Source organism: Phodopus roborovskii, unplaced genomic scaffold (genome assembly GCF_943737965.1).
Source record: "Phodopus roborovskii unplaced genomic scaffold, PHOROB, whole genome shotgun sequence".
Classification (NCBI taxonomy): Eukaryota; Metazoa; Chordata; class Mammalia; order Rodentia; family Cricetidae; genus Phodopus; species Phodopus roborovskii.
The window spans coordinates 11,891,971-12,180,328 of record NW_026126416.1 but is presented as its reverse complement, the minus strand read 5'-3'; the positions used below and the strand labels follow the sequence as shown (position 1 = coordinate 12,180,328).

At 41.3% G+C, this 288,358-nt stretch overlaps 2 protein-coding genes across 2 annotated transcripts; both read right to left on the bottom strand.

The window, feature by feature from the left end:
- Positions 1-21,810: 21,810 nt before the first annotated feature.
- On the bottom strand, positions 21,811-93,122 carry LOC127221253 (kinesin-like protein KIF16B). The gene is made up of 4 exons (XM_051183147.1): positions 93,003-93,122; positions 63,223-63,357; positions 55,361-55,444; positions 21,811-22,552 (listed from the first exon to the last, which is right to left on the bottom strand). Exons 1-4 carry the CDS (start codon positions 93,120-93,122, stop codon positions 22,394-22,396), a joined length of 498 nt encoding a protein of 165 aa, XP_051039104.1. The 3' UTR covers positions 21,811-22,393.
- Positions 93,123-100,915: 7,793 nt separating this feature from the next.
- On the bottom strand, positions 100,916-283,420 carry Kif16b (kinesin family member 16B). The gene is made up of 23 exons (XM_051183275.1): positions 283,230-283,420; positions 248,998-249,067; positions 245,916-246,029; positions 237,790-237,906; positions 235,162-235,259; positions 234,389-234,498; positions 230,713-230,855; positions 229,163-229,331; positions 228,861-228,992; positions 227,572-227,747; positions 221,604-221,669; positions 217,717-217,776; positions 153,043-153,162; positions 152,155-152,206; positions 150,595-150,732; positions 137,312-137,394; positions 135,231-135,319; positions 117,486-117,539; positions 114,052-115,395; positions 109,740-109,892; positions 105,820-105,916; positions 104,546-104,596; positions 100,916-103,279 (listed from the first exon to the last, which is right to left on the bottom strand). The coding sequence occupies exons 1-23, from the start codon at positions 283,274-283,276 to the stop codon at positions 101,210-101,212; spliced, it is 5,553 nt and encodes a 1,850-aa protein (XP_051039232.1). The 5' UTR covers positions 283,277-283,420; the 3' UTR covers positions 100,916-101,209.
- Positions 283,421-288,358: the final 4,938 nt, after the last annotated feature.

The window sequence follows — 288,358 nt, the reverse complement described above, 5'->3', positions numbered from 1 at the left end:
AGGCGGTCACAAGGAGAGTGAGTGCCTGCCGTAAAGGGCAGACTGGAGGATGACCACCCAGTGAAAGCCACCACTGCTATCCACAGGGCAGAGAGGTGCACAGACAGGCCTTTGTCCTTTACAATAAGGAGCAGGGGACTCTTTGCTGGACCACCTTAAAGCAGAGTGAACTTTCATCTTGCTGAACCCAGGGCAGTAGGGATTGGCATCTTTTATTCCAGTGTAGATATTCATAGACTTTCATTTCATTCTCACAATTACACAGGCTCCATAGAGTGAGCAGTCACCTATTACATAAACTTCTCTTTCATCTCATTCCCCCCACCCCCATAGGTCCAGCCTGGCTTTCCCTGATGATCCAGAACATTTTGACATGTTAACATCTACAAATGAATCTACTTTCCATGGGCCAATCCTGGAAACATACCAGAAGGTCTAAACCCAGCTTTTCCTGCTATCTCTAATTTCTAACTCCCTGGAGAGCCAGAGACTGGACTCGGGCCACTATCTACCTATCTACTTAAAAATCACCACCGACACTAGCGAGATGTTTCTATGGTTAAGAGGACTTGCAGTTCTTACAAAGGACCAGCGTTCACTTCCCTCCACCCATGTCAGCTCCAGGGAATCAAGCACCCTCTGCAGGCACATGCAGGTGCCTTCACATACTACACACATGCACACACACAGAGAGGGGAAGAGAGAGAGAGAGAGAGGGAGAAAGGGAGGGAGGGAGATGGAGGGAGAGAGGGAGGGAGGAAGAGAGATCATGGTTTTTGTTGTTGTTTGTTTAATTTTAGAATCAAGGGCCTCTGGCTTCACCCCTGAGCCCTGCCTTCCTAAAGCCTGTAGTTGACAGTGTAAATGCAATTTAGTGTAGCAAATGAAGTGTAGATACAATCAGTGAGTATACAACTATACTACCCAGTGCTAATCAGTCAAAACTAGTTAGTTAATGACATCTCTTTTTTCACATAGCAGGAAACACTCATTAGATGTTTCCTCTATGCACACAGTAGAACAGAAGATGTGGAGAAAATCCACACCTTTCCCCTGAGTCCTCGGTCTAATACACTATTGCATGTACAACCTTGACTTGATATAGAAAGCAAAGCAACTAAACCAGCTCTAGCAGAGCAGAGAGCAATCAAAGGGTATGAATTTTCATGTGCTTTAAGCCTTGCATTGATTATCCAGTCCACACACATCTTCTGCTGGCCACATAATGTAACTCATTTCATGTAATTTTCATGGCCACATTCTAAGTCCATATTATCCCACTTCACAACATAAACTCGAGCCCCAGAGGAATTAGGGGACTTTTCTAAGGTCACAGATTCATAGGGTAGGAGTTGGAGCCTACTTGCACACCTTTCTAGGTGCTGCCTCCATGTGAGGCATGGATGCCTTTTGAAAATCTCAACTCTGTCAAGTGTGGGTCACTCCCTTAGGAGCACAGGACACACATAGATTGTGATGTAATGTTTAAAAAAATCAAATTATAAGCACGTACCCTCTACCCAACATTCCTCATTTCCTCTAGCCACAATCAGCCTGCAGGTACAGGATGAATACATTCTGGAGATCTAGAGTACAGAACAGTCTCTCTACATAGGAGTAATGTAGACTGGAAACTGTCTAAAAGAATGATGTTATGTATCTTCCCCCACCACTTCATCCTTACAACCCCCAACCTCCCACATCCACACATGTTAGCTGTGTGCTGATGGTGATGAAAATGTTGATTATCAAGATTGTGTCATTTCCAATGCATATGTAATACATTTATTTTTAGTTATACCCCCATACAGATGAAAAAATAGAATAAATAAGTTGGCAAGCTACAGTGGACCAGGTGCCTGTGTTCATAACCGTGGCTTCATTACATATCGTGAATGAGAACAGGCCACAGGCACTGGCCCCAGGTACTTTGTATAGTGGCAGAAAAGAAACCTTTGCCTTATTTGCCCGGGAGACAGAGTACTTATTTGTAAATAAGGGCTACAATGCAAATTAAAGTTTTGGTCCATCACCAAGATTGACACCAGGAGGCCCATTGCTCTTGAATTCCTCTTCTGATGTGAGTTTTAAATTTGCATAGGAAACAGCTCAGCACAGGGGACCTGGAAAGGGAGCAGGAGGCAGGACAGTGCAGGTGGCTTCACTTTTGCTTCCTCAGAGGAATGGTCCTACTGACCATGCAGTAAGAAGAGAGGGAGTCAATGTCATGTCTCCACCGGTAAATGTGATAGGAGTTGGAGCTATTTTTAACACACACCTCCATTAGCAGCCTGTGTCCCACCACACATAGCTACTGACTCAGTGCTGGTGCTGAGCAATTATTAATGGAAAAAGAGAGTGCTGGGACCCCCGACAGCCATTTTTAACTGTGGACATTATTGCTCAATTTTGAGCTGCGCCCAGGGACTCATAAGAGGGAGACATAATGCTTGTTTGTGGAACTTTTATAGCTAATTGACATTTTTTCAGTGCTCCCCCGACAGATGTAGTTACTCCTGATTGGAAGGGCCATGAAACGCATCAAGTTGTGTGCTGTCTCCAGATGGGGCCATATTTCTGATATACCACCAGAAAAAAAAAAAAGAATAAATAAAAACTGTCAAAATAAGCACACTCAATAGTGATAAAGAGGCACTGAAGTGACTGGCAAAGCAGCTCCCTTTGTGTAAAAATAATGGATGCTATTTTCACACTAATTGACGATGCCTGATTAGGTGGCTGGCATCCTCAGGGTTCCTCCTTCTTGACAACGTTTTCCTCCTCCTACACCTGTTCTTTGCTCTGCACAGAAAAGGGAAGGAAGAGGCAAAGCTGTCCTTTCCCACCACTGTACTTGTTCTCACTTTCAGCTTCTTAGACTCTGCCGTTGGTGCTAGACATAGAATTCAGTCCTTCCAATATCCAATTTAGAAGTCACATCAGTGCTAGATACCCCTTTCATCTCTGGACATATTCACCTACAGATTATCCAAAGTTATTAAATAACCCTGCCTAACATAGGCTTTGTATGAGAGTCGGGGAATTCTTGGCATAACGGTCAGACGGGAGTGTAGAAAATAGTGAGTGTATACAAAGATCTGCTTGCTGTCACTGGCTTCAGTCTGGCTCTCTTGAATCTAAAGAGCTACCTTCTTTGTGTACCGAGCCCATTTGAAAATATTATATTTTAAGATAAAACAGCATTGCCTGTGTCAGGCCATCTTACAAGAATGACCTTTTATGGTTGTGTGGTTGAATATCATATCATACCTCCATGAAAGTCTTTTAGTCCACATGTGCCTTGATTTAAAGCATGCCTCGTGACATGTACAAACAACAGCAATAACAAGAACCCCACAAAATGGCCAGGTTTGAATGGCCACATTCATATCTAATGTGTGCATACCAAAAATGTATGCACTTAAGGGCATAAGAAAATCCGTGGTCTTAGTTACAGTTCTGTTGCTGTGATGCTACTCCGATTAAAGGCACTGTAGGGAGGAAAGGGCATGTGTGGCTTATGTCTGCTGAGGGATTCAGTCTATCATGTTGAGGAAAACCTGGCAGCATGCAGAGAAGGCATGACACCAGGGGCAGGCATCTGACTAGACATCAAAACAAAACAACAACAACAACAAAACACAGAGCAACAGCAACAACAACAAACTCACAAAACTATCCTTTGATTTCCTACTCTGTCCAGGGAATAGATTTTCCCCTCATTACTTTTAGCAGCACACTTAACTCCCCCCCCCCGCCCCCGACTCACACCTACAGGCTTCATCATTTTCTTGTCTTCACACTGACTTAGTATCTCTACTTTATGTCTCTCTTTCCTTTGCTCACAATTCCTCTAACCCAAAGAGAGCTCTGATAGGTTCCTGAATGCCAAATGGACCTGCCTCAAAACCAGTTTCTGGTTACCTTACGGCTGGTTGCTTTATTGTCTACCTGTGCTGCGGGACTCAATTGCTATGAACATTATTTCAATTACTAAATAATTTATTTACATACAAATGTTTAGTAATGTCTTCTATCACATTAAAGTCCGCATTAAAGAACTGTTTAGAAAGAGGACCAATGTCTCAGCTATAGTAATGGCTGGCTATCAGGGGTAAAAGTTTGCTCAGAAGGGGAAGAAAGTTTTAACAATTCTCATTTTTATGGTTCAAAAGCTGAAAGGTTTTATTAAGTCTCAGTAAAGTTGCCTGCCCTCCCTTCTTCATGTCCTCATTACTCTCCCCCACCCCACTAAACTGTCACAATATTTCTGCAACTCCCCAAAAGCATTCTCTTCCTATATACATATATGTCCATAACAGTGCAATGAGCATGTGCATTGTATAGGCAACTATATATATCATATAGAGACCTATGAGTATTTGTAATATGTATGTTAAATTAAATGTATGTATATATTTATTCAGTGATGAGACTGAAGAGTTGGTGGCAAGATATGTTACCTACGAGTATAGCATTTAGGCATAAAGATTGTTTTGAGTTAAAAGCACCTGAGAAACAGTAGCTGTAAGAGGGGCATTCTCCCTCTCTGTGCTCACCTCCCCAGAAGCATGAGCTGAAAATCCTTCCATGAGAGATGCCCTCCATAATGAGAGATGCCCTCCATATGCCAGGAAAAAGAGGAGGCATGTTTGGGAAGTAGGGTTCTGTACAAACTGAGCTGGGCGAAATACCGCTTATCGCCATTAGCTTCCCTTTGTGCCTCTCTCATCCAATTTCATGTTTCCCAGTGGCATCTCAGTTTTCCACTGTTTGGGTTTTAGTTTATAATAGGGTTTCCATGTCATGCAAATTTTATGTAAATGTGTAGCTTTCTCTCCTGTTAATCTGTTTCATCCTAGCTTTAGTCGTAGAGAAGAAGAGGGGTCATTTATCTGATGTAAAATGTAAAGATATTCCTCATTAATATTGAGGTTTTTAATATTTTCCTTCGTGGATATACCATTTTAGTTAACCAGCCATTCAATGATAAATGCCTTGGCTATTTAAAATTATTTCACTCTGTGGCATCTACAATAAATAAAGTTAATCATGCATAAATGGGCATACCTAAACACATCTGTAAGAAAAGAAACACACTGGAGGTGTGTTTCTAACTTTGAGAGATTATACTGGATTCATGTGTGCATTTAATCTAATTGAAACCCTACATCAATATATAGGGGCTGCCGATTGCTCACAATTTTGCCAATGGGAAGTATTCATGAACTCTTTCTCCTGGCTATGATAATAAGAACAGTAACTCAATGAGTATTAGTCACTTCTCTCTTACTTTGAGAAAATAGCACCTTTCATAATAAGGATTATTTGTAATTTCTTTTATCATTAACCAGGTATTTTGTGTTGGTTTCACATTTTCTGTGAACTTGTGGGTCTGGATATGCGGGGTATTATTTCTTTGAGATGTCCATTACAGAGGGTTTAAGATGCTCCTGAACTGTCTGAAGAGGAGGTGGCTGTAAGTATCTTCCAAGGGGACTGGAAACATAGCAGAGAGAATGGCAGAAAGAGAATGGATTGGAATGACTCAGCTAACAGGGAAGGCCCTGAGAGTTAAAAATTGAAACATGGAAAAGAGTGGTTGTCCTAACTTATAAAACTGTGAAGAGATCCATACATTGTTGAGATGAGGTAAACAGGGACAGAATAGATGTCTCAGCACTTAGGAATGCCTGCTGCCCTTACAGAGGACTCCAGTTCATTCTTAGTTCTCACATCACGCTGTTCACCGCCACCTGTAACTACAGCTCCAGAGCATCCAATGTATTCTTCTGGAAACTTGTATGGACCTATACCTGTCTCACTTGCACATACCTCCATGTACGTACACATAATTAAAAACAGACCTTCATTTAAAAGGCCAAATGGCAGTAGTTACTATGCATAAAAAAATGCAACCAATCAAATAGAGTAACAATATCCTTCTTGGCCAGGAATTGTCTAGGGAGTTCAAGGGCACAGAGCTTTCCCTGGGGTTGTCTTGTGGTCTGCATCCTTTTGTAGGAAGAAAAGAATGGAATGGTGTTAAAGTTTGCATCTCTAATGTGCCCCCCAAAGGCACAAGTGCTGCTGGTCTTAGCTTCAGCCCATAGGCTGTTGAGAAGAGATGGGAATGTCAGGAGTGACATCTAGCTGACTAACCCAGGCCACTGAGGAAGTGGCTCTGAGGGCTTATTTTATCCCCCAACCTACCCCCATCTCTCCCTCTCCTTCCCTTTATCTCTCTGCCCTTCCCTCTTGCTCACCACAAAGTAAGTCATTTTACTCTACCACAGCGCCTGGTGACCATGGACTAAAATCCCTAAATGACATCAAAATACACTCCTCCTTTTAAGTTGTTTATCCTAGGTATTTTGTCACAGCAACAAAAAGCTAACCCAAGTAAGTATATTATTCACTTCTTAAAAGCATTAGCTTTGAAATGGCCCACATCACCACTACTTACACTCCATTAGTAAGAGGTAGTTGGCAGTACATAGCTAGCTACATGGGGATTTAAGATGTGAAAAGCCCGGCTGGGCAGCCACTCTCCAGCTACAACTCTATTTATTAAGGAAGCAGGAAACAAACTTTTATGAACAACCGGCCATCTAGAATATGATTAGTAAGAGACACAAAGGAATAGATTTGGTGGCCAAGACTTAAAGTAACGGGACAAGTGGGATATAGATAGCAAAAGCCTAGCTTATCATCCCAAAATTTTAGAGGCCACATTCTTTGAATTGATGCTGCTGCTATGAAATTCCTGTTAACTGAGTCTAGAAGAATACTACAGAGTAGCTGAACAGTGGCTATCAACTGAATACCCAGGTCTGCACCACAGAGAAGCAGTTTGAGGTCAGAGGTGGGAATGGACATTGCATGAGTGAGTTATCCTTGCAGTTAGGGTCAGAAGAAATGTCAAGCTCCATCTTTACTCTTGGAACTAGGGTCCTGTTGTTCAACTTCTCCGCATCTGAACACCAGCTTCTCTGTGGCTCCAGGGAAGCCCAAAGCAGCTTGCTACCTAAGAATTTCTCTTTAGAAGCTCTGATTTTTAATACGAGCAAGAACTAGTGATTCTTGGAAGACAGCTATGTTCACCATTATACCAGTAACACAAATAATTCCTCTTGTGATTACATTGTGTGCCTCCATAATTCCTCTTGTGTTCCTCTATTTCTTCTATCCATAACCCTCAAAAGAATGCAATGCAAGATTCAAACAGACCATGTGACTGAGGGTTTGTTTTTGCCATTCTTTTCCCCCAAATAGTTTGGTGTCATTACACAACCCTATGAGCCAGATTGAGTTCCTAAGCAGCAGTCAAGCTATACTTGGCCTATTCATATGATTTCCAACTCTGTGACCTATAATTAGAGACTGAGATTCATAACATTTGTATGGCCTCCACCAGTTGTAGGTAATAAATAGTTCTTGATGTGACAGTTTATGTCAAATATAGTGGCTGACAACTGAGGGTGCTCTCACACTGTGGGAAGATCTTCTTCTGAATTTTTAATCCTTTAATTTAAAATGCTATGTTTTACATGGGGGACGTCATCAAATCTGTATGGAGCAAACCCAAACAAGCACAGGTAGCATGTCATGGCAGAACTGACTTATGTGCTGACTGTGCCAGGCTTTCTGCAGGGGAGAAACAAAAATACTCACTTGTAGCTTCTTCCTTACCTCACAGCTGTCTACACCTGGGGTCACAGAGAGAACAGGAACTGCTAAGCATAGATGTTGACCAACTGAACCCATAGGCAAGGCAGCATAAGGTGGGAAGGGAACAGAAGAGGCATGGTGTGCATGCATTATGTCCAAAGTGTCTGGGTTTCTCCTGTGCATTATAATTAACCACCGAGAAAGCCTGAGAGCCACTACCCTTTTATTCCTGCCCAGATTATGACCTTATGTGAAGAATGTGAACAGCAATTCCTGATGGGAGATGTCATTCTGTAAATATGTTTCTCTTATTGGTTAATGAATAAAGCACTGTTGGCAAAAAGGAAGGCAAGATAGGCAGGACAAGGAGACAAGGAGGATTCTGGGAGATGTAGTAGAGATTCACAATGTACAAACTTGAGAGAACAGAGGCATGGACCCTCTCTCCAGTAAGATAAGACCACGTGGAAACATTTATATTAATAGAACCGGTTTAATAAGACAGAGCTAACCAATAAGAAACACTAGTAACAGGCCAACAGCATTATATCTGTGTTATTTGGGGGCTGGCATGGCTCTGGAACCAGGCTGGCCAGAAAACTGCTCATAACAAATTCCAGATCCCGAAGTAATGCAAATCTCTGGTTCTATCCAAGTACTACTTTGACCCAGGTCACTTCAGAATGATTTTGATTTTGAAATTGGACCATGATGCAATGGGCTAGATTATGTGACAGCTAACCAGGGACTAGAGAGAAAGACCTTACAATCTTCTAACAGAATATTTCTACAATGAAATACAGGGTTTTTGCAAGGATAGAGAGAGATGAAAAGTATGGATGAGTTATGTCAGTTCTAGTCCAGCTTCCCCTCTGAGAAGACAGCATCAATTTTTAAAATGGTGAAGAGTATGGGTTTGATTTCAGAGCATCCTTGGGAGTGGAACCATGAGATATAATTTATTGAATGTATTATTTTGTTTTCCATCATCATTTCTTCTTTTATTACTTCCCTGCTTTCTTTCTCCCTTCCATAGAATTCCTAAGAACTGTGTTATAGTAGGTCTTATTTCTACCAACAATCATGTCCATTCTCCTCTCTAATGGGAACTTAGATAAACAAAAGAGTATATAATCCCATGATTTGGGAAATATTTTAGACCAAAAATATGCTTCATTACTACAAATACCACAAAGATCTCATGGGGTTGGAGAGATGTCTTGGTAGTTAAAAGTACTGACTGCTCTTCCAGAGGGCCTGAGTTCGATTCCCAGCACCCATGAGCAGCAAACAATTCTACACCTCCAGAGTGAGGAAATCATATGGCCTCTACAGCACTTCACAAACGTGGTACACAGACATACATCCAGGAAAAACATACATACACATACAACAAAAATTAAATCTCAACAATAACAACATAAAAATATCAATATCATAAGATACTATGTAAATTTTAAATAAGATATGGTTTATGTACTTGACCATGGTAAACCTAGCAGGATTCTGAAGGCAGTGTCTCTCCCTAAACCATCCATGGAGTGAGTCCCTTGCCTCCCAGCCAGAACCTTTCCCATCCATCTCTATGTCCATGACTTTTGTTTTGCTTCTTGTTAGCTTGGGGAAATTATCAACGTTGAAAGTGGACCCTTAAATTTGCCCAAAGATCTCTCATATTTTAGGAATCTCTTACTTCTAACCCATTCAATTTCATAGAAACTTAGTATAAAATAGAAGTTCTATATAAAAGTAAAAAATGGCTTTTATCCACTTATGTTTTACATTACGCGTATCACAGATGACTCGATTATTTTAAAAATTGGCATATGGCATTTTGATAAGCAATTTTCACCAGACTTAAGGGAAAGGAGGAATTCTAATGTGTACTCTAGTTGGAAATAGAGATTTATTCAGTATTTTTAGGTAATATATACCAACGCATTGATCTTATCATCAATTGCAGACTCCATATTTTTCACTATCTGTGAAGATCACAAACACCCATTATGTAGAGAAATGTCTAAGGAACACAACTCTGTCATTAGCACCTCCTCAGATCAGCAACCTTAAGAGACAGTTCCCTGGTCTGCAGAGAAAACATGTTACTTGTTGTCTCTTGAATGTAGGCATGGCTACTAAAATAGCATACCTAGTCTTCATGAAAAACCGGGGAATAGAATTTTCACCATGGCCAGAATTGTGGTTCAGGTTTCTAAAATGGCAAAATGGGAACCAACAGTCATCCCATGGCTGAACTCAAATACAACACATCTCACGTTTGCTGTGGGAATCTAAACTTCAATTCAGAGGTTTGCTCCAGAGAGCATGCTGGGTGACTCAGACCACCAGGGCCTATGTTCTTCCAACAACATTAGCTTTTTTTATGGTTCAGACAGAAAGATGTTCAGGAAGGAGCAAGCTTGGGATGTCTCTGCAGGATTAACATCTTCAGAGATTTTATCATCTGGTAGGGATCAAGAGTTGGTCTGTATCTTAGTCCCTAGAATCACAAGCTGCCACTTCTGTCCACACTCATGGAACTGAACTTAAACAATCTTTCCTCTGCAGAGTCCAAGGCCAGCCTAGCAACTTAGGAGACAGTTCCCTGGCCTTTGGAGATACAGACCCGTCAGCATGTTTACTGCATAAGAGGCCTGGAACTCAGAATTGATGCTGAGGCTTCAATGACTGGAGATTTGGATGTTGCAAACCAGTCCTCAGCAATTCAATTCAATGTTAACTTAGCCGAGGTTGGTGCTGTGAGAACATTTCAAATGGTTCCAAGTGAAGGGCATTATCTTGGAGAATCTGAACAGGCTTGAAGAAAGCTATCGAAATACTTTAATAGGAGAGAAAGAGTACAAATTTGGTAGAGGAGGGCGTTTCACCTCTGGGTGACAGCATCGATCACCCAGCTGAAGTTATTCTTTGATGTTATCTGGTGGAGTTAAGGTTCTCTTAGCCACAGTACCTGTGTCAATTCCTTGTAAGGTGTCGGTGTCCATGTCCATGTATGTGTGTCCATCCGTCCAGTACTTCTCTGATGCAAGAACATAAACTCTGACAATAAAACTTTAGGATTCCAACTCTGACCCCCTGGGCACGGTATTAGTCCCTGAAATCTGTCCAGTGACCAGTATGTCTTAGTGAATTCTATACTCCAGAGACTCCATAGATCTGGATTCTAATTTTGGCTCTGGGTAGAATAGCAGAGAGAATGAATAGGAGGAAGAGAGCAACATTGGGGTAGGAAATTAACTGTAAGCCTCCTGAGGAGAAGAGGGGGCAGGGGAAGGCCTGACAATGGTCAGAAGTTGAGTGCATTCAGTGAGAAACTATACTCAAGCATCCTGTGATTGCTTTACCCTGAATCGGTCTCACTCTTAGCAAACCTAGGCCATTCCATAAATGTCTGGCTGAGAATCCCTGCTTGATTCTCTGCCAAGACATCCCCTCATCTCCCTCCAAAGTCTGATTTCACGCTCCAATGTGCCATGACCGTCCCCCAGGCTGGGCCCATCTGGCTGTGGTTTCCAGTTTCCAGATTTCCTAGAAACCCAACTGGCTCTCTTCTTCCATGTCCTGCACATGCATGCACGCATGCACACACACACACACACACACACACACACACACACACACACACACACACCAGCATCTGGAATGTCTGGGGGCCTCAGGTCTGGTCTTTTGCTGTAGCAAGACACAGCAAATGCATTTAGGAGCCTGGCACCATCTCTTCTTGGGGAGTGGTCTCTTCAGCTGCTCAGGCTACAACTGGAAAGGTAGGCCACAGTCTATGACTTTCCCTTTCCTCTTCAGCACCCCTTAGGCTAGGCTTTTAGCCACTCACTGTTGGAAGGCAGCACACTTTCCTCCCACTTTGCCTCTGAATCTCCTCAGACTCTTACCATGGAATGTTACCTGTGTCCCCTGTGGATGCCTATTCTTGCCACTGAACTGCACACCTGAGAATCCTGTCACCTTCTCTACCCTAGCTTTCCATGCTTCTTCCTTTCTGCCTCTTCTGGTCTGTTTCTGAGAAGCAACTTGAAGGATCATTCTAGAATATGAAACCCAATAACACTGCACTTCCCCTGCCACCCCGAAATACCCCCAACGATTCCACAAAATAGTCAGTGACCCTGCTGGCCTTGCCCCAGCAGAGCCAAAGTAGCCAAGAAAAATGGAGCGTTGTTGTCTAAGAACTCGCATGTTGGAAGGAGTCAGTCAAGGGAAAGGAGATGACTAGACAATTGTTACCTGTCACGATATTTGCCGGAGGCCAGGGTTGGGTCTAACCTCTACCTAGGCCTGTGGGCTTACCTAACTTGGCCATTGCAGCTTCTGGTTTCCCCTCTCCACCATGCAGCCCCTGCACATTGCTTCTCATCTCCCTGCCTCACTCCTAGTGCATAGAACACACAGTGATCACCTGCCTCCCTGACACATTTCTGGTGGATTTTCCCTGTGACTCCAAATGAATTAAAATATCCTAAATCCTTTCTAGGCAGATGAAAAGGCTAAAAGAAACCCTTGTGCATCCCCTCAGTCTCTGAGAGTCATGTGATGAAACGTGTTAGATACGGGGTTGGGATAATGGAGAAAGCAGGAAGGGAGTGGGCAGTAGAGATAAAGATAAGAATGAGGTGTGGGGAAGAAAGCTCCAGAGATGATGTGGCTGGGTGAGCTGCCATTCTGACCATCTATCCTGCTACATTTGCTGAGCACCTACTAGATGCTGAATGACCAAGGGATGCTCCTCACAATTGGTAGGCTTTCTAGCCTGAGGGAGGAGACACAGGTGAGAAGTAGTTCCTATCCTCATCCTAGGTCTAAGCTCATAACCTGGGTTGTGGAGACTAGAGTTTTATCTAGCTTTCCTCTCAAAGACTATCTGTATTAAGTGTCTGATACAAAGGAAAGAGGCAAGAATCAAAGTAGTCAACAACACATGATTAAATAATCATATGTGTGTTCATATGTAAAATGAATTTGCAGTACAATTTTCTTTTCCAAATGTACTGTTCTATGCATTTGGACAAACACCTATGGTTGTGTGTAAAGACAGTCTCCATCCTGCCACCACCTTGATTAAGAAATCAAGTAGTCACCGCTCTCACCAATTTCCCCCGCTACTGCTTCTTTAGGGACACCCACTTCCCAACCTCACTCCAAACCTCTGGAAACCTTTGAACTATTTTCTGTCCATAGAGGCTTGCCTTTTTAAGACTGTCATATTAGCTGGATTTTATAATAATTAGATTAACTCATCATCATTAATTTATTGTTTGACCAGGTTCTGTAATGCATTTTTCAATTTATTTTCTACATTTAAAAAAAAATCATATCTGCATCAGATTATGACACGTTTCCTTTGTAGACCAGAGGCAGGTAAAGTAGGCTTTCTTTGGACTCTTACTGGAAATGTCATACCCTGTAGGCAATATTTCTTACAGCAGACATGTTCTTAGGATGTCACAGGTCTGGAATCAGCTATTGCTTCAAGCTTGGACAGATGCATTCTGTTGTTCACTACTGTTCAACACTAGGATGGAAAAGTGGTTCATCAGGCCATTCTCTGTGTGCCCTCGGAGAAGCAATGGAGACTTGGCCCAAAGCACAAGACTTTGCCTGGAGATCACTGTCTCCAACAGGGTTGGGGGAGCATGATTGAATCTTCAGAATACCCTGACTTTTGTCCTTATCCACTGAGATGTTTTGACCTTTCCCTAGACTAGTTGAATGCAGCACCATGTTCCATCTTGAGTAGCTCCCAGCTACCTAGGAACTGGGAAAACAGGTTTGAGACTGCACTCCAGGCTCATGCATGGGAGTGTACAACTACAATCAATTTACTTGGCAAAAAAGAGAAAAAGGGTCAACAAAAGTTTCAGATCAGCCTAGTCTACAGAATAAGTTATAGGTCAGCCAGGGCAACATGGTAAAGAGAGATCCTGTCTCAAACAGTCAACAAGTTGAGCAACTACAATAGCAAAAAGGCTGCACCTCTTGTTCTCCTGTGCATGTTCATGAGGCCTTAATGGCTTTGGGGAAATAGCTTGTCTTGGGTTCTGAGGCTCAAAACAGCCCTTTGGGGACCCTTAAGGTCAGTGTCAGAGATGTTATCCTCTCATGAGGATAAGCAGAAAAGTAATTTCTCAAGTACATAGTTCTTCAAGTCACTTGGGCAGAAGAGAGGAAGCTGTCCACCTTCAGTGAACAGTCCATGGGAATTAGCAATGATCCAGTACAGGGTGCTAGGGTTACTCTGCTAGCCTCAAAAGAACACGCAAAAAGAACTGCATCAATCAACAGCATAGTAATACTTGTATTCAAACCTCAGTCCATAAAACTCACTCCCCTGACAGATGTTCTAGAAATGTCCTCATCTCATGACCCTGGGGCATATCTGGCCCACATGGTTGAAGAATTGGATCACATTCCTCCCGAACCATTTCCTGAGTCATCAAGCAACTTTTTTTGGTCATTGGAGGAATATGGAGGAAAACAGAGACAAATCCAACTATCATTTTGCTTTGGAAATTCTGGTTCCTTTCTTTTCCTTCCTTAAAAAAGGTAGGGGTGTGTGTGTGTGTGTGTGTGTGTGTGTGTGTAAGAGAGAGAGAGAGAGAGAGAGAGAGAGAGAGAGAGAGAGAGAAAGTGGGAGAGAGACAGAGACAGAGAGGGAGCAGGGAGCACGATGAAGTCTGGTGAGGCAGAAGATGCTTATGGCATTTCCCACAAGGATGTACATTGTGCTGCTTCTTCTTCTGAAGAAGAAGACTCTTGACAGATGGTTGAGACACATATTACCTCTGTAAGTTAAGGGTTCAGAAGCCAGAGGCATGTGGATTAATTTCCCCACCCCAAGGCCATAATATTGTGGCTCAGTAGTTATACAGACAGTAACTATGGACACATAGCGCTGGTTTATACTGTATGACTTCTGAACACTTGACTGACAGCTGGTGAAAGTTAGGTCCTGGTGAAGTAGAAGCTCATCACACCTGTTAGTAAAACTTCCTTCCAGATACTAATCCCACCCATCTCCGCTCTGCTCTGGGATTGTGGGGCTGGCATACGCAAACCTTAATTCTGCTTTGCCAGCTGCTCCCTGTGAAGCTTTGCCAAGTCAGGATACCAGAGGGAGACCCAGAGGGCACAGAGAAGAGAGAATTTGCTCCTCTTTCTTGTCTATCTCTAGTGTCCCGGAAACACTTCCTGTCTACTTCCCTTCCCAGAAACTTTCGGTTCATGTCAGCATCACCTCTGCCTCACTTCCTTCCCCTGGTGGTGATAGCAGTCCTTGCAAGGGGCAGCATTTGAATCCAGTGTGCTAGTTTCAACCTCAGCCTTAGAGATGCAGGGGTCCAGAAGGCAGCTCTACAGTAAGTACCCTTTTCCAGTTCAGAAGCTAGCACCACTGCTCCACCTTGTCCCTTGGGCCCCATTCCCTTGTTGCTAAAATTCCTTCCCAGAAGGAGGGCTTAGCAACATCTACCCTTCCTTAAAAAGTCTCAATGACAAACCGAGGCTCATAACACCACAGTTCCTTCTAGGGAACCAATGAGTTATTGATAAGGCTTCCTTATGGAGCTTAGGTAAGGGGTTACCTACAGGGGCATGGTCACGCTTTACCCAATTTGGAAAGCCTTACCCAGCAGAAACAGCAAGGACGGCTTCCCTATAGCTGCACAGATAAACGAACACACGCATGCGCGTGCATCGATTTCCTATTGGTTGGTAGGGAGCGGTGAATAACCTGGGAGTGGGAAGGAGGCTGATTGTAAACTGTAAACAAGCCTATCTGGGATGATCTTATATAAGGGCGAGCAAAGCTGGATGCTCCAAGAAGGCAGGTGCTTGGTCTGGCGGACTGTTGTCCACATGCCCCTCCTCTGTGGTGGTTGGATCCCGCAGTGTGGCTTTCTCTCCATGATTATAAGTCTTTTCATTCCAGCCTTTTCCACACATTTCTCTGAATCCAGGGAAGGCAGCTGCTCACCTAGTTGCTGTCTCAGTGACACAGTTGAAGTCTTCATTTTCTTTCTTTTGAGCTAACTATAATCATTTTAAATTCCTTTTATGAAAATAACTGGTGTGAGTTCTATATCCTGCCTTCCCGGGAACTGATGTACTAAGAGTTTTCCTCTAATGTAGACAGTAGCAGGGAGCCTGGAGTTAACACAAGACTCAGGTCCTAATTAGCTCTGTCACTTGAGTGAGTCCCCTTCAAGCTGTTTAACCTTTAGCAAAATACAGCATCAGAGTACAGTCTAGTGATGTGATAGGTATAGCCTGGGCCTGTGTATGAGCGTTCACAGCACCATGTGAGTCTCCTCTGCTGGAGCCAGTTTCCCAGTCATATCTGTACTCCGCTGAGCCCATGATTGGATCCAGGATCTAGACTGTACCCAAGGTTCGTTGTCACCCTCTCATTACCAGCCAGGTACAAGGCTACAATGCTATGACCTGTGGTTGTCACAGGAGCCTGGAGAACATCCCACCACATATCCACGTGACATAATCTCAATCACTAGTGCAGCCATTGCCAGTGATGTCTGTCACCTAATGACAAGGCTTTCATTGGTGGGGACCAATAATGCCTTCTTGCTTGCACCAAGCACAATAATTTAAGTGCAATGGGATAGCACAGCTAGCAAAAGCTTTTGCCAGATAAGCCTGATGACCCAAGTTTATCCCTGGAACCTGCAACAGAAGTGGAGAATCAATTCCCATTGACCAGAGTTTGGCTCTGGGACCAGAATGGAAGAGGAAATAGTTGTCTCTCTCTCCTCCTCTGTCCCATGTCCCAGTTTGGTCCTTGACACTGAGCATGTGGCTAGTGGAATGGCATTAGTAGTCTAATTTGTTCTGACCCGCCAATTCTGCCACCATTCCAGGAGAGTACTGAGGAGGTGGCCATCACTTGGATTTACACAGAAGGCTTCAAATAGGAAACATGTTAGAAACTATTAACCAAAGTGCAATGTAAACAATAGAACAAAGCTCTCTCAACTGCTGCAATCCAGCATGACTGTTTGTTATGTTTCTTTCCTGTGAAAGACTTTCCCCTACTCCAGTGGGTAAGGAATAATAGGTAGGTTCATGGGGCATAGGAGGCCGAAGGAGGAGGTCATCACACTGAGGACCTGGCTTGAGTATACACTAGGGAAATGCTTTAGTGTCATCTGTGTTTCTGGTCAGAGATGCGCTCATGGGCAATACTTGTAATAGCAAGCTTTTCAGGCAAGGTGTCCCTCAGGTACAGTCATGTCCCCTACTCTCAAGGGAGCCCTGTGCTCTTTAACCAAGAGTTCTTTTATAGAACAAAGCCACTAAGGATAGGTTCCACACTAGAGGAAGAAGGCAAGGGAAACACTCTAAATCTAAATGTGATCTTCCCTATCTACCTGAAAAGGATACGTGGACAGGATGTGAGTTACCTTGCCACATAAGCTTGCATCCTATGTTGGCTTTTTTTTTTTTTATAGCCAATGAAAACAAGTTTAAAACACACACCAAAGAAGTTGCATAAGATAGCACTCCCCACTTTTCAACAGCTCCAGCTTATGTGTTTAGGAGAAGAGCTTGTAAGAGTTTAGACATCAACCCAAGTGCAAATTAACCAACAACAAACTTAATTTCACAAACTGTTATTATTCACTGTGATTATTTCCTCTGAAGCCAGTCCTGGCAGTTTTGAAGGAACAGCTGCAGCCTTGCCTCCTCGCTTTCCCTCCTCCTTCTTTTCCTTCCTCCCTCCCTCCCTTCCTCCCTTCCAGCAACAAGACTGGGAAGGAAGGAAGGAAGGAAGGAAGGAAGGAAGGAAGGAAGAAAGGCGGGCAGGGTTCTCAGGCATAGAGAAGCCTTAGGCCTCTCTTTCCTGAGCTGTTCTCAGGCACAACTGTGAGCTCAGCTGCAAGACACACATGTCTACAATCGTCAGCTGCACACAGATGTGTGACACTTTTGGCAAAGTTACTGCTTTCAAGCAGTCGGGGTGGCTTAAGTTCAGGGTTCCTATATATGCTTTCTTCTGGGTTTCCCTTCTGGAGACAGGCTTCTTTCTTCCTGGTGACCTGCCTGGTGACATAGCATCACATAGAAGTTCAGAAGTTCTGTGGGGCCATCTGCATTTTCTTCTCTGTGTTTCCCATTTTTTAAAAATCTGGGACAGAGAGAGGGGGGGGGGAGGGGGAGAGGACGAGAGGACGAGAGGGGGTATTTCTCTGTAAACACATCCTCCCATATGAATGAGAAAGAACTTTCCTTTCTAGCAGTGGAGAAAGTGTGCGTTATGGTCAGGCTCTGTTTTATCAGAAGTTACTCCATACTGGAGAAAACAGTGGAGTTTTGGGGGAGTGCTTTGCTCTAGGAGACTTCTTAATTTTATTCTTAAGACAAGTTCTTCCTATGTAGACTTGGCTGGCTTGAAATGATATGTAGAAAAGTGGCTTTGAATTCATAGAAATCCACCTGCCTTTGCCTCCTGAGTACTGGGATTACTCCGAATGCTACAATCAAACATCAGTTTTACAACCATTGTTTGACTCTGTTTTTGAGGAAGAAGGATGATGGCAGCCATTGAGTAGACCCAGAAACTACATCATCTATCCGGCACACCCACAGCACAAACTGATAAATGACTTATTCCTGGGAGCAGAAAGGGAGCCACCATCCTAGTTTATTGGGAGAACGGAGACTATAGGGGCACATGGGTGGACCACAGAAACCAGGTTCAGCAGCTTATTAGGGACCCAGGACAGACCAAGAAAATAGTGAACCCCAGAATGTGTTGACCAGCTAACACTGCGAAGGCATGGCCTTAGCATGGCCCACAACAAGGTATAATCTGACACCCACTGAATGTCCCTCCAAGATTGACAGGCAGAGGACTTTCCCACAGGTATTGGAGCTTTAGTTGTCTCCTGCTGTTGATGTGGCCCCTTCACTGCCTGCCAATCTACCTGTTATTCCATCTGAAGCCACTTCTGACCCATTTCTGGCTGCAGACCATCTGGTCAGCCTTCTCAAAGCCAAATTCTGCAGCTTCATTCTCAAATTCTAACTCCAGTAGCAGCTCCCTCTGGACCCTGGTCTGGTTCTATATCAACACAAGACTCAGCCCACTTCTGAAACGTCCTGAACTCTGCTATAGCCTCTTTAACTTGCATTCATTCTGTAAGCCATATACAAATGCACAGAAGTATAGATATATTTACTGTGTGCTGTTTGAATTAATATTATCAATTATGATTGGAACAAAAGAATTTGCATTTTCCTCAGCTAGGCAACCAAAGCAGGGAAGGATTATATGATAAATTGCAATCTTTGAGCCTGTTGTTAACCCTGTGAAGCCATTGTTATCCAATAGAAGAATGTAAATGTCTATTATTGGCATATTGTGTTCATGCAATGCAAAACCCACATTACATCCCATAAAATTAAACACAGAATTATCAACTAACATGCCTCAAGCAAAGGCTGGGAGTTACAGCTCCACAGCAGCTCCATGGAGTAGACATCCTCCAGGTTCATCCATGTAAGCTTTCCACCCAGATGGTGAAAGTCCTGTCTGGAGTCTGTGCAGGCTGATCAGAAGCCAGACTGAGCATGCCTAGCACTTATTTACAATGTGCAAATTTCTACTGAAGCCATAGATCTGCACAGAAATTTAAATTTGAAAGGACCTTGGAACCTTGACAATCCTGTTCATGTATCTCTACATCATGAGCAGAGAGTCTTGTAGGGTGTCACTTACTGTTGAGTTATCCTGATTCATATTCTCCCAGTCATCTGCCTAAAGAACCACAAGGTTGAATTTGAACCTAATTCAGGGACAGCAAGGTCTGTGTGGGAACTGGACAGAAGATTATTATAATGTGGCTTTAGACAAGATTGATAAACATTAATTTTATAAACAATATCTAGGAAGGCATGCCGACTGTTTTAAAAAAGAATTCTACTTAAGTTCTTCAGATTTGCTCAAGTGACAACAAAGTGTAAGAGGATGACTTCTCAGTCTAAATTGGTAAAGTGTCCAGTTGGTATTTGGGATGCCTGAAAATACAGTAATACAATACATACTTGTTAATTTTCTTTTTCTTCTTTAATTAGTTCAAATGATTGAGGCTTCCATTTTGTCAGCCTAGACCTGCCATCTGTCTTATCTTTATCTCAGAAAAGAACTCCACTGTTGGGATAAGCTTTTTGTACATAGTGTGAAGATGTCTCTGTCCTTCCTCATCTGCCTAAGGCACCTTCTTGTTGGTCTAACAAAGAGCTGAATGGCCAATAGCTATGCAGGAGAGGATAGTGGGGACTTCCAGGGAGAGACTCGAACCTGGGAAGGAATCTGAGGCATGAGATATTTGCTAGTCAGACATAGAGGAAGTAGCACATATGGTAGGTACTGAAGCTAGGTAACAAGTCATGTGGCAGAATGTAGATTAATATAAAATGGTTAGTTTGTTTTAAGAGCTAGTTAAGAGCAAGCATAAGCTAAGGCCAAGCTTTCGTACTTAATAATGAGTCTCCATGTCACTATTAGAGAGCTACTGATATAAAGAAAGACCCATTATACTCCATGATTTGTTTAGATATAATTCGTCACTTGCTTTCCAACATCCCCTCATGTTTAGTTCATAGGCAGCAGCCTCTAAATCAGATGGTTAACAAGTAGTTCATGCACACACAAACAACTATAGCTGGACCAATTAGAACAATTCATCCCCTGATAGCCATAGGTCCATATGGAAGCTAGAATAGCTTTCTTTTCAGATGGAGAACAAGGTCTGGGGAGATGGAGTGACTCCTCTATGCCTTTGCTGGCTTTAGCCAGAGCCACTTAGTAGTAGGCTTCCAACCACTTCCATGCAGATTATAAGAGGTGGATCATCTCATGAATACACTGTTTATTCTTGCCAAATACAATGTATAATTTTAACAAAATACTTGCCATCAGACCTTTTAATAAAGGTCCCAAAGGGCAAGAGATTATCTGGTCAATTGAAAAAAAACAAAATTTATTCAAGTAAATGAGGGTTAATCTTCAGCATGTGGACTTCTTTTAGATAAATTACCTGTGGCTAATTATCACCTCCCAGTTTTTATCCTTTACTCTTTAGTTTTAAATTCAACTACTGTGAAACCTAGGCCTTTAATCATGACTGGAGAGAGAAGCAGATCCTTCTGTGGCAATTAAATAGATTTTAATTTTTCATGCTAAGCTTTGATATTTCATTAAGAGAACATTATTTTCTTCCTTATAAGAATACCTGCATCTTCAAACATACTTTTAAAGTTTACGAGTTCTGCTAGACAGGTACGTTCTAGAAGACTGAATGCAAACATGTTCAATTAATCACTCATGGTACTTTAGTCATTACCATGACTTGCATTTCCTGCAACACAAATGCTAAATTATACATTATGCATCTTTCTAAGCACATCAGATCCACTGTTAACAGACCAGTAGGAATGATCATATTACAAACTTAAAATAAAGTGAGCTACAGGGTAGAATTCATGACTTCATTTAATATTGATAGCAGCTTAATTTAACAGTTGAAAAAGCAAACACCTTTAATAAATTTGGTGTGAATAATTATACAGCCTGATATTTAACTATTGTACAGGAATGTATACATATAAATCTATAGGTAGAATTATATACATTCAATATATACCACATTTTTTTCCTATTCACAATTTTCTTTTGATAAATGAAGCAGTTTGACTGTACACAGATGTGCAATGCTACATTATGTCCTGAGTAATTGAGGGATTATTAATAAACTACTGCAAATTCTCTCTCCTTTTTTAGCTAATGATCCTGAAGACTCTGTACTAAAACACAAACAAAAGGATATTTAAAAGATTGCATCCAGCTTCGCACGCGTTTTATGCAAAAAAAAAAAAAAAAAAAAAAAAAAAAAGCGCAAGAATGGACATCAGCCATTGAGGTTTGGGAAAATGCCCTCAAATACTGAAAGTTTAAGCAATGTCTTATTTGTAGGGATTTCTATGAGTTTTAGGTGATGTTGGCTACATCCAATTTGTCAGGCATGGAAGACTCTTTTCATGATTGGCCCACAGAAAAAATATATATATATATATATACATATATATATATATATATATATTTTTTTTTTTTTTTGCAGAACAGGACATTTGGTGTAAACTTCAGTGTTTATGTATATTAAGTCCCAATCCAATCGAGCAAAACAGTACAATATAACTTAAAACATCTTTGAAATATAGCCAGCCACGTGGAAGGAGTATAAAAAAACAAGCATATTTTGGTGAAAGAGGAAACCAGATGAAAGCCATTTAAGGGTGGTCTGGTAAGCCACCCACTCTGGGAGGTCCCAAGTTGGCTTGGCTCTGGGAGCCCCAAGAGACTAGCAAGCCGCACATCCGTTTGCCAGAGGGGACTGACTTGCTGCACAATGAGAAGGAAGCACTATGGGAAAGGCCACGTTCAAGTGCAGAGGTACAGTAACAACTGCCGGTCAGGGTCGCCCTTGGCAGGCAAAGCAGCCCACTCCCAAACTCAGGCACTAGATATGGTGTGTGAGGTGGTCTGGGCTGGCTGCTGCATGTTACCCCAACAGGAGGAGGCAGGCTGGGATCCTGGAGCGGGAGGGAGTCCGCCTGCATCGGAGACACTTTGATGAGAAGGCACTGTGCTGGTGGTTCCTCTGTCACCTCACATCTATCCCGTGCCATGGCTGCTGTAGTCAAAGACACCTTTCTTGAAGAAGGGCGAGAACTCACAAATGGTGTGCTTGGACAGGGTCAGCCCCACTTTGTTGATGTGAAGGGGAGATGTCGCAGACTGGAGCATCACACTGAAAAACTCCCTGAGGTATTTCTGGGAAGAGACAAGAGCGAAGAATATGGTTAAGATGGTGCTAGAGTCAAGGAGGGGAGAGGAACGGTCCTCTGTACCACTGATCAGCACATACCTTTATTTCATAAACGAAACTAAGGACAGAATGTCCCAAAGTCCTTGGCCACCTTGGCCCTTGACAGCCTATGCAGAGTAGACAGAGCTGTGACATCCAGGCCTACAGTAGAAATTTCTTTGGCTCAGGGCTCTAATCCACAGAAATGTCACCTGAGGTCTCCCTGTAGACAGTGCCATGTGGAATGCCAGTGGTGCCAGCACAGGGCATGTTCCCAATGGCAACTTTACTCTACTTAAAATGTCATTTTCCTCTCAAGTTTCACACTGGCGGGTGTGCCTATCTGAGCATTAGCATTTGTGTCTTCTCTGAATCCTATATATAAAACAGGATTAGTTCCAAGTACTAATATTTACAACCTTTATTTGTTTAAAAACTACTATTGTCATCATCAAGAACAGAATATTCTTTCTAAGGTGAAAGGTGAACTGCTCTGGCCCTTGTACCTTTCTCTCCCCCATGGCAGATGCTCATCACAACATCACTTGCCATTTATGGCACTGTGAGAAAGAACGCCTGGGACAAGGCTCTGAGATGCAGGGGAGTGAACTCAGGTGTGGGTGCCTGAAGCAAGTATCAGTGGAAAAGAGGATGAAGAACAATAGCATCTGCATTTCAGGCCAGGCAAATCTTGTCATCATAGAAAATGAGCTGCCTCCATTTTTTAAAAATGCACATAATCATAGTACAAATTCAGAAATTAAATATTATTATTCTTGGCTGTAACAAAACAAAACAGAACCCTTATCCTAGAGCAGTGGCTTTCACATAGGAGTGGTAGCTCCACAGGCCATCAGGAAATGTGTGGAGACCAGTAAATGTCATGTGTGTGTTGAGGGATGCTATAGGGGGTGGAAGCCAGGGGTGTCCTAGGGCCCTACAAAAAGGAATGATTTGTCCCCAGATGAAATTTGTCCTAATGGAAAGTTCAGCTGCCTTTATGAATGGAGAACTTTAGCTGTCCTTTAAAGGGGTCATTTAGTCCCAATAAGTTTCTTAGCTATTAGCTTAAAATGAATGACAAGGGCTAAGGCAACTTTTATATACTGTTACTACTGCCCTCTGACTTTGTGCACTTTATAGAAGTAAAGCTGAGTATGCAGAGATAAACTGTATATTCCTTTTTAACGTTTCCTGTAGTGCAAAGGATAGGATCTCCAGCGTTGTGCATGCCAGGCAGTCACTCTCCCTTAAAACACACCTTAAAACACACATTTTCTAAAGATGTCATTTGACCAGTGTTACATGCATGAAACTGACACCAAAGAAATAACACTCACATCACCATAGAAGTTTCTTACGTCACCTAGTTTGGCTGGATGTTCACTCTCACTGGAATGATACCTTTCTCTTGAAACAGACATTTTCTATTGGGGAAGCTGCTGATGAGACACAAAAGAGGCTAGCCATAAAGCACAATGATTTAAAAACAAGACATTTCCATTAAAATTTTGTTTTCTGACTCAGTAGTCATAACTAACTGGTCTCAGTAAACCCTCTCCACAGAGGGTTCTGAAGCTGAAATGGGGAGAAGGCAAGACACTGCCTAAACCAAATGAGAAGAACAAAGATCACAGTCCTGGCTCTTTTTTTTTTTTTTTTTTTCCCCATCAGAAGCCAGAAGGAAACTTGACTAGTTTTCCTAGTTGAAGAGACTGAGAATACCAATTTGCTGGATGGACAGGAGGTACTGTCTTCATAGATAACACCTGAGTTGCCAAGGCTCCAGCCATGTAGTGGTTCATCTGGCTTTCTGTGGATTTTAATCACCTGAACCCATATAGTGTGCGTTATTCACTGAGTCATTTCCCCAGCCCTGGTTTCTGACAAACATGCCAAGAATCTGCCACAAAGCAAACATAGCTTCTTAACAGACTGTCCTGTGAAAGCTGGGAATCCTTATGTACAAAAACGAAATGAAATCCCCCTTATTCTCCAGATGGGTCAAATCTCTTCATTTCAGAACTGAAACCCTGAAACTGTTAGAGAAAAAAGTGGGGGGAAACACATCCAGGTAGAGTTCTGGGCAGGGCTTTTCTCAAGAGGAATCTAATTGTTCAGTAAAGAACAATTGGCCAATGGGAGGGATGCCATGAGATTAAAATGTTTTTGTAAAAAACAATTCAGTGAAGAGATAGCCTACAGAATGGAAGGAAATCCTTGGAAGTTATATGCCTGATGTTTAATGTCAAAAAAACTAAACAGAATGTAGAAAACAAACCAAAAAGAACCCAACTCAATCATAAATCAGCTAATGAGATGAGCACACAATGTCAAAAGAGGGCCACCAAAGGTCAATTAATAGAAAACAAGTTCTGCTTTGCTGTCAGAGAAATCCGAATCAAAACTCCATCAAGATTATATCTTAGCCTGGTTGGAACAGTAGCCCTTAAGAAAGCAAATAACAAATGCTGGCAAGGAGGTGAGTCAAAGGGTAGACCTCTGTGACCCAGCCATTTCATCTCTGGGTATTAACCTAAGGGGCTCCATGTCCACATGTCATAAGACATTTACATACCAATGTTTACAACAGCACCAATCACATACTCAGTGTCCCACACAGAGGGATGGATTAAGAAACCGAGGAATATACACGCAGTTGAATGCTTTTAGCTGTAACAAAGAATGGAATGATGACATTCCCCATTAAAAAATGGGTACAAGTAAGTAGAGATAATCATGTTAAGCTAATAAAGTCAAACAGAAAAAGACTGTGGTGGTTTGAATGTAACTGGCTCCCATGTGCTCAAAGTGAATGGCCCTATTAGGAGGTATGGCCTTGTCGATGGAAATGTGTCACTGTGGGGGCATGAGAGTTTCTTCTTTCTTTGTGGTCCATTGGCCATTAGGCCACAAAGAGAGGACAGAAGCAACCTTGTCTGGCCTGTGATATGATGGGAAAAGCCTTCCTAGAAACTGCTTCGGTGTAGCTTAAGTTTATTCCAGAGAAAGGGGAAATATTAATTAAGCCTGGGGCCAATGGCTGGGGCATCACCTAATTTGCAATAAACAGCACACAGCTATCACAAGGTTCCACATGTGGCAGCAGGGACCCACAGCAAAGCTTGTGACATGATATCTCTTTATCATATGGGCAGTAGGGGGAAAGCTCTTGCAGGGAACTGTGTCAAGGGCCATGCTAGAGAGTAAGTCAGGTACCCAAGCCTAGAGACATTCTCCAAATAAGGTCAGACAGAAGGCAGGAAGCCTCCACTGGGAAGGAGGAGCCTCCATGTTGCACTGAGCTCAGAGAGAGTGGCCAGGCCATGAGAGACTATAACCTCTGACCAGCTAGCTGGGCCTTCCAACAGGGGCAGCCTTTGTGGTCGCCTATGCTCAAATAACTTTATCTTTATCCACCAATTCGGGATACCTCTGTTCACAGTCCTAATTTTTTTTTTTTTTTTGGCACTTTTTACATGTATGTAATTTTTAGTATATTTACACTACTCCCCACCCATGATCACATTTGCCTCTTACACAACTTTATTAGAACTTCCAAGTCTCTCTCCTGCACATGTATGATTTAATGTACTATATAAAACCTCAGAACCAAAAGTGAGAGAAACCGTCATGTTTTTCTTTGTCTTAGTTAGAATTTCTGTTGCTTGGAAGAAACAACATGACCCCATCAACTCTTACAAAGGAAAACATTTCATTGTGGCTTACAGCTCAGAGGTCTAATGCATTATCATCATGGCAGGACATGGTGGCATGCAGGCAGACATGGTGCTGGAGAAGGAGATGAGAGTTCTACATCTTGAACTTCAGGCAACAGGAAGTGAACTGTCTGTGCCTCAAAGCTGGCTAGCTCATACAGAGCTAGAAGGTGCAATGCAGGACACTCAAGAAAAATCATCAACAATGATACTTAGCTCTGGACCCAGTCCAGTATGACACTGACCAGCCAGGCAAGATGTACCAATTGGTAAAACAGTGCCATGAGTGTTAATGGACCACTTCCTTCTTCGAGGCCTGCTCCCCAGGAGGAAATTTATATTTGGTACTGTAGGTAAAAGGCCCTATTCAGGAAATTACTGCAGCTCTTTTGCTAAATGGACGTGATACATCTATCAAATTGACTTCTAAACATTTATATTTGTGCCCATAGATCCCAGGCCCAGATGCTCAGAGATGGTACCACCTACACCTGGCTGGGGTCTCCTATATCAATTAACAATCAAGATGTCCCATAGATATGCTCACAGGGCAATGATTAGGTCATGCCTTCATTTAAGATTTCCTCACATACCTATGGGCTATGTCAAGTTGACAGTTGAAGTTAACTAGGAGAGCCAGAGAGGCTTCTCTTAGCAGTAGGTGCAAAAACTCATAACTGGTCAAAACACTGAGAATGAGCAATTGGTGAACCTGAATGAGTTATCTATACTATCCTTTCCCAAGCTCGGGGAACACTCTGTGTGTGTGTGGGGGGGTATGGGGGTGTGGGGGTGTGGGTTAAGAAAGGAAAAGCTTAGAGGAAGAAGCAGAGTATATAGAACTATCTTATGGGTATGACATGGTCATGACATTCTTGTTTCAGCAGCTGTGACTCTGTTTAAGACCTGCAATAAGATTGAGCCCAGAAACATTCCATCATGGGATGGGGAGGGGCTCAGGAGGCCTCACACCTCTCTGAGGAGCTACAGACAGTTCATGGTGGCTGGAGACAAAGAGTGACTTCCTTCAGTGACACTGGTAAGCTACCCATACCCTGGTAAATAATCTCTCAACCATATTTTTTATAAGCAAGCCTAACTGAAGTAGTTGGTCCATAGACACATGTCTTTAATCCTAGCACTCGGGAGGCAGAAGCAGGCAGATCTCTGAGTTTGAGGTCAGTCTGGTCTACAGAGTGAGTTCCAGGACAGCAAGAGCTACACAGAGAAAAACCAAATAAATAAATAAATAAATAGGTAAAAAGAGGATTATAGAAGATGAATGCGATCATAAGAAAGCTATTGTCATGTGTTGCTAATATTTGCTAATACAAAACTTGAAGAAAAACAGAGAAATTACCTTAAATGGGAAAGATGAGGGCTGGCCCAGCTGTTCAGTTTCCTGCAGGGACAGAGGGGAATTCTGTGCAGAGGCACAGTCTCAGGAGCACCTGGGCAGCCCTCTCCTCATAAGCCTCGCAGAGCGCATCAATAGCAGCCTGTTTACATCAAGCTTGCCTTCCAGATGAACTCTGACAGACTACAAGACAATTGGAATCCAAGAACAGATGTTGCATCAACATTTGTCATAATTAGTTCACAAAGTAGGGTCCTTTTAAAGGGTCAATAAAGCATGAAGTTGTGCATAATTGGAAGCAAAGTTAAAAAGACAAATAAAAGAAAAAGAGTGCTCGATACACCTTCCCTGTCACAGCATGGTCATTACTAGAGAGCTATAAATCTGCTGAAGGTAATGGCTTTTTCTTCAAAAATAAACTCATTACCATGGCTTCCTGAAACTCTCCAGACAGAAAGATCTGATCTGGCCACCTCTTCACATTGCAGAGCTTTCTCTTTGCAAAATGGTTCCCTGCGCAGTAGGAGTATGTGGCCATTGGCGTCTCTGACACAGATAGGTCCTGTGGTGAGACAGCATGTGGCTAGGAAATGTTCTTTGCAGTGACCACAAGGTGCTCCCAGGGCTGTACAACAAGGCATGGCCCTTCTTGGTTATGTGTGAAGTGGGCTGATGAAATTCCAGTGAAGGACAAAACTAGGGGCTGTGGGTGGGGCTAGAAGCAGACAGAATGAACATCCCAAGAGTTTCTCAAGGTGTGGTGGTGTCATTCTTCTGTGCAGGCCCCAGTTTACCATGGCACACTGTGGAGTTTAGGAAAAGTGCTCAGATATAACATTGACAATCATTTTTCATGAGTTAATTTTAAGTTTTACCATAATGCATGGAAGACATCACATAATATGAGTATAGAGCCTAATGAATTTCCCCCAAATGAACATATCTATGTGATCAGCACCTGGTTATAAATCATGGAACCCTTTCTGCCCAGCTGACCCTCCTTGTGCCCCTGTCATCTGCACGTCCTCTCCCTGAGGGTCACAACAGTTCGCTGCCTGGACCTCTACTGGTTCACAGTACTGTTGTCTGTGTTAAGCTTCATGTTAATCACACACTTTCTGTGACTGATTCTCACTGTTCAATGCACCCCTATTCGAGTCCCACTGTTTGATGTATGCCATGAGTCTGCTCTGAGTGTGTAGCTCTGAGTGACAATCAAGACACTTCCTTCATTGTTTTATTTCACAGGTGCCCAATACGAGGAACTGACAATGATGACTTATTTGGCCTTTCTGAGTTCTGCTTCGATAGTGAAATCCATTTTCATTGGATCCTATATAGATTATATAATTAGGATTTTAAATATGTACTTAACACATATTTACATTAACGATTTTTGTTGTTTGGACTCAAAATGTTTTCTCCCACATCTGCTGCTGAGGGAAGAAATAAAAAGCTCTTCTGCCAAAGGTAACCCCGTTCTGTAGACCCACAGGCATGCTAGCACTCCTCAGCATGTGAGAAGCAAGCTCAGGAAGCAGGCAGCATCCCCAGGGTAGCACACTCTCTAAAGAGAATTGAAAAATCTGAAATACATTGGGAGTTTAAGTGACTTATCAGGGTCAGAAGTGCAAAGCAGGAAAAGAATTTGTAAGATCCAATGTCCAACTGCCGTGTCTGCCTTTTTTCACTGTGAAATAAAACAGAAGAGGGGATATTTAAAACATGTGTCCTGTCAGGATCCACAGAGGACCAGCAACTTCTGCCTAGGGTGGTGTCACAATGAGTCTTTGCCTGTTTTATGCCTTGGCTCAGCAATAGCACCTGTGGGGATGGAGAACATTACAGCCCTGCCATGGAGACAAGATGGAAAATTAGGTCAATCTAAATCCTCCCAGGAAGACTGCAATGTAGGAAATAAGGAAGGGTTACCAGAGCAAATGTGGATCTATGTGAGTGACCACGGAGTGGGTAGGGAGTGAGGGAGTGTCTGGAGAGACAGAGGAAGAAGGGCTACTGTGAAGGTGAGAGGTAGAAGAATCAGGGAGTGCGGGAAGAAATCATGGCAACAGAGGACAAATGTCCATGATTTACTTGTTTACAAGTTGGCCGACACGATTTAAGACTAATAATAAAAATATCAGACATATTTGTCTAGGCTATGCACTTTTTACCACTTGAACCAACATTGAGGCATAAATAAGAGCTTTCTTATCAATGCTTTCAGAGAATCAAATTTAGATGGCTAATCTTCACATTGTATTTCAACACTGACGCATAGCACCTTGATGTCATAAAGTGGCTTTCTTCAAAGGTTTCCAGTGCAGTTTGGAGTCTGGGAAAGCTGTCAGTTTGGGGACAGCAAGCTGGTGGAGGTGACTGGGAGTGCAGACCCTTGTGTGTCTTCCATGTGGTTTAAGAAATCCCCACAGACAAATGGAGACAACGTCCTGTAAGGACCTGTGGGGCTCTATTTTTGTTATTTATGAAATTAAAATGTTTATTTTATTTCCTCATTTCTTTTCTTTCCACCAACCTTTCCCATGAACCCACAAACCTCCTACCTTGCTTTCACTTAAATTCATGGCCTCTATTTCACTGTTGTTCTACAGTACGTGTGTGTGTGTGGTATATAATATATAATCTCTCTATATATGTCTATATTATTTATATGATTTCAGGGTTATTATTTACTTTTTTAAGTCAAAGACTTACTATGTAGCTCAGGTTGGCTTCAAATTTACTTTGAAGTCCATGTTAGTCTTACACTCAAATAGTTCTGTATGAGTCTTCCTAATACATGTCTGGCTTGGATATGAATGACTGTCACAGACATGAAGCAATGAGGTTTCTGAACACATTCTTGTTTAGCAAACCCCACTCTCCAACAAAACAAGACTTTCCAGCCAAGCTCCACTTATCAAAGATTTGCAAAATCCAAAGCACTGTGAAAATTCTTAAAGGTGTTTATTAAATTCCTATAGTAACTTAATGAGATGGGGACTGTTGTCAAGTGTGCATTATCAATGGAGAAGCAGACCCAGGAAGTCTAAGTAATACCACAGAAGTCCCTGGGCACATAAGCTAGACAGCCAAGACTCAAAACCAGGGCTCAGACTAGAGGCTGATCCCACATGCTAGGATCACCCACAGAGCTCCCTCTGCTGAGCCCATCTTGTCTTTAACAAATGAAGCTATCTACATAGGGTGTTGGGGTATTCAGCTGTTTCAGCCTCATAATCTGCCTTTCCTAGGCTCAGTGGTACTCCAGTGGGGACTGCAACACCCTAGAGTCTTACCCCTCATACTTTTCTGCAGAAGTGACACTCAGTGACTTTGAAGACCCTGGCCATTTTCCTGATTGCCCTGCTTCTGTTTCTCTTTTTAGAGAGCACCCAGGTCCCCACAGAAGAGATACACATTCTTCGAAGATAGGTCATCTGGCTTACTAAAGAAAGAAGGCTGAAGAATTTTTTCCTATGGACACTCTGGGACTGACATATCACAGTCAAAAAGCTACTGAAGTCAGCATTTGAAATGTGCTAGAACCAAAGGTTTTTTGGGGACTTGACAAGGCATTCCCAGATTGCATAGCAGTAGCAATGGAGACTTTTCAAGAGTCTCTGTCCCTTGGCAAGGGACAGAGAATTGGGTAGTCTATTTTCTTAAATGGCCATAGTCAGCTACTATGATTCATAATAAAGTTTACTGTAAACAGTACCCAAGACACAGACAGGTGGTAGATACCATGAAATCAAGAGAAGTGTTCATGTGGATCGTGACTGAGTTCCTCATGGTTGGCTAGCTATCCAATCAAGGCATCTGTCCATGACACTCTTCTCCTAAGAAGACAGTGAATCTAGGAGGCTTTTGAGAACAACAGTGCAGACAAAGCAGTGCAGATTGGGGCATATCCCTAGCAATGTGTCAGGCTGGCAGGAGGCCTATCTTCAAAACTCCCCTGCCACTTCAAAACGTAACTAAACACTACCAGTCTTCTGTACCAAACGGGCTAGTATAGCCTACTGGCTAGGCTAGTAATTCTGAAAGACAAAACACATTTTATAGCATTACTGTAGTAAGAAAGCATGCAGCCTATTAAATTTCCATCTGCCCCAGGATGGTTTGCAAGCCATGGCTTTGAAACAATATGTTGCTACATGCACAGACCTGCCTGAGGAAGGTCAGTATATTGACCTAATTCATGCAGACATATGCCCCTTTACCTGCTAGAAGAACTAGGTAAAATCTAGCCTTCAGGCAGTCTCTGCTGGGTTTACCACTGGACTCCAGCCCTTTGAATGACTCTTGAGGGTGGCCTCAGATACATCTCAGGGCCTCAGCTGTCTACCTGAGCAAAATCTTCTAGAGCCAATAGGGCATTTCCACATGCAGGCCCTTCTTATTTTAGAGCTGGTCCTGTTTAGGCTTGGAACCTTGTAGGAAGGGAAGTTTTGGGATAGCGAAGGAGGAATGAGGTCTAAATAGAGTAAACAATGTTAGTGAAGGAGTTAAGATGGCACATGTAGTAGAGCTGTGTGGAGAACCCAGACTCTAGAGTCAGATCAACAGAGCTTGCAGAAAACATTTCCCAATTTCTGAGAATAGGGCAACTAAGACATCCTTTGCTTACAGATCAGGACACTGCTATTAAGAGGCTTTGATTTAACCAAGGTCAACAGTCACAAGGGAGGCAGATGACTGGCTCTTCAATCTGGGAGAAAATCAGAATATTCTCTCATGACCCTCAAAGGTCACATCCGAAGCCAGAGACGAAACATGACCTGTCTTCAGGACTTTAAATATCATGATACCATGTTAAAGTAATACCCCTTGACTTTCAATCAGTGTGTGTGTGTGTGTGTGTGTGTGTGTGTGTGTGTGTACGTGTACATACCCACCGTGCAAATGCAGGTGGGGATAATTAGGACCTTCAGAAGTGTTCAGAGGTCTCAGACATCCTATCTGTTGGCTGGCTCCTTCCCCTGTATTTTAATTAGCAGGAGATGAAGTCATGACTATTTTGTGCTATTAAGAAGTTTCTGTTTTAATAAGAGTCACAACTGTAGCTGTGGTCTGCTTCTTATATCATGTGCAATACATCACTGAGCTGTGTCATTCTAATGATTTTCTCAAGTATCTCATTGTTGTGGTACTTTCTTCCTTTTAGAAAATTTTAACATAAATCTGTAATGTAAAGTTATTGAAACCATTAATGGTGAAATGAAATGTCCTTTAGAAATAAATGTAATAGGGCCTCATCTGCCCTTCTACTGTGACATTTAGCAGGGAAGAGAGTTCAAGGGTATTCCTCATCCCCAGAAGTCATTAGGTAGGAACATAAGACAAACATCTGTCTAATAAGACTTACAGGATCTGTTTACCTGGCACAGAAACTTGGAGAATTTGTCATTGACTGATGAGCTAAGAAGACATTCTACATCCAGATGGAGATACCCTGGGATATCTCCAGATCTAAGAAAGGTCTGGTTCTCACTGTGTTATAAATCAATCCAGTAGGCTCTATGAGATTCACCTGCCCAAGTCTTGCCAGTTCCAAACTCCCATAAATGTTAGTCTGACCATTTCTCCCTGGCATTTTAAAACTGGATGCACCTCCTAACCTAATGACTGGCACATTCTGATGAAATGAGGAAAATTTGGTTCAGGAGACATATGCAAGCATGCAGCAGTTACTGCACATCCGCTTTCCATGAAGTACTGTGCCAGGCCCTGACACCATGTGTTGAGTAGGACAGGCACACAGTCTCCGTCTCAGTGCTCAGAATGACACCTCTCTTGAGTGCTTTGCCCTGTCATCCAAATCCTACCTATCTTCTTCATTTTTTTTAGCGTAAGTTTATGTTCCCTCTTTGTTAGCTCCTTTGACCTGACTTTGTGCTGGACAGAGTTTTCTACCTGCTTGGGCTGGGCTAGTTAGGAACTTAGCAGTGGACAGGAATCAGTGTCCTGAGTCACTTACAGTCTTATCAGGGATGGACAATGAAACTGTTAAAAAAAAAATGTATGTATGTATGCATGCATGTATGTATAGCCAAAAGGGAACGGGAAGGGGGCTTTTGGAGCACTTACAAAAAGGCATCTACCTAGACCTAGGAGGTGGTAAATGAATGTTAAGCCTGAAAGGTGAGAATTTAACAGCTGGAGGAAGTGGAGGAAGAGACAGGAGGAAACTGGCAGGTTCTAGGCAGGGTAAGAATACCAATGAAGCCTAGAGACAGGAGGCAGAATTCTGGGCACAGTCTATAGCCCAGTTTGATTGGACTGTGCAGAGCATAAGGTTCTTTCTACACACTCTGAGCATGGAGCTGCTCCCTGAGTAGGTGCTCCCCCAGTCTTTGTGCTAGGATCCTAGTACTATGAGCCACAGTCTCTTCTTCAACCCAGGTACTCTGTCAGACCTTCAGCATGTCTTGGCTACTCATTGGTTTAGTAACTCTGAAGAGGCCTGAGGATGTTTATAGGATATAGCCTTCCAAACACCTGCTAACTACCAGCTTTTTCTTTCTTTACCATAAGGTAGCCTGAGAGGCTGAATATGTTCACTGGCAATTCCAGTTGAGACTCTTCTTGGGTTCCCTATAGCACGTCCAGTCCTGACACTTAAACTTCCCCTAGCCTACACATGTCTCCATTAAGGCTGGGCTTTGCAGGCCAAGAGTTAGTATTAATGTTATGGTGTAGGTCCTTATACTATGAGAGATAGCCTTCCTGCTCTACACTGACACTTTTCTCCTGGATAGATCACATAGACATGGTGGGAATACTCTGTACCCTGCACAGAGCAGGTAATAGTAAAGCAGCCTGCTTCCATCTTAGATGTGAAATCCATCTTATAGTAAAGGCAAACTATACTCATTCCTGTTTATGATTAAATCTGTTTCTTAAGGATTGGACTATGCCCCACCTTTAACCTTAACTACAAATGCTTCTCCGCTGCCTGCTCTAGGAAATGGCGACCATGCCTTTGTTTCAAGAGCCTATTATGACCACCTGTTGTTATGACCACCTTGTTATGAACACCCGTTGTGGAATCCATTTTCTTCACTGTAAGTTTCCAAATTTCAAGAGGAGATAAAGTTATTCAGACTTGAAGTTGATTGAGAAACAGATTATCTGATAGCTTGCTATACCATTGACCCAATAAGCCATGCTTTTGAAGTTTCCTGCCTCCCTTTGAATTTAGATCAAGCTTGTGACTTGAAATACTGTATACACTGGAAGGAATGCTTGCATGCAGCTGCTCACACATTCCAGGGCTTTGTCTGAGCTCAGTTCCTAAGAAGCCAGGATGCAATGGCAGACATATGAGTGGCCTGACCTCTCCTGGTCTGGGGCAGTGAAACATCCAGGCTTGCCCTATCCAGACTCCAGATGGCCATGGGATCAGCGATAGCATAAGGAAAGGGGAAATAAATGAAATTAATCAAGGTAGACTAAAGGTATCTATAATTTATGATTAGGTATACTTCATGCCAGTGACTTCCAATCCTTTTAGCAGTCCTCGTGAGTAACTCTATCCTTCTAAGTACTTCTGTTCAACCAGCCACCTTTAGTACTCTAGGTTTTGAAGTAAATACTTGAAATAAGTAGTCACCACTTGAAACATTGCATTTATTTCTTGATGTTACACAGAAGTTTGAGAGCTCCCAGTTAAAATTCATCAGGGTGAAAATGTTAGTCTGTGATTACAGAATCAGAACTATTCATTATAGCTATTCAGAGAATCTGTTTTATGAGTTTAATGACATAAGCATATTGTATTGAATTATTATGGTACTGCATCAATTGGATTCATAAATTTAATATACTCAGTCTGGTTCACACATTCTAATAAAATCTAGCAAGCTTTAAAAATTTTATAAGAGTTGTGTGTTAAAAGTCCATGTGATATTCAATTTTTACCGGCTGACAGCCCTGCTCGGGATATTAAACAGCTCCAGTGGTCATGATGACCCTACCTGACAGAGGAACAAGCAAGTTTGGTGAAACCTCCCAAGCTATGTTACAAAGATCAGAGCCTGTGTGCACAGAGAAGCTGGCGGAAGCAGAGAGCTCTGGTAGGTGTGGACTCTCCTCTAGCCCTGTGGGCATGTCCTCAGGCACTCAGGCCTCTACAACCACCACATGGGAGCAGGGGAACTTTCTAGGCCTGGGGATGTGTAGCACTGGACTAAGTGCCCCACTGCTATGCACCCCAGTTTCCTCATCTGATTGCAACACCTTCTTAGGAAGAGAAGATTCTATGAACTTCTATCTGTAAAGTGCTTGGGGCAGAATCCAATTCATAGCATTCTCATAGGAAAAGTCAATGTTAGCTATACTACACTGTCCTCAGGGAGCTAGTAGACAAATATGCTAATGTTCTCTTCATTTAGATGTTCAAGACATATGAGCTTAAAATGTGTGTGTGTGGGGGGGGGGATAAGTGTTTTCTCTTGTAAAGAAAAGCAGAAGACAGCATGCATGGGAATGTATTTCCCATACTGCCTCTCATCAGGCATTGGCAGATCTTCATTTCAAGAACTGCTCTCAAGCCAGAAAGAGGGAACATTTCAAAGTGGGGAATGACAATTAAATATGAGCTCAAAACTGACCCTTACCGAGTAAGAGCTTATTTCAGGCACATTTCAGATCCTGATATTCTGACAAATGCATTTGGGGGAAAGGCAACTGTTAACTATTATTTCTATTTCCAAGCTTAGGGTTCCTTCCAGCACTATAGAAACTCACAGAGATTCTTGACAATCTGAGATAAAACAGCAGATCCAAATTGCTACGTTGACTGGTAGAACTTTTAGCGACTATCTTCCTGTATGGTGTCTCTTGGCTATGATGCACTGAGGCACGAATTCGATTAATCAGATGCTAAACAATTAGACGAATGGGAAGCCACTGCATATGCGTTCTAGCAGCCTAAAGCCCACCCTTGTGGTGGACCTCAGCATAGAGGCAGCTCCTGGACAGGGACACTGAAGACTTCATGCTGCTCTCTCCTCCTGCTGGGGCTGTGGGTAACTAGAATATGCCTTTCCTGTAATATGGGGTTACGATAGGTTGTATGTGGATGGCTAAACTCCAGCTGCCCATGGCCATCTGAACAACATCAAGTTCCTGAACTCAGGGCAAGGGAGTAAGTTTCTCAGATTCAGGGGGAGAAGATCTGCTGCCCCTTGTTTTGCTTCCTGAACAAGGGGCTCCTAACAATAGTCCCTGTGGGACTATTAGCCTTTCAGATTACCCTCCTGTGTTGGGTCTTATCTTTCCATGTTCACTATAGATCTCTGTTCCTGGGGGAAGCCATGACTAAACCCCAGGTGCAAGGAGACTCCATAGCATTCAGTAGCAGGCCTATGACCCAACCCAACAGAGAGGATTAACCAGGGATTTGGATTATGGGCATCAATGGTCCTCTTCGCTGGGGACAATGACTGAGGCATGACTGTCAGGGGAGACAGAGGCAGAGAAAGCAACAGATAAAAATATCTTAAACACAACATCTCTAACTGAAAAGAATGGGATTGTGTGTGTATTTCATACAGGAAAATGCAGATTAAAAATTGCTTTTCTATACAGTTATTTATTGATGCATATATGTGCCATGTGGATGTCTATGCACACATGTGTGCAAACAGTATGTTCACAAAAGACACTGAAGCCGGAGTGACTGATACGCTGGGTGGCTGACAGAAAGCCCTAATATGACACATATTGAAGCACAGAGGTCCCCAAGGTCTTTATCAAAATCCACAAGTGTACCCTAACCTAACCCTAACCTGACACAAAAAATTAAATTTTTTCATACAAGTTTACTGAATCTGAATTTGTGTTTCAAATCCAAACTTCAAGAACTCAACCATCCTGGCCACCAAATAAAGTCTGAGAAATGAGCATATGGACAGTGAAGATTACTACGGCTTAGGTAGTTGACAAATACCATTCCTGAGGCACATATGTCTGGCTACGTTAAACTGCCACATGAGTGTCATTCTTTCTGCCATCACAGCCTTCAGCTTGCAGTCTTCTGCTGAGATGTGGAGGGGAGTGTAATGCTGGAGAGAGAGGAGACTGCAAATGGGATGATGATGCTCCCAGTCAGAGGAAGTCCCTTAGCTTGGGCAGCAGAGGAAAAGCTGTGAGGCCTTTCACCAGAGACTGAGCACCCTGGGGCTCGGCTGAGAGCCACTCAAAAAAACAAAATTTATTTTATTTTGTTCATGTGTCTGTGTTCTCTCTCTGTGTTTTGAGCACATTTATGAGGGTACCTTCAGAGGCCAGAAGAGGGTGTCAAATCCCCTGGCACTAGGGGTACAAGTGGTACAAGCCAATCAAAGTGGATGTTGGCAAGGGAACTCTGGGGCACATTCTTAAAAACTGCTGAGCCCTCCCTCTAGTTCTAGCTGCACTTAGTAATTTTAATTTCTGCCCCAGGGAAACTTGCATTCAGGCTAGAAATGCCAGTGTACAGCGTTACTTGAAATGCCCAGATTCTTTCAAAGAAACGGCATATAAATACAGTCTGGGGAACTGCAAGACAAATGTTATTATATTAATGGAGGAGAGGTGAACAGACACCAAGAAGCAGGGACCCAGACTCTGGGGCTATTTCCGGAAGAAGTAGTCATCTTCCTGCTCGCAGTGTTTAATCAGAGCTCTGCAACACAAGTCCCGGAGCCCGCAGGGGTTGCTTTCTAGCTGCCTAGAAAGTCTGTTGAGAAAATGAGGGTGATTTCAATTTCTACCATGTTCACCATTGATTAGCAAGTGCTTTCTTGATTCCAACATCAGTTTCTTAATTTTATAAATAATATGAAACAGGTGATCTCAATTTAAAAAAGAGATTAGGCAAAGCCTTAATTAAAAAAAAAGTTTGGGTTACCTAGAATAAAAATTAAATATGTAAATGTAAACGCATTACAGAGAACTGCTGGGAACAGAAATAAATCTATTTGGAAATAGAAGGGAGCTTTACATAGACCAAAAGTAGGTAAAGAGTAGTTTGGAATCAGAACAAACTGATGCTTTATCTATTTGTTTCTCTCTCAATATTATTCCAAAGGGTTGTAGCTCTGATCTATTAACATTATGAAGTGTAAGTGTAAGTGACATGGATGGAGTCAGATAGGACTATCAGGGCAGATGAGCCAGCTGGATTCTAAAATAAAGAGGCAATGTAGGAAAACTGCAAAGGACAGGATAGGGTTTAGCAGTAGAGGCCAGAGTAGATGCTGTTTTTCAAAGGACAGCACCAGTTATTTGGGAAACAAATCTAAATAAATGGAGTTAAGGGAACAGTGGCACTGGCAAGAAGGCCTAATGCAAATTGGACAGGGCTTCATAAAAGAGAAAGGATGACTCCCCAAAGTTGCTATAAATAGTAAGCAGAGGGCCTGGTGGCAATAGCACAGAGGCTGTGGCTATTAAAATTTATGAATGCATGAAAATCCCAAATGTGTTTTTTGAGCTATTCCAACAAAAGAGATGTATGAGGAGGAACTGTGCTGACATCGGTGAAAATAAACAAAGCCAACTCTTTCAGGAGGCATGAAGTTAGGCGTTGGGGTTTATACAGAGCTAGCGGCTGCAAAGTTAGCGAGTGGCATGCTAAGCCATGCAAGGAAAGAATGAGGACTACTCTTTGCATGGTTTCGTGAAGGATATGCAGAGAAGGACCAGCTTGAGGGTAGGAGTGGAGACAATAGACAAAGATAGTGTGATAGAGAGACAGAGGTGGTAAACAGAGTGGGTGGAGAAGTGAAGACTAGACCTGGAGGCCCAGCACTGACAAACAGAATATTCCAGAAAGGAACCACAGAGGCAGCTATAACAGGGGATCTGTAGGACAAAGTCGTAGAGATGAAGGCAACCTGAGAGATGGACAAAACCCAGAGTCCAATGGAATGGGTGGACTGCTGACCAAAACAAAATCCTCACCACTTAGTACACTGAACCCTACAAGGCTATTCCCTAAGCTTCTATAAAGAGGGGGAAGGAACATGCCATACAGAAAGATCAAGACTCCAAATGGTCTGAGCTTGTTAGTAGCAGAAATGAAAACAGAAAATCATAGGGTCATCTTTGAGAAATTTGCAAAAATAACTTCCCACTAGACATTCAAAATCTAGGGAGTGTCTCAATAGATGAAGACAAACATGTGTGTAGCAATCTGCCTTTGCACATCCTTTTTGAAGAAGCTACTAAAGGTGTGCACCATCAAAAAAAAAAAAAAAAAAAAAAAAAAAGAAAAAGAAAAAGAAAAAAAAAGCAGGAAATCAACAAACAAAGGCATGGGGTACAGGAAGCAGGGAAACCAGTCAAGAAAAGAACAGGAGATAGAGAGGAGAGGTCGGCAGATAGAGCTCTGCTGGGAAGCTACGCTCAGAATATATATTAATGGTGTGAATTTCACATAGCTGAGATCTGAAGTCGGTTGGTGAAGATTATGCATTTACTAAGTAAACTGATGAGCTAAGTTCCCTGCAGGCCTGGCACACCACACAGGGAAAAAAAGAGCAGGACAATGGATGGTGGGCACAAGGTTTCATTTGCCATTTCCTTTCTGGTACTACTACTTTGTCTTAAAGCATCGGATTTTCTTTTTTAATGTTTTACTTGTTGTGTTGGTATCTGTGCACATGCATGATTATGGACACATGTGTACTATAGAAAACATGTGGATATCAGAGGGCAACTTTTCAGTTCTCTACTTCTACCTTGTATCTAGTGTTAAGAACTCAGGTCATCAGGCTTGGCAGCCAGTGCCTTTACCAGTTGAGCTATCTTGCTGAACTAGAGCTACACTCTGGGATGCAGACTTTTTGATTCACAGTAAGCTTACTCACTTTCAAAAAATGAACAAGCACTTTAAAGGACTTGAAGTATCCATCAGCCTGTGGACTGGCTAAGTGGCTACAACCAGTTTGATTGCCAGGACCCATAAGTTGTCTTCTAACCACCACATGTGCATGTGAACACACACATGCACACATATACACACCCCAAATATAATAAAAATGCTAAGCTTTCCTGAGACCCCAGGCAATAAGAATGTGGAATGTGGCTCATGCATCAAACCTAAGCACTTCATCAAAATGGTCTAAACGTACTCAGAGAGGATAAAGGGAAGCCTATGAGCTCTGCATTGTCTGTACTAGGCAGGCCAGCCATGGCATCTCCATCCACACAGTCATAATGGTGGCCAATGCCAAGGTCTTTAGGGTCTGTATTCTTTGTTTCTATGGACTTATTTTATGTTTTTCAACAACAGTAGATTCAACTCTTATTATATAATTAGCCTATCTAAATATACATTTGACTTTAAAACTGGCATCTCCACTCACATCTACAATCTATAATAGCTATACCCTACATTATTGTAACTACATAAGTATTCCTAGAATTTAATCTATGTAATAATCTATGTAATTATATTTATATGTGTATATACTTATGCTTTACCTCATTTCACAATAATGTATTGTTTTGTCTCCCTTCCTATTGACTATATTTAAAAGAGCTCAATGTGGGCCTCTAGTTCATAATCTTATCACTTGACCTTGCAGGGAGGGACTAAAACCTTCATTGCTGAGCCATCCATGTATCTGCACGTGGAATGGAAAGTGTCCAGGGAGAGTGAGAGATGCATTGCTCATGTGTGATACATGCATGATGTTATATACACAGGATGCACAAGAACCAGCCTACAGTCTGGTGGTTATTATTTTAAAGCCTTAATGCTTGTTTGTTCTTGAAAGATAAGTAAGCTTGCTCAAGTGAAAAAAAAAAAAAAAAAAAAAGAAGCATGCAAGTATAACCACCTCATCTCTGTCTGCAGTGAACAGACATGGTTTCTGTGACGGTTAATTTGGTACAGTCAGAATACTTGTGTTCGGCTAAACACAATTCTTAGCACGATGAAAAGGGTGGGTCCAGATCAGAATGACATCTGAGTAAGTAGATGCAGCAAAAAAGAGTCTCCTCCAAAAGTGATGGCCCTCACTCAATCAGGTGAAGACCTCAAGAGGACAAAAGGATTTAGCCTGCCAGGAATATGAAGGAACTCTTCTTGTCTGGCTGTGCTGGGCTTGGAAACCAGCCCTTTTGCCTTTGGACTTAAACGACTTACTTGGTACTTGGAACAGAACTTGACCTAATGTGCTCAGAGCCTTGGGTATCCACATCAATTCCACAACCATGCCCCAGATTCTGTTCATTTGAGTGATAAGCCATCTTTCTTATCTGCTGACTTTTCTCATTACCACACCTGGAGGACAGGAAGAGCTCAGCTACTGTTCTTCTGCTCCCACAACACCCTTCAGGAAATCTGGTCCTTCCTCTCCTTCTGCTTTTCACTTGTCTCTGGATCAAGTCCAAAGCAGGGAAACAGCTGTAGGGGTTGGTTTTTCTGTCTCTGATGACCAATGTACCAGTGTCCTCTCACAGTAGACCCATATTTCTGGGTTCTACCCTGGGCTGGTAAAATCTGAATTGATTTGAGAAAGGCCCAGGAATCTGTATTTTTAAAAAGTTACTCAACAGAATTTCAAAGATTGGCCTGGCAGTTGGGGGGGGGGGGGAGCTTGCTTTCATATCCCCTGATCTCAGAGGCATGTATATGTATGTGTGTGTGTGTGTGTGTGTGTGTGTGTGTGTGTGTGTATTAGATATGCTTGTACTTAGGATAGTGTCCCATAATTGGTTGTTGGGCTGTCCCTGGCATATCAGAATATACATATGACAGGCAACAGTAAAAGCATGGGAAAGTCCCAAGCACCCAAGCATGAATGGCACAGGTAGTTGCTAGATTGGTTAATAAATGCAGGAGAGACTCCCATTAAATACAGTACCAGGCATCAGTGCTTGTTGTGAAATGCAGAGGCATGGATCTCACACTGTGTAAAACATTCCTGACAAGAAGCCACATTAACCGCTAACCAAAGTTTTTTAGAACAGATAGTGTGAAAGGTAGCCACACACTCAACAAAGCTCAGGACATGCAAAGGTCAGCAGGTAAGTTATGTGGCGCCACCCATAAAGCATGGCGAAAAACACAGAGGGCAGCGGAACTCACAGACATTAAGAGACTCATACCTGATGCTGTGTGAATATATTTAGGCATTGGTCAAAACTATCCACTAGGTAAAATGGGAAATATTGGTGTGGTCTGAATACTAACTAGATATTTGTTCAAAATAAAACAACTCCCTCTCTTTCTCTCTCTCATGAGTGTGTGTATGCATGATACACACACACACACACACACACACACACACACACACACACACACACATACAGATAGACTATGGGCATCCTAAACTATTTATAAATGAAACTACATGATGTCCAGTGTTTACTTAAGCACCTCTCTCTCTCTCTGTGTGTGTGTGTGTCTGTCTGTCTGTCTGGTGTGTCTATGACACATACACACTCAATGTCAAAGAGGGTATACTGGGGTTCAGAACATTGTACTTTCTGGATTCATATATTTTATATATTATTTTAAAACAAAGATGAAAAAAAGGTAGGATATTGCTTCTTTGTCAGGATATTGTGTGAGTCCTGTCAGTTCAGGGAGGTTTGAAGAATATTTAAGCTGCCACAGCAGAAACATACTAACAAGGTGGGCTCCTTCCCTAGAAGAACTCTATCAGCATCTGGTCTCAACAAACAGAATCTTCTTTTTCTTTGTTTGAATTGTTCTGAATCTGAATGGGTTGCAAAGATCTGTAAAAGAAGGTTACTGTACACCATAAGAAAACAGCCCATGACCTCAGATAGACATATTTGAATATAAAAAATGGATGTCCCTGACAGCTACTAGCTCTGAACCCCAACTCAACAGGATTCTTAGAGGGATCAAGTTTTAATGCCACAGAGGCAGGGCACCCTACACTGAGACTTCTTAAGTGACCTGTGAGAAACTTTCTTTTTCTTTTTCTTTTTTAAAGTAGACAGTGCAATTAACTATAACACTGGGTCTCTTAGAATACCCTAGCTGATGTTACAAGACAGAGGGCTTGAAGGCCTTCTGAATCAAACCACATAGTGATAAGGTATCGCGGTAAATAAGGATCAGGATAAACAAATAGGCTGAATAGATGTTTATTCAGGGAGAAATAACTTACAACCTAGACAGATGAACACCAGGAAATTCAACCCGATTCTCTCCTGTCCAAGTCACGCCAGAAAGCATGCTGTTTGTCTCTAGCAAAGCAGAGTTCAACTGAGAAAAAAGTGGTACCAAGAAACCTTGCTTGTCTCTGTTTTTTTGTTTTTAAAACCTTTTTTTTAAGCTTTTGTTAAATTTTAAGTGGAAGTTCTTATTAACCACGTTGGGCGCCATTTGTAAGATGTATGGGTTTTTCCGCCTGCCGCCGCCAGGTCTTGTCCCGCCGCCGCGCCAGCCCCAAATAACACACAGAGACTCTGTATTAGATATTATACTGTTGGCCAGTTACTACTTTCTTATCGGCTAGCTCTATCTTAATTATTAACCCATTTCTGCTGATCTATGTATTTCTCTTAACGGGGAGCCGGCGGCATACTGCTTTCTTCAGATTCTCCATCTTGACTCCTCCCTACTTCCTATTTCCTCCTTGTCTCCTAGTCCCTCCTATCTTCCTTTCCTATTGGCCAACAGTGCTTTATTATTAACCAGTATGAGAAACATACATACATACATAATGGCATCTCCCATCAATAAGGATTGCTTTTTTTTTTTATTTTCTGGAGGTTATCTTTTTATTAAACATTTTCATATATTTTATCATGTTTTCTCTCTCCCCCAATTCATTCCAGACTCTCCCAACCCAACTTTATTTCTCTCTTTCAAAAAGAAAAACCAAGAAGCAAACAAAAAATAAGAATACCCCTCTTTCCCAGCCAACTCATAAAGATAAAAGTCAAACCTCTTCCTTCAGGTTTGGAGATTCATGTAAAAGAGGAAGAAAAGGACTGTAGAGCAGAGGAGGATGGATGACTCCCAGGAAACTGTCTTCCATATACAACAGGAACGTTGATGTACACAGGGACTCACAGAGACTGTATTAGACCTGCACAAGTTCAAGCCCGATGGGGTCCCAGCACATACAAGATCTGCACAAGTTCAAGCCCAGTGGGGTCTCAGCACTGAGAGGAAGTGGATATGAGGTCCCACCCCAACAAAGAATCTATCTGCACCTGGTACCCAAGAACAAAGAAAAATTCAGGGTATGTCAGCCATACTATTGGGCAGGCCTCATGCCCCATAGTTGGCCAAGACAAAACAAAATTCAATGGTATTTCTGTGGAATTCTTGTTTAGATAAATGCTTATTACCATGAAGACAACTGGGAGAAAAGAATCTTTCCAATTGTTTGACAGGTACAGTACTCCACCTGGCCTTTGGTCACCCTAAATGTGATGCAGACCTGTTCCTTTTGGCTTCTAGGGTCTGTGTGTTTCAGTAGGAAACACGGTCTATAGGGTGGGCACTTAAATATTCCACACTCTTAAGGCATGGACTATCCTAGACATTAAACTTAAGTTAGAAATAATGAGTGAATAAAGACAATGCTTAGTAAAAGAGGTTCAAAGTGACTTTAACTTTTAAATAATGGGGGAGTCAATTGCAATGATTATCAGGATTTTGGCAGTGTGTTACATACATTTCCAGTATAGCTTGTTTTCCTTTCCACAGTAGCTTACCACTATAGTTTCAAGGCAAGTTCACACCCACCTAACCATTCATCTATTTTCCTTCCCTTCTGCTTTTCAGGGGTGTTGAAAAAAAAAAAATAACAAGATAGGAGTGAAATGAAAATTAAGAGAGAGAAAAAAAGGAGGAAAACCATAAAAACACACACTCAGTGATCATATAAGGAACAGAAGATCATGAACACAGAAAGATCATATGAGATTCAAGTGTCTATCTTTAAAAAGTCTATTTTTTGAGTAGTTTTAGTTCCACAGAAAGAGTTATTTTCCTTCCTCCCTTCTTTCCTTCCTCACTCCCTTTCTTCCTTCCTTCCTTCCTTCCTTCCTTCCTTCCTTCCTAAGTCTTTACGATTTTTCCACATATGAAATATTACCATAGTTCAAGGCTTCCTTTCAATCATGTCTTACTGCATTATTTAGAAGATTTTATATGTTTACTTCAAAATTATATGATGGCTGTAATGTAACAATATAGTGAAAAATTGTCACTGTTGACATCTGGGAGGGTCAGTGAGGAACAGCTTCTTATGGATATGACTGGATGTGGGCCTCACAAACTCACAGCAGTTGTGGCAGCCTGCACAACACCAGCACCAGATCAAGACAGTCAACATTCTAGCATGGAGTGTGAAAGTGTTCATGAGCTCCCACTCCTAACTGAGGGGTTAAGAATAGTTGATGGCTTCTTGGGGAGGGAGTGTCAGTTTTCTTTAAAAAGCATTTCTCTGGTAGCTTGGCTATGCTCCAGTGGATAGCTCTATATTCAGAATTATATGGAGAGCACAAATCAGAGTCAATGGCTTATTAAAAAAAAAAAATCAAAAACCCACCTCAGTGTTTCCTATACATTAGATACTAATATAAGTATTTTACATGAATTATTCATTATCTGCCACTATTATATGGGTGGACACAATTTTATCCATTTTTATGAATAAAATAATTTACAGAAAGGCTAAGTAATTTGTCTAAAATCACTGAGTCAATAATACAACAGAAGAATAAAAGCAGGAAAGATAGTTTCTAAAGGGTACATTCTTAACTTTTATTCTCTATCAGCTGAAGATATATTATAGTCTATATAGGCTATGTCATTAGGTGATTTTTATATATTATTCTCATTTGATCCCAACAATCCTGGAAAATGGCTGTTTTTAACCCGTGCTTTGCAGTGAAGCTGAGGGGTGTGAAGTACCTTGCCCAAAGGCATGCTATCATGTGGCAGACCGTATATTAAAAATGCAAGTTCAGGTATGTGCTCTCAGGCTAAAACTTTAATGGAACAAAAATGCACCATTTGCTATTATGAGCAGCTTTTTAACTGGCCATTAAGAGCTAGATACTGGTCCAGGCAATGGAGAAGTAGTGGTTAACAGGTCCTTATTGTAGCCAAGAACATTTGAAAACCTGGATGTGATGGCAGGGATGCTTACTGGCACTTGGTGGCTAAAACTCTTGTCTGAGGAGACATCTGAGCTGGGCGTACTTCAAATTTTGAGGTATTTTAGCTGACTTAAATCACATCTAATATATCTCTCTACCACACCTCTCCCTCAAGGCTCAGGGGTCGATAGGGAAGTGGAAGCAGAAATATACTAAGAGCCAGAGGCAGTGGACAACTTCAAGGGAACAGCATTTTCTAGACACAGCATGCCAGATGTCTATATGAATTCACAGAGACTGCCACAGCTGCAGCAGAACACACAAGACTCATACAAGTGCAAGCCAGAGAAAAGCCCAGCATGGAAGTGCAGTGAGCACAGAGTTCCACCCCTAGCCAAGTAGCTATATGCAAATGATAGCTGTTGGGAGAAGGGGGAATTCAGTGTTTTTCAATGGAGTGACTCTGGGATATATCAACCACACTCCAGGACAGTCTCCATGCTCCAGAGTAGTTGGCCAACATAAACTGACTCAGTGTTTTGTGTGGTGTAATTGGTGTGTGCCTGTATGGGTGTTTATGTGGTTTTTACTGGGGAGGGGCTTGTTTTGCTTTTACAAAAGAGAAAGAACATGAAGTTGGGTGGGGATGGGAAAGAATATGATAAAAATGTATTGTATAAAATCATCAAGAAATAAAAATGTAAAATGAATTTATCAGATATACTAAATTGTAGTTACTTCCTTATTGTCTGTACCCACTTTAGTGTGGCCCTTTCTAGTTTCCTTACTTCAATCACCGTGTAACTGAGTAGCACTGTAAAATTAGCCTGACATTGTCTTCTAGTAAATGATTTAGGAGGAGGGCCAAGGACATTTGGAGAGATCTGTGTATAGTTTTAGTGAGTGCCATGGATTAATGCCTCTGAAGACTAAAAGAAGGCAAGCTGGGCAAGAGCAAAATGAATTTCAGGTCATAATAAAGGGTCAGTCAGCTGGAATAAAGTTCTCAAGCCGAGATGGCCTTTTGGAACTGTCCTTAAGAAAAGATAGCCAATTTTTATCCTCCAAATCATCCAGTCACTAGTAAGTCACTTGCTCTAAGAATATGGGTAGATAAAGTTGCACTCCTCAACCACAGCAGCTCTGAAGAGATGAGAGTTGAGAGTGTTCATCAGTTACCAGCCCTAGCAGCTGGGGATAGGAGCATTTCTAATCTGACAGGCTTGGATTTGGTATGGGTGGGCTTCTATTATAGTTTTAGGTCATAAAATAGAAGCCCCTTGAAACTAAGAAGGATGCTATATCTCACTGCTCAAGGGCCACTCAAATGCTTGCTTTTGAACTCCCATGGGGACAGAAAGTTGTGAAAAATCTCCATCTGAACTTAAATTGTGAAGACCACAGGCAAAGACAAAACAGACTCCAAGACAGGAAAGAACTGATAAATAACTGGCATTGGGCTTGAGACCTGGGGCCAGGCTGTACTTGCCCCTGAGAATAATATACATTTGCAGATGTTGAAAATAAAAACATCAGAGCTAAGAGCTGATATCCTTATTGCTAGTTTACATTGGGAGGTAAAGAGTGGAGAGCAACTTTTCATACTCCAAGCAGGGCATCCAAGTCCCCTACTTGTCACACTCACCAAAGACAGCATGCAACTTGGCAAAGGAGAGAAAAAGCACAGCAGAGCATGGCAGAGAGCCACCATTTGCAAATGGCATGGAAGGCACTCCCCTCATCTTGGAGGCCTCTCCATGAAGACTTTCCTTAGAAATGTTTAAATCTCTTTACTCTGACTCCTCATGGAAACCAGTGGGATTTTCCCCTCTATTGAACAATAGTGAAGGTCAAAGATGTTCCACTCAAACTGATGGGGATTTTATTGCAGAAAGGGATTCCCTGACATTGGTTAGCCCCTTGGCATACACACCCCTTTGTCTCGTGGCACCAGTGTCTGACAACTTCCAAACTCTGATCAGATTCTTCTCACACTCCAATAGCCACTTAACCCTACTTGAATGCTTTGCTATGGAAAGTGGTGCTAATGGCCTAATAACAGAAAATAGCCCCTGCTAATGCCAGTGAGCAAATAACCAGAAGAAAAAACACAAAACCCTGATGAAGAAGAAATGGCTCTTTGTAGGAGGTATCTCTTTAATCTCTGGCTATGTTTTATAATAGTTCTATCATTAGGCATTGTGTAAGATCAGCAGAAAATAGATGAAAAGAATGTTAAATTAAGCATAGATTCTTAAGAGCTTTTTGATAGCTGAAGAAACAGAAAATGTGAGCATTTTTCCTTCTTGAAATTTACTCTCAAATTGAAAGGACTCAGACTATATATATATATATATATATATATATATATATATATATATATATATATCTCCAAGTAATTTTTTTGAGATTAAAAAGAAACTGAAGCAGAATGAGTCACTATTGGCAGAAAAAATTAGGTGTAGTAATATGATCATAGTTCAGAATGTGACTTAGGACAGTGAGGTGTATCAATACTGACTGTCATTATTAAGATATATGTTCAGAAGGAAAGGTGTTTGGAAAATAACTCTTCATTCAGTTTACTGCTCCAATCAGGCAGACCTATACCCATAGACTCTGGGCATCCAGTACGGTGAGAATATTTTAAAGATCCCTAGAACTGGTCTGCTGTTCACAAATAACCCCAGACTTCTCCTGTGGTCTGTAAGCAAGTTCAGAAAACTCTAACATCAGAAAAGGCTACCTGTGACTACAGAAGGGCAAAATGCAGAGAACACTCCATAATCACATCTGAACAGAGACAAAAACAAAACAAAACAAAACAAAAAAGCTCCCTTATTAAGACAAAGTGACTATTCCCTTTTAAAGTTTAAACAGCACTGTTTAGTACACCTAATTATAGAACAGACTTTAATAACTAGTCCAAAGCAAATGTTCATGTTTTCTGTACATTCTCCAAATAATATAAATCATAAAGTGATTTTGTACCATTTTTTTTTCCTGAGGGGCCCTCATGGCCCATTTACATACATACATACGTACATACATACATACACTCATATTAATTCTCCTGTTGATTTGAGCCAATTCATCTTTAAATCTTGTTTTAAAAAAATGGATGTATTCCTGGGGAATCTGACTGAAAACCACTGAGTCTGAGCAATTTTCTCTATGTAAAATCCAGGGTACTCATCAGGTCAGTTGGTGGCTCCATAGTGGGCAGGCTTGTAGTAAATGGCATGGTAGATGTGCAGAAAGAACTAACAAGCTATAAAAATGGTATGCAATCATGGGGAATGGTGCTACTTCCACAATGAGCCAACACTACTGGTCATTCTTGCCAGTGGACATGGTTCCATCATGATCCAAAACTTTAGCCAGTCACTTCTCAACTTCTCAGATTGTAAATTAGTTGACTAAAGAGGGCTTTATCACATCAAGATAGTTCTAGTGCATCTAACTTATCAGCATAAGCAAGCGTACTCATATAATTTCAATGCCCACCACTGTCACTGTCATCCTTGTTGTCTCATCTCATCACCACCATCATCATCACTATCACTGTCAACATCATCATCGTGACCACCACCACACCACCCTTATCATCATCTCCAACACACTATTTACAACCATTGTACCAACCAGCATGTTTGGGTGTTCGGCACACGCGCTCCTTTTCTGCAGGAAGACTGTGCTGACATCACTTTGCAAACAAAAGAACTAAAACAGTGACTATCCACTGCAAGGAGCACTTGCAGGACCGAGGGCTGGATGCTGCGCTTTAGACCTACTGTCTCAGCTGCTCCTGGCCTACCTTGTTAGTGCATTAACTACGGGCATGAAAAATGTCTGCCACTGTACTTTGAAGAAAATGTTCCAGAAATTTATCAGGTTCTTACTTCTGAAGGTGGCTCTATTGCTCTTGAAGGCTTTATAGTTATAGAGAATTTCAGATATTTTCTTTCATCACAGTTATTCCCTGAAGTAACAGACTATTAGAATGATTAACAGAAATGTTTTCAAGTAGAAAATACTGCTTTCTGAAATTAGTAACCTAAAATGTACTGCTCATCAATTAATAAAAATAAAACAAAAAATCTGATTAATTTAGAAGATAATTTGGACAGGTTTTCTGGTAAGTCAGCAGAGGTAAGGCATGTGCGGAGGTTCAGGGAAGACAAATAATTTAATCTGCAGGATTCTGCTGCCTGCATGCAGCTTAAGAGTCTACTGAGAGGAAAGTGCGGATGGGAATAGGAGGTGGTAAAGAGGTAGGGGTAGTAGGAGGGGGTTCACTGGGTGTAGGAACAGAGAGGTGGTAAGTGGGGGTGATAGGAGAGGATTCATGTGGGCATGGGGATAGGGAGGTGTGAAGGTGGGTGGCGGAAAGGCAACTAAAACAAAGTGTGTGTGAAAATGCAAAGCAATTAAAAATAAGTCTACTCGGGAATAATGTGCCATTCCACATCTTTAAAAATTAATAAATCTGTAAGCAATTATGACTTGGCAACTTCATTTGCCACAGAGCAAGTCAGCAATCACAATACATACCTTCCCTTTGACAGAATTATATGTGAGATCATAACCAAAGGCCATCTCACTGCCATGGTCATTGACTTAGTTTCTTTTCCTACTGCTGTGATAAAAAAAAAAAAAACGGTGACAAAAGAAACTCAGGGAAGAAAGGGTTTATTATGGCACACATTCCATGGCAAAGAAGTCAAGATGGCTGGGGCCTGAAGCAGCTGGTACCATCACATTCACAATAAGAGCGCAGAGAAGGCTGAATGCATGCTGCTCTTTTCCTCCATTTTGACAGAGCAGGATCCCAGCCAGGCAAAGAGGGTGACCTACCGTGGGCGGGCCTTTCCGCCTCAAATAATGTAATTAAAGGCATGCTTAGAGGGTCTCCGAGGAGGCTTTGGCTGTGTCATGAGGACAACACTAACCACCCTAGTCACATAGCAAGAATGATAATCAACTTCTTCACCCTTAGAACATTATATGGCATGGAGGAATATCATCCTAATTTTGATGAATGGAATGGCATTTCAGAGAAAAACACAGTCAGCAGTGCTTGGCTAACCTTGTAATAAGCTTGAATTTATCCAAAAGAAACACTTCTTTATAGGAAAACAAGAAAAGCAGAATGCTATTTGAGACTGAGCTGAGGCTTTGCCACTTCCTCACTAGCTGTGGGACATTTACCATCCCATAACATGGTTCTTCATCTGTGAATAATGAAAGAACTCTTCCCCAAGCTTGCTGTGAGAAGTAGCTCACTACAATTGTTTTCCACTCATGTTTAGTGCTTCGTAGATAGCACTGTGAGAAAGCAAACAATGTGGACGGGCAGTCAATTGCCCATCTTGAGCGGCAACAGTGGCACTTTGATACAGTTCAGCATGACAGTCACAGTGTCTAGCTTCAAAACCATCATCCATTCATCCATCCATCCTCCCTCCCTTCCTCACCTCATCGGTTGGATGAGCTCTTTCCTCTTTACCTATACTGCCTTCTCTGTCAGTTTCGCTCCTTGCTGTTTTTAGGGTTGATGAAGGAATGTTCAGAGCCTGCAAAGGCATCACACCCTCAATTGCTCAAAGACAGGGTCTACCTTTATATGTACCAAACTGGTTTAGCTGGGACAGGAAGGCAGCAATAGGAAGATACACCCAAGTTATATTTTAAGATTCTATGTTTCTATATGCAAAAAATGGCAGGAAGCATGTGAATGTGATTTGGGAGTCATCTGCAGGACAGATTATGAAAAACAGGCTCTAATTATGAACAAGTGATGGCCATAGAAAGCTGTTTGGGTGGAGTCATTACAAGTTTTATCAGAAAGGGTGCTTACCATCTCATCCCTACTCTTGTATTTTATGATGCAGAAGGTTACACACTGTGATCAATCTTAGTCTGCTACCATCACCACAAAGCATACAACTAACCTTCTTTCCAAGGCAAGAAATTCACCTTTGAAACATCTCTTCCCATCACAAAACTTTTCATATCCCTACCCAGCTTTTTAGGAAATAATTATTTTAACAGATTAACTTGAAAAAGTGCTACACACAATAAAACTCACTAAAAATTTCTGTTTTATACAGTTCTATCAAGGTGATTGTGTTCATATAATTGTATTTCTGTATTTTAATAATTTTCATTCCTTTTAAGCAACATCATGGATACTAGCTAGTACACATCTTACTGGAATTCACTTTTTCCTTATGTGTTTATGTATTTATGACATCTTCAGATAAACATTAAAAGAGAAACTTAGCGTATGTTCTTAGAGGGAAAGAAATGTGTCATTAATCTTTGTATGCTATATAGCACTTAGCATTGGCTCCAGCATGGGAGAAAAATTAAACAAATGTTTGTTGAGTTAAATCATAAGCACTTAACAGAAAGTTGACTGTTATTTTTCACATAAAAATACACTAACTCAAGTGGTGGCCTCTGATGCTAGAAGATCAAATGAAAAGTCTCAATAGCCACAGGAAATTAATTCAAGAATCTCAGATTAATTTTCCATTAAACTGAAGGTGAATTATACTTGCTTCTTGAAAAGATGATAACTGTAAGATTTAATACTCAGTATTAGGTGAAACACATTTATCTTCAAACACAAGTGCCTATCTCCCCAAGGTATGAAACACATTTAAAAGCAGCAGTTCTGAACAGTCATAGGCAACCACAGGGATACTTGCATAAATACAGAGCTGTGGTTGGGGTAAGTGTCCCAAAGGCATATGTGTTAAAGGCTTACTCTATAATTTGGTGTTACTGCTAGGTATAGGAATCTGTGAGAAGTGGAGCCTAGTGGGAGGAAGTTGGGTCACTGAGGATATAATCTTCACCACTTCCTGTCTCTTTCTTTCTGTGTCTTGGCAACTGGAAATCAAGCAGCTTTCTCTTCCTTGTGTTCCCATCATGATGTGCTGCCTTGGTACAGACCAAAAGGGAGCCATGTGATCATAACCATGTACTGAAACAGTGAACCAAAATAATCTATTGTTTTAAGCTGCCACAGTTATATAAAGCTCAACAGTGGATGATTTAAGAGGGCTAAATGATGACATAGTGTCCATCCAGCAGTTCATGGGTTGCATGCAGCTACATGTAGCTGACAAATGCCCAAAACTGCAAGCTTCCTTGAAACATTGAGGTCCCCCCACCCAAAAAGTTTTTGATTGTAACTCAACTGTGTATTTCTTGAGCATGAACTTTCTAGCTAGCAGAGTCACGGCAGAATGTCAAAAGTCTGTGCACCCCTAAACAGGAGCCATTGAAGAAACAAGTGTAGGCTCTAGCTAAAAATACCATGCATGAGAGACTATTCTGCATTTGGAATGGAAAGCCAGAGGCCACCAAGCTTTGCTCTTGAAATGTGTCACCAACAATCACAATCTGTTGTAGTAGACTTAGTTTCATGAGAATGGAATCAGAGCTCTGGGAAGCCAGGGGCAACAACAGCCAACAATGGCCAATAATCTGATTTTAAAATAGGATTATGGCCCACCATTCTTCATGTTTTCATTAAAGATGAGGCTATACAGTAAAGGCAGGTAAAGTGCAGAGAAAGAAAACTGTCACTACTTTAAGTGTTAAGGGATTGTTTGTTTGTTTTACATAGCACGTTGGAGCTCTAAGACAGCTTGATCAGGCAGACTTGCCAAAATTAGCTTGAACTTGAAGGCTGATTCTTCCACTGAATTTTTAGGATCATGCAAAATAGGATACATTTTAGAGCCCATCACAGTCCTTCTAGAACCCAGTCTTTCTGGACTCAGGACCTCTTCAAATTTTCAGCTTCAGTGTGGCTGCAGAGTCTGGAAGCACATTCCACTTGGCATCCCAGAAGAGCAAGGTTATTACCCAGCTTTATATTGCACTTTACACTTTAGAAAGGCCTATTCGGACAGAATTTTATTTCTAATAAAACTTATAACCACCCCTGACAAAGACACAACAAAGAAAGCTTCGAGAGCTCCCCTGAATTGCCCTGGCAAAAGAACTCAGATTTCAACTAAATAAGCAACTGGATACTCCTCAAACCACAAACTAGTGACAGCAGTCAGCTATGGGTACTGGCAGCAAGGTAGTCACAAAAACAGGTTGTGTTAAACTGAGTTCTGTATGTAGCTAGCTTGGCAGATTAAGTTAAAATAAATCCAAAGATGCTGAACTGGGACTAAAATAGGTCTGAATCTTCTCCCTCCCAAGGTTCTTGAAAAAGCAACAATGATGACATACTGTAAGTTTGCTTAATTAATTCCAAGTTTTCTTCAGTGAGCTTTGTGCTCTCATCCTGTATCACATGCCATCTGGCTACGGGGGATATGTAGTGCTCACTCGCATCCTGCCTCCTAACCCTCAGAACAGGGGTGTCTTCTTCAAAATCAGAAAAATGCTAGTCAGATCAGAGGGGGCTAAGGACCTGATTTGAAATCAAATGATACCACCATGCTGCAGTCTACTTGCCATCGCCTGTGTTAATGAAGCAGCTCTTCACAGTCTTCAATAAAAACAAAGGTTCCAATGACTCAGTGGTGGATGCTCTACACAGAGAGGTGAAAGGCTTCATCCCTTACCTCTAGGTGTGTCCGCCGCTCAGCAACCACTCGCTCGTCTTTGTTTCCAAACAGCTTCTTTGGGGGGAATTCAAGAGCAGCAAGCTGAAACACAGATTTGAAGAGCTACATTAAGGTCATACCTATGATCTTTTATTTGTCTATTATTAATTAAACTTTTTTTTTTTAAAGTATCCCTATTATGGAGCAGAGAGATGCTTAAAGTTTAAAGGTGGTAAAGTTTAAAGATGGTAGGTTCTGCCTCCGGTTGCCATCAACATTGACGATGTCAGGTAACCATGGATCAGATTCCTCAGTGTCAAATGAGAAAACAGGAAAGTATGAATTTGAACAACAGACTTTAAAGATTGTATTTCATGCTATATAGTATCTTCTATAAAGCAAACAAAGAAACCCTATGATAAGACTAGAGTGGTGCCTGTGCATCAGGCAACAACTCCAACACTGAGATCCTGTCCACCAGCTGAGTTTGTTTCTGTTACTTTTGTGTTTTGAAATAGGATCTCACTCTGCAGCCCAAGCTGGCCTAGAATTATGTACATATACCAGGCTGGTCTAGAATGTAGATGGCCCTCCTGACTTACACTCCTGTGTGTGGAAATTACTGTCAGGACCATCACACAGAGTTTTCTTTATTTTTATCTTATCTTGATGCATGATCTTATTATTTTACCTAAGCATTGAACTTTACAGTAGCTCGGGCAATTATTACTTTTCTATGGAAATGAGAATTTGAAAATTCCACCTACAAAAATCCCTGGTCATTTTGTAAAATATTTCTTGGACAATTACTAAGGTCGCTAAACAGTCCACATTGCTTTCTTTTAGGTTAGTGCAGGTGAGGATTACCTGGGGGGAAAGGGGCTTCTCATTAAATGCATTACCTCATTTCCTAGAAAAATGAAGGTTTGGAATTAGTTCTCTGTCTTAAAAGCCCACAGTCATCTTCCTTAATGCTCTTCCTCTTGAAGGCATATAGATCATAATAAGAAGGTAAGTTTTATTACATACCCAGGCTAGAAAAAAACCACATAATCTGGTGAGACCCTGACTATAGAGGCTTGCATTGGCAGAATGGATGCTAAGCTGCAATAATTGATGCTGTGGGTAGAAGTCATTGTTTCTTTATTTCTCACCTTTGGTGAACAAATTGAAGTCTATGAAGCATTATTAAGAAAAAAATAAATATTTCTTCAACAAAGTAGGGCACAATAGGCCACAAAATTCCAATTTATACTTATGCAAATAACTAAGGTAATTTAAATTTATATTGCCACAGCTGAAGGTTAAAAAAAATTAGAATTGGCTTTTGTATATTTAAGACTTTAAAAACACAATAAAATATGCTAGAAATACCAAAAAGTATAATGTATGAGGGAAAAACTTGACTGGTGTTCAAACTATGGGCAGCTTGCAGCCAGCAGCTGAGTTAAGACATGAACATGGCCGCCCCAGGAAGTGCTCTCCCTCCAGTTCCTTCTTCCCACTCTAGGAGAACTAACAGTAGGCCAAATAACTTCTAATAGCAATCTTTGGTTCTGCTTTTCACTTTGTATGGGTAGTACTATCTTTAAATCTCATGTAGCTAGACAAGGCTCTACCACTGAGCTGTATCCTCAATCCTGCTTTTACTTTTAAAATTTTGTGACATAAACTCATTAAGTTTTGGAAGCTAGTCTTGAACTTGTAATTCTACTGTTTCATCCCTCTGAATAGCTGAAACTATATAGGTGTGCAACATTATAAATGTAATGCAAATGGCACCATACAGGTTGTGTTTCAGTTTTTGAGTTTACATTTGCTGAACACCATGTTCAGAGGATCCATCTGGAGTTGCATGTAGTGATAATTTGCAAATCCTCATTGTTGGACAGTATTTCGTTATATTAATTTTCTACAACTTGCTTGCTTAATTTACCCCCCATGGTGCAGTTATTGAGCTCTTAGTTTCCAGTTTGGAGATTTTGGTATGAATAATTTTCCTTAGGTCTACTGATGGACAAATTCATGTACTTTTTTTTTTTGGTCATACTGTTAGTAGTGGAAATGCTGGGTCACATGGTATGCTATGTATTCAACGATATTAAAGAACTACTGGACAGAATTATGCAGTTTCAGTAACTGACCCTCTTACAGAAGAAGTTCAGGTGTGTCAGGTCTCCAGGTGTCTGCCAACACTTGGATCTGTGGGCATTTCTAAATCAGCAGTTTCGGTAAGTAAGTAGTCATTTCTGGTATGCATCATTTTAGCATTTCTCTGACATCTAATAATTTTGAACATCTTTTCATTGACCCTCTTGGTTATTTTAAGAAGTGGCTATTCAACTATTTTACCTCTTAAGAATTTTGAAATTAAAATATAATTATACTTTCTCCCTTTCTTCTCCCCCCCATCCCTTGCTATGTACCACCCTGATGTGGGATAATGCTTGTTCACTATAAAGACATGTCACTCACATTAGTTTAATAAAATGCTGATTGGCCAGCAGCCAGGCAGAAAAAAGAGGCAGGGCTACCAGACTAGGGAAATTCTTGGAAGAGGAAAGGCAGAGACACAGTCACCAGACAGATGAAGAGGAAGCAAATAAGAAGCCTCTGTGAGTTTATTTGGGACTGACTGTCCACAGGAATGGGGTGGGATGGAAATTTCTACACCTCTCCTTTGCACTCTAAGATTCATGGCCACTATTTCTTTCATTATTGTTACATACTTACCTATTTGTGTACATTTGCATCATATACATGTGTGAATGCGCATCTAAACATAGCTCCTGTACCTAAGGCTTGGGGACCATACCAGAAACGTGACTGGAAAGATTGTAACACCCAGAGGAATGGCAAATATGTTATAAGATTTCATCTTCTAGATGTCAAAGATGCTTTGCCCACAAAGTCTCATCAACATGGCTGCCTATGCAAGGCTGGAACAAGGGTACCACCAAGAGAGCTGGTAACATGAAGGGGAAAAAAGCTCATGAGATCTCAACCCTCAACTAATAACTAGGAAATGCTGGGAGAAATAGTCTTGCCCAAAGGAGAGTCCCCAAATTGGTTATCCAACACCAATCATACACACATTTTGCCCTTTTGGAGTGAAGATTCTTTAGATATCTTTCCTTCACTTTAATAAAGGTGCCACTGATAACTTTATAGTCCTTTTCAAAGTTAACTATCAGGAGGGTAGAGAGTTCCACATAGCAGCTCTGTGTGTTAGGGTTGAGAATCCTTGGGGTAGGAGGATAAGGGAGCTCCTCTTTTCCCTTTCCCCCAAATGCTCCAATTTTGCTTCAGCTGTGAAACTGCTCAAGGCAGAGTAAAAGACTAGAGGCACCAAGATGAGAGAAATTCAATGTGAATCTGGTTTGCCTTTTAACTAGTTAACTAGCTGTAGCTCTCTAGACCCAAACAAATATCCTCTGTTGGAAAACACTGCAGATAATAATATTGAAATTGACAGGCTTCTATGCAGATTTAGCAAAGAATGTTGAATGGAATGTCGCCACATAAATTATTACTTGTTTGAGGTCTGGTAATTCACTAAAAGAGCAAACATTGTACCTGCATGCCTTCAGGCCCTTTAGCTGCTAGACTTGTGGCTTCATGGAGCAAAGCTCATCATTTATTTATTTGTTTGTTTGTTTGTAAGCTGGCTTTGTTGGCACAAACATATCTCCCTTGTGTTGCAGCAGGGAAGAAACAGGCCACCAGAGTCCGTCTTCTGAGACCTATCTAACCACAACTTCATCTTACACAAATGTGTTCCCCTGACAGTGATGCTGAGAGCTTGGCATGCATGCTTTCACAGTTGGTTGTTTTGTCATTTTCTTACGAGATGATGTGGCTTCTGTCTGGGAATACTATTTATAGTCACCTCACATCCTTAGTCAGAAGTAACACACTGAGAGGGCTGCAGGCAGCTGGACCGAGCCAACAGTAACACTCAATGTTCCTCCGTGGACCACCATCCTCAGATGGACACCAGTATTTTGTGTTGCTCATATCCAGCCTCTGAAACAACTATGTATAAATTATAGGCAAAATTCTCATTCAGATTTTAGAAAGAATACAAAATACTAACTTTCAATAATTTACTCATAGGGCAGAGACCTATGAGAAAAGTAAAAGGCTCATCTCCTATAGTGAAAAAGTCAAAACAGACATCTGACTCCAGATTTCTCAACACAATTCTGTGAATAAGTCTGTGAGGTGTGGAAGAGGCTGTTGTGAAGCCATTGCTGAACTAGGATAAGGATGAAAGTGAGGAGCTCTTCCTCAAGTGTAATAAACCAGAAGCAGTGCGTGGGGCTGCGGGCAACCACCCAGTTCCAGTGTGAGCTACCAACAGAACCTTGATGGAGTCACATATCCCAACAAAGGAACAGAACAATAGTAGGCAAGGCGGGGCAATGACTGGGTTGGGGGAGTCTGATGAGCTTTCTATAGTGAGGCCCCAGTACACATACACTCATCATGCTCCTATCAACACACTGTCTACCTAAAGATTCTGACACACAGTTAAGGAGAATGTCTTGGTTAATTTCAGCTGTGAGCGTGACACAAGCTAGAATCATCCAAGGAGGGGGGCTCAATGGATGGATTGCTGCAGCCATGTCTGTGAAGTGCTGTCTTGACTATGGTTGATACAGAATGGCCCAGGATCACTGTGGGCAATGCCAGCTCTAGGCAGGCGCACTTGGGCTGTATAAGAAAGCAACTGAGCATAAGCCAGGGATTGAGCAGGTAAATGGCTTTCTTCCCCAGTTTCTGCTTCAGTTTCTGTCTTCATTTCCTCCGATGCTAAAATGTGACTCAGAAGTGTAATCCAAAATAAACCTTTCTCTCACCCAAGCTGCTCTTGGTAAGAGTGTTTCATCACAGCAACAGAAACACAAACTAGGACACAGAAGGAAGGCACAGGGGAAGTTTACATTACGAACTCTAATTGTTGGTTCTACATCTTAGGATCAGGGCAAGACCCAAACAAACCAACACGGAAAGTCAAAGAGACAATGTCAAATACCTAGGAAATCCCTCCATTTGGAAATTAAGTTAATTTCTGCAATACTTCTCTGGCCATAGCATGAAAGAACCTCTTCCTTCTGGTAGAAAGGAGACCTCCACAGCTGAGCTCTCCCTGCTAGAGACTGAACAGGGACATCTAGGTCTGGCTGTATTTTAGTTATGTAGATGAAATTGCCCTTTGTTAGTTAAACTGAGTACACTTATGATGCTTTAATGTGACTGTTGAGGTCACCTAGTTTGCAACAGCTGGGTTATCTTCTCGGTGAAAGTATTCTCAATTGCTGAATTATTAATTCGCTCTATTGCAACCAATAAATTTCAAAAGAATATACTTTTCTTCCAGCATTGAAAAAACAAACAAAGTAACAACACAAAAACTTTAAGCATCTTTTTTTTTTTTTTAATCTAACATTAAAATAGATGAGGAGGGGTCAGAATTGCTAGCCCAGGAAACAAGCTGAGGAGCAATGACTATTGTGGCATGACTTCATAGCTTCACTTACCCTTCCCAAACTTCTCACTGTGTCCTAACCTCCTAGGGACGTATTCCTTTGTCTAGTCTATCCATGCAGGATAAGCTACCTTCCCGCGAGGAACACATCGGCTATCTGAAGTCCAACTGTATTTATTTACATTCAAGGAAACATGAAAAAGTAGTGAACGGTCTTGTATAATACAGAAAGGGAAAAGTAAAACTGTATGAAGAGGGTGTAAAGGTCCACAGAGCAACATCTGGAATTGTGAGATCAAGGCCAGGTAGCAGATGAGGGTGTGGGGAGTATAGTGTGTGAGTATATTAATATAACATTTATTACAGAATAAACTAAGCTTTACCATAGGTATGCTTGCATAGGAAAAAACAGAGCATACACAGTTTGTACTTTGGGGAGGAAGGGGATTAAGACACCCACTAGGGGGTTTAGATCATGTCCTCTAGGAGGAATAGGGGACTACTGTGGTTGATGACAAAACATCTGTGTGCGCATGGTTACATGTTCACATGTGTACCCGTGTGTGGAGGCTAAAGGCTGACATTGGGTGTTTTCCTCAACCATTCTCTACTTTAATTTTTGAGACAGAGCATCTAAACAACTGGAGCTCTTTGTGATTCAGCCAGACTGGCTGTCATGGCCCCAGGGATCCTCTTAGCCCCGCCTCCTCAGGGATAGGATTACAGCCACATGCTCCAAGCCTGGGTTTTTTATGTGGGGATGAGATCTGAACTCAGGTCCTCATACTTGTTCAGTAAGTACTTTATGGATGAAACCAGCCCCCAAGTCCACAAGTCCACATCATTTTATAATCACACCCCTACACCCACTTTCTATACCTATCAGTTCTACTTGAATTAGCTCCTCTGACTCGAATAAATGACCCCCACCAAAAAAAAAAAAAAAAAAAAAAAAAAAAAATCAGGAGAGGGCTGTGGTGTTGAGCTGATGTCAAACTAGGAATATATGGGAGTGTTGAGAGAGGAGCACTTACTGTGGAATAGTAGTTGAAGATGTGTTACATTTGTTTATGATGTGGAATATTTGTTTCACGGTTCAAAGACGTGTTGCATTCTTTTATGCTGCATTTGTTTAAATCTATAAAGCTGTTTTACTTTGCTAGTCTAAAACACGTGATTGCTCAAATAAAGAGATGAATGACCAATAGATAGACAGGAGAGAGAAATAAGAGGGGCTGGCTGGCAGAGAGGAGAAATCTAGGAAAGAGGGCAGGGATCAGAAAAAGGAGGGGGGCACCAGGGACCAGCCACCCAGTCACACAGCCAGTCATGGAGTAAGAAGGAAAGAAAGATATATAGAATAAACAAAGAAAAAAAGAACAGAGGCAAAACGTAGTTAAAGAGAAATGGGATAATTAAAGTTAAAAAGGCTGTCTTGAAACAAGTCAAGCTAAGGCCGGGCATTATTAAGTAAGAATAAATCTCCATGTATTTATTTGGGAGCTGGGTGGCAGGTCTCCAAAGAGTAAATAAATTAAAAAATAGCAAAAACAAAACAACAACAAAAACAATTACAGGCACTGGTAATCCTTCCAGACTCCACTCATGACCCAGAAACACTAAATGTTTTTCCTTATTCTGACTTCTCAAGTTAAAAAGAAAATTTCAAATCCAATCAGTCTTACCAGCTGTACCTTCCCATTGCCTCTCAAGTTCTTTGTATTTTCTCACTACAGTTGTTAGTGCCTCATTGTTCTAATGTAGCAGACTGTCTACGTGTGATCTTCATAAGACATCCTGTCAGAAACAAACTGCAGGTGGACAAGCTCCACTTTGTTTCCCTTTGTAACCTCTGACAAAGAAAGCTCAGTGCCCTATATTTCAAGAAAGATTAAAGTCCCCGAATCTATGGTCCCCATAACAACTGAATTTCAGGGGGACTTGGGTAATTCTTTCTGATTCATATAAAATGTTGGATACATTCGGCATTTAGTGCCAAGGGGGAAAGACCTCTTTCTTCCTGTATGGTTTTGTGAAGAATAAGCATGGCCTTTCCCCTGTACCATATGGAGAATCTTGTGCTGAAAACATTATGTCTACAAGAACAGTTCCTACAAACCACAAGAGTGAACAGAATTCTTCTGGCTAAAGATGAAGACAAACATCTTTATGCCTCCCTTTATAGCCTACAAAGGCACTCCAAAAGACAAAGAAGGAGAAGTGGCAAAACAACCAACCAACCAAACAAACAAAACACAACAGTCTGTAATTCTGGGGACTGCCACAGCTCAAGCCACTAACAGGCAGCACTCTGGGTCAGCATTATGAGGAGGGGACAGGGTGTAGAAGAGGTCACTCAGAATCTTTTTCATTATACCTTAGCACCTACCTTACAACATGGCAGACCACCCATGAAAGCAATCATCCACACCCTTAGACATTCCAGCCACACTGAGATAAAGATTATGAGTTTGGGCACATGGGAAAGGTAGGGAATGCCCTCAGGGAGGCAAAGCAGGAAAGGCTGCAGGAAGAAGAGTCCAGGGAAGACCAGGCCTTAGGTACTAGACAGCGATAGGGCCAGAGGGCAGGCATGAAGCTTCATCACCCACAGCCAGTGATCCTACTGTCCTTAATGTCTGAGGGAGGGAGGGAGGGAGAGAGGGAAGGAGGGAAGGAAGAAGGGAGGGAAGGAGAGAAAAGATGGAAACATTTTCAGAAGAATTCTAAGCTACTTTGGGCAAACCTTCACATCCTGCTTTCCTCCTCTCTGGTACCTCTGTACAATGGCACTTTCTCACAAAAATAAGGTCATGGCTTTGCACTATGTTAGATACAAGGTAAGTAAATGTCAGATGATTAACACATATCACAGGATGAATGGCCAATGACTGGGAGAACTCAGACAATTGATTATTCAGTTACATATGAGTCACACAAACCATGTTTTAAACAACAACAACAAACAAAACCCAAGAAGCATATGGTATGCAGACTGAGAAATACAAGGGGAGGGGGAAGCAAGCCAGCCCTGGAGGAATGGGTTGTACTAGGTCAAGGACAGAGAAGTTACAAGATGAGGCTGAAGAACTCAAAACCACAGCATGGCCATTTTAAGGCAAACTGCCACCACCATGAAAGTCTCTTAGTGGCCTCTGATGGAAGTAGTTGAAGTGCTGAACTAGGAAAATAATAGCACTGGTCTACAACCAAGAATATCACAATCCAGTAACTGATTAAGTAAGTCAAAAGGGAAGACCAGGTAGGTAAGTTCTCTTGCAGAATTCTGCATGATTTGTGAAGATGCAGGAAGCTCAGGTGGGTGCAGCCTCTCCAACCCTAAGATATAATACACTGGCTGCAAGGTGACATGATCTGAAGAGCCATGAAGAAAAGTGTGTGGGCAGGCCTGCAGGGCAAGAAACTCTACAGTAGAAAAACCACAGCCATGTGATCAGGTCAGTGTCAACAGTGACAGCTCACACTGACAGGAAGTGATGCCGTGAGACTTCACTCCTGTCACCACTCCCCAACCTGTAATCCTCACCCAATCACAGAAAACATGACAGAAATCCCAACTGAGAACATTGTGTAAAATTCCTGACCAGTGTTGAAGTCATTAAATGAAAAGACAAGTACTTGAAACTGTCACAGCGGGAGATGTCTAGGGAAACAAGGAGCAAATGGAGTCTAGATTCTAAGATGGGATCCTAGGAGGGAAAAGTTCTGAGCAGCATGTGGTCAACAACAGTGTACCCATGTTGGCTAAGGGTGCTAACTGTGCTATCCTAATAGGAAGAGGTTACAGAGGGCAAACCAGAAAGGTATTTGAGGACCCTCTATACTATCTTAACCACTGTGCCCTATGTGCTACACCTTCCACAGTAAGCCTTATGGTTTCTGATCCTATATGTAAGACATTTGGAAAGCAACACTTCTACACCCACATAGGAAGAATGCTAAATTAGGAACTCAACAAACCTTCTTAGATCCAGCAGAGACGTGAGGTCATATGCTATATTACTGACCCCAAACTGGAGAAATGGATGTTGGAGCCTTAAACTCTATGACAGAAGAGCCTGTAGGCTCAGCACAGCCTTGTATGATTGCTAGATGGTCTAAGCAGGGCTAGTCAGTCTTAGGGTTCGGGTCTCAATAGTTTAAATTCTACTGTAGTGAGATAGTCCTTCTGTGGCACTGACCACGCCCATTGGGGGGTGGAGACATGGGCGGAAGTGACCTGTGGAAGGAGGTCAGAGGAAGAGCCGGGAAAAGCTCTCTTGCTGGCGGGACTCGAACAGGAGAGCATCGGGTGGAATTTCCTGGTGTTCATCTGTCTAAGTTGTAAGTTATTTCTCCCTGAATAAACATCTATTCGGCCTATTTGTTTATCCTGATCCTTATTTAACCACAATATCTGGTGTCAGAAGTGGGATGATAGGAGATGGCATTCTGTATATGTTTCTCATACTGGTTAATGAATAAAGCACTATTGGCCAATAGGAAAGGAAGATAGGAGGGATTAGGAGACAAGGAGGAAATAGGAAGTAGGAAGGAGGGTCAAGATGGAGAGACTGGGGAGACCAGACGCCAGCCCCACTCCCAGGTAAGGAGACCATGTAAAAATACATAAAAATGGGTTAATACTTAAGACAAAACTAGCCAATAAAAAACAAGTAACTGGCCAACAAAATTATATCAAATACAGAGTCTCGGTATGTTAATTGGGGCTGGTGCAGTGGCGGGACAAGACCAGCGGCGGTGGGCAGAAAAACCTTGCTCCCTACATTCTACGGTCTCAACTAGCATTTCACTGTCAAGGAAAAAGAAAAAAAGTCCCCCCCCCCCAGCATGTGGCAGGGGACAGAAAACTATCAAACATCTTCAAACAGGCAAGGAGGAAGGTGAAAGCCATGAAGGTGGAACTTCACAAACACATCTGATGATAATTCCCAGACAAGCAGCAGCCTAAGGAACATTTCAGAAGGAGGAGACTAGGATAAAGGACATTCATCTCTAATAAAGCTCACACATGATTTATCAAAGGTTCATTACAAAAAGGATGTGAATATTATACAACCTGACAATCTAGAAATAACAACTTTTAAAACTGGGAGATGGGCATAAATAAATTATATTTTAGGACAGTTAATTGATAATTTACAGATACAAACACAAAACTTAAAAACTGGAGACTTAACACTAATTTTGTAATTTTTTTTTTCTTGAAGTCACATCAGTTTTAGAGGCCATATCTCATAGTAGAGAACCTTTGAAATTCAGCAACTTCTCCAGTTTTGCAAGTCAAATTCAATTGAATGTTTGTACTTAAAACAGCATATCTACAATGAACACAATGTTTAAAAGCAACTTCATTCTTTTGCTCTATTCTGTTGAACTCCTTTTTGTCAGTCTATGTATCTATCCTTTATCTGTGCCTATACATTTTGACAATAAAACTGCATTTATAAGGCAGGAACATTCATTATGCTTAGAGAAAGACTGAGTAACCCAATTTTCTCTTTCTTATATCATCTATAGTATTTAAAAATGAGCACACATCATATTTATAGAAAAAATAAAAATGATTATTCTTTTTATAAGTTTAATGGAATGGTTTAAATGAATACCACATGTCTTTTTGTTTTAATGACCTATGATCTGGGGTGACTGGATTTCAAATCTCAGTTCAGAGAATCCCATGTTATATAATGGAGAGTAACTTGTAGAACACTCTACTTCCTGGTTTCATCATCTGTCCAGTGAAGGACCTGAGCAGCGATGTTTACATTTCCTCTCAGCTGAAACCCTGGAACTCAGGTTCTAGTGATTAAAATTTCTCTACACTAAGCTACAAGCGGCACTTGAGACATGTGGAGAGGGTTCACCTATTATCTTGGCTAGACTATATTGCTCTCCAGGAGTGCTTCTGACTTCCTTCACAGCACCCTCATTTGAAGTGAGACTCACATGTGAGGGAGAAAAAAGCCCAGTGTAATAACAGAACGTGGTGGGTTTCTTGTTTTTTGTTTTGCAACATTATAGAAAGAAAAAGGACATGCACAAAAGGGGACTCAGTATTCTTAAGAAACCCCTCAAAATGGAAACTTTTCCTGCTATACCTATTACCCTCCAAGCAGGAGTGGGAAATTATGTGAAGACATTTGAGCTCTTCTGGGAAAATTGTATATTAAAGTTAAAAATGATGACTGAGGTCAAATAAATTGGGTGTTTGTGGGAGATATGATGGCCTAGAGAGTGCTGGAAGAAATTTTAACAACAGCTCTATGGCCTACTTTGCATAATTATGAAATTTGACTATGCAGAGCAAAACACTGGAAACAAACAGATGAGGATTAAAATAGCACTTTTTTTTTGGTCTAAGAGAAACATTAACGACAAACTTGCTCTGCAATTCAGTAAATAAAACATTCTAGAGACAAAAGAACAAAAATTAGAAAAATGAAATCAATATATTGAGGTCTACTGATTTCCCATGGCATTTGTCATTTTCTCAGTATGTGCAGAATCCCCAAACCAAGTAATTAGCATTATTCTGGATGGGCAACCAACATGACTGTAATCATCAGGTTAAAAACAGAGCTGTATGAAGAATGGTCACAAGGGTAGAATGATTAACCGACACCCAGGACTAGCACAGACATTTTATGTAGTTATGTAACTACAGCTTGGGAGAGCAGAAACATTAAGTATCTACTTATCCATCTATCAAGTACTTATATGCATTTGTGTGCATATAAGAAATAAAGCCCGTATTCTGTCTACAATACTGGTGTTTCTTACTGATCAGAGGAAAAATTGCATTTTTATGCTGTTTTTAACTTTTTCTAATTTCCAGTGAACAAACCAAGCCCAATTTTCTTCAGAGTCTGGCATGATAAGGTCGGCCAGCCTGCTGCCATCAGAAAGGCAAGCTAAATGTAATAGAAAAGTCTGCTCACATTAAAAGCTTTTCCCTTTTGGCCAAGTCCACTGTGTAGGTTGGGAAGTTAAGACAGTCTTGGAGGCAACAAGACAGTGAAGGGTTTGATAAGCAGCATTATTATACTTCAGATAGAAGTACAAAAATAAGTACTGGAAAGCCCTGATTATTATGTTTTATGATTTTTAACAGTAGATAAAACTAAATCACTAAAGGAAAACTGAGCACTAAGAAAGTTGTGGCACCTTTACTAATACAAGGAAATCATGCAAATTCTTTGAATATGTGTATTGCCATTCCTCATTTACTACTCAATGATACTTAGCTACCTATCCACCATTCAAGTTTTAAAAATGGAATGTGGATCTGGCAGGGGTGGCACATGCCTTTAATCCTAGCACTCACGAGGCAAAGGCAGGCAGGCCTCTGTGAGTTCGAGGCCAGCCTGGTCTATAAGAACTAGTTCCAGGATAGCTTCCAAAGCCACAGAGAAACCCTGTCTCAAAAAACTAAAAAAAGCAAAACAAAACAAAACAAAACAAAAGAAGGAACAAGGCACTCACATTGGTGAAGTCAACTCCAGCCTGCTCTTTGCAAGAAGGCATACCTACACATAACTAGCAGTGTTTGAAACAGCCATATCCTGCAGGCTTATGGCTGTAAATTTCAGCCACCCCAGCTTTTGAGAAATGCAAATAAAGAAAACTCATCAAAAGGTTGCCATAATTCTCACAGCTGACTAGACGGAAGCATTTTTGACTACTCAAAATTAATAGCAGCTCCCAAGGCTTATAAGAACAGCTGTCACTGAGAAATACACTCACAAACAAATAAGCAATTCTATCCCTGGTTTGATTTGTTAGTAGCATGAGGCATCAGCCCTTCAGGAGCATGGAGCCATCTGCAAACCTTTGATGGGGTGGCTTGTACCCACTACATAAAAGTTTTATGAGCAACTGACCTGTGCCCTTTCAGTCTCTGCCACATACTTGACTCCTGTGAAACACCCACTGAAGGGAGAGCAAGGCAAGACTCTGTGGGTGGGCCAGTCAACAAACAATTCCAAAGAGGATAGATCACTAACAAAAGCTGCCATTGTCTTCTGATCAAAATGCTACAACACTGAGACATTTTGGGTATAAAATCGGGCTTGGAAATGTAGATAGGGCTGCATGACTTCTAGCTATATTTGGTATAGAGATTAATTTTCCCACACATGGTCTCACTCTTCCCAACGCTAGTGTCAATTTCATTTAAGCGTGAACCAGTGAAGACAGATCTGATAACATTCATGTATGTCGCAATAATTTTTGAAGTAAGAAATACAGTCAGATCTATGAATATTAAATGCTGAGTTTTCCAGAATAAATAAGAAGTTGAATTAACTTTGATACTTGTATTTCCTGGCTCTTTCTATGATGTTAGCTGTCTCTTTCTAAGACTGAAACAGGCTATAACTTGTCACTGTAATGACATTCAAAACAAGGGCACAATTACTGAATATCTAAGTTAGTAACCATGGGGACTCAATATGAGCAAATTTCTAAGGACAGTAGCTTTTGTAACATTTGGATTCATCTACAGCATTCTGCAAATGTCCTCTTCTGCTGTAAACACAGTCTTGGAGAGGGAGGCTCACAAAGAACATGGGACCAGCAGTCAGCAGACATGAACCATGTTCATTTCAAGTACTTCATAAGACTTTTAATGAATTTAGGTCTTTGGCTTATTGTTTCTAAAGCAAAAAGCTGGACTGCTTCATCATGAGGGCTCCTTCAAATGTGGGTTTAATATCTGCAAATAGTTTCTAACTGCTATCTAACTATACTTCCTTACTACAGAAGATCAGAAAATACAACCCCATATCTCTGGTGACTCAAGACTTCTTTATTGTTCATGCCTTGGCCCTTGGCCCGACTATGTGGTTGAGACTATTCAGGACTATTCCTCAGTGACTATCAGTGTTTAGCTTTAGAGACCTATGCCATCAATCAATCAATCAATCAATCAATCAATCAATCAATCAATCAACTTTGTTGCCAAGGTGGATACAAAGGGAAAGCAGGCAGTATCTTAATTAGTGGTTCAGAAAGCACCATCCGGGGAAAGCTGTTCCATCACTGCACACTCCTGGAGCTGACATGAAATTTATAAGATGGACATTTCCTAGTCTACAGTCTCTTTGCACACATTTTGGGAAAACTTTCCAAGTAATTCAGTTGGTCTTTGTTTCTCTACTGACTCCTGAAAGAAGTGGATTTAACACCATCTATCCAGCAAATGGAGAAAACGGTGTGACGTAAACCATTCAGTGAGTTATAGGGGCTTGGGTACATGCTAGGTCAGAAAACTAGCTGCCTCCCATTTTTGTCTACTTAGCTATTTACTATTTAAAAATTCAAGGAGGCCCAGAGCTCTGTAAAACTGAATTTATCGAAAGCTTACTGGATGTTCCCGTGGCTACAGTTAGTAGCACTATAATTTGGGAACTGAGTACATCTGCAATTTTTTATATTAAATTTGGAATGCTGGAGATAAACCTATTTAGAATGCATTGCAGTGATGGATGGTAAATAGTTCACCAACAAATATGAGGCCAATATCTAGTTTCTTTTCTCATCTTTATTTGGTGCTGCTTTGGGAAAATTACTTGGAGAATAAAGGTGAGAAATGGTTCTATAAGCATAAACTGAAAGTCCACATACAAATGAAATAGTCTCTTGTCTAACTGTTTTCTTCTCTCCCACTGGTACTCACTGGGTACTCAGAGACGAGCAGATGGGACACAAAACAATTTCTCTAACACAGTAACCTACTAGTTTTACTTAAGATTCTAAAAATATTTTTTCTTACTCAGCTTTGTAAGAAGAAAGGGAGTTTCTTTAGGGATGTATGAGATAGAGGAGGACTGTGTTTGACACTCCAGAATTTCTGTGACTCACTGATCTTCAAGAGATGAGTTAGGTATGGTACAGGCAGGCAGTCTGACCTACTCCATGTAACTTGTGTTCATCAGGAACAGACAACAGAAGTTCCCTTAGTTCTTGGTATGTGTGTGCGTGCGTGTGTGTGTGTGTATTTATTTACTGTTTGTGTGTGGGTATTTTGCCTGCACATGTCTGTGCAACAACTGTGTGCCTGATAACTGTGGAGGCCATTAGAGGACATCAGCATCAGATACTCTGGGACTGGAGTTACAGATGGTTATGAGCCACCATGTGGGTCCTAGGAATTGCATCTGGTCCTCTAGAGGATCAGCCAGTGCTCTTAACTGCTGAGCCATCTTTCCAGCTCCTTGACTTTATATTTTAAGACAAAAAAATATCTAATATTCATTGTTCATTCTTTCGCCTGTGGGCAGCACAACACAAACTGGCTTTAGAACTATTCCATCCAAGAACATAACAAAATAGTAATCAATTATAATACTTAAATGCTTTCATTGTAAGGTCCCCCTGAATTGTGGCACATGCCTTAGTCTCTGCCTGCTGTTGTATGAAACTACCTTAGCCAGGATGATTTTTGCAGAAATCTGTTTTTGGAGAGGGAGAAACTCAAGACTAAAGTGAAACAAATCTGGTGTATGGTGAGGGCCTGGTCATCACAAACACCATCTTTGTTTGCCCTCCTTTGTAGCAGAGAGAGCCAACATTTATTGGGGCACTAGTTACTTTCAAATGAATCTCACCTTCATGATTTAATCACCTCCCATAGGTCCTACTATAATATTAGCAAATTTGGGATAAATTTCACACATGAATGTTGAAGGGCACAGACATTCAGTCTGAGGCAGTTCCCAGAAGGCCTGAGCACTCTGAATGGAGAGCTGTTTAGTAAGTGGACGAAAACGAAGACTATTAGAATGCTGGCCAGTGGCCATCACCTGCAGACCTGCTACATGCAGCAGTTCTCCATGGCTCTTGTGATTATAAATTTCTGATCTATGAAAAACAGTTCAAACATAATCAGGAGCCTAGGACAGTTATGAACAAAGCAAAGATGGGATCATGCGCAGCCTTTGCTACTCATTTTACTTGCTGAAAAGTGGTGTGTCTTTAAATGTTTGTCTTTTTCCTTTTAGCTTCTTACTGAACATGGTTCTCAGACTCAAACTGCAACAGGCCCCATCAGTATACACCAGACTCTGACTGTGGCAGGACCTATCAGTGCACATCAGATCCGGCTTTCATCAGGACCCATCAGTGCACATCCTGGGCTCTAGGCATAAAGAGAAATTCTACCTCCTTTTCAGAGGAGTGAGAGAACACACACAGGGAGCTTTGTTCTTGAGGACACAACATTGGATGATATTTAAAAGACACACTGATTTTAGTAAAGTAAAAGAACATGACTATCAGATATACACAAAAAGAGCACTGTGGAAATAATTTGTGTGGTGGAACCTGAAAGACATGCAATCTGGCAGATGCTGCCGTGTCCTTCGGAGCTGCCTGCAGTCTATGGGAGGCTGCCACCACCTCTTATAGACTAGCTATGCATTATCATTTTGCAGATGTGGAATCTAAAAACATGGGGTTTAATTTGATTAAGATTATGTACAAGGTCAACCGGAGAAGCAGGGAATGAAAACCAGAAGGGACTTATGGCCTGTATAATACACATCATTATCCCATGTGCACAAATTAATTCAAAACAAAAGGGCCGGCCTGTGTGGAATCTGGAAGAACCTGGTAATATTAAAGAAAATGCATAAATAAAAACAGAATGACAATTTTACAATCTCCGAATAATGCAACATCTTCAGTGGGAAGAAAGCCCACTTGTTCTGAAGGGAATAGGAACCACCTCGTGTCTGTTCTATGACCACGTGCTGCTCTCGGTAATTAAGAGGGGAAAGAAGCAGAAGGTGGTGGCACACACCTTTAATCCCAGAACTTGGCTGGCAGAGGCAGATGGATCTCTGTGAGGCCAAGACTAAACCTGGTCTACACAGTGAATTCCAGGACAGCCAGGGCAGTTACACAGAGAAACCCTGTCTCAAAAACTCAAAATAAACAAATAAATAACTGGGGAAACAGCTCCCAGTTTTATTTTTCCTCCTTTGGAAAGTTTGTGTTGTCACTGTCCTGAAAAAAAAAAGGCCTGGAGACCCCCTCTGTCTCTTGGCTTAATTGGGTAGGTTATTTTGCTTGTAAAAATCGCTGATTCCTTCTGATTTGTTGGAGACATGTCAGACTTCTAGTGATCAATAGCTCTACACTGTTGTCATTGGCTTACTAGCCACACATGTATGAAAGACCCCTGTGGGGTCTCAGGTGATCAGGATGTAGCTCTCCTTAAAGAAACATTACAGTAAATAATACAGGGGATGAGATGAATAATGAAGGTTAAGGAGATCTAAACTGTTCTCTCAGGGGCAATGTTCTTAAGGACTCCCATCCTACTTGAGTTCGGTATAGTCTCCCTTGACTTTATTTTGTGTAAGTTAACTGTTTAAGGACAACTGAGCAATTACAAAATTTAGAAGTGGAACAGAAAACATACAGCTATTTTCATGAATTTCCAGAGAAGACCCACAGCAGGAAAAAAAAAATCTGGAAACAGGCCTGACGCCCTATAGAATTCTTGAAATCTGAAAATCTGATAAGCCACTTAGTTACTAGGCAATAATCCCATGTTAAAAATGATATTTCGTCCACCCACCCAAATTAAGGTATTTCTGGACAGCATGAATGATAGCTATCCAAGTAGGAAGCCACAGCTTTCTTCTTTGTGTTCATGAGTTCATCCCCATGTCTTGTGTAGGGGCCATAGAAGTTCTCCTTGAGGAGGCAATGACTCCACTGTAGCATGGGATCCCAGATCAGAGATATTTACTTCTGTCCATGGTGGCCTCATTTCCTAAGTATGTAGGTTGTTACCTGTAAGATATGAAGCAAAGGAAACAGCCACCAGACAGACAGCCTCATGGACTTAGTGCTGCAGAGTGCTGGAGGCTCTCACCTAGCTTCTGCCTTGATGGTCTTTGAGAGTTGGGGAGGCAGGGGCCTTAATACTGGATATAGCACCCTGGGAGACTATTGTGCCTAAAGCTATAGACAGATACTGCAAAAAAGATGCCTCTCAGGCTTAGACTGAGACAAACTTCATAGGAGATTGGGTATATTTACCAGATACAATGGTGTACATCTTTAATTCTAGCACTAGGGAGACAGAGGAAGATAGATCTCTGTGAGTTTAGGCCAGCCTTGTGTACATAATAAATTCCATGCCAGCCATAGCAGGGAAACCCTATATCCCCCACCTCCACCAAAGGAAGACAAACTTCCATATACCTTCCTCAACCTTTAATCATGGGCTTAGGATCTATTTGAAGTCTGAAAAGCATCACTGAAACAACATCACACAAATCTCCTTTTAAGGAACTGTCAAATCCAACTATTTTAGAGTCTGTCCCCAAGAGAACATACTCCAGAAGGGAATGTGAAAGAACAGGATGTAATTTTAGACAAAGTTCCAAAAGATTACAGGCTGTAACTAAAACTGAAGTTTTAAGGTGTCAAAAGATTATCTTAGCGAGCATATTATAGATTCTGTATATTTTGAATTCCACTGTGCTTTTCAACTTTCTTCCAACTTCATCAAAAAGTTGGACCCTCATAATGAGTAAACTTAGTGCATGTTTATCATTCCAAACCCTTATCATTGAGCATTGTTACTCATGCAATGAAGACAAGAAGAATTTCCTAACTCCACAGAAAGAATGAGCCCAATGTGGTGACAGAATGGGATAAAGAAAGTGCATCCCCACAATGTCTAAGAAACAGGTGTCCAGGAGAGAGAATTCCAGGGTCCCAGCATAGCTCTGGTGGCTTACCAGAAGAGGCCATGCTAGAGTCATGTGCCTGATAGGGTGTTTTCAGGCCAGAGGATTTGGAGGTAAAAGAGGAAGATTAATGTTACACACAGAGATGAAACAATATGAAGTCTAGTGACAGAAATCATACTTGACAAGAACCCAGAAAATAGTACCAATCTTGAGATGCAACAGACACTTAAGGAGTTAGAAGATGTGAATCTGAGCCACACAAAAGAAATGCAAATTTACTGGGTTTTACAGAGCAGAACTCAACACAATCCTAAGCTCCCCACCTTGAAATGTTGAGTGGAAGCTAAGGCTCAACTCTGACAATCAATATAGAATTACAATAAGAGGCTATAAGGATTTTAAATGTAGTGTGATTCCTTTAAATTCCAGATTTTAATAGTGTTAGTGTAGAAACAGGAAAAGAAGATGAGTATAGTGATGCATGGTCAACCAGGGCCATGATAGCAAGACCTTCTCTCCTCTCTCCCCCCATTTCTCTCTCCTTCTCTCTCTCCCCCCCATTCCTCTCTCCCCCCATTTTTCTCTCTCTCTTTCTCTTTCACACACACACACACACAAACACACACACACACACACACACACACACACACACAAAAGAAAGCAAAAGGAAAACTAGAAAATGAAATCAAAGTACCTGGCTAACATAACCGGAAGCAACTGATTTCTGTCACTCATGAAAAGCACTGGGTAGACGGTGCAGTCACACAGAAAGTGACAGGAGGTGAAAAGCACTAAACCAGGCCCACAGTAGGTGAGCACTTACATGTCTAGTTGTGGCATCTGAAAGGCACAGTGGCTCCAGATGCTTGGTTTGCCGGTCTCAGCCCACTGCTCCTTGTGTGGGATTTCCATTTGTGTGGTCAATGACTTTTGGGGCAGGAGGCTCTAGGGCGTGGTCTTGTCTGTTACTTGAGAACTAATAAGCTGGGGGGGGGGGGGAAGGATCTCTTGCTATTATGCTTACTTGGGTGGTCAGAGCAGAGCAGGTAGCTTGCTGGTATTTTTCTCTCTGCCTGGGCAGAACAACTGTGGTGGCATCTTGTATCAGTGACTGTATATCCCTATTTTATACTTAAATAAATTCTTGAGAACCTCTACCAGATTTTTGTGGATTCACTCTACAGCTCCTGTTATCTGTTCTCTTTGAAATGCATTCACACACGTGTCTCATGGTCCTCCTTCATAACTAATGTATTCTATCCTTTGGATAAAGTAATTATAAGCCACAAAATTGACCTTAACATGGAAAAGCAATTTCTGTCCATGGTTAGCATCTCAGTCCAGAGGCTGCGTTCAGGAAGGGTCCCCGGCGAGCACAAGTCAGAAATATAATGGTCTGAATGCTGAATCATGGTTAACAAACAAAAGTGAAGGGGATGTTTTCTCTATTGCTGATCTAAGCATCGACTTTGACTTTAGAAGTTCATATAGTATCCTGTACAAACTTCAGACTTTCCCTTCATCTTTCTTGACACTTCCACTGGGTGTTTAAGACCATCTTCAAATTTAATCTATAAAATATAATTCTGGATTTCAGTGCTGCCATCCCGGAATCCATTCTACATATGAATGTTAACATGACCTTTAGAACAGTGACACTGGGCCATCCTGTCTTGTTTCTCTGACCCATGACTTCCCACACTAAAGAATACAGCTCAGTACCTTAAGTGGCCATGGTGATATCTGCCTCTGCCCCCATCCTGACCACATGTGCCATTTATCACACATCTTTTGTTCTTAGATTGTATCCAACTTGGTCCCACCCCAGGACCTCTGAATCTGAGCTTTTCCTTTACTTAAGATGTGTTCAGCTCTGGACATCCATGCTTGTCTTCTTCACAGTATTCAGGCCTTAGCTGCTATCTCTTTGAGTCTTGCCTGGTCTGCCTGGTTACAAACTAGCCAAATCCTAGTCTTATGCCACATACAACACAGTACTGCTGTCCTATTTTATTTACTTTGATAATTTACATTATCAGAAAGTACCTAAGGGATCTGTTTATTGTTAATCCTTTCTAACTCATGAGATGCCAGAATGCCACTATGTTATTCTTAGCTATTCACAATGGATGGCTAAATACAGATCTGTGAATGAAGAGGCTAATGAACAAGTAAAGAAAGCTTGATTTTCTTCATTTGAAGATTATATGTCAACTTGTTTATATACACATCCTCCTCCACAGATAAATTGTTTACATAAACAGTCCCTGTTCAAATCTCCTTCCTGGGACCAAGCAACCCCTGATCTAAGAGTCTATCATGTCAAGCCCAGGTAAGCCTTCTTTTGTTGTATATTTACAGATGGCTTCTCTTGTGGAGTTTTCTTTAAAATAAAAGCACACCAACAGAGATGTGTTCTGGTCCCTTTTAAAAATTCTTCTGAATCTCTCTCCACTCACGGAAGCTTGAATTCCATCTGGCCAGAGATCCCAAACCTGAGATGGCTTTTTATCGAAATGCCAAGTACCTTCTGTCCCCACCACTCTCCACTGGTTTCTTCATAAGAGGCAGAAGACTTAATTAAAATGATACCTACATCAAGCTTTCCTCAGGACAATCAGTTATTATTTTTCTTTGTTCACAGTCTGTCTCTCTCCATAAAAATTTAAGATATGTAAGAGAAAAGACTTCTGCTCTTGCCCACTACAGTGCTATAGGAAGCTAGAGGATTGAATATACAGAATAAGTTCAACCAATTAAAAAACTGGAATAAAATGATCCTGCAATAAAGCGCACATGCATACATGTGCATGCAGTTTACATCTTTTATTTCAAATGCAGCACTTGTTCTATTTACTACTCTGGTCCTTTAATGACATTAATAATATATGAAAAAGTCTACTCACTATTACAGAATTGATGCAGTAACTCATAACCAGGAAACTAATGAGCTGCAAGGTTCACTTTAAAATCAAGCTGCTCTGTGTATTCAGTCTGTGTACAACAATGTTTGTTTCTATTGTCAATAATAGTTTGGGACATGAAGGTAAACTTTATGACTTCAATTAATATGGTTATTTCTCCAATGAAACCTTTTGAGAATGCTTAACTATGTAATGCATACTAGAAGCTTCTCCAGTCTCTTAAAGATGACTAGCATGGCAGCTGAATAACAGAACTTCAAAGATGGCTTGATTTTACTTGGTTACCTTGAGTCTTCAAATCAAGTTGTAATTCTATTTTAAAATGTGTCCTTCCATTTTACATTGCTAAGAGAAGGTAAAAGCCATGGTACAAGGTATTGGCTTATTCATGTGATTCTGACTGGAGAGTGGTTCTAACATGCACTTGGAGTTTATAGACAGTGCTGGAGAATTACTAGTGAAAGTACACAAGGCAGACAGTGACTGTTGACTGCTTGGCAGTCAGTCACACCCTAAATTCCTACAGAGCTGACCTCCCACACAGCAAAACCACTGTCAAAACCTAGGAAAACAGTTCAGACTAGCGGCATTTTACTTTACTTAAACTTATTTTAAAATCCAGTATTTGTCTCAAAAGAGATTGATTATTAATGTATCAATACACTCTGGGTATCCAATCTATGCAACACTTTCTTGCATCTAGATAGTTTCATGTTAGGATTTCTCCTTTTCTTCATTGTATGATGGCAAGCTAAATCTCATGACTTGATTTCTCATTAAGTAGAGGTCTAAGCAGGTATGGAATCTTGATGAGAAAAAGCAGTAAATCCATTCTAACACATGTATCACTATTTCATTTCAGCAATTTATTTTGTTTTGATTTTTGTTTTTGGAGACAATGGTTTCTCTGGGTAACAGCCCTGGTTAGCCTGGAACTCACTTTGTACACCAGGCTAGCCTCAGACTCAAGAGATCTTCCTGCCTCTGCTTCCTAAGTGCTGGGATTAATGGCGTGTGCCACCATGCCTGGCTCATTTTAGTAGATCTTATTGTTTAAAAATTACAAATTGATTAAAACATCTCAAATTAACTACAGGTTTATGTAAAAATGGACTTTGGTTACTATCTACTATTTTCAAACCCTGTGTTCGGAAAATCTTTCAGTTTTGTCCAACAGAAATGGAAGGAACAAGGACAGAATGAAGACAGTAAGTTTGACAGATGAGTAAAAGTTGGTGACAGGATCCAGTGTTGGGAGAGTGAGAGAGGGAGGTGCTGCTAATGCAGTCAGCTCATTCACGTTATAAAATGAGTGATCTTAATTGGAAAGACTGATTCCATAACTCACCTCTGCATACTTTAGCTTCAATGTTTTATGCATTTCTCGAAAACGACTGTAACGCCTGAATACAGTCCATGTCTCATCTAGGACAGAAATCTATTAGCAAGGAAGAAAAAACAAGTCAGCATTAATTACAAGAAAAAAAGTAACTAAAAATTTAAAAACATAATTTAAAAATTAAATTAAAAGTGATTAGCATGTAAAATATCTCCACAATTGAAAACATTAATCTAGCTGCATAAATACAAGTTATAAATAGTAACTGTGTCCTACTAAACATGCATGTTCTGCTCCCATGTCTTATTATTAGTGGCACCTATGTAAAGCTAGGAGCATAACACCACCTCTTAAAGGGTCACAAGAGTGTTCCTTAATGTGCTGATAAGATGGCTCAGAGGTAAAGGAACATGTCCCCAAGCCTGAAAAACTGAGTTCCATCCTCAGAATCCACACATTGGAAGAAGAGAGCAGACTCCTGAAAGTTGTTCTTTGACCTCTTAAATGCATGCCATGAAACACATGTCTCACACCCTTCCCCCTCCATCATGCATGCACACACAGACACAGACACAGACACAGACACACACACACACACACACACACACACACACACACACACAGCGTCTAAAATAAATTCTAAATAAAAAAATATTACCAGGAAAAAAAGTGTCTCTTAACTCCCATCTGGCTGGTAGAATTCCAGAGGGATCCCCTTTAGGGTACAGTAATGTGTTCCATGTAAAACATCTAGTGTTGCTGTGGGTCACATCAGTGCATATTTTTTATTATGATTATTTTCTATTTGTTTTTCATTAACATTCTAATAATGGCAGGCCTCTTGTCATGAGTTTCTTTGAAAACAGGTAGTTCCATAAAAAACAAGGAGTTACTAAGGAGTGGCAATATAGGTGGCCTGCAGCCGCAGCATGACTTAGAGGCCAGTGTGCTAGGCAAGCAAGCTGAGGAGCACTGCTCCTGGCAGCCAGGCTGGGGTGTGTGTGTGTGTGTGTCCCTCTTCTTATTCCTCCTCACCAGACCTTACAGAGTCAGGCTGAGGCACAGGGGACAGGGCTGGCACAAGCGGTACAGCAGAACAGGGTTATATATGGCCTTAGGTAGACAGGAACCAGGCATGCAACAGAGAACTAGAGCAGGGAGGAGGCCTTTCATCTTCCCACATGGCTGCTGGTGCATGATGCTGTGAAAGCCAGAGCATTACAGGAACTACATCCACACTGTGGGAGCAGGGACACAGAGGAGGTCTCAGAGGCAAGGTCTCAGAGGCGAGCTCGAGAAAGACACTGAAGGAAGTTCAAGTTTTGCTCATAACTCAAGAGTCCAATGCCTCCCTCGGGGAAAACATTCCTACTGGACTTCTAGGACCCACGATGGAGCTCCTGTAAGATCTCTTCAGACTTCAGAATACAGCAGGAACATCTGTCACCTCTGTTCTGCCTGAAAGTGACTCCTGCAGAACCACAGCCCTAACACTCTGCGTAAGTGGAAGCCACAGGAGGAACACACTACTAACACTTCGGTGGGCTCTGCTCCTCTGCAACACGTGTTGTGAACTTCATGTGTCCCCGCCCTACGCAGAAAGTACACCAGGGCTCCAGGTCAAACCAACTCTCTAGAGCACATGTATAAAGATCTTTGGAATGGGGTCATGAGCCACACATGCCTCTCCCTACCAGGGGTGGAGTTTTCAGTAAAATTGTTCTCTCCATGGCATTCTCTCACTCTATTGTCCCCAGAGGAATCACTTAATCTCCACTCTCATTCTTTAACATTTAGTTCACATTGTGGTCAAAGCACACATCATCACAGACATTAATTACTAATTATGTCACACTAATTGATTCATGCAATTAATTATGTAACTCTCTAACCTACAAAGTTTTAAGTCTTCTAAAGAAGTTAAAATGTCTGCCTTTGGAAGTATTTGGGGTGAAACAGAATCTCATTTTAAGAAACATACACTGGCACCTACAATTTACATGACATTACTTTGCTTTTCAAACCAGGAGAGAACCCAGGCCTTGCAGACCCATCAGAAGGCAGAGCAGGACTGATGCAGCACTGGCTGTGGTGGCCCTGTTCTGGTGACTTGAGAGGTATCTCACGCAAAGATTTCTCAGGAGTAATCAATAACAGGTCTTCTTATTTTTAACTGCACTGAGAATATGGCACATCCTCTGGAGATTTCAAACACCAATTGATAGGGAGCCATACAGAGATTTTCAAATTCTTTGCCCTGAGATTTTTATCTGAGCAGAGGTTACAGGCAAGAACGGGAAAGGGTAAAACTTCCCATCTCATATATTTAAGACTTGCATTGTCTAGCAAAATGTAAACAAGGTGCAAACAACGATGATGTGGAATGACACTCATTAGCAACTATCTCAGAAAGGAGGAAGGCCCTGTATGATATCTCTGCATGAATATGGTCCAAGCCCTTCTTGCTGACCATGGAAAGACACTATGCTGAAAGCTGGAGGCTAGCTCATGTAAAGTTTGGAAACACAGAGAAATGCAAAACACAAATTGAAGTCCCAGCTTGCTCTAAATTAAAACTGGGCATAGGATAGGATTTTGATCATGAGGAGGGGGGACAGCAGATCAGCAAAACAGATGAGTCAGACTTAAGCAGTCAGTCAATTATTTCCTTTAGCGCTGAGAAGGCAAGGCATCATTGCTGCACACTTCTGAGGAGCAAATTGATTACTTCTCTCTCGCTGAATGGTTCTGCTGATACAAATCCATCTTTCCTGGGCTTTAAAATGATCAAGTGCATCTTAAACACCATAAACATGTCCACGAGATGGACTACATTTACTTATAAACAATCCTCAACTGAGTGCTTCCCATAAGTTTATCTTATATACATATTTTGCTGGGTTAGGGATTGCCGATTTTTAAATATGTCATCAGCAACATTTGCTGGTGTACAACTGCCTGCATGAGGAGAACATCAATAGTTTGTCTTCTGAAGAAAAAGTCTAGCTAGCCCCCATTTAAATGAATTACTTGAAGGGATCTTTAGTATACACATTAAACATAACTCTTAAACACACTTGTGGAGACCTTACCTACATTCCCAATGTGTGTATGTGTACAGTAGGAAAACACTAATGCATGGGGCTTCATCAACATGTCACACCACAGAACATAGAAAGGGCAATTGCACTTTCTAAGCTTCTGGTCAAGTTGACCTATGCAGTACGGAAAGAAGTCACTGACTCTTATTTATAGTTATTTTTATATCATTCTTTTTATAGCACTGCTTCTGTTGGTGTTATTTAATAGATAATAAATATAATTAATGAATTTTATATATACTTTATGAAAAATAAAAAGTCATATGGGCTATGCCTGCGTAGTAATTTTCCCCCTGTCAGATACTTGTGATTACAAATATTTACATATCTGGGGATGCAGTTCAGTGGTTGATCACACATATAGCACGTGCAAGGCCCTGGGTTCCATTCCGAGAACAGGAAAAAAAAAATTAGGTGCTATTAACGATTTTAAGCAGAAGCCAGAAAATAATAAATTCATGAAGGTCTCACTATTCCCAAGATGACAGAATCTAATTCACTAATTAGACTCAATGTCTTATGTAAAACATGAAATATATTCTGAAAGTATGGATCTGTGGAGAAATACACATCAGCACATTAGCTTTAATTAAAATCTCTTCAGACAACTGCTGCAAAAAGAACTAGCCAAGAGTGTTAACTGAAGCCAACATCCCATTAAGCACAGAAATATCCAGTATTGAACACAGTTGCCTTCCCATTTCTCTTCTTCATTCATATCTACTCCCGGCATCATCAAATCTGTCAGCAAGGAAGAAAAGACCAATGTGTACTGATTTCCAGTGGGGACAAATGGCCCAAAGATGCCGAGTCTGCTGGCCATGTCTACTGTAGACTCCTGCTTGTCTCTTCTTTACATACCACTCAGCCAGGAGGCCAGGGACAGACTTGGGTCAGTTTTTCCTGATCCTAGAGACCAACATCTCAACATTTGTGGATCCTTCAGCCCAATAGTGGGACCCATCAGAATATCTCCCCACATCAAGAAGTCCACAGCATATGTTTTCTTTGCTTATAGCTTGGATGAACTACAGGCTTGGCACCACCACTCCCCTTCAGAAATACTTTGCAATTACATTTTCTGTGGTGAGCATTTCACATATTCTGGCTTTTTGGTTCCCACAATCACATTTTTTTTTTTTTTTTATGATCTAGAATGAATGGAGTCACTCAAGAACAATTCCCAAATCATCCTTCCAGTGTTGGTGAAAAGGATACTGCTGGTACTCAGACCTGAGCCTTTCAAAAGCCTTTCTGCCTTCTGCATTTGCCTTCTCACTTTTGAGTTCCTCTCTAAGGTGAACCTCAAGCTCTACTATATTCTATTAGTAATATATTACTTGTGTGTTCCTGCTGCTTAGAAGCCCTTTTCCCTCCCTCCATCCGTCACCTCCACTCATCTGGGACAACACTGAAGGACCCCTGGCCATCTCCCTGACTACCTTCCATGTGCCTCCTTTATCTGTTGGTCTATGCATGTTTCATTCCCACCACCAAGGTGCTTCTCATCTTTTCTGTACATCTGTTGCTCAATGTATCCAGGAGGTGTGTGTGTGGTTGTATATTACAAAACCACAGACATGTGTTAAGTAATTAGAAAATAACCAGGACAATTGTTTCTCCACTCAGTGCACAGAGGTTCTTTCCAATAAATTACATTTTGACTACATTTCCTAGTTCCTTCCCTCTCTGAAGGCAGTAGAGTTACCTGTATCTTTCTCCTTTTCTGACTTATCGACAAATCAGCTCTGTAGAGTATTTGGTAAGTAGGCATTGGGGGAGATAAGGAAGAGGCCAAAGAATTATAAAGTAAAGCAAAGCAAAAAGAAAAGCCATTTATCACATTTCATTTGGAGAGAAAGCTGTACTGATTTAGAAAGGACACATAAATAAATGGCTTATAGACTGGGATAAGAGCAGGTTGGGATGAGGCTCGTAAATGAAACAGGAAGAATCCAAAGGCAATCTCTAAATGTCCTTTAAAGGGTGAATTTAGCTAATTTCAGAGTCCTTGCCCCTGACTGTCAAAGGCAACCCAATGGGCAGGGTTTGCATTAGTGGCTTGGTGAAGGGCAGCAGTTATTGCAGAAAGGGAGAAGTAGAAAGCAGTGGAAAGGCTGTGCTGTGCTGAATACATACTGTGTGGTCAAGTTTTACTGTTCTATCCTTGGCATGCAATGTCGCTCTTCTCTGCATTCCCACAGACACTCAGGGTTGTTCATTTATTTCTCTTGCTAGTCAGCCTAAAGAAGGGATGGTCTCTACAGCCTGGTAGATATATAATCAGGCAGAGAGACAGTGTCAGCTAGCTTCTAGGACCTCTGAAGGCAAGCAACAAGCTGCCATGTGTCTCATTTCAGACTGTTTAAGGAAGTTCTGAACTGAGCAGGAATACATTCCCCATAGCAATGTGGCCTATCAGTGGGCAGTTGCTAAAATCCTATCTCAAGATATTTGAATGAAGAGGCTGGCCTCAGCAGAAGGGGCCTGATCCCCAGTCAGTGTACTGGGCAACCAGAAGGTGTCTAATTCCAGTCCTAGTGCTGGTAACACAGGTGGGAGCACATGGAGTACAGAGACAGAGGATTCCTGGATCAGAGTCCCAGGCAAAGTTTAGCCTTTCCGGTTCTCTAGGAAAATGCAGGAGGCCTGGGACTCTGAACAAGTAGAAAACTTGCCTCAAAGACTTGAGTTTGGTCCAAATCTGGTAACATGAAAATGACTCAGGGCTGTGTGCTGAATTAACATCACTTTGAGAGAGCTATGAAGTAGTCTAAAGTAAATGGGACTTTCTAGCTGGCACAAACCCAGCCATCTTGAATAACCATAGAAATAATGGCTTCATGGTTCACTTTTAGCATCTTCAATATAGGAGATAACACTGCTTATCTTAGTATATTTACTTTATATGGCGGGTTGAAAGTGATTTGATAGAATGTATGAAGGTCCTGGGTTTCAAACCTGGTAATTTCATGTAGGTGCTGAATGGAGAAATTACATCAAAGGTGACAGGTTATGTATTATTTCCTTTAAGTTAACTAGACACTGAGGGGCAAGTGAGGAACAAGGTATCAGCCATCACTGGAGGACGGAAAATGAAGGGCTATGGATGAGCACAGACACAGTCCCAACTTCAGCCTAATACCGTAACTAGTTGAATAACATCATTGGAATTCTTTCAGGCCTCAACTTTTTTAGCTGATAGCAGGGACTCATGAGAAATCCATGAATGGAGGAGAAAAATGTCAGGTTAAAGCCATGATGATGCTTGGACCTCAGACACTCTCTCCTCACTGCTCCTCATTCAGTCCTGAATGAGATGTCTTCATGGAGCCCCTCCTCCCAAGGCTTAGGGATATATTGAAGAGGAAAACAGATTTTAAGAGCCAGAGGGGATGGATGACTACAAGAAAGCAGTATTTTCCAGACACAACAGGGTTGATTCAAGTATGAACTCTGAGCAATTGTGGCAGCATACACGGACTCAAGCTAGATGGGGTTTCAGCACTGTGAGGAGAAAGTGGACATGGGATCCCACCCTAACCAAGAAGCTATTTGCCACTGATACCTGCTGCTCATGGGAAAAGCTGTTTTCAATGGAGTATCACTGAGTAAATCAACAGCACTGCAGGGCAGGCCCCATAACCAAGAATAGTTTTTTTGTTTTTTCTCCCCCCTGTGGATTTTCTGTTTCATTTTGCTTTGCTTTCAAATTTTTCCCCTCTCATTAGCACTTTGTTTTGATTTTTTTTTTAAACTTTTGCTTTGAAAGAGAGAAAGAACATAAAATTGGGTGGGAATGGAAGTGGGGAGGGCTGGGGTGAAGGAAGCATAAAAAGGGATGGCATGAAACAAATTTTTAATTAAAATTAAAAAAAAAAAAAGTCTGCTCCTAAAGAAATCTTTCTCTGACGACCGCTGGAAGGTGAGGGTTTCCATGAGCAACAACTGCAAACCATGGACTCATGTAACCAACATTCTAGGAAGAGAGGGAAAATCCTTAAAGCTGTGACATTAAGAAACATGGAAACAAACATATTCTTAAAAAAAAAAAAAAAAAAAAAAAAAAAACTTGGGTGAGGTTGAAATTCAGGACAGGTCCCTGAGGGTGTGGTCACTTCTCTCCTAATCCTGAGACTCAGTCTCATTCCCCTCTACTCATTCCTGGAATATTTATTTTGTGGGAACAAACACAGGGGTCCTCCTGGGAAGGGAAAACAATGTTTTTGTTTGTTTGCTTGCTTGCTTCCTCCCTCCCCCACTCCCTCTCTCTTTCAGTATAAGACAAATAAAATTCTTAAAGAGTAGAGACAGAATTTAAGAAGACAAAATCATGGGGTGAAGGTGACTCTTCAAGATCCGTTGTAATTTCTCTAGCTGTTATCTACACTGTAGAACAGTGCACACACACTGGGTCTTGGCTCTAGATGGCCAGAGCAAGTGCAGCCTCCATTTGTCTCAGCTCTGCTAATCCACACACAGGGAGATAATCTATCACATAACTAATAAGCACAGGCCCAGATGCCAACACACCACCCTTTCTGAACATTTATATTCTATCAAGTTGGGAGCAAGTACTTCTAAAAGATGTATGTGTGTGTGGTTTTTCTAATAGACTGCAATGGCTCTCATTTTTGTTCTGCCAAGTAGAGAGAGAGGTTTCTCTGGCTGTAAATATAATTACTCCAAAACTGTACCAGCAAACCCTCCAGCTTTGTCAGAGCTTTAACAGGAACTCCACTTTACAAAGTATACAAAACTTGGTCAGAATTCAAGACAAAAAGTGTAAGTGTGTGTGTGTGTGTGTGTGTGTGTGTGTGTGCATCTGTGTGCTCTCACACACACAGAACAGTAAATTCTATAAGGAGGCAAGGAATGGGAAATGGTTTATTATGGCTAAAACAATACTAAAATGTGTCCTCAACTTTTCAAAAGTACAAGAATTATTGACACATAGAAAGTGCATTAAAACAAGAAAGGGAATGAATCCAGTTTCCTAGATTTAGATATCATGAGGCATGTGGGATCTGGGCCTGCTTACCAGCTGTATGGCCTTAGGCAAGTCACTCATGATTTCTTACTTTATGTAACACAACAAATACCCTCATTTTGGAACATTCTCTGTATTTGTACGAATGTCTGGCAAAATGCTTGGAGGCAAAGAAGGTTCTGGGGTAGATGTTAGCTTTCTTTTTTACACGAGGCACTGCAAAGTCAATGGCATACAGAGCAGCAAGTTGGGGAAGGCCCAGTGAAGTAAAGGGCAATAGGGAACATGGAGTCAACCTCATTAATTGAGAACATTTGGTCATGTGGATGGATGAAACTCACAAGAAAGGTTAAGCACATTGATGGATGGAACAAGCTGGAAGCTCGGGGGTAGGTGGGAAGAGGTTTAGGCATCTTAAGGCACATGACTCAAGAACAGTTACTCTCACTGATGATTACACAGTTGTGTTGGGCAACTTTCTAGTAGTCATGTTTTCTTCCTGTCATAGCTTTCTATTGCTACTTTCTCATCTCCTTCCAAGCCATCAACTAGAACACAGAACAAAGTAAGGCAGGATTTTAGGAAAACAGAAAGAGACTGCTTCCCTGAGTTAAAAACAAAACAAAAACAAAAACAGCTAACTGGAAAGATTTGAACATTCTGTGTTTGAGGTGCTTGTGTGGCTATGGTGTGGAAGCAAAGGAACAAACTAGTCCAAAGGGCTAATCTGCATCTATGTGAGAATGGGCGGGACCTCTGTGCTGCTGAACAGAACAGTGTGACGTTGACCAACTCAGTAAGTTCCCCAGAGGGGATAAGAGAATAAGGAAAATCAGTAGAGGGCTGGAGACTGCCTAGGTCCTGGGATCACATGGGAAGGGTGAGCAATGAGCCCAGACATGTATTTCTATGTGAACAAGTGCCTAAATAAAATGAAGCTAGCCTAGGAACTGCAGACTGCCCAGTGCCAGGGTCCTTGTGTGCCCATGTACCGGAAGGTAGACATGCTGAAGTGTGAGATACTGCATCCATGGACTTAACACAAGAGGTTCCATTCTTGCACACTCTCCTGAATGACTAGGAGCAAGGCAGCAGCACTGTTACTTCTGTGTGTGAATGGGGTTCAAGGAAACTATGGGGTGCTCTTCACAAAGGGCATTCAAGATTCTAAATTGAAAACTACAACAGCGCAAAGGGTTTTTAAATCACGACTGTAGTTCTGAGCTTCACAATGTGTCACTTGCTGAGTTATTCTTACTTGATGATTCCTATTACCAGCCAGGCACCACATGAGGCCTAGAGACTCAGGTCTGTCTAACATCAGCAAAGCCCAGTCAGCAGAAACCTCCAGGAGACCTGCAATAGATGGGACAATGACATCTGGGAAAAAACTGACCAAGTTAGAGCACTGCAGTGGAGTAGACCCGGGGTTATGGATGGAGCCTGGGAGAACAGACCATTCCAGAAAAGTAGGGTAGTGACTTATAGGGTTAACAGAAATTCAAGAAACAAAATGACAAAACATATACTAGCATTGGCCCATTTCTTTATACTACTGTGTTGACATGTACATTCAAATACGAGAACTTTAAAATGTCATTATTTCTAAGAGTGTGACATCCTCTGTTAGTTTTAACTATAGATTTCCCTGGCTGGTGTTTTGTATCATGCTGAAATGTAATTTTAAAATTAAATTCCATCCACCCTGATCCCAGCTAACTGAAAATGGCAAGCATGAGTCAAGTTAATTGATTTTCTGCATCAATCACTAAAAAGCTTTGAAAGAGTTTGGGGTGACAGTTATAGGCTAAAGAGTGACATTACTGAGGCAACTGATTGGGGCAAGCTGGGACCTTACAGTTTGAACAGAAGATGACAATACTCAGAGAGGAGACAACCTCCTGCTTCTCTGTGCTACTTGTCAGCCAGAGATTCTTCATTATGTATCTGAGGATCCAGCCACTCCTTGAGTGGGTAACTCCAATGAAACAGAACTAACACTGTGACTCAGGGTTCCCAGGCAGGTGCCCTCCAAAGATTACTAAGAGTATGGTGTACACCACAGAGAGGAAATCTTCATGCATTCTCAGGAAAGAATAGAATAGCAAGCAGTACTAAAAGAAAGGAATACACAAATTGAGTATGTCCACATAGAGAGCTGCTATTCACCAAAATAGTCAATGACTGACAACCACCTCTTGGGATGAAGCTCCAAAAGGAGGCCCTGTCAAAACAGTCAGACGCAGAAGGCAATGAGGCTCATGGAGTCCCTCCCACAGTATGCACATCCTGCTTCGTGTACATGAAGCCTTCACAAAATGGTTAGAAAATTAAATGAGACAAAAACTAAACATATCTACCTCCCGATTCTCAGCTCTCCCACAAACCTAGCCTGGTTTGGTGTTCCCAAATAAAGCAGATATAAAATATTCGTTTGAATTAAATCAATTCTAGGTTAATGAAAAGCCCTATTCTCATTTTAAAGACCAATAATGGAAACTTCCTTGGGACACATAGGTGTTGAGGCTACGAGCATCTGGCCATCCTTCTCTGGATCCCAGCACTCTCTTCACTAATTCACTTTGCAGTGCACTCCAGCGGGAGCTACTGGATTCTAAAAGACTATCAAATCTTCCCATGAAGGGTGGGCTGAACTGGCTGCAGGTAGAAGGATAAAGGAGGGTAAGAGGAGGATGCTAGGAGCCAAGGCTTGCATGGCTCAAACACTTACACACCTAAACTCATATGCTGCTCTCACCAACTGCACAGGAGGTGTTTATTTCTCACTTGATGGATGTAGTAGCATAAGGATTCTTTTTTTGTTTGTTTGTTTGTTTTCAAATTGCCCTCTTCTCAAGCATTCAAGACTTATCTTTGCAACGATATGTGAAAGGGCCTACATGAAATGGCTAGCGAACAGCAAGTATAGCTTTAAACTGGACCCCACAACAATAGGATCAAGCCCCTGAGAGCTTGCCATGCACACACAGACGTAGAGGGCTTTGAATAACATTGAGGGACAGAGGTGGAAATAAAAACAAACTTTTAAAAAGAAGCAGCAACGATTGTTCTAATGCATAAACCATAATAATTTATTCATGCATACAAACACCAATTGTTTTATAAAAGCCTTAAACTTAAGAGAATTGTCTTTTATCATAAATCAAATCAATAGCCCTTGCTTTCTTGAAGCTACTTCGCTCACCAAGATAATTTAATAGTAGCACAGTATCATCAGATGTGAGACCAGACTAGATAATATGGCATGTGCAAGACATATTCAAACAAGTGACAGAAAAAGTTGGGAACTTTGAAAAAGTTCTAAAGAGTATCTTGCCTTAACATAAGATCTTCAATGTAAAGTTTTATAAGGTAAGACTCAAAATTATTTTTAAACTTTTAATGGTATTTACATCATTTTTCTTTCATAAATACCCACAGAATTAATATATGTTCCCAATAAAGAAAATCTACAAAGATTTTCCCAACAAGTGGCAACAGGTAGACTTCCTTTCTCTGCGTTTTCTTTATGCATCAGGATACTGCAAGGAATACCCATCACAAAGAAAGCAACCAAAACCCCAAGTCTCATAAAGACAGTTGCACATGGACAACCACCGAGGGGCTCTAATGGCAGCATCCCATGCATTCCCTAAGCTTGTCTGTTTTTATTTAATTTTAATAACAAATACACACAGCACTTAGGAAGCACTAGGCACTGTATGAGGTAAGTTAGAAATGCAAGGTCACCTGCTCATTGCAACATCCCATCCAATTGGATTTCATTGTCTACATTATACAGATGATAGGGCCTGAGGTTAGAAAAGTTTTGTAGGATACTGACACACCCAGGGCTACTCCAATAGCTGTGCCTTTGTCAGCAGCTTGTCTGTTTTTGCTTTGTCTGGAAAGGGACAGTGGAATCATAAGATGCTTCTTTCTAGTACTAGGTCATAAGTGTCAGGATGGCCAAGTGGTCTAAGGTGCCAGACTCTAGTATTAGGCCCTAATGTCTTTTCAACAGTGTCCTCATCAGAGTGCAGGCCCTGACGTGGTTGCCTGTGAAGGTATCAGGAGACCTTCCTAATAGAGAAAGAGGGATCACCCAGTAGGCCAGCGTGAACAGCCCAGTCCTGATGAGCCTGCAAGTACTGAAGGAGGCAGAACTACTACCTGCTTTTAGCACAGCCTTGTCAGGAGATTTGGATTTCACATAGGGAAACTTTACTTCCCTGCTTTTGTTTTCCCTTTCTCCAGAAGTTGCCTCTTCACAGTCTGGGCCAGGTATATATATTAACTGACTACTCTTTACTTAATTGGTTTAATTTATATTAACCCAGTTATTTAAAAAGTAGTCTTCTTTACTCAAGTTTTACACATGGTGTCAATAAGTAGTTAAGCTTTATTAATATGTTCATAAGTCAAGTGTAGACATCCGACCAATTAAAAAGCAGTGCATATTTTTAACTCAGAGCGAGGGAAAGCCAGATCAGAATTCAAAACGTGGAAACATTAAAAATAGCCTCGAAGTTATTTTTGTATATGTGTATGACATCACACATTAAAAAAGAGAACACTATATGTCTCACAAACATATACAATATGGAATGGAGAGAAAAGTGAAGAGGATTTGAGCATGAATTGGACATTATTGCTTCAGGGTAAGCAATAACATGAGGTAATATAGAATTTAGGAATTTAATATAACACCACAAGAACCAATCAAGAAACTTAAAAACAACTACCATGCTGGCACCATGCTTTTCCAACCTAAAAATCATGGCCTATTGTATGTTTTAGTAACAAAGTCTCAGCTCATATAGAAACAGGCATTTAAAACCTTGATTGATAAGAATTTACTTATATTGCTTCTCTGGGAGGACTGGAAACTGTGTGCCTGATAGGAGCAACCTCCCAGAGCATAAGTGTTCCCTTAGGGCACCTCAGGGGCAAGGGCAGTGGCAGGCCAGCCCTACCCCCTCTGCCCCACCTGTTTCCTCCCTCAGGAGGTCCAGATTTGCAGGCTCTGTGTGAACTCTCTTCTTACCTGATGTTCTCAGGACAGACAAGCTTCTCTGATTTACTGACCTTTGGAGACCACTTAGTGCTGTTTGCCCTCACTTTGCCAAGGAGGAAACCGAGGCTCCGAGAAGATCAAAAGCTGTCTAGGTTATCAACAACCACAACAGAATCAAAGTCTATAGAACTCACTGTCCAGATTCCCAGGCCAGTGTTTATCCTAACCAACTACTTTCAAGGCCACCCTTATGCATCTATACACCAATACTGGAGAGGGCTTCATTACATGAATATCCTTGCCCATCCTTGAATGAAGAAATGTGATTGTTAATTCACTGAGGAGGAGGAGGAGGGGATGGCAGCCAGCAACATTTAAGTGTTATGAGTCAATAGAAATAAATTTAAAAATAAGATGAAGTCATTATTTTAAAAAGTTCATCTCTTCTCTAAAAGTCAAATGAATAAAATACCTAAAACAGGTTAAGGAAGCTTCTAATTAATAGAAGATACACATGTGCACACATGCACATGCACGCACACCCACACCCACACCCACCACAGCAATATTGATAACACAAATAGTTATGAGACTTTATTATTTATTACATCCTAGCACTTGACACAAGCCTTCACATGAAATAATATCCCTACAACATAGATATTACTGTTTTTATACATGAGAAAAATTGAGCCAAAGCCTATGCCATCAGTGGTGTTATCAACTGTTATGTTTTGTCCTGATTATGTGTGCTTGTGTGAACACATGTGTAATGAGTGAATGCTGGTTTTCTGGAGCTAAAATCAGGGAAACGCTGGGCCCTGGGATACCTCGGATGACACGTTGTACCCTACCTTCAGGGTTGTGAATTTCTGTCTCGGGACATGATCCTCTCTTTACAGGTCATTCCCCCAATATGTGCCACAGTCTAGTATTTCACAGACTGGATGAAAGATGTGTATGACCAAAGTCACAAAATATTATTTACAAGTAATTTTATACACAGAGGAAGCACCACAACGTCCAACCTCTGTTCTTCTAGAAGGGTGAAGAAGGCACACTTACCTTGACTTCAAACTCGAAGTGTTCATCCTTTCCTTGACCACACAGGACGTAGCGGGGAATACTAATCTTAATGGGGTCCTTGAGGTCGTCTGGATTTGCTCCCAAAGAACGAGAATACATCCGCTATCAAAGGCACATCAGACAAGGAAAACAAAGAGAATGGAGCATCACTGTGCCGTGGCCAATAGCCTGCTTCCGCAGGAGAGACCAAATGTCTCGAGTAGAGAAAGGAGCATGAAATCAGTAGAGTTTATTTAGAGAATTGATAGCTTTCTTTTGAAAAAGACATGCTAAGCCTCTCTCCTAACAAAACACCATTTCTGTAGAAAGTTAGGGCAAAGACACTCCAAAATGTTGTTTGGCTTTGAAATTCCTTCCAATTTATAAGATCAAGTAAAAATAGGGACAGATTAGATTACACTTTCTACCTTAAAAAAAAAAAATCGGTTTCTTTTTTTTTAAAACTCTTTATCAATTAAATATTTTTTTTCCTTCACATATCTGACTGGTTCATAAAGCTGTACAACCTGGGCATTTTGTTCAAATTCAATTCATCTTTAACATTTGGATGTTTTTATAATGAAGTCACTGTGGTGTGGAAATCTATGTAAACCACAATTAAGACAAAGCGCAAGTATTTTCTTTAGGCTCTATTTGATTGATAATTGACTTGACTGACAAGTATTTATGTTCTGGGTGGCAGGAAGCCAGAGGGGTCAGTGGAAGATGCAGTATAAAAAATTAATTTTCAAAATGAGTTCTTGAGTACAAACAGGAAGAAATCTCCAAATATTCATAATTTATACTAACCCGGGGCTTTAGAGAACATCAAACAATGTGTTTTTAAAGCAGTTGCAGGAAAAAAAATAATTAGAATCACACTTATATTTGCTGAATACTTACCATATACTGCGGGTATGCTAACCAGTTTTCATACATTAATTCTATCGATCTTCATGATGTCCCCAGGAGGGGCTAACCATTATGAACTCTATCAAATGAGAAGGGGGGCAAGTTTGCTCTAGGAGGCAAGTGGGCTGAAGTATGAACATCACACTAGTACATTAGTCTGATATTCAATTTTAAAGTGAGGCCATCCATCTAAGATAAACGGAGCTAATGAGTACATCACATGTGCACAAAGTGTTGGAAACTCCATCAATATGCAATAATATTGAAGTTTCTGACCAAAAAGAAACCAGTAGGCAATATATGACCTGTTTACCAGGGATAAAGGGGCTCTGGGGTCTAGGTAGGTACTCAAAAATTTGGTGCTACCTGGCTGGCTGCCTCTGTGACAACTCAGACCACTGAGTGTCACAGAGATGGACAATTTCTGAATGGAACTAGCTGACAGAGTCAATATGTTGGCACTGCTGGAAGTCACCAAAGCCTTTTTAGAGTATCATGATTCCCCCCCCCCCCCCCCCGGTGATTGGTCACCCACAACAAGAGCCACTGTTTGACACACGCATATCTAATTATCTGTCACTGATGTCAAAAACCAAACTGGAAATGCTTAGAGGTGTTTTTCAATATGAGCTCTGCTGATCACTTTGACTCACTGACAGCCCATGCCCAAATGACTTTAAATATAGACCTTCCCTGACAAGCGACATGTTTATACATTTAAAGATGGGAAGGGAAAAATAGAGAATTTTGTTGGTCTATTTATAAGAACATGTTTAATGATAAACAATAGCTCTCACCTCCATATGTCAATATTTAGCCTTAAGTCCTTGCTTTGTTTCCCTTGATCCCCTCCATGTCACATGTAGTACCTAAACTACAGACCCAAAACGATGTCTTAGGATCATCTGTGCCTATGTGTAGGCTGCAAGCTATAGGGTGAGAAATATCCTGTACTGGTCACAACTCTGGCAAACAGGAACCGCTATTGTGGAATTCGAAGCAGTAACTAAGAACTGCCAATACTGCTGTGGTTGGCTTCCCCTTCCTCTTCTATAGTACCTAGCTTCCTTCCTTCCTTCCTTCCTTCCTTCCTTCCTTCCTTCCTTCCTTCCTTCCTTCCTTTCTTTCTTTCTTCCTTTTCTAGTTCAGTTTCAAAATGAAATAAAACTGAATCCTCTAGTCTGGCTGCATAGTCTATCCTATGACTAATTAAGTTTTTCATATTGAAGAACGCAGCTGTGAAAACCAATCTCTAATGCAAGCAGGGGAACTTAAGGCTCAGGTCAGACATCCTCGAAGAGAAAGTAAAACAACATACCATCCGCCAATGACAATGTTCCTAGGTGTGTGAGTTGAGTGGGGATGCATTATGAGAATCAGCTGGAACTTAAATATCTATACATCTCACATCAACTTAGGGCCCCATGCTGGCTTGTTTTTATGTCAACTTGCTACCAGCTAAGATCATCCAAGAAAAATGAATATTAATCAAGAAAATGCCCCCAAGCACACATATTGGGCCTGTAACAAGCCTCTGGTGTATTTGATATCACTGATGTGAGAGGGTCCAGTTCACTATGGGCAGTGTCACCACTGAGCTGGTGGTCCTGGGTACTGTAAGAAGGCAGGCTGAGCAAGCCACAAGAAGCAAGCCATCAAGCAGCACCCCTCCACAGCTTCTGCCTATAGATTCTTGTCCTCTTTGAGTTCCTGCCCTAATTTCTCTGAATAATGGATTACAAGTTTTAAGATGAAATAAATCCTTTCATTCCCAAGCTGGTTTTGTTCATGGTGTTCATCAGGGCCACAGAAACTCTAAGACAGGCACCCTTTCCACACCTACACCTGTATGTGGACCGGTATGGTTTCTGACACTCAATCAGGAAGAGACACTGAAGTATGACAGATCCTTTGCTGGAAGAAAGATGTTCCTCTCCTCATTTCTCAGTATGCTGGAGATGAGAAATATTGCCAAGCTACTGCTTTCATCCTTGAATACAGCTTACTTGGGTATAGTTTCAATCACATTGCTTTCATATCAAACAAATTATTAATGAGCATTTAGAAATAAACTACAACAGAAATGAATAAGGGTCTATGACTGCACCACCAAAATGTACCTGATCTTATCAGAAGTTGAGTACTCAGGGATCCGAAGATCCTGAGTCTAAACAAATTTGTCTATCTGTCTAAACAAATAGATGATTTAGAGGGAAAAATGTAAAATGAACATGTTTCCACCAAGTTACTACTGCAGGGTTGTAAGCATCTGGCCTGTAGACATGTAACGGTGGCCACACCCCTTCGGGTGTGGCTTCAGGCAGATGAAGGCTGAAAGAGAGGAGCTTGAGGCATGGTTTTCCTTGTCTTTGATCTTTCTGGCTGGCCAGTGGATCCAGTAGGAAGAGCAGAGAAAGGCTCCAGAGGTTCTTTGTATTTTTCTGTGTAACTGTTCCCCAATAAACACCCATTTATCATTTATCTTGGGTATAGTGATATAATTACATCCTTGCTTTCACAGAGTAGTTTTATTATAATTACTTTATGAGGTCAATTGTATGAGAAATATAGAATTCTCAGATATAGCTGTGAAAAGTTTCTACATTCTCCAAAAATGTTAGTCTTGGGCAGTGAGAAAAACTAATGTCTCATAAATGTTGTCTTGAATGTATGTGGCTGTATTTTGAATATCTGGTTTTACCCTAGACACTGAGTTACATTACATCACATGGTTTATGAGTGCTTTTAAGTATAATGGCATTAAGTACAGTGTTTATATTTTGGAATAAGTCACCTTTCCTTCAGTGGACAAGACTCCTAGACTCAACAAGGAAGGTGGAGACACATCAGCAAAAGATGTAGAGAGCTAAAAAGACCTGCTGTTAGAAAGCAGCAATTTCAGTGTGGGCAAATAGGTAAAATGTTACAAGAACCTTAAAATGTCCAGTGGAATGGTTCCACTGGGAAATAAAAAGTCAAGAACAAGCATGTAATCATTAACTTGGACTACATGTCTATACATAAGAGATATTATCTTTAAAAGTTAAATAAAAATATTTTTCTGTACTTAATGAAATATTACCCATGTGCACATAACATTTCTAAGAATTGTGACTGAAACATTATAGTTAGATCCTCAGCCAAAAAGCTAAAGCAGAGCTCTGGCTGCACTGTAAATACTTAGAGTTATCCCTTCCCACTTAGGCAGTTTCCTTCAAAAGAATCATATTGGGGAAATGAACAGGAAGTGACAATCATACCTGTGTGGCTCACTGTAGGCTGTGCAGGGGCACTGAGTGGCCTAATTCTACAGGGAGTCATCAACATCCTCCTAATCACCAATTATGTACCAGATGGTTAAATTCAGTTCACGCTTGACCATGACAAGGTCAGCCCTAAGACTGTCATCTAATCTCCTGAAGCCCATAACAAAGCTTTGCTTAAAAATTACAGGTAGATCAGGGTTTTTGTTTTCTCCCCTTTAAAATTAGATTAAACTCTGCTCTAATTTAAATCAGACCTACCAATTCTCCTGTCTCCCTATCAAAGCATATAAGTCTAATTCTTCCTTTTCTAAAATTGCACATGCCAGGGTGATAGTTCTAGTTAGAGCTATTATACATCAGTCACCTTGTTATGTCACAGCAACTTGAAAAAGTGGAACCCCAGGCAGACCAATCAATAAAGAGTATAACAAATAGCCAAAAATAGTCAAAGCAGGTGTATACTCACTCCAGCAAGAGCACCCCGCTGCCAATGCCAGGAAGGACCTTGGCTTAATACCATCCTGTCTCTAAATGCGCAGGAGACCTGGCTTGTTCAGATTTTACTAAGCTATGTGACCGGCTATGTTACAGCAATCATTTCTTGGTTCAAATCATCTAATGTGAAATGAAGAATGATGATAGATTATCCTTTACAGGACAAAGGAACAAACATATGGGCGACAGCTCCACATTTTGAAAAGCCACAGTGCACAAAGTAGTCAGAATTATTGTTACCATCGTAATCCACCTTGTTAATAAAATTTTAACAAAACAAGGGCCAGAGTAATGATATACAAAAGAAACCTGTTCCTTTTCAAGGTGACTGCTTATCACCTTGCTTAACAAGGAGCTTTCAAAAATGACAAAAGGGGCATCCTAAACAGATTGGGTGGTAATGGTTTGGAAGCTGTTGCTCAAACAGAGTAGAAACACGAAAAATGGTTGGATGAGAATTCAGAAGAGAGGCGGTAGAGAGAGAGGCCTCCACTCTGAGCTGTGATACAACACAATTTGCAAAATCCACTTGCTTTGATCCATTACAGATAGTGCTTTGACTAGGTAGGTGGAAAATGGAGAATATTACAGGGAGTGGTAAGTAGCTGAGCAAAAGAGGCTGGCATGACTGTTCTTGGATGCTTCTGTCACTTCTATAATGGTGTCTGTTGCTGTGTATAGATTTCAAAATGAGGCATGTGTGATGTGAGAGCCTAGCTCAGATGAATCTGGAGGCTTCTGTAGAGCCACTTCCACTGGCTTGCAAATTAGCAGTGACAAATAAAAGCCTTTTGTTGTTCCTATAGCACCAAAACTTCAGGAGTTGTTTGATACTTGGTAACAGATGATGAATGGAACGTGTTTTACAACAAATATTTTTGAGGAATGAAGATGCCTAAGCTACATACTGTAGACTGTATAACTAACTATGTTACTAAAATGGCCTCACTAGAAACCAGACAACCCAATAAAACAGCCTGGCCATCAATGAATAATCATATATGGCATCTGCGACATAAGGATATACGAGACTAATTATTACTGTTGGAAGGCTTAGGTATACCCTTCCAAAGAGAAAAATGAGTATTTTCTAAGAACCCAGACTGTGAGGACAAACTGTTTTGAGATGCTTTTCAACCAAGTTTAAATAAATCCACTCTGCCAAGTATAAGTCTCTAACAGGCAGATGTGAGCAAGAGGAGTTTTAATCACATTGGGAAGAAATCACCTTCTCAAGTCCTCAAAAAGGCACTGTCTAGAACGTATCAGTGAGCCCCACCCATGCAAGTGTTAATGCTTCCTTCTATTCCAACAACTCAAAATGCCAGAGACCAAGTACAAAGAAAACCTGCTTTTCTTGACCTGGAAACTGCCTACAACTGAGCTGTTAGCATGGCCGTACACAGTATATAGTCTCATACCTGCTCTAATGCAGGAGGAGGTATCAGAGGGTGGGAGCTCCTGAAAAAAGGAAGCCATGGCAGACAATCTAGCAAGTCTACAGGCTTCTGGAGTATTACAAAATCTTGGTTCCTATTGTATAGGGCATATCAATCAAACTCTCACTCCCATAAGGCATATTTTATTTCAAGGTACAAAGCTTACCTAGGTGAGAGATGTGGCCAGCATGATCCCAAGATGGACTCTAGAGGTGAGTCCACTATGTGGTGACATCGAAACAGAATAGCATTACCATTTCAAGCTCTTTGAACCATACAGTAACTCAGAATGTGAGGACAAATATCATTAATTTACATAATTTATTTTATGTTCCACAAAGCAAAAAACTCTAAAGGCCACTGTTTGTAGCATGATAGAACAATGGAAGTCTGTCTGTTTGAGGCAGATAGTCTATGTGAAGATGTCAGATCGCCTTTGTATTGCTGCTTATTCCTGACCATCACATCCCTCTGTGGGCACCTTCAATTTTATTCTCAGTTTTATATGACTGTAAATTCTGCTTTTTCTTTGTTTTTTTTTTTTTTTAATCCAAGATATATGTCAAAAGAGTAATGGGGCTATTTAAGAAAAAGTAATATAGGTGAAAAATGAGAATTAAGAGGAATGGTATTGATGAACTATGAGATGGATATAATGGTACATTTCTGCCCCACCCCCCAATAGATGGTAGTAATTTTCATACTGTTCTCTATACAGTTAAAGACCTTTGGGTATAAGGTAAGGTATGTGTCTATCAGGGGATACACATTCCATCCCCAAGAGAAATCAATTGGCTGGAAAACAAAAAGTCTGCCATTGGTTCACAGAAAACAAGGTAGCTAGGTCACAAAACATTCTCCAGTTCTGTGTTTTCCTGTTCACTTCCCCTGGAATCTGTACAGAGCAAAACCGATGGAAATGTAGAAAGGCTTGAATAGCCGTCACTCTCATTTGGCAATTCTGATGAAAAGCAGTTGGTAGGTTTCTGGGTGGGTTAGGTTTTGAACCCATCCCTGTTCCAGTTAACAGTAAGAATGAAGGGTCCATATTTATATTTTATATTAGCCAAATGTATGACCAGAACAGACGGACCCTTCCAAGTTAAGGCTAAAACAAGTGGTTTAATGAAATTAGGGACTCACTCAACTTCCCATAGAGTGCTGAGCCTGGTCCCAGGTGAGAGAGGAAGGTGAGCAAATGGAGAAAAGAGGGCCCTCCCATGCGCCAGCTTCTGAGACTTTGGAATTTAGTGGACATACATCCAAGAGAAAGAACAATGGTAAAGTAACTGGATGGTATAAATTAATGCAAAAACATGTTTTCTGATTGCTCATATGGCTGCCACACAGAACTAACTGAAGAACATAGCAAGTGTGGACAGTTGCAAATTCACCTCAAGCCAGAAAAATACCCGTCTTAGAGGCCCTGAGTGATGGCTAGTCAAGAGGCAGGAAGAATGGAAGACACGGCAGAGTGCTGAATGTCATCCAAGGCAACCAGATATTTGATGAGACAACAGAAATAATCCATAAAAACAGAGCAAGACAAAGCCTTTCTAGTTAAAAATATGAAAGTTCAGAGAAAGAAGGAGAATGTGCTAAAAGTTGTGGTGGTGGTGGTGGTGGGGGATGGGCAGTGTTGTGCTCTGCCTCACAGATATGCTTATTCATGGCCAGCACGGAGGGTGCCAGTGAAGGCCACTGCCACACTAGGCACCTTCCCAGCAAGCACACATTAGTTCACTGGATGCCAGTAGGCATCACCAGATTCTAAGCCACCACACCATAAACAGGCACTAAGTCAAGCAGTCAGGATGCTTTAATCATTTCATCAGTAGTTGGGTAGATCCGAATTTACAGTCCGAGTTTCAAAACAATGGAGCAGGTGGCAATAAGTACATTTTTCCAGTTCTCTGCTATAAGCTAGTTTCATTTGGCTTTATTCAAAATATCTAGGTTTCCAATTTTAGAGTCCTGCTTCATCCCCCATTCGATTAGCTACATTGAGATACTCATATTTTCTTGACTGTTTTCATAAGGTTCATTTTATTAAAGATGTAAAAGAAAATGCCCTGTATCTTTAAAAGTACCCCAGCTAGAGCCTTCTTAAATATGAGATCAGCCAAAGAGCCTCATCCTGAGAATTGAAAGTGAGTTTCCAGACATCAAGTTCCTGATTCTGCTCATCCTGAAGACACAATGGAGTGAGCATTTGGGTGCTCGAGGTAACTTGACACGACTCGGATAGACCATTTCCAGTGTTCAAGGGAAGTCCATGCTTTCTTAGGAAGACCAGCTCCATCGTTGACATGTTGTGCTTCTCAGGAACAATGACACATCTGAATTCACTCAAAGCTTGGCAACTAATCACATCAAATCGCCCATGTGGAGGAAGTATGTTTAGAGAGCACGTGTGGGGGGAAAACACACGGTCCTCCCTCAAGAGTGCCATGTGAGTGTTCAGAAGGATGAATGATGAGCAGGGGCAGCAACTGGCTTCACTCTCCAATCTGACTGTGGTATAGAGCAGTAACTGAACTTCAGCCAGAGAAGGCACATTGGCTTCCATATTTCCATGAAGAAAGTAAACCATATCTACCAAGGTTGCCTGGAAATTGGAAGTCAACTGAACTCCGTTTGCCAAAGCAAGAACAGGGATTTCTGCTTCCAAGTCAAGAGAAAGCTGAACAAGATCCTGCTGGAGCAAAGGGTGACTTATGTGGGCAGCAGCTTCAGACCCAGCCATAAGCACACCCAGGAGGTCCTGGCAGAGCTGTTGAGAAAGGTTCTTGTTGTAAGTGAGCACAGTAAGCAAGAGGTCCTGTGTGGAGCCCAGCAATCGAATGCTCTGTCCACCAAAGCCCACCTGAATCTCCTGCAGTGCAGAGAGAGGGAGAGCATGAAAGATGCTCATGGAGTCTGGGTGATTATCTAATAGGACCAGAGCATACAGAGTGGAAGGCAGCAGGAGCAAGCATGCAGCTTGGGGGTCAGGCTGGGCACAGTTAGCAACTGCGAGCCAGTAAATGGCTTTGATGGCCTTTGCCATGTCCAAAGACTCTGGCAGAGAATAGGTCATGTGCTCAAGGAGGTCTGTGAGAGGGTACTCTTGAAGTCTCAGCATTTGCTCTGGGAATGATACAAGGGTCTGCTTAAATGCAGTGATCTTCCCAGCATCTTCATAATCAAAACAGAAAACTGAATTTGGACAGGAATCTGGTGAGCCTGCAGATGTGAAGGCCAAGTTTGTGTAAGGTGCTGTGCTCTTCTCTGACCTTGACCTCCTTCCAATGTCAGTGCTGAGGGTACCAATCTGAGTTTCAGGAAGAGGAGGAGGACCTAATGGCATCATGAGTGGCCTCACAGGCAGATGTAGGGGTAAGTGCTCCAATAAAGGCAGGCCTCTGATGAAGGCTGTCACCTGGGAGGCCAGCCCACCTGAGTCATACATATTGCCCACATGCTTGGCTTGGCTCATTACTTTCGTCCCAGCCTGTATCAGGTGACCACTGGTATCTTTATACAGGTCTGAGAACTTGTGGTAAAAATATCCCAGTCCCTTCTTTGCTTCTGTCCTGATACTGACTAGTGGAGCTAGAAAGTGAGTGTTTTCAGCATCTAACTCTTTCTCCTTCTGTGACTCACAACACAATGTGGAGGCTGATGCAGTCTGAGGAGAATTGCCAGTGGGATGCTCTTTTTGAGAAATGCTATCAGAGAGAACAAAACACTGCACCCTGCTTTGCATCGCTTGCTGGCTTCCTTTGTTGACTGGCACTTGCTGGGACATGTGTTGCAGCAATGTCCAGCTGGACTCAATCCCCCAGCTTTGTTTCTCTTCATGAGCCATCAGCCTGCTGCCATTTTCTGATCCACTCTGAGAAATCTGTGCATCTTTGGTGCTGCTTCCCTTCAGGGAAGTGATTTCAGGCAGATGAACACATTTTGGTTCAAGGTGGTCAGAGCTCCCAAGGTAACAAAGTTCGTCACCAGTGTTCTTCAGTGTGGAGAAAGTTGTGGGGAGTGAGGTGTTCTGTGACACTGGATGGCTCCTGTGGCTGCTTGGATCCATCTCACACTCTTCTTCTCTAAGGATGCTGGGAGAGTCAGTGTCATCTTTGGGCAGAAGTGGGATAACACATCGTGCAGACCAAGGCTGCCTTTTCTGTTTAGGATGTCAAAAGAGGTTGAAATGGGGGTGTGCTTTGACTCTGGAATTCTTTTGCATGTGGAGAGACTTACATCCATTGGTTTCATTGGAGTGGATTAATTGAGAGGTGAGATAGAAAGCCTAAGTCATTTGTGTTGATTGATATATAATTTAAGAACAGATGACTGATTCGTATATAGAACATCATTTTCCATCTCACACAGTCTAACAAATCACTAGGTATTTTGATAGAAGCACACCATGTAGAATTACTCCACAGTATCCATTTCTTGATCTATGATTGCATTTTCTCTGAAGTACATTCTCAAACTTTTGATTCATTGTTTAAAAGGTTGTTATCTGTATGACCGTATGTGCAAACATGCCCATCTTTTTTTTTTTTTTTTTTTGTTTTGTTTTGTTTTGTTTGTTTGTTTGTTTTGGGCTCATTTCACATGTCTTTAATCATCTTTGCCCTAATTAGAATACCATTGCTGATACTTACAAACACAAACCTTCACTAAGGAAGGCTTGTGGCATGCCTATAATTTGTCGGGTGCCATGGAAACAAAGAAATAAAAGGCAGCTTCTTGCTTTGCCAGAGGTACCCACTAGAAAGATGTCCAGAGTCTAATGTCAATACTGGATGACTAGCAGGGGGAGTAGGTGTGGTCCAAGTGAATCAAGAAACCATGAACACCCACCCTTTTGCTCCCTGCTCAGTAATGGACAGTAGGAATGGTGAGCAGATTTCTATCACCTAGCAGTTAAAAAAAAGTACTTGGGCTCTACGAGAATTACATTGGCCTTGGTGGAAGAAAACAAGTAAATTCTTACTAACTGTATGCTCTAATAGCATCTGTCCATCAGAGAGACAAGTTGATTGATCAAAAGTTTTCTTTGTACCACTGCCAACTATATATCTATAAAATGAACAGGTTTTTAAAGACATTGAGAAGTTCTCAGGTTCATTTCCACCCCCCTCCAATTTTTCTGATCCTGATTATATAACTGCCTTTTAAATGCAGACCAAGGGAAAGGATACTGTTGCTAATGAGAAACCGGGCACAGACACAGGTCATTCAAATAAAGCCAAAGCAGTTTCAGGCCTGCAGGATTCCCTTTAATTTTACATCTATATAATAGTTTGCCTTCTCTATTAGCCATTAATCTCACTGGGACTTCAAAATTCTAATTATACAACTAAACATTAAGAAAATTTAATCACACAAGCATGCCATAATTTAAGCAACCCTATTAATCTGAAAAATCACTACCTACCTCATATTTTAGCTTACGTTGAGTAGCGCCATTGTGAAGTTCCTCGTTACTCTGAGAAAAAGAGAAAAGCCTTCTGTATTAAATTATAGCATGTTCACAGAGGGGAGAAAACACTGATTCCATTACAAGTATTTATGCAAACAAAATTCTAAAGAAACATACCTGTCATTCAAACATGACAACCTTTCCACCAGATTTACATTCCCAGAGTAAACAAGTCTCTTGGTGATTTATTTGCAGGAGAGAGAACTGAACCACTAATTTCTAATGTTAAATTTAAATAGCAAAATTACAATCAAGATTTCCTTAGCCTCTAAGTTGTGGAATTCAATATGATGGTGCCTCAAAAACAAAAACCCAACAAAACTGCACACACAGGGCCTATATGGCTCAGGTATACTGCTTCTAAGAGAACATCCAAAGTACTCAGAGTCTTCATGGACCACAGAAACCTACATGGCCATTTTTATGCAGCACTGTTTATAATAAGCAAGTTAGGAAACAAGAGAGGTGCCCATCACTGTATGCATGGATAAAGAAAATGTGGTGTGTGTGTGTGTGTGTGTGTGTACTTATATGTATACACATATATGCATGTGCATAATGGAGTTTCATTTGGTCATAAAGAAAAGCAAAACTGTCAGTTACAGGGAAATGGATGAAATGGATCATCAAATTATACAAAACAATACAGATTCCAAAAGAGGTATCAAGTCTGTTTTTATTCAATGAGCATTAGAAAACAAAAAGGAAACAAAGACTAAGCCCTATCAGTACATGAAAACAGAAAACAGGGGAGGGGGATGAAAGAGGGTGATGGTGTAATATGTAAAATTATCTTGTATGTATGGATGAAAGTATCCCAAAACATCACTCTGTAAAATTTATATATGCTAAAACAAAGAAATAAACTGTCATTTGATAAAAATCAACTTAAAAAGTATACATCTCAAGTAGATAAATATATGTCTACTTGGAATAACTTACAAAGTAAATTATATATTATAGAAATTGGTTTTATTTGGGGAAAAATAGAAAACGTTACATGTAGAATTTTTAGAAATCAAAGCAAATAAAGAAAGTTAAGAACCTTAACATGTGGAAACATGTGAATGTTTCCACAGAAATACAAATTGTAAAATAGCTATTCTTCCATTAATTCTATCTGAAAACTATTCAGCTCTATCCAGTTACATTTAGTGCTGTTTCTGGAATATCCCATGTCTGACTTTTCATTAAGCAGCAGTAATGATAACCTGGCTCCCTTAGCTCACCTTCATCACATCAGCAGGTGTGTGGCCGGAATCACCAATCGCCCTATGCAAATCATGAAGGCGTCTTTGGACTTCTTCCTCAATGTAAGCACTGATCCTGAAAACCATGGAAATTGGACAGCTTTGAATATATCTAACTGCTACACATGGTCACTGTGTACATCTTCAGCATGCCCCCATACAATAAGGGTCACTTCATGCCTAAGGCTATGTATGTGCATATATGATGGAACTAAAGATCATGTTAAGTCAAGTAGTCCAGACTCTGAAAGAGAGACATCACATCTTTTCTCTCATGTGAGCTAGTTAGAAAAACTGAAAACAAAAAGCAAAGCCTTATCATGACTCGAAAAACCTGACATTTGTTTTATGTATTCTATATAAATACTTCCAAACTATTTTCTTCTTTCTAAGAAGTCTGGTAGTATACTCACTCTCTGGGTTTCCCATGTGAAACAGTACTGTATAAATAAATAAAAGGAAAGTGAAAATGAATGTTGCATTGAAACCCTCCCTGGATCTTATTATCTTCAATAACATATTGCAGGGTAAAGGCAAATCATAGCCATGGATGTCAGAGGCTCTGTACTCACAGATTCCACTGTAAGACAGACCACTGGGTTCTCTCATTTGGAAAAGGAGGACACAATGATAGTTATTTCTTACACACAAGGCCATTTGCAATGATTACTAAAAACCGAAAAGAGGTGGAAGTCATACTCTATGAATTTTGACTGTTCATCTAGAACAGTGTCTTGCATTCTCCTGGCCTGTCTTGTAACTCCAACTACATTATCTACATGTGGCCATTGAGACCACATTTGGGCTTGTGGAACTCCTGCCAAGAGCCAAGACCACCAAACAAATACTCCAATACCAGACATGAAAAGCCCTCATCTTAGTTATTAGCCAGGCCTGCGCAAGAGACACCCTAAACATACATCCTATTGCTGTTGTACTTGGTTGCAACCTAGAGATGAAAGGCAAGTCCCTGCTGATGAAGATGCTATGTACTTCTGAAACAGATCCCAGAGACCCCTGAGCTGGAACTGATCTGAATGTCCCCTCCTGAAATCTAGCTTTCATGGTATTAGAAGGCACCACACAAACTTCCAAAGGAGGGAGGCAACCAATATATCTAGCTATGATGTCTATGAAACAATATGGAGAACCAGCATTGCAATATAACCCTAACAGTACAGTAGTGGCACACATACCCTGGAGGTAACCAACAGCTCTCTAATTAGACTTAAGCCTCATTCAAGAAGAGGGACACATGCCTGATACTGGATGCATAGCTAACTACCTAATGGTAGTGAAGTCATGATTATTGGAGGGAAATCTACAACCACTAATTTACTAAGGTATCATAATCCCTAACTACATTCTAAATATCTGTCTTCATACCACAGATAAGTGTAGTCTTCATTTCATGAAGGAAACTTCTTTTTGCAACTGACACAGACCACTACTGAAAACTACAACCAATCAAAATTCCGAGTTGTGGAGTCCAGTCCCAATAGACACATCTATATAAAACAAGGGAAAAACAAACAAACAAACCAACAATCCCCCCAAACAACAACAACAACAACAAAAACCAAAAAAACAAACCAAAACAAACAAACAAACAAAAAAAACAAAGCAAAACAAAAAAACCAAACAAACTCCTGCAACTAAGGCTCAGGGAATATTTTAGAACAGGTAGGTAAAAAGTTTGTAAGAGTCAGGGAATCAGGGAGCTCAGTATGAGATTGAGTCTCTTGGTAACATCAGAACCTATGCCCATAAAAATCTCACCAACATGACTTTCCAAACATGAGCTGAGCAAGGATGTCAATAGACATGCCAAAGTGGATGGGGAAAAGTCCATGAGGCTTCAACTTGAGGCAACTGAGGAAAGCTGGGAAAAGAGAGAGATACACAGTTCTCCCCAGGAAATACCTAATTTATTTTCCAGTGCCAAATGGCCAGCACTGAAAACATACATATAGAAACATTATAGAGACTGAACAGGTTATATTTAGGAATATATATTATGTTCATATATGAATACAATAACAATTAGTGAAAAATAGGCTATGAATTTGAAGGAGAGCAGGGATGTCTATGTGGGAGGGTTTGGAGGGAGGAAGTTAAGAGAGACATACTGCAATTATAACTATCAGTAGCTCAGACTGTCCAAAGTAATCATGACTTAAGTATAGGATAATATCTTCCAATTCCACAGGTGGTTCATCTGTCTTCCTTCTTTCCTTCTTTCTTTACCTTCCTCTCACCCTCCCTCCTTCCCTCCCATTCATTCATTCATTCATTCATTCATGTGTATATGTGCATTTAAGTGTCTATACATGTTCATATGTGGGAGAATGCACATGTGGAAGAGAATAGAGGAGAACCTTGGATGGTGCCATGTCTTAGGTGTCATTCATTCTTAAAGGGTATTTGCTGGACTGGAACTTCACACGTAGGCTAAAAATAGTTGGTCAGGGATCAACTCATGTCTGTCCTTGGTGTTGGGATTACAAATGTTTCATCATGCCTGTGCTGTGTGATCTTTTGATTGTGTTCTGACAAGTAAAGCTTGTTTGGAGTCAGAGAGGAGACAGGAAGTGATAAGTCAAGGCTGAGAGAGGATCTTGCCCCTATTGGATACAGGAATGGTAGAGGTAGGAAGCGACGGTGGCTACTCCTGCTTCTCTGATCTTTCAGGTTTTTACCTCAATATCTGACTTCTGATTTTTTTTATTGAGAAAGATTAACTAGATTAACTCATTGTAGGGAGATAATTCTGTGGCACTGACCACACCCATTGGGGGGTGGAGCCATGGGCGGAAGTGACCTGTGGAAGGAGGTCGGAGGGGGGCAAGTAAGGCGCTCTCTTTCTGGCGTGACTCGGACAGGACAGGAAAGGATAAGATACAAGTAACCGGGCCAACAGTATTGTACCAAATACAGAGTCTCTGTGTATTATTTGCGGCGTGGCAGCGGGACAAGACCAGCAGTGGCGGGCGGAAAAACCGTATTCCTTACAACTCATAATGCCTACCTTTGGTTTTTTTTTTTTTTATTTTTAATTTTTTAAAATTTTTAACAGAGGTCCCAGGATCTGGGTCTGAAGTCTATGTATGAGGCCATCATTTTCATTTTACTGGCTGTGCTATCTCCCCAGCACTAGATGGGTTATTTTAAATTAAATTATTTCCATGTTTATGTCTTCATAATTAAATAAATATATACTTGAAAATATTTGCAAGATCTTATCAGTGTTTTGTCCTGTTCACCAACATAGAAACACTTTTCTAAAATGTTGGGTGAATATATTAGTATTTCAATAGAATAACCCAAATAAAAGGCAATATTTAACTTTCCGTGTTGAAACTAAAATCATATACAACTGGACATGAGTCATGGCCATTTAAGATGACTTCTTCAACCCTAGGGACATTTATGAACCATGAAAAACACAGACCTATACTAAAAAGGTATAGAGGATCATGAATACACTTTGATAATCAAAAGCTGAGCTCCTAAATCCAGACTGCAAAACTGCTCAGTTGGATATTTCTTCCATGGAAAAATTCAATTAATTCTCCAACCTGGTTCTTCCAACCTGGCCTCTGTAGCACTTTGCTCTGGATGAGTTAGTTTCTCTGCACCTTTTAATTCTACCACCCTACCCAAACTATCTGAAGCCTGATTTCTTGATTTGGCTGACCAGTTCTTAGATCCTTGATTCTCTTCACACTATCACTCACCTAGCCACAGGCCAGGCAGCAGCTGACAAAGGCAGAGGACATTTCACCCTAGCATTACTGCTGCTTTTGATAGATCCCTCCATAGGTAAACTGGCCAATATGGGTACAATAGGTCATTACATGCAATCAAAGCAAACATGGCAGCAGCTGAATGTTGAGTACCTGGCATCCATCAGTGGAGCAAGGTGAGAGTTTCCAGCACTGGGAATCGAGCAGGAAAGAGCAACTTTCCCCTCTGAGGTCCCAGGATGAGGTCTCTGAACACCATCCACCTCGCAGATCTTCTGTCTCAGCTGGTGGATTTCATGTTCTAACCTAAGAAGATATGAATCACATAACTCCACTGATTAACAGTATTATAAGAACACATTCTCTGTGGGGAAATGTTCTAAAAACCCCAGCGGAGCCAGAAAGAACTCTAATGCAAGTTTTCTCTTCTAGTCGAAAAGGTGTCACATACAGAAAAAGGAACAAGGTGAAAATGAGCCATGAGAAAGTACACAAAAACAGTTTCAGGCTTAGACTACCTGGCCACTAAGGACAAAAGCACTTCTGTGTTGTGACGAAGTCCTTAGAGGTGCTGTTCAGGATTCTGAATCCCTTAAACCTTGACTCAACAGGAGTTGGTTGTGAACTACATATCAAAATCCTGCTAAGTACTTCTGTTTGATGAGATCTATTCACAGTAGTTCTGGGTTGGGTCCTCAAAGGTCATTGGATGACAGTGGAAGATGCTCCAAGTTCAGAAACCAATCATAGCAATAAGATTGTGCTACAAAACCCAGGAAAGCCCTTTGACCAAGGGAATGGGAAGGGAAGCCAAGGGTGACTGATCTAGGAAATAAGGTTGAGTTACATGAGAAATTAAAATGAGCCACAAATTGTGAAAACAAAAAGCATTACTGCAGATGACAATTGGTACATTTTGTAAGCTCTGAAGTACATGAAAATCTGAGCCAGGTGAACCCGAATCCTGAACAATCTGGCTGAAGGGTCAGGCTTGCTGGAAGATTTAGTCCCAGGAACATAAGACTCAGCAGCTGAAGACCACAGCCCACTCAGTGAGTGAATATAGACATGTACTGTATCTGGATTTCTACTTTTCCAGAGATCAAATGAGCTCAATTAATCTCTTTCATTTTTTTAATCTCCCAAAATTAGAAATCTTAGTGTCAAATGTTGACACATTTTGATGCTGCCACCATCAGCATCTGACTGTTTCATCCTGAACATGAAGGTCATGTTCTTAATTTCCAGATGTGTGATTCTGGGGTCAGTAAGGGAAGCACTCATGGCTTCCATAGAAGAAGATTTCAGTTCAACTCAGGTCTTAGTTATCTACTGATGAGGAAGGTTTCCTGAGCATCCATATGCAGACCATCTGGTATTCTCAGAAGAGGAGAGAATTAGCATCAAGGAGGGATACATGGATCTGGGCATGGTGGTCTACATCTGTAAATCTGGGATGTAGAAATAGATTGGGGTACATGGTCATCATTTGCTATATAGCAAGTTTGAGACCAGTAAAGGTTACATGAGACCCTATCTCAAAAGTACAGCTAACAACAACAATTAAGAATCGTGTGAGGGCCCACATGGATGGCAAAGAATCAAGGCCTGGTTTCAACAGCAATGACAAGCAGTGTGCAAGCAGAAGACAGCCATATTCATGATCTTCTGATGCCTATTGGGGTTTCACACAGGGGTTCTTGCAAGTTAAGATGTGACTAGGTGACTCTGTATGGAGGTTTGAGTGGGACCCTAACAACACAGTGAGAATCATATAGATAGCAAGGGTCAAACAGGACAGTCCCTGAAACACATGCTGTGTGGAGTACTGGCCTGTCTGTACTTCAGCCACATTACCAGCCCATTTGGCAAGACACAGACCTAGATCAAGCCCCCAACTTGCCACTTTCTGAGTGTCACTAGTCCTCCTAGTGATATGACCACTATAGGTTCAAATCTCCTACCTTCTGCCTGGGGGTGTTATCTTTTCTTCATAGGAAGACTCAGGGACAACACAAAAATGACATTTTAAAAATACATTGAGTTACATGGGATTATTCCTCATGGAGGGCCTTGTGACTATAATCATCATTTTTGAGGAGCTGATCAAACCCTGAGTATCAGCAGTTTTCATCTTAACCTTTCCTATGATGACACGAGGGCTTTCTAGTGAAGCCACACAATGCATGTCACCGGGGGAATGAGCAGCAATGGGAAGGAAAGCAGTGGCATGGCTTAACCAGTTCATAAGGCACCGAGGAACAGTGCAGTCCCATCTGGTGCCATGTGGGTTCAATATTTCAGGTGGTCAGTTTCACACAGGGCCAAGTCAGGCTGCAACAGCCAGTCTTGGCTTAACTGTGAGAAGCCAGAAAGCAAACAACACGAGCAGAAACGTCCGTAGAAAGCTTCAGGAACGCTGAGGGCAAAGCAGATCGCCCAGACTTCATCAGCCTGAATTAGGTATTAGTGAAGTCTAATGCATCAGAACTCACGAGCAAAGTGCCTCCTTGTAAGCTTTCTGGAGGACAGCTGACACCGAGGAATCACTTCCACGGAAATTTCAAAACCATGTCTGTTATTACAGAGTATTAATTCTAATGGCTGGTTGACAAAAGTCAGGGACATCAAGCTAAAAGCTCAGGCTGCCTCTTACTGCACACTGCAGGATACAAATTGAGAGCATGCCCTCCACTACTTTAAATTTCCTGGGGCTAGAGCTTTGTCCAGCAATTCCATTTACATAACATACCTGCAATCATTTTCTTAAACCTCCGACCTAGTTCTCTGAAATAATAACATTATGGTTTTGATTGTTATTTTGTTTCTGTTTTGCCTAAAGGAATTACCAGAAAGTGATTGTAAATGGAATCCATAGGATAAGCAGATCACTTAAAAGGAAGCTATCTTGACCTTCTCAGGAAAATGATGGGTAACAGATACAGTTAACACTTCTGACAAGGTCTTGCCTTGTCTCTGCAACTGTACCTATGCCTCTGCCAAGTGCTAAGTCATGTCTTAAGGATAATAGACAGAGTACTGCTGATTATGGGTTGGATAAGACAGAGTTCCAGATGCTCCCACATGGGCCTCAGTTAAGAACTACAAACACAGTCAGAGGCAGGCAGATCTTCATGAAATGGAGGGCATGAGTAGCAAGTTATCAAGTTAACAGTCATTTATATCTGACCCAACAACCTCTTGATTCTTAAGAGAAATCCCTTGGAATATGTCCCTAAACTTAACATGCCTAGCCTCCACCAATCCAATAGGTAGAATAATGTCATCAGATAGCATCTAAAACCTACAGTTGAGATTTTTTCCCCCCAAGTCTATGGAATCCACTGATGTCTTCATTAAGGCATTTGGTAAACACACGATTTATGACTTTGATTTGTTCTAGAAAAGTTCATGTGACCACTTCCAGAGTGAACAATGTCACTCAGGACCAATAAAATTTATGTTCCCTGGCTGTGGCCACTCAGAATTGGCTCTGTAAATTATCTCTTAATCCCTCTGGAGCAAAAGCTTTGCTTTGTGTTGATAACTTAACTGATCAGAGTATGGAGCTAAAGAAAAGAAGACCTAAGTGGTCAAGGTCATCTAAGCAGTAAGAGACAAACCAATCAGGGGATGTCTCCACTTTGCAAACTGGTTATGTTCACACACGGTTGGCCTTTAACCTCTCTGGGAGTCTTAGCATGGCTGTAGGGTACCCAAAAAGATGCTCCTAGATTCCTCTATGTACTTATTTCAGAGTCTACCTCTGGTGACCATGGCAAGAACAGAAAGATAAATATTCTTTCTTCACTATGTCAAGAGTGCTTGTGTCCTGCCTTTCTTTCTTTCTAAAATGCTGACTTTGAGGGTGGGGCATCTACCTGATTTCCAGTCTCAATTTGTGGGAACCAGCTGGGGCTCACACTGCATGAACTCTGGGGACAGACCTTCACTGTGGCCAGCACTACACACAGAGAAGACATGAAATCCTGGTGAAGAAGAACAGGCATGGGAGGGGGAAAGAAATGGGGTTCTGAGAAGGCAAGGGAGGAGGGATGAGAAGGGGACAGGATGGGGGTAGGAGTGGGGCAGGGATGAGGGGGAGACAAAGGTGGAGACCTAGGTTGAAGCTCTCCTAGTACTTGTACTTGTCAAAATATTCCAACACACACCACACAAGTCAGCTTAGTGAGGGATCAGAACTTTGCTTTTGCCTGTGCGCTTTTCTCAACTTTAAGTCAATGATTCTAAAACAAGGACCTTATGGAAAAACAAACAAAAATGCTTAGGGTGCTTTTATTAGATAGAATTTTTTGTTTGTGTTTTTAAAGCCCTTTGCCTATGCACTACAGAACATAAAGCCTACAAGAATCACTTCTCTGGACAGTGAGAAGCCACAAGAGGCAGAAAATAAGCAATCTCTCGATGCCTGCTCTATGCTTCACCTCCTCTGCCTTAGTCTTACCTTGAAGGGTCCTCCTCGAGGGCCTCTTGTTTGACTTCCAGACTGGCCCACAGCCCTGACTGTTCCCTGCTATGGTGAGAGCCATGTTTCGTCCTCTGCTCATGGATCTCCAAGTCCAAGGTGGAGCGCCTCTGCAGGGCGGAGTGCCTCTGCTCTAGCCTGGCCACAGCCTGCTCCAATGCTTCTCTATGCTGTTTCTCCTGGGACTCCAGAATCTCCTCCTCCTTTCTCCTCACCTTCTCTTCCTGTCTGGCGACATTAGCTGTGAACTCGAAGGTGGCCTGGAGCTGCTGCAACTGGCTAGCATTAGCCTGGTACTGTGTGATCAGCTCTTCTTTTTCTTCCATTTCTTTCTCTACTTGGCAGAGTGTGTTGTCTAGGCCCAGGGCGCCCCTGTCAAGGATGTCAAGAGCTCTCTGCTTTTCTTCCAGCAGAGCTGGCAAATGGTTTTGCAGAAGGTCCCGGAGCTGGCGCTCCTTGCTCTGTAGCCTGGACTCTGCAGTCTTTATTTTCTCTAGATCTTCAGACCAGTAGGGGCTGCCACTGTTACCTGTGGCCAATGAGCTAGGTTCCTCGTGGGCTTTACATCTTGCGCGCTCCAGGGTTTCCTGCTCTTCTCGGACTGCTTTGCTTAGGAGGTCTTGCTGTTGGACCAGCTCCTTCTCTAGGTTTGCTAGCTTCACAAGCTGCCTTCTCTTGAACTCTAAGAAGTACAGCTGAGCCCTTTCCAGTTCCTCCCCACAGGTGTGGTTCCCTCGGGCTGCAGCCTCTTTGGCCAGCAAGAGGGCTTCCTGGATGCCCTCTAGCTCCCTCTTTTCCTCCTGGGCCCGCTGGACCTCTCCAGGACACAGCAGTGGCACAGTCTCCTGCCTCTCCCGCAGCTGCTCCTCCAGGTGGGCCACTAGCAGCACCTGCTCCTTCTCCTGCTCCTCCAGCCTCCTTTTCTCCAGCTGCAGCTTGGCACTCTGGGCATCTTGTTCTCTGTGTAGCCGGTCCAGCTCGTGGAATATCTGGATCTTCTCGGCCTGCTCGTAGCTGTTGAGCTCTTGGAGTCTGCGAAGCTCCTCTCTGATGCGGGAGAAGCTCTCTTCCTCCTGCCTCCTCTGCTGCTCGAGTCCTTGCTGCTCCCTGAGCCTCTCTTCCTCAAACCTTTCCTTCTCAGCCAGCAGGTCCTTGAGCTTGTTTTCAATGTGGAAGCTGCGGCGTTTGAGGCTTTCCTCCTGTTTGCGGATCTGCCGCTGCACGATCTCCGTTTCCTTGCGCCTGGTCTCCACCTCCTGCTGCATTCGCTCTAGCTCTGCCTTGTCCGATTTCTGCTTTTCCTCCATCTCTTCGATGAGTTTCCTGCAAATGCCAATTGGTCATTATTTGATCACTATGCTCAGCTTCAGTCCAACTTTCCTCTAAGCGGACTGTTCTGAAAATACACAAGCAACCTAAAGCCAAACCTTTAATTAAAACAACTGAACAGGAAGTGGTCCCCTTTCGCATTTTCAGAAGCATGCTATTTCATTTCACTGCATTGCATTTTCTGTCCAGTATATTGTCTGCCCAGTCTCCTTAAGCAGCTTCTAGTATCATTCCGTTGTGAACCCTAGAATCATGTATTATGAGTGGTATAATTAAGAAATCCCACCGATCTCAAAGGGAAAAACACCATGTCCAATTTAAATTTAAATGTGCCTAGTTTTATTCAGCCCAATGACTAAACTGCAACAGATATTTGCTAACAAGATGACATTAAGTAATTTTTTTTTAATGCTGTCCTCAATTCACTGGGGTTGAGTAACAAAGTCAAAATAATAGGCAGTAGAATGTTTCAGTTCAAAAGAGAACCCTATGCAGCGTTTAATCACTGGTCCAAAGCAAATTATAATCACCAAAACAGCCTACAACATCAGAAACAACTGGAGTCTGTTAGGATGCTTGAACACACAGGGATCACATGCTGTGTTTTCTACAGAGGTACTAGATGAGCTTGGGGAGTTTGAGTGGCCTCCCAAGCAAGAGCATGAAATGACAGAGATTAAAGTTGACCTCCATCCCCTGACATCCAAACTCCTGATCTGTATGATGATGGACACTAAACTCATTCTCATGAGCACTTTAACCCCCAATTCTAGAAATAATAACTATGCTTCAGATCCTCTCTGGCCTTAGCTCCTCCTTCAATACCCACCTATCCTTAATCTACTTCCTGACTTGTTAAATGGAGTAGGGGAGAAGAAAAACTATGATTAAACTAAACAAAAGATATTATAGAACATATCTCAACTAAGCAGATATATATATACATATGTATAATATGTATATAAACACATGTACATATACATATGTATATACCCCAAATGAAAGCAGGCAAAGATTAAGAAAAATGAATTACAGGTGGGAAAACACCAATAGCTGTACAAAAAGTAAAGATGCTTAAAAGGACAGTGGTGCTGGTTGTGGTGGTGTATGCCTGTTAACCCAACACTTCGCAGGCAGATGCAGCAGGCCAGCCTAGGTCATATATTGAAACCTTACCTAAGAATAAGCAAAGCAAAGCAATTAAAAAAAAAAAAAATCAAAGGCTGGGACAAGAGCTAGGTGGGAGAGGTCTGGTCCAAGACAGTTGTTCTCATTATTCCTAATGCTGAGACCCTCATGCTGCAGTGACCCCCCCACACCATACTTCATAATGTAATTTTGCTACTGTTTCCTTTTGGTCTTAAGTGACCCTTGTGAAAGGGTCATTCGACCCCCAAAGTAGTTGTGACCCAAAGCACTTTCTTTCTCCCCACCCACCCCTCCCCAACACACACACACACACACACACACACACACACACACGAGATAACTTAGCTCCACAGTAAAGAGCACCGGCTGCTCTTACAGAGGACCAGGTCTCACAAGCCACAAATGGGTCTCACAAGCATTTGTAAAACCACTTCCGGGGAATCCATGTGCCCTGCTCTGACTTCTGTGGGCACTGTGAAAACATATGGTGCATACATACACACATGCAAGCAAAAAAATTGTATATTTAAAGTAAAGTAAATAAATCTTATTATTATTATTATTATTTTTTATTAAGAAGTTGGAGATTGGGTGTTCAGAAGGAAAATGTTTTGACTTTTTTCATCTTTATATACTCATTACTTTTTAAAAATCCAAGAACAGTTAGAAAAGGTCTGGGGTTAAATTTCAACAGACTCAGATGTTTAATTTACTGACTATTCCCCCTTTCTTTACACATATTTGAAGATGAACTGCTGTGAAAATTTTAAGATAACATAAAGTCAATCCCTTATAAGAGACAATCTACAGGCATTAGATATGTAAATAACAGACTCAGAGCTGTAGGGAACCATGGAAACAGAAGAGGTGAACTCGGGAAGGATACTAAGACAGCAGTCCAGACAGCCACTTGACAAGAGGGCCTTGCAGCTTACCTTTTACTTTCTAGTTTTTCAAGTTCTTCACGCTGCTGTCTCTCAAATTCAAGTCTGATGAAATCAAATGAAAATAAGTTACTTCCATGAAGGTGCTTTTCTCTGCACATGGAATCACACACTAGAGCACAGATTTGTCTATTACTTTAATTACTATGGATTAGCAAGTTTAAAATGCATTCTTTGCTCTATCACTATGATTAGAAATTAGATACAATTTACATGTTTGAACTTAGACTGAACAGAACAGATTGACTTGAAATAAAATAAAATTTCACTGTAATTAAAAAAAAAAAAACAGAATTATACACAACTTCTAAATGCTAAGCATGTCTATTCCATGCAGCTTAGTCACTGATGAGTAAGTAAGAAGGAGAATCTACCTTAGACAGATGGGTCCTTTTATAGGGAAAAGACTGCCAGGGAGGTAGAGGGGAGAGAGCACAGACATCCATTAAGAAAACAATTCAATGGGAGTGAACACCAGGAGAAAAGCAGTAAGGTACTTAAAAGGCAATGGTCATGCATAGATCAAAAGGTCTTTTTGCAAATATCACATTTCCCAGTAAGTGTATGAAGCAAACGCTCCAGAAAGTTAGCTTGCTGTTTTTCACATTCTGTGACAGTCCTAGGGCCACTGACTACTGAGCATAAGTAGTTACTGTGCACAGCAAAGCCTCTCTTAGTGCTTTATCATAGTTATTTTACTTAGAAGCTCCCATGTGCTGAGTGATAGTGGGGCCTATGAGACTAAACAAAGTCACACAGTTATAACAAAATAATGGCAAGTGGGCCATGTAGAATTTTTAAATTCTAACTCCACAAGCCAGTTTCCCTGGCATTAGGAAATAATATTTCACTTTCCAACTGAACACCACGAATTGTAATATTTGAACATAGACATTTCCCTGTTGTAGATGGCAGATATTGCTGCAAAGCTTACTACGGAACAATTCACCATAAACTATTTTCCTTGGACCATATACAAATCCAAACTGGCAACACAGATGTTTTTACAGTGACCTAAGATACATTTCAAAGGGATTTTTTTGTCACTTTCATTCAAGCTAATGTGGAGAGGAAGGTGTCTGGTAACCTTGTAAGCAGAACTGTGCATCCAAGGCGCAAGAATAGTCATGCTGATCTGATAACACAGGCTATCTATCTCCTTTGTCCTCCCAGAATATTACAGCTGCAAACTGGATCACCAAGTTACAAGACAAGGAACCCAAAACTTGGATGGACTCCAGAACTTGTTCCAGGTCACAACAGTATGATGTGGAGACAGCATCTGGACCCACAACAATCTGCTTTCAAAATGCCCTCTGTTGACTCATTTTGTAAGCCTTACTTAGATTTGTGATATAAAATACAAGAACTTACCTCTTCACTGAAATGCCCCCCCCCCCCCCCCGCCTCTCCCTGGTCCCTCCTCAGTGCATTCAGGAACATGTGTGTAGGCTAGGTGGGCCTTGAGCTTCTGGGAATTCTCTGCTTCTGTCTCTGCCTCCTACTTTCCTATAGGGTTAAAATGCTTTCAAGAGCATCCCCTTAAATCTTAGTTTCCATCTCCTGTGATACAGCTCTCCATGCCTATGACATCACATGTGTGTAGCAGGCTGCTCTGAGAGCTGCAGCCAGGGACTAGGATGAAAACACATCTTCTGTGCTTCACCCAGGCATTAGAACATTCCTGTTGTTCTCCTGACTTCAGGAAGTTGACACATTTATCATCCTTGGGCCACAAAGCAGGAAACTGAAGCTTAGCGTATTGACTAGCATCAGAATCCAACTTTGGTTCCAAAACTTATTATGAACCACAATTTTTCTTCAGCAGTTATATGGTGACAAGTACATCACAAAATATGAGTGATTAATATCTGATTTTACACTCTACTGAAGCAGTAGCTTCAAATGTTAAGTGAATGCAGTGTTAGGAAGTGGGGTTCACAAGCAGACATGGCAACCTTATGCATTATAGCTCCACATTTCAGCCCCTCTCTGCTCTGCAACAGTGTGGCACACACAGGAGGAAATGTCTTGATTCTAGGCCTGTGTTTTTCTTTCTTTTGTATAATATAAAACTTAAGAAAAATGCATTAAAACCAAATTTTAGCTTCCCATAGGTGGCATGGCAAGGCGTGGATTTCAGGAGGCTATCAGGAACCGTATTCCAAAAATCCTTTTACGTTTACTGAAGACTTCAAACTTAATGAATACACCTGCCTGGTGTTTTGATGACTAGGTGAGAAGGAAGTGAACTAAGAAGTCAGGAGACACATCAAGATGATGAAGGGATGCTGTTCTCAGCCTGGCTGCTTCTCTCTGAGGGCAGAAGCAAGATACTATGTCAAGAGCAAGGAGACCAAGAGGCATACGTTTCAGGAATATTACTTGTTAAGAGGAGAAAGGGCCAATGGGCAAGAATTGCACATGGTGCTTCATGTGTGCCATCCTAGCAACAGAGATGCTGAGGAAAGAGAAGCTAGATTGGGCTATTCCTGTATCTAAACCAAACCCAGAACCAAATAAATAGTACGAGCACTGATAAAGAAAAATGAGGAGGAAAGGCTCACTGAGCATCACACAAGCTTTGAGATTGCTGATTATAGAGGCCCAATCTTCAGGCTGACATAATGTTTGTTTGTTTATTGGCAGTTCTGAACAAAGATGCCTGAGTAAATGTAGGAAATGGCTGCTAAGAACACAGAACAAAAGTTCAACTAAAGAAATGGGAAGACGAAAATCCAAGTATTAGTCTAAAGACTGAATTAAATACTGAGCAGGAAAAGAAATGAAGTCAAAATGGAGCCTACAAGATAAAGTAGGAAAATCAAAAAGGGCTCTATGCTGACAAAGTGGGTACCAGCCAATAGGACAGAGGAGTAAATTGTTCACCCTGAATCACTAAGGACATCAGTAGGGCTTAGACAGAGCTGAGGCTGTCAACCTCAGATGCTAGAGGCCACGGCTCTTAGCCCTTCAGAAGGGCAGCATCTATTGATTAGGAAGATCCCTATTTTTAGTTCTTAAGAGGACAAATGACTTTTCTATGACTTATTTCTAGATCTTAGCCATTTTCTGGATAATAATCCACATTTCTAGAAAAGACTGAAACTTAAAAATCAACAACACCTATTTGGTGCTAGCTCTTAACTGAAGTAAGATCTCCAACAATATGAGAAGAGCATCATGGGTCAGGGATCCTACTTGAGGGTACAGGAATTGCTGCTGATAGCATATAACTTCTGTTAAGTAGTACACATTTACTAATCATTCTTTAAAATGCATTTCTTTGCACAATCCATAATTATTTCAGTTAGTGTACCACAATAGACTGTAAAATATAAGTGTGAACCTGTCAGTATCTAGACAGTGTATCAAGTATAATTGTATGTAAATGTGGCTACATTTTCTGGGATTATCATGGCCCCAAATGCTAATTTCCCAAAAGTTATAATTAAAAGGGAAACTATAAAAGGATGCAATTTTTGCAGCTGTTTTTAACATTTTAAAATGACATTTGGAGGTACACATACTGTGTTAGGTCCAACAAAAAAGCACAGCATAGCATCTATTTTTATCAGGAATGAGCTTTTCTCTTCATTAAAAGACAGCTAGCATTTTTAGGTATAACCGCACATCTTGCAATTTACATCTCTGTTATCATCAGCAACAGAAAATGAGAGGGTTGGAGTTTCTCAGTTCACACCATTACTTTGAAAGTGAGACTGTGATTATTTTTAAAAGAGAGAGAATAAAATGAAGAAAAATTTAAATAAGCAAAACCCATAAATATTTGCATCCTTATGCTGTTGTAATACTGGTAAGTTTGGTACCTCTAAAGTCAAATATTTAGATTTTCTGCTTAAAAGCAGGAAGAGACAGCTACCTGTGTCCAGCCAGTACTTCAGCTGGCAACTAGAGTGGTATAGGCAAGGGGTGTGAGCAATTAATTGAGCTCCAGACTATGGCAGATCTAGATAGAAGGGAGTTCCCATCTGGCAACAGAGATGACCTGAGAAAGACATACTGGTAAGGTTTCCTGCCTGGATATCTGACTCTATTATTTGAACGGTTATACGGTTAGGGAAAAAAATGTCATTGGCTAGACTTGGATTTCCTATTAGCACTTTGGGTTGTAGTTATGTAGGTCTACTAAACTGATGTACAGCTCACACAGCTACACAGGGCCTGTCTGGAATTCTTATTATGTTAGAATAAGAGAACCCATATTTTCACTGTGTATTGGGCCTTACGAAGTGCTGTGTCTCTGATCACAGATACCTTGTGAACAAGTCCTGACCAGTGTCCGGATGCTTGGTGGCATTCTTCAGTCCAAATCCTGGTAAGACAATCCTAGCATTTACTGGAGGTTGACTGCTCGTTCTTTAGTCCATTACAGGGCATTAAAATCTTTCCTCTGGGCATCAGTACTCACATAAACATTCACTGAAAAGCTAAGAAAATATACCTCATAGAGATGATTGACAGTAATTTTCAACATCTCCATCTTAGACACTGGGATATCCCATAGTGACCAATATACAATTACAATTCAAGGGTTGAGGCAAGAAGGGTGTGAATCAGGGGCAAGAAGTTTCACCATAGAGTTTAACCTGGAAAGTTACCCTCTAGTTAAGTCAGAATTTTTCATTGTGAATATCCAAAGCATCCTGGGAAGGGTTTCCTAAATAAAAATTCACACCTCTAGTCTAGAAAGTATCCATTAAGACTTCCAAATTGTTAGATATTCTCTGTTACAAACTAAAGATTTCCAGATATATATATATATTTAAGTAGTGCAATTTGATGCCATAAGCATTTTCTTTAGTTCTTCCCAGCCAACTTTGGTTAACAGTTCTATAACCTAATTAAGTAAAATTCACACATATCAGAGCCAGCCCTGTTATAGTCAAAGACCACAGGCTTGTTGAAGTGGGTATAGACTCAATAGGCATTACCTTCAGCCAGCACATGCCCCTGTACCCTAGCCATTGCTGCAACATTAGAGCTCAGGATACTAGGCTCAGAGAGTATTAGAGAGGAGTGCAAGATAAGCACCTCTTAAGAAGAGCTGGGAGGAGAATTCACCTCTTCTACCTCTTCACCCATCCTCTCCAGTACCCTGGCATTCCAATTCACCTCCTTTGTCAAACGATGGTTGAAGAGGTGAGGGCCCTCAGCAGTTAATATGGATCTCTTATTTCAGAACCCACTCTCCCTGTTCAACACACTTGAACACTGTGTCACAGGCAATCTTCCTACCACTTCCTTCAGCCTCATGTTGGACACAGTAAAACTTTACCAAGCTTTTGGTTTGTGAAAGGCAGTGGAGTCCCAAATGTAAGGAAGCACAGCACGTGCTGACCACATGAACACCAAAGAGCCTAAACAAAGGGTGGCTTAGATACGGGGATCAGAGAGAGGGAGCATGGCTACAGGGATGAAAGGGTGAAACCTTTGAAGAGGGGGCGCTGCTGAAGGTTGGCCTTGAGAAACAGAATTATGATGCCCAAGGTGCATGGAATAGCGATAAATCAAGGTGATGGGGCAGTAAAGGTACACTCACATAAGGTACAGTGAGTAAATAGGACCTGGCATCTGCCATCCACAGCAGGAATCAAGGAGTGGCAAAGCCAGGGCAGTAGCAGCAGCAGAAGAAGGCCCAGGTCAAGGCAGCACTCTTAGAGGCCTTGCTGGCAAGCTGCTCTGTCACCTAAAGTGTAATCTGCCCTGGGGATGGGGGGGGGGGGGCTGAGACACTCAGCAACTGGTGCTCTGTTTACCTAAGTTCTGCCATCTGTGTGCCATCTCTCTTGTCTAGTACAGGGATCACTGAGTAATAAATAATGGATATATTGTGCGATGGGGTCTGGAAAAGGGACGAAACAAGGAAAGACAGCAGGGCAATGAGGAGACTCAGGAAAGCAGCACAGGGAGGGAGAAGCCAGACAAAGAGCAGATGGCTTGTATGGCCCACTGTGAGCCTGGCAGAAGCAGCATGGTGGTGTAGAGGAAGCCAGAGGGGCCATGAACATCTGGAGCAATAACCAAGGATGCTGGGCCTTTTCATGCCACAGAGGCTGTGGCTGTCTCTCCCTTCACCAGGCTCCTTGAGGATGAAGATCCTTCCATCTTGGTTGAGTGTGAATACCCTGGGGGCCCCCTTCAAAGCACAGTGATTATGCTGGGTAGTGCCCTGGAATCAATGGCCTGAACTACTGGCTCAGCAGAAATGAGTAAGAAGATGAAGATAATCAATGCTAGCCTTTCTTTACCTGAAAAAATAACAGTTATTTGTATTCCTTGATCCTTTATGTTGAGAATAACTCATTACTGCAAATTTGGAAAACACTTGTAAGTAAACAGCTCAGAACCATGCTTGTTGTACTCAGGAATCAGCTTTCAACACAGATTGACATATTCACACATGAAACTGAAAGCCTATAATAAAGTATTGTGTTAGTTTGAGTGTATTTGGCCTTCATAAGCTCATAAAGAGTGGCACTATTAGAGGTGTTGCTTTGTTGGAGTAGGTGTGGCCTTGTTGGGGGAAGTATATCACTGTGGGGGGTGGGCTTTGAAGTCTCATACATGCTCAAGCCATGCCTAGTGTCACAGCTCACTTCCTGTTGCCTTCAGATAAAGATGTAGAATTCTCAGCTTTCTTCAGTAGCATGCCTTCCTGCAGGCTGCCACGTGGACCAAACTGTTTATCATACTGGCCTTGAACTCGCAGACCCACCTGCTTCTGCCTCCTGAGAATTGGGATTAAAGATGCATATAGGCATGAACACTCCTATACTTTTCTTTAATTTCTTTCATAAACTGGAAGTTTGGCAGGGCGAAGTCTTGCCCTGAGGTCACTACACTCTTTATTCCACTTAACCTCAGGTTTTTCTTTAAACGTCTCCCTGGTGCTCCTTTTCTCCTCAAACTGTAAATTTTGTAATTTTTTTTCCTTGCTCAGTTTGCTCCTTTTAATTATAGATCTGTATAAGTGTGGTCACTAATAACCAAACAGCACAGTCAATACTAGGCTATCTGGAAATCTCCTCTGCCAAATCTGTTAATTCATAACTCAGCTTAGTCGCAGGCAGATTTATAAGGAGAAAGCATGTACATTCTTTGACAAAATATCACAAGGATGATTTCTAGGCACATACTGATATTCTTCCCCTTTGAAACTCCCTGAGTTGGGCCCCCACAAGTCAAATCAGTACCACTGCCTTCCATGTTCCTACCAGCTTGGCCCATTAGGCCCACTTAAGGCATTAAACTGCTTTTCTAATCCAAAGTCCCAAAGTCTACATTCTTCTAAACTAAAGCAGGTCAGACCTATCACCCAAGCTCTGATACCAATTTTTATCTTAACTATTGGAGTAAAGTGTCACCATGACCATGACAATTCTTATTATAAAGGAAAACATTTAATTGTGGCTTACAAATAGTTACCAAGGAACAAAGCTAGTGACCCACAAATTAACACAATATGGTACTTCAACAGGACATCATGGTGCCATGCAGGACTAACTGGAACTCTCCTGCCTCACCTTTGCCCATAACAGCCATCTATCTTATCACTAAGAGATGGTTCATTTTCTCAATTGAGCTTTACAGTAACTCTAGATTGGAAAATAAGAGAAACAACCTAGCCCACCAGGCAAGCTATAGTAATACAAGATATCGACTTGTTCTTGGAATTAACTGTTCATCTTTCCACCTAATATGAAAACAGAAAGCTCACAGGCCTATCATTTAAAGAGGACTATAATGGAATGATATTCAAGGATTTAAAAACCAGCGGAAGAACAGCAAAGTCAGTAATTAACACCAATCTCAGCTAATGGAGGAAGAAAACCACTTCCTTTAGTTTCTTTCATTACAAGCTCCTAAAGACTGTGTATCTTAACAAGCTATTTAAGACAATCTATAGCCATTGTAAAGTTAGTAAATGACCCATAAAAAGTAAGACAACTAAGACCAAAGTTGGAGAAAGAAACCAGCACTGCAGCAAACTTAAGTAGAAAAAAATGGCAAGGCTCAATACAATGAATCAACAGAGATAAGCACAGTAAATAACCCTCAAGTACACACAGGCTAAATACCAAATTACCAGCAGCATAAATATTCTCAACAATGTGAATAAAGCTCACATGTTCAAGGTCATCGAGAGAAAGAGAAGCATTTTACAAAGTAGGAGAAAGTGAAATGGAAGGAGCAAGAAATCTGTAGTTAAGAGGGCACTGTTCTTCCCAGGAAGAGGATCTTTCCTGAATATACAGAGAGGACCACAGCCTTGTTTGAAGATGAAAATCTCAGCAGGAGTATCCCTAGCTGCCCCTGCATGTTGCTGAAAAGGGGAAAGAGAACTCCTCTAAGTTCCAACTTATCCGGTGTCCTGAAGTTGTACAAACTGTGCTGGGGAGCACCTGACAAACCATGTGCCATGTCTGTTTCCTGAAAACTGGGTTTGTTGCCTACAGTGAAGCTAAGGCTCAAAGCAATGGCAGCTGTTTCCCTGATACTGATAGCTTCTCACTGTCTAGTGCAATGACTGTTATCTTCTCTAGTTAGTGAAGAAAAGGAAGATGAGAAGAACGGCTTCCAGGAGAAATAAACAGTCTCTAAGAAAAGGGGTGAGGAGACAACAGAGCAATGAGGCAGGAAAGGGAAAGAGGGGCGATTGTGGGTAGGCTGGTACAGGTAGAAAATGGGGCATGTGGGGATAGTAGAGGGAATTGCATCTGAAATGAGAACATGTGGAGAGACTCTTTTCATTATTGCCTCAATGCTGTATTTTCATAGCTGTTAACATTTTGCTAGAAAGTATTCATTAACAAGAACCAGGCAAAGGCTGGATGTTACAAGGAAAAGGAACCACTTCCTCATTACATAATAGTAATCAGTTGGTAAGAATTCTTCCACAACTATCTTGGTGCCTCTCACTGTCTACATCCAATCTTAATCCTCTCCCTCCAGATTTGAGTTCCTTCTGGATTTATTTTCTAGAATTTCATTCCTATACTTAACCAGAAGACAGCAAAAATGTGGGAACTACCCTCACTCAGCATTCCAGTACAGGATGAGATTAGGCAATAGTCATAGACACTTGGTCCTGGGTAATGACCAAGAAATTAAGGGAGGGCATACATTTCAAGACAGCCATAGCTGTAGGCAGGAAAACCTACCTAGCCTCCTGGGAATATGAAATTCAGACTTCACCCAGAAAGCTGTACTCACAAGGATATAGTTAAGAACTCAAAAAGATTCCTTGGAACTATTTAGACGAAAACAAAACTCTCACAGTATTACCAGGAAGGTAATGAAATAATTTGTTAGCATGCAGCAAAAACCTTCAAATTCTACTCTCGGATCTAGAAATGTCAGAGCTACATTTTTCTGCCTCCAGGAAGTTACTATGGTGAACACAAGAATTAACTACAAATCTCTTTGGCCTGGTAGCATGTGACAGCTGGAAATATCTAGACAATACAACATAAATCAATAGAAGATAAGTCCAGTAAGGCATGGAATATCTACAGTAGAATATAATTTAGCTATTAAAAGAGTATAAAAGAGCTATGAAAGGAAAATATTAAATGCAAAAAAAAAAACCCAAAACAAAACCAATGAACAAAAAAAAAAAAAAAAAAAAAAAAAAAAAACTTACAAATCCATTATGAGTCCATCTTGACAAACAATATAAATGATAAGCATCTGACAAAAAGCAGTTACCAAGGTCTGGCTTGAAGCCTCAAACCCAAGCTCCTAGAGACATACTTCCTCTAGTTAGATCCCACAATATCCAAAATAGGTCTACATATGAATCTGTGGGGGCATTTCACACTGAAACCCTGATGGAGGAGAGAAAAGAGGCATATTTAAAAGGGATCACAGTTACGGCAGAGTATATGCCACACACTAGTGCTGCAGTGATTTTTTCATACTTGTTTGTGATTTGAACTTCCTATGATAAATCTTCTTCCCTGATGATGGAAAGCTTCAGGCCATCTCTGAGTCAGCAGTCTTCCATGGCCATCAAGGTGTGTGATGGCCTTGGATGAAACTTAGGTGGATCTCTAAACAGAGCCCTGACCCTGACTTCTGACATTTTTAGATCTAGCTTGGTTAGAAGCTGAGTTCATTCTTTTTAGAATTTAATTATTCAAATTTATCCATTTATATGGGCTCACCACTGTGCAGTACTTAGAAGAGGCTAATGTGCCAGCAAAAATTTCTTTTATTTTCAATACTGAAATGAACTTGGAAGTTATCTAATTTTGCTTCAAGCACTTTCAAGAAGCTGTGAACGCTTCCGCCTCCTGCCAAATTAGCTGCCTGTTTGCAGTCTCCAGCGAGGTGGAGGAGGCTGAGCAGTCGGCTTGCTTTCTTCTTAAAGACACTGTGCCAGTGAGAAGGAATGTTTTCCCCTGCAGGGAAATTATCTGCTGGCAAAGACCCTGGCTGGGCACTTCTCCAAAGCAGAGCTAACTCCCCAAGGAAGCCACTAGGCTGCTTTGCCCCATCCAAAAATTCCCTGGCATTAAGAACCAATGTGTGTACAAATCAGTTTCCAGAGAGCTTGAGATGCAGGCCAGCAGTGGGTTCCAAAACTGGAGTAGAAACAATGTGTCCAACTTGATGTGCTGGACAGAGGGGACTGTTCATGATCATAAGGGCTTGATGCATTAAAAAAAAAAAAAAACAACCTGAGCCCACTAAATTCAGATTATGATTCTATTGTTGTTGTTTGTTTTTAAATATGGGCTACTGGAAAGATCAAAAGTTGCCCACTGAACGGAAAGGAAAGAAAGAAAAAAGAATCAAACAGCTGCTTTGAAGACAAGTTGGATCCAGCAAAGGAGCCACCACTGTAGGGATAGTTCGGCTCTGGAGGAGTACTAGAAGAGTACTAAGCAGTATGTACGTGTGTATGTATGTATGCATGTATTAGTCTATAAAACTTTCACTCCCCTACTCTTCTGTACAATACCAAAGAAACAAGGGATATGTAGGTCTGTAATCTTTAGGCAGCCAAGCCACCAACCATGAAGGAAGCACTCACTAAGAAAATAGAAGGACACATGTGGGAAGTCCAGAGCACAAGGGTCATGTGCAGGACAGGCATCTGGAGACCATTGGAAGATACATTCCAGAGCCTCTTTGCAGGCCCAGGGCTCTAGATCAGCAAGAGGCTACTTCCTCTTGTGTGTAGGATTTGAAACTGAGTAAGACAAAGGAACTTCTCACCTTCCAAAAGCACAGACATTAGATGAATTTGGTAAAAGAGGGAATGAATGAACAGATTATCTGCCCAAGGAAAAAAGGCAAAATTTCAACTCAAACTGGAAATTGGCAGAAGTCACTGAGAATGTGATTCCTGGACTAAGCTTAAAAGGCAAATATGCAGAGGAAGCAGATGGAGGGGCTCTATGTAGCTTTCATAAGTGGAGAAAGTTTGTTTAATCAGGCCAAGGGTTCAGGGTGGAAAGTGAGAGAGGATCACACTGGAGAACAAAGTTTTGGCAGTGATGGTGCTTAAAGCTCACTCTATGGAAATGGAAGGACCAGGCAGGCCAGATGCTAGGAAGAAGGGGTCACCACAGAGGGCTCAAGGAGTGTAATGCAGTATATCCTCAGGCTCAAGTGGGGTAGAAGTCTAGAGCCCTCTTCCCCAGGGAGGCAGGGACCCTACAGAGTAATCCCAGGATAACCCAAGGGTGGTGTGTGTGAGACAAGCCTAAGGCTCGGTGACTCCCGCCGGACTTCACAAGCATCCTCTTCACTTACTAAATCATATTACAAGATGACTGTGCCTCTGCCTGTCCTCATCATTCAAGCTCCAGCATAAGGTTGAGAGGCTCTCAACACTAGGCACATGAATGAGTCAACACCTATTTGTCACTCATCATTTTCATTTCATTCATTCATTTGCATTCATGCCCCAAGCAAGGCTGAGTACTTCCTATGGGCCAAACAAATGCTGCTGGTGCCAAGACAGCTTTCCCCATGAGGAATCTGACTGCTGACTCACACAAGACTCAGAGCCACAGCCACCTGAAGAAGTTCAAGGCCCAGGGCCCCGTTACTCAAAGTTGTTCTTACTATACTCAGTGCTTTTGAGAAAACCTGACCTTCCTCCAATGTTTATATTTCAGCTAAATAACAGCCAATCAAAGACTTATGCCTAAAACTGGAAAACAACATATTTTCCTTCGTTAAAGCACACAGTCAGTTAAACTTCCAAGACCCATAGCTGCCTGCCTCACTTGTCTTTCTTGCCCATCTTTCTTCTGGGTTCCTTCCACTACTATCTCGTTCTAAGTCCTCACCTTCAGCATTCTTACAGCAGCTCCCCAAGTGTTATCATTACTCACCCTTCCAGTGCAAATATGACCACACTCCTCCTTGGACATGAACAATTTCTGGACTCAGCACTGGTTGGGTTTTAACATGTGAAATGAGTTGGCTGAAATCCCTGGGAAATCCATCCACAATACAGCTACACACAATAGCTATAATCACATGCAGAAATCCTCACAGGTGGCTAAGGGCAGACTCTGGAAACCTCCCTTGCTTCTAAGAATATGAGGATGACAAAGCCACATGGAAAACAGACTGGCAGTTCATAGAAACATTCAGAAGAGCTCCGGTCAAAGGCTTGAGCATACATCTGTACACTCCAGTCCAGTGCAGAATTATTCCAACAACCAACAGTAGAAACAACCATTGGCAAATGCCCATTAACAGAAGAATGGACAAAGTGTGAGATACTTGTACACAGGAATACTACTCAGCCAGAAAACAGAGAATTCTGATAAAATAGAAAAAACTGACAGTTTGCTAAGTGAAATATAAAACAATCACAATGGAGAAATGCTCTGACCCCAGGTGTAGGACATGTCTAAAAAAGTAAAATTCATGGAAACAGACAACAACAAAACCAGAACATAGGCTGTGAGCAAGAAGATATTGTTTCAAGAATGCAGCACTACATCTTGTAAGATGAAGTATGTTCTAGAGATTGCCTTCATGGCAACAGCAATGCACTTTATTATACAATGTACTTAAAATGGTTAGTGTGATAAAACATTATAGCAAGTCTATTTTACCACAGCTACACATAAAAGTCGTTACCAAACATGAAAAGTCATTATCGAGCACGAACACATAGAGAATAACTCTAGTTTGTGTACTGGAGTATATTCTTTAAACATAATTCTAGCTGAGTTGTTTTGTTTTGAGATGGGAGATCTGATCTTTGGGCATCTATCTCCTCTGTACTGAGAATGGGGGCATATATCACCTACCTGACTCTGAAGAAGCCTTAAAAGGCTAATCAGAATGTATAATGCCATTTTCATGCAGGGCACTACGTTCAAACTTAAGGAACCTGAGCTGCAATCTGCACCTCAAATTCATCTGCCAAACACAGAAATACAAGCCCCAAAGAACAACTCTGAGGGGTTTATCAAATCAAACTGTAAGAGCTAGTGTTAGGCTTCCAGGGAACTCTCTCCAGCTGGGCCTCAGCCTACTGACTCCTCTTCCTCTCAGCCCCTCTGCCCTCCCAGCCCCCCTCTGGGATGCTCTATATTCCCTGCAATGGACCACCTCAGCAAGTGACATCTGCTCCAGCAAAGAGTCAGGGCCCATCAAGGGCAGTTCACCTAGAAGCCATAGAGTGAAACCTCCAACAAAAAGTCAGGGCAGTGACTTTGAGTCTTTGGAAGGTGGGTGTTGAGGAATAAGTCTTCAGTTAGCATTTGCTGTCTCTCTCTCTCTCTCTCTCTCTCTCTCTCTCTCTCTCTCTCTCTCTCTCTCTCTCTCTCTCTCTCTCTCCTTGTTATAGGCTGGGAACATCTTTATAACCCCAGCTACAGAGAAGAAAGTTTACTTGAGGCTCCTTGTAATCCTGCCATCCTTTCTATGACAAGAACTCTTAGTCACTTAGTCCAGGGTGTGAATGAGCTAAACTGCACCAGAGAATAGCGTCAGTGCAAGGAAATAATATTTGGTTTCCAAAAAGAAGACAAATGGTTCTCATGAATCAGACTCATACAGACAGGCTGCAGGAGATCTCAACCCTAATAAAAATTGCTATTGAAAGCCACAAGGCCTCTGGTACTCTGTGTCATGCAACAATTAGGACATGACTACCCAAAGGGGGCACGGCACCAGAAAGAGAGCCCTTCCTGGGTACAGCATGTCACATCAGCCCTTTCCCACCAGATCCCAGAGAAGGCTGCAGGCACAGCTGCCTTCTGCTCTGAACTGCATGCTGTCTTGCACTCATTCCACATCACTCACATGACAAGTCCATGTTCCCAGGCTCTCCATGGAGAGCTGGAAGTCTACTGCTTAGCAGGCTGTCAGGGCACAGCAGATCATCAGGAATACCCACTGCTTGGAGGGAGCATCACAGCCTGAAGTTTCCCTCTGAGAAATAAGCATGCTCTGAGTCCAAATTGTGGATTATCTGGAATTAAACAACTCCTTAATGAGGGCCCAGGTACTAAACATTTTTCTCTTTCAATGTTCTTCTAGCTTAATTTATGCTGAGGTATATTTACACACACACACACACACACACACACACACATTAGATGGTAAAAAAAAAAAAACAGCATGGCATAGCTTTAATTATGCTTCATTTTGCCCACTTGCTAGAGCCAACAATTTCATAATGAGGTGTCTGCTTTCTCATAAGTCAGAGTAGGCAGTTTTTCTTCAATTATATTTTAATTCACAGGTAATCACTCTTTGCAGCAGGTAGTGAATGGAGGGGACTGGGAGCCAGGGAGAAGGAAGATATGATGAAGTATTAAATAATTTCACTTGAATTTGTACCAGTAAGTATTATATGAATGGGCCTGTTTGCAAAAGCCAGGTGAAGAGGATGTATCATGCTCATATTATAAGCATCCTGAAGCCACCAGCTGTAACTCAAGTCTGAAACATACTGCTTCATACTTGGGTTTCCTGATCTCCTTTGCTTAATTTCCATTTTATCTTAAGGCATTCCCCTCCTTCTACCACCTTTTGCCAAGGATCAGGACATGACCCTGAGAGATTATTTAAGTAACTGCATTATCTCTGGGATTGTACCACTTTTCACAGCTTGTCTTATCTGAGTAATTATACTGCCCATGCCCAGGGAAATTAATAACAAATATCAAAGTACAAAACCTGAGAGAACTCGGATGTCTTACTAAAATTTCAATCTGAAACTATTTGCTATTATTAATAACCAGCAGATATACCTGACACTCAAGACCCTTGAGCACAGAAAGGTTCCAACTTAACAAGAAAGATGTAAACAGAATTCTCATCACCTGTCCACTTGTAATCAACCATCTTCCTTGTCTGGCCCATCTCAGGAAAGGGTACAACATCTCATCTGCCCCACATGTTTACACCTGGAAATCTCCCCGTAAACCCCAGTTCCTTGGTTTCACTTTTCTATATCTCTGTGGCTAAAGACCAAACCCAGGCCACCATTATCTTTCATATGGTCTAAACAAACAGCTTTCTTCACGATAGTCTGATTCTACATTACAAATCCCATAGTAAGTGCCCTTCAGTTTACTGTTTCAGACAAAGAATATTTATGTTTGTCAGGATTCTCAGAAGACACTACTCCCTGCAGTGCCCCATATGGGCCCACACAGGCTGCCACCGACTGTCCCTCACCTCACGGTGTATTACCCTTCTTCCGGGATTCCACTTACTCTGGTCCACTTTGCAATTTATGATTTTGAAGCATTTTGGTTTTTTGCATGCAATGTTTCCATTCCCCCTTGTGTTTTATGAGTGCCACTGACTGCCATCTTTACTCCATTTAAGTCTTAGACCAAGTATTAGACCCAGGAAGTCCTCCCTGGGCAAGCCTGCCAAATGCTGCCCCAAAGGCACCACAATTCATTCTACCTTCATCACTCTGATCTCGTAATCATCCACAGGCTGCCTGTCAATACCAAAGGCCCCTGTCCTAGAGTCATGTCTAGTTGATAGTAGTTCTCAGAAGGAGTCTGCTGAAGGATGGATTGTCTCCACAAAGAATGATAAAATAGTGATGATAGAAATGCAGCAGTAGGTAGGGACATTTCATTTTGATGAGAGCTGGGAATAGCCTGTAGAATGGGTTCACCTGCTTGATGTCTTAGAGCTGCAGGTGGCAGGAAAAATAAGGACCAGACCCTGGAACAAGCAAAGAACCAGCCCCTATGGCACAGGTTATTTCAGACATATCTGAGTCACAGCCACAAGCTGAGGGGGACAAAACTTGCAAAGGGGTGTACTGAGACAAACAGTATTTAGCAGATAGGATCACACCACTGAAATCAATGCCAAGCACCGGCATATTACATCAAATGATGTAAGCCTCCAAGTGATTTCTTCTAGCCACTATACAAAGCAGCTGGGAAAAAAACACTGCAAATTCCTAAGAACCTACAAGCACCCATGCCTTCACAAAGACCGCCTATTCAGTGGCTCTGAAAGCATTCTTGTATTTTACGGTCTCACTAATATTCAGATTATTTTAAGACAAAATTATTTAATGAGTATAACTTCCCTCAGTCATCACACAACCTGAATTTTGAAAGGCTGCATGATGAAGACGAAGCTGGACACCATAAAATAAACTAAGTTTCCAGAAATCCATAGACCCTGTGTCTCACCAGCTGGCTTTCTTTTTATTTTGGCTCAAGTAACACAGGATCTGGACTTTAGCCTGTTGGTCTCCAAAAGGAACAAGGTAAAGATAAGACTGATTGAAGGTGCATCCAAGGAGAATGAAGCAACAATTCTTCATAGGCATCTACTTGCCAGCACAGAAAAGGGAGCACTAACTGGACATCAAGGAGCAATCACAAGCCATGCTATGGAAGTAGGGCCCCCAAATGGAACAAGAATAGGACTGATGAAGTGAGAGCAAGGTTCAGGAGTCAGACCTGGACAGTGAGAGGACAGAGGTGATTCTGCACCATGCCTGCCACAAAGTACAAGCTAAACAAAGGACAGCTCCAAAGACACATCCCTGCGAGTTTCATTTCATTCATTCAGCTCATTATTTTATGTGAGATTCTCTTGGTAGGAAGCATGAAATAGTGGAACCTCAAAATGGGGGAATACCCAGAAGTCTTTTCATCTGGCTCCATGTTTCCAAATGTTTTTAATAACACTGTCATCTTACTGATGAAGCCACCAAGGACTTGAGCACTTAGGCTAACAACTAAAGGTCACCCAGATGCTAAACTCATTTAAAAAGCTCTCCTTTGTGTCTTCAGCCATCCTCTGACGTCTGAAAGTAGTGAAGATAATTCTCTGGGCTATGGGATGCCCTAAGACCAAAGCTTCCTCTGTTATTACAGATCATTTATAAAAACAAGATAAAAGCATTTAAGCCAAAGGGATCATGCACTGGGTAATCAAAGTGCCAACTTAAAATATTAGACAGTTATGAAAATGATAATGAAGCTTCTAACCATCTTTGCTAATACTTATTATGTTGTTAAGTAAAAAAAAAAAACAGAGAACATAATCCCATTTGTACTGTGATTATAACTAAGTACAATTATGAATATGCAGAAAAGAAACTTGGAAAATGACTGCAGCTGATATGCTGAGGAGATGCCCTTGCCCAAGCTTTATTACCATCAAGTGACTATAATGTTGCTGGCACCATAAATACCACCATAGTACTAATCACAGGGAAGAGACATGCTGTTCACTCACCCAGGGTTATACAACATGACTGCAGACAGGTTCTCACAGGACTTTGAGAGGTCGGTCATAGACAAGCTGAAGGAGGACAGAAGGCCACTCTAAGAGCAGACACAGGGCAGAGTGGTTACCTTGGTGGGTAAGAGAAGGCCAGTGCTCTGCATCCATTGCCTTCCGCTATTGACAGGCAATGAGATGCACACAATTGTGAATACTTAATATCTGCTAGACAGGGAGAGTCGGGCCCTTATACACCAGAAACCATTTTTTAAAAGTAAATTTTAGTTATTTATTTTACATCTTGGCCACCATTTCCCCTCCCTCCTCTTCTCCCAGCCCTCCTTCCAACCACACTCCCTCTAACCCACCCCCACACCCAATCTACTCCTCCTTTTCTGTTCAGGAGAGGGCAGGTCTCCCATGAGTATAAACAAAACATGACATATCAAATTGCAATAAGACTAAGCACCTCCCCAGGTATTAAGGCTAGGTCCCCAAAAGTCAATAAAAAAAGTCTGGGGACAACACCTGTTCCCTCTGTTAGGAATCCCACAAGAAGACCAAGCTACACAACTGTCACATATATAGAGTGACTAGGTCAATCACATGCAGGCTTCCTGGTTGTTAGTTCAGTTTCTGTGAGCCCCTATGAGCCCAGTTTTGTGGATTATGTAAGCGCCCCCCCCCCAGCCTTTGGTGGTACCCTTAACCCTTCTCCTATAATCCTTTCTCCCCCTCTTCAACAGGATTCCCTGAATCCCACCTAATGTTTGGTTGTGGGTCTGCATCTATTTCCATCAGCTGCTGGATGAAGCCTCTCTGATGACAATTAGGCTAGGTAGGCATCGGGAGATGGCCAGTTCAGGCCACATTGCTAAGAGTCTTAGCTGGGGTCATCCTCATAGATTTCTGGGACACTTTCTTGTGTGAGGTTTTTACCTGACCCTGAAATGTGCCCCTTTATTTACCAGGCATTCCACAGCTCAGAAAGCCTCCTAGCTACACTGCATTGAAGTTTAGGTAGGGGTTAGAAACTGTAACTCTGGTGCCCTTAACATTTACATTTACTGTGCAATAGAGATAAATGGGTAAGTGAGGGGAAGCCTAAAAGGTAAGAACTGGTCTATTTGCTTCCAAGGAAAGCTATTGGCAGACAGATTTCCCCATATCTCTCTGAAACAATGTCTAAAAGGGACCATTTAGAGTGGCCCTGGGCTGGAATGGACAAGAAGATTTACTGGCTGGATTAAGTTGAGGGATGTAGCTTTGTTCTCATTTTCCAATAAAGGTCCTGACAGTCTTGGGTAGCCCTAATATCGGAAGGAGTGACATAAGATACTATGTCACTTGGTGGCTAGAATAAAGGCCTTGGGCGTGCAGGTCAGGGCTGAGGTCCTGGTGGCCCACCTCCTGCCCTCACAGCTGTCATAGACAGTCTGTCTTAGTCTAATTTCCCACTTGGTTACTGGAGTGGTAACAGCTGCTGTAAAGACAACATGGTGGAATTTCTACGTAAGCTCAGCACAGTTCCCAGCTCATGACAATGCAGGCTGTAGTATTTACTGCCTTCAGCAGTCTAAGGAAAGGTCATGGTGCAGATTTCTTTCCTTCTCATTCAATGGTCCTCTCTTGGTGTGGGTTTCAGCCTTCCTCTACCACTGAGCATTATAAGACCCCTGACCACTCCCATACAACCAAACTCATTTCTCTCAATGGCCCTAAACTCACCCCACTCTGTCTCCTACCCAAGTGAAAAACAATTTACTATGGTGGACTTGCGATAAGAGTGATTCAGTGCTATGTTACTTAAACAGATTCTGGAAGATGCAAGCCACTCGTCACTTAATGCTACATAAAACCTGACTCTTCCAGGGATGCACAGACTAGCGAGAAGGGTCTAAAAGGAACAGCTTTTTTCTTGTGAGCTTTGAACTCTACTTGCTGGCACTCCAACTCCATCATCTGTTAGGAAACAAACTGCCTAGAATTTACCTAGTTATAGAGCTCTCTTTCCAGAGGTTTTAATCCCACAGAGTAAAGTACAAACTAGGATACACCCCCATTGCATCTGGGGTCAGTCCCCATGCCCTCACCTTCCTCTTCTCCCTGAGCTTGGCAGCTTCCTTTGGGTGGTTAAAGCGGAACATATTGGTTCTTCCCAAGAGTATCACAGCACCTGGAATACAAAAGAACAACAGCAATGGATAGACGGCAATGTGATCAGTGGTAGGCCGTGTGGTCAGCTAGCAATAGCAGAGCATGGACTTCTTCTTCTAGTGCATTAGAAAATAATAAGGGGATGGTTTAGTCTCAAAGGCCCACCTATGGAAGCTAATTTTAAACCTGCATGTACTTTTGTTTTTACAGCTGGATGTCACAATATTCAAAACAACCTAGGCAGAAGTGATGAATCTAAGCTTTATAAGCTATTATGAGATTTTAAACTTAATATGCAGATAATTAGACTTGTGATTATTTGGAGGAAAAGAAAAAAACCCTCCAGGACTCTAAAGAAATGCATCATCAAGCAAAACATGTAATTTCAAATGTAGGAAATGTTTATTAATGCTTACAAAAGCAGACACTTAAAGACAAGCAGTTTCAAAAGAAACAGTGGGACCAGCAGAGTTCCTACGCTAAAACCTGACAGTGCCTGATGTGGAAGAAGCTGCAATGCATAAATCTATACACATCTATTCTCAAGGGAGCATGCTGCTTCCTATCACAAATCCTGTTACAATTTAGATGTCTGCATTAGATATGCTGGACCACAATCCTCATTCAGTATCAAGTACCCAGTGAACAAGGGAAGCCAAGGCTGCTGTCCAGGAATGACCAAAGAGGAGAGGGATCAGCAAAAATATGCAAAGAGTTTCTGAAGTCAGACTTGTCCAGATCCAGCAGATTGACCATAAAAGGGAGTGAGCTCCCTGGCCTTAAGGACATTTAAGAGAAACTATATTACACACACTCACACTCACACTCACACACACACACACACACACTCACTATCCTGTGGTCTCTTCCATGCCAGACCATCTTTGCCACCTTATGACAGAATGCATTTAGTCTCAGTCCTGAGAAAGACAAGACTTATGCTCTGGAGTCAGTCATCAAGGGCAATGCCTGTGACAGTCTAGCATCAAGGTACCAAGTACAGACTGAAGTAGCTAGAAGCAGACTTCTGCACCAAAGATGAAGACTGCTCTCCCTGGACACTTAGAGAATGGCAAGAATTAGAGCCATGGGTATCAGGAGAAAAACAGGAGCTATATATGTATAGAACACAAAAATTCAGGTCTAATCCACAGAAAGGTTTTGTTTTGTTTTTTTGTTTTTTACAACAGCAAAACACAGGCATAAGATGTGTGAACCTGGAGAACTGAGAAAAACATTGACCAGAGCTTACAATCTAGTGAACAGTGATTAAAAGGCAACCCATAAATTTTGTGTTTCCCACAAAAGATTTCAAAAACAAAAATACTAATTATCAATAATTAAAAACTTATATAAGATTCCACGTAAAACTTAGGGGTATCTGTGGCAGTTTGGAAGAAAATGGCCCACAAAAGGAGTGGCACTATGGGAGGTGTGGCTTGTTTGGAGTAGGTGTGGTGTTGTTAAAGAAGTGTGTTACTATGGAGGTGGGCTTTGAGGTCTTATATATGCTCAGGCCACACCTAGTGTTATAGACCACTTGTTGCTGTCTGTGAGTCAAGATATAAGAACTCTAGCTCTTTCTCTAGCACCATGTCTGCCTGCATGTTCCCTTTCTTCCCTCCATGAAAATGATGTACTAAACCTCTGAATTGTAAGTGAGCTGCCACAATTAAATATTTCCTTTGGAAGAGATGCCCTGGTCATGGTGTCTCTGCACAGTAATAGACACCCTAACTAAGACATCTTTGCACCATCCCTTGAGAGAACAGTATCAACAGGTCCTTAATGTCCCTTGGTGAAAATCCTGGAGCCCCTAAGGGCTGATACACCCTCTGGCTGAGCACAAACAACTGCCTCTTGCTTGGGTGTAATCTTTGCCAGGAGTCATAACACAACTCCAGTCATATACTCCGGAGCTTCAGAAATTATCGCCCTACGGCCAACTAGTCAGTGTACTGTCTTAGATGTCTCAGAGAAGTTTCAAATCCATACAGTTAGCAGCTGACTGCAGAGACACCAGCCACGGGGGAAACTGAAGGGCTGGGTTCAGTGGAAGTTACTGTTTCGCAGAAAATGGAGCCAACATGAGGGGAGGACAGTTTTGGGAGACTCACGAAAGCAGAAGATCTTTGTCTCATGAACAATCTGTTTATCGTTTCATAGAAATTCATACTTGTGTCTCTGCCACTCTAGAAAGGCAACATTACTGTAATTAAGAAAGATGTTTCCCACTCTTCCACTACTAAGATGCAGAGCTGTATCTCTTGTAGAAAGTCACAATCTAAGCAATTATATCTAAGACATAGGTATATTGAATACTCTTCAGTTACATTAGAGATTAATAAGGCAATCAAATTCCAGGTGTTAATTACACCTAATCCAATTCTTTTCTTCCTTCTGTTAACCAAATGCCTAGCTAAGCAAGTTGAAAACTGCAAAAATATGTTAATGGAAAAATAGAATAGTATCTCAGAGACATTATTTCAACTCACATTAAGTCACTGAAAATAATCTACCCATCTATGTTACTTGCATGATATATACAGTTAAAAGCCCTTTAAAAATTATGAAAGGAAGCAAAACTATCCACAACAATTCATTATTTCCATTTTAATGTGTGTCAAGTAAGTACCACTGACTATGTTTTTATTCAAGCCACCACTCTACCTACCTACCTACCTACCTACCTACCTACCTACCTACCTGGGGAGGGAAGAGGAAGGGAGGGGAGGGGAGGGAAGGTCAGTGAAGGGGAGGGAAGGGAAGGGAGGGGAGGGGTGGGGGAAGGGAGGGGAGGGGTGGGGAAGGGAGGGAAGGTCGGTGAAGGGAAGAGAAGGGAGGGGAGGGGAGGGAAGGTTAGTGAAGGGGAGGGAAGGAAAGGGAGGGGAGGAGAGGAGAGGGGAGGGAAGGTCAGTGAAGGGGAGGGAAGGGAAGGGAGGGGAGGGGGTGGGGAAAGGAGGGAAGGTCAGTGAAGGGGAGGGAAGAGAAGGGAGGGGAGGAGAGGAGAGGGGAGGGGAGGGAAGGTCAGTGAAGGGGAGGGAAGGGAAGGGAGGGGAGGGGTGGGGAAAGGAGGGAAGGTCAGTGAAGGGGAGGGAAGAGAAGGGAAGGGAGGAGAGGAGAGGGGAGGGGAGGGAAGGTCAGTGAAGGGGAGGGGAGGGAAGGGAAGGGAGGGGAGGGGTGGGGAAAGGAGGGAAGGTCAGTGAAGGGGAGGGAAGGGAAGGGAGGGGAGGGGAGGAGAGGGGAGGGGAGGGAAGGTCAGTGAAGGGGAGGGAAGGGAAGGGAGGGGAGGGAAGGGAAGGGAAAAGGAAGGGAAGAGACCTAGAGGAAAGCTGGCTTTTAACAGCCTTGTAGAGGAGGTGATCTTAGAAAGGAAAGGAAGCCTGAAGTAGAGAGGAAGGAAGCAGGAACTGAGGAAAATAGAGAATGCTGCAAGAGAGGCTAAAATGGAAACTAGAAACTACCAGTGGGTTTTGCCTCAAGGAGAGATGTGGACTTTATGGTCAAAGCAAGAAAGCAAACGCTGGGGACAGGAGGAAGATGTAAAGAATACAGGTACACTGAGTACAACAGTGTTTACAGACCCCTGTGGCAGGAAAGTCAGGCTGTGGAAGAGACATCAAGATTAACAGGAAACCCAGTGGCAGAAGGAAAGGGACCTTCCAGGGCTATATTTGCCAAAACAGAGCTCAGGGTAGATCTCCCTGAGAAAGTACATGATCTAAGATGGGTCTTGACAGGCTGTGAGGCTTTTGAGTCTCAGATCTGCACCCTCCCACACCCCTTATAAGTGCCCTTCTCTTTCAAAAAGCATCTGTTTTTATCAGTGTCCATGAATCCCTTGGTTCAGTTCTTTGTTACAGAACACTGGAAACTTCAGTAGGCACCCTTTGGGATCGGATCATACCTATAACATGTTAATAAACAGAGGTTAAAGTGGGTGGGTCTAGTGGCAGAGTTAGTTTTCATTTATTAAAAGGAAATTCATGAATGTACTTAGAAAGCAATAAGCCAGCTAAAGGTGGATTGCTGGGTGGGTGGACAGACAAATGAGACTGGTTAGTGAAGTAATATTCAAATGAGGGCTGAGGCTATGGGTCAATGAGTAAAATGGTTGCTGTGCAAGCATGGGGACCTGAGCATAGATCACCAGCACCCATGTAAAACTCCATGTACTCGGTTGTACTTGCAACGCCAGCACTGAGGGAGGGTGTGGAGGGGGGTGGACTGAAGCCAAATCAAAAAAGAAGGTTCATAAGATACTGAGGAAGATATCTGACAATAACCTCCAGCTTTCACACCCATACCCACCCCTATCCCCATACACCATACACCACCACACACCCCACACACCCTGACAGACACACATACACAATGTCTCTGGGTGAGACAAGGAAGATTTATGACTGAACCTCTTTGGAATTCAGTGTCCTTGTCTACTCATCAACTGAAAAAGTCCTAAGGTTCCGCCTCGACCTTAAGTTCCTTTTAACTGTCAATGACTCCTTGCTTGAGGTTAATGTGATTAATCGCAGCAGATGGACTTTCTGTGATGCGCTTAATTTGTAATTTTGAGAGCATGTCTAAACCTCGATGAAATATATGATGGCTTCTCTGAGATTACTTCAGAGCTTGTTAAATATCCAAAGACAGACAAATCCCAGACAGTCTTAAAAGGGAACTGAGGGGGAAATGACATTGTAAAAAGGGAGACAAAGTCCTTTGTTTTATAAAAGATAGAAAGCTTCCTTCATTTAATCTCTGTGAATGAGAAATACAAACAATGGTTTCATATGAGACTTTTCTATTTTTAGTATGTCAAGTAAGCTGAAGCATATATGTATTTCTAGTGATTTCTAGGGAAGATAGGAACAATACTTAATACTACAAGCAATTACCTTCCTCCTTGATTTTAATGAGATTTTTCTAATTCTGCTACTGCATGAATAAATTAACTTGTTTTTCTACTAAATGTTGTCATATGTTTATTTCAGAGGTGTCTGTATGAAAGATGCTGTTCTGAGTTATAACTGATACAAACACAAGAGACAACTATGTTCCCCAAAGAGCATGGTCCAAGGTAACAGGAGCTTAGATGCTAGAGACAACAGAAACCGGACTCTGCTTCAGGGCTCCTCATTTTACATTTTAATTATTTAAGCATCCCACACAGAGGCTGTGTTCCTAAAAGGATGCTTGGTAAAAGAGAGATTTAATTTGAGTTATGATGGGTGGAGGATCCAGACTCAGAAAATACAACACACTGCCCTGAAAGGTGGATGAACAGGAATCTTGGGTAATGAAGGGCAAGTATATTCTCATTTTGTTGCCTGATTCCAGGAAAATGAAATGCTTTGTAAGAACCTTCTCTGTAATTCAATATAAGCTTAAAAACCTTATTTTGAAATGAACTACAATGTTAGCATCATTTTGGAGTCATGATAGAATCTAATCTTCAGTAACATGTACCACTACATAAGACAGATTAAGTTGTGTGTTCTAGGGCTTTATACTCTTTAAATGGCTAGTACTTAAAGCACAGGAATTACAGTAATTCTATTTCAAAATGGCTTTGGGAAGCTAGATGTGAAAGACTAGAAGTTACAGGGAACAGATAATTTTATGCAGATTCTAAATGGATTCAGACAAGACATGAAGGTGCCACTGACAGGCTTGGGTATGAATGACAGGTACTGGGCATCAATGTGATACTGCAGCAGATGTCACTATCAAAGCATGCCATCTGATCACTGGCTTTTGTGATGGCAACAAATGCATAGGACACCTTACCAAAACCCACAAGAGCTTTGACACCTCCCTCATCAGTGATCACATTTCAAACAAAGAGTTATGCATTAGATAAATCACTTTACCCCTCATTTAGTCTCAGTAAAATGAAAATTTATAAGCTTAGATTCCGGACCTCTAGAGAAGAAAGGAAATTGATTTTCAATCTTTGCTATTGATGTACCCAATCAAATAACCATCAAGTGTTATTTGATGATCTGTGTATGAACTGAGTACAAATCTTTTAAATCTTCAGGATGTACCAATCCACCCCTCCCCATAAAATTTCAGATGTGTGCATGAGTGAATCAGGCTAATGTTTTTCTTCTTAAAATTTCATGGAGGAAACAGATTGCTTCCAACAGGGATATGTCTGTCCTTTCCAAGGAAAATGTGGATTTGTCATGAAATAATCCAAGAGCAACAAAAAAAAATCACAGATGTGGGGAGAATGGCTGCTCAGTTATCTGGAATTCACCAAAGCTTGTCTGGCTTACAGTGTTGCTTTATGTAACTGGGGCAGAATGTCAGACTCTGCCTTGCCATTGATGAGGAGGTCCTCTGTAGCTGCTGAAGTAGCCTCAGAACGACTCATGTGCGTAAAACAGAAGGATGGGCTGTCATAAGGGCAGCATAGTGAGTGTCCAGTTAAAAAGTTTCTACTTAGCTTACTGACTTAACTGAAGATACCAAACCAGGGAAGGTTCTAAGATCTGTCAATTAGGAGTCAACCACACTGCCATATTAGCTGATTTCAATATAAAATAAACATTAAAAAGAGTTGTTTACAATACCAGTCTGTCATTAACATCAAAGTGCTCCCTAAATCCCAGTATTTAACATTGCTCTTGCAAAGAGCACTGTTACTCTTAAAGACTGTTGGGGAGAGTGAGTGGGCTAAGAAGACTAAGAGCAACCAGACTGAAAATGACCACTTTCTTCCTCTTGGCTCAAACTAGGAGGAAACTCAAAAAATGCTTATTGGTATAAAATACCGCTGCTTTGGTCTAGACAAGAAACCAGGAAGTCCCTGGTACCAAGTGGAAGCAGCCTGCCTCCACCATCCTAGGTAACTACTGCTGCCTCCGCTTTGTGTCCTTTAAATCCTTTGCCCTGGACATGAGTATAGGAGAGAAAACGGAAAACTAAAGTACAGAGGGCACAGTGGGAATTCCAAGGTTCACTACCACATGTGCACACACTGCCCTAAGCCTCAGAAGCATGTTCAGCCAGAGAGATATGATAAGCAGCAGAAACCTGCTCAGCCAGAAACAGCCTAGCCAGTAGTAGAAGATGGACTGTTACTTGGATAGCACAAAGGCTTTGACATGGAGCCAGCATCAGTGTTGCAGACATAGTCTCCATATATAGGTTAGGCTGTTTCTAACTTAGGCCTGAATCCAATGAGGGAACATGCTTGTTGAAACAGGCTATCACTATTTCCCATCACAGAATTTCAATGAAACTCACTGTCCTTTAACAAATGCTCAAAAGTTTCCCAATTCAAACCATTATTATTACTTCCTTAATGAAGGAAGAATCAGGAAGATGTCAATGAGCTGGTAAAACATTTAAAGCAAGCTACTCCTGAGACCTTTGAGCTAGCAATATTTGAACAAGTATTTTGACTTTAAAACAAATATAAAATTAAATTTTCGGTAAGATAATGCATTAAAAGTAAGAATAAAACTTTGTGACCCAGAATCACAACAATCAGGCAAACAAAAGCCTTATAGGATGAGCCCCATAGCAGGAGGTAGCTGTGGAGAGAAATCTAAACTAGACAGCAAATTGGAGCATGAAAAGAACAGGAGACAACAACTAAAATATCTAATTTTTATGTGATTAGAGACCCAGAATGAACGAGAAGCATATACAGTAGAGGAAAATGTTTTTAAACAAATGATAATAGCAAACTTCCCAACTCTGACAGACAGACATCCATAGATTCAGAGGCTTAGTAAATTCCAATCTGGTAAACTTGAATAGAGGGAACCACTATAGGTTTAAAGAGAAATCTGGCACTAGTGAAGTGTCCAGAGATCAACAAGGATGACCCCAACTAGCAATCTAAGCAATAGTGGAGAAGCTACCTTAAATGCCATTCCCCGATAATGAGAATGATGGCTACCTTATATGCCATCCTAGAGCCTTCATCCAGTAGCTGAGGAAGCACAAGCACATACCCACAGCTAAACACTGAGCTGAATGCCTTAAATCCAACTGCAGAGAAGTAGAAGTGATGAGCAAAAGGGTCAAGACCAGGCTGGAGAAACCCACAGAGACGGCTGACCTGAACAAGGGGGAAGCTCATAGATCCCAGACTGACAACTGAGAAATCAGCATAGGACAGAACCAGACACCCCGAATATCGGTGTTACTTAGGTGAACTGGGAAGTCTAAGGGACCTCTGACAATGGAACCAGGAAGTATCCCGAGTGCATAAACTGACTTTGGGAGCCCATTCCCCAAGGAGGGATACTCTCTTAGCCTAGAGACACACAGAAGGGCCTAGGCCCTACCCCAAATGACTTGACAGACTTTGATGATCCCTCATGGAAGAGGGAAAGACAGAAAGAAATCCACGGGAAGACCCCACTGTAAAGCCATCTTAGGCATTGTGAAGCAGAAGTTGCTGAAAGGATCAGAGAGACTAAAAACTTAAGTGTGATGGGTGAAACAGCAAAGAAGGAGTGAAGATAGGCAAATAGCTGTTTTTCTGCCAATGTCCAGGGTGTCAAGAATCTGGTGTCAGTTTGACTAGCTTTAGTCAGCCGCTCATACAGAATCCCACATCAGAACTACTTCTAGACACAAAGCCCCACATCACTGGGGCATCATCCCTAGATCTTAGCAGCACAGGGCTTAGGAATCTGTACATCTAATAAGCTCACGGGTAATGCTGATGTCACTGCCCTGGGACACACTTGGAGAACCATTCTCTTTTGAAAAATAGCTCAGGCTTTGGCATTCAAAAGAATCTCAATTTTCAGGTCTCTTACTAGACGAAGGCATCTGAGGAGTGCTCAGGTCAGTACAGGGGAGTTCACAGGGAACAGACACTCCTATCTCCCAGCACTCAGTAGAAGACAGATTCTTTGCCTTAGCTGGATACCGTGGTTCAACCCTCAAAGATCTATTTTCATTCCCAGTTCCACTAAGGTTCCTTTTTAATTTGTCACTGAGCAACTCACAGCAGCCCTCCAGCAGATGAAAATTTTATCAAAGGCTCCTCAGCTCCACTCTGCAGACAATCACCTGTTCCCTCTTTCGGGGTGCTTGAATAAATGCAAATATATTTTGGCACTCAAGCATATCATATTCAAATGCAACTAAGTGTAAATTTCCAAGATGCAGTTTCTGTAGTGCTTCTAAAATGAAAGATGAATGTTCAATGGATCTGACCGACCAGCAGGGAAGACCAAAGGTGCCCACTGATATGAATGTAAACATTAATTACATTTAACAGTGACCAGCTTGAAAAACATACAATATAGCAACAAATAATTCAAATGAAAAAGACTAGTGCCTGGAAATTCCAAGTCAATGCTTAAGTGTTTCCTGAATTACAGCACATTAGGTTATCGTGCCATTTCGTATTAAATATATGGTGGTTGGGGTGTAGAGGACTTAGGAGCTTAGTCTCTACCAAGAAGAGCTCTGGTCTCTGGATTAGATATTGTGTTCAAATATTTACCTTCTTCTTTCTATGCACTCATTTTATGGAGCTAACAAAGAATCACGAGAAGCAGGGGACTTGAGTTCTGGGTACCCATTAAGAGACAGGTATGCTTAGAACTCAAGATGAAGGGAAAGATGTCTTATGCCAAGTGTTGATATATACAAGGAATATTCTATCCCATTCGTGCTTACAGTACCAGAAAATATTCTTCATTTTACTGACAATGCTAATGGATGAAACCTTGCCTATTATTGAGTGTGTGTGTGTGGCGGGGGTGGGGTAATGCTATTTGAAAGAAGGCAGTTCACTGACACAAGTTAAAAATGAAGAAAAAGAAAGATGAAAAACACCCTTGCCCCTAATGGTGACATCTTTCTAAATTTAGACAAATCTATTAGTTGGCATTCACATGTGTTAAGTGATTTAGATAAGGAAGTTATAATTACTACTTGTGCTTTTTTAATGGCACAGCCTAGCGCATTTCCAAATGAAAGTAATTTACCAATGAAGAGATGGCTGAATCCTGAATATCAGCAATAAGCTGGAAACTGGTGATGATAGGGGAGGTTGCGATGAGTAATAGAAGATGAACCTGGGAGGCAGTCACCTGAGGGTAATGTAGTAAGACATCATTATGATGTGGGTTGACATCCATCTGTGTTTTCTGTCCTAGATCCCTTTTATTCTGAAAGCAGGGGACTGTTACAAAATTGTTTCTCCCGTTATGTCTTTCATAAATCCAATCAACAGTTTACAAACCAGGACAATTCTGAGGATCAAGGAATGATGGGCCAGGAAGAACAATAGATCAATAACTACTGCAGTAAGCCAGAGACTAGAGTTAGGGCAACAAGTGTAAGGTATCAGAGTGGCCTGGAGTTCATGATCTTCAGGGCTATGAATAGAACCCGTGCCTGGTTTGGAAAGCCAAAAAGATTTAACAACATATACATGTCAAGGTTTCAGAGGCATAATGAGGCATAATAAGTAGTCTGCTATAATTTTTTCAATGTTCTGTACTAATCAGCAGCTGTCCAGCTACCCCAAGATCTATCTTCAAGAGGCTTGGCTGCCAAAAGTCAATTCAAAACACCTGACTTTGCAAAACTTACCTAAGCAGGACTGTGAGGACATGCTCTATAGAACTGACTTTCAAATGCTTCTTGATGGGAAAAAGCCAATAGAGGTTTTTAAGTATAAAACACTGTTTTATTTAATCCCACTTACTATGTTTTTAACAAAGTTCATTTTTTTAGACTTTACTACAGGTTTTAAAAAATTAAATGCTTATTGAGATACTCTGTGATCATTATACACAAATTTTAACCCTGGAGGAGGGATGTGTCAGTCCCATTTCTTTTTCTTTTCACTACGTATATTCATTCACACACCTTCAATTTAGCAAATCACTTTGTATTTTAAAACATGGTCCAGTTTTCATCTTAAAAAATCTATAAACACCAAGCAAGCCAAAGTAGATAATTGTATTTCTTAATTTATGAAAGACAGCAGCTGTCTTACCATAGACAGGATATATGTTAACGAAAGTCTAGGTGGAAAAAAAAAATTGTCGTCTTGTTACTCTTATGCAATGCCATGCCATCTAGCAACCTGTGCCCTGATGCTAGTCAGTGGCATTTATACTCTGTGCACAATGCTCTTACACCTTCAGACATGGTGGAAGCAGTTCAGGAGCTCAGCATAATGCCAGAGCAGCTCAAGGCACTGGGTCTGAACATCACCATGGCACTATGAAGATGAGAATTAAGAGCATCCCAGAGGGAAAGACTAGTCCTGCAATTAGCCTTCAATTTCAATTAGTTCTAAGACTTAGCAAAAGTCACATCTGAGATAGTTTAAAAGATCAAAAGTTACTTCCTAACCTGAATCGATACCCAAAGCAGATATATTTTAAATTGAGCTATCTAGTTAGGTAGAAGAACAAAATAAAGTATAAAATAAAATTATTTCATGACATTTACCAATAAGTTTCAATCCAGAAGAGAATTAGAGACATAATTACAGCTATCTGAAGAATTTCTGGAAACTCAGTAAACTAGTGATCCTTCTTTCCCGGGCACTGTAAGAGCAAAGAATCACCCAAAGTTAACTGTTAAGGTATACATAGAGCACACACCAGATGGGTAGTGCTCTTTATGAAACTGGACAGTTGTAGCAAAGTACAAGGTAAGTCTAGATCTCTTGTCTTAGAAGGTAAGCAAAAGCTCACAGAACAACGAGGCCAAGCCAAAAGACACAGAAGCCACCTTGAAGAAACTCACACTGGTCAAATCTGGAACGATTTGAACATTCAAAATAAATAACGGCAAAAGAGAGCAAATACTAAATACAATGCCTATGTGACCCTGCTAATTTAAATAGATGAATAAACAAATAGCAATAAGAGAAAGCTTTTCCTTACACTAAAAATTCAATTGACAAATGTAGAAGAAATGATAAATAAATAGCCTTTTGAAAACAACAGAATAATAATTCAGCACAAATTTTAAAAATAGTTTCTGAAACAGTGAATCAGCATGTGACAAGGATAAGATTATTTATAATCAAAATGCCTTCCCAAAGCATTATCTAAAACCTAAGCTAGAGGAAGTAACTTCACAGTGAAAAGGCCTGGCCAGATGCACATTTACCAGGGAACCATCAGCAATGGACAGATGGCAATCTGGGGTGGGAGAGGAGAATAATGCAAAACTGTTAGAAATGCATCATATTGGAAGTGTAAGCCACTGTACAAACAAACACAGTATTAGTCTAATTATGAGAAACACCAGAGAAATTCTACATTTAAGCATACGACACACTCTTCAATGTTATAAAGTTCATGAAAACCAAGGACCTGCTCTAGATTCAAGAAACTAGAGATGTGGTAAATAATACCAAGCACGTCAGATCCATGAGAAACAGATGGCCAAACCAGAATGAGGTCTGAGGACCACCATTAATTTTCTAGTTGTGTGGCTGTACTGTGGATGTATGGAGAATTTCACTGATGGAGGAAATATACAGCAAAGATTGGACACTGTCATATTAGAACTCCAATAGGCCCCTAGAGAACATGTAATCCCCTGAGTTTGGAACAGTTGGAACATTTAAGAGGTGCAATCTCCAGAAAGGTTATAGTGTGCCTCCCTTTTCTCTTTTGATTTCTGGTCACGAGGTAAGTGTTTTAATTCACCACAGGCTCAAAGCCTGGGGCCACCTTTTCTTTTCTTAATCTTATCAATTTAGCTCTGGGTGGGGGGGGGGCGCGAAAGCAGACTAACAAACATGTAATGGTTACTTTCACATGGCTCTGTGATTCAAAAGCTCAGCACTACTTTTACACCACCACCCCTTTTTAAGAATACTGAAGTTGTGTCAAACAGGAAAGGCATGATACCCATCCTGTGTGTATAGTTGCAAATATTCACAAGAAGGACATAAACACTGGAAGTAAAAGTCTTAAAGGAAATCACTGCATTAAATGTTACTTTGTAAGAGGTACATTTTACCCTAAAAACTCCTCTAATGAATAATTCTCATAATAATTGCAAGTATTCATAAATGTCATAGTTAATTCAACAAGACAGTGGGCTTTATAAAGCAGCCCGCCAGCAAGATGGAAGAGAAAGCACAAGGAGGTCAACAGTCTTTACCCTCTGTGTCTTAATCAATACAATGCATATGCTCCCTAATGCCAGCTTGCTTTCTCAACATATACAGAGATCTCTGAAAAGCAAAACCAGGTACCTTGATTTAGCTGAGTGGCATCCATGATCTGAACACCATTCACCGAGCACTGGGACCCGCTCAGGGGTATCAGAGTCACCGTTCCCCCGACATTCTCAAAGACACAGTGCTCACTCTCCAAGTCAAGACCATGGAGGACTAGGAGAGAAAAACAAAGGAGAAAGTTGGTCCCCATTTTTGGTGTCTGTCATCATGATTCCCCATTATTTATTTCATGATTTTTCTTTTCCACAAAAGTTCTGAGAACAATTATGTTCAGGGACTCTGCAACGTCAAGTGGCAGAGACACAGGCATTTGCTGATGGTCACCGCAGAAGGTCTGACTATCCCCTGTGAGCTCTGCCACACAGCAGCTGACTGTTCCTGATAGGGAGACACAGTTGAGTGGCTTGTTTAACTGAGATCAACAATGACAAACTTCCGCCAGCCACAGGGAGACAAGAACAAAAGCATGTGGGTCTACGACCCATGAGCATTTACAGAGAATGCCTCCTCCCAGAAACACAAAGCAGAGATATGACACAGTACGGCACGGCACGGCATGGCCCACAGGAGGTCCTGGAGCTTTGAGAGGCTTCTACGTGTCCCAATGCCATAGCCTGTGCTGACTCCAGACCTCTGAGAACAGTCAGTTGATGATGGTTACCTGGTTACCTATGAACATGCTGGCAATGGCAGATGTGAGCACTCTGTTTCTCAGGAGTAGCTCCCACTTTCCCTGCAGAACTGCATCATTGAACATCCCTTGACAGAGATCACCATCTTCACCAACTGTCACCATTTACAGCTACTCCCAAGACCAAATGCATAATTCAAACAAGGGGTTTGATGTAAAAGCAAACTTAAAAATATTTGAGTCCGGGAGCTTCTGGAATGGTTTTTCGGCTCTCCCCATCTCTAGTACATAAGAGTATAGAGACACATCTAACAAGTGGCTCATTAGCATATACTTAATGGAAAAGCAAGTTCCTCACCAGCAACCCTAAATGGGTCTTGAAATGGAATAATTCTTCCCCCGATCGCTACTGTGCCCCTCTACACAGATATACCAACTACCACCACATTCTCTACCACAGGCTGCCTAAGGGATGCTCAGAACACTGTGCAGGCTGCCATCTTCTCAGGCTGAATTGCTGGCTAGCTGTTTGTCTTCTGAAGGCAATAGGACACCCAGAAGGCCATGCCTTCTGATATGGCCCTGGCCTCATACTTTGCCATCATCTTTATGTAGAGAACTGTCTATATTCTGACTTATAAAAGTCTGCTAGCTTGTTTCCATCAATCACTGTGACAAGTACAGAGTGACAGGTGCATTGTGATTTAAATAACTGTGCTAGCAGGATAGACAGCATATGTGGGGTGGCAGAAGGAAGTGGTTCTTCTATTTTGTTCACTGAATTAACTGTGTTTGTTATTTGAGTTGTGGTCAGAATTGTAGGTATACATATACCATGCAATATGCTTCAACATTTTCTCTTATAACTACTTCACTGTCAGTTGAGAAGAGTGTTTATTTAAAATGGTCTTTTATAGTCACTGAAAGGTTACTGATAGTCTCACCAATATCTTGCTCTGTTGAAGCATCTTCTCTGCCAACGTAAGTCTGCCCTTCCTGAGAAGAAAAATTCAGTATTAGTGAGCGCAGAAGGACATCCACTTCTCCTTCCATCGTGATGCATTTCATCCGCCAGGCATCAGAATGAGAAGCGTCTGGGGCATGCAACAGCCTCAGTGAGCTGTGTACTCAACACTGTAGTGATACCCTATGTGGTCTGCTACATGCCAGCACCACTGCTGAGGCAAACTGCTCAAAGAGGCCAAGCTCTTACAGTCTGCTCGGGCCATCAATTTCAAAGATGCCTCAGATCCTTTCTACAGAGTCCCTCCTTCAGTGGACAAGGGTTCCTTTGTGTCCAAAGATGCAAGATATGAGAGACCAAACAACCTCATTTTGAGTCAGAGGTCAGAGATAATACATGAAAATCGAGGTCACAGAGGTAATCCTTGTGAGCTGACAAGAAACTGCTCTCTAGAACAGTGAGAATTGTTCAGAACAAAGCCTGACCATCTAAGAGGAAGGTACCATTTTATAACTACCATGAAGAACCAACAACTGCGCACATAACAAATTCCAGTTATGGGTCCTTCTTCCTTCCTCATATTTTTTGGCCTTTCCCCCTCCCCCTTATCTCCTTTTTTCTGATTCTGCACAAGAGAAGCCAAAAGGGATGACTCATCATTTAACTTCAGAACTCTATAAACACAGGCACTTCAAATGCTACTGAATCCCAATGAACTGTAGAAAATCCCCAAAGGCTCGAGGATTTGTTGTATATTCTTTAATTTAATAGTTGTATTCATGGCCATAAAGTATTATAATAAACCTTGCTGGAGTCTAAGGGGAAATCTGGAAACAAAATTAGAATGTTCCACTTAAGCAGTTTCTACCTTCAAGTGATACAAGATGATCCCAGTACTCAGAAGGTCGTCATCAATGCCAATCAAGTGAGGCAGCTCAGAGTCCAGAACTACACCAATCCCCTCTTTCCTGAGGGCGAGCGTTTGCTCCTGAAATTGGAAGAAGAGAGAGAAGAAAAAGGTTATTTTGGGGAAAGGCAACTTCATATTAGGTGTTCTGTAGATATTTGAAATAAGTCATATTTTATTTCTTATAATAAAGAAACAGAAAGGAAAATGGACTTTAAATTTCATGTGGAAAACCTGGCAGGCAGTAGGCAAAGTGAACTTGGAACATATAAAATGTTCAACATAAAATGAATTAAATTCTTAGCTTGATATATATAACCTTTTCAAAGTCAATCTCAAGGGCCATCTCCCTTAGCAAAGACTTTACAATCACCCTCTATAAAGCAATCGTTCTCCCTTCTTCAAAGCCTAGACTTTAATAGCTCCAAGTCTCCTAATTGCCAGTCCTCCTCTCTGGTCATCAGGTTGTACTGAGCATGCTCTCAACAGCTCCCTGACTGACCCCAGCATTTCTGCACGAGAGATACCACCAGACCCCACATCATCTTCTCAAAGATGCAGACCACTCCCACCTACACACATCTGTAACAGTTCTTCCTACTCCGTTCATGGGGTGGTTTCAATGAGAAGTGTTCCCCATAGTCTTAAGTATTTAGACATCTGGTACCCAGTTAGTTGGTGGCACTGTTTTGAGAGGTTTAGGTAGTGGATAGAACCTTGTTAGAGGAAGTAAGTCACTGAGATCAGGCTTTAAGATTAAAAAATTCCTACCGTTTTTAATTTGTGAGTTCTCAGTTTCTTGCTCCCATGGCTGTCCTGTACTGCCATATCTCCCCACTATAATGGAGTCTTATCCCTCTAAACTACAAGTCAAAATAAACTCTTTCTTCTCCAAGGTATCTTCTTCATGGTGTTTTTGTCACAGCAACAGAAAAGTACTAACACAAACCACAGCTCCCATCACCTCCCTCAGTCCAGCATAGCCCTCTAGCCCCTACCAAAGAAAATATATACCCCTCCCCCTCCAAAAAAAAAAAAAAAAAAAAAAACACCACACACCTCAAATTTCCCTGTACTTCTCCAGTGCCTCTCTGCTAGTCTATTGAAATTATATCATGGAGGCTGTCATTTTGGACACTATTCATACTCACTCCCTGGATGATGGACCTCCTCCTGACTCTTGACTTACTAGTCATCCACATGATGAGGACTCTTCAATCAAAATTGGCAGGACATACCTCTCCCTTAAATTCCATACTTGCATATTTATACCTGCCTAACTCAGTAGCTCTATATAAATACCAGGTTAGTAGCTCAAACTTAACATATTAAAGAACAAACAAGCAAACAAAAAACAAAACCCTCTCAAGCCTGCAGACTATGCACCCATTCTCAGCAAATGCCAGTCTTCCTTACACTTACTCAGATGAAAAACTGGAGCCATACTTCACTCCCTTCTTTCTCTAAGTTCTACACTACACTACACTAAGTGCTGAATCTACTTCCACATTACACACCGAATCTAGTAACAGCAAACCCCTGCACTATTTCGGCCAACTCCAAATCAATATTACCTTCCATCTTGATTGCTACAATGACCCAAGCCATTACTTTAATTCATAAGTCAGCAATCAGAGAGATGTCTGAGCAGGTGATTCAGCTCAGAGATGCAAGTGCCTCTCTACTGTTGCTGAGAGAAAAGTCTGAGTCTCCATACTGCTTTACAAGTACAGCCTGGCTTCATAACTTCCTAACCCACACTAACATCATATCCCTGCCTCCTGTGGTCCCAAAACTTGCTGGTTAGCCCAACTGTATCTCTACTACAGGCACTTACAAGCCACTCTTAACCACTGGTGGATACCTGGCAGTGGCAGTGTCCATTGCCTCTGTTCTCTAATGCAGATAATACCCTCCATCTTCATAAGGTATTGGCAACCAAAAATTCCTCTGGATATTGCCTTGTGTCTCCTGGTGTATACAAAGAGCCTTGGTTGAGAAGCATTCTCCTATATAACATGCCTCATCACCTCCTTCATGTTTCAGTTCAAAGTCCCTCACTCCACTCCACTACAAAATGTCAAGAACCAGCTTTTCCCATGCTTATTGTTTCCCTCTTTAGAAGCTCTCAACTCACACTTCCCAAGGGATTGCCAAGTGGGTAGACATAAGAAGTTAGGGCAGTATATCATATATGGGCTTGGAGCAATCCCCTAGAGAAGAAACCAACAAACTCAAGTCTTCACTCCATGCCCAACTGGTTCAAAACTAAATTCAAGGCTCTGGGTTCAAGATGGGAAGCTGACAGATTCTAAAAAAATTCCGTGTGAAAGTTTCAGATGAAACTGAGCTGGCTGAGTCTGAACTAAATCATATCCGAACGTGTGACAATATTGTAGATGTGATGGATGAACTAACCGGGTAGCAGATCCTAGCTACTGACCAGATTTTCTGGGCAAAGATATTCCTAGTGAATGTCTCCCCAATGATCACTTACCATCAAGACACATTTCTCTGTCTCAAAGCTTACACCTTTTACTTTTGGGAAGAAAACTATGTACTATAGTGCCATTTAATCAGGCAAACAACATACCACCTAGAATTCTCTAAGCAAAGATTCTTAACCTCTCAAGCTAGTATCAAAGCAAAACTCAAATCTTGCCCTTAAAGGAGTTCCTGGTAAGTTCAGAGATGGAGCATGAAGAGTGGGGAATCCCTTAGAACTTCCTTCCCTAGACATTTAGGTTTCAAATGCTCACTTGGAAACCTGAAGCCACACAAGAGGGCGATAGAATAAAGGGACCCTGGAAGAAGGGTTAAAAAAAAAAAAAAAAAGACACTAAAAATCACTTGGAAGAAAGCAATATAATTTAACAACCATTAAATAGATATGCAGAGAAATGACCAATGCATAAGTTAGATTCTAGAAAAGGAAATGAAGCATATCATTGTTCTTCAATTATTCCCCCCTATCAACCAAGCTCTCATTCCATGGCTGGGAACCTCAGGCTTTGAGGTCGGGAAATTCAGTAACCTTGATTTATGATGCCAAAGCTCTTGAAAATCATGACTAAATTGAGTGCTTTACATAGAATGAATCCTAATTCTGCCTCTCATGGTAGGATCTATGCCTTTCCTCCTGATGGTGGAATTCCAATAGAAATGAGACGCATGTAATTTCATATGTATGTATGCATGTATGTATGTGTGTGCACATACATATATATGTGTGTATATATATGCACACACATATGTGTGTGTGTATATATATATATATGTATATATATATATATATATATATATATATATATATATAGATAACTTAATCACACAGATCTACCTATAAACCAATGTCCCACTGAAAAGTCTAGTCTCTGAACCAGGTAATAGTGCTTCATAAAGGTTAGAGGCTCCCAGGTGATGAGCTGTTTCTACCACAGACATGAAAAGAAAGTGACTACTCTCCTTAGTCCACAGCCACATGTATTTTCTTTCTACAAAAACTATGGACAATAACCATCACCAGAAAAAGAAGAAGAAGAAAGGAAAGGGGATATTTTAAATCATAACAGTTTTGAATTAAAATAGAAAAACTATTTTGGATTACATCCCCCCCAAAAAAAAGAAGTAGAAAAGAAAATCATTTTTCTTCCTTGAATTAAGTTTTATAGACTTATAGACTTTGGAAAGCATTGGAAATTCAAAACTTTGAAGCTATTAGGTCAAAAGCATTACTTGTCCCCAGTCATCCCAATATATATATATATATGTATACATATTTGGTATGGACAAAACCTACACCCAAAAAAGTTTCCCAGGCTGAAGAGTGGGGCAGATGAATTTTTGATTAATGCTGCCCTAAAGCTCCATGACATTCAAGCTGCATTCGACTACATGATATTATAAAAGTGTCACCTCATAAAACTGAAAACGAGGGTTTAAATCATTGCTCAAGTGAAAAAGTAATTTCAGACAAAAATATCTATCACATATAAAATATTTATTGAGTGGCATCTACTGTTATACATAATTTATGAAACACCTCTTGGATAAGACAGAATGCTTAACAGATCGGTGCTGGCTCCCTCCCATAACTCCTAGCACAATGGGCCTCAAAGAAAGAAGTCAAATATATAGAGTTGCAGCTAGCTCACGTTAAAATCTAAGCTTTTGGTCAATGAAATGCACTTGCATGAAATGGGAACCTCAGAGTGACTATAAGAGTCAAAACAGCATCAAGTCATCTTAAACAATGTGCCTCTTACATTTGCAAAAAAAAAAAAAAAAAAAAAAAAAAAAATAAGCTCAATGTGTTTTGCTTCAACCTCCAGACACCTATTCACCTAAAATGTCTCTGAATGTGAAACACGTGTTCAGTGTTGAACAGGAGATAGAGCACCTCAGCCATATGCTGGGGACTTCAGGGATGAGGTAAAAGGTTGCAAACAAGGCTTCCTGAGAATACCCTAAAGGACACTTACTATTTGCCACAGAGAAGGGAATTGTAGCCACCACAGCATATTACAGTGAACAAGATTCAGCCTTTTAAATCATGACTTTATCCTTAGTTTCTCACACTGAGTCATGTAAAATTCAGCCACTTTCTTGAATAAATGAGTAAACTAAGACCAATAGAGACATATATTGAACATATAGTGTAAGTCAATGGCAGAACAAGAGTTTAGCTTGCATGAGGTCCTGGCTCATACTGAGTCTTCTAAGAGGCAATAGTCATGCCTGGCTCATATTAAATCACTCAGTGGGTGCTTGCTATTTGGTACTAGATGAAATGATTTCAAATTGGGTTTCTCTCTCTCTCTCTCTCTCTCTCTCTCTCTCTCTCTCTCTCTCTCTCATACAGTTAACAATAGTTAACAATATAGTTAACAATAAATAAATGTCAGAATTTTGTGGAACTTTTGTCTTACATATTTTACCAACTAGTGATACTGTGTAGCTCTGACTCAAAAAAAAGTGCAGCTAACTTCTGTAACCCAGAGCTCAAACATGGCCAGATAGGGCCATGATGGCTGTAGCATATGCCTACTGTGGGTAGGAGGAGAAAAACTGTCAAGCAGACTGTAATACTTCTGTAAAAACAAAGGCCAGTAACAGATTATCTTTCAATTTGGGAAAAATGCATATAATTTAATATAAAAGATGGAAAATAAATTGAAGTATTTGTTGTCTTTTAACAAAAATATACCTTTATTCTGAAAGATATTTGATAAAATATCTTGCTAAGTTGAGTAAACACATCAAGGGGCCAGTTGTGATGGTACATCTTCACTGTCAACTCAATTGCTAGTAGAATTACCACAGAAATACATCAAGGTACCTCTATGGAGGTGTTTCCAGAAAGGTTTAACTGAGCAGGATGACCCATGCTGAATCCAGGAGGCACCATCACATGGACTGGGCCCTAGACTTAAGTAAAAAGAAGAAATCAAGCTAAACACTACCATCCCTTGCTCTCTGCTTCCTGAATATAGATACAATGTGTCTGGCTGTCTCATTCCTATCACTAGGATTTCTCCTCCATGATTTCTTGCCATGATAGACTGTACCTTGTGGTAGAATATTATTTTATGGTGTGTGACTTCAGTTGCTTAACTCAGAGAAGCTGCGACTCTTTGCCTGTCTAAAACACCTGATGGTACTAATAAAGAGCTGAATGGCCAATAGCAAGGCAGGAGCAAGGATGGGTGGGACTGGCAGGCAGAGAGGATAAATGGAAGGAGAAACAAGGAGGAAGAGGAGCAGCAAGAGAACAAGGATTGGAGGACATCAGGGACCAGATACCCAGCTGCACAGACACCCACAGAGTAAGAAGGAAAAGTAAGATATACAGAAGTAAGGAAGATAAAAGCCCGGAGGGAAAAGGTAGAAGGGTTAATTTAAGATAAGAAAAGCTGGCTAGCAGCAAGCTAAGGCCGGGCATGGGCATCCATAACTAAGAACAAGCCTCCATGTGAGATTTATTTGGGAGCTAGGTGCTGAGCCGCCAAAAAGCCAAAAGAGTAAAACTTCACACAATAGTATCCCAAACTGTTAGATAAAGCCTTCCATTCCTAAGCTGCCCTTGTCAAGCATTTAGTCACAGCAAATGGAGAATTGACTAATGTCCCCATTCACTGTGTACATATTTTTTCATACATGTTTTGGTGAGAACACCATTTTCTGTTTGGAATTGTGTTCCTCCCATCCTGAAAACTAAATGGCATCAGTGGTGTCAATTTGTGGCCATAATTTGGACTGCATTTCCTTTCCTAGGAAATACTGAAGTCAGACTCCACTGTCTCCAGAAACTGAATGTTACTGGTGAAAGTATTGAATCAAGCTGACTTTTAGTCATAGCAGACAAGTTGGTTTTCAGCTTACATGTTTAAAGAAATATCCTGTTATCCTTGAAGTTCAATAGTATGATTAGGGCAGATCTCAGCCTTGAATAGTCTTTCCATTTTCCTAGAACACAATGCATTATCCCAATCTGCCGACTCAGTTTTTCCATTTTATGAAAATTGCCCTGTCTTACTTTCTGTTCTCTGTTGCATCTGCTGACTATCTCCTCCAGGAATAGCAATTACCCTAACACTGTACTGTCTCAGTCCTTCTCTTCGAGCTCCCAGCCACATAAATATCCAGATCATTCTGTCTGTGTTCACTCACATTATCCAGCATTTACTGTAGTAACTTGATTTTCAATGCCATCTATTATTTTCCTTGAGGTTTCTAATTTTATTTATTAGTTCTGCAATAATGTTGTCTTAGACCTCAAGATCATTCTTTAGTCTACAATCTCACTTTTTCATCTCCCCTGTTTTTTATTATCATCTTGCTCTGTTTATTGAGTTCCTGCTTCTCATTAGACTGTTTCATGGAATGAAAGAACTATAAGCCCCCCACTTCTTGCCCTGACATGCGTTTTCATCTAAATAAGGATCGTTTTGTCTTTAGACAGTTTATGATTCATATTCATTCCCCCTTTTACATAACTGTCCTATTTCTTTTCTTTAATAAAAAAATTCCACATACGTCACACAAGACTCCTGTTCTATCATATAGGTGACCTATCTTGTAATAATCCAGGCAAACCTGGCTCTGCCCCTTGAGAACCTGACATAGTGCATTGCCCCTCTGTGCATGGCAGGCAGTACCCTGGGTCTGCATGCAGGTGCTGAGATCCCTTTAAAGAGGCAAACTGCACCCACTTCCGCTCTCTCTTTCTGCCATCTCTCTGAGGAGACAGATAGATCTAGCCTGTCTCTCTGTCTGTCTCTTTCTTTTCTCTCCTTCCTCTCTCTCTCCCGTTCCCCACTCCCTCCCCTTCCCCAATAAAACTTCCTTCCCATGTAAGTTCTGCCTGATGGCCTGTTTGTCCCCACCATGGAATCCACCAGCCCCACCTCTCACCATAGCTATATTCCTAACACCTCTGGTCGGAAGACTGAGTGGTCTGCGTTCTTCCCCACTTCTCTCTAGCCAGACATCAAGAGGAAACAAAGGACCCTACAGAAGGCACCTAGAAGACTCTGAGCTCGCTCTGCCCTCTCTTACATTACATATCCTCTATAGAGCTCCTCCTGCTGCTTGGGAGGACCAACTCCAAGGATGAAGAAAGGCAGCTCCAGCTTCCTCACCTTTCACCAGGGCTTCCAGCATCAGCTGTTCATCACAGTTGCCACCATCAGTACACTGCCCGTCAACCACAGAAAAGAACTCCCTGGTTACTCTGGAGACTGGAGCGCACTGAGGAGGGCATTTAAGGATCTTCATGGATTTGGCTTCTGAGATTACCCATCACATTCCTGCCTCCTCCTCCTGCTCAGCAGTCAGCGTAAGGCTTTTGCTCATCTGCTTCCTTTTGTGTATTTCATGGGGCTGTTATAGCCACAGAGATGTGTATGTTGCTTTTTATTATTTCCTCATTTCTTTGAAATCTGTGATTTTTATCTCCAACTAGTTTTTTTTTTTTTTTTTTTTTTTTGTACAGAAGTCAAGAATAATATTATAACACTCTACAGACAGCTTATTTGAGTATAAAGATGCAGAGGTGGAAACCAAGTGCATGAACACGAGACGCCAGTAGAGAATCACTTTAGCTGAAAAACTGGAACGTGCTCTCTCTGGGAAGATGGCATTGGTCTTGATTTAGAGAATGTGGAGGATTTGAGAACTTTGAAAACAAAAACTGGGTGCAACTACAAATGATGAATCTAGCAAAGATCTGGGAGCTGAAGGGGCTTAAAGAAAGAAGGGGGCAGGGACACTGAAGAGGACAGTTGGAACGTTGGTGCAGAGGTCAAAGGACCCTTGGGACAAATTTAGAGGTTGGCCAACCTCACATATAGAAGTGCCCTGACAGTGACAGAGGATTAACCACTATTTTCTGAATTAGACTCCAGGGAGGAGGGGGCGGGGTTCCAGTCAGAAAGCAGAGGAAGAAACTAAAAAGGAAAAGTACTAAGAGCCTACTTGCAGTTCCTCCCATCTCTCTGTCTCAAAGCACAGGACAGGCCCCTCCCCTTTACCTAGCCCCACTTGACAGGTCCATGGTGAATGTAGTTTGTTATCATCATCCTCATAACCGTTGTCCTCCTCCTCTTACCACCACACACTCTTCCCATATAGGAGTTAGGGCCATCTTCTCCCAGGCTCCAGAAGGCAGGCTAAAACCCTGCAATGGTCTTCCATGTGTTGAAAGTAAAGTGATGCCCTCTTCTCACTTAGCCCTTCATTTATCCATCCCTGAGGCCCCTTCTCCCTCCACTCTGCATAAGGCTCCCAGCATCCTATCACATCAGCTATCTCTTCAAGATGGGGCCAATGAACACCAAACTAATGAGTAGTCTTCAGGGCCAAGGCTGTCACTGATCAGTATTTTGTTTGTGTCCCTTGACAGGTAAGAGCAGCCCATGAACCTCAAAACAGCAATGAATATGGCCAGAAGAAGTCAGAAGCTGGAAGTGAAATCTAGCAAAAATTCTAAAGGACAATCAAAAACATTAACATGTCTGCACCTATAAACTCAAACCAGGGAGAAAGAAGGTCACCTGTGATGTTACGGAAACTGAAGGGAGAATACAAAAGCGCTGTTTTCTGATGACTTTTAAACAATGCAGATGTTACTCTGGTCAGGAGGAGCACATGAGAACAGATGGTAGGCAGTCCCAGGACTCAGCAGGGCAGGAGTGGGAAGAGAAGGACCAGGCTATCATCTACTCTGTGGAACTAAGAAATCTAAGTTTCCTGGAAGCACAGGCAGTTGGCCCCTCAATATAGTTGATATTGTCCTTTTAATGAACAGGGACTCTCAGGGAAGTTCCATTTCCATCACACTCCCCGCTGTGGGAATTGTTTAAGCACAAGACCTAACTGTTGGCATGCAGTCAGGAGAAGATACTGTGTAGGTCTTTTTGATGAAACAGTCCTCTTTGCTGAGCAAATCATCCAGATGCTGGCATTTAAATTATGCAAAATACATAATACCAATTAAAGAAATTATGTGTGAAAATATGCAAGAGCAAATTTCCTCACATTAATATTTAACTAGACTTTTTAAATGGAGCAGGATCTTAGGAGCACAAGTACTTTAGTATATTTGACCTAAATGGGAGCCTAAAATATCCAGGAGGATACAAAGGCAGCTCTACAAGGGTATTTTCTATAGAGCACAGACTTCGGCATAGGGTGAACAGCTAAATGCAAGGATTATTTTAAGTGGGATGCCATATTCAAGAAAGCCTCAGTCTGACAGGGGCCTTAAACTCTTGTCTTCTAAAGCTGCCTTGCTCTTATTTCTCAGCTATGGTATACGTCTGGCTTATCTCTGCCTCCCAGCCTTGATCCAGAGGTTAATAACCTCTGGTTCACCATGAACCCTTCCAGGTCCTCACAGGCTCCTTCTGTTGGTATATAAGATCACCTCTGATGAGCAGGTCCTTTGCTTCTCCAGAAATAAAACTGGTTTGTTTGGTTGTGTGTCCCCCCACCACCACCCAGACAGGGTTTCTCTGTGTAACAGGCCCGGCTGTCCTGGAACTCACTTTGTAGATGAGGCTGGTGTTGAATTCAGAGATCTGCCTGCCTCTGCCTCCAGAGTGCTGTGATAAATGGCATGTGCCACCACAGCCCACTTGCTTAGTTTTTTTTTTTTTAATGGAGTAGGCAGAGTGTAATTAATTCCCCTTTTCTATAATAACAGAATATCCAACTGGATTGTCAAAACCTAATAAGTCCGATGAACAAATTTGTCCAAATAGCTGCATAACCTGAGGGCTGATGACTGTCAGGAACCCATATCAATGCAGGAGAGAGTCTATATCCCAACAAGAAACATGGGAAAATGAGGATAGCCCCAGACAGGAAAACAAAGTCCATACCAGGCCTGTGACACAGACTGAATACACTGTCCTCTATGAACTGTCCACCACCCAAGCCCAATCCCTCTGAGAGTTCATGTCACCTACACTGTAGCTCAACTCTACCTCAGAAAATCCAAAATGAGAATATAAATGCCTATCTTGGTTGCGTAAATACTATGGTAGCCAACTGTATTTTGCACTAGTATTCCTGGAAGTAATATGCTACACTCAGGAAAATAATTAATCAACCGTCAGCAAGATAAACTGCAGTGAATCAAAAGGGCACCCGAACTCAGATTATGCAGGGGAGGGTGTTCCAAAGCCCAAATATAATTTTAAAACAAGAAATCACATTTGAAAGCTTTTTTAAAGGAAAGCACATGTGACTAACATTATAGAACTTGTCAAGGGTATATGAAATGAGAGACAAGGCATAAATTGTGTTTGCGTGTCTGAGCCATTAGCAGGAAAGCAATGCCCCAAACACTAAGTGTACCTGAAGCATGTTCAATCACACACTTAAGTTTTGCTAACAGGGACAGTATGAGCAAGACACTTACCTGAATTGTCTAAGTCTCACAAACATGACCAGTAAAGCTTTAAAAGGAAGAAAACTCCTAGGCTATCAAAAACTCCAACCTCCATTCATTAAAATACTATTTACACACTGGGTGTGCTATACTCCTAGCACTCAGGAGGCTGAGGAAGGAGGATCATGTGAACCTAGCGTTCAAGATTAACCTGAACAATTTACTAAGATGAGAGCCTATCTCAGACAACCAAACAAATGGAACATATTTGTTTATAAGGGTTAATGAACTGGATATTGTCTCACTGTGGAAAGCTGTTTGGTGGCATCATCTACAGGTAAATAATATCTATACCATGTGAGTCACCATTGCCACCCTGAAGTCCTATCAAAGAGATGAGACATCTACAATCATAGGGTAGACCGGGCTCAAATGCTGAGTATAATTTTTATATTTTCAGAGAGTTGAAAAAAAAAATCCAAAAGGATATATTTCATGACATGTGAAAACTGTATGAATCTGAAATCTTAATGTTTTACTGGAATATGAGCTCTGTGTTCCTTCATGTATCTGCTGTCTATGGCTGCCTTTTGCTACAACAGCAGAGTGGATCTACCGCATCATGCACAGTAGGGGCTGGGGAGAGGAACTAGTTACTTTTCAGTGGCTCTTTGTAGTAAGTTTACCAACTGCTATACTGTATATATGTGAGTCCAGGGAAAGATGGGCTCAAAACTGCATCACAGTTTATTTTACAGCAAAGCCAACCAACTCCTATAAACTAGCCAGAAACACAAGAGTTTACAACAGGTAAATTGCCAAGTTTTGTCTAGTGAAATAATACATGGTTCATCCGCCATCGCCATTTGTTCCACATCTGCACACTCAGTTACAAATCAAAAGCATCTAGGAAAAAAAGAAATCCAATTTACAGAATGCCTAGCACCACACCCATTCCCCATTAAAATGAAACAAACCCCCCTCAAGCATGCCTTGCTTGAGACCCCTTTCTCTTGCCAGGTCCTTTCTCCCTGCAGTTTCTTAGCTGAGCACTAGGATTTTCTACATACTGTGCAGGGCAGCCTTTCTGTGGCTATGCTGAACACTACCAGCTCCTTCTCTAAACATCCTCTAAATAAAACACCAACCAACATTCTGTGCCTCAGCATCCTCAGCAAAGGACTCAAGCATCCTCAGAGTTTGGTGTTATAGACATCCGAGTCTTAGAAACAGTAACATGCAGACACAAGACACAACTGTAGAGCAACGGGAAAAAACAGCTACAGAAAACACAAACATAATTTTAATAAAGCATACAGAGAAGAAAAATGTTATAACCTTTATGAAGATTTCAGAAACACTCCAAATAGCCTTTTCCATATAGAAATCAGTATTAATGGTTACCTTCAAATAGTAACCAGTAACACACACTGGGGGGGGGGGGCGTCCTGTTAGTGGCATTTCAAGCTATAGTATGCCATTGGTTCATTTAGATTTTTGGCTACCAGTTGTATTCCTTTTATGAATGACTTGAAAGTTTTTCCAAATCTTTGTTCAATGTTAGTAATTCAGTATGACTTCTTGCCCTGCAGCAGCAGCTGAAGAGACGCGAGGAGGGAAACTGACCAGGAAAGGCAGGTGTGGGACAACAAGAGGAGGGTACACAACAAGTGAAGGGTGTGCTCGTGTGTCATCTGGCACATTTTTCTTACATCTTCATCCACTGCTATTTCTGTGAGCATGCGCAGACTTAAAAACAAAATGAGAAGCAGGCATAGGCAATCTGGCACTGAAGCAAGCAACACTAAACATTATTAAAAACAAAAACACTGCATAAAATACACCTAGGCTTTCTAATGATGATGATCTCATGAGGCTAAAACGGTTGAGAGGTGCAGGCCCTGAAGTCTCGCTCTTCCCCTTTGCACCTGCCCACTCTGGCAGGTGCACTGCCTTCCTCAGAAAGCCTCCCACTGGTCACACTGACACAAAGAACAAACCCAGCCATGGCAAACACACTGTTCTACTGCTATGCTATTCAAATCATCTTAGCCAGTTTCTCAAAAGCTTTCACCCCAAGTGGATGGTATAGATCTTCTTTGTTCTAAGGGGAAAACTTTTGTGACAGCAACCGAAAAACAGACTCATATGGCAAATGCTTCACTCAGCATAACAACACAGAGAGAGAGATGTTCCACACAGTCACAGAGGCAATTACCTCTGTTGATACAAAGCTATCATCCATAACTTGTCCTGGGCAAGCTTGTAAAAGCTAAAAAGCCAAAGCGCATAGAAATAAAAGGTTGTATTAGTTTCCAGTTGCGTGTTCATGGGCCAGGAGTCTGGAAATGGGCTATCTGCACACTCTACCCAGGGTACTGTGATTCATATTTGCAGTCTCTTGAGATTTCAACTTCATTCAAGCCATTGGTAGAAATAGGTTTCTGATGCCTCTAGGATTCTAAAATGTTTTTCAGGTGGTATGCTAAGGAACACTCAGTACCTACAGGACACATGCAGGTGTCAACAGTCCTCACAAATGTCAGCTTTCTTTTTCAGAGCTGCCAGGAGACTCTAGATGCTATGACAGTTCTATAACAATGTAATCTATTTATGGGCTGGGACCTCTCATTTTCCATTTCCACTTACTTTGGAGTAGGCTGCTATAAGGTGTTTATAGGCAAGGTTAGAAAATGATCATCTCAGAATTCTGGGTACCACAAACAAGAATATAAATGCATTCTCTTGAAGATATTTCTTTTGTATTGTATGAACCTGTACATGCATGAAGTCGTCTAAGGTCAACACTGGGTGTCTCCACCCTAACTCTGAGACAGGGTCTCTCACTGAACCTGGATCTCGCCCATTTGGCTAGGCAGGAAACCTTCACAGATTCTTGTGTCTCTGCTTCCACAGAGCTGGGATTGCTGGGTACACCATCACGCCCAGCTTTGCCATGGTGCAGGGGACTGAAGTCAGGTCCTCATACTTGTACAGCAAACCATTTCCACACAGAGGCAGCTCCCAATCAGTTATTTATCATTGTTAAAGCACCCATCTTTATGTTTTTATTTCATTAATACAAATGTGTTACCTACAAATATATCCATCCAGTTTCAGTAAACAAAACACGCTAAGAAATATTCAATTAGAGAAAATGAAGCTCACATTTTCATCATGTCTACTCTATAGAGAGGAGGTAACATTCTCCATGTGCTATTCCTCCTACTCCCTCAAATTTAATATCAGTATTAGACAAACACAGGACATCAGCCAGGCATAAATAATGGGAAAATACAATGTTCCTCTACACAATCTATGTATAAACTAGTGTACCAATAGAAGATTATGTACCTAAAAACCACTCAAAGTATAAGTCAGTGAAAGGAAAGATGGCCTGCTACCAAGTTCAATTCTCTTACAGATAACTGTGGTCAAGATGGTACTCAAGGCCCTCTGCACCATGGTAGCACTTTGCTGCCATTTGCTTGGTTTGCAACACCATGGATACCCCTAAGATCTATCAACAACAGAAGACGGAAAGTATAGGTTTGGTTTGTGCATCTCCTTTAGGGAAACATGTTTTTCTCTGATTCTGATTCTGTTGAACAGTAAGCCCTTTGACATCTTAAACTAGGTCAGGTACCTTACCAGTAGGGCCCTGTCCTGTTTGGCACATTGTTTGGGGTCTTACCTCAGGACTCTTAATGAGCTTGAAAACTGATGGGTACCAGGATTTTTAAATCTTGTGCTTGATGGGATTTGGAAGAGCAGGGTCTTTCATCCAAATGACTGCATCCTGAGCTCCAACTTATGCCCTGTGACCTTGGATAAGTTCTTAATCTTGCTCCATCTCAGTTTTTGTGACATAGGCCCTATTCTGTGTGCTGGTAACATTAACTAAGGCATTAAAGGAAGCACTTGGTGCCCTACACAGACCACCCAAACCTCTTCAGTGTAATCTGGCCAGAAGAACACACAGATATTAGGGATTTATTTTTACTTTTATTTTAGAAACAACAATACAATTTCTATGTTAACTCAACTGAGGTTTAAAAACAAACAAACAAACAAAAAGAAAAAAAAAAACTTTTTTTCTGGGGCCAAAATGTATAGGGAAAAGCAATGAATACAGATGATACAGGAACTATGATGGATTTATCTCAGTAAAGCCATCTATGTTCAACATACCTTAAATCATACATGCATTTGGTCCATCTAACATAGCAATCACCCACCTTTAACAACACACCCCCGTGAGTGGTTTCTTCTCATGATAACACTACAGGCTCTGGCTTGTAAGTCAGTACTATTCCCCAGCAATAGGGCAATGTACATTATAGTTAGTGCAATCAAAATTCAGATTTCAAAATAGAAGTAAAGGTGTTAATAAATACAAAACGCTTTCACTCTAAAGTTGAAAATGGTAAGTAGGGCCACTATACAGCGGGATTGACTAAATGTTATGAGCACATATGCTTATTCATTCTTATCTTCACTATTCCTCAAATCTGTAACAAATGTATATGTACTGACGACCTTAGAAAGGACCTGGCCTCAGAAATAAATTTATGTGTGAATCTACTCATCTACACTTTCATTCTTGGGATATACATACGTTCACATTCTTAATTCTTAAGATATATATATATATATACACACACACACATACATACATACATACACACACACACACACACACACACACACACACACAAATACATATGTGGACTCACTTAATAAATCTAGAGTCACTGTCACAAAGAACCCTAAAGAAGCTAATTTAATCATAATTTTAAAAGAACAATTTTTAAAGTAAAATATGGCTTAGAATTCTAAGTACTCTCCAATATCTTAAGCAGAGAGAGAGGATCTTTCTCTAGAAAAGTCAATTCTGATGTCCCTGTGATGTTTTTGTGTCAAAGTCTGCACTCCCAGTAAAGAACATGTGTTGGGTACTACTTCAAATAAGCACGAGGAACTCCCTCAGTGACATGCAGCATGACTCATGGATGGCCTGCAAAACATTTGTAGTAAATACACAAATTAAATGCAAACATTCAGAAATGTTAAAATCTATTCAACTGTAACTTTACAAGTATTGAATCTAGTAAAACATGAGAGTTTATACTTTTGAAACCTGAAACTGACCATCGATATGGTAGATAATCTGCTTCCGATAGGAATCTGCCTAAAAGGGACAGCCCACAGACCAGGGAAATACAGAATCTGTTGTTAATGCTCTGATGTCTACAATACCCATAAAAAGTATGATGGATGGATAAGGCACAAAAAACGAAGTCTGTCATCTCACAGGAAAAGCAGTTTGTCATCTTTAATGTGAACAAAATTTACCTTTGTGCTTCACCTAAACCATGAGGAAACAATCAGGACAGCTAAAAATCAATTCTTTGCTAAAAGATAAATTCAAAAGTTTAGGTAAAACCATAAAGGAACCCCACTGTGATCTTAACAAGAACAATGGTAAACATCAGAAGATTCTAAAGGCAACAGCTCTGTGGTCATTATCAAGCCACCAGATTGGGGTTAGTTTCCACTTTAATTAATCTAATGAACCAGTAGTCTGGCTTCAGAAGGCATTTTTTAAATGTCACTGCACACCTCAGGGCTTCAAATTTCTCCTCCCCCATCTTGATTCCATTAACTCTTACCCATGGTGACATTTCACGTCTGCATCCCCATATGCCCTGATAATGTGGTCAATTTGTGCATTATTAACCCAATTAAAATACAGAAATGTTAAGGAATGGAAATTTACAAAATTAGAACAATTCCTTAAAATAGACTATATCTTCAATTTAAAAACAAAACAAAACAAAACAAAACAAAAAAAAAAAAAAAACTATGTGGGAATATAGCTGCCAGATTCAGTGACAGAAAAAAGCTTAGATTCTAGATGCTAAACAGAGGAAATGCTAATTTAATTATATGAGAATATACCATTTAAATCTTGGGTGTTGCACTAATTTAGGATTAAACATAGTAAACATGCTAAGTGGAGCTGGATTTCTGAAGGTCGTGCATATTGGATAGAATGTGCACCTATTTAAAACTCACAGGCAAATTTGAGAAAAATACTAGATATAAAAAAACAACTGACCATGAAAAAAAAAAAAAAAAAAAACTGACCTTGCCCAGTGTTAAATCCACCCACATTGATCAACTCTAGCCCCACATTATCTCTTCTACAAGAACCTTACGTTTTCCAAATTCTCTTCCCAGTGTAAAGCACCAGGCAGTCACTCCAATATAAAATGCCTGCTCCCCTGGAAACTAAGTGAGCATCTTTAAACTCTTGAAATCACTGACAATACTTGAACACATGAAAGAGCAAAGAGCTTAATACATCTCTTCAGGGGTTTATTTGATTTGCCTTAGATATGGGACACTTAAAACTTTCTTTTGTGTGCTCACTGTAAGTTCCCCTTGCTCTAACAAAACTTACTATGCCTATAAAAGACTCCACTCCAAGTTCAGTAATCAGTTAGTATTGCAGACAAAGAACAAATCACTGATTCATTCTGATGAGGAAAAATACTGTGATGCCTTCAATTGCCATCTTGAACTCAGATCAGAGACTAGCTTTCCAACTCCAGCAATCCTCAGGCAAAGGTGATAAGTGGTCCAAAAAGGTGACTGATATTTTGTGATGAAGAGAAAGCTGTGAAGGGGTTGGACCACAGACTTTACTCACATCAGCAAGCAGTCTGGAGGGAGAGGTAGAAATATCACAAGTTTGAGGTGCTATTAAAAAAAAAAAAAAAAAAAAAAAGAAGAAGGAGGAGAAGATAGGAAGGAGAAGAGAAGGAAAAGGAAGACGAGGATGGAGAGAAGGAGGTATAAAGGCTGGGCAACATTTATAGCACCAAGTAGAAGATGCTAGTGGACCAGGGAGATACATAAACATCTCATGGAATGGTGAGGGGCATGGAGAGGGAAAAAGAGATCTGTAACCACGTCGGAAGTTCATGAAACACACCAACACTTCTCCTATCCATCCATAATGGCTAAAGCTAAGACCTCACTGGCAAGGTGACAAAATGGGATGCCATGTGAATGGGGAGGCTACCTTGCAGGTAGCAGCCAAGGCAGGAAGGCTGCCACTTTAATAGGAACAATTTCATTTACCACTCAAGCATGGTACTGATAAACCTTATGACTAGATATGGTGGTCAAAAGTGGAGATGAAAGGAAAAAAAGTTTGAGAACAAATTCTAAGTGAATTTCATTGTGGGACACGTTTAGAGCCAATACATGAAGTCTAGGCACAAAAAAAAAAAAAGAGTATTTTATAAGCTTGCTATAAATGTAGCTTCTAGTTCAAGTACTTCTCCATAAATCCTGGAAATACAAACTACATATGAAGAAAAATGCAGATAAACACGTGGATTCATAAGCAGCACCTAAGTCAACAGCAAAGAGCCAAGCTATTTATAGTGGCCCTGTCAATAGTTAGAATAAGTTTTAATTCAGTTACCTTCTCATGAGTTAACTATGGAAACCTATGACAAAAAGAGTCAGAAATAATATCAAGTTAATGGCAATGATATATAAGAAAAATTGAAACCATGAGTATATTCATCTGGATCTTGACATTAAGCAGCATCAAGTTGGATAATAAAAATCAAGTGACACAAATGAATGAGTATGCAACAGAGAAAGCCTAAACAAGAACTAGACCTAAATAGATTAAACACTGGATGGCACTGCATCATGAGAAACCCAACTGTAAATATGTGTTATGACGTGTGTAACATTTCAGAGATAGAATCAAGTTCAGATTGTGCACTAAATGAGTCTAAATATATTAAAGAATTAAATATTTAAAAGTTATAAAATGCTTTTCTTTATGTCACAAAATAAAATTTCTGAATATAATAGAAAATAAAGTCATGAAATAAAATTTTTAGTAAATCTAACTATTAAAATACTTCTGGAACAGGGCTGGAGAGATGTGTCAGTTGTGATGAACACTGGCTGATCTTCCAAAAGAGTTGGTTTCCATTACTATCACACACATGAAAGCGCACAAACCCTCTATAACTCCAGTCCCAGGGGATCTGAGTTCTCTTCTGGCCTCCAAGCACTGCAAGCATATAATACATAGACATGCAACATACACATAAAATATAAAAATACAGGAAAGAAATACAATTTAATACAAGAACTGCTGCTGAGCTGGAGGGTAGCTGAGCGGTACAGAGTTTCTTTACACCTCTGTGAGTCACACTGCAGGGAACGACATAGCAGGTGTCACAGGACTACGAACTAAAACTTGGTCTGCAGAATTCTCCAGAAGAAACGGATCAGTCAAGCCCCTGAGGTAATGAACAAGGTAGAAACATCATGAAGAAATGTGCCGGGAAAGGAGGGTCAACCTTCACAAAGCAACATATTAAAGTGAGGCAATACAATATTGAAAGATGAATGGATCACTTGAAAAATTTTTGAATCCAGTGAAGATCTTAAGACAGCATACTAAAACATAGGTAACACAATGAAAGCTGTCCTAGGAGGGACATTTACAACCACAAGTGACTACACTAAAAACAATGATACCACAAATAAATTACAATGTACCTGGGCCTTACAAAAGCAACAGAAAACCAAACCCAGAATCAGTACATAAAATAATGAATATCTGGGCAGAACTGATAAAATGGGAAATACTATAAAAAAAAATCAATAAAACAAAAAGTTGATTCTTTGAAAAAATAAACAATACTGACAAATCCTTAGCAAAACTATTGAAAGAGGAAAAGAAAAATAAATTTTGAAAAATAAGAGTTAAAAAGGGAGAGTTTAGAACAGACACCAATGAAGTTGGTATTAGGACTTGCTTTTGGGATTAGAAAATACCATAAAAACTTATGTTCCACTATATTCAACAAATTAAGAAAAATGGATGCTCATGGCTTAACAAAAGTAAACAAGATGAGATGTACAATTTTACAAGACCAATAAAATGCCGGGCAGTGGTAGCGCACGCCTTTAATCCCAGCACTTGGGAAGCAGAGGCAGGCGGATCTCTGTGTCTCTGTGAGTTCAAGACCAGCCTGGTCTATAAGAGCTAGTTCCTGGGCAGCCTCTAAAACCAACCCCCCCCCAAAAAAAAACAAGCAATGAGATCATAGCAACAAAAATCTCATAACTAAAAATTTCTAGGCCCGGATTCAGTGTTGAATTCCATCAGACCTTTAAAGAAATATTTCCTAAACCATTCCATTATATAGAAAAGGAAAGAATGCTATCAAATTATTTTTAAAAAGCTAGCATTACCTTTATAGCAAAACAGAGACACATCAACAACAAAAGAAAATTACATACTAATCTCCTCTATGAACATAGATGAACAAGTTTTCAATAAAGAATTTGTCATCCAAATATAAGAACGTACCAAAATCATTTACCAAGATCAAGTTGCTTTCATTTCAGATATGCAGTTCCAATTTACAAATGAATAAATTTAATATATCACATAAATTGACTCAAGGACAGTATCTTAGTCACAGTCCTTTGCTGTGATGAGATACCATGACCAAGGCAACTCTTACAAAAGAAAACATTTATGGGGCTCGCTTATACATTTCAAAGGTTTAGTCCATTATGACCCTGGTGGGAGGTTAGCAGCATTCGTGGGGCTAGACTAGAGGCTAAGAGCTACATCATGATCTGTGGGCAGAAGGAGAGAAAAGGAGTCTGGGACTAGCATGGGCTTCTGAAACCTCATAGCTCATCCTTGTGACACATTTCCTCCAAAAAGGCCATATCACTTCATCCTTCTAAGCCTTCTAAAATAGTGCCTGATGACTAAGCTTTCAAATATATGCGCCGATTGAAGGGGCATTATACAAACTACTACAATTAGAAAGAACATGATTATCTCTACAGTTGCATTTGACAAAATGTAAAAGCCCTGAAGGGACTGGAAACAGAAGGAGTATGTTTCTGACATAATGAAGTCTATACATGACTAACATATATCCAACATTTTTACTAAATGAGGAGAAACTCAAAATATTCCTGTTAAAATTAGGAATAAGAAAAGCTTCTCACTTTCTTCATTCATATTCAATATAGTGACTAAAAACTTTGCTAGAACAGTAAGAGAAAAAAATAAAATGGATACAGTTACAAGAAGTAAAAATGTCCTCATTTGTAAATAACATCTTTCTGTATATTAACGACCTCATGGACTTCACCATAAAACTCTTAGATCTGATAAGTACTTTCAGCAGGATATAAAATGAATACCCAAAAGGGTACATACTAATAACAAACATACAGAGAAGGAAATCAGGAAAACAATCCCATTCATAGATCTTCAGGGGTGGGGAAATTTAAAAGTCATCTAATAGAGAATGTGAAGAACCCCCCATAATGAAAACTTTAAAACATTGAAGAGACCTAAGATACACAACAATGGAAATGTCCATGCTGATGGAATGAAAGAATTAGTATGTGAAATTGCAATCTTACAAGAATCAACCTACATATCCAACTGAAGTAATGTCATTAAACTTCCTCTGCCATTCTTCACAAAAATAGTAAGGAAAAAAAATATGTATAAACTCAAAAGGTCCCGCATAACCAAAACAATCCCAAGCAAAACAGATGGATGGATAAATGGATGGACGGACGGATGGACAAACAGACAGACAGGATAGACAAGCTAACAGTATCAACATGCATACTATCAAGTTATACTACGAGGTCACAATCATAAAGATAGCATGATAAAAGCACAAAAACAGTCTGGAATGATGACTCAGTGGTTAAGAGCACTAGCTGTGCTTCTAGGGGTCCTAAATTCAATTCCCAGAATATGGATGGATGGATGGATGAATGGACAGACAGATAGATGAGATAGATAAGCTAGAAGTATCAACATGCATACTGTCAAGTTATACTACAAGGTCACAATCATAAAAATGCAATGATAAAAGCACAAAAATAATCTGGACAGATAGCTCAGTGGTTAAGAGCACTAGCTGAGCTTCTAGGGGTCCTGCGTTCAATTCCCAGCAACCATATGACAGTTCACAGCCATTTATAGGGATCTGATGTCCTCTCCTGACATAAAGTCATACACACAGATAGAGTGCTCATCTACATAAATATAAATAAAGCACAAAAACAAACATGTAAGTCAGTTAAATAGAAAGCCCACATATGAATATATACCTATCTGGTTTTCTGAATAATAGTCTTTGAATATTTCATACATTTAAATTATATAATGATCATATACACCTATCATTGCCTCCCCTAGCTTTCCTTAGATCCCTCTGTCCTTGTCCTCCCAAATCCAGTTCCTCTTTTTTTACTATTAGTAAACCTCTCATTTCAGTCAGTGTTGCCCATGGTGTGAACCATCTGATTTTTTCCCTTGAGAAAGATGTCAAAAACATACAACAGAGAGAAGAGAACCATTTCAACAAATGGCCTGGGCAAAAAATATATCCACATGTACAAGAATGAAACTGGATCCCTCTAACTCACTCGGCACAAACACAAACTCAAAGTGTTATAAGCCTATATAAAATCTCAAAACAAAAAAGGAGGGAAAACATTTAAAGATATAGGCATAGACAAAGAAAGATAAGCAAGGACTTCCTAATAAGAACCCCAGCTCTCAGGTAGTAGTGCCAACAGTAAGTAAATGCAACCCTATGACAGGAAAAGGGTTCTGCTCACTAAGGAAAAACTGTTAAGTGGGTAGAGAGCTTACAAAATCGCAGAAATCTTAGCCAGCTATAGGTTCAAATTAAAAATCTAAACAAGAAAGCAGATAATGATGAACTAAAATAAAAAATTAACAGACAGGTCTCAAAACAATACAAAAAGCCAACAATTATATGAAGAAAAAAAAGTTCAACCTCACTAATCAACAGAGAAATGCAAATCAAAACTATTCTGAGATTTCATTCTGTGCCAGTCAGGACAGCATTCAAAAAACAAGGATCAACAAATACTGATAAGGATGTAGACAAAGGAACCTCTACACAGTGCTCATTGGGGATACACACTAGTCCAACCACTACAGAAGTCAATATGGAAGTTTCTCTAACATATGACTCTGCTATCCTATTCCTCAGTACTTACTCAAGAGATTCCAAGTCAACAAATCATGGAACTACTTGAATATATTTTTTTCTACAGAACTTTTGACAATAGATGAGCTATGGAATCAATGTACATATCTACCAACAAAGAGAAGAATAAGGAAGATGATATATATATATATATATATATATATATATATATATATACACACACACACACACACACACACACACACACACACACATACACACATACACATACATACACACAATAAATTTTTTTAGCTAGGAAGAAGAATTTGTGAATTTTTGTAGGTAAATGGATGCAACTGGGAGTAATATTACATTATATCAGAAAGATAAATACTGCATAATTGATCTCATTTGTGGCTCTGAGATTTTATAGAGCTACAAATATCATATATGTATATTTGACATCAAGTATCCAGGGAAACAAAGAAAGTAATTGGTCTAGGTTGCAGCTAGCAAACAAAGAAGTGAGATGGAAGAAAAGTGCTTAATATATAATCTATATTTGTATGAGAGTGAAAAACAAAATATATTTTAATTTTTTTAAAGAAATTATATTGCAGGAAAGTAGAATGTCTAAAAAATGAAATGGAAAAAATATGTAATGTATAGAAACAAGTAGGTCATTTAAAAATGAAACATAATTAATAGCCCATAAATATAAGCTTTTAATTTAATTTGAATATAAATCCATTTCTAAGCTATTACTGCAACCAACTTTCATACTTTGAAAACACTACTAAAAGGCTGTACAAAAACAATTAGAAAGAATATGCTGATATCATTCTTAAATAAAGGAATGTATCATTGACTCAGTAACCTCATTCCTAGAATTCTCTTTTAATTTTCAGGAAAAAATCTAGAAGGATTTTCAAGTTATTTAGTTACACCTTTAAAAACTTGTATAATTCCAATAATTGAGAAATTCTGCCAGGAGTGACGATGCTTACTTTTAATCTCAGAACTTGGGTGGCAGCAATAGGAGATCCCTGTGAGTTTGAGGCCAGCCTAGTGTATAGAGTTCCAGGCCAGTCAGGGTTACACATTGAAGCCCTGAAATTGACTATAAGAAGCTAATGTTGGAAATATTCCATACTTATGTTGTTGGTTGGTTTTTTATTCTTTTGATCTTTTGGCGCCCACTACCCAGCTGTCAAATAAATCACACACACAGGATTACTCTTTCTATGGAATGCCCAACCTTAGCTTGGCTTGTTTCTAGACAGCTATTCTTAACTTAAATTATTCCATTTACCTTTTGCCTCTGGGCTTTTCCTTTCTCTATTTATGTATATGTTTTTCTTTCCTTCTTATTCCCTGTCTGGTTGTATGGCTAGGTGACTGTCCCCTCTTCTTGTATTGCTCCTACATCCCTCCTCCAAGATTTCTCCTCCTAGTTATTCTCTGCCTGCCAGCCCCTCCTTTCTCCTGCCTTGTTATTGACCATTCAGCTCTTTATTAGATCAAGCAGGTGTTTTAGACAGTCAAAGTAACACAGCTACACAGAGATAAACAAATGCAACATAAAAGAATACAGCACATCTTTGTAGCATTAAACAAAAATTCTACAGCAAAAACAAATGTAACACATCTTTAAAATAATATTCTACAATATACTTATATCACAGAACATTGATTCCAGCTGGTACTCAACTGAAAACATCATCTCTACTTATTAGTGTTCATGGTAGTAGAAGGTGCTATACACACATCAGAGAAGAAAAGTAATCAACAATTTCACCACTATGAACCACATGAGCTACAGTAACAACTTGACTGTAAGATATGCCCATTGGTACCATAGCAGTACAAACTTTATAGGAGTAACTAACCACTTTCTTATTGTAATTAAGGCCTTTACAACAATATACTTGACACTATCAATGAACCTGTGGCTAAATGGGCCCTAGGAGAAAACATACTATTAATGTTCTAATAAATGGAAATAGCAATAAAACAATTCATAATGGTTTATTTCTATGCCCATAAATCTTTGCATCACTCATCCCTCATCACAGAAGCGCCTTCTTGCAATAGATGGAAATTATCACTCAAAATGAAGAGAATGAGAGACTTTGGAGTATTCAGCTTTAAATGAGATGATGAGATGTCTATGTCATACCTCTCCCTCCAGATCTCAGGGGTTATGTGGTTAGGAGGACAGAAAGAGTATAGGAGCCAGAGGTGCCAGTAACAAAGATAAACACAGTATGTACTGATATATGGGAGGAATGATGAGCAAAGGGGTCAAGACTAGGCAGGAGAAACCCACAGAAACAGCTGACCTGAAAAGGGGGGAGCTCATGGACTCCAGTCTGACAGCTAGAAAACCAGCATAGGACTCACCCAGGCTCCCTGAACATGGGTGTTAGTTAGGAGCACTGGGCAGTCTATGGCGGCCTGTGGTAATGGATCATCAGTATTTATTCCTAGTATACGAATGGATGTTGGGAGCCCATTCCACATAGAGGGATACTCCCTCAACCTGGACACATGGTGGAGGGCCTGGCCCCTGCTCCAAATGATATGATAAACTTTGAAGACTCCAAGGCCTCACCCTCCCTGGGGAGCAGAAAGGGGATGGGATAGGGGTTGATAGAGGGAACAGGGGAGGACAGGAGGGTTCTGGAACTGGGATTGACATGCAGAACAAGCTTGTTTCAAATTTAAATTAAAGAAAAAGAAGTAAAGTGATGAGCTTGTTTCAAATATAAATTCATATATATATTCATTCCAAAAGAATTAATAAAAAAATTAATAAAATAATTAATAAAAAATAAAGGAAAAGTCGTTAAAATGGTCAAAAAAGGGTGGTCTTTTGGAGATAGGTGTGGCCTTGTTGGAGGAAGTATGTCACTGCAGAGGTGGGCTTTGTGGCCATACCTGCTCAAACTATGCCCATTGTGACACAGCATCAATTCTGTTGCCTGTGGATTAAGATACAGAACTCCCAGCTCCTTTTCCAGCACCATGTCTGCCTGCATGATGCCATGACAATAATGGACTAAACCTCTGAAACTGTAAACTATCACAATAAAATGTTTTCCTTTATAAGAGTTGCTATGATGTCTCTTCACAACACAAAACTTTGACTCTGAATGAACTCCCCAATACAAAGAGACAACTACCAGTTGCCACAGGACCTCCAATCATTAATGCCATCCTGTTCGCTAGGCTATTTCTTGCCATATCCTATAATAAATATTAATACCATTTTCCCCCAAAAGTTAGTTCAATAAAGCATTCCTATAGGGAGCCAGAATGAGCCAGTCCAGATATAATTCTGATGGTCTGGAGCCTTATCTAAAGAGTTTCTGGGCATCTACGATCCAAGCTCACATTTTACCCTTGTAAGTAAAGAGTTGGCAGAATCACATTCCCATGGGAGACTGAATTAGAACAAAGCTTTTCACTACTTCAATTCTGAAATTCAACATGACAATGATGCCTCACAGTTGATTAATTTTCTGTCTTTGAACCAAAAAAAAAAAAAAAATGCTATGAGAAAAAGCATTCCATGCCTTCTCACAAAAACAGCCAGAAGACTTTTCTTATTCCAATTAATACTCATATACATAACACACCTGCATGTGTGCAAAACACATACACACACATGTATGTAAAAACAAGCAAGTGCACAACAAACTTTTCTTTCGAAAATGTACACAACCAGGTACGCTCTTAATCATCATGATCCTGCACAAAGGTAAGAACCCTGTAAGATTTAAAAAGGGAAACAGACACCAAGGGACGTTAACCCTGTACCAGCTAAAACAGAACTAGTCTGTCCAACTTCTGTTACTAGCAAGCAACTTGGATTAGAGGGTGAGTGATGTGATTTCAGACATCATTAAATTATAACCCTACATTCTGCTTCTCAGTATCATACACTCTCCACTTGAACCACAGCTTCTGGTCCCATATTTCTGTTACATCTGACTTTAGAAACAATATATCCCATAGGTATTTGTGGCCTTTGAATGCTATAATGTACAGCCTCATCCAGGGTAGGCAGGACCTACCTTCCCATAGACCTACCTTCTTAGCCCTAGGCCAAGAACCACCCTAGGATGCCTGAAAGAGTCCCCCCATGTATCTTAACAAGTTACAAATCTTTTCTTTCCTCCTTTTCAGCAAGTACCATCATTAACAATCGACTTTCAGTTAAAACAAAGGTGCCAGATTAGAATCCCAGCAGGCTCTTGCTCTTGTTGACAAAAGATTAATATTTATCTTGATACATGTTCTGGGACATCTTTGGCCAAAGTCCACTTTAGAAAAGTTCAAGAAAACAAAACATTTCTCTGTGTGTGGAGGGTTAATAAATCAGCAAACTGTGGCAACAGACAATTGCTTCCACATGTGACCTGTGCTAAAGTGAGAAATTACACATTATAACAACCCTGAAAAGGATAGTTGACATTGTGTATCACTTTTCTCATTGTTGTAACAAACTAACAGAGAAGAGCAATGTAAGGAAGGAAAGGCAAAGGATTTTATTTGGCTCACAGTTTGATGGTACATTCTAATCATAGTGGTAAAGTTATAGATTCAAAATCATAGGCAGCTGTCTACACTATGTCTCCAATCAGGAAAGAGAGAGCATTGAGTTTTACACAGTCAGTCTGGCACTGTCCCATTTAGGATGAGTCAGCCCACCTAAATTAGTACAGTTAATCCAGCACAGTTTTGTCTGATGGATATGTCTAGATTCTGTTATGAGGCTTGCCTTAGATAATTATAGATACTGTCAAGTGAACAGTCAATATTCACCATGGCAACATGTGATATTACTAAATTCCCATTAGCAACATCTGTGCCCCCAAAATTGTTCTTGGTACAGCTTACCTAGAAATGAAATTTCAAAGGTTCATATTGCTCAAATCAATCTACCGCAGTGATTCTCAACCTTCCTAATGCCTCGACCCTTTAATACGGTCACTCATGTTGTGGTAACCCCATCGTAAAATTACACTGCTACTTGATAACTGCAATTTAGTGCTACTTTTATGAATCATAATATAAATATCTTTATTTTCTGATATTCTTAGGTGATCCCCCAAAAGGTTGCAGCCCACAAGTTGAGGACCATTAATCTACAGGCTCATGTTTAATGTCAGCAAAGCCTTTTAACTCTACTCTAGGCAATGTTACAAAGTATAAGGGAATAATGACTTAACTCTTGCCTTATAAAGCCTTCACTTTCCATGTAAGGATGTCTTAAATCCCATCATCAGTGTCTGAATGAGTCAGACTGAATACTGCTTAGCCCTTATCTCAGGTACAGACTGAAGGTCACTATGAAATAATACCATGAAAGCCTTCGCCTAGTGGAATCAGTGAGTGTGGAAAGAATAACAGTAATGTTTCACCAGCTAAGGAGCTCATCCTTATCATCCATCCACAAGGACTTGCAACAGGGCAACACGATAATCAAGGGCAGCTCAGTGACTTCACTGAGCTTGCACACTGGCCAAAAATCACAAGAAGAAAGGTAGGAGCAAGCCCCTTCTTTTCTTCAGGGATAAAGAAGAATTCAGCTGCAGAATCAGTGTTTTTAAAAAATGAGACAATTTTTCCTTCAGCTTTAAGAGGCTCTACCACTTTAATCGATCAAGAAATCCATTAAAGATTCAGCTACAACCAAGATCAAAATGGTGTAGTTTTGCTTTGTGATACTTTACTGCCAAAATGCAGCTACTGTTAGAGCATGCCACTGAGGTGCTAGTGGCCTAAGATGAGCATCAGTTAAAGGAAAAGACAGATGCAGTATAAGCAACTGCCCAAACAAAACAACTTTTGGCAAAGAAATGACCATTGACCAAGAACATTTCAGATGGCTGTTCTGTGTAAAGAAAAATTGTTGATGGACATAGTGGCACACTCTTTAATCCCAGCACTCAGGAAACAGAAGAGGGAAGATATCTGAGGCAGAAGCTACTCTGTCCTACATAGTGAGTTCCAAGACACTCGGAGGTATGTAGAGCAAACCTGCCTCAAAATAAATAAATAAATAAATGTTAAATTAGGAAAAATGTCACCTCTCACAGTCATGCTTTCATCACCTAGGCAAATGTTCACTCAAGGGTGGGCATAAACATAAAGATAATTATTAAGAAAGGTTCTGTAACCCATGCCGGAACAGCAGTTCTGATATCAGTCTTTGATTAATAGTCTGACATACATGAGTAGCATAGGCTGCATCTTTTTCTGGAAAAACTCAGTGTTCATGAATAAATGTGGCTTAATATTCTAAAAATGGCATGTAATTATTTTTTAAAACACAAGGCTTAAAAAAATGCCAAGTTCTAACCAAGATCAGATTTTAAAAGTAGCTTAAGCTACACTGAATACAAAGCAAAGGGAAGGAGGGGAGCAAACCCATGTACAGATGAGATGCCTGCACATGTGCACACATGGACACACCCACTAGCCGCCCTGCAACCCAGTCTGAATGAAAGCCAAAGAGATTAATGAGATGATTTCTAGAAAATGCTTTGAACTCTTTGGAAGAAAGGTGTTATATAAATGGAAGATATTAGTTTTCTTATTCTAAAAGGCAATTTTATTCACTTCAGGATGAACCATAATACAACTAATATCCAGTCTGCTTGCTTTCAACAATGAAAATTAATCAATTCAGAAGTCTTCCTAGAACTTGCATTGAGCAAACACCAATTCTCTATTCACCAACCCTAATGCTGATATGATTAACATTTTTTTAAACAAATGCCTGGAGTCATGATTTCTTGCCAAACTAATTTAATATAAATTTAATTACAGCTATACTGACGTGTCTGACTTTTTAGACATATGCCTTTACCATCCAGGAACTCACCCACAAACATTTAACTCACATAAAGAAACATGAAATTCAGTCCTTCATTTCAAAAGCTTGTGACTACAGGGAAACAATACTTGTATAAACCCGAACAACTTTCCTTTGATGTCACATCCAACCAATCTTGTGCCTGGGGAGTTGTGGTCAGTGTTCCCTACAAAAGAATTTTTTTCAAAACCCTAGACCTTCCCTCATAAATTCCCAAACGATGTTCTAAAATGTAATTTTATTCGAGGGAAACTCTCCTAAAAGGAGAAGCAACCCTTCTTGGGTTCTCCAGGCAAGTTTACTGTGAACTCTCTCTGCATCTGTGAGTCAGGACACAGACAGGGAAGCAGGACTCAGACCCCACGTGTATGTGTGGTGGGGGAACCTAGAGGGAAGTGATGCTGGGGCTTTCATCCTGGCCACCTAGGCATCAGAATATTTGAAACTGTTTAAATTATGCTGCCTCTTTAAATCAGCAAGACATCCTTGGCTTGTCTTCCACAACCTCAGATCCTACTTCCTACCTGATTTTTGTTAGTCTCCTAAAGGCTCTAAAACTAGAAACTGCATTTTAAGACATGTGCACCAAAGGATCTTCCCTGTAAGTTTCAAAAACATCAGTGTGTTTATTGCTTTCTTAGACTTTAATGTGGATCAAAAGATTTGTGTGTACTTAGCTATTATCTAGGGAGTCAAAATGTCAAAGGCATATGTAAGTACAGAACATAAAAATATAGGAAATAAGTAATACTGGGAGAAAAAGAAGTCAGCATCCACTCAAAGGAAATTTCAAGTTGTTTTACTATGACACCAGACAGAGTGAGACAGAAGCAACCAATACAAACACATCATGGTAATTTGCTCTTAAGAAAATGTCTCAAAGACATACAAAATAAAATTACACAAGGGTTAATTCAAAGTCACCAATTTTAGATTGTTCTAAGATTTCTTCTCAGTTATAATTTTTAAGGGAAAAACATAGAGCATGTCTAAAGCTTAACAGAAACATCATGTGCCCTACAAGCAATCAAGCTACCATTCGAAGAGAAGCAGAGGTCATATGACATGACAGTGCCACACCAGAGAGACCTCAAAATACTAAGAAGGGAGGAAATGGGCAAAGGTCAAATGCACTCAGGGAAGCAAAACCAGAAACACAGAGTGGAGTTTATTAATCTAGGTAAAATTTACAGTCTAGGTAAAAAACAGACTCAGGGGAAGAGGGGACCTATTTAAGAGCATACTCCTACAATAAAGCTATTAATGGTAGTTAAGGCCCAAAGCAAATGCAAATTTGATGGAAATTCATTCATTCGTATTCTCTTGCTCTTACCATTGCAAATACTTATACACTCATTAAAAAACAAATCTAACCATATGTCACTGTTACATTTCAAAATATGGATGCCACAAAAGTCATACTCAAAGGAAAATGTATAGCCTTACTTAATTCTTATACTAAGGGCCTAATATAAATAAATGCTTTCATATAAAATAAAAAAGTAAGGTACAATCAGGAATCAAACCCTCAAACATGAGAGATCTGAGATATAAGATTTGAAGATATAAATATAGAATAAAGAGAAATTCCATGATAAATCTAATATAAAAAAGAAAATGAAAACTATGCAAAATTAATAATAGGGATACATCTTAGTGATAACAAGAGATCATTTGTGCATAATTTAAGCAGGAGCTTTCCAATTTATTTTCTTGTTCAACTGAGTTACAACAAAGAACCAAAGTCTTCATAAAACCAACAACTTTTTAAAACAATTGTCATTATCATTATTCTCATCACCATTATTATTTTAGCTTCATTTTTAGAACAAACAACCAAAAGTTCCATAAGACCAACAGTTCCTTTTTCCTCCTACAAAAGGAAATCAATAATCAGGAAATGACAAAATCACATCACATCTCCTTAGCGGAACTATATTCCCTATCACTACATATGGGCAGGTTAAACTCGTACAACCAAGCACTGCTACTGAAACCAAAGGAAGGGTAGTTTATAACTCGTGCATTTAAAAAGCAGGAGTGGCAGTGACTGAAAGCCACAATTAACTTGGAAGTACACTGAGGACACAGACAATGACAGCAGAGTTCTGAAAATTACAGACCAGCTTCTTAATGGAATACTGATTAGCCAATCTCTTCCAGTAATTCCCAATTTAGCATCATTAGTGCCCAATTCTAGTAACATAGGTAACAAACAAACAAGATGTAGTGGGATAAAACCCCACAGAATTGTGCAGCATTCTGAGAAAAGACAGAAAGCCTTAATAAGCTTTTGGCCCACTAAAATATAAATGGTTAAATGAAAATCACGCTCCCAAAGCAGTTTTCTTCTAACTAAAACTTTGTTAAGACCTGGGACTGACAGAGAGTAATAATCCTGGGATATTATATGGGAATTACTAGTTCTTCCATTTCTACAGGTACACAGGTGTGTGACAAGGCGCCCGTGATGCCTCAGCAACCTAGACCTTCTTCCCTCTTACCTGTTGTTCTCCTACTGTTCCTTTTCTGCTTTATAACGGGGCATACCTTAGCTTTCTCAAAGTATTCAAGGTGCCACTCAAAGAAAAAAGCTCTAATATAATAAGATAAGCTAAACTTCCATAACCAAATCATATGACAAGGCATGTTCTTTTCTGTCTCACACATATTATACTATTGAGAGACAACCAGAAGCCAGCAGCTGGGAATCTGGCCTCTGTCAGGATACTCTGGATTTAGATGCACCAGAGTCCCCTGAAAACATGGCAAACACAACCACAGACATGCTGAAGACAGACTTAGCTTACTTTACGCCAGCTAAGTCAGAGGAAGACTTGTACTTAGTTCTCCCAATATAAGTAGCTTAATATAAGAAAATGATAAATGTCATAGATGACACAGAAATCAATACTGCTATATTCTTTAGAAGTGAAGAATGAAGTCAGAAGTTTTCAAACAAAAAGCCTGATTTTTTTTCTTTTTGTAAATAGAATAGCAATAGCAATACCACATTCCACAATTTTTAATAAACACACAAGCATGTGCACGTGTGCGCCCGCGCCCGCGCGCACGCACGCACGCACGCACACACACACACACACACACACACACACACACACACACACGCTTGTGCACATGTGGGGAAGGGGGAGGAGAAAGATTTAAAGTCCTAGACATAGAAATGCACCCCTGACTAAGAATGTACCTCAGTAGTAAAGTACTTACCTACTATGTTCAAGGCCTTGGGTTTCAATTATCAGTAACATCACAGGCCTAAGGGCTCACATCTGTGATCCCAGAATTTGGGAGAATAGAGTTCTAGAGCAGCCTGATATAGTTATTGAGACTCTTTATCAAATTAAATAATAATAAATTTAATAATAATAATAACAATAGACCCCTAACACCCAATGTGATAAAAGCACTAATTAAAATATCTACTAACAAAACAGAGTCCAGAGCCAGATGGATTCAATGCAGAATTCTACCAGACTTTCAAAAAAAACCTAATAACAATATTCCTCAAATTGTTCTATAAAACTAAATTAAAGAAATGTTTCCAAATTCTGTGTATGAAGCAAGTATTACCATAAGAAAATCAAATAAAGACCCAACAAAAGTAAAAGAAAATTACAGGCTGATATCTCTGGCAAATGTAAAAAAAGGTTCTTGATAAAATACCTGCAAACTAAATTTAGGAACAAATAAAAATGACTATCCATCATGAACAAGTAGGCTTCATCTTAGAGAACCAGTGTTGGAAGGCATCATTCTATAAATATATTTCTCGTATTGGTTAATGAATAAAGCTCTGCGAGACAATAGGAAAGCAAGATAGGCGGAACTAGAAGACAAGGAGGAAAGAGGAAGTAGTAGGGAGTTGTTTCAAGATGTAGGACCAACAGGGTAGAACTCTGGGCCCTCTCTCTGGTAAGCCAAGACTATTTGGAAACTTAGATTAATAGAAATGGGTTAATATTTAAGACAGAGCTAGCCAATAAGAAATGCTAGTAACAGGCTAACAGCTTTATATCTAATACAGTGTCTCTGTGTGTTATTTGGGGCTGGCATGGCTCTGGGACCATGCCAGAGGGAAAGCATACTCATAACAAAATGCTCAGTCGGTAAAGCATGAGATTCTTAATCTCAGGGTCATGGGTTCAAGCCCCACGTTGGGTGCCATTTAGTTACGAATATATTTTTCCACCCACCTTGTCCCCAGCCACGTCAGCCCCAAATAATACACAGAGATGCTGTATTAGATATAACGCTGATGGTCTATTACTAGTTTCTTATCGGCTAGCTGTATTAGATATAACACTGATGGCCTGTTACTAGTTTCTTATCGGCTAGCTCTGTCTTAAACATTAACCCATTTCTATTAATCTTAGTATTTCCATGTGGTCTTATCTTACCAGAAAGAGGTGCCAGTGTTCTGCCCTCTTTCTGTCCTACATCTTGAATTTCCTCCCTACTACTTTCTGTATCCTCCCTGTCTCCTAGTCCTGCCTATCTTGCTTTCCTATTGGCCAACAGTGCTTTATTCATTAACCAATCAGAGAAACATATTTACAGAATGACATCTCCCATCAAGCCAGTGATGATTCAACACGTATAAATCAATAAATGCAATTCACCACATAAATATAGAACAGAAACCACATGATCTCACAGGACATAGGAAAGGTCTTTGAAAAATATCAAAACCCTTCATGATAAAAAGTCCTGAAAAGACTATGGATACAAGGGACAGATCACAATATAATAAAGGCAATTTACAACAAATCCACAGATAGCATGATTTTAAACTGAGAGAAATACAAAAAATCCCCATTAAAACAATGAGAAAAATTCGGATGTGCACTCTCTCCATACCCATTCAATATAATGCCTGGAGTCATAGCTAGAGCATTAAGATAAGTGAAAGAGACAAAGGAAATACTAATAGGAAAGGAAGAAAACAACATATCCTTCTTTGCTGATTACAGGGTTCTCTCTATATACCCTAAAGAGTCCATCTGGAAACTTTTACAGCTGATGAATAGTCAACAAAGTAGCAGAATATAAAATTAACACTCAAAATATCAGTAGCCTCCTCAGTACAAACAACAAACAAACCAAGAAAAAGTTAAGGAGACCAATGCCATTCACAATAGCCTAAAAAAGTCAAGTATCTTGGAATAACTTCAAGACATTGCAAAAGACACCAGAGGACAGAGCAACCTCCTACACAAATGGACTGGTAAGGTTAAATTGTGAAAATGCACCAAAAGCAACCTATTCATAGAACACAGTCACCATCAAATCCCTAACACTGAATTCCTCACTGAAATTGGAAAAAAAAAAAAATCTTAAACTTCATGCAGAAACAGACATACACACAAAACACCTACAACTAAAACATTCCTGAAGGGGAAAAAAACCACTAGAGATTTTCTCAAATATGCAAATGTTAGGTTTTAAGCTTTAGATATATATATATATATATATATATATATATATATATATATATATGTTTACATAGAACTCCCACAAAGGTTAAGTAATAAGAGGCCATAAAAGAGAAGGGGACCTTTTCAAGAAGTAAAATGTAGTATTATGGAGTAAAGGAAAAATGGAACAGGAAGGATTAAATGGTGTGGGAGATAGAAGGGCAGCGTAGAGGAGAAAATGGAAGGGATCACTAACACTAAACAACTGTATGGAAACCTACTTCAGAGCTTCCTTTAAATATAAGCATATATAAAAGTTTAAGAGGCAACAATACCTCAACATACAATATATATTACTGAATAACCCCCCCAGGACCAGGAATGGGTTACTTCTTTTGGATTTGTTGGTCAATTTAATTGGTATTGTAGTGGTTCAAATAGGAATGGCCCTCCACAAACTTATATATTTGGATGTGTAGTCCTTAAGGAGTGGTGCTACCTGTGAGGGATTAGGAAGTGTGGCCTTATTGGAGGAAGTGTGTCATTGGGTATGGATTCCGAGGTTTCACAGGCCTAAACCAGGCCCAGGGTCTCCCTCTCTCTCTGTTGCCTGTGGATACAGACAGAACTCTCAGCTACCATGTCTTCCTGTGTATAATCATGCTCTGAACCAGGAGGATCATAGACTAAACATTTGAAACTATGAGCAAGATTCAACTAAATGCACTGTTTTCTAAGAGTTGCCATGGTCATGTTATCTCTTCACAGCAGTAGAACATTGATTAAGACAGTATTCAACTGAAAGCTTCATCTCTACTGGCTAACTTCATGATGGTAGAAGATAACCATACATCTAGCAGAGTAAAAAAAATAATCAGCAGTGTCATCAAGCTGTGAACCCTGGGAAGCTACAATAACAATATGCCAGACAAGAGATGCCCACTTGGTGTAATAATAACATGAATGTTACAAGAGTAACCAACTACTTTATAATTTTATTTAAGGCCTACTCCACAAAATGGAACCCATACTTGACACTGTTAATGAGGCCAAGAACCTAGGCAAGTCACAGTCCCTAGGAGAAAATCCATGACTAATGAACACAGTAGTGGGAAAACCCACTACTAATGAACCCCCTACTGAATGGGCATAACAATAAAATGAATCCTAATGACTTACTGTTATATCCAGAGATCAGCACACTATTCAACCTTCATTAGAGAAGCTTCTTGGAGTATATGGCAATTAACACAGAGACCCACAACTGGTCAGCATACAGAGAAAAAGACTTGTGGAGTCCTCAGCCCTAAATGGGAAGTCTATAGCATATCGTCATTCTCCCCCCCCCACCCACCCCGGCCCCAGGATCACCAGTCTATGTGGAAAGGGGGACCAAAAGACTAAGAGCCAGAAGTGGTAAATGACTTCAAGGAAACAGTGTTATCCAGACAATGTCAGGTGTACATATGAACTCAGAGACTATGGCAGCTTGCATATAAAACCTGCACTGGCTCAAGTCAGAAGAAAGCCAAGAAAGCCCAGGATAGAGGATACAGCAAAGTAGCTATTGACATTTGATTGTCACTCTAAGAGAGGAATTAGTTTCTTTAATAACATGACACCTCACATACTGACAACACTAGCCCTATGCGTAGCTGTAGTAGACCAACACAAATTCAATGGGTTTACAAGACTGAGAAAGGGAGAACATGAATGATGGGAGATGTTCTTCTGTACATATGTCTCTCTTATTGGAGAACTATAGGTGGGGCTACCTGATGAGGAGAATTCTGGGGAAGTAGGGAAAGGTGACAAGAGAGATACCATGTTGCTGAGGAAGGAGTAACAGGTCCAATAAGATAAAACCACATGGAAATACTTAGGTTCATAGAAATAGGTTAATAATTAAGAGAGAGCTAGCCAATAAGAAGCCTGGGCCATATAGGAGGAGAAATCTGGAGGAAGAAAGATCGAGGATCAAGAAACAGGAAGAGAGGAAGTCTCTAGAGGCCAGCCACCCAACTACACAGCAAGACATAGGGGAAGAAGTAAGGGAATGATATACAGAAACAGAAAAATAAAAGGCCAGAGGCAAAGGCACACAGGCTAATTTAAGTTAAGAAAAGCTTGCTAGAAACAAGTCAAGCTAAGGTCAAGCATTCATAGGTAATAATAAGCTTCCTTGTGATTTATCTGAGAGCTGGGTGGCAGCCCCCTAAAAGGCAAAGAGTTTAAAATAAAGTAAACAAACAAACAAACAGCAGCTTCCACTTCTTGGCTTTCAACAAAATTGAAGACATTTCAAGCTAAGAGCATATAAAATAGTAAATATAATTTCTAATGAAAGATCATCATGTGATTGTCAGATGACTACCTAAAATTCAATTTAATATAGGGACTCTGCTAAAGCAATTTCCTTCTGACCCTATCAACATATTTGCTTGAAATGGCTTATCCTGGAATATTCTGGGTCTTTCATCCAATGTCTCTGTGAATGATGTACCAGTTTCATTTAGTTAAATGTCACACTTGCAATAGCATTTCTAATGTTTAATAATTAGTTATCAAAATGCATCATACTTATGTTGCTTTGATAAAGTGTGTGTCACTAATAATTATAATCATAATTCATTCTGGAAGAACTTTTAAATAATTAGAGGCTCGTGGATACAAAAAATATTTTAATTGCATTGAAATGTATTTGCATGGTTTTACTGCAAAGGATTATAACAGAATGATCAAAGAAAACCTTACAAGCACAAAACATATTAAACTAGAAAAACTGCATGATAAATAAAATACACAAATTTGTAGAGAAATGAAAATTATCCAGAGAGACCATTAATGTTTTTTTTTTCAAAGTTGATAGTAAATATCAAATCTCTATAAATTTGAGAGGGATATGAATTTTATTTTAAAATATCAACATTTAAAATACAATAAGCATCCCATCTTGTACAAATATTAAATGTATGACAAAAACATGGTTTAAACATCATTTCTGTATGTTCAAAAGGGCAAACTTCTGTACAAATGTATGAGACATCTGAAAAACATGCTTAGACCACTGACTCCTGGCATGCTTTACCTTATGCCAGGCATAGACTCCAAGTTCCAAGTCAATCATTTTCCTGGTGTACCCTGGCCCCCCCCCCACTGTGAAGATCTTCTTCAATGAACTGAATTCCAAATTCTTCTGTTTACTCTCTCACACTTACGACCTAACTGTCTAAAAGTGTTGCTTCTCAAAATGAAATAAAATGTCATTTGCCAGGGGTTAGAGATTAATTTCATGTTCTCTGAGAATCTGCTCAAGCTAAATATTTATCAGACACAGGAGAGCAGATGGGTTGAACTTTGGACTATATGAGGAGAGGCAAGGAGCTGAGCTTCTAACTACCATGAATTCTGGGAATGACCTTTGGTAAATCACTGAACTGTCAGATGCTTCATGCGGGTTCCCAGCTATTGAAAAATAAATGTGGAAGAGATAAGGATTCCAGCCCTACTGCAAAGGGGCCTTACTAGGATTAATGGCAGACTGGAAAAGCATTTCCTGCTCCTAGAAGAAAGAAATGCTTAACACTGGGACAATAAAGGGCTTCTAGTCATCATTTATTCTAGCCTATCCCCCGCATCTAGATAAATCCAGAGCAAATTCTACACAGCTGAGGGCTGTACTGAGATTTATTTGCAATGAATGGAAAGATAAAAATTCTCTAATACAAATGACTCCTTTGAATGTAATCCCCAGCACCACAAAAGTAAATAAACAAATCAGTAAATAATAAATGTAATATCAAATATGAATACTAAAAACAGTTCTATACTAATACAGTATAAATCTACGTCCTCCCTGGTTCTGGAAAGTGGCAGATCCATCCCATTCCATCACTCCAGCTCATCCTCCAACAGTGAAGTGTACCCCTTAAGTACTGTGCAAAGACCTTTAAAGGTCCCGTGCACTATTCATTATTTTAGTTGAATTTAGCAGGTTATTTTAAAAACACGTGCCAGTAGCTACTCATATTCCTATAAACACAAATGTGTATGTAAAGTCTCTACAAGAACTATTTTTATATAATTCAACAACTAAAGGTGACAGGAAAAGAAAACACTTTCAGGCCATTCAACAAATGTCTAACACCTGTATTTGCATATATACTCAGCATTCATTTAATCACATCATGTATTAAGTTCAGCCAAAGCTGAAGATAATTCTTGCTCTCTCACAAAAAAAAAAAAAGAAGCTTACTCTTATTTTTTTAATGACTAGACAAACCATTTTTTTTTTTTTTCTTTTCTAACTTCTCCTTTTCTTTTCTGTTAAATTTAAGGGATTTATAAGGTAAAAAGACACTCTCTAGAGCCCAGCTTTTACCTGTACCAATTGTCTTTTAGCCTCCAGGCCTACCTGCCCACAGTAGTCAGATGCAATCATCTGTTAAACAGAGAGGACAAGTGGGAGCCAAATACAGCCAGGTATGTTTGCATAGAAGAGGGGTGGCTTACTCAGATCACTTACAATGAAATACACTATTACCATGGACACAAGCTTACTCATCAGGCAAGGACTTCAATGAGACCCCTGTCCCCCACCCCTCCCCCTAGGCTGGTGTTTACTTCACAGTACAAAAGAGCTGGGCCCTGCATTCCAGTTTCCAGCCCAGCATTACATTAACAACAACTATAAAGAGGAACAAATTGAAACATCAACACCTCCTCCTAGATAGTCACAAAATTGAAGTTGTAGACCACTGGTAGAGAGCTTCAACTTCCCAGTGTAGACAAATAACTAAGGAGCCAATGTGGGTTAGCACAGTGGAGGATGATCTACTCAGTATGGGCAAATCCTGGAGTGACAGTTCCAGGGAGAGGGTCCTGGAGCCACTATGGTCACTATAAGAACTAGAAATTATTACCCCAGGAGTTCCATGAGGAACTCACAGAAAAGAGGATGAATTTTCATGCACCTGGAACAGGAGCAGGGGAAATGGAGCCAAAGGAAATATCACAGAGCACTCATTTTAGGCTTGCTAACAAGGCCTGTACCCTGAGAACTCACTGTCCAGAGAGTGGCTGGCCAGGGTTATCTCAGAGCCTCATCTGCCTGGAGGAAAGAGGTAACAAATATAGGCCTTTCTAGCAACCCTGCCTATCCAGGCAGGATGTGGGAAAATCATGGACCACCCAAGGCACCAGAAGACTGACATCTAACCAGAGGGCTATAGAATGCTCACACTTCACCACACTATGCCAGAGAACCATACGGGCACAGGTTTTCTTGCCTACAACAGAATGTCCTTCTTTTTGCATAGTTCACTCCTGGTTTCCAACACATCAAAAATAATCATACAAGGCATATAAGAAAGGAAAACAGTTTGAAAACATGGAAAAAAGCATCAGATCCAGGCTTCAGTGTCTATATCAACAGTGATCAGTCAGGGTTCCATATATATTTAAAACAATGACTAATATGCAAATTAAAAATTAGACCGTATGTGAACATATGTAACATGAAAGTAGAAACAGTAAGATCCTAAGAAACAATAGGAAATAATGCTTTAAAAAAGTAGCAAAAATGGAAACTTCTTTGGATATTAGATGTGAAAATGATTGACAATTTCACATTAATGTCAGACAGCAAACCATAGAAGCAGGGAGCTCAAGATGGAGAAAAATGAAGAAAAAAACAAACAAACAAAAAAAAAAGAAACAAACAAACATGCAAACTCCAGAGGGAAACACACAAACACTTATGGAAATCCAGAGGAAAAGTGAATACTCTCTGGAGTGGAAAAGTCACAATTACATCCCACAACCCCTCAGTTTCCATGCAAACACGGAGAATGTAGTGGACACTAGTTAACTTATGTGCAGTAGTTATTATGTCAACATGACAGACACCATGGTCATCTGGGAAAAGGGAACCTCAATGGAGAAAATGTCTCATCAGATTGGCCTATGGGAAAGTTTGTGTGGGCATCTTCTTGATTGATGATTGATGGTATGACTGATATCAGAGGGATAAGTGATTATGGGCAAAAACACCCCTGTGCAAACAAAACATCCTGGGATGTTTAAGAAAGCAGGCTCAGCAAACCATGGAAGACAAGGCACACACTACCCCACACACTACTGACCTTGCTGTGAGACGTCTGACTTATAGGCCATGGGAATTTTCTAACAAATCCTTGCATGTGTTCATTTACATTTTTGCTATTTGAGGATGGCAAGTAGCTTATCAGTTAAGAGTGCATGCAACTCTTGCAGAGGACTCAAGTCCAGTTGCCAACATTCATATCAGGTAGCTCACAAAAAGCACTTACAACTCCAGCTCCAAGATTTCCAACAATCTCATCTGCCACTGCACTAACACACATGTAAAGTTCACACATGTGCGTGTGCATGCATGCATGCACGCGCACACACACATTTTAAAAAGTATTTTTAAAAACAGATTTTTTTGTGTGTATTTTTGTGAATGTGTAAACTTTGGAGGTAAATGTCTTATTTATCCAAGCTTACTATCTTCAAATAGAGTAAAATATTTAAAGGAATATCACCATAAGTTCAAAATCCATGTTTCTTTCACACAAATATGAATATAAAAAAGTATTTTAAAAACTAGAACCGTTTTTGCTATTATCTGTTAATACATTCTATCTTCTTCTGAAGACCAAGTTTAACCCTCTGCCAATTTTTTTAAACAAACTATTATTGAAACAGTCCTGTCCACTTGTTTATGCCCTGATAATGCTTATCCTGTGTCCCTCTAGAAACTGGAGTAACTGAGGCAGACATGTGGCCCAAACACTCTAAATTTACCATCTGTCTCCTAATAGGAGAAGCCTGTAGATCTCTTTAGACAGTATGCTGAACACTTTACACAGATCACAGATGGCCTTTGTATGGTTACATTAAGGTAGGAGTGACTGCTAAACTGGGTGCCAGGAGAAACCCGAGGCTCACAAAGACCAGAAGTGGTCAGGTCAGGCTTTAGCAGCATACTCACAGGTCACAGTGGACACTAACCCCACCCCACCCCTACTCTACAGGGTATGAAGTTGGGGATGATTGGAGTTAACTTTAATTGTGTACAATTTCACTAGTATAGTAAAGGGCCTCAGACCAAATCAGGGAGGAAAAAAAAAAAAAAAAAAAAACCCTGTGTTGACTAAGAACTATTTTAAAACTTCAAGATTGCCAGTGGCACCCCAGTATTACCAGCCTCATTCCAAAGAGGCAAGTGTGTCTCTCCTTTTGTCTATCAGACTGTTGAAAGAATCGTCCTCAAAAAATTAGAATATCCCCAGGAATTTCATTCTGGGAGAAGGCTGGAGCACGAGGCCAGACGGAGGAGAAACATGTTTTCCAGAAAGAGAGTTCACACAGTTCTGACAAGTAAGTAGTCATGCAGGAGACTATCTGAGACAAGGATGGGTTAAGGACAAGCAGGACCACACTTCTACCAGGACTCTATTTAAACCTAATCTCCATGTCAAGACCCCAGAAGATAAATGTGAGACAGGATGCCATAGAACCACTTCAACCTCCCAATATGGCCACTCATTTTTACTGTAACCTGTCCTGTCTCTATAGTGGGCACAGATGTCAGGCATTGTCTACTCACTTTATATCCTGCCCTGGACTTGCCAGCCGAGTCCATGTATACTTCCCTGGGAAAGGATCATCATTTCCTCAGAGTGGAGTTTTCCATAGACACAGGAGGGCCAACTTTAGAGTCTAAACCATGCACATCAACACTCTGTAGATAATAAGCAGTATGCACGCTCTGAGAAACTAAATACATCAATCACTTTTGAATGCCATCATCTCCTAAAACAGTAGCTTTCTCTTTACCAGAAAATGTAACCTTTTCTTATACTTTAATAACCGACAGACTCTAATTTGCAAAGAAAAAGTGCCAAAACTTCCAGTTCCACATTCTTGATGGTTGCCTTGGATCCTTCCCTGAAGTTGCCAGCTGCCCAAGTCTCCACCCAAGGGTACCATACCTGGGCACAAAGCCAGCTTGTGGCAGTCAGGTCATCACTTCTCAGCCAGAGGATACATAAATGCCCACTTTAGTTCTGCCATGTGATTTATTTTCCTGTCCCTTCCCCCACCACCATCTCTGGGGATGGAGCAGTCACTTAGAAGCTGCTTTACCTAGAATAAACCTGATCTTTTATTTTTTAATTGGGCTTAATCTGGCTTGCTGCATCAGCAGAGAAACCTATTATTGGGGTACAGAAAACCTATTACCCTCCTTCTCCCTGACCTGCCACGTACCCACAAAATCCCATTTAGTTGGTTTAACCCAGTATTTTTCACACTCACTTAAGAAGCTTACATACTCCTCTAGAGTAATACTGGAATAGCTCATCAACAAAAATTTCCTGAGAGTCAAAAGCTAAAGTTTTTGCATTTTTTATTTGTGACTTTTTATTATAATAAAGTTTAATATATCCTGTGAAGGAGAGAGGGACAAGGGAACACAGCAGAATATTCACTGCTATGAAGGATGCTGAACAGGGAACCAGGACATCATATTCTGACCTCGGCTTGGATACTCACTACCTATGTAGTCCTAAGAAGTATGCAGCAAATACTATGTGTGCAAGCCTCTGATCTCCCAATGTATCGTGACAAGGTTGGATAAGATCAGCCCTATGATTCCATCCATTTTGAATACTCAGTCATTAATTCAATGTGAAATGAGAGAAATGAGTAAGAAATTTCAATATACCACTTAGACACTTCAAAAGAAATACTGATGGTTCAGATAATGAAACTAAACGGGAAAAGCGTCTTCAGAGTATACCACCAGAATTTAAATCAGCTCACTATTTTCTCTGAAGCAATATGGAAGAAAAGGGAGCATTAACTAGGAAATTGAGGTCTGTTGTGATCTGATGTGCACTCTTTCTAGAGCCTGGGCTCTTCTGTCCCCCAGCTACTATACTACAAGCTCCCTCGGTCCTGAAAGTCTCAACTCCTCAAGAGAACAGAAGCTTCTGAGCATGGGCTGAGAAAACCTTTCCTACTCTACCCAGAGCTCCCAATGTCAATGCAGGTTTACAGCTGTCCTTTCAGTCTCAGAGTGACCTGGTCAGACAGGCGCCATGGGCCCATTTCACAGATCATGAACCAAAACCACAGAGAAGCTAAGTAAGTCACCCAAGTCACATGGGTAGCAACTAGCTGAGTGAGGTGGCCTTCGTAAGTATTTCCTGCCACCTTGCAATATACCTGTGGCCTGTGGCAGTACTTTTTGCCTGCTTCCATGTACACAAGGAAAAGGTTAGAAAAAACTTAATCTGGGCATCTGTCTAGAATACTCTTGGCTCTCAATGGCTGAAACCAAAAGGAGAACTGGATCACCTACCCCAAGTGCCAGGACACCTTCCCTAACATGGCTGTCCTCAAACAAACAAGGAATGATATGGGGAAAGGACATAAGGCAGAGTCAGTCTTAATTGCCTTAAGAACACATTAAAGACAAAGACGAAGAAAGTGTGATATAAATGTAGATGGTCCAGTCTTAGGAAGAGAAACAAATAGGGAGGGAGGGAGGGAGGGAGGGAGGGAGGGAAGAGGGAGGGAGGGAGGCCAGCTTTCCAGAGCAGCCAATCAGAATGACTGACCACCTATGACACAGTTCTAACGCCACTGTTGAAATAAACAGCAGCATCTGCTATTAAGAACACCCATTATTCTTTCCTTAAAGCAGCTTTAGAAAAAACTATTTTTGGAAGGATGAGAATGGAAACTTCAGAATATGACGATGTGTTCACATCAATGCATCAGGTTTCAATGTGACTACAAGAAGGCACCAGTTAAATAATCACTAATGCTAAATTCTTCACAACCTGTCTCCCACAGACCCTGTTTTCAGAAATCACCTGTAGCCTATTCAATTCCTTTAGCAGTAAGCCCTGTTCTTTCCTACAGCTTCACTACCAGAGATTCTGGAGTAAGAGCTATGACTCTTGTTTTCCCTAACTGTAGCGCCATCTAGTGCTTAAAAAAAAAACCAAAACACTCCCAACGGCATAGCTTCTATTCCAACTACTCTTAATGATAAATGAATACTATAGAACAAGAAAGTGGATTGTTCTTGAAACATAATGGCTTTGCCCATATCTTGGACTTGCGATTATTATTGTGACAAGTCTCCTTTTACAACATGTAATTATAATTAGATTAGCTTACTGAGAACGTACACATTTGGTTGTCACACTTTTGTTCTGTGACATTTTTGTTTGCTTAAAAATAAAATTGTATTTTACTTACTAACATGAGACTGGTACATTGTGATTCTGAAGAAATTAAGACAATTCCTATTAAATTTAAGAAAAAAATCACTCTGGCTTAATATAATAATAAATACAAGCCATTTGCTCTAAATCAACTTTCAAAGAGTCTAAGAAAGAATTTAAAGGCAAATGGAACTCATTATAGAATGGTGGCTGGTTTCAGTTTACCTTGTCTAGAATTCTACACAGTAGAATTATACCCTGAAACATGAAGGCTAGCCATGGTCCTTTCATCAAAGTGAAGTACAACCGTGTTTCTAAGAAGGCAAGTGCTGAGATCCTACTGCTAAAGGTTAACTCAGTCACAACTAAAGAGCATCAGGCTAGAAGAGCGGGCACAACCCAGCCCTGCTTAACTCTAAAACATTGTAGCCACGCCATTCTCTCACCTCTGAGAATTTTGTTTAAAGCAAACAGAAGAAAGGAAGAGGATGGAAGGAAGTGTGGAAGAAGAGAAAAATTTAGCCAAGGTTCTCCCACAGGCCCCTCTTCTAACCTGCTATGTTTTTATGACCAAGATGATCTCTGCCATCTATCACCTTCAGCACCTGCAAGTTTGGAGGTATTTGAACCACACACAGTATTATCACACCCTGAAGACTGGACAAAGAGTCAACACCCAGCAACAAAGCAGGTTTAAATGGAAATCAGAGTGGGACATAAAAAGATTTCTTTGAAAGTGTAAATGACTCCTGACCCGGTGTCACCTATGACCTTGCCCTTTATGTATGGGGATGCAGTATCTAAATAATAATAATAATAATAATAATAATAATAATAATAATAATAATAATAAATATTCATGAATCACTTCATTCAAGGGGTGTTATTGCTGGATGAGGATATTACAGAACATTCCAGGTGAAGTGAGGTTTTGCTGAAAGAGTAGGTTGGAATCTTTGTCTAGGTTTTAGGGGATGCTTGTCTAAAATGAGGACAAATTCTGAGTAATTAGAAACAGACCTGAAGTTTCCTACTACAGTCATGGTAATTACTCTCTCATTTTACAAACATAACCTCAGCCTGGCTAAAAGAAGCAGCCATGGCTTGGAGGCAATTGCTTACAAGACAAAAGTAGGAAGAAGGGTAGGCAAAAAAAAAAAAAAAAAAAAAAAAAAAAAGCAGTCTATCTCAACAGGGAAAAAAGAATGAAATGAGACAAGCAGAGTTCCACCACATTTGGACATTTGGGACACTTTCAGAACACTGCCCAGTATGACCCAAGCACTCCTTAAAGGCCCTGTGTGAAATGATGGCGACTGGATGAGTGACACTCTCTGAAACAATAGAATGGAAAGTTTAAAGAATGAGGCAAACAAGAGAAAACCATAGGACTGCTCAATGATCAGTGACAGGGCCATTAAATGTTGGGACAACTCACTTGATATATTCTGAGGGGGAAGTCATTGGAGAAATGATAATAATCAAAAATAATGGAATTTTTTTCCATGCCATTAAGAAATTCAAAACAGAAACATAATGTCATACAACTACACGCCCACTAGGTAAACTGACACTAGAGCAAACATGGCTAGAGATAGTAGGCCTCCTGACAGGGAAGATCAGACATGTTATGAATACTCTGGAAGGTCACTGGAAGGTTATATTCCATGTCTACTAAAGCTGAACATGTATCTACTCTGTGATCTACTCTGTGATCCAGCATATACTTTCAAAACTATTCCTTTCAAAGGTGAGTATACATTCACTGAAAGATACACAGTAGAGCTATTTCTAACAGTCCCAACTAGGAGCAGCCCAAATGCAAGAAGGATGAATAAATAAACTGTGATAGGCCCACCTTATATAACAATACACAGCTATGACAGTCAGGTATGAGCCAAGCCACTTCATAAGACTTCATTGTACAGGAACTGAGGTATCCCACAGACATAATAGGAACAAGGGAAGCCAGTCTATACAAATATAATCATGGCCTGCAGGAGCAACACAGGGGGTATGGCAAGGACTCTAGGGCACTGATAAGACTGTGTTTCTTCACATTTTCTAGATATATGGCTATGCTTTGTTTGTGAAGATCCATCACTACACACTTTCGATTTGCACACTCTTCTATAATTGCCAAGGCCGAAGCAAGGCTCTAGGGGCATATGGGAGATAGGCAGGGGATGCTCAGTGACAAAAAAACAAAAGAGGAAGTCCTGGTAGGCCAAAGACCCTTGGAGACAGAGAGCAGTGGCAAGTGTCTGTGCCCCCAGTAATGGCATGCCCACATAAGTGCTTGCAACTTAAAGGAAAACCAAGTCCTTCTCTGATAAAGAGAATCCCTAAGGCTACCTAAGCCAGCAATTCCAGACTGGGGGGGGGGGGGAGTGAGACCAAAAACAAAGGGAACAATTGGATCAAAGTTATACCAACTGATGACACAGCCAAGTATACGCCAGGCCAATCAGGATGATACCTAAATTGATTCTTTTCTAAGGATTCATGACCTCACTAGTTCTGAAAAGCTGACTGGGTTTCCAGTACTAGGTATGATTTCCCTCTTGTTGAGTGAGAATAAAGTCCAATTAGACAGTTGTTGGTTACCACCAACATGTGCAAGCCCTTACTGCGCCTTTATTCTTATCTTCCCATGCTGGTACTGGAAACTTTACCTTTTTCCCAGGGATAATGGGGTCACAGACCATAGGATAAAATCTACTACTGCCACTCAACAGACCAGCATAATTCCTTACTACATTCTAAATCCTACCCTTAGCTCCACAAGGAAGAAAGGCTATACAACCCTCATCAAAGAAGCTTCACTACAACTGGGTACAGTACAGAGATCAACAGGTCCACAACGAACCCAGATGCAACACATACATCTACATCACAGCTCCTGAATTTATAGCTCAGGGAACACTGGAAGAGGGAGAAGAAAGATTTAAGAGTCAGCATACCAGGGAGTCTGCTGTGAAACAATCCCACTTAGGTATGGCTGGATAAGCAAGACCAGAACAATGGCAGCATTAGTGGACAAGTGAACATGGGAGGAGGAAAGTGTTGTGGGTCCCACTGCCAGACATAAAACTGCAAGCAACTAATGACTGCTAGAAGGAGAATTAGCCTCTCCCAGGAATGAGCCCCTTATTGTTTGCCCAATGCAAAGTGGTCAGCCCTGAAATCACATGCACACAAAGAACACAAACAGACTTAGCAGGTTGTGTTTATATTTGTGCACACAAACACATACACATGGAATAATAACAACAACAATAATAATAAAAGAGGCTACAAACTAGAAAGTGGGAACATGGGAGAGGTTAGATGAAGGGTAGAACTGGGTTGGGATGAAGTGAGGAGTGATATAATTCTATTAGAATTAAGACCATATTTAAAGAAGACTTAAGTAGTTATACAGGAATCAAGGTGTCTTTTTTAATACTATCTCTCAGAATATAAAAGCTACTCAAGATGAGGCAGGCTCTCTTCATGTCCTTCAAAGCAAATAAGCAGCAAAAAGACATATTTCTCATAACACTGGCTTAGCAGGAAACAGGGATCCCAGAAGGTATGAAGGAGAAAGCAATCATATTGGGACATTTGAGCCACTGTACATTGAGGATGGAACAGAGAGCAGCTATCACTGTCCCTATAGTTTCCATTCTCTGCAGACAGCACTCAGCGTGACACTGCACATCTGGACCATTTGTCAGTGTGGAGAAATCACATGCAAGGTCTCTTTTATAAGCAACATTTTTTGCAATAAATGGCAACAGAATAATCACACAAAAGCTAGTACCACATGAAATAAAAGAACAATTACCCATATAGGTAGGCAAGAACACAGCTGGATAGATGATTTCAAGGAGAAAAAAATCTGAAAGATGCCTAGAGACATCATTACTGCAAGAACAAATGCTAATGGAAGACGCCCAAGCACACAACCGTGACTCTGCTTAAGAGACAGATGAGAAAGGAGCCAAGGAAATGAAAGGACTAAGCTCAGCCTTGGAGCAAAGGAAGAATCAGAGTTGGAATTAAGGAAAGAACGCTGCCGAACACAGAAGGAAACCTAACCCTGGTTCTACAGAGCGCAAATCTTGTCCTGACATTTGTGGAGATAACAGAGCAGATGGAGCTTATGCACAGGCCATCATCCATTTTGGTTTTTAAAATACTGACAGCCAAATTCACTACAAATAAAGGATCGCTTCCTAATACCACTTTTCTCCATCCGTCTTTACAAAATGAAAAGGCAAAAGGAGCCACACAGAAATCAATGCATTTGAACACAAAGAAAAGGTGAAAGTTAAACCCATTCCAGAATTAAAGAAAGATTGGTTTCAAACAGTAAAAGCCAGGCAGCACAACACACACCTCCCAGGACGCTCCTTGCTGCTCCCTGCCACAGCTGTTGCCCCCATCCCTCAGTTTTCTTCCCTGTACAAGTGGGAAAAACTTGCATCCAACCCTGACAGCACTGTTGAATGAGGCAAACAATGTAACAATTAAAAGTACCTTACATTTGTGGCTGCTGAGCCTTCAATGCAGGAGGAAAATTGAATTTGAACTTCACTGATTTAAAGTTCCAAATTAAAATTTAAGTTATTGGAAAAGCTTTAAATATACTTATAGCAAACTCTGTATGAGCACTGTATTTTATGTGTAAGTTTTTATAAAATCAAAATGTATATCCAGTAAATGCCAATTTGACATCTGCATTGAGATGCATTATGAATGTAAAAACTTGGTGAATTAACAAATACTTTTTGGGAGAAACATAAATTCTATATCGTACTCTATTACTTACCTATATATGTATATAAGTATATGTATATGGTATATACACATATATATGTTTATTTCTGTATATATTACTTAAGAGTATAGTATAGAATTTATTATATATATATTAATATATTGTGTAATACATGTTATTTCTATAATAAACATATGCCTAAATTGTTATAGTTCATATAAGATAAAGTACACTACTAAAAAATTGGTTTTTGTTGTCTAATTTTTTAGTGTGGCTACAATTAGAAGCTGTGTACTCTAGAATTACACAGTGCTGGCCTGAAACAACACGTGTGACACGGTGCATCTCCTCTATGCACGCTTCTAGTGCTACTAACACTGTGAGTACTGAGTGCAAGGCCATACAAAGCATGCATCTGCATCCTTAAACTATCTGTAAATAAGGAACAATGGACAGATAGCCTCAGTTTTATTGAATACAAGTTAAATATCTGTTATAAGAGGGGGACAAAGGGAAAATGCACACATTAAAAAAAAGAAGAAGAAACGAAAAAAGTATACTAGCTAACAACCTCAGAATTGTCTTTTTAAAAACTACTAGCAGTGCTGGGCAGTGGATCTCTGTGGATCCCAGCACTCGGGAGGCAGAGGCAGGCGGATCTCTGTGAGTTTGAGGCCAGCCTGGTCTACAGAGCTATTTCCAGGACAGGCTCCAAACAAACAAAAACAAAACAAAAAACCTATTAGCAAAAATTGGAATTTTGACAATCAACTGCTTGGATAAGGCTAAGGCTGGGGGCAGTGTTATATTTACAGAACTGTTGTATAGGACTACCCTCTAAACCAAAGTTTCGCCTACTGGCCAAAGATCATTACAGCTGGGTTCATTAACTATTGACCTTCACTCTTGAAAGGAGGATCATGGGACCCCCCCTCCACCTAAATATCCTGCACCCCTTACAACCAGCTGTATGCAATTCTGTCCTAACTGAACATGGCCTAAGGGCCTCTGGGTAAGGGGATAGATAGGGAATGGCAGAAAGGATATTCCTTCCAAGCTATAAGGAAGTAGGTCATCATGCATCATGCACCAACCTTCAAGTGACCCAGGCTCCTATGTGTAAACCCTTACCTACTGCTTTTATTGATTCTCCTGAATGGACTTTGGTGAAACTGCGTCTTAGTTTGTTGTTGGAACTGTAGGAGGAAGGGTGTAGGTGTTACTTACTTCACCCTGGGGTAAAGAATTTTAGCAACAAGCACAAATAGAGACTTCCTGATGTCTTTGAATAGACAGTTTGCCCTTGATGAGGCAGAGTATCTTGTCTTAATCACATGGCCTAGCTCATACTGAGAACCAGTTGAGTACTGGGCTCAAACTATAAAGGCAGAGTAGACACATGCTGGAGGAATTCTCACCAAGGCAGGATGGGAGGCCCTGTGAATACAGACACTGAGGAAAACCAGCTCAAGAATGCTCAAAGAGGCACTGCTCATGGTAACAAAATACTGGAGATTATAGCCAAGTGGGCATTACTCTGAAGACAGTGGGGTCCTAGAGTATAGAAGGCTAACATTGAAGAAGGACTAACACAAGTTGGGAGTGGTACACACTTGCAATGCCAGGCCTGGCAGCACAAGAATCAGGAAGTCAGTGTCATCCTCAGTTACCCAGAAAATTCAAGGACAGCCTGGATGAGAGAAAACAGTGTCATACAATACAGATGAATCTTATAGATGACATATTCCACAAAAGTGGCCATCAGGAGAACAAAATACACTGCATGCCTCCATCTACGTGAAGGTCAGGAGCAGGTAAACCTGGGATAAGAACAGATGCTGCAAGTGACTGTTAACTAAGAGAATAAGAAATAACCTACAAGCAAGGATGAAGGGGTCGTTGAGAATCTAGGTGTGGGTCACAATGGTACCAAAATCCCTTTAGTGCATATTTGCACACTATCCTTCTTAAATTAAAAAGGAAAGATACTTTTGTAAGAAGGTTCTACAAAACTGCTGAAATTTCATTTCAAATGGCATCATTCAGAGTCACCTAGTGACAGCATGGCTGCAACCAGTAGAGTCAACAGCAGGGCTGAAAACAAGGTAGGGGAACCAAGAGAGAGGTGCTCTTGGCACGCGACCGGCATGCCACATGTTAGGGGCATGGTCACAATGCTTGCAAGGCTCAGGACACTTGCTCAAAAACAATGATTTTGAAGGCATAACCAATAAAACTTCTTTCATGCATGTACTGTGGAGCTGAAAAAACTAGATGCTCACAAGCTCACCAGTCAGACAACCTAGCTCTCTTGGATAATTCTAAGTCAGTGAGAGATTATGCCTCAGAAAAGCAGAAGGCGGTTCCCAAGGAATGACACCAAGGTCAACCTTTAGCCTGCACACACACCACACATTCCTGTGTACCTGCTCTCACACATACCCTCACACAAACATGCATACAATTGTACACAAACACACAGGATGGGGGTGGAGGAGGATATCCCCCAAGAGATTCTGGATAGAAATCATTCTATATGGAAAATCAACTTCCCATGATGTGGAGATGCACGTTATTTAGGATGATAAAATGGGCCCATCCACCTAAAGAAGTGTTAAAGCCAGTGTTAGTCAAATCTGTTAAACTACATCAGTAGTATATCGTTTTATTTTAATGTTGAAAAGGAAAGGCTTAAGTATTACACAGTAATATGTAAAACATTAGCTACTGAAGGAGATGTGACATCTCTGTTGACCAAATTCAATGAAGTTGGAGCTATTTGGAACTCACTTGTCTTGTCTTTGTGACAGACAACTTTCTCAGGGAGCTGCTTTTACCTAACAAAGTAGATGCCATAAAGTATGAGCTAACATGACAGGGATTTTTCGCCACCTCCATTTCTGCATCTGAATATCTTGGCAATGGTGCAGCATAGGTCCATAGGCCCTTTTTCAGTAGAAGCCTATTTGTTAAGTATACCTCTTAGGGACACATGCTACTCAAAACCATGGCTTTAGCAAGGAGACATGGGAGCCCCGATGTCTCAGTAAAGCAAAACTGCTATTATCCTTAAACAGTGCAGAAAAAAAGAAAAGAAGAAGAAGAAGAAGAAAAAAAAAAAAAACTACTATGCTCAGAGAAAGCATCTCTTAAAACCTGCTGCTACCCCACAAACACAAACATGGGGGATGCCAAGTTGCCGCACAGAGTAACCATCCAAAAATAAGCACACATGAAAGACTATAAACCAACGAGTCAACTGCAAATTAGGTTTGAAAGTATATAAGAGGGCTGGGAACATAATTCAGATGGTAGACTGCATGTCTAAAATGCACGAGGCCCTGGGTTCTAACCCCAGCACCACATAAATCAGGTGTGGTGACACACACTATAAGCCTGGCACTTGTCAGGCAAATAATGAGTGGGCTATATAGAAAATTTGAGGTCAGTGTAGGTTGAATCCCCATCTCAAAATAAAAGAAAGAAAAAACAAAACAAAACAAAACAAAAAAGCGAATGTAAAAAGGCAGGCAGGAAGATGGAACCTTCCATTTCAAGGCCATACTTAATGAGTAAAAGGAAGCCATGTTTATACACATGGGATTTACTGTGTGCTTTATCTGGACCCTAACATGGGAACAGAGAGGTCTTCCCCATTAACTACAAAATGTTCACACCACAGCACGGATGCTCAGGGCACCCTTTCTTGGAACTCCCTGAAGGAATATGAAATTCCAACTTTATAAAGTACTCAACACGTTTTATCTTAAGAAATAGATGAATCCGTCAATGATCAGACACCTCCTGTTAGCCTTGAATGTACTTATATTTTACACTACAGTTGATATATAGGTTCTGTGTCTATGGTAGAAAGTGTAGTGTATACAGCATCACTAAGGTTCACCTGGTCTGGATACCCCAGTGCCCACTAGCTACAGTAAACAACTTTCCCTAGCCCTTGTCCCTAAGATGGACTCACCTCATCACCAATTAGGTGACCTGTTCCTTCTCATGGTGATGGGTGTGGATAACCAGAGCCTAGACCAGCCAGCACAGAAACTGGAAAAGAAACCCACTAGTCATTGAAGAGCCTAGGGGTTTGCTGGGTATCAGAAGCTCTGAAGTAAGTTCAGATGGCAGAGGAGTAGACATAAGGTTGGCACTGCTGGCCTTCACTTTGCCATTCTCTGGGCATTTAGTAACATAAGGCCTGAAGGTAAAGCCAAACACCCCAAAATACAGAATAGTTCCAGAAAAGCAAATCCCTGCTCAGGCCATTCCTAAACCCCTCCCTATCACTTTCTTTTTCTGTGAGCTTGTTAACAACTCTATTTAAGAATACCTAGAACTGAGTTTTCAGTTATTTCAAGTAAATAAACACACAAAACACTACCTGATAAGATAAAATGTCTTGTAAGAGAGTCCATGTTGCATCTGCATCGAGCTATGTAGTTGAATAAATTTGCATATGCATAATGCTTTTTATCTACCCAATTAGGAAGACAGGCATTATTGGCAGCTCAGCTTTCCAAAAGAAGGTGACTCACTAAAATGGTCTAACAAGCTGAATGACATTAGCCCAATGCTGACTATGAGACCCCTTCTCAGCACTTTGCCCATCTAAAATGGGTTCATGTGACAGGGACTACCACTACCTGCATCTTACCATAACAGTCTGGCAAACAAAAGGGTCACTGAATCCAAGGCCAGCAAAATGAAGGCAGATCCAGGAGAAAGGTCATAGTGTAGGAGGAAAAAGAACCTTCCAGGTCCCAGGTTCCTGTGAGCTAAGTGCACACTGGGATGATTGGGACGGTAAACTTATCTGTACCCATGAACTGCCTGTTCCTGAAGCTGCTTTGCCAACTAAACCATGGTCCCATAATTTAGCACCCAGTGAGTACAGGTGTATATGAAGTATACTTCCATAAGACCAGATAATCTTTTCCTCCCTGACTCTGGCAATAAATATGCAGTAAGAGCCTACCAGCACACATGCTTATTGCAAAAGATCAAAAGAAAAGACCCTTATGTATTCCAAATAATTTATCACAGTAACAACATTTAACAAGAAGCACTTGACTTATTCTTGGCCTTTTGCTCCAGAACTGTTATTCAAAAACCAAGAACCAGCATACAACCAGAAAACCTTTATTTATGAGCAGCTCCTGTAAGGCCAGAGACGCCATGGAAAAAAACATGGTCAGCCTGGCATCCTTAATATCAGAGCTTGTCCCCAACAGAGGGTGGGCTCCCTCTGGCCCTGCCAAGCATGCTCAGTACTGCCAACCACCTCCCTACTAATTATCAAGTCCTGGCTATGGAGAACAAAGAACTTTGTTTATTACTTTGCCTTTCATCTTAAAGAACAGCTTCAAGAGCAGAAGTTTAGGAATGGGAGAACGCAATCTGGTAAAAATGAACAGCCAGAGTGCAGCCTTAATGAGAGGTTGAAAAATTAACAACTGCACACTGCAGAAGTTCAGAAGCATCTTATTCTCACTTGCTTTATGATCAAGGAGGAGCCAATGGGACAAAATGTGCGAATACATTTTTAAAAGGCAAAGTGCTTTGCCCATTGGAGAAATGACAATGACTTGTTCGGAGAGGTCATCTACACTGGTGTGTGGAATAAACAGATTGTTTATAATAATCCTCTCTCAAGTCACCTTTATTGCATGCCCCCCCCGCCCCACCCACCTACACCTTTATGTCCTCCCTCCCTTCAGTTCTCCCCGCTATGAACACCAGGGGCACACACAGTTTCAGACCTGTGTGGCTGCCTAGAAAGGCAAAGAGACAAAGAAAATAGATTGCAAAAATAGTAATGGCAGATTGGGGGGGGGGCGGAGAAATACTGCTTGTCCTGAAGTATCCTGCTCACAGCTAACTCTGGTTTCAGCCATATATAAACTTTAGTCAAAGAGACACTGCCAAATAAGATGTTTGAACATTACTTTTGCTTATGGTAGATCACCTTGTAAATAACCAACATATTGGTATAAAGATATAAAGGCAAATCAGCCTCAACTGACATAGAAACAACTACCAGTCTCCCCTACATAATAAGGGTACAAGAACATGAATTAATACTTGAAACAAAATAAAGTAACAGTTCCGGGCCCCCAAAAGAGTTTATAATCTAACAGACAATGAAAACATACAGATAACGACCATGTAGCAGGATGGTAGACGGATGGTAGACATCATTCCCTTGCATCTCCACAAGTGTCTATCATTCACACGACATTTACGAACCCATTCTTCCAAACAGCTCCTCCAGCAACATACTGCAGTACATCCATGCAGACCTGGGGCTACCTATTTATTCCATGTCCAGACCTACACAACCCAAACAAAAACTGTTTACAGACCAGTGCATACATGTTCATTCATAAAGTGCTCTCCCTGTGTCAAGGCTTCCTAAAGAGGGGAGGGGAGAGGAGACACAGAGAGCAGACACACATAAGCCTCTACACATCCATTTAACATAAACTCTCTTAAAGCAAACTATTGAAACTACAAAATAAGACCTGCTGCTCTTACAGTGTGAGGTCCCAACCAGTTTGGCAGCAGAATCACCATGTTTTATCAACAAATGAACTTCAGCCCAGACCCAGTAGAAATCAGAAGACTACCAAGATGAAAGGAACAGCACAAAGGAATACCCAGAAAGTGGAGAGAAAAATTTTTATCTCCAGATACAATCCCTTGAGAGCAGAAACTGTTTGCTTTGCTCTAAGGGTGTGCCCTCTGCCTAGCACCAAGTCTATAAGGTAGGACTGTCTCAACAAGTGGGTGCTCAATGAAGGAAGAAGAAATGAACAGAAGAAAGATGGGAATGATAAACTGAGAAAAGCTGAGGATCCATTACGAGGATGTTTTCAAGTATTTTATACCAATAAAGGCAGCAGCCGTTTTATTAGAATATTGGCACAAGAGAGAGATTACACATTAGCTTCTGTCCCTAATAAGAATTCGTTGAATAATTTGAAACTTTTTTTTTTTTAAGTTACAAAATTTCAAGTGGAAAAAAAAAAAAAAATGTATCAAAAGGAGTAACCTGAACAAGGCCTACACCCTACACCAATAAGCAGGTACTGAGTTGGAATGACTATATTTTCCCGATAAAAATCACAAGAAGAACTGTGATGGTTGAAATGCCCACCTTAGCCAATCCTGGATAAATGTAAACAATCACAGTACTGTCTCTATGTAGCCAAACAAGTACATGATCAATATACTCATGTCCTGTACAGCAGTGCTTCAACCAGTAGTCACACAGTGGTCCCATTAGATGATCACCTAGTGATGCTGTGGACATCTTAAGTTTGTGCTATGATGCTGACACTAGGATAAAAATACCTGATAACATACCTCTCAGAATGTGTTCCATCCATTATGAAATGCATGATTGCACTTTGTATTTTTCAAATTGCAAGAGCTATAACCAATATGAGCCCGGCCATCAGGGACTGTAGAGTGTGCTTGCCTTGGTTCTCCCGTTGAGCAGGCATAGTACTGTGCCTGCTGCGTGGTGTTTGGAGCCATTCATGAAACAGTTGCTCAGAACTCCTGGGTCCACTTTCTGGTCTGGCACATTACAAATCCCAAATGGCTCAAACTAGAGTTTTCAATTATGGAATGGCTAAAAACAACTCTTGGCAAGGAAGCCTATACTCTATGGCTGAAAGTAATGTCTCAAAATCTGGGTAAGTGGATGACCACATCTGCCCTTTGTTAAATTCTTACAGCAATAATATAGAAGATACCACCAAATGAGGTTTAAAAAAAAAAAAAAAAGATAGGTGTCTTTCCCACGCTTGGAGTAGATTCTCCAGAAAACAGAGGATCCAGGGCCCTGTCCGAAGAGATCCAAAGAACCTCAGGAAACTCATTTCACAAACCTACCACATTGCAGGCCTGCTGAGCGATGGCCCAGTTATCAGTCTGCTCCAAATCCATCCCCCCTCCAGTTTGTGCAAGGAAACTGCAGAGAGCCAGGGAAAAACTCTTTTATAGATTGCTGTAATCTTGCAGAGACAAACAGCTCAGTTGATTCACTCTGTCATAACATAGAAGCAGCATGCTTCTCCGCAGAATTTAAACTCAGAAAACCTTAAGCCAGGAAAAGATCCCGTTTGCATTTTATTATATTCCCTGTTACTTAAGAAGCTCTGAAAGAATAAAGTAAAGGCCCTTCCATCTATGTGTTCTCCGTCCAGCCATGAACTCCTGGTCTGCAACTTCTTGTGCTCCCCAGAGAAGGACTAACAAGCCACCAGCATGATTAAAAATTAAACTACTTGCATCCCTATCTCACCATCATTTGGGTTCAAATATGTTCCATTCAACAGAGCAAACACAAACTGGGCATAAGGTACACAATAATTCCCCACAATTAAAACCTGGAAAAAATCTTCAGGTAACTTGAATGCAGTAAGTGCACTTACCAAGGAAACTGCTAGTGTGGGGGTCTGTGAGAGAGTAGCCTGCTTGTTCTCTCATACAGTTGGAAGCCCTGTGTGGTGCAGTTGAAAACACAGAATCCAGTCAGACACTGGAGTGATCAAAGACTACATCTATGGCAAGAGAGATGTGCAGTCTGTAGAAAAGCATGAACAAAGCTAGAGGGAGTCAACCAGGAGCACTCCCTGACTTTAAGTCCCTGGCTGCAGTGTGGCTCCAGATACACAATAGGCCATGCTCCCTTCTGCCACACCATCTGTCACACGGCTGCCAGCTTTACACTGCAGTCCTAACTGTCTGGGATTTATTTTGAAGCACAGAGCTCAAGGAGCTCCTTGGAAGTCAGATAACATACCTTGGGCATTTTTTTCTTTAACCATCTATAAAACTCTAGGACAGAGAAACAAGGGTGTGCAAAACTGATAAACCAAAAGCAGCAAAAAGAAAGAGGTGGGGTTGTGGGGATGAAGAAAGAATTCTCTAATTCCACTGTTAGATGAAAGCTGAGAAAATTCATTAGCCCTAAAAACATGTGGGATTTGTAATTTGCCATATCAGAAGGTACACCCAGGGGTACATGTATGACTCCAAACACCATGCAACAGGCACCATTCAACAGGTGAACCAAGGCAAGCACATTCTAAAGCTCCTGATGGCCAGGCTTACAGGACCCTGACTAAGAGGCAGTCCAGCTGCAGATAAATTCAGCCAACATACAAACCACATGCCGGCAGCCTTTTAAAAGGGAGAAGAAAGACAGGCTTAAAAAGGAAAGGAGGGGCATACTGCCCTAAGAAGTTGGTAGGCACTCAGAGACCAGGTACAAACACATTTGGGCATCAGACGATGCTAACCATACAACAGAAGCTACCTCACTGTTTAAACCCAGGGGACCTCAATACAGGCACTGGTCACTCAGGGGTGACTGGTTGCTGTTAGTTGTAGTTTGCCAGGAATGGTGAAGTTACCCACAGGCAACAGGAAACCAACCGCTATTACAAGATGAGGGCAGAGAGGATGAGGGGATGTTTCTGGAGGCAATCCAAAACCACCATGGGCTAGTCCTTGCTGGCAGGATGTGAGGCAGTGGAGAGAAGTGGCAGCTTTCAGTCTTCTACAGGTTCAAGGGAGGCTGCAAAGGGACCTCCTGTGGGGATCAGCCCCCACAGCACAGGACAGAGCAGAAAGGATCTGAAGGGCAAAGAACCCTGGACAGTTCCAGCATTCCCCACTGTGGCAGCTCTATAGAAGCACTCAAGCATGAAGGTACAAACACACCTCCTGGGCATTTGATTAAATGCAGATTCTATTACAGGAAACATGGAATGGGATTCAAAGTTCTCTTTCCTCCCGACTCACAAATACCATTAATGCTGCCCATTCATGGAACAAACACACTTTCAACAGGCCAGGTCTAAGTGATCTGAGTTAAGAATGGGCTACGATGCAGAAAATCCAGCCACATTCCTTCCAAGAACAAGACTGCAGAGTCATGTGTGAGGCTTTCAATAGCAGAAAGGTGCAGTGGAAAGCAGAGGAGACTGAGGTCCACACGGCAGGAGGTGATGTTTCTCACCAAGTCTGTCTTCACATTTGTATAATCAAGACTATAGTGGATAAATTGTGTGGCCCCAATCTGAGGCTCTACATTCTGGATCCTCAGGATATGACCGTGTCTACAGACAGGACTTTAATTAAGTTGAAATTAATTAATCTCAAGGTCATTGAGATGAAGTAAAGCCATTGGGATAAGTCTTAACCCAGTGTGACTGCTATCCTCATTTAAAAAGTTGACTAGGACACACAGTGTATGACCAAGGACACAGGCACCAAAGAGTAGGTTATATAAAAACAAAGCAGGGGTGGCTATCTGTGTGCCAAGAAGAATAGGCCAACCCTGGTATATCTTCATCTTGGAGTCTAGATTCTAGGGCTGCTGTGAGGGGGAAAAAAATAAATCTGATGTTTAAACCATCCAGACTGTGGTGTTTAGCTGTGGCACTCTTAGCAGATTAATACAATGAGTTTTGTTTTTGTTTCTTAATACTAACTGAATCCCATAAGCCATTGCTGCAGGCTGCTCTGTGAGAAGCAGAGCCGTAAGAGCTGGCTTACAGAATGAAAAGCAGATGTGGTCCTAACCAGCTCCAGCTCTTAACAGTCAGCACAGAAAGACAGAGACACCACTACATAACTCAGACAATGGAGAACACCATATCAAATTAAAACCAAATGATGCAGGGTTGTAGGCTTCTGGTCTGTGGAACTGTAACAGTGGGCACACCCCTTTGGGTGGGGTTTCAGGTGGACTGATGTGGAAAGAGAGGAGCTTAAGGTATGGTTTTCCTTGGCTCGATCTTTCCGGTGGGTCAGCAGATCTGGTAGGAAGAGAGTTTCTTTGTCTTTTCTGTGTAACTGTTCCCCAATAAATATCCATTTATCATTTATCTTGGGTCTAGTGATATAATTACATCCTTGCCTTCAGCAAAGCAAGAAATAAATAAATCCATCCTAACTAACAGTGGGGGCAGAGGACTTCAAGTGGACTCTGACAGGAGACTAAGGAAGGAAAGCATCCCTTATGATGGGGCAACCCCAGCCAAGGCTAGGAGACACCATGAAACCTAACTCCCTGTTGTTGTACTTAGGACCAGCATGCCATCCAGTAGGGTGAGTAGATATGTCAGGGGACGTGGGGCTGACCATAATAGGACAGGTGAAAATGAACAGAAGTCCGAAGCCTTTCAGGGTGAAGCAAGGGAGTCTGCAGTCTAGAAAATGGAGAGAGAGAGACTGCGCGCACATTTTAGAGAGCAAGAAAGGGGATATAGAACACGGTCATAGAACTGCTCCATACTGCATAAGATGTGCCTAAAATAGTGGTTCTCAACCTGTGGTCAGACCCCCACAGGAGTCATATCAGGTATCCTGCATATCACATATTTACACTGTGATTCATAACAGTAGCAAAATTACAGTTACGAAGTAGCAACTAGGTGATTTTATGGTTAGGGGGTCACCATAATGTGGGGAATTGCAATAAGGGGTAGCAGCATTAGAAGATTGAGAAAAGAAAAACACACATTCTATAATCAATTTCTTCAATGTGAATGTGAACATGTCGTCATCTCTTAGTTTTCTGCCTTGGACACAGGGAATCAGCCTGCACCAACCACAATTTCAAAGCTGGAAACTAGAGCATGGAAGTGTCACAGCCCAGTAAGAGAAAGGGAACTGAAGCCTGACATACAAGTTCTGAGTTAACAGACTAAAGCTTGAGGCCCCAGCCACTGTGGCCATGATGTTTACCAGATCTGCTTTAGGAATAACAAAAAAAAAAAAAAAAAAAAAAAAAAAGTCCGCAGCTTTGCAGCTTTCTTTGGAGCATACACATATCTAGGGGACTGCCATTGTCCTTCTAATGCCAGGCAACCACACTTTGGATTTCACTATTCCCAAACAAGGGAGGTCACAGGCCGGATACAAAAGAAGGAGACAAAACTACCCCTTGCTTCTGAGCTAATGCTAATGTACATATGAGAGGGCATAGCCCTGTATTCCTGAACCCGCTCTGATGTCCACTGATAAATTAACCTGAAGTCACACATCTGGAACAGGAAGGGAAGCATGCAGCACTTTAGGCAGGGTGGCTTCAAGCACAAGTGAACGACCTATGGAACACACTGTAGAAATGCAGAAGAGGATGGATTACAGAAACCACACAGATACATGTACATATCTGAAGAATAGCAACCAGTTCCCATGGAAGATTTTCAAATTAAGCATTTGAGTAATGCTCTCTATGGCAGGCCGCAGGCAGGAGATAGAGAGAGCCCTTAAAGCTACCAGTGAGGCCAGAGGACTAGTGTAGACCAAAAGTACAAACAAGAAGGGGAGAAAGGACACTGCCCCTGCCTTCCTCATAACCTTTAATAACACACATGCTTCTCATCTGAAAAGCCATGAAAAATAAAGATAATTAGATGAACATAAAATGGGGTGAGAATCAGAGGAGGATTTGGCTTTAAAGCCCAGAATCACTTTAAGGGGGGTGGGAGAGCTATTATGAAGAATTTCAGAAAGGTCAAAAAATCCAGCATAAAACTAGTTACAGTCTAGGGGTGTCACACTGAGTCAACATTGCTCATGCAAGGCCCTAGAGCATTCCACAGTGCCAATACACATCACACACATCACACACACACACACACAGAGAGAGAGAGAGAGAGAGAGAGAGAGAGAGAGAGAGAGAGAGAGAGAGAGAATACAGGAGAGAGATACCACAGTGGCAATAACACAAGATGGTGTTGAAGTTTTACAACATTGTTGTTGTGCCTCTTGTCCTACCAAGTACCACTTCCGCTAATAACTTTCAAAGTGTTTACTGGAAATGATTTTTCTTGTTCTTCAAATTCAGCACACTTTAATTCTGCATCTTTTCAAACTTCCTGAGGAAAGTTACACTGTGTCGTGGAAGGTCGTCAGAGGCTGCTACCATACCACTGAGAAGGGTTGCAATTTTCAGGAACAAATACATGAACCTCCTGGTAGTGCTTATTCTAGCATGACTATTCTGAGATGCGAATAAAGCCTCTGCTCAGCTTCATGGACCATTGTCTCTCTACAAAGGCAGGCTGCAGTGTAGCTCTGTGGTAGGGCATTTGCTTAGCATGTCTAAAACTCAGCATTGATTCCAGAGCACTACCAAAATAAATAAGTGAATACATACATTCTAAACAAAGGAAACACCGCAGAAGCATGGTTCCTCAAAATAGCATGCCTTTCTCCTTAGAAACAGAAAGGGACAGAAAGAGATCTGAAAATCAAGCCCTCACCTAACACTGTCATCTGAGCTCCTGAAAAGAAAGTCCCCAGGACCATCAACCCACTTCCACCTACATCAAAGCTGAGCACCTGCCTCCAGCTCCAGGCACCTTCGTAATCCTAGAGTGTGGCAGGCAACCTCCATGACACAAATAGAAGGGAACACAGTATATTGCTGACCCTAGCTCTGTGACCCTGTTGTCAGATGAGGACTAATTGGCCAATTCAGGCCTTCATGCCTCCCCCACAAATCATTAACCAAGCATGCCATTTCACATACATGAGACCCAACTTCACACACTGCTGACACATTTAGCTGAACCCTGTTGAGCTTGGCCAGTCAACATTACAGGAGCTTCTTTTTTATCCCCAGGGCACTTCACTAGACTTCAGATGCAACTGGATGCCATCAAAGCACAGAGTTGGAACTCAACTCCAAACCTGGTTCAGTATGGCTCTTTTACTAATCAAGTGAGCCATAATGAAAGCAAGGGAACTCCTAGTATGTAACACAGCAGGAAAAACTGAGACCAAACTTATAGGCATGCCTTCGTAGTGAGTATTGGCAGAAATACATACAGCCATCATGCCGCCACAGAGACATGAAGAAAACGTATGGGAAATCAGTAGTTCAGAAATTCCTGTAATCTAATCATGCTACACAAGTGTATTCTATAATGTTGTCATGAAAATCACTTTTGTTCTTAATGCATTTCTTTAACAAAATTAGAAACACAAAATGTATACCCTTGATCATTGGGATTTTAAATGTGCTAAGCCCAACATGGAGAAGTTTCAACAAATAAAAGCATATGTGTGGAAAACCATGATAACCTGTACATGTTAAAATTCTCAGCTCTGATGTGTGATAGGAATCACCCATGATCTGAGAAACTAAGTACAGGCTCATAGGCCACAGTTCCCAATGAGCTTCACTGACCTTACCATAGGCCCAACATATAACAGCCATATTTCAGATGAGAAAGTGACTTACTTAAGCCAGTACAGTAAGATTAAGACATTTTTCACAGCCCTTACTTTCAAAATATTTTGGGTTTCGTTCCACTTGTTTGTCCATTCCTTGGTCAATTCTTGGACCTAAAAACAAAACCAAAAATAAATAAATAAATAGATAGATAATTATTTAATTAAAAATAAATATAATTTGTATCTAGAAAAGTTCTAAATGTATAGACCCTATGGAAAGATAAACCATGTGTGTGTGTGTGTGTGTGTGTGTGTGTGTGTGTCTAATATATACATTTTAAATAAGCTAGCTCTACTCCTTGGAAGAAAGGCCACCAAATATAATCCAAACAGCTGGTCTCATCAACAACAGTGCAGCAAAGCAAAGAGACAGCAACGTGTCAAGTTATAACTTTATGACCTCTCTTCCATGGTGGACTTAGAGAAGCTGCTTCTTTGGATTATTAACCACTTACAACCCCAAGGATGGCAACAGCACATCAACTGCATTTGCTGTTCTTGGCCATACTTGAAGAAATAGTCCTTTGCTTTCCTTTCTAATTGGACATGGTGATTAGATCATCTTGGATGCTACAGTTTTAGGAGATAATGCTTTTGTAGCTAACTAATGGGGTTTATAAATCTCATTCCACCTCTGGGGAAAGGGAGGAAAGATGCTTTTTTATTTGATTCTTTCAGCCACAGCAAAATTCTAATGATAAAAATCAGTTTATTCTCAGTGGACTGTAACTTAGGAAAGGAAAGGGCCTGGCAGTTGAGTGCATATAGGTGGTGAGTACTTTCCAAAGCTAATAAAGTTTTCATCTAGTTCTAGGAATGTTTTAAGATGATCCTCATGCTTAATTCACTAAGAAGCAAAAAAGTGATTGCTGAATCAAAAGGCCAGGAACAAATGGAATGAAAAATATGCCTTGTGGAAAAGAAGATGGGTAGAATGAAATGACTGGTCCAGGGAGGGGACAGCTGGCCTCTCAGGGGTCACTGTTTCTATCACCAGACTGCCTCCCAATTTCCACAGCACAGACAATCTCCCCTGAGCCTCCTGCTCTCCTCACTCAGAGCCCCCATGTGAGGCCCTGCTGTACCCCCTCCTGAGGAAAAGGCACACTCCATGGTCCTTGAAGCACAGAAATCTTGACTAAACAAATTGTGCTGCTGACAAGTTGGGGGGGGGGGTCTGTGGTGATCACGAACCCAGGGGGTAAACAAACCTACCTGACTTAACAGTCAGGGGCTATTCACTAACTGAAGTTATCCAGATAACCATGTGGTCCCATATAAATGTTTCTTCTTTAACCAGTTATTTCTGCTGAAGTCTGTCTTCTTTGTGAACAAAGCAAACACAAGTGAAGACACCCCCATCATTTCCTGCCTGTCTCCATGCTTTGATAAGGCTGTGGAGACAGTCAGAAACCTCTCATACCCAAGGGCCCTTCCAAGGAGACAGCAGTGAGTCCCACGGCCACTAGAATGCTTTGTTCTAAAGAAGAAAAAAATCTCTCAGAAGGGGACATTCTTGTATCTTTTCTCCCTACAGAGGGGGAAAGGGTAGCATACTGAATTTTCTAATTTATGCTAACCGATGCAACTTATCTGAGAACAGGAAACATTCAGCAAATGAATGTTTCTTATACCACCATATGTGTCCTTACTGAAGAAAGGCAAGTCAATCAACAGCACAGAGGCCAACCACTGGGCAATGTGCTTAGAGTGAAAGATTTACAAACATCCGGTCATAAATGGGATCCTCATCAAACTCCTCCCCTCAGGGGTCAGGAACAATTAGAAAAGGAGGTATTAAGATTTTCAGAGCTATAGGGGATGGAGGACACCAGGGAAACAGTGTCTTCTTGATAAAACAGGACTAGTGCACATGTGAACTCACAGAGACCATAGCAGCATGCACAGGGCCTACATAGGTTCAAGCCAAACGGGGTCCCAGTGCTGAGAAGTAAGAGTAGGCACTGTGATCCAATTTCTAGCTAATAAGCTATATGCAACTGCCACCTACTTGCAAAAGAAAGTTTAGTATTCTCTGATGGAGTCTCACTGGGTATACTAACCATATAAAAGGGCAGGCCCCATGCCCAATAGCCAACAGAAAACCAACTCAATGGTGCTTTTTTAGACATTTTATCTCTTATTGGTTTGTTTAGACATTTTTGTCTTATTTGTCATTTATTTATATATTATGGTTTCTTATTTTTTATTTCTGTGGAGTAGTGTGTGTTCTTTGTCTCTTTGTTTGCTCTGTCTGTTTTGTTTTGTTCTTTGCCTGTTGTTTTCTAAAAAGAAAAAGGGTACAGAGTTGGGCAGATAGGGGAGAACTGTGGATTGGGAAGGACAAAGCATGATTGGCATATCTTGTATGAAAATACTTTTTCAATAAAAAATTATGATAATGCATCCTTTCACATATGAGCATTCAAAAGGTTCTATGTACTCCTTGGATTAATCATTGTGTTTAAATCTTCATTAAAAACATTTTTTATAAATCCAAGTACACATTCCATCTGACAGTGTGACTGAAGAGTAAAACAGGTGGCAAGCAATTAAGAAGGTCAATAAAAACGAGGCGGCAAAACTTAGAGCACATTATGGATAGGACAGGCAGCCATCTCCTCCACAGCATGACGAGTGCAGTCTAGTTATGTTTATTCTTTCTGCTAACTTGTGAATATTCCTGAAACCTGTAATTGATAAACAACCACATGCAGACATTCCACTACACTTGGGATCTGAAGCAGTAAAATATAAAATTTCTTGAGGAAAATGAGGATTAAGAAATGGATGTCTTACTGACACTATTACCAGTTAGTAGCCAACACAATGATCCTAGCAATTATGAACAAGTTCATGACTACAGCTCAACTTGACTCTTTCACAGTGTGAGTCTTGAGTTTTTACCATCAGACCACTTGTTTTGCTCTAGGGCTGTTTTAATCATTTAGCACCAGAAAAAATAAGGACTCTTAAATTGTTCTTATTGTCTGTTTCTCTTCCCCCAGAGGGCATCAAAAGAAAAAAATTTAACATGATAGAACCAAGTCAGCCAGGAAGAGTGTTTTTAAAAATGCAAGCCTCATGCCAGCCCTCTGCCACCGCAACTCCTACAGAGCATCTTCAGTTGCAGTCCCTCATTGCAGTCCCTTTCCTGTCTCTTAATTGATCCCTGACCCAGAGGACTTGCAGTCCAGAATATCCATTGCAAAATCAAGGGCTCCAAAATGCTGAATAGCACTTAGCACTAAGTTATGGAGACTATTATGGCCTCATGAATGTCAACTAGAGTCTCTTTTCAAGGACTCTGCCTGCTTGGGTGGCCACACTCTCTGTCAGGAGGCTGCCAGTGACCGTAACTGTAGCAAGTTATTATGGGCCCCTCAAATCCTGTGTACTATCATGGATGTGCAATACATAAAAAGCTAACACTCATTCTGAAGAAGTACCATGGGCCTGGTTTGGTGGTGCAAGCCTCTAAACCTAGCTGGATCAGACTAAGACACTTTGAGTTCAAGTGCAGCTGACACTACATATTGATATCCTATCTCAAACACAGAAAACAGACAGTGGCTTCAGGGTTGGGGTTAGAGATAAATGTAATAAAAACAAAGGTGTCCAAAAGAATGGGGAAGCACAAGTGTCCTATCTGGTGGTAAGAGCCTGGTGACAGTCTCAAGTTGTAATAAATGTGGATTTAGAAAATAATATTTGAGCCGGGCATTGTTGGCGCAGGCCTTTATTCCCAGCACTCAGGAGGCAGAGGCAGGTGAATCTCTGTGATTTCGAGGCCAGCCTAACATACAGAACTAGTTCCAGGACAGGCTCTAAAATAATACAGAGAAACCCTGTCTCAAAAAAGCAAAACAAACAAACAAACAAACAAAAAAGAATTAAGTTGAAATTAAGAAACAATAATAACTCAAACCATCACTTACTCTTGCTTCATTCTGGTGAAGTTTTTCTTCCATACTTAAGGCTGTAGGGGAGTCCAAGAGGGCAATCTACAATTTAAATCATAAAGATATCAGCAATTAATGAACAGAAATGATGTACATATCTAGGATTTCCCCAAATTACCAAAGCAGTTTTGCAAAAAAAAAAATATTAAATGTTTATAAAAATAATTTCTCACACATACTTCCAAAGTATTATCGTTAAGTCTCTAATCCATGGAATATGTGTCCTTATACCAAAATCATGACATAACAGTCATAAACCTACATCTGCGATATAATTATCAGAGGAAAAGCCATAAGAGCAGCTTTTCACTCAAATCAAACACACCTAAATCCCTACAGTCCTCAGAATTCACAAAGTTCAAAAAGACACCTAAATCTTGTTTAAAGTTCATCCATTTTGAAATACACAAACAAAATTCACTTATTTTCACTGCTGATGGCATCCGGTATGCCAAGCTATGCTGCAATCTATGTTTTTTTCTTTTTCCATGATGCAAAAGGGTAAAATCTGAAGTCATAAACACGAAAATCAGGTGAGAACCTAGGACAAGAGGAGAGCCTGGGGTTTCAGTAGCCTGTCTAGTAATTAAACCTGGGCCTCAGGGGCGGAAGCGTAAGTGCCCCGTTGTGTCTGCTGTTCTTGCTGCCAGAGAGGTCTCAGAAACAAACACAAAGAGTCCGCACGAGCAAGCATTCTTTCTCAAGTTAATGGAACCTTGCTTTTGTTGTGTTATCATAAATGAAAATGACATTAGCCTACTACCCTGATTATTGCTTTAAAAAAAAATGTGTGTGTGTGTGTGTGTGTGTGTGTGTGTGTGTGTGTGTGTGTGTAGTTTATCTTTAAATGATATAAACCTTTCTCTTTTCTTTTTAATGATTTTTTTTCCATTGCTTGGTATTCACTGCATAGGTATCCTGTAGTTGTTGATGGTACTTTCCTGACTGCAGGTTTTTCTAATCATCTGTTCTTCCAGCAATGCTACAGCAATGATCCATGTACTTCCTACAGTATACATGATCGTATCAACAGAAAACACTTCCTAGAGGGGAATTCCTTAACTATCATGTGATTCTTCCCTACAGCACCAGCATGTTTTCATTTCTATCTCTTCCTCACATCATCAGTGGATCAGGATGGCTGTGGGCCACACTGGGACTCTGTGCAGCGCAACTGTAGACTTCAGAGGCAAGAGCCTGGTAATGGTGTCTAGAGTGCTCCTTCAGCTATCTAAGTGCAGGGAGGAGATTCACATGGACATGTACGCAGCCCACCTTGGTTTTGAAATTCACAGGCCACCCCAGGCAGGGTCCAATGAAAATATGAGGAGCACACCTTCCAGAAGCCTTCTGAGAGACATTCCCAATTACAGCAGTCCCTTGCTTCAGGGGACACAAAGGTATATAGCTTCTCAGCTGCCATCTTAAGTATATATACTGTGCATCTTAACCAGGATGAAATTCATCAGCTGAGGGATTGTTTTTATTATTATACATGCTGTGTGGCCATAAAGCTGGCACCCCACTTTTATCAGGTTTACAGGTATGAAAGTAAAACTAAAGCCTATTACTCTTTTCAAGATGCTGCATACTCAATGGTATGCATTGTTTTCATTGTAGTGGACATTTTTCACATATTCAGGAAGCAATCTGAAACTATTTTTCTACAACCTGTGCTCCTTTCTTCCTTTCCTGTTGGGATGTGATGATTTTATTTGTAGTTGTTCTTGTCATAGCAAGGGGAGTAGTTCCATGTTGTCTGAGCTGCAGCCTCCTTCCCATTCTGAACTATACTGATTATAGCAGACGCACATAGTGTTACGTGCACCTGCTACAACTGCACTCAATTTTGCCTGCCTGCCTGCCTGCCTGCTTGCCTGCCTGCACTCTCAAGGAAGGAGAGCATTCTCTGGAACAAATGTGTGTGGCTGTTTCTCCACTGTTTCCAATTGTTTTGTGTTTTCCTTTTTGAAAGCTGATGTCCTGTCTGATTTTAATTGTGAACTGCACTCTATGTCATGAATGCAGTAATCTTTTCTTGAGCTGAATGCATTGCTGTTTCTGCATCCCTCTCCTTCTCCATGAGTTAACTGATAGGACTCTGCCTGTTTCTACAAGCACCATCTATCTGAGCTTTACTCTGTGCCCTCATCTCACACATGTCTCTTGTAAAAGCCTCTACAACATTGTTCTACTATTTACGTTTTAACACACAGCCTGGATACTAAAAAACAAACAACAACAACAACAAAAACCTGCACCTTTTCACTCCATTGTTTTCTTTCCTGCTTAACTCTCATTGTTCATTTCACTTCTATTTTTATTAATTTTTCCCAGATACATTTGTTAGAGATTAGGGAATTAAAACATTTTCTTTCCATAAGATTAAAAGTGGAAATAGGTGTAAACGCAACAAAGCACTTGATATGAGAATGTAACCAGAGGCCAACTTCATAAATCTTATGAAAGGTGAAAGGTAACCATTTTATGATACGTATCAATTAAAATGGCGAGTTAATGACAAGTGGGTAGCATCAAGTGTGGACCTGCAGAGACTAACCTGGCATTGGCACATATTGATAGGGAAGGGGAATGGCATAACTACTTAAAAACCGGTGGCACCTCCTGAAATTATGCGCATGCTATGTGTATCTCTGATCACCAAGTCTTCTTAGGCATAAGCCCCAAAGAAATATATCTGCATGTGTACTAAAAGACATTTAAAGGTCCACAGCAAACATGATAACCCCAAACAGGATACCCTAAAAGGCAAATCAAAAATTGCCAGACAGATGAACTAGAAAGTGTTTATGTAATGGAGTACAAACAGAAATATGAGGAAGCGGGTCCTCACATACATGCAATGACATGGATGAAACTCATAAACACACTGGACCCAAATAATACATACTGCAAGATATGATAATAGACAGACAGACAGACAGACAGACAGCACAAATGCAAGCAAAACCAATAGGTCTGCCTCAAATGGTCAGGAAGGTGGGTACCCTTGAGACGATGGGAAGGCAAGTCCTGGCTGGAGAACTAAGAGTGCCTCCTAGGACACAATGAAGTTCTATTCTCAAGATGAGTACAAGGAGAGGGGTGACTTGAGCTTCTAAATCCATACATATACATATACATATACATATACATATACATATACATATACATATACATATACATATACATATACATATACATATACATGAGATGTAATTTTCCATACTTATATATACTTCTGTAAAAATTCTCTGTATACATTAACATGCATATTTCTGTATAATAGAAGTAAATATATATCAGAATCTTTCTGTTTTATCAAATTTTATTTTTAAAAGTTTGGCACATGATCTCTGCAATGGTAATATACAAAATCACTAAAAATAAGAACTGATTTTTACTTAGGTTTGCTTAAACAAACAATTCTAAAAATGGGAACTAAATTAACACTCTCAAAGAACTATAGGAGCACTGGAATAGAATATTCTAGAAATAGAGGAATGTCTCAGAATGATTTACTCAGATTTAATTTAGAAAGAAGTTGAAAGGGGGAGTGTGTGTGTGTATGTATGTATATGTGTGTAGGTCAGAGGACAACTTTAAGTATTGGTCCTCAGGCACCTTCTACCTTAGCTTGAAATCTGTCTCTCATAAGCTGTAATTTCACAATGGAGGTGAGGCTACTGGTCGACAAGCTCCTAAGGTTCAGCAAATCTTCATCACCTATCTTAGCATGACTAGGATTACAGGCATTTATCCTCACCTAGCTCAATATAAGTAAGTACTCACCAATCAGATCATCCTCCAGTCCCTTAGTCAGAGATTGTTTTTAATGACGCTTAAGAACTTTTTTTTTATTTTATTAATAATCACAAATTTAAGTAAGTAGGATTTGCTTATAATGTATCAAAGATTTGTAGTTTCAGAACATTCCTTATTATGAACCAGATGTCCATGTTCATTATAATGCATGTTAAATTTATCAAAATATATTCTAAATAGATTTTCCATCCTCACTTCTAAAACAGTAATAAAACTACTCCCTTAGTTATAGAAATGGTATTAAAGTGAAAGTAATTAAGGAATAAATAAGCACAACAACAGGCAAACAAAACAAACACAACCACAAACAAGGCAAACATCAAGCAGGGCTGATGAGATGGTTGGGTGGCTGTGCTGGGTGGTTTTATGTCAACTTGACAAAAGCTAAAGTCCTCTGAGAGGAGGGAACCTCAATAAAGAAAATGTTTCTATAAGAAGCTCCAGGCAAGCCTATAAGACATTTTCTTTGTTAGTAAATGATGAGGAGGGCCCAGTCTATAGTGGGTGGGGCCAACACTGGGCAGGTGGTCCTGGGTGTTATAAGAAACTAGGCTGAGCAAGCCAAGGGAATGACCAAGAAAACAGCACTCTTGCCTGACCTCTGCATCAACTCCCCTTTCTAGGTTCCTGTCCTATTTGAGTTCCTGTCCTGACTTCCTTCAGCGATGAACAGTGATGGAAATGTAAGTAAGCCACATAAAACCTTCCCTTCCCAGGTTGCCTTTGGTCTCAGTGTTTTTGGTCTCAGTGTTTCATCACAGCAATAATAACCCTAAGACGTGGTTGTCCACCAAACCTCATGAGAGGAAATCGAGCCTAGGAACTCATATGCTGAAAGGAAAGAACCAAATTCTGAAGGTGGTCTTCTGACCCCCAAATGGGTACAATTGCATGTGCATACCCACTCTCCATAAACACGGTCTCTTACACAGTCAAGTATACTATGTTTCAAATATTGTCCTTCACATATCAATCATTTAAAATGCTTACTTTAGACAAACAACATTTCCAAATCATAGATAAAGGATTCTATAAACAGAAACCAGTATTGCAGTTCCTGATATCACATTCTGCTGCCAATTCCCTTTCACACCAGAGGCCAGACATCACAAATGGAAGTGTGTACAAAGTTATTTTTTTAAGTGCAATGAAGAAGTCCTGTTTGACTGCAGTCTGCCATCTTGTGGGGAAGGACCACCAGGCAGACTTCAGGACACAGGAAACCGAGGTTTCATTTTGACAATATTTCTATAGTTCAAACCATTTATGGGCTATCAAGAGTGTATAGTATAGTATAGTCTAACAGAGAAGGCACTAAACACTTCCCATTTACAGAAATGGAGTTGTCTAATGATAGACTTAAGATGTCCACTTAAGTGGACTTAAGAATACAGAGTGTACCTTCATTTTATTTCAAACAGCAAGAGTTTAAAATACTAGCTCTGATTTTCTTCCAAGGGTGGCCTTTCTTCACAGTAGTACCTCAGCCATCTGGAACTTAGCTCCCACAGTCCTCACAGAGCATAACCCTGCAGGAACATGCTCAGACTGCGAGAAACAAAAGGGTACAGCTTCTCTGTAATTCAGAAGATCCTAAAGTCAGGCCATTTCAATAATCATGCAAGGACCTGGAGAACAACATCACAGCCAGGCCATAGACATGATATCAGATGCAACACAGAGTCACCATAACCACCTATGGCATGGCTAAAGTGAGACCAAGACTCAGAAAGGTGTCCAAACACATCCTCTCTGTTAAAATACATTTTTAGTCATAAAAGGCATGGCAAGAATTTTGAATATTGATCTAAGCATCTAAGTTTCTTTTTACTAATGGAGATTATGCCACTAATCCTACTGCATGATAAATTTCCTTCCATAATTGATAACTATCAAATGGTTAATCATTTAAGGCTTGATGGATAAAATCTTACACCCAGAATGCATAAGGAATGAAAAGTCCAAAAGGAAGCTGATATAGAGACTGGCTAAACCATCCGAAGCTTTACTTAGCACTTATTTACTCAAATCAATACCACAGGATAATTGTCTCATTAAGATCTAGAAATAGATGCCATTACTCAAAGAAAATTATCTATAAATCTCAGAAAAACTCAACCTGATTCCCTTGAGCGAGCAGAGTTTTCAGCCTGGCTATTTCAGCTCGCAGTTCACGGATGAGTTTGACGTTGGCATCCTCATTAATGGTAGGCTTGTTGATGATGTTTTTGGCTCTATTTGCATAGCGAAGGGTACTTAGGGTTTCTCCATAATTGACATCAGCAGGTGAAATGGCTGTGAAGAATGAATATGAAAAATAATTCATCTAGCGCTCCATGTTTCATTTAACACAAAGTTGGTTTGTAATTTAAAAGTCAGATCAACCCCAGGTCACAGGAAAGACTAAATATTCATTGCCACAGTAATGAATATGAAAAAAATTGTCTAAGGATTATAGGAAAGGGTGTTCACTATACCAAATTAAACGTCGCTTTGCTCCTCTCACATCTATAATCAGCCACTTGAACAACTTCAAGATAGGCTGTGAGATACCCCACAAAGGGAAGAGTTTTCTTGGCTGATAACATGAAATTTCAGGAATGCACTTCTCCATTGAGCAGGAATTAAAATACTTTTGCATTTTTGATTAAAAAAAAAAAAAAACATCATCTATAAAAGCCCAAAGCCTAGCAATTTTTCAAAAGTCAGTAGGCTACTTAATTCTTTCCTTCTAGGAGTTTTGGTTACTTCTACACTGAAGGCCACTGCCACTTCCATGTAACCATTAAGACTTGAGTAACTATATGGCTGTGTCCCTTGATGCCACCAGTGAGTGCAGGACAAGGGCTGTGAAGAGGACAGAGAACAGAGGAGGGAGAAGGGGAGAGGAGAAAAAGAGACAGAGGGAAGTAAAGCTGAGAGGTAACAAGTCCAGAGTTCCCCTTAGCACATCTCCTATGTATTTTCTCAATCCTCTCCTTTCACTTAATTGGTCAACTGTAAACATAAAAATATACTACTATTCCTATTACACTTAACACCGTTATTTTTTCATTTAAATTTTTAATTCTGCATCTACCATTTTAAATTAAAAAAAAAGTGGGTCATTTACTTGTTTTCTCTACGAAGGGTTCTCCTATGAGCTAGTAAAGTTCAAAGTGTACTTAAGCAAAGAGAAGCTGAGCATGTCTGCCTGCCAATGTAGCCTCCATGATGCCCAAGTCTCCAGATCTGCAAATTCCAAACTGCAGGTGTGTTCCAATAGGTGATTTTCAAGACAGGAAGAAGCATTTACTTCTAAAAGATATACAAGATGCTGCATCCTACCTAATAAGACACTTTCAACTTAAATATTTACACTTAATTCACAGGAAACACTGATGCTCAAAAATACAATTTAAACCTTACTGGCAATCATGATGGTTTTAGAGTTTCCTCCAAGGCTGTCTTTCAAAAGCCAAGTCAAAACAGAATCCCTGTAAGGCACAAAAACTTGCTTCTTCTTCACAAGAGGGTTGGCTGCATCCTGAGATAAATCAGCTGCCAGGAAGAAAGAAACAGGAGATCATTTCAAAGTCTCTACTTTCTCTAATTTAGTTCTAAAAGACCAGAGCACTCTGCCTGGGTTTGTGAGACAAACATCCAGCAGGCATGTTCCAAGCTAACATAGTACAGAGACAGGAAATGGCAGGAGGTGACCTCAAGCCTACCTAAGGCAGAAATGACATTTCCCAGAGTCACCAGGGACTTGTTTATATTGCCCCCTTCCTTGAGTCTGACCCCAGTGGCACCGGTGGCATCCGCACGCTCACTTCCAGCAAGATCGACCAGGTGGATCTTGCTCACAGTTTCACATGGCATTTCAGCGTCGAATTTTGCCTGTGGAAAGACAGACATGTAACACTGAAGAAGACAAAGAGTTCCATGTTTTTCATGAGCAAATCCCCCACCACTTTCCAGTCCCAGTGGAGATCTCTTGAGTAGACTTTTCGTGTTCATTTTGTTGTTTTATTGGCTATCATAGTGATTATGAAAACTATCCAAACTGAAACTGACACAATAGAACTCTACCACAGGTGACTCTCATGCTTTCTGAAGAACCAGTCCATCTGGCAAACCACTGTCACTCTTGACTGTCACTCTTAATAAAATACCCTCAGGACTGGAGACCAGAACAACACAAAACCAGCCCCTAAGGGGACCTGGAAAAGAAAGCTAAATAATCACATAATCAGCTTTATTCTTCTGAAGCTCCTGCACTCCATACACAAAGGCTCTTCAGGACATGACTAACAGACAGTTATGTAAGGTACCATTTGATACTGTTTAATAAAACACACCATATCTTTAAAGATGTGAAATATCAAATGTAAATTCTCTTGCTCTGAATCCTACTAGATGTTTATATTTCCAAAGACCCTTAACCTATATATTATATTTTTAGCCAAATGCAACAAATAATAATAAAAATAGAGATTGATGGACAGGTAAACCTTTTAAAAACTCCAGTCAGCCAAATACTTGTATCCACCAAAAAAACTGAAGAAAAGTAACCGAAGTGCTAGCAGGACACAGAGAATTGGTCTTAGGGGGTCAACTTATTTTCCCGCCCTCTAATCTTCAAATTAGTAAAGGGCTGAATGGCTGTTTCCGCTGTGTTCAATGTCAATGTGGACAAACAACTCCAACTCCTAACACTTGATAAAGCCATGAAGACTTGCAACTGTGTGTACCTGTGGTCTGGCTTTGGTAACAGACTACTTCCCCTCAGCCACGCCCAGCCACCTTCAAGACACTGTCCACCACCTGAGCATAATGAATTCTTATATTAGTGCCTCTGAGTGCTCACTGTCCTCTAATACTACCCTAATCATAATCTGCATCACCAGAGCCCGTGGAGTGATAATGGACTGCACCCGTTCCTGTTTCTCACCTCGGCATCCAGCTGCTCTGCCTCAAAATCCATTATCTCCTACTGCGCTTATAACAATGAAAACTTTTGCTTAATTAGGCACAAGGCGAGTTTTTCTTATCCATAGAACAAGCTGGAAGCCTGCTAAATATTTGTAAGGATATACATCAGGACTTTTACATCACTGTGAATGCAGAAAGCGCATGTTCAACTCTAATTAACAGGGAAGTGACAGTCACCTTTGCTTACTGCTGCTCCTGGCCCAACAATGACCATCAGTGCTCAGCTGGTGCTAATCAGCAAGGAACGGCCTGAGGGAAGGAGCCTCTGCCCCTTGGCTGCCCTTACCTGAGTGAACTTGATGGTGAAGATGGCATGAGACCTGCTACTGACATCGTTCATCCCTGTGGCTGCAGTGGTCCGGTTGATATTCCCTGCATCCATAAGTTCTTCAACATCACTGTAATTCTGGACCAAATGCTTGGATAAATCTAGAAGGAAAAGAGAAAGGGTTGGGGGAATCCTTCTGTTATGCAGTGGAAGAAATAATAACTTCCCTCTAAGAATTGCCTGACTGCGCATCTGCTGAGCTAGTTGGAAATCTACAGAGTGGTGGCCTGTAATGCAGACTGGGAGCTGGACCAGTTCGTTGGGCCTCGATGTGTCTCAGCAACCTAATCTGAGTGCCCATTACACTCCATTACATGGAGTGCCTAGAATAAAAGTCAGCTACAAACAGCAATCTCTTAGAAGCAGTTATGGCACAAGGAAGAAGAAAATAAAGGCCCCACCCTAGGGAAAGGGCTCATGCATGCCTCACTCCCCTGAAAAACCAGAAAATGTTTTTAAACTCTAAAAGTTTTTTACTGTCTTGAGGGGAAAGTAGCTCATGGGATTACACTATTTAGGGCTTCTCTGCTTTTTCCCTAGAGCAAACTCTTTCCTTTCCTTCTGTCAGGTAACCAATGTTCCCAGCTTCCAGATACCCTTCAAGACAATCCATTTATACTAAAGCAATTTCATATACATAGAAAGTCATCCCCCTCCATGTACATTGTAGCATACTGGGAGGGACACATATAAGGTCCTCTGATTAATCCCACAAACCACGATGAAATGGTTCTCAGAGAAGCATATCATGACCATTGTGCTGCTTCCTGCTATTTTCTTACGTCCATCTAAGGATACTCGGTAACAGTTAAGGTGACCTAAGTGTTCATCTGTAAGGCTGCAGAGAAATGGCTGTACCTCTGAGACACAATCAATTTAACCAGCAGCCTTTTGAGACTACAGAAGTTGTTTTTATTTTATTACCAAATACAAGTAAGGGCTGTTAAAATATTGTGTGCACTGGTCTTTTCAAATGTATGGGAAAGTGGCTACGAGATAAATTCTTGGAGGCAGAACTGCTAAATCAAAGGACACTGGAAAGGCTGACATATGCTGCAAAGATCTCCTCCACAGAGGGCAGTTTGCTGCAGCAACAGTGAGGATGTGAAGCAAGCTTGTCCCCCTTCCCATCCCCAGCACCGTCTCTATCTGCCCAGTGACAAGCATCGCTGTAAGGGGCTTTCTGCTTTTCTATTATGATAAAAGAAGCTCAGCAATGTTTCTCCCACTTAAAATTTCTCAGGGTGGTGGTAGCTCAGGGTGGTATAGCCTAATGCCACAGAGCACTTGCCTGGCACGCTCAAAGGACACACCCTGGGTCTGACTCCTAGCACCATTGGGAAAAAAGTTATTCTTCTATGGCTTCTAGGTTTTAAGTCAAATTTCTAAAAAACTTTTCTTCCTCTAAGATTCTGGGGGGAAAAAACATGGTACCTTGTGATCATATCATTATTTAGTACTTAACATGTAAATCCTTAACTTTTCAGGTATTCTGGTATAAAAGTGGAGTGATGACATTTTATTTTTTCTTTTCAGATAATCTATAACCATACTCTCCAATGTTTGAATAATGCATTATTTAAAATTTTATAAGGATTATAAGTAAGAAAGGTCAATAGATCCAGATGTTTTTACCCTGTTTAATTACTCTGTCTCTTCATTAATCAGTTTTATATGTCTTAACATCTGCTATAACAATCAAAGGAAAAATATAAAGCTCATATTAGACTAAAAGCAATAGGTATCCCATAACAGCCCCAACACACACACACACACACACACACACACACACACACACACACACACACACACACAGGGAAGATAGAGCACAAATGCAAATGGGAACTTAAAATATAGATAGGGTCCTGTTGGCACACTGGGGGGGGGGGCAACTAAAAGAGGTACATCTTCAAATCTATGTCCAGTTCCATTCTTGACAGCAAGGAAAGATGCTTTGTGAACAATGCCATAAGAAAGCATTAGCAATCCTTACTCCCTTAGGCTGCTCTCCAGCAGTTACTCACTCCCTTAGGGATAGCAAAATTAGCTTACTAACAAGCATGACCTGCAACCTAGTGTATTAGTTACTCCTCTCAATGCAGTGATCTTCCCAATGAGACTTAACAGAAGAAAGGTTTATCTTGGCTCAAAATTAAAGGGGAGACAGTCAACCACAGTGGTGAAGGCATGGTGGCAGAACTAGATTGTGTCCCTAATCACGAAGCAGAGAGCCATGAATGCTTGTGCTCAGCTTTATTCAGTCTGCATCCCCAGAACATGGAATGGGGCTACCCACATATAGCATGAAGCTGAACCACCTCAAATAAGTAATCTAGATAATCCCTCGTAAACATGCCCAGAGATTTGTTTCCATGGTAATTCAAAATCAAATGGAGTTGACCAAAAGATTTACTATCACAGCCAGCCTGGCAAGGGCCAGTTCTCTATACCACATTACAAGCAACATCCTCCATGACTTAACTGTGCCTCATCTAGTGTTGGGGATAGGGTCGCCAGAAAGAGAAATTTACTGAATTTTCACGATCGTGGCCCAAGAACCCCAAAGTGCTCACATCAGAATGCTGTAATACCATAGAGTTGCATCCCAGAAATAGTAGCCAGATACTTTGACCAACACTGATCTTAACTACATAACCTTGGTTTTCATGGCTATTGCATGACCCTAGTTTACATGGTTACTACATGATCCTGGTTTACATGGCTATTATATAACCTTGGTTTTCATGGCTATTGCATGACCCCGGTTTGCATGGTTATTACATAACTCTAGTTTACATGGCTATTTATTACATGACCCTAGTTTGCATGGCTATTGCATGACCCAGTTTGCATGGCTTTTAATTAATTGCATGGCATGGGGTACACAACTGAAGTTTCATTTATGAGCAGAGGTTCAAGCTAACCTCCTAGACCTGTACTTAAGCCAATATGGACTGTATTCCTTCACATGGCATGCATACAGAGAACCCCCCCAAACCAAAAAGTACTTCTAAATGGTGACCTCCATAGTAGATCAATGTGCTTCTCTAGCTATTGCTTAGCTTGCTTGTACTATACTCAGTGAACTACTTTTCCCATTTTAATCTAAGAGGTGAATTCATTCACTATTTGGCAGACCCTTCCAGACACTGTAGAGGCAGGTACGCAGTCCACCATAGTTATTTTGTCACAACACAGACACCAAGAACCAAGAGGGAACACCTGTGGAACTCTTCTGACAAACAAAAGCTTGAGGCCACCTTCTTCCACCCAAAATAATGGTCAATGAAAGCACCATAGGTCACTGAGACACACATTTTGGGGAGGTGGGACTTTGCTCAACTTGTTGGAAAAGATGGGGAAAGCAATTTCCAGACAGTTTTTTTTAAGACAAAGGAAATGATAGATAGGCCTCACAAGACACCTAGTGAATACCTAGTGAAGTATAGACTCGCAAAATGAATGGCACAAAATGGTGGCTCCTGGCACCTTTACTGTAATAAAATTCCAAAAGTAAACAACTTTTTAAATTCTTACCATCACCACACTATGTATTTTTTTTTATTTTTACACTAATCCAAAGGGATGGCAGGGGAGTGTATGATATGAAGACAACAAGAAACTTCCTTCTTACCCTCAACGTAAGGTCCTTCTTTGGGATGCTCACGGACTCTTAAGTTGAAGGTTTTAGATGACTTCCGCCTAAGTAGGTCTCTCACACGTTCGTTGTAAATTTCTAAGTAGCTAAAAATTTTAAATAGAATGAATTTTAGAAAAAAAAACTACTTTTAAGACATTAATAATAACATACAACACACATGGCAGCAGTAGTCATGTACACCTCTACTGTGTACTTTACAAAAAGTATCACACTGAATCCCTGCTGTGGTCCAAAAGTGGGTACTTTACACATACAATAAGCGAGGTCTGGTGTGCTTTAAATAACTTGCCCAGAGTCACAGTCACCAAGAGGATGGGTGGCCCTGAACATTACAGGTGAACACAGCTCTACTCAAGACCACTGAAGAGACTCGGTGACAAAAAGGAAAAGGTGTTCCATGTTCCCAGGCTGATGTGAGGGTGAGATGCACAAGGTCTCCCATGGTGGGTAACACAGAATTTCTTAGCCAAAAGAGTGGAGACTAATTGCATGAGTTCACAGAATCCAAGGGCTCACTCTATCTGAGATAAAAATGGAACACCAAAGCTTCTATCGAGCTTTGGGTATTTCATACCCAAAATACACCCAAGGAGTCTCGGTTCTATTCCTAACTAACATTAAGTTCAAGTCAGGAAGGGGCAAGCTCATCCCTCAGCAATCTGCAGCCTCACCCTTGTCTTTGATACCCCTGTACAAGTCAAGCAGCCTGGGACCCTCAGAACTCCACACCTCAGGTCCGGCCCTACCTGACTTCTGTCCTAAAAGAGGCTTCATCCCATCTGGTGGTTTCATTTATCCGACTGAAGAGTGCTTCACAGATCCGAGGTATTAAACCAGAATCGCCCTGAAATGGAGAAGAAGAGTGTCACAACCATCACTCAAACTAGATTCAAGCAGACAATAAACTTGCATTTTGCTGGCGTGGACTCTAGAGGCCAGGGTGTCAATTCAAACCTAACCCTTCCACCAAGAGTCCCTATAGGATTGTTTCTTACTCTGAAATGAAAAGATAGTGTCTTCTAGCTTCTAAATGCTATGATTTGGATAATATACATTTATCAGATGTTACACTAGTAAACCCTGACTTGCAAGGATAAGGAGACTTGTTTTCTATCAAAGAATATAGTTTATAATATAGAGTAAGTCTTAAAAATGTCTAGCTAAATGACAAAGCAGGGATAATACAAGCCACACAGAAAAGAAATACTGACCAAAAAACCTTGCAAAGTCCTCCAGACAGGCATCTTAGAATGTGGCTGGCAGAAGCACATTGAACAATGGAAGACGGGTTTCCTTTGCTAAAGCAAGCTGCATGGTTCCTCTTAGGAAGAGCAAACCTATCTTATCACTAAGCAATGTGGGTATGTAATCATAGTTCAGCAATTATAGAACAAGCCTATGGGCAACACTCTATGAATTCACTAGTTTTATATCAACTTTATATAAGCTAGAGTCACCTGAGAGGAGGAAGCCTCAACTGAAAAAATGTTTCCCTAAGATCAGGCTCTAAGCAGACAAAAAAGGGCATTTTCTAAATTAGTGTCTGGAGAAGGCCCAGTTCATTGTGGGTGGGGGGGATGCTAGTCCTGGGTGCTATAAGAAAGCAGTCTGAGCAAGCATGGGGAGCAAGCCAGTAAACAGCTCCCCTCCATGGGTCTCTGCATCAGCTCCTGCCTCCAGGTTCCTTCCCTGTTTGAGTTCCTGTCCTGACTTCCTTAAGTGATGGATCACAATGTGGAAGTGTGAACCAAATAAACCCTTCCCTCCCCAGCTTGCTTTTGGTGTGCTGTTTCATTACCACAGTAATAGTAACACAAACTAAGACACTGTATCAGACAACATGCTCTCCCTTAGGAAACCCAGACCTCAGAGTACCCATGCATTCTTGGCCAGTCCTTTCCTACCTCCACTCAGCTCCCAATATAAGGATTGAAGAACTATCATTGCCATGGCTTTAAGATACTTTTCCCCTTTGTATCTACCATTCAATTGGTCCAAGCTGTTGTCAAGGAAAACTGATACTTCCACCACAAGTTTTCCTTCTTTCTTTAAAAGTAGATAGAACACTGAAACCATACTTACCCACAAGGGCAGAGAAAAAGCCATTTCAGAGTGCTTTGCAAATGTCTTATATAAAGTAGCTAGTGAAAAACTGACATGCAATTTTCATTTTTAGTGGTTTCTCCCCACCCCCCCAAAAAAAAGTTCAGTCAGAAAACAAGAAGAGAATAAATGATAATGATAATTAAAGTGAAATGAGAAATATGAGGTGTGCTATCTCTCTCTCTTACCCTTCCAGCATGGCGCACAGCTCGGTGCCTTATTTTCCATGTAATCAGAAAGACTGGGTTTGAGAAGCCAGGTTCCAGGCACGGAAATGATGTCTTTACAAATTTTTATTCCCCTCCAATCCTATGCTTCCATGACCCACCAAACCTTGAGCACTGAAGACACCACTGTGCCTGCTGGCAGGGGGCCCTAAAGCCACTCACATCTAGAACACACCATAGGTTTGGCCATACTGAACAGAGTTCTCACTCCCACATGAAAAAGAAAATTAAATATGCATCACTGTCTTAAGTCCTAAGTACTTCTCTGTGGGTTGTTTTTGCTTTTTTGTTTGTTTGTTTCATATGTTGTTAGAGACTCAATCAGCGCCTTGAGTATGCTGTGTAAGTGTTCTACTACTGAGCTGTGAAGCTACATTCCCATCTTTTTGTTGTTGTTGTTGTTGGGAGGAGGCTCCCAAAGTTCATCAGGCTGGCCTGAAGTTTGTGATCATCCTGCATCAGCCTCCCAAGAAGCTGGGATTACAAGCGTGAGCCACCATATCCAAATTTACTATATCTACATTTCACTTCTCCACATTCTAAATCAAACACAACACAGTGCCTGTTAAATTGCATTAATTACTAAACTGTAGCTACAACTAAACATAAATTGTAAGGGCTCTGCAATGCCAACTTTTTCATGTATTTGCTGGACTTTCCATCAAAAAGTTAGATTTTCCTTTTTACACTATTCTTAGGAAAACTGTTTGAATAATTTTAAAGAGAACAGACTTTGGTAATTTTATTCAAACTGTTATGCTGGCAGAAAAGAAGAATAAATTACTTTCTTGATAAGATTATAAGGCCTTTAAAAGAAGAAACGAACTGGGACTTGCACCCATTATTCTTGAACTATTTCTAATTTCAAATCTCTCCAAGGAAATTTAGTTCAGCTTATTACTGAGTTTTATCTTATTACTAAAGGAAGATCAGAAAAAGAAAAGTTGGTGCAGGCCTAGTAGATAAGAGATAATTCTATCACTCCAGAGAAAGATAACTAGAAGCTTCCTTCCAACACAGCACATAAACAACTAAACAACTTACAGAATTCCCCATCATAGTGTAGGACTTTCCGGATCCAGTTTGCCCGTATGCAAAGACACAAGCATTATAACCTTCAAATGCAGATTTCACGACATCTGTGCCCAGAGTTTTGAAAACCTAAAAGAAAAATAAATAAATAAATAAATACACACACACACACACACACAAATAAACACAAAGTATGCAAGTACCATGGGTTTTAATAAAAGTCCCTGCAGTGTTGACAATATTCTTGAATGTTACTTTCATCTTTAGGGATTACAGCATAAAAATAAATCACTGCCGAGCTATAACAACAGAATATGTATGCACCCCAGTTTTTAATCAAAAGTAAACTTTCCAAGCAAGCAAAACACAACACAGTCCTTTTTCCTACTTAAGCTAGCAAATGATTTCTGAGATAAATATGTAAACAAGGCCAAGTGGCAATTGTGTCTAGAAGCAAAGATTTTAACACATGATGTTAGAATTCAGAACTGCATGATGTGTAAATCTATTCATCTTATCAGAGCCTCCAGAAATTAGTATTCAAAACCTAAAGGTCACAGTAGCCAGAAATTATTGCCTGAATCCTACCAGATCAAAGCCTTCACTTCTCAGGACCAGTCTGCAGGAGACCTGGGGTAGCAGAGTGCTGGGGGCAGGGTGGCCAATGGCTGGGCTCCCTCACAAGTGGGCCTGGGTGTATTTTCCTGTTTAGATACTTATCCAAATACTTGTAGACACGCTGGGGACACAAGAGGGTTACACCCACAACCTCAGTTTCTGTCCCATCCCTCACATTATTGCTATCTGGGGAGTAAAGAAGATGAAGCATGAATGTTCCAGGAGGACAGATAATGTAAATGAGACACATTAAAATGTGAAGTGGCCCTATTACACCAAGCTAGGAAGGAATGCGCCAAAGCTTTGTTCATGTCACAATGTCCTCTAAGCTGAGCACACCAAGGCCCCCCTCAAAGATCTCTGTTACAAAGAGGAAGAGCAAAGGCAGCTAGAGATGCCAGACAATGAATGCTATCAGGTTCACAGTCAGGGCTGGGGGAAAGATGAGCAAGTGCGATGACCCCAGTACAAGGAGGGGACTCCCAGTGATGAGTCCTCTGAGCCAACATCGGAGACCCTGAACACTTTCTCCCAAGCTACCCAGGGCAGTAACTCCTAGGCTATGCTGGCCACGGCAGTACCTGGAGAGCTCTCAAGAGTCCCAGTGGCCAGGCCAGCAGCTCAGTCCAGTGAAGTATGCATCTCTATGTGAACCCAGGAGTCCGTTCGCTGCAGAACTTCTCAGGGGAATGAGTACTGCACCCCTGACCACAGCAAAGTCTGCTCACAGTCCAGCAGACATCGACAGTGTAACAAAAAACATAGCTCAATGGACTCTGGAGTTCTTCCCTCCATCCTCTATGCACTCCCTTCAGCTCCCTCAGTAAAACTTCACTAACTACAATTTCAACCGGAGTTCTCCCACAAACGGCTACAGTCACTTATCCTCAGTTCATTTTTACCCATTTCAGCTTAGACACTGTTATTTTCTGATTGCACTGTCAGAATCTAAGGACTTAACTCAATTCCCAGCCATGACAGCAGCTCGAATTTACTGGGCACTATCACAGGTTCGTGTAGTAATTCGAAGGGGAAAGGGCTCAGGAACCCTCAGATGAGGAAGCTGACAGGGAAGGTCAGTATTCAGGCCCTGGCCAGTGAGTGGCAGGGTCTTGGCCATATTCTCTGAATTTACAAGGCCCTGGTGCTAGCTGGAAGGATGGTATCTTCAACCTTCTGTGAAGCTAGAACCCCAGGGAGACTCAGGTATCCAGACCACAAGCTTGGCTCTCCTTTCACCAATACATATGCAATATAAGTAAAAATTTTATTTCTATGAATCTCTCAGATTGGAGCCAAAACAGAAAGTCTTCCACAGACATTTCAGAAAATAAGGGACATTTCTCATAGACCTTACTAAGGTAATATAAATCACAGAAAGCAGTTAAACTAAACTCAATGTCTCCACAATTTAAATCCTTCCCAGGGCAGAGGGTCATGCTGACCCGGCCCTGCCCTTTGCTGGCCTTGGGAAAGCTGGCCCAGAGCCTCATGGGATCAATCCCTCTACTGGAGAGGTGCCCCCCCCCCATCACAGGCCAGGGAGAACATACCCTGTTGGCTTGGCAGTATGGGAGCTGGCTGGCCTCCTTGCCTGAGGTAGGCGGCCCCAGTGGACCAAATTGACCAGCTCAGCTACCACCCAGGCCCACAGGCAGGCCTTGGGTTGGAACACCGTAACTTCTATCCTATCTAGGACCTGCTAGAGCTCGTGAAGGGACTGGGCCTGTGGAATGGTATCCACAGGAGTGACTATGGGATAGCCCAGAAGAATGTCCTCAAGGATCCAGTGAGGCTGGTGTATCAGAGACCAGAGGCCTTGAACCAGACCAGTGACACTCCCTGTGTCACTGCTCACCTAGGTGGCTTTCTCACGGACTCAGGAGCCCCAGTAGGTGCAATGGCACAACAGATCTGGAGCAGGTAGGTCTGCAGGTGACACCAGCTCTAGCTCAGCCTCGGCAGCGACTGACGTACCCACGGGATGGCCAGACACGGATGCAGAGACAGGCACTGTCCTCCTCTCCAGAGGCTCCCCTGCCACACTACCACTAAAGACTGACTTGGCATCTGTTACCGTATCAAACGGGCGGGCAAATTCAAGAGACTGCTGAGTCCATTAGCACCAAACCCTGACTGAAGCCCTCACTAGTGCAGCTATCCCAATCTGCCCTGCTATGTGTGGAAAGGCTTTAAAGCTCCTTTCCAAGGTGACCCAAGACCAAAGGAGGCACAGGGCCTCCCCGACCGGGCATCTCCCACAAGAGGGCACTGCTGAAACAGGCGATGCCAGCTAGCCTGGCAACTGGGAGATTATCGGTTTCAAGTATCTCCAGGGTTGAATTAAGACTTGGGTAGTATGAGAGATCAAGGCCTCCCATTGGAGTTTTGAAGAACAATTAAGAAAATTAAGATCTTCTTTAATGCTCTTTAATTTACAAGCCTGTGGGTTTAAATTGCTCATTGATATATTTTTTTCCTAATTCTAAAATAATAGTTTGTTTTTTAGATTCTAAGGAAACTTTATAGTAGTGGACATGATATATTTTCTCACTATACTTTGAAATTCAACTGATTAAAGCCTTAGAGGAAGGAGAGGGCCAGCTAGCACTGTGCTGGCTTCATGGCTGCTCTGCTCACCTCAGCCTCACCAGGAGCCTGAAGAGCTTCTCAACAGTGAAACCTTCAGCTGAGAATGCTAAATGGGGGGGGGGGGGGGATCGCTTACTATTTTACAGGCAACTGTTTTCCTGCATCAATGGTGGCTTATTAACATGGCTTAGTAACAGTAGTGTGTTTTAGTTTGGAAATTCCACAGAACAATCCCAGGTTACTCTCTGCAACAGTCCCTGAAGCACAAGAAGAAATGCTGTGCAATCCCCTAAAGCATGGCATTTTCCTTGTGGGCAGGAAGCTTGAACTTCTAAACTCTGGACTTTGGCTTTTAACTTCCAGAGAGAAGAGCTACCTTTGTTTCTATGTCCCTCGCCTTGATTATTATACAGCTCAAGAAGTTAATACCTGCCACCACAAATTAACCATCTGCAAATTAGGTCATTTGGTCAGCAAACTTTTTCCAGCCGAGTCCTGTTATCACACAATGCTTTACATCCCTCTGTATAGACCTCTGTCCCCAAAGACTTCAAATTCAAGTAAAACAAGGACTTCCAATAGTTCATTAAATAGGTTAAAAATGGAGATCCTTTCATGGCTTTTCATTCATCCTGTGTTTGAAAATATTCTGGAGATCACTACAACAGATTGGTTTTCCACTTAAAATTCCTAGTTCCTGTCACTTAATCCCCATATGTGTATGAATATGAATCTGGTTTCCATGACCATAGCATTCCATGCCAGACTATGGTAGAATATTATTTTAAGGTGTGTGACTTTTGTTTAATGCTAAATTTGTTTAACTCTGTGAAGCTGTGATTCTTTGCCTGTCTAAAACATCTGATGATGTACTGAAGAACAGAATGGCTGGCCAATAGCAAAGCAGAAGCAAGGATAGGAGGGGCTGGCAGGCAGAGAGAATAAACAGAAGAGGAACTAAGAAAGAGAAGAGCAAGGAGAGGACAAGGAGAGGAGGGTGCCTGGGGTCAGCCACCAGCTACACAGCAAGACATGGAATAAGAAGGAAAGAAATAGAAATAGGAATAGAAAAGAAAAGGTCCAAAGGCAAAAGATAGTCTGGTTAAATTAAGATAACAAAAGCTGGCTAGAGACAAGCCACGCTAAGGCCAGGCATTCATAAGTAATAATGAAAAACTGTGTGTAATTCATTTGGGAGCTGGGTGGTAGACCCCTAAAAAAGACCTAAAGAGCAAAGAGCCCAAAAGAGTAAAACACAACATAACGGCATCTCAAGGTAGGCCCATATTTCCATGTAGGGCCCCAGAAAGCTGGAAAAGAAGGGAAAAGGACATGGGTCCTTAAGAGGCACTGCTGTTTATCTGACAGCACTAAATAGAAACTAGAAAAGGCAAGCAAGCAAAGTAAAAACAGCTTGTGGCAACACAGGTTCTGCCTTCCACAGCTAGAAAGGTTTAATGCAGTTCTCAGTCAGAAACCTCAACCAGGCTGTTAGCTCTTGGCTTGGCTTTCCCAACCTGAGAAGGTGGTGGAGCCAGCTGGTAGAACTGCACACAAAGGACCCAGGTGTGGCTTAGCAGTTTAAAGTTTGCTCATGCAGTCTAAAAAGACTAGAGATGTGCAGTAAAAGAGGTCCAGACGGAAAAGCCTCTAAACAGGTTCCAGTTTAGAATGTGCCTAGGCTTAAGAAAGAAAGAAGAAGGGTGTGGACAGTTATAGAAAGAAATAGTTTAAAAATAAAATCTTTAAAGAGAGTAAAAATAATAAAAAAAGAATAAGCCATGAAAAGATGGGAAATACACAGGGAGTCTAGGTCCTGTATGCTATTGTGTTGATTTTGAATTTTTTTGATTGCTGAAAAGCAAATGACAGCTGTGAAGAGACCTGAAATTGAAAGAGGAACTGTGGAAATAAGATAGCCTAGATATTTTAGGAATGCCTTAAAGTCAAAGAATGTATTTGTCAAATGGAACACAAAAATGCTTTGGAGAAGTAGTTTTGCTTTTGTTTCCATGGGAAACAAGAGGCTATGGATTCGTTCCAAGTTAATAAGGATCTGGTCTGATCAAGGGAAACTGCCTGAAACTTGACAGGTGATATCTATCAACAAAGGTTGTATAACTCATCTTCCCAGGACTTGGGCATTATCTAAAAAATTTCTCTCTGGGAGCCCTAAAGATGCCTTCACCCACATTCAGCAGGAAGCAGTCTGGAAAACACTACGCCCACATCCCCAATAGATAGTGTGGAAAGCTTTTGGTTATTTTGTGGATTATGGATGTTTGTTATAATTTAAGGGAATATAGGATAAAAAGACCATTATTAAACTCAGATATTTTGCCTTGGTATGGATTTCTGTATGTGGGTACAAATTCAAAGTCAATTTTGTTACACTGTATATGTTTTTTTTTCTTGTTTAAAGGACTTTTGTATATTGATACAAATTTAAGGTAATTTTTGTTACAACACACTGAATATATGTTCCTACTCTTGTTTAAAGGGTTTTTCAATATTGATACCAACTTATTTTTGTTAGAACACATTGTTATATGTTTCTACTCTTGTTTAAGGTATTATACTATGTAGTTCATTTAAAAAGGTAAAGTCCAAGTTTTTGGAAGCTATTATTAGAAATTATATAGGAAAATCAAGAAACACGGGTCAATAGTTAGTCATCTATAACAATCAAATTTGTAGATATACTAAGTTTGTTTGTGAGATCACACAGAGATGTATTTTAGATAGATAGACCGTCTTCAAACCTTTGAAAGACCTACAGAATATGTGATTTATTAATAAAGATTTTCATGACAATGAGACACACACATCTGCTCCTGACAGCGCTGATTTACTTCAGAGAAGATGATGGGCATCAAAGCAACTCTTTATGGAGTTTGCTTTCATTGTAGCAAGTTTAGCCACTGGGCAAAGAAACTGCTCTTGCCTTTGACTGTTTAAAGCGGGCTGGGCAGACTAGACTGTACATGCAGGATACACAGGAAAGTAACCACTGAACTTTGCCAAAGCAAGGTAGGATCATCCTGCAGGGTTCTTCCAGACAACATAAGCAGGACAGTCTTTCAGATTTCCTGCTTCTCTGCCAGCTCCTATGGGCCTGTAGGCTGAAGATAGATGCTCCAACGTTGCTTTTGGGCAACTATCCAGGCACTCAGATATCTCAGTCATTTTTAGAGTTTGTAGAAGTCATTTGCAATGCACTTCTTATTTACTTAAATAATATATCCTTCTGGTGCCTTTGATGGAGCTAAAGACTAGGTAGTTATACTTGCAGTTTTCCTTACATATTATATAAGGGAAAAACTTTGGATTCACTAAGATAGAATAGACAATGCATTATTTTCTCTGAATATGCTAACTATAAATGGACAGGATATTGTAAATTAATTCTTACTTAATAACTTCTGTTATAAGTTTTACTATGTTAAAGTAAAAACCTTTCTGTTTATTTAGACAAAAAGGGGGAAATGTGGTACAATATTATTTTAAGGTATGTGCCTTTTGTTATGCTGCATTTGTTTTTTAACTCTGTGAAGCTGTGTTAGTGTGCCTGTCTAAAACACCCGATGTTCTAATAAGGAGCTAAACAGCCAATAGGAGGCAGGAGCCAGGATAGGTGAGAAAGAGGAGAAGCAGCAAGAGAACAAGGAGAGGAGGCCATCAGGGGCCAGCCACCCGGGCAGTCACTGAGTAAGAAGGAAAGTAAAATATACAGAAGTAAGAAAGACAAAAGTCCAGAGGGGAAAGGTAGATGGGGTAATTTAAGGTAAGAAAAGCTGGCCTGCAGCAAGCCAAGGTAAGGCCAGACATTCATAACTAATAAGACTCCATATGCAATTTATTCAGGAGCTGGGTAGCAGGCCCTCAAAAAAGCCAAAAGAGTAAAAAAAAAAAACATCTTCACAACACTAACCACTGTCAGTATATTACAGACCAGCCACTTTGAACCCAAAGTCATTCTTACTCTTTCCCTCAAACTCCCTCATGTATTGATGTGATAGGAGGCTTCCCTCTCTTCCCACTATTGAAAGGTACTATTGAAAGGCAATCTGTATGAACCTGAGCAAGTGACCAAAGCTCACTGAATGTCCTGACAAAGAAAACTGGAGTTTAAATTCGCCTTATTTGGTTCTTCAACAGATTTAACACAACGGAATACAACTATGTCTGACTGGAGAAACACTCAAATGTCAGGTTCTCTTCAACTCCTCTATCACACTGGGAACTCCCTTCCCCATTACTGACAGCTGAGTCCACAGCCTCTGAATACAATCACTGCAGTACTCCAACCTCAACATCTGCATTCCCACAAAAGGTCAGGCTCTCCTCCACAGACCACTTCTAAACCAGACACATTTCCTGAATGTCAAAGTGCATGCCAGATAGACAGACAGACAGAATCATAAGTGGGATGTGCCACATTTGTTTCTTAAGCATATTAGGTTGTAGATTCTAGAGGAGCACTCCTTTAAGAATTTTTTCTATAGCTTATAATGATCCACAAAGCAGACAAAACATGGCTTGGGTTTGATATTTATTTCCTATGCGCTGACCCATGGAGGACACAAGGCTAAATGGGTTTACTTTCAAAAAGTGTACAATTGTCACACTCCAAACCTAAGGCTATAAGTGAATCATTCACAATGAGATCAATTTTCAAGTTCTGAAACCAATTGTTCACCATACTCACAATGGTGAGGGGGAAAAAAAACCTTTAGAATACTGAATTATCAGAATTATCAGGCTTGCATAAATATTCCCATCTGATAATTTAAAAGCTGAGTTACCAAATGCTAATTTTATATAAATTAAATTCAGCAAAAAAGTAGTAAGTTCATTTTTAAGTATTTTAGGGCAGGACTATTTTTTTCTTGATAAGGAAAGTAAACAAGAAGAGTTTGATATTGTACCATTTCTTGTGAAACATAATCTGGACTCTTTGCGTCAGCAGAATAAAAAGAGAAGTCATAGGTGAAGGTCTTGGTCCGTTCTCTGCCTGAGTCCCCAGTTCCTCCTTCTGGTATCTAGAAAGACATGTTTGACAGTAATAATAAGAAAATGAGGTGATAATAACAATAACTGAAGACTAATGTCAATTAACAGGTGACCCTAACTAGAAAACAAAATCTGTGACTAAAACACATAAAATGATTAACATTTGCAGCATGTGTACTCTGAACAATGCTTAATTCCTATTAGTCTTCCTAAAGAATGAATAAAAATAAATAAATATAAGAAGAATAGGATCTGTATTATAAACACCAGCTATGGTCTTTACTAACATAATTAGCTTATATGAGCACCATATTCAGTCACACTCTGTCTGTTTCTCTTGCGAGACTCTGACTGTTTCCTCTATGGATGTCCCCCCACCCCAGAGCTGGACACTGTACAACTTCATGGGTGCTGGACACTGAATCTGGCAAAAGACGTGCCCTGTGGAGCTGTGTGACTTAGTGGCCCCTTAAAAGCCCCAAGTGAGATGTATGAAGTTTCCATAGTACCCCACCTAGAAATAATTTCCAACTCTTTTCTGAATGAAAAACTCCTAAGATATATCATACTGTGAGCCTATTACAGATCTTTGCATACATCTTATGTTCCATGCTCTGAGCTTAAATAGAACCCTCAAACCATCTATATGTTTCCAAAATGTTAGACCTTGGATATAATGCTAAATAGCTTCAATGAACAGTATATTTTTCAGTAATCAACTTCTTTTAAAACCAAATTGTTTAAAAATTTAATAATGAAAACAACAGTCCATTAGAAATATGAGCATTTCCCATAGGTGCAGTAAAGGCACAAATGTTATGGAGGTAACAACAATTGATAGGATTTAAGGCCTACTCCACAGAAGGAAATGCATGCCTGGTATGGACACAACCCAAAAGTTGGTGTGTTCACAGGCCCTAGGGGTAACATCTACTATTACTTTTGCTAAATGTACACAATATCAAACTACCTTCTAAATGTATATCTTTATATTCACATATTAGTTTGGCTCTCAGCCTTCTTCATTGAAGTTTCTTTGTTCAGTGAATGGTGGTTAACACAGAAATTTGCAACTGGCCAATGTGCAAAGAAAAGGTATCTGTGGAGAGCTCAGCCATAAATGGGACACCTACAGCACGTGCCTTCCCACAGAAGGTTCAGTGATCATTACAGAAAAAGAACAGAAAGATTTCAAGAGCCAAAGTTTGAGGAGACTAGGGTGAAACAATGTCTTCTAGACAGAACAGGACAGGACCAGGACAGCATTCATGAACTCATAGCAGCTATAAAGAACTATACAAATCCAAGCTTGTCAACACTCCAGCCAGGAAGAGGGGATCTATAGGAGCTACCAACAGTTGGCTACTAGAGAAAGTCTGTTTTCTTGAATGGTGTGGTCCCTGGTAGGTAGACCATGCTCTAGTGGTCACACAGCCATGAATACACAAGCAGTATAAACTGGCCTCAGTGGATTATAAAGACAGATAGATGATAGACAGACAGACAGACAGACAGGAATATGAAGCTGAGAAGATAGGGACTGAATCTGAGAGAGGTTAGAAAAAGCAGGGGTTAATGGTGACCATGATCAAAATATACTGTTTGCATAAAATTTTTAAAGAATTATCAGAATTTTATAGTAAAAATAAATTATTAAAGGAAAAATTGACATATATTCTAGTTACTCAGTCATTATAAAAGGAAATATCTATAAAACACAAAAAGCAACAGAGTAATCAAGGAAAATCAATTCCATGATACACATACAAGAGAGGATTCGGCCAAAGCACCGAGAGCACACACATGAATGAAATAGAGAAAAGGTCACTACCAGCAGGAGGTGGACAGAACTGAAGCAGCCAAAGAAGATGCTTAGAGAGGCCAGCGAGAGTCATGGCGTGCACAAGACGGTGGGAAGTTCAGAAGGAAAACATTCTAGTAGAAAACTTGTCAAGCAAAGGGTTACCAGCACCCCAGAGCAAGCTCTCCGGGAAGTTACTACTATTTCCACTTTTGTTTCTGGGGATTACGCTGTACTACTCAGAAAGTGATTTTTGGGTATCCTCTGCCCAGGACCATAAATTAATAGAAATCTATTCCTCAGTCAGTTGGCCATGGAGCGGCAGGCCTCAGAAACACACCCCACACTGAAGCACGAAACCCGAAAGCACATGATGTCTTTAGTATTACTATTATACCCGTGTTTCCTCCTTGAGTGGAAAGCACTCAAGATCCTTATCCAGTGTGCTAATGAAATAAATAGAACATTTTAAAGGCAAAGGGAAGAATTTACCATTTTGAAAGATTGTCAGATTGTTTTTCATCTAATGTTTTCCAGAAAGTAATACAGTTTTATTGTTTCCTTTTTAAGTGTTCAATTCCTCTCAGCTAACAATAAATAACAGTTGTCAGATCATCAAGAATCAGAATACATGATTAATTCTCATTAAAAACTCAAAATAAAGAATTGGGAATATTTTCTGCTGTTAAGAGTGTCCGCCTAGCATACATGAAGCCCTGGGCTTGATCCCTAGCATAGCATAAACCAGGTATGACAGTACATGTATACAATCCTAGCACTGAGATGGGGCAGGAGGACCCCTCACATTCATCCATATTTGAGGTCAGCCTAGGCTACCTGAGATCCTGTCTCAAAACCTGTCTACACTCCACAGAATACAGGCAACTGTCAAGCTAGAATATAGGGTAGAAATGCCAGGTTCTTGTCTGAGTCAGAACTCACAGACCAGGGAAACAGGCTGAGTCCGACTTTCACGTCAGATGAAACCAGGGCGGGGAAGGCAGGAGGATCAGATCAACACTTCAGCCTCAGGACTAAGCCTCAACAGAGCACGCGGACACTGGGAACTGCCTGAGTTAGGGCAGGCACCTCAGCGGTGCAGAAGGGTAGGGTGCTTCACTCATCTGTAACACCACCACAGAGAGAGAGCAAGTGTGGTGCTCTCAGAGCTACAGCAGGGCAGAGTTACCACTTGCCTTTAAGTTTGTGATTGTCGTTTTGCTTTTCTCCATTTGGATGATAAATTTGGCCTCCAGGTCCTTTTCCCTGCAACATAATAAAACAGTATGGGTTAGGAGACACAAGATCATTTTGAAATACACCTATTTTATCTGCTTTTCACATAAGGGTCTTTGATCTTAAATGACATCTGAAAAGTAATCCCAGATAGCATTGCTTCAAAATCCTTGCTGAGGCTATAAACATGAAGACACATGACACAGATGCCACCATCAGAAACTATGACTAATAAAAATGTGCTGCCAGAATATGGAAGAGTTTCTAACAGTACAACAAGTAAAATGTCAGATACCATGGAAGACTGAGCATGCAGAAGGCAGCCCTACCAGCCTAGATGAAAACCAAGTCAGAAGCTGGGCTGGTCCAACTGTGGGGTGTACCCAGGAGCAGCCAGGGTTCTGTCCTTCCTCTCACCATCTTGTTAGGTCCACTGGGAATTACACTTCTTACAAATCAGTAAACAGGAAGTCAGAGAAATTCTGAAGAGCATAATTCTCTAGAACAGCTCTACATATTAGGTGGCAAGGACCTGCAGTCCTGACACTTGGGAGGCTGAGGCAGGAAGATCATGAATTCAAGGCCAGCCTGAACTACATAAAGCTATCACATCTCAACAAGGAAAAAAAAAAAAAAAAAAAAAAAAAGATTGTTCATCTATACAAAAGAATTCTAGGCCAGTCAAAAAGGATTTGCTTAACCTAAAATTCAAAAGAAGTTGAAAATAACAAATCAAACTCTGTACCACACAGTGGAAGAACATTTCCAGAAGGCATGGAGGATTTTGACTGCACAATGTGACAATAATCAGTTCTCTTTGGTGGTCATTCCAAGAATTTTATTTGTGTGCTATGAGATAATTTATGAATGCTTATGCTAGTATAACTGAGAGCTGCTGTCAATAAGCGTAGTAGAATAAAAAGAAACACAAGCCAAGGTGGATGAGGTATGAATTCTGAATGGGAAATAATAGCATGAACTGTATCTAAATTTAAAGAAAGGGAGGGAGGGGGACTATAGATTGCACACATTGCTAATCTAAAAAATCTAAAATACAAAATGATCCAAACTAGACAGCTTCATGAACACTGACATGATACCACAAGTGGCATCATGTGAGAGGCCACAGTAAAAATACAGGCACATGAAAATGTTACACAGAGTAACCGCTAGTGAATCTCATGATTAGTTTCAGGTCCAACCCACAAGCCATTTCACTCTGTGTGCTAACTTTCTAACATCTGAAACAATCTGAAGTCTGAAACCCACCTAGTTCCCAAAACATTGGGAATAAGGGACACACAGCTCCCTAGTTCTGTCTACTAAAAAAAATCTAGAATCACATGGTCAAAGAATAGCCTCTAAACAACATCTGCTACTAAAAGAACTCAGAGCTTCTTAAAGCAATTACTCAATCTAAACACTTAAACCTCACTCAAGAAAGCAGGGCCAGTACAGATCATTCAGACTGTGGGAAGACTGGTCCCCAAACAACTGGGGATGCTCCCCAGTGCTCACACCCTCTGGGCTCCCCTCCCCTTGCTGGAGGTTGAACCTGGGGAGAGTCACTTCCAATGGAGAACACAGACAGCCCAAGACACATGTCTGGGGCTGATTATAAAAGACTGTAACTTCTGTCTTGCTGGCTGTCTCCTTATGCTTGTCCCTTCTTTTAAAGCCCTGGTGGTGGGGAAGGACAGAAGCCACAGTGTAAGAAGGGACCCACAAACCCTGTCAAGAGCTTTAAGCAACAACCTAAAAAATTAACACTGGCCAAAGTTGAAAATTTTTGAGTAAAAAGAACGGCAATAAAACATAAATATATATTTAATCAAGTACATAAACTCTAAATTAAAAAATAAAAACTAAGAAGTCCCCTTCAGAGAGAATGAAAGACATTATATAGAAGTTTATTAGGAGATAGCTGTTCAACGAAAGGAGAGAATCAAACACACATCCCATATCTCCTCCATAACAGCTACTTCAAGGCAACTAAATGAGTTTCCTTCCCTTTTAGAGGAATCCCAGCTCTATTTGTAGAAGAAATAACACAACTAAAATATCATTGTGCTTTTGTCCCTGGCAAGTTAATGTCTCTACTCTGTGAACATCATGGCTATTCACCCAGCCACTCTGCAAGATGGTCCAGTTGACAGGTCCTGCCTAAAGCACACCACAACTGCTGGAGAACCTTGTCCACAGCTCACCCAAAGGACCTCCTCTGACTTGTGCTAAACCACCAGGAAATGCAGGAACAAGGACCATACCAAATCATCTAGGAAGAGGATCTATAAACTCATCTGATGAAGTGAAAATTGGTACTGCTTTCTTGTAACAATAATGGATATGAAGAACAGAAAGAAGGAAATCCATACATTAAGAACATACATTAAAGATATGTTAGCTAGCTGGACCTCACTCCACAGGGAAAATGCATCTCTAAAAGTTGTAGTGCACTGGATCCACAAGACAGCTCAGTCAAAGTCCCTGCTACACAAGCAGGAGAGGCCCTGGCACTTGTGTAAAAGGCGGGGCCTAGCAGAGCCCCAGTAATCCCAGGACTGAGAGGGAAAAAACCACAAGGATCTCTGGACTTGTTGGCCAGCCAGTGTGATGGAGTCAGTGAGTTCTGGACTCAATGGGAGAGCTGTCTCAAAATATAAGGAGTAACTGAGGGAGATGCCTGGTGCCCACTTCTGGCTTCCATACATGCACACACGCATACACACAAACATTCGCGCACGCGCGTACGCGCGCGCACACACTACAACATATGTAGAGAAATACTGATAATAAGTGCACATTTGATATTAAGAGATTATAACTGGTGTTTTAGGTATGATAAATGTATCACAGTGACTTTAAAATATCTTACCCTTAAAAATAACACACACTGAAGTAAGTCTAAGTAAAATTGTCTGGGATTTACATTGATCTGACAGTAGGGAACTAGCTGAGATAACCTCCTGGACATCTCAGAATTAAAGAAAAGCCATGAACAATAAACTTCCAAAATTATGTTGCAGTACACACCATCAAGCCTGTGCTGGATTCCCAGGACCAGGTTTGGCATTTCCAAGGCAGTCTTAAGATTTCCCCTGCATGACACCAGGTCTTAGAACTTACCTTTAAACTACCTACTCCATGTTCATATGCCCATAAAACATAGAGCTCCCCAAACCACACTTTCTGGGCACTTGACCATGAAGAGCATGCCCAGCCCAAGGGCTGCTTGTGCTGCGTGTATCTGCACTGCAGATTACACCACTTTGATGCCTGCCAATTCCACAGTGGCTCTTTCCCACTCCATAGCCTTCTATGCCTAAATTTTGAGTTTCAAAACACCTGCTATCAATACATACCTCAGGTGAACAAAACAATATGCACTCTGAGAATATTAGATACTGTGTGGTTGCCTCACACTGCTTGTCAATCCTTGCTTTTGAAAGAAAGTATGTTCACACCCTTCCTACCATCCCTGCCTTAAACCCAGCATTCCTGGATCCCCATATCAGAACCTCTGAAGCATCTAAACTTCCAACACCCTCTACATGATCACTTCTAACTCATTATCCCAACAGTACGTCTCAGTTCTAAACAAACACCTAGAACCTACTCTGCAAGAGCGCTAACAGGTGCCACTGAGAGGCTGAACTGTAAAATAAGCATCTTTCTAACCACATTTCCCAAATATAACCACTGATAGAGAAGACCTAGTAAAAACTTCAGAGCTGCCCAGAGATTACCCTGGCTGGAGAGTGGTGGTGGGAGGGGCACAGGGAACATGCACAGCATCTCTCTTCTGTAGTCCAGAGCTTATCCCAAAGAACTTCTCTCCCCTCAAGACAAGGACAGCACGATGCCCCCTACCCCCACCCCCAAGGCCCAACTCAGGCTACTCAAAATGTGCCTGGAAGCTAGCGGCACAGGGAGCCCTGAAGGAATGTGAAATGTGGAGTATGGAGCACTTTCTCAGACCTATGGAATGGGGCACTGCTGACTCACAGCAGCAAACACATGATTCTGGCGAGCAGTGAAGCCTGGGAAAGGTGGAGCCAGCATCAGTCTGTCTAAATGGCATCTTGTTATTGTACTCTGACATTTACTCTTAAGAAATAAACTCCAAAAATGAACACCATCTGCTTTTTACATGGTAGAATGTATTTTGTTCTTTGACTTTAAAGTTTTATTTTTTCCCCAACATAATATTTTTAATTATTTGGAAATTTCTTACAATGTACCAAATCACACTCACTTCCCATTTCTCCCAGATATGATCTCCAACCATTCCTCCACCACCCCCCAATATACCAAGTCCAATTTGTGTTGCCCATATACTCGTGGCACCATGGTCAATAGTTTTATCTCTAAAACTGCACAGCAGAATGTAAGGAAATAGGCCACCTAACCCTCTGCTCCTAAGTGGTACAGAGACTTCTAACCAAGAACAAGATCTTCCTAAAAGGCCATCTGAGTATCATGACAGCCAGGTTCCCTCACTTACAGGTCCCAACAGCTTCTAGCATTTTCCGTACCTACACTGTCTCCCTACAGTGACTGTAGGGCTGCAGCTTGAGCACATTTTGAAACATAATTGTAGGACACTAAGATTACGGAGAGGGCTATCTGTTCCAGAGAGGAAACTGCACAGGAAATCTTCTGACTTGTTTCTGTTAAGTATCAAGAGTGAAGCCTAAGAAAAAGAAAGGAAACAAACAAAAAAAAAAAGACACCTTTAAACCAAAAATATCATATAGTATTTACAATAAAGATGTTAGCAAAGTACAGCTTTAGCCTGAGAGAAAAATCTCATGCTAGTGACTGAAAATACCAGAAGAAAGCTCAGAGCCAGCAGCACTCCATGCTGTCTGGAGCCACCAATGTTGAACCACCCATCTGCTATCTGCATTCCAAGTGCATGCCAGAGGGCTGTCACACTCAATTCTTTCAAGGATTTAAAGTAGGAAGAAGAGGTCTCCAGTGCCTCTGTTCCTCCACATCTCTCTGGGCAGTCCTGTTCCGTGCCCATTACCTACTCTGGAGACTGGCTTTTGCTCATGGCCTTTTCTTCACCCCCAGAGCCTTAAGTGTCATGATCCCTCAGGATCCATGTGAAAATCCATCTTATCACAATTCTTCAACCCAACACTTCTGTTATCAAGTCCTGTCTACTCCACCACCTACTGACCTTGGTCACCTCATTACTCCACAGCCACTGTTCAAAGCCAGGCCATTCCTACTTCTCTCTGCCTCCAATCCCGTCTCTTCCCATGCACACTTCATCTCACCATGAAGCACCCAGCTTTAAACACCTCTAGGATTTCTCAAAAGCTACAGGACGAAGTTCAACTCTCAGTGCTACCTACACAAAGCCCTCCATACTCTTCCCCGACTCATGCTGCCATTCCAGTACTATATCCCTTCCCCTTGGCCAACTACAACCACGCCTCCAGATGGGCTCTCACAAGTACATATACAAACAGCCAGCTTTCTGGAGCCTTTGCCTTGTCCTCTCCCTCACTGCCATATGCCCGTCTTGTGTAGTAGACAGTGAGCTCCTTAAGAATAAGGCCCACCGTCTGAGTTCACATCCTCCTCCAGGGCCGATATATAGTTCAGATACCACCAGAAAGTTATTCTATCTGCTGGGTTAACTGAGTCACTGTATGAATATCTCCCACCACAGCCTATTCAATAACACCCATCTCCTACCTACTCTGTCCTCACACCACCCCTACTCAATGATCCACCCTCTACCCATCCTGGTCTCCCACCACCCCTACTCAAGGATCCAGCCTCTGCCTACTCTGGTTCCCCTCACCCCACACTGTTCTTGAGTCTTGTCTTTCCTTGGGACTGATACCTTCCCACTCCTCACACAAAGCTTGTCTGAGGTCTAATCTAACCAGTTCTTCCTACTCAACTTCCAGAAACAACCTTCCTGTACCTACTTGACTCACCCCACTCCCACAGGTCTCATCTCTGCTCTACCAGGCTAGCCCAGAGAAGCAAGGACCCAGCTTCCTGAATAGCCACACCAGGCACACCAGGCACAAAAGCACAGTTTACAATCCGAATCAAGTGCTTGCTCGCTTGCTTCTTACCCAGCACTGCCAAAGACCAGGCACGGAGAGTCCTCCAGCCTCGGGTCAATGTCCTCTGACATTTAAGAAACATGGGAAATAAATCTTGACATTTTTCTTATATCGAGGAAAATAAATAATCCTAAAATATCATGTGAACATTGATTTGATAATAGAGCAAAATGAACTATGTCTCTCCCAGGCCACTCTGGTGAATTGGGTTTCTCGACTGAAAAGTCAATTACAGCCCCTTCATATAAATAAGTAATTTATCTGAAAGGTCTGGAAACTAGATCATAAGATGTTACAAATGAGCCAGCTGGAGCAAGTATGCTGAGTTATAGATCAATACTGGAGGGGGTGAGGCCAGAAAGGAACGGGCTTTCAAAAGATCCAGCCTAGGAAATAGGTAAAGTTGGCAGCTCTCAGGTGAGTAGGAAAATGCTAATTAGTAAAGAAAATGATAGCAATGGCAATCCAAAAAAATTTTTTAATACTTTTAAAATTATCCAGGAATTCAAACTGATCACAACTATTCTGCTAAGGGTATTTGGTCACTCTATAACACAGCCAGACAGAAGGATGCTGGACCCTTCAAACTGAACCCCTCCCTTGGGCGATTCTTACTAGTTTATTCTGAAGCAAAATGAAACCCTCCTCTTTCACCTGGCCAAGTCTCACACTATAAACCAGTATTTCACTGCCTTCATTTTACTTGCAGGATACTCAACAGAAACAATTAAAAATGAATCTTTTAAAAGAATATAAAAGCTCCATTTACAATATAATAGAAAGAAGCCCAAGGGACACTATAAGTGATAGAAAAGCAGCTTGCCAGTGGCCGCCACGCCTGCACTCAGCAAAGCCAAAGGAAAGTGTGCTGCTATGCTTCCAGATGCACAGACTTCTGAGAGAATAAGCAGGAAGCTCTTTGCCTGGGACCTTCGCAGAGAGAATGAACAGGGCCTTGGGGAACAACAACAAAAAGAACTTAAACATTTCACTGGTGAAACTGTTTAGCATGATTTGATATAGCTTTTATGATTAAAATCAATGTAGTTAATTAAAAGATACTGCTTCAAAACACTATTTGCTTCCTCCTGCTTCCGGACAAGTTCACGACTGACTCAGCCTCCTCTCCTGGCACCCTGACATACAGAGGACAATCCACAAGTCCCTGGCCATCCACAAGTCCCTGTGCTCTGGCTCACCCTCTGGTGCAATCTAGATAGGCCTCTGCCCCTCTCCACCCTTGTGTTCTTCCATAATGCAAATGACACCCAAGAATTAAAGCTACCCTGAAACACCCTTCTGATCTCAAGAAGTACTGCTGATTTCTTAGGCAGCCCCTCAGTGGCCTGCCACTCCTCAACTATACTTCTTTTCCTTTACAAATAAGAGCTCCGAATAAAATAAGTGTTGTCCAATCGTGTTGAATTTCAGATAACCAAACAGCTTCCAAGTATAACTGCCCTAAATACTTCCCCTAAGTCACAGAGCACAGGCTCACCCAGGAGACTACACACTCCTCAGGCTCCACAGCAATGAGGGACACATGCACTCCCTTGCCCAACTAAAGCCCAAGCCAGGAAGATGGGTAAGCACACACCCTGGACCAGAAGTACATGTCAGCTCCCTGACTCTAAGTCTACAATCCCTCTCAGGGATCTTTACCCAGCATCCCATCCCTGCGGAAACCACTTCTTTGGCTGCTCCTACTTTTCTGGCTGACCCTTAACACCTGGAAGAAATTACAAGAAATCGGTGCACAGTCAGGAACTGCTAAGGGCTCTTACTTGCTCTCCATGAAATCAGACCAAGCCCAGTGTGGTGATCCAAAGAACATAGGAGGCGGAGGCAGGAAGATGTGAACTGGAGGCCAGCCTGGGCAACATATTTTGACTCTGTCTTGGAAGGGAGGGAGGGAAGAAGGGAGGAAAGGAGGGAAGAAGGGAAGGAGAAAGGAAGGGAAGGAGGGACGACGGAGGGACAGAAGGACAGAGGGATGCAGGGAAGGAGAATACTGAAAAAGGAAAAGCTTGCATGGCAGCACCCTGATTCCTATTTGATTCTCTGGGTCCAACTCCCCATACAACAGTCAGCTAAGTCACAGTGACATGATCTGCATCCTATTGCCAGCCTCAGGTAGGGCATTGAGGAAGAGGCAGCACCTCCCATCCATCCTCTGCAGGCAACCACATGCAAGAGGGAAAGACAAAGTCACTATCATAGCATCATGGACTTCACAGACAATAAGAGTTCCACAGCTGAGTTTTGCTGCATCAGGTTGGGGCTGTAAGGTTGAGACTTTTAACACCTTGCCTGACTTGGGGAGGGGAGAGGGTATCAGAAACCCACAGTTAGGCCAAAAGCCAACTGCCATAGGTAACATGTTAGGATCTCAGAAAAGCAGTCAATGTGAGGGATGCTAGCAACCTATCTATTCATCATTCTTCCCTTAGGAGAAACAACAAGGAAAAAAAGAGAGGAAGTGGGACGCAGCCCAGAAGTAAGCACATCATGGGCCCACCCAATGTGCAGGTGCTGGACTACAATGGCACCTCAGAGTGGCACTGAGGATAGGCACACAGCAGGGAGACTGCCTGATTCAAGCAGCTGGCAGACCCAGGCCTTGCAAAGTAGAATGAGTGCAGACTTCAAGTACAGTGTTCCCCACACCAGCTCCCTTCAAAAGCAAGACAGTGCACACATGCAGGTGCAGTAAGCACTCAGACTCCCCAGCAGAAGGTCTCAGCTGGGGTCACAGAGCAAGGATGCAGACAGGTTTCTGTTTGTCAACCCCTCACACCTACGGAGAGAGAGGGGGAGAGAGAGAGAGAGAGAGAGAGAGAGAGAGAGAGAGAGAGAGAGGATGCAGATAGGTCTCTATTAACCCTTCACCCCTACACACACACACACACACACACACACACACACACACACACACATACAACACGCACACGTGCGGCATGCGCGCGCACGCACACACACACACACTTCAATAGAAATAACAGCCTAACTGAATTGTCTTGGTATGAACTGGGTGTTCTTGAGATGTACAAGATCCTCACTGAAGAAGAACAGAAGGGGGTCACATAAACCTTTCACTGGGATGCTGTGGAGAAATTCACATAGTTATTCATTCCACAAATATTTAGTGAATGTCTTCACATGCCAAGAACTCTTGGTGTAGGGACAGAGTAGCAAGTCCTGCATTTCAGGGAAAACATAATTTCAGTCTCCTTTTAGATAATGATAGCTGCATGAAGAAATACAACTAGGAAATACAACTTGGTGTGGGCCTGACAGAAAAAAAGCACAGGGAGTGCATGGCTGAGAGCCAGGCAGAGCCAGAGTATTTATGATCAAAGGGTCAAATCTGCAGTGCCCTGGGCCTGACAATACTCATCTACACAACTCAATCCAGGTCAACAAACAGGTCTCTCCTACTTGGAGACCCAGATCTGATTAACTAAGTACTTGGGAGAGTCTGATGGGCCACCTGCTTGGGAACACACTGCCCTGGCTAATCTGCAATGTCCTCCTCAATAACCCTGAGGAGCAGCAAGACTGAAAGCCTATCCACTTCTCGGAAACTTTTGGCTGTGCTGTGTGCTAGACAGCAGTCTCACTCCATCTTAATGCAGCCCAAACCACCAACCAATTCTAGAAAGAAAGAAGTCCAAGACAGTGAAGCTAGCAGCCTTAGTCTGAGCCACACATACATAGCTCCCTGAAGGTAGGAGTTATGTGAAAGCAGAGTGGGCATAAGCCCTCCTATATGTGTATCAGGCACTAGACAGGACCCGAGAAACCCAACTAGCCTCACCTCCTCCATACATCCAGAAATACCCAGCTGCTCCATTCCACTCTATCCTGTGAGGACAGGACTCACAAGGATCACCACTGACCTTGCTCACACTGGTCCTTTAGTCTGGAAGAGACTCTCTCTTCCAAGTGTCTTACCCTGCAAAGCCCACTAAAACATCTCTTCTCAGGACACTTTCTTGTGCACAGCTTGCCTCCCCCAGCCAGTATCTTCCACATGTGGTTGGAGAACATGGCACAGCTAATCAGACTTATTAGTTAGATCTGTTCATTATGGGTGACTACATGTTTGTCTTCCGCACCTGTTTGAAGCTTCCTGGGGATGATACCCAACTTTTTATATATTTTTACCATTACCTGTGGCACGCCCATTGGGGGTGAAGCCATGGGCGGAAGTGACCTGTGGAAGGAGGTCAGAGAAAGGGCTGGGAAAAGCTCTCTTGCTGGCGGGACTCGGACAGGAGAGCATCGGGTGGAATTTCCTGGTATTCATCTGTCTAGGTTGTAAGTTATTTCTCCCTGAATAAACATCTATTCGGCCTATTTGTTTATCCTGATCCTTATTTAACCACGATATCTGGTGTCAGAAGTGGGATGTCTCTGTCATTTCTAGAGTTTATATATTATCCTTCTGTGGTCTTTGAAGGAGTTGAAGACAGATAGTTATGGTTATAGTTTTCCTTAGTTAAGCTTAAAGATAAGTTACATATAGGACTTTAGACTCACAAATATAAGATAGATAATAGAATAGTTTCTTTTAATCTTGCTAAATGTTAATGGACTAAATATTGTTAACTGTGATTCTTATTTGATAACTGTTGTGTTATATATTTTGCTATGTTAAGGTTAAAACCCTTCTTTTTATTTAAACAGAAAAGAGGAGATGATGGGAGATGTCATTATGTATATATGTTTCTCATACTGGTTAATGAATAAAGCACTGTTGGCCAATAGAAAAGGAAGATAGGAGGGACTAGGAGACAAGGAGGAAAGAGGAAGTAGTAAGGAGGAGCCAAGATGGAGAGTCTGGAGAAAGCAGAATGCAGGCCAGCTCCCTGGTATGAGAAATACATAGATCAGCAGAAATGGGTTAATACTTAAGACAGAGCTAGCCGATAAGAAACTAGTACCGGGCCAACAGATTATATCAAATACAGAGTCTCAGTGTGTTATTTGGGGCTGGTGTGGCGGTGGGACAAGTCTGGGCGGTGGGTGGAGAAAACCATACTCGTTACAATTACCTAGCACTGTCCTCATACAGCAGAAACATCTGGATGAATGAGTGTGCCTAGAGTAACAATCCTTTATCTGCATCTTCAGGCTGACACAACTGCTTTGGTGTTTCTCTTATCTCTTTCAAGAGGAAAGATCACATTTGCATAACTTTTACAAGAGCACTTCATTATAACTGCACTATTTTGTATTATCAATTGCTGCTTTGAATTTCTTGTTGGGCCTACTTTATAAGTTAAGCTTTATGACAGATACATATATGCGTATAAAAAAAGACACAGCATACATTGGATTGTGTCCATCTCAGAAATCAGCTAGAGGAATCTATAAAATATGTGTGAAATATCCCCGAAGATACGAGAGAGACTGCAATGAAATAAAACAGATGAAACTGCTAATTGAAAACAAGATATTATTCTTGAACTCAAGAGTGAGAGTTAAGTTCCTGACTCCAGTATTCACTTTAAACTGTTAAGTGCAGATGCATTTTCCCATAAATATCAGTTAACCTGGCAGAAATTCACTCCAAAGAGCAGGAACGAGATTCATCTTCCCAGAGATCAGCACTATGACCCTGACACTAAAACCAAACCCAAGGACCCTTCCATCTCCTGTGGAGTCATTGGAAATATGACAAACAAGAAAGTGTAAGCAGTGTATGGTGGTTTGAAAGAAAATGGCCCCCAAAGGGAGTGGCATTATTAGGAGGTGTGGCCTTGTTGGAGGAAGTACGTCACTGGGGGTCAGCTCTGAGGTCTCAGAAGCTCAAGCCAGGCCTTGTGTATCTGACAGTCTCTTCCTGCTGCCTGCAGGTCAAGATGTAGAATTCTCATCTACCTCTCCAACACCATGTAGGCCTGAACACTACACTACCATGCTTCCCACCATGATGATAATGGACTCTGAAACTGTAAGTCACCCCTAATTAAATGTTTGATTTTATAAGAGTCATGGTGTCTCTTCACAGCAATCAAACCCTAACTAAGGTAAACTGTGATGAGGCAAACCTACATTTTCAACACTTGTGAGATATAGGGACAAGAGAGAGCCAGGATTTCAAGGTCATCCTAGCTGCACAGTCACTTGGAGGCCAGCCTGGGCTTATGTGAGGTAAGAGATCAGATAGGGAAAGAGGGGAGAAGGCAAGGAAGTGCACGAGCCCCATTCATCTTTGGCATGTTTCCCCCAAACAAACAAACAACAAACTCCTTTGCAAAGGGAGAATTTAAAAGAGGTGGTATACAATTACCCATCGGCAGCTTAGAAGCATCTAAATGCTTTTGCTGGTTACTTGTGTTCAGACAAAAATAACTATATCCAAAGGTCCCAATATACAACGACAGCACCGTGAGACACACGGCAATGAGTTCTCTGTACTTTCATCTGTCCCATTTCTATAATAGCCTTCTTCAGACTCTTTCATATTCTAGAAAACGGTTCTCAATGAAAGTTTCCTTTTGTGTGTGTGCGGGGGGGGGGGGGAGGGAGGTAGATTTCAGTGGCTGACCTGTGAAAAGAAGACTGACCCCTTTTATGACGCTGTCAACCAGATACACGACTGAGAGGAGGGCCAGTGGCAGAGGTTCAAACTTAACTGATGGACTTTTCCCCCAGGACTATTTTACTTCCAGTTGCAGTGGAGTAAGGTATAACCCAGCCTTCTTGTAATCTCTCTTTCAAGCAGGGCACCTACTATTCATGCTGTCAAGCAAAAACGATTTAATCTTGGTGGGGTAAGGGGGTGGTACTGGATTGAAATCTTGCTTCCTGTCAGTTTTGAGGCTCTAGGCATACTACATAACTTAGCTGAGGCTTGGATTTCCCTCACTGGCATGCTGGACTTGACTTAATTCTCTTACACACCTTTGTTCAAACAATACTAACATCACATCAAGTGTGTGGTTAGTGCACTATGTTAAAATACAATTTTTTACTAAAAGGGTGACTGATAAATTGAGTATCACAAGGCCAAGCAAACATCAGACACACATTTTAATTACAAAATCAAGAGCCATCCATTTACTCCACAAATATTTTTTTTTTTACTACTGCGTGTCCATAACAGTTGAAGTTCTATGGATATACTAGTAAGCAAAACAAAACCAAGCCCAGCCCTGCACTGCCCACTGGGAACCCCCATACCAGAAGGGAGATTTACTTTGTCACAACATTTCCCAATTTTTTCCCTAAATGAATTAAAATTGAGGTGATATAGAAAATATATTTTACCACATTTTCTGCCCAGATCTTACAAAAATGAAGATAGATAGCTGATTTATTAAAAAGCTTCAAAAGTACTGGGTATGAAAAAAATCTGTCTTCATCAGCAGACTCAAGAGGCCACAGTTCATAACAAGATTATCAGAAACATCAAGATTTTGTCACTTCTTAAAAACTTGGAAATGACATCTGGTCATTCTGTCTTCATGCTGACTGTCCAGTGGAAAGCCATGAAGTGCAGGCTTTATCCTGAGCCACTTCCCAGGGCAAAGCTTTGATGCCACTGGTCTAAACTAGAAAGCCACAGTTGCCAGAGGCAGGAATAGAAAAATGGACAAACACATGCTTCCCCTTTCAAGGCTTGTTGAAGGAAGGAAGCATATAATTAAGGTTTGAGCCCTTTAGGAGCCTGCATGACGCGTAGTCACGGCACTACAGACAGCCCATACATGCAAAGCCAGCTTGGAGTTTGATGAATCTGGAAAGCTGAACCAAAGAGAGCATGGTTTTTGGTTGGCTTGGTCAGTAAAGCAAAGTTAGTCCAAAAACAGAAACATGATCATGATTTTATATGAAGAGCAGGTCATCCTTTCCAGGCTTGTCTCTGTACTTCAAACCCAGCCCAAACAGGTCCTGCTTGATAAAAACAGTTTCTCTTGTGGCCTTGCTCCTTCCAGACTACATGGGTCACACGAGCAACCACAGAATGAAGCAGGTGCTGTCACATATCCACCAAATGTCAGGGCCTTGCCCAAGGAGAGCCCTGTGGCTACTGAGTACAGCTCAGGGCTCACCCATAAGCAGAAAATGCCACAGTTAGTGCTCACCAAGTAAGGCAAGCACAGCAAAGACTCCTACCCTGTTCTCCAACTCCAGCACACAGGAATATCCAGAGGGCCTCCCACACCCAAGGCCCAGGCTGCACCCAAACCTATTAAATCTGACCCTGAGGAAGGGACTCTGGCTGGGAAGGTTACTATGCACCAGTGACCCAACCTTTTTTGCTTCTCCACTCACCTACTAACAGTCTCAGAAAGACAACCTGGGCCTCAATCCGTTGTCAAAAGAGAGAACCCAAACTATAATGCAAGAAACCAAATGTGCCAGAGGGAAACCAGGTGGGAGACCAGGAAAAGAACCAAGCACACAGGCAGAACCCTCAACAGAGCATACACTTCACGTGGGTAGTGCAGGGCTGTGAAGCCAAAGGTCTCAAGACCGGAATCAGCTCCAAGTGCCTAACCTCCCATCAATGCTTTAACAACTGCTCGGGTGAGAACAGGTCTGGCCTACTCTGCCCCCTCAGATGGGCTAATAGGATGTGAGCACTCTGAGGAAGTGACTGTCTGTAATTCATTGTCCATATTTCCAGCAGAGTTCAGGAGAACCCTTCCAGGGCCAGTCTGGAGGAGGCCCAGGTTCCTGACCTCCCCATGGTCCCAACTCCAATTTCCAGATCTTTGGTTGTCATGGCTTGCCTAAGTACTACATGAAGTTCAAAGCTGTTTAAGAGCAAGACCACAATGGGCAAAGAAAGACTGCTTGGAGATACCACCCAGAATACTGACAACCCAACTGTGGCAGGGAAGTATAAGGAGAAATGGCCAGAGTGAATGGGAATGTAAAAAAAAAAAAAGTCAAAGGAGAGGAGTGTTATGCAGCTGCTTGAAGCCTGAAGTTTGAAAATGTCATCCCTGGACTGGGACTGCTGCAGCCAAAAAGCTTCTGTTAGTGACTAAGCACAGTTGAGAGGTATCTCCCAGAGGGGATGTTCAGTTCCCCAAGGTCTAACTAAACCCACTCCAGGCTCCTAGCCTCACTCCCAGATACATGACAGAAGCCAGGCATGAAACAGGAGACGGAGATGGGAGGATGCTAATCTCAGAAGGAAACCTGGGCCACCCAATGGTACCCATTCTGAAGGCTCTGGGGGTGGCGTCTCAAACCACCACATGAGTACATTGTTGAACTGTTTTTTTGTTTTTTTTTTTTTTCCCCAACACAGAGCTGTGAAGGCAGACAGCAATGAAAATGAGTACTGATATAAAGAAATTAACTACTTTCAACAAAATAAGATTTAATGTAACCTGCCTGGAACAAATTCTGTATGAGTGGGTCGGGATTTCTAATTTCTCACCAAAGCTTTGTTAGAGTAGCCACTAATGAGCAAGGGAGGTTCACACTATAAATTCCTCTCCCCTGATCCCCCTCCCTTCTCCTCCCCACTTCTGGCCTTTACGCCCAGACCCCGCTTCACTGTCTCCCTCACCCTCCCTCCCTCTGCAGGGTGTCCTGGATCTCCCTAACTCTCATTCCTCTAACTCCCTAACCGTTTCTTCACCTTCTAATGTCCTGAAGAGGGCAACTTCTACAGAATGAGGTTACCAATAGCTGAGCTGTGACGGCCAGGCAATATTAGCAGGGTCTCAACAGGTTCTTAATGCTCCACAGTTTACACAGCATCTCTGAAAGTGAATATGCTGCCACTGCTTAGAGGCACGAGTAAGGGAATGCCCCGTGGTGGGGTCAGAAAGACTGAGATAACACGTACAGCTCCCAGATGTCACCATCAGCACGATGCTCACTGAAGGAGCAGGTGCCCCTCAACACTGGTTCCACTGAATAAGCCTTATAAAACCAACATAGTAGGGCCCTCCCTAGGACAGCAGTGTGAGGGTGAAGGAAGTCTCAGGTTGCAGCTAGTGACACAGTTACACCTCTAATTGGACCTCATTTCAAAGGAGGAGGTCACTAACATACGAAGCAAAGCCAGGGACTGACTGGGGCCAAGAGGTCTCACCTTGAGATAAGAGGATGACATCAAACGAACAGTTCTACTTCTGTATCACGCAAGTCCTCACCTCTCAGGTGACACCTTTCTAATCTTTGATGGTTACTAGTGAATTTTAATCCAGCCTGCTCTCTCCTGCACAGTGAAGCCTCCACTGAGCCTCCTTCACGGTTCGGCGCTACCCCGCTTACATCTGCACAGCTTGACAGGCTCAAGTCAGCGCTTGAAATAGGAAGCGCCAAACGCAGAGAGGCCCTTAGCTTCCTGGAGTCGCTGAGGAGACATGAGAGCAGCCACATGTGTTTATAAACAAATGGATAAAACCATATCACACCAAACTCACACAAAGAAATCAAAGGTCTGGTAGCATCTATTGAGCACAATACTAACTCACAGCCATGATGAATCCTTTCACATATATACACAAGGCCTCTGGGCCTCCCAGGAGGTTTTCCTTTTCCTACTACAATTATCCTCACTGGCCAATCCATATTCTGGCTCTGAGCTCTCTCTTCAAAACATCTCCATGATGTTCTAAATCTCAGTGAGTCCTCACCTTCACCACAAGCTTCAACAGTACTACACGAAAACCACCTAGTACAACAAAGGTTATACCTGTTAAGACATCACCACAGGGGACTCTGTAATGCTAAACTTATTTTCATAATGATGCCAGAGAGTTATTTTACTTTTTTCTTACACATTTCTGGTAGCTAATCAAAATATGTTAGCACACATTAACATTTCTATGTATAAATTTTTTATTTCAATTCCTAATTTGGTAAATATAAAGTCTAACAGCCCAGAATAGATAAAGCTCTTTGAATCATTCAACAATTATTTTTAATGAATTTATTTGTAATTTGTGTACATGGGTGTCCACAGATGAGGCCAGAAGAGACATCTGATTCCCTGGAACAAAAGCTATAAAGTTATAGAAAGTCGTGTGCTATCGTGTGAGTGCTGGGAATCAAACCCAGGTCCTCTGAAAGGTCAGACAATACTTTTAACTATGAGATTGTGGGGACGAATGACATTCAAACTACCACAGTGTTCCCAAGGAAAGCCTGCCTGTGGAGTGCCGCTCTCCTTCCAGCACTGAGCCAGTGACTTCATCAGAAGCAGATGATATCAGCCCATCTCCACGGCTCCCCTTAACTAGCTGTCTACCACAGCAGGTACAGGCTGCTGTTCTCAGTGCTAGAGGGAGCAAAGAGGCCACCTGAGTGCAAACTCCTTACTGACACTCTAGCCTTAGGATCAGGTGAGGAAAAAACCAACTAAGCAAGATGGCATTGGAATGGCTTGACCTCCATAAGCACTGGGGCCACTTCTTTTATATATATATATATATATATATATATATATATATATATATATATATATATAATTTTTATTTTACATATGGATCCCAGTTCCCTCTCCCTCCCTTCCTCCCTCTCTCTCACCCTCTCATGCCCCCCCACCTCCCCTCCCACCACCCCCACTCCACATGGGGTGATGCCTTCCAGGAGGGGTCATCTAAACCTGTCAAGTCATTTGGAGTAATGCCGATTGTGGTGGCACATGCCGGTAGGATTTGCTGAAGGAGGCAGAGGCAGGAGGACCATGCCATTTCTAACCTGTTCTTGGGTTATAGTCCTTGGACTTGGCATGCAAAGTTTTGAGTAAAATTGGCAACTGGGAACTATTAAAATCCCTACAATCTCAGATACTGGCAAGAATTATGCCTAAAATTCTTCAGTTCAGGATGACAACTTCCTCCTCCCTTTGCTCCTCTACTCCATCTCTCTGGCTACTCACTTGCTAACAACCTGAGTTCCTAAGGACAGGACAGAAGCCAAGTCTACTGTGTTCACTGTGCCTAACTCATTACTCTGCACTTTGTGGGTGTCTGAGAGGTGCTTGCTGAGTGAACATCTGGAGATGTTGATCTTGATCTTGTCCTCAAGTCATTCCACATCTTTCTGGGGTCTTCAGCACCTCTCTAGCAGAAATCCACGTAACCTTTAGAAAACGTGTTAGGTCAGGTCACCCCACATTCACCCTTCCACACTTAAAACCAAGGATTAGTAGACCCTACATGTCCTACACACCCCCTACCTCATTGCATTCACCCCTCTGGCTTCCTTTATCCACTCCACATTCCAAACTCTCTCCTTCCACAAGCCTTTGTACTGTTTACTTCTGCCTAGAACATGTTCCCCAGATAGATTTCCAACCCACCCTGACCTTACACCTTTCATCAGTGTAATCAGCAGAATAGTTCCCAGACCACACACGGAAATCTGTAGTTCTTGCCCTTTGTGTTTTATCTTTTGTCCAAAACTCTGACTGCATGCCATACCTAGTAGCCCTGTGACTAACCCCCCCCAAGACTATAACTTCCGAAATGGCAGTAGCACATGTGCTACTGAAATGAAGTTTTACAGTAAATATGACACACTAGATTTTAGAATTACAAAAAAAAAAAAGAAAAAGAAAAAAAAAGAGGCAAACTCTCCTTGTTGCTATTTGTGTTGACAGCATTTTGAAACAGCATTTTGGATTTATTAGGTTAAATAGAACTTCATCCATTTTTTTTTTTAACTTCACTTTTACTTCATTTTCCAGTGCTAGGAATCCAGGGCTTATACATAAGCACACATTCTATAACTAAACTACATCCCTAGCTACTTCTTCAGTTTTTTAATATGATAATCACCAAAAACTTTCAATTCATGTCTATGCTTCAAACTGTACTTCTAACAGCATAACATGAGAACGTATGTGCCTTGGGAATAGCAACCTTGTATCCCATTTACCAATGAATCTGCAAACCTAGACAAGAACTCTGTATTCAAAGACACTCAGTAAAGACCCAATACTGTAGGACTCTCTCTTGTAAGAACCTTTCTATCTCATACTATCCAGGTCAACAGTGCCCTCCTTCCAGAAACTTTTTGGGGTGTTTCTATGCATCATCTACCTGGCATTGTAATATTGGGAGAGAAGGAAGAACGTAACCAACTATCAGACTTGAATTTCAGAAGAAAGACTTGAGGCTCAGGGAATTGAAATAATGTAAAGTAATCAAGCAGCCAAGCCAGAATGCAAACTCATGCCTTCAGCTTCCATCCCTGGCAGCAGGCCCTCCACCTGAGGCCCAGGCAGCAGCTGGAGATAGCATCACACAGAGAGATGATATGCTTGGCCTACACTGTAGTCTATCAGCTTCTTTGTTTTAGGCATAACTCTTGCCAACATTTGAATTTCAGAGATTTCAGTAGCTCAAACTCCCTGTTCTATTTACCAAGTGAACATCTACTTACATGCCAGGTAAAAGAACTATAATCTTCCAGGCATTGGTGGCACATGCCTTTGATCCCAGCACTTAGGATGCAGAGGCAGGTGAATCTCTGTGAGTTCGAGGCCAGCCTATTCTACTGAGCTAGGTCCAGCACTGGCTCCAAAGCAATAGAGAAACCCTGTCTTGAAAACAAAAAACTATAATCCAAGAAGATAGAAACAGCCCCATTGATCTTGAGGATTCATATAATAAACCATTAAGGAAAATATGCAAAGTATCAGATTGTGACAAGTGCCATAAAAGAAGAAAAGCAGAGAAGATGATAGAAAATACCAGGAATGGGGGATGGTAGCTTTGATGGGTAAACTAAGAAAGCTCACAACAAAGAAATGGCACCTGAACATAGCTTTGAAGAAGGAGGGAGTATACTATGTGCACATCTGTGAAAGGGATGCCTCCAGCAGATGGAATATTGAGGAGCAGGCAAACATTATCCTTCTACACACTGGATTCAGAGAACACAAACAACATTCCTTTTACAATGAAGAACTGTCATTAGAAAGTGGTATGTAATCAGTGGTTACTGTTCCCTGCCCACTCTGCAGGTAGACACAGCCATGTGACCAGCTCCTACCAAAGGAAGGTGAATATCATTGTTTCCTACACCCTGGCAGTCCAGAAGTGGGTGTGCCTCCTCCCCCTCTCCCTGTCTTCTGCATCCTTCTGCCAGCCACACAGAAATCCCACTGAGGAACCTGAGAGTGGGGGCTCTGGGTAATGGAAGGAAAAATACCTGCTCACTAGGAATGAGTGCAGTGGTCTGCTTATGAGTGTGTTTACACTGGAGACACTCAAATGTGGAAACAAATTCATCACAAAAGGCCCTCAGCTTCTCTAACCATGAAGCAAGAAATCTGTTCTCACCGGGAACTATTCCAGGCTTGCAAGACCCTTGAAGGCACTGAGTTTGACCTCTACATTGTAGTTACAAATTCTGCCTGAAGCCAACCTTGGACACACCACAGCCTTGCACACCCTTGTGCAGCTGGCTGTAACTCCAGCCCTCTCCTCAGTCCCCAGTTCTTATTGATACATGGAAACAGTTAGTTAAACAAGGTATTAACAGCTGAAAGTCCATATCTACATTCCATTAAAGCAGTGGTTCTAACCTGTGGGTCAGGATGGCCTGCATATCAGCTATTCACCTTATGAATTATAGTTATATAGTAGCAACAAAACAATTTTATGGTTGGGAGTCACCACAACATAATGAACTGTATTAAAAGGTCATACACAGCATTAAGGAAGGTTGAGACCCACAACATTAAAGGAAGGGCAGTCCCCAATCTACAAAATGGACAGCCATTTCTAAGTAATGTTATCCATTTTTAGTTGTAACATATGCCAGGACAGGCAAAGTTGGCAGAAACAACAGGAAAAGATGTTCTACATGACAACCAAAGGTAGGATCTTGGACTAGATCCTGGAAAAAATATAGGTCTTAACCTGAGCAACCTGAGACATTGAAACAAAGTGCTCCTATCACTAATAACACATTACTCTCCAAGTTTCAACCCTAACATTAGGGTTGAAATGAGAATTCCATATTTCCACATGAAGAGTTAAAGATATTTCAAAAAAGAAGAGCACATTATTTAAATCATCTTCTGTGGGAACCAACCACACCTACTACCAATATTCTCCCAATTGTTACATTTGGTCAAGCCAATAATAGTTCAAATGAAGATAAAATCTTTAGAAAAGGGGGGTCAGACAAATATTCTAATATGTCTGTGTATACCAATGTACTCATGCATGTAGATACATGCACAGCTACCATAAACATGTGTAGGTCAAGGAGAACTTGTGAGTCACTTCTCTCCCTCTACCATGTGGGTCCCAGAAATCCTCAGTCAGGCTCGGTGGCAAGTGCCTTTAACTGCAGAGCCATCTCACAGCCCAGAATCTACTTTTCAAGGGTTTATTATCTCGACAACATTTTCACTTTGAAGCTAGTCTTCATCGCCTAGAAATCACTTTCTCTTAGAAGTTTCCTGAAAGCCGTCAAGTCCCATTCTCAGGGAGCTTATGGAACCATTTACCTGTGCCCCAGGCAGAACTGACAGACAGAGTCCTTGAGATCCTGCAAATGAGAATCAGCAGGTGCACTGAGGAGAGATCTCACAGGGCCAAGAGGGCCAGGAGACTCAAGCTCAGGAGAGCAGCACCCTGTGGTGGGCTCTGAACCCTCAACTTATAATTCTCTTTCTGAGTTTCTCATTCCTCTCAGGACCTGTCACTCCCCACCCCAACTCAGTTCCATCTTCCAAAGGGAAAGAGAATTGACATTCACTGGACAGCAATAACTGTGGCACTGTCTCACATTCAAAGTTCGTACATCACCAACTTCTCTAGACATCATCTCACTATACTTGTGTTTCTCAGGGTATGGATCATAAAGCTGGTTTAGGAGATAGCAGACATCCTTTTTAATGTAACTGAGAGTAGAAAATAGCAGTGTTCTGACCCATCTGCAGCAGCCTTCCAAAACACAAAACTCCTTCATGTCAAGCAACAGGAAAGTCCTTCTCCACTTGAAGAGAGAAACTGCCATAAAAGAACCTTATAGTCACAACAATTTTAGTAGGAGACCTGAGATGCATCCCTTTGTGGGGAGCAGATGGAATTCTGAAGCGAACTGTCATAATCCTTTTCCACGATAGTATCTCTCAAAAGATATTTACTAATTACAAAGAAAAAAAATTACCAGTGCAGGAACCAAATAGAGCATGTACTAACCAGGTAATCAAAGTCAACATTATCAGTAATAAGACAGTGATATGCAGACTTCACATACACCAAAGTCAACATTATCAGTAATAAGACAGTGATATGCAGACTTCACATACACCACAGGAGAAGCACGAAGTCACTCATGAGGTGTTCCTTGCCAAAATGCATTAATGCAAGTAAATCATAAAAATATCACTAAAACCAACTGAAGATCATTCCAATGTACTTGGGTATGAAATTCTCAAAAAGATTAATCCCAATGAAAAGTGAAAACAAAAAAAGGCCATGAAAAATAAGGGAAGATGAAAAATCTGCCTAAGGCCAGATATGAAGAGATGCTAACTACAGGACACACGGATCCTGGACTGGATCATAGTCCAGGAACTATAAGGAAGCCAGTAAAATACAAATAGTCTACTCAACAGCACTGTGCCAATATGAATCTCTTTGCTTTTGACCTCTGGATCACGTGAGATACTAACATCAGGGGGAAGGTGGGTGATGAGCTTAAGACTGCATGCTTAAAATTTACATATAATATATATTCACTTTTCCTGAAGACTGCATGCTTAAAACTGTATGCATGTATATATGTATGTATGTATCTATCTATCTATCTATCTCCACTTTTCCTGAGGAAAAAAGTATGCTATACCATAAGCTATGTTTCATTTAAGAGGATACAATGTACCTCCAATTTTCTAATCTTAATAGTTAAAGCATGCCAGTGATTATACAAATTTCACATAAATGGCCAGCATGGGAAAGCTATTATCTTTTACCCAAGCCCATCTCCAGACTGTTCACATGCTTTCTAACACCCAACAAAACTGGTGAGATTCCATTTTCTCTTCACAGACAGCAACATGAGTGATCTACAGAAGTGGAGGCTATAGATCCCTGGATCCCTACAGGAATCCATACCAAGTAAAGATGTATGCAGGGCAGGTGAGTGCTGACATTAACGCAACAAATATTTCCTCAGTGCTGGAGTCTGCCACAAGACCCACATGGCTCTGGATTCCTATGACAATTATATAAAGGAGAAATGGCAACAAGAATACAATACACACGGGCACCGGCATGGAGAGTTAGAAGGCTGTACTTGCTCCAAAGCCAGAAATCCAGAGTAATGTGTATTGGAGGTAATGTGGTAATGGAGGAAGAGGCATTTGAGTCAAGATCCTAGTCTGATCTTCAGTTTTCTAAGTGGGAGCTAATGGCAGGACTGTTGTTAGGGATTCCATAAGATAATGATGATGCAGGACTGAGAAGTCCGACCAAGTGAATGAGAGGACAGAAATCATCCACTCTGAAGACCATTACAATGAAACCACTAACTTCTCAATTACTCTAAATTCCATACTCTAAATGGGCACCAAGAGTCTGTAAATAGATTGCTGATCATAGACACACACTTCCCTCCACTAGGCAGAGGCAATGAATAATAAATGTAGTTACTGATGGAAGGCATAAAGGCTCACAAAATAAAGTGGTTCAGGCCAAAGCCAGCAAACAAGTGAAGAGAAGTTTGGGACCTTGCTCCACCTGTTATGAATAGCTGCCAAAATCCTAGCAAGCCATGACTGACTTCCCATTATGAATTCCTCCCCTAACTTGAGCTTGACAGAAGGCACCAAAACCAGGAATGAACCCAAGTCTCAGTGGCCAGTAAGAGCTGCATATTACACAACACTGCCATATCCTCCCTCAGGATGCAGGTGCAAGTAGAATTAACATGTTCTTTTTCATAAATGTCAGTGAGGCTACAAAAGAACCTGAAAAACAATAACAGCTATCTTGGAAAAATAATAATGAAATAATGGTGACTAAAACAAACCAACCTCAGACCCAACCACTTTATACCATGTAACTTTAAGTATCTCAATAACCTCCTTCTTCCTCTGACAGAAGACACACACATGCCAAGTCTCCCCCAGGTATGTACATGAACGTGCACTCTCTCACACACATGCACACAACCTGTTTGCAGTAAAGTGTAACTGCAAGTATGTTCAGGAAAGATTCTAAGTCTTCAAAGAACATTAACGATACTAGTGCCCAGTAAATGTAAGAATACTGTGCTATTTCTGAAATACCTTAGATCACATCATAGCTCATCTGCTTCACATTACTTGTCAAGCTCACCTAAGGCAAAGAAAAACCTTCCATGTGTTCCAAACTCCAGGGAATCAGGGTCAGTAAGTAGCAACATGCCCACAGAAACCCAGGGGAAGCATCCTGGCTCTCCCATGCACAACCAGAAAAACCCTTTCCCTACCCACAAAGGAACCCAGGTGCCTCACGTCCCCCTCTTCTTCCTGGCCCTTCCCCTCCCCCACTTCTTCTCTTCCTGAGGCCCCTCTCTCCCCATTCCTTTTCCTGAGCCCCCCACCCCATTCCTTCTCTTCTTGAGCCCTCTCTCCCTCCTTGCCTGCCTTCTCCCCACTGACTTGTAAAGAAGTTAACAGGTGCCAGTCCTGAGCCTCTGTGGCCTACCCTACCTCAAGACAGACCCCTGCAGCCATAACAGCTCTTCACCCTTTGAATCACAGCCCCTCCAGCACAGTCCTACTGAGAGCCTAAGCTGTCAGCTGACTTGGTCTTGACCCACACAACCTCCAAGGCTGGTGAGCTAATCACCCACCCAGACTCAACCCAAGATGTGGCAGGACAGTCTACTCTCCTGTTGTGTGCGCTCTCTCCTCTTCATGTCCCTCCTCTCTACATGAGGTGCTCTGTCTTAGGTAGGGTTACTATTGCTATGAGGAAATACCACACCCAAAAGCAAGTTTGGGAGGAAAGGCTTCATTTGGATTATACTCCACCCTACAATCTCTCCCTGAAAGAAGATGGAACAGGAACCTGGAGGTAGCAGCTGACACAGACGCCATAGTGAGGTGCTGATTATTGCCTTGCTCCCCATAGCTTGCTCAGAGTTTGCTTTCTTATAGAACCCAGGACTACCAGCTACAGGATGGCACCACCCACAATAGGCTGGACACTCTCCCACCAATCACTAATTAAGAAAATGCTTTAAGGCTTGCCTACAACCTTTTGTTCTGTTTTGTTCTGTTTGTTTTTCAAGACAGGGTTTCTCTGTGTAGCTCTGGCTGTCCTGGAACTTGCTTTGTAAACCAGGCTGGCCTAGAAAGCCCAAAGATTCACCTGTCTTACAGAGGCATCTTCTCAATCAAGGTTCCCTCCTCTCAGATGACTCTACCTTGTGTCAAGCTGACATAAAACACAGGTCCCTATGTAATGACTGAATTTATGGGCAACAGTAATGCTAGGGTTATTATTGTGCATAGGAGGTGTGCCAAGCACTATTACCTCCTCTTCTTCCCAATGACCTACTCAACACTGTCTAAAGGATCCGGATCTAAAATGTGACTTCAGGACTTTTTATACTCTTATAAATGATCCCCTAAGAATTCATGTGTGTGTGTTACATGTTCGTGTATGTACTGTGTGAGGGTGCTTGTGAATGTGTTTAGGTATGCATGTGTAGAGAACAGTGGTTAATATAGGAGTCTTCCTTGGCTGCTGGCCACCTAATTTTTTGAGATGAAGTCTCTCCCTGAAGCCAGAGCTCATTGGTGTTGCTAAGCTCAGTGAGCACTTTTCCAACTTGATCCATCTCCCCAGCCCCCAGTAAGAATTCTTATTAACATTGTGAACAAAATGTAAAGAATAGCCCACAGAGCCGGGACAATAACATACATTATGTGCTTCTGGAAAACTCCTCTGTATGTTTATGGAATAATATCAAGAAAAAAAATCACCAGCAAAAGCATCTATATGAGGTCCTTTTTCAATCTCTGTGACCAACATACCTGACACAGGTTAGGAAAGTTTATTTCTATTCAAGGTTTCAGAGGGTCTCAGCCTATCATGTGAAGGAGGGTGTAGACGAACAACTCACTTAACAGCTATAAGGCCAGCACCTAGTGACCCACTTCTGGCACTTGGTTTTCACCTCCTATAAGTTCCACAGTGCCACCAGCGGGAGAAGTGTACAAAACAAGCCCATGGGGAACATTTATAATGCAAACCATAACATGCATGCCCATTAGACAGTGAAAGTCAGTTTAAAAGGCCAACTGAGCAACTGAGCGTTATTATAAAGTGGTTATTAATACAATGATACCCCCCCAACAGTCTCAATGATTCCCAGCTGTCTCTAGAACACATCCGGAAAATCATGATTTAAGGAAAGGGAAAGTAAGCCTTGCAAAATGTAAGTGACATGGCAAGTCACACAGTCAGCCTACTGAAGACTCTGGTCTTTGTCACACAGTTCTGATGCCCCCTCATCCTGTCTCTTTTTTTCTTCACTATGGTGATAGCTCTCACTTCCACCAAAGCAACCAACACCTCCCAGTACCTAAGCTACAAGCCTACACAGAAAATCCAGTAACTACCTCAGTTCTTACTGCCTGCATCTCTCCCTCCATCTCCCCACTTTGTACCTCCCTGTCCCCCAGGCAGCTCCCTGACAGGCGCTCACACCTTGGAACAAACATTCTCCTGCCTAATGAAGCCCTGAATCTCAAGCCATCTCGATTCTTCAGCCTTTTTGCACATTGACTGGTCTTCACAATTTCACATGGAACACTAAAACCAAGGATATAAAGTGTATGTGAAATGGACCCACACAAGCAGAGGAGGAGCAGACTGTATGCAATCACATCAAAACTCTGCAAGTAGTCATCTCTGATTCATGACATTTAGAGGGATTTACAACTGAAATTCCTTTAGTACAGGTCTATGGATGACACATCTATCTTAGTTTGGTTCCTATTGCTGTGATAAACACTATGCTCAAAAGCAACCTCAGGGAGAAGATTGATTTCAACTAACAACTACTAGGTTATACTCGATCATCGAGGGAAGTCGGGGTAAGAACTCAAGGCAGGACCCTGGGGGCAGGAACCGAAGCAGAGACCATGGAGGAGTACTAGAGGCCGTATGAGAGTACTACTGACAGATATGCTCTCCATGGTTCACTCAGCCTGCTTTCTTACACAATCCAGAAAGACCAGCCCGGGGATGGCACCACCCACAGTGGGCCAGGCCCTTCCATCATTAATCAAGACAATGCCCACGCCCCTACAGACTTGCCTATATTGCCAACCTGGGGCTTTTGAAACACTCAGAACAACTGAGTTTAAAGTAGACGGCCAACAGCAACCATATTGACAACACAGGACTCTGGACTTAAAAGAAAAACCCTAACAAACAACACTGCCTTCTGACTCTCAAATTCTCAAACATATGTTAAAATCCTGAAACATATTCATACCTCACTGGTACCCCAAGTCCTCCCTTCATCAGAGTCTTCTGTACATTGGAAGGACTTTAAGCCATGGGTGAAGGACTCGGGAAGTTGAAGTAAGACAGACAGGCTTAAATCCCAATGTCCTGTGTGACTGTGGCCTGATTATTTCCCTCTCTGAGCCATGGCCCTCAGCTGGAGAACGGGTTTGCAATATCAGCTACCAAAGAGCATCCCCAAGCACTTACCAGTTATGGTATTTGGTAAATGATCCCTGGTAATATTCCTGCAGTGCTCAACTCTAACTTGCCTGAGACCCCAGAAACATCTCTCCAAGACCCTGGGGTCCCCCAGGTGGTCCATCTGAACTGTAAAAGGACAGACATCACCATGTTGTATGTCTGGATGTCTGTGCCTCCACAACCACCAAACCAGCAAGTCCCTAAGGCCCAAGACCTCTGTCATCTGACAGCCCTCAGCAATGCATCCATACACAGGGCTCTGCAGGGAACCAGAGCTAGCTCAGCTCAGCACTGCCTCCAAGAGGTCTCAGTCTCTTCTCTATGCATTGAGCACAAAAGGCTCATAGTGTTTGCCTAGCATCCATGAAGACCTGGTTTTGCACCCCAACATTGCATCAAACAAGGCAAGGATGCACAAACCCAAACAAAGCACTCAGGAGATGGAGCAGATCATCCTCAGTTATAGAGCAAGTTCAAGGCCAGCCTAGGACAGAAGATATCCCTGTTGCTAGGTCAGTCATTGTCATTTGGTGGAAAGTAGAAAGGAGGTTGCCAAGGTGAAAAGATAAGAGACTCACATGACATGGAGCCTGGCAGGGAATAGTGTCTGGATAGGTTCCTTCCCATCTTCCATCCAGGACACACCCGCCCTCCCAGACTGACCAGGAACTACCTTTCTTTGGATCTTATCTTGAACTTAAAAGGGAAAGAAGACTTGGCTAGATGGACCCTGAAGGAACTGATCCCAGTCAAAATGCCAGTGGCACTCTGTCCTTCTCTTTTGAACTAGTGACAGGAAGGTAAACTGTACCTGTGATGCTAATCAAGAAAGCTAAGATCCTGCAGAAAAGTGAAAGCAGCATAGGCTCGTTTGCTGTGGGGAGCACAGCCTGTTACAAGGAACAGCCACAAGGTAGGCAGGCACATGTCCAGCACATGTCCTCAATACTTCTTTTTATACTTTAAAAAAAAGTCACAAGCAGTAAACTAGAATAATAATGATAAGATTTTTTAAAAAGTAGAAGAAAGAAAGGAAGAAAGGAATTAATTAATTTGTGATGCTAGGGATGCAACCCAGGTTCCTGAACGTGCTGGGCAAGAGCTCACCAATGAGCCACACCATTACCCCTGCCACAGTGCATCTGTACAGAGCTCATGCTATGCCAGGCACCACGTGGCAGATCTGTCTTCTTGTCTTTATCATTAGACCCCCACACTGTGTCTGCCACACTGCCGTCTGCAGCTCACCAGTCCACCTGAGATGGACCTAGTCACCCAAAACAAGCATTTTAAATGAGATAATACAATAATGTAAAATAGAAAATATTAGAGTAAATTGTACATAATGTGTGTAAATACCTGGTATCCTTTTAGTGATCTACAGACCAATTTAAAGTGCATTTCTCCTTGTGAATCAGTCAATAACCACAAAAAGCCCAGATGTGTGAGACTGCATGAGAAAGCTGTAATTATTAGCATATCTTACAGACATAAAAACTGACACTTAAGACAACTAAGTTTCTTGCTCAAATTTATGTTGTTCAGAAATGCAACCAAAAACTTAAGACCTTCTACCCTAAGGCTATAGCCTTAGGGTAAGAACAGTATCAGAAACCCTGAAGGAACATCAATGTTTCCATGAAGTTTCGGTCATCCCAGCTATTCAGGAACAGAATAAGAAAGATGGAAAGTTTAAGGCCAGCATGGCTACACGGTTAGTTCAAACCAGCCTGAGCAACCTGCTCAAAATAAAGTGAGACTTAGACTCTGACTCAAAATTGAAAGTATTAAGAGGCCTGGGGATATAGTTCACCAGTAGAGTTATTTGTTAAAATGCATGAAGCCCTGGGTTCAATGCCTAGCATGGCAAACAAACAAACAAACAAAACAAAACACCTAGGAAGGGAAATTAATAGGAAATGGAAAAATCGGGTTCTAAATTATCTAGTCCCTTGTCTTTCTCACTGAATGATTTTTTTTTTTTTTTTTTTTTTTTTTTTTTTTGGGTATGGTATTTGATATGGGCTCTAACTCTATAGCCTAAGCTAGACTCAAACTGGTGATCCTCCTTTGTGGTGATAATTTCATTTCTACTCTAACAAATGAAGTTTGTCTGAAAAACAGAGGGTGGAGCTATAGAGACTCAGCAGTAGTGGCACACACCTTTAATCCCAGCACTAGGGTGGTGGAGATGGGAAGTGGTATGACTGGGTGGAGACAAGACTCTACAGAGCAGAACACAGGAGCTCAAGCCCTCTTTGGACTGAGGATTTGACAGAGGTAGGAAATCTCTCTATTGGCTGGCTCCTTTCCTTCTCTGATCTTTCAGCATTCACCGGGATACCTAACTCGGGGTTTTTATCATTAAGACCAATTGGAACTCAAGCTACACTCCTGCCTCAACTTTCAGAGTGCTGGAAATATGTGAGCCACCATGCCCAGCTTGTTACTACTCCAAAGGGGAGGAAAAAAAAAAAAAAGAACCTATAAAAAAATTACAGAAAAATCAACAGAACAATGGAAGAACTCACAAAGAAAACAGAGGTAGGCAGATCTCTGAGTTTGAGACCAGCCTGGTCTATAGAGCTAGTTCCAGGACAGGCTCCAAAGCAATACAGAGAAACCCTGTCTCAAAAAACTAAACAAAAAAAAAAAAAAAAGAATCATGAGCAAAATTTTGTTTCTGCTAATGGCTTACTCATTTTTAGAAGTATGGCCTTCACTTTGGGCAAGTCACCTATGAGCTACAGTTTACCCATTCACCTGACATTCAGATGCTAAAACCTTACCAAGTCCCAAAGCCCTGGTTTTAAGTCAAGAGGGCAAAACCCTCCTAAATGAGTATATCATCCTCATAAAACAGGCCCAAGGAATTTGCTCCTTGCCCCATGTGAGGACATAGCCAAGGTAAGATGCTGTATCAGCCTGTACCTTGAACCTGGACTTGTCAGCACCCAGAACCATAAGGGATAAATGCCTGTTGTTTCAAGGCACCCAGCTGTATGATATTTTGTTGTAGCACCCTTAATGGACAAAGGCATTGCCTCCCAATCTGTAAAAATAGCATGACAATATGCCTCAACTACTAAAAGTTGTGCAAGGATTTGATGGCACATAGCATACTCTCATAAAGATGTCTCACCTGAGCTACAGAGTGAATTCAAGGCCTGACAGGGCAAGCTGATCAAAATAAAAAAGGAAACTCTGTCTCAAAATATGCAGTATAAATATGACCAGGGCTTTAGTTGATCTAGTTCAGTAGTATAGCGCCTGCCAGGCACATACAAAGCCCAGGGTTCAATTCCTAGTATACCGCAAAAGAAGAGGAGGAGGAACAGGAGAAGAAAGACAAACAGGAAAGAGACAGCTCAGCTACTGAATTAGGATCTCTGCCACCTGGAATGACTACTGCTACATAATCCATTGGGCAGTAAAAACAAACATGGCTGGGATCAAATGTTCACACAGGGAAGACAGGACTGCAAAGGCTCAGGACCCAGGCAAACTCAGATTGGGCCCCCTTCTACAGATGGCTCCAAGTGTTCTCACTTCATTCCAGGCCTCTTCTTGCCTTTGGTGACATAGCCTGAATCTTTCTTACTTGAAATATTAACTTTAAAACAACCACTAAATAAATGAGTAACAACTTCCTTTAGTTGTCTCCAAACATCACATGAAATTTCCCAGTCAGATCCAATGGTCCTAAGTAGCTTTTTAAAAATCACACAAGCAAGCTTGTAATCATTAACTGTACAATTATGCACGAATGAAAATTCAAATAGTGAAAAGGAAAAAGGAAAACTTTCCACCTTTGCCATCCATCTTCCTGTTTGGATCCTTATACACTGCTCCCCACAGGCCGAGCTGGCTCTCTGTCATTTTTTACTCACATAGACATATACTCTATTCTAATATATGTGTGTATATGTATGTACGTATGATGCTTTGCTCGGTCTTCTAACTTGACATTAGTTCATTTACGATGAATCCACACTTTCTACAAGCTGCAGAGAATTCTACCACATGACTTCAGTTATAAATCTCCTGTGTTTCTATATTCTGGTCACTTAACGATCTTTCATTGTTGTTGTTACCACAAAGCAACACCATCCTTATAAACACATCTTGGTAGATAAAACACAGATCCATATATTAAATTTTTAGAAATGAAGTTACCATAGCAGTCCTAACAACCAATTAACTCCAATCACTACCGTACCCTGCAGGACTCACAAATCAGGTCAAATACTTTAGGTTGCCATCAGCGTCTCTCTTTCTACTCCATTGCTGTTTTCTGGATCACTGGATCCTAAGACTACACTTGGTACCCTCACCTCTTGGACCAAGAACCTCCTTCACTTTAGTAACATTTGATACCAATAGCTGCTACAGGGGACTCTCACTCCTGTCAGAACAATGTACTCTGCTGGTTCATTTCCTAGGCAGCCAGCCCTTCTCACTGGAATCCTAAAGATAGGAAAAGCCAACGTCGACTTCCATGCTCTTCTATCCCCAAGTTCCTCTGTAGATTTCCACATGATAACTCCGGAAGCATGGAGACTTAAGCAGGATTCCAATTGCCTCAAGCAAGAAACGTGATGTCCTTGTTCCCACACACATCAAAGAAAAAGTTAAGCATGCATGGAGCACTCGCTGTCTGGACACGAGTTGGTAACTCACTTAGTGGACTTCACACGTCTGAATGGCAGAGAATGCTCTCCTCAAATCTTTCCAGCTCCTTGAACACATCACAAGCTGGTGACTCTCATAGTCTCTTGCTTCCCTCTCCCTTCCATGCAATGAGTGGCCAGATTCTACCAAGTCTGCCTTGGTATATCTACCCCACCTTCCCATTTCTGCCTTTGGAAATACTTCCTTACCTTCTGCCCCAATCCTGGAGCCACCAGCATGACTTGCTAGATACAGATATCACATCTGTCTGCCTCCTGAAGGCATATGATTTCTCTAATGTCCTACGTCCATGGGCCTAAACTGAAGCCCTATACTAACAAGACACTAAACTCACAGCACCCCTCCCAGAAGGTCCAAGTTGATCAATCTTGTCAGTGTACCATCATCCCTCCTTCATTAGACAGTGGGCTCCTGAAAGACACCAATACCTCATCTGCCTTCTATTCCAGAGCCCAGCATAAGTATTTTCTTAAGTTATCTGATACTATTTTCTAACACATGTTCATATTATTCCACAAAAAGAACTTTCATAATGTAAATCCTTACTAAAGAGAAATATTTTTAAATCATTTAAAAGGCTTTGGGATCTATTTATCTTGTATGTGCAGGTGTATAAGGAAACAAATATTCTCCTGGGACTCACACACACACACTCACAAGACCATGCACACATCAAACTCCCTAAAAAGTTTTAGAAGTAACTTGAAAAATCACACACACAAAACTCATGGACTTCCAAAAGTGCTGGTATTTAATGGTTATATATCAGGATAATGGCTCTCCTACTTGCTGACAGGAAAATAGATTAAAGAGAGACCAGCACAATCTCTTGATTTTATGATTTTTCTGGTACCCTCGTTGGCTGCTGGAACCAGCAAACGATGAGCCCCAGAAGTTGACAATATGACTCAGGGAGAAAGGCCATTTGGTAAGTCAAATGTCCAAGAAGTATAACAGCAATAAATACAAAGGGTTTTGTGTGGCCTCTGCCCGGCAACTTGGAGATTATCCACTTAAACGTACTTCATTCTTTGAAGTTGAGTCCACTTAAAAGTTAACTTTCTCAGCATACTTTCTAAGCTGATGAGGAAGTCACTGAAAAGGTTTTCAGACAGTCGGAAGACGAAAGTCACGCTGCAAAGCAACACTTTGTAGGAAAATATAAGAGGTTACACTCATTCAAATGTGTTCTCGATTTTTAACCCCCTTAACCTCAGCCACACATGCCACGTGACTCTCCTTCAAGTAGTCAAAACTTTGTGGAAGTTTCCTCATGCCCCAAGTAAACCTTAAGAACTGCTAAGTTACTGATTGGGTCCATGTTCAGGGACTGGAAAACCTCTCCAGATCAAAAAGTAGCATGGTATTTGAAACGTCCGAGTTGGCACAAATGAGGTTTTGCCTGACAGCTGGAGGAACCACTGACACTACCATGATCCCCCAAATATTTTCACTTCACGAACTTGGTCCCTTGGTGTTGTTTAAGGGGCGACAAGCAAGCCTCGCGTTACTGGGACGGATGCGTGTATGGGAATCTCCCCAGCCTAGGGAACACGTTCCCTCAGAGTCCCCTTCAACAAGGGAGTCCTTTCCTCACCCTGGATGCCAGGGGCACTGGCAGGGCCAGGTGGGTCAGGGGTTTGTCCCTTTTAAATCCAGATTGGCCTGTGAGGGGAGCTGGAGACCGGCGGGCTGCCCAGGGTTAGGGTGTGGCGAGGGTGGGGGGCAGGAGGCCCCACTCACCTGCGATTCATGGGCCGAACTCTCACGGCCACCTTGACCGATGCCATGGCTCATCCCGGCCCGGCCCGCGGGGGCTCGAACCAAGCCTGCACCCCGCGGCCGCCGGCCACTCCAGCGACTGTGCCCGCGCGCCCCCGCCCACTTCCCTGTCTCCCGCCCTTCGGGACGGGCCGACCTGGAGTTGCTAGGCGGCCACACCTGCCAGGCCACTGAGCATGCCCAGAGCGGCTCCCGCCCGCGTGATCCGCGCACCGGGGTTTGGCGGCTGCCCACGGCGCGAAGGGGCGGGGCCCGGAAGCCTGGGCACCGCCTCCTGGGTGGCCTCGCCTTGAAGTCAATGGCATCCAACTGTGCGAACTAACCAGGAAAGAAAAACCCTATTAGGCCTTGAGAGACAAGGAAAGGAAGAGGACTCTATTTTGGGACCTTCTCAAAGAATCTGAATTACCAGAAACAAGCTTTGCAACCATTAATTTGGATCTGGCTTAATCCAGCCGGTGCTAGTCAACCCATCTGTCTTGCTGAGTAGTCATAAAATCGTAGACACGAACAACTATTAGGGACTTCTCTCAGAAAGGTCTAAGCATGTGTTTTGACCCCACAATTTTAAGGTACCAACGAAACAAATATTGAGGCTGTTTTTGGCTGATAGAAATGTTGTATTGGCTGGAATTATATCTAAGGATTTTTCCCATTGTTGTGAGTTTAGCGATTTAACTTTGGCCACTGTCTGATCAAAAGTGAGGACACCCGCTTTCTTTTAAAGAAAGCCTTTAGCATCAGTAATAACCTCTTAGCAGGCTCTCTTCCTGCTGCCTTAGACAACCTTGAGCACTTAGTTAACATGCTGGTCACAAAAACTCAGGCATCAACCCTGTCTTAGGGCAGCTCAGGACTTAGACCCACCCTCCTCTAGGACTCTGACCTTGCCTCTGGATTGGCTGGAAAATGTGTAGAAGACTAGCTTCCTGACTTACACTGCCCCTCCCTCAAGATCTCTAACTCAGCCACAGCGGAACATTCAGCCCTCAGAACCTTCACATCCCCACTGTTATTTCACACTCCCGGGCTTATGACTCGGATTCACATGGACTCTTCTACAAAGCTAAGTTGTGGTGCTCCCACACTCCCTGCAGTAACCAGAGCGGGCTCCAGGTGGTTGGCTCCAGCTCCGAAACAAGCTATGCCTTAGCGGGCGCACCACTCTGAGGCGCTGCCTCGCCTGCAGACCTGGAACTCCCAAGGGTTTAGAAAATGGATAAAGTCAGATGACAGATATGCCAACACGTTGTCCCCTAGCTCCAGGAGTCGTCACCTCATGGGCTTTCCTAGAATCCCACAAGCTAAGTTAGAACCAGCGTGGTCTCTTTGTTCCGGGCACTACAAAGAAGGGACGCTACTGCTTGGGTAACTCAGAGATGTGTACAGAGTCAACCAATCAAGGGCGGGAAAACTCGGAGTGCTGGAATTGGTGAGCCTGCGCAGTAGAAGAAGCGGCGGGCTCGTCCAGGCGCCGCGGTTAGCCTAGCAGCTAGCAGCTTTGGCAGCCACGAGCAGGGGCGGAGCCCGCCGTCTACGGAAGCTGTTTGGGGGCAAACTGTGGGACGCGCTCTCAGGCAGGAGGGACTTCAACATCCAGAAAACCAGTTGCAGTATCACTGCTACAACAAAGAAGTATAAGACGTCTGTACTCAGCGACCACAAAATCCACCCCACTCTTAAAGACGACAGTGTTAAGCAGTAATTTACTTGTTACTGTGATTTCCCCGTACCTGATTTTTGTTTGAATTTGCGGTTATGTAGGCTGCTCTGTCCACTATTTCTAGCAGCCTGCATGTTCATAATCCTCCTCCATTTCCAACACAAAACCGACAAGGTGCTGCGGCCCACGTAACCCAAACAGCAGTCCTGAAGATTTCAAGTTAGAAGCAGCGAGGTTTCTCACCATAGACCTGACTGAAAAGGCATCCCCTTGATTAATTTACTCTGCACTTCGAAGAAAGAAAAATTTACAGAGTGAAAGGGAGGGTTTTAAGATAAGGGACTTGCTCTTCTTCTCACAATTTAGTTGAATGCTCTGGTTTCCCTTTTGTTTCCGCTTTTAGAAATTTTAAACAGTCTCCCAGGACTTCGCCTACACAGAAACTTCCTCTGGAAGTCAAGTATGGGGATGTCCGAATGCTAAACATCAGTGTAGGGAAGGACACCTGCCAGGTAGGCAGCTACTCAGAAGAGATGCCTAATTATCTTGAAAGTCCCTAAGCTTGTATGGAGGCAGGGCAATCTATAAAGTCGACCCTAGTATAGGGTGCAGCTATAGTAACAGCTAAGAGTTTGATGGTATTAGAAATCACAGGTATTTTGTTCTAAACTGAAACTGTTACAGCTCTCTCAAATTTTGACTCTGAAATTATGCCACTTGTGAAACTGATAATATAACATATTATTTAGCGAAAGTACATATATAACTTCCTCACACTTATTTTCTATATTTTAGTTCTTGTATTTCAGGAAAACTGAATTTTCTTTTGGATCTTATATCGTTTATTTGATGGATTTTAAAATGTTGAACTGGAGAGATGACTCAGCAGTTAGGAACACTTGCTTCTTTCATACAAGAATTCATTTGCCAGCTGCCAGCACCAACATCTGGCAGCTCTCAACCACCTGTAACTCCACTCCACTCCAGATGTTCCAATGTCCTAAACACACACACACACACACACACACACACACACACACACACACACACACACAGATTCAACAGAGGGACATGACAAAAGACATCTTTATCATATAGAAGGAACAAACAGACTTTCTTCCCTTAATTCTCTAAACATTTGGTAACCACACCTTAGACTCAATTTCCCTTTAATCCAGCCTTGAGGGTCAAGAGTAACCACACCACTTAACAAATCTGTTTTTATTTAGGTAAGACATATACTACCAAGGTCAAAACACCCTACAGAACCAGGCGGTGGTAATGCACACCTTTAATCTCAGCACTCTGGAAGTAAAGGCAGGATGGTTTCTGAATTCAAGGCCACCCTGACCAAAATATATATATACACACATACACATGCTGAGCAGACTGTTAGGAGAGAACCAGGGAGCAGCATTTCACCATGGTCTCTGCTTCACTTCCCATATCCAGGTTTCTGCCTTCACTTCTAATGACTGTGGCCTGAGAGTTTAAGATGACCACACCCTTTCCTCACTAATGTGCCTTTGATCAGTGGTGTTTTATCACAGCAACAGAAACCAAAGATGGCTGCAAACCAATAAGCAAAAGTGGTCTGCTGGTTTTCAAGAGCTGTCAATAACAGAAACAGAAATGAGAGGCACCAAACACAAATCCAGCATGCTTTTTATTTCCTGTTATGAAATTTAAAGGTGTGGTTAGAATCTCCAGACTTACTAAATGTTAAAAGGAAAGGTAATTTGAAATGTGATGTGTACCTTGGAGTCTGAAAGAAAACCTAGGCAACAAGGTAACTGTAAAGTCTTGCTTAGTGATTTCAATAAAGCTATAAGCAGGACACCCTGAATACCAGTTTTCTTTTATAGCAAAGTGAATGAAGAAATCACAGCAGATTCAATTTAATAGAAGTGATCACCCTAAATTACAGTCATTTTATATACTAAGATGAAAAAGATTGTTTTCAATTGCATATAACTATACCTATGGTCACAAATGGTTCAGAATTGATAGACTCCATAGAGTTGGTGGCAGCTTCTCACCTCCTTAAGGGCAAAAAAACACACCCCGCCCTTCAAAGGGGCAAGGAAGGGTCTCAAGGACTCAAGCTTTCTGAAGACAGGCTTTGCAGGAAACAGAATTTGAACTGCCAAGATGGCAAAAGCAATACTTTACATAAATGTTTTGAGTTATGAGAAGTTCTCACTTCTCAATCAGTGCAAAAGCCCCTTTACCTGAAATATAATGTAAAGGTTTAAAAAAAATAACCACACAGAGGATGCAGCTAATGGTAGACCATTGCTTGGTGTGTCAACAGGCTGGGTTCTGTTTCCAATGCCAATTATAAAAATAGTTATAATTTGCCCAGCAGTGTCCTTCTGCTGTGCCTCTTCATTGGAGTGGGCTCTGCTCCTACATGTCTTCAGAGATGGCTGTGGAACTTTCTTTGGCTCACAGAATGCAGCAGGGTTGACTTCCTGATATCTATAAACCTTGGCCTCAAGAAGCCATGCATGCTTCAAAACTCATGTTCCATGACCCCCGCTACTATTATGTGGCCAAGTCCAGGGCAGCCTCCTGACTGATCACATGACTCAGTCAAACCAACCATGAAACCAGTAACCAGTTAAGCATCAGACATGTGAAGAAGGCTACCCAAGACCAGGTAGTCCCAGCCAAATTAGGGACAGATCATATGTGACCAAAATGGGATGAGAATGACAGACCCAAACCAGACTAATAGAAATACCACACTGACCAGTAGCCATTGCTGAAGCCCCAGGGATTTAAGGTGTATGTTATTGGTCACATAAGGAACAATGCAATTGGTAATCTTGTAGAAATGTGAGTTATAGGAAAGTACTGGCAAGCAGGGGCCCTACTCAGATTTCTTTAGGATTACAGTTGAATTCTCAGTATCCCCATGGTCATTTGTTCATTTATTCCTGAATGCATCAAGGCAAAGTGACCTTGGAAGCCTGTTTCCTCACCTGGCTTTGGAACGTCAGTCAATACAGCAGATTTGTGGAAGCATGGGTGTTCCCTGAGCACGTGTTCTCCATACCTGACACTCTCTGTTCCCCAGTCCTTTGCTTGGGCTTTAACTTCCTGGTCCTCTCACTGTGTCCACTAGCAGTGATCACTTTCTCCTCTGCATGCTGTATTGCATAGTTGGCCTTACTCATTTGTGACTTGCTGGAACCAAAGCACAATTTCTTTTGAGGCAGGGTGTAGCCCAAGCTGGCCTAGAACTCTCAATCCTCTTGTCTCCCCAGCTTCAGTGGTATATTTTCAAGCTTGTCTTTCTGTATCTCTCTTCCAATAAGATTGCAAAGCCTTTAAGGATAAGGAATGGGTCTCTATATTCCAATGATGCCAGGTTTGTAAGTAGTCAACTTGACAATTAGTAAAACTAATAAATGTATTACAC

Bases quoted from the DNA above. Each gene is read 5' to 3' on its own strand.
- LOC127221253 (XM_051183147.1), bottom strand. From the start codon at position 93,122: ATGTATTCTCGTTCTTTGGGAGCAAATCCAGACGACCTCAAGGACCCC. The intron at 63,358-93,002 runs GTAAGTGTGCCT...TTCTTCCTGCAG, and splicing joins ACTTCGAGTTTGAAGTCAAG to CCTTTCCTGCTTTGCCTCCC. The intron at 22,553-55,360 runs GTAAGGGATGAA...GTCTCTTCCCAG, and splicing joins AGCGGCGGACACACCTAGAG to AAATACCTCAGGGAGTTTTT.
- Kif16b (XM_051183275.1), bottom strand. From the start codon at position 283,276: ATGGCATCGGTCAAGGTGGCCGTGAGAGTTCGGCCCATGAATCGCAG. The intron at 115,396-117,485 runs GTAAGCTGCAAG...TGGCATTTGCAG, and splicing joins GAAAAACTAGAAAGTAAAAG to GAAACTCATCGAAGAGATGG. The intron at 103,280-104,545 runs GTAGGTAGTGAT...CATCCTAAACAG, and splicing joins AACGTAAGCTAAAATATGAG to AAAAGGCAGCCTTGGTCTGC.